The following is a 288,358-nucleotide window of genomic DNA, read 5'->3' on the forward strand; positions in this document are numbered from 1 at the left end:
CTATCCAACACTTACCCTACTGTTGCACCCCGTGGAGTTAGAATAGTAATTTTTACCCCTATACTATCCAACACTTACCCTACTGTTGCACCCCCTGGAGTTAGAATAGTAATTTTTACCCCTATACTATCCAACACTTACCCTACTGTTGCACCCCCTGGAGTTAGAATAGTAATTTTTACCCCTATACTATCCAACACTTTCCCTACTGTTGCACCCCCTGGAGTTAGAATAGTAATTTTTACCCCTATACTATCCAACACTTACCCTACTGTTGCACCCCCTGGAGTTAGAATAGCAATTTTTACCCCTATACTATCCAACACTTACCCTACTGTTGCACCCCCTGGAGTTAGAATAGCAATTTTTACCCCTATACTATCCAACACTTACCCTACTGTTGCACCCCCTGGAGTTAGAATAGCAATTTTTACCCCTATACTATCCAACACTTACCCTACTGTTGCACCCCCTGGAGTTAGAATAGTAATTTTTACCCCTATACTATCCAACACTTACCCTACTGTTGCACCCCCTGGAGTTAGAATAGTAATTTTTACCCCTATACTATCCAACACTTACCCTACTGTTGCACCCCCTGGAGTTAGAATAGTAATGTTTACCCCTATACTATCCAATACTTACCTTAAATGCAATTTAATATTATGCGTTGTAATGGTATGCGTTGTAAAGGTAGTATGCGATGTAATGGAATGCGTTGTAAAGGTAGTTTTTAAAAATGCGTTGTAGTGTCATGCTATGTAATGGAATGCGTTGTAGTGGATGTTGCGTTGTAAAAAATGCGTTGTAAGTGCATGCGTTGTAAAAGTGTGCGTTGTAACGACATACATCCGGCCTTGGCACCACTGGAAAATATTTGAATCTTCACTTAATTATGAGCAAATATACACAGGTGAAGAAGGGCTGTACATATTTAGCCTTTTTGGATCTCACATCAGCTTTCAATTCGAAGACCAGAAAGGAACTCTGGAGCAAAATGTTAGACATGGGTGTGGATGCAGATTTTGTTCATTTTCTGGCCCAGATACACAAGGAAGTGACAGGTTGTAGAAGGTGTGTAGCTAATGGGGAGTGTACAGTTCCCATTAAAATGAACCCTGATGGTAAACAAGAGTTTATGCTGGCCCGGTTTCTCCTTTGATTATATATTAATGAGTTGGGCACTCTTTCACCACTGGGGAGGCAGACACTGCTGGGGTGGGTTTGAGAAAACCCCCTGCCTTGTTATATGCAGACAATTGTGTTCTGATGTCGATAACCGGGGAGGGGCTACAGAAGCTGTTAAATAGATTTGTCTTATTTATGAGTGTTAGAAATGGTGGTCTCTAATTGGCAAGGTCTTGCACCTTTGTCCAATTAGGGACCATTCTTCCTAGTCAGGATAAGGGAGTTACACCCCTAAAATAACCCCTGCCCAGTTAGGCTTATCTTAGAGGCAGTGTGTAAAGCATTTGCACATAACCAACAGTAATACAGTGTAAGCACTACAAAAGGACACCACACCAGTTTAGAAAAATATCCAATATTTTTATATACTTGAAACAAGACCAAAATGATAAAAATCCACAATACAGTACTTAAAAATCTTCAGTTATCAAAATTACCTTGAAAAACAGTTCCTTGATGTCGATAGCTCCGTCCGGGGCCATCGCGGCATCATGAGCAAACAAATCCAAACAATTCTGGCTGACCGCGGCGACACGGGCCAGCTACGGTGTCGGGAAGACCCACAACCAGTACCTTTCAGAAATGCAGGACTTTGGGGACCGCTCGTTGAGCTTCCAAAAACACTGCGTCCGCAGGCGTCGGTTCCGGAGGTCAATGCAGGAGTCGCCGGGGCCCTCGAAGTCACACGCATTGCAGATCGAATTCCTCTTGGTAGAAGTCAGGAGCTCTGCCGTCGATGCTACGGTGCGAAGTGCAACGGTGCGGCGTGCCGTGCCCTGAGGTTGTGGTGTGAGCAGCGGCTTGGTGGCGGCGTCAGATGGTGTCGTCGGTGAGACCAGGGTCATGGTGTGAGATGAAGGCGGTGCTCATCACGGGGCTGGCAGGTCACGGTTCAAGCAGCGGCATCGTCGTTGCTGAAGTGCTGTCGTCAGCTGACGAACTGCAGTCGATGGCATAGGCGTTGGTAGGCCGAGGCTGTGGTGAGGGAGGAGGGTGGTGTGTCGTGTAACTTACGAGCGGTGCCCTCGAACCACGGTGCAAGTAGCAGCGTCCATTCCGGCATGGAGCGGCGTCATCGGGGATACCAAGGTGTCTTCATGGTGCGAGGCGGTGCGGAGTGCGGTGCCCACAGGTCGCGGTGTGAGCAGCGGCTCTGTGGCGGCGTCAGCAGGCTTCATCGGTGAGACCAGGGTGGCGGTGCAGCATTGCGGTGGCGCCCTCTGCGGTGCCATCAGGACACAGAGTCGGATTGGCGTCATAGACGTAGTCGAATTGCTTTTCTTCTGTTGCAGCACAGAACACACAGTCCCCAGTGCTGAGGGCAGACGAGCTTGAAGTCTTTGCTGTTCCGGAGACATCTTGAACAGGGGGCAAACTCTACCTCAAGCCCTTGGAGAAACTCACAAAAGTAGATTGCAGAAAGTTCAGTCCAGTCCTTTCACTGCCCAAGACAGAAGCTTTACAACAAACAAATGATGGACGGAATGCTGACAATGCAGACATTCTCCCCCAGTCAAGAGATCTGGGTGAAATCCATTGTTCTTTTGCCCACTACACCACCCCAGTTTAGACATGGCCATATGCAAATCAGTCTTGACCCTGTGCCTCATGGGAACAGTCCAGCCCGAACTGCCAAGCCATGTCTTCCCTGGACCGGAATAAAGCATCCTAGGACCGGTTTCTGGCTATCAGCCGTCATCAGCCAGGATAGCTTGACTCCAGTGTCGTAGTGAGCACGGGTCCCACGTCTGGGAATACCCATCCCACTTAGGGCGAAAAGCGTTACAAAAAACAAATGATGGACGGAATGCTGACAATGCAGACATTCTCCCCCAGTCAAGAGATCTGGGTTAAATCCATCGTTCTTTTGCCCACTACACCACCCCAGTTTAGACATGGCCATATGCAAATCAGTCTTGACCCTGTGCCTCATGGGAACAGTCCAGCCCGAACTGCCAAGCCATGTCTTCCCTCGACCGGAATCAAGCATCCTAGGACCGGTTTCTGGCTATCAGCCGTCATCAGCCAGGATAGCTTGACTCCAGTGGCGTAGTGAGCACGGGTCCCACGTCGGGAATACCCATCCCACTTAGGGCGAAAAGCGTTACAACAAACAAATGATGGACGGAATGCTGACAATGCAGACATTCTCCCCCAGTCAAGAGATCTGGGTTAAATCCATCGTTCTTTGCCCACTACACCACCCCAGTTTAGACATGGCCATATGCAAATCAGTCTTGACCCTGTGCCTCAGGAGAACAGTCCAGCCCGAACTGCCAAGCCATGTCTTCCCTGGACCGGAATCAAGCATCCTAGGACCGGTTTCTGGCTATCAGCCGTCATCAGCCAGGATAGCTTGACTCCAGTGGCGTAGTGAGCACGGGTCCCACGTCTGGGAATACCCATCCCACTTAGGGCGAAAAGCGTTACAACAAACAAATGATGGACGGAATGCTGACAATGCAGACATTCTCCCCCAGTCAAGAGATCTGGGTTAAATCCATCGTTCTTTTGCCCACTACACCAACCCAGTTTAGACATGGCCATATGCAAATCAGTCAGGACCCTGTGCCTCATGGGAACAGTCCAGCCCGAACTGCCAAGCCATGTCTTCCCTGGACCGGAATCAAGCATCCTAGGACTGGTTTCTGGCTATCAGCCGTCATCAGCCAGGATAGCTTGACTCCAGTGGCGTAGTGAGCACGGGTCCCACATCTGGGAATACCCATCCCACTTAGGGCGAAAAGCGTTACAACAAACAAATGATGGACGGAATGCTGACAATGCAGACATTCTCCCCCAGTCAAGAGATCTGGGTTAAATCCATCGTTCTTTTGTCCACTACATCACCCCAGTTTAGACATGGCCATATGAAAATCAGTCTTGACCCTGTGCCTCATGGGAACAGTCCAGCCGGAACTGCCTAGCCATGTCTTCCCTGGACCGGAATCAAGCATCCTAGGACCGGTTTCTGGCTATCAGCCGTCATCAGCCAGGATAGCTTGACTCCAGTGGCGTAGTGAGCACGGGTCCCACGTCTGAGAATACCCATCCCACTTAGGGCGAAAAGCGTTACAACAAACAAATGATGGACGGAATGCTGACAATGCAGACATTCTCCCCCAGTCAAGAGATCTGGGTTAAATCCATCGTTCTTTTGCCCACTACACCACCCCAGTTTAGACATGGCCATATGCAAATCAGTCTTGACCCTGTGCCTCATGGGAATAGTCCAGCCCGAACTGCCAAGCCATGTCTTCCCTGGACCGGAATCAAGCATCCTAGGACAGGTTTCTGGCTATCAGCCGACATCAGCCAGGATAGCTTGACTCCAGTGGCGTAGTGAGCACGGGTCCCACGTCTGGGAATACCCACCCCACTTAGGGCGAAAAGCGTTACAACAAACAAATGATGGACGGAATGCTGGCAATGCAGACATTCTCCCCCAGTCAAGAGATCTGGGTTAAATCCATCGTTCTTTTGCCCACTACACCACCCCAGTTTAGACATGGCCATATGCAAATCAGTCTTGACCCTGTGCCTCATGGGAACAGTCCAGCCCGAACTGCCAAGCCATGTCTTCCCTGGACCGGAATCAAGCATCCTAGGACCGGTTTCTGGCTATCAGCCGTCATCAGCCAGGATAGCTTGACTCCAGTGGCGTAGTGAGCACGGGTCCCACGTCTGGGAATACCCATCCCACTTAGGGCGAAAAGCGTTACAACAAACAAATGATGGACGGAATGCTGACAATGCAGACATTCTCCCCCAGTCAAGAGATCTGGGTTAAATCCATCGTTCTTTTGCCCACTACACCACCCCAGTTTAGACATGGCCATATGCAAATCAGTCTTGACCCTGTGCCTCATGGGAACAGTCCAGCCCGAACTGCCAAGCCATGTCTTCCCTGGACCGGAATCAAGCATCCTAGGACCGGTTTCTGGCTATCAGCCGACATCAGCCAGGATAGCTTGACTCCAGTGGCGTAGTGAGCACGGGTCCCACGTCTGGGAATACCCATCCCACTTAGGGCGAAAAGCGTTACAACAAACAAATAATGGACGGAATGCTGACAATGCAGACATTCTCCCCCAGTCAAGAGATCTGTTTTAAATCCATCGTTCTTTTGCCCACTACACCACCCCAGTTTAGACATGGCCATATGCAAATCAGTCTTGACCCTGTGCCTCATGGGAACAGTCCAGCCCGAACTGCCAAGCCATGTCTTCCCTGGACCGGAATCAAGCATCCTAGGACCGGTTTCTGGCTATCAGCCGTCATCAGCCAGGATAGCTTGACTCCAGTGGCGTAGTGAGCACGGGTCCCACGTCTGGGAATACCCATCCCACTTAGGGCGAAAAGCGTTACAACAAACAAATGATGGACGGAATGCTGACAATGCAGACATTCTCCCCCAGTCAAGAGATCTGGGTTAAATCCATCGTTCTTTTGCCCACTACACCACCCCAGTTTAGACATGGCCATATGCAAATCAGTCTTGACCCTGTGCCTCATGGGAACAGTCCAGCCCGAACTGCTAAGCCATGTCTTCCCTGGACAGGAATCAAGCATCCTAGGACCGGTTTCTGGCTATCAGCCGTCATCAGCCAGGATAGCTTGACTCCAGTGGCGTAGTGAGCACGGGTCCCACGTCTGGGAATAGCCATCCCACTTAGGGCGAAAAGCGTTACAACAAACAAATGATGGACGGAATGCTTGATTCCAGTCCAGGGAAGACATGGATTGGCAGTTTGGGCTGGACTGTTCCCATGAGGCACAGGGTCAAGACTGATTTGCATATGGCCATGTCTAAACTGGGGTGGCGTAGTGGGCAAAAGAACGATGGATTTAACCCAGATCTCTTGACTGGGGGAGAATGTCTGCATTGTCAGCATTCCGTCCATCATTTGTTTTGTTGTAACGCAAGACAGAAGCAGCCACTGCAGGCCAACACAGCAAATCACACATCAAAGTGGTAGTTCCTCCACACAGCTTCTCCAGCTCTGCTTCTTGGCAGTCTTCTTGTTCCAAAAGAGTTCTAAAGTTCTGGGGCTTGGGCCCCAATATTTATACTACCACATCCTTTGTTCTCTGAAGGCAAAGAGTGTCTGTACCTAGTCCAAACAAGTTCTGGGTGCTTTCTGCCAGTGCACAACTTCTTCCTTTGTCAGTTTGGGCCAGGGTCATCAAACGCACCACTGGAGGTGGAGCCAGCATTGTGGAAGGCAGGCACAGCCCTATTCATGTCCAGGTGCTACTCCTCCCACCACTCCCAATGCAGATAGGTCTATTCATCCTAGTGCCTACTCACCCTGCCTCCTGGTGCCACTCCAGCACCTGTCACTCACAAACCAGACATGCAATACACAACCTAGCAGAGGCAGGCTGGATGGTCAGGCAAGAAAATACCCACTTTCTCAAAGTGGTATTTTCAAACACAGAATATTAAAACCAACTTCACTAAAAGATGTAGTTTATCATTCTGAGTTCAGGCATACTACATTTGGTGTTCTACTATGCTCCCTGGGTCAGTTAGGATTATAAGATGTTATAATCAAACCGCCCATTCTGGCCTATGGGAACAGGCAGCCTTGCAAGAGTGAAAAACAAAATTGCCTGTAATTCACTATCAGGACATGCCACACACACCAGTGCATGTCCTACCTTTCACATAAAATGCACTCTGTCCACAGGGGTACCTTGGGCCTACCTTAGGGGTGACTAACGTGTAGAAAAGGGAAAGTTTAGGGACTGGCAAGTGGGTGCACTTGCCATGTCGACATGACAGTTCCAGACTGCACACATGCTCTGCAATGGCAGGCCAGAGTTACACTTTACGGGCTGTTTGCGTGGGTGGCACATTTCAGTTCTGCAGCCCACCAACAGCATATGATTTATGGGCCCTGGCACGTGCAGTGCACTTTACTAGGGACTAACACATAAATAAAATAGGCCAATCATGGAAACACCAATCCATAACACATTTTACACAGAGAGTGTTGGACTTGGCCCTTCTGGCAGGTTCACCCCTGAACTTTTTGCTTTTTATTGGTGACCTGGTGTAGTGATTTTTGGTTTCTGCGCACTTTACCGCTGTGTCCCAGGGTAAAGTGCGTGCGTGTAGTGAGGTTGGCCTGCCCTCCCATAGGAATGCATGGGGGAATGTATGTGTCCTGGTAGTTCCTGATGCGTGGGATGTGCAGGCCCGAGTTTGGTATGTGCGGACTCGTTTGATTGAATGCTGCGCGATGATGTGTGCGGCGTGCATGTGTGGTACTTTGAAATTTGGGACCGCGTAGGAGGCAGGGCCGTACCCCTGTTTATTAGGGTATTAGTGAACCGCGAATGGCCAATGCGTTATGTACAAGTGCTTTACATTACATTTCATCGATAAATGCACTATGTATACGATATTATACATTGACTTCATGGGTTCCATCTTAGAGCGGTGGCCATCTTATGGTTGCCCTCACATAGGCTACACATTACAAACAAGTACGGGCCTTTAGAACACATGAACTTTCTGTTTGACTTCTCTTTGACCTGTGCAGCTTGGCTCCGCTGCCCCAGGTCAGTCCGGTCTCACGAGCTCCCCGTCCTACGGCCACCTGTGATTAGCATCAGGGCTTGACAAACCATAAAGCCTTTTCATCCCAAACAAGCCTCCGGCTAATCTCTTTCACATCTGACTCTGTTTCCTACTTTATGGCTTGTTTTACGAGCAGGAGGTGCCCGTTTATTGGGGTCTGCTGATATCTGATGAGGGTTCTGAGCCTTGCTGGGTTAAAAGATTGTGGGCTGAACGAACTGGAATGTGGGATTGTCATCATGACTCTGCCTTTCCTTTGAAGCCAAAATATGTGAATGACCACTTGTGAAACAGGGGCGGTGTTGCCCAAAGCGTAATATTCTGTATAAAAGAGAAGACTGGTTTTTGTTCTGGAGACTGCCTCATTCAGTTGCTAAGGCTTCTGTGCGACGTAGTCTCACTCATTTGAGTTTAATAAAGATGTCTTTTCATATTTCAGCTTCTTTGCCAAGTTCTTTGTTATATTACCATGAGAGTGGAATTTTATAATACTACGCCAACATCAGAACGAAGTCATAGGGTGCTACCCCTGGCACCGCTGGGGTACTAAAATCCCCGGTACTTCACATGTACCTAGTGTGGAAGTGCCACTTCTAGAAGTGGGCACTTCGGTGTGCAGTATGAAATGTGTGGCTTGTCTGGCGATTGGCTGGTTGAAGTCATGTGACAGGCTAGGGATTCCCCAGAGTCAGGAGGAGTCACCCAGTGGTGAATGGGGAGTTTAGCATACTGATGGCTGGGAAGGAGTACACCTGGGTCCTGAATAGGACAGGGCTTTCCCCACACAATGCTGGCTCCGGCCCCTGTGGTGTGTCTGATGACCCTAGCCCTGCCAGTGAATAGGGAAAGGGGATGAGCAAAACAAAGTGCTCAGGAACCTGTTGTAACTGGTTCTCCCCTTCCCTGCACCTTCAGACAAAGACTTTTACTGTATAAAAAGGGGCTGTGTCCCTTTACAATTGGTTCTCTTGCAGGATCCACTTGAGGGGGGGGCTGCTGCTGCTGGGCACCAGGAGAGACCGCCACTGGGGACTGCCTCCCTGCTGGAGGGCCCTGTGAGCTGGCTCTGGGCCCAGTCTTTGCTCCCCCTGCTCTTTGAAGACTTTTTGGCTGGACTTGCTATCCCTAAGCGCCTGGGAGCGCTTAGGGATAGCAAGTATTTGCTTTATAGCGCCAGGAGCGCTTTGTTGGGACCCCAGCGTCAAGGAGCGTGATACTGGGCACTCCACTACAGCCTCCAGCGCCTGGAAGCGCTGGACTTGCCCTCGGCGCCAGGAGCGCTTTGTTTATGACAATGGGTGCCCACCCCGTGTGCTGCTGGTGACGGGAACCTACCCCGTATTTGGGTACTTGTCAGCGGGTGCCCACCCCGCTTATTTGATTATTGCCACGGCGGGTGGCCACCCCGCCGAAGATTGCATTTACCGAGGGAGCCCACCCCTCTTATCGCCGAGACGATCACCGCTGCAGCCCGGATCGTACCGGAAGTCAGGCAGCGCTGACCGAGACACCCAGGACCGGAAGTAGGAGGGCGGGAGCCTACCCCGCCTCCCACGAAGGACTCGCGCTGCATTGCAAGCCCCGGAGCAGGCAGGAGCCTACCCTGCGCCCCGGGGCGCTCTGCCCAGGAGAGGAGTGCGGCAGGAGCGGGTGCGGAGGGGGCGCGAGGCACATTGTCGATGCCTGCCCCTCCACGTGGAGAAGACGCCTCGGAGTCCCCGGAGAGCGGAGACAACGCGGGAGTCTCCTGAAGGCAGCCCGGTAAGTGCAAAGGGCTGGGGGACCCCGCGCATGTGTTGAGAGGGCATTGTCTGGTGCTCAGAGCCCCGAGGCTTCAACGTGGGGGACATTGTAGTTTCTGAGCGCGTGGCGCTCCAACGTTTGGGGCACATTGTTGGTGCAGAGCCGGTTGAGGCTCCAGCGAGGGGGCACATTCTGGTATTCAGGGCCCCGTGGCTCCAACGATGGGGCCAAATACTTGTTCAGAGCCACGAAGGCTCTAGGGGACATTTTTGTGTGGACAGAGCCCAGAGAGGGCTCCAGAGGCACGCCGGTGCCTGAGTTTCGTTCTCCAGCTGCCCAGCACTTAGTGGGCAGCTGCAACGTTTAGGGTGGGGATATTTGCGCTTTTTGGTATTGCGCAGCGGGCGCAGCTCTGCTGGGACAGGGTGTCCTAGCCCCGACAAGGCCAGTTGGCCTAGGGACTGCCACAGGTGGTGGCTCATGAGAGTTGCTCGCTAATGTTCCTAACCTGCACCTCTGAATGTTTTATGCATCATGTGTTTTCTTTCATGACACCGCTGAATGTAGTTTATACATCATGTGTTTTTCTTCCTAACACCGCTGAATGTTTTATGCATCATGTGTTTGCCTGCCCGGCACCTCTGAATGAGTTTACGCGTCATGTGCCATGTTCTGCACCTCTGAATGTTTTATGCATTATGTGTAATGTGTGTTTACCCCTACAGGTATTGTGATACGTAGGTGGTTGTGTTCCCCTGGTACCGGTGGTACCAGGGAGGTTCTGAGTCCCTGCGCGATAGTCTCCTAAGGTGGTTAGGGTTGCGTAGGTGGTACTTTCTTGTTACCAGTAGTTACTGGTTGTGTGCTATATATGTTATTTTGTACTACAATTTTATTCCTATGTTCTAAGTGCTATTTCTAAAAAGTGCTAATTCCTGACAGTGGCCGTGTCCCCTGTACATATAATCCCTTGTAAATTCTGCCCGTGCCTGTTGGCACATTGTAAAGTGTGTGTTTTTATCTAATGTGTTTTGTATAATACAAAGGCTATTTTTGTAGAATACCTTGTGTGGAGTTTCCTTTGTGGTGGGCCTTGGGTGTTGTTGCTGGGTGCGCGCGCAAACGCTTTACACCTTGCCTCAGAGATAAGCCTGACTGCTCGTGCCAAGCTACCAAGGGGGTGAGCAGGGGTTATCTTTGGCGTGTAACTTCCTTGCCCTTACTAGAGTGGTGGTTTCTGCCTGACTTTGGCGCAAGCCTTAGCCAACCAGAAATCCCCATTTCTAACAGAGAGCATAAGCACTGTAGCATTGATCAGCAGTGGTAAAGTGCACAGAGTCCTAAAACCAACAACAGCACCCAGTTTGAACAAACCACAGAGCCACTTTTTAGGTTTGCTGGGATCGAAGCCATTGGATGTCATGATTAATATCTATATTGCTCGTTGCTGGTCCGCTATGAAATATGGAGCTGGGGTATTGGGATATTGTGACATTGCCCCCCATACAGGCTGATGAAAATGCATTTGTGAGAAGGCTCTTGGCTGTAACTATTAGTTTACTGATATTTGATTTCCATGTGGAGTGAGGCTTGTTGAAACTGGAAGATCGCATTAAGCTAGCTCTGCTTTAGCTGTGACATTCAGTTTGGTCTAAACATGAAACATTTTTAAACCAAGACATTATTAATGACTCTTGATGACTAAAGAGTGCCCATAATTCCCTCTGGCTGAGAGACATAAGAGAGCACTTTGTTCTGTTAGTGAGATCTCACTTGTTTTATAGTCCACAAAGTATTGCTTCCTTCACTAAAAATCAGTTAAAGCTTCATGTTCTGAGTGCATGCAGATGACCTAGAGAAAGAAGAGAGATGGGGGAAAAAGGGTGTCCTTTTATATAGCATTTGTGACCTTGAATTTTATGGAACCTTACCTTCATTTTCCATTCCAACACCATCAGAGTTTCTATCTGATAAGGTTTAGATTTCATATAGCCCATCTTCTGGTCTCATATCCCAGCAAGGTATATCATGAATCTGACCTGGAGCCTTGTCCTTGCGACCCGTGCTCTGTTGACACACTTCATTTCTTTTTCTTCTATATATTGTATGTTATACTTAGGAATAATAATTTCGTTTCACTGCTGTGTTCTTTGACTATCAGAAGGTGTAGGCCCGATCTGCTTCATCTACAATTATTACAATCATAACATATCTGTTTGATGGTTTATAATCTTATCTCTGTGGCTGTTAGATTGAGGAAATTGGTGGGGAAGTAAGTTTTTAATGATGGTTTTGATTTTTTTAAGTTGAAGGGGCACATGCATCAAGCAATTTTGCATTTGCAAACCGAATTGGCCCGTTTGGGAACACAACAAATGCTTTTCAGATGCAGCAAACCCTATTTTGCGATTTAGTAACCTGTTACTGAATCGCAAAACGGGGTTGCGTTTCGGTATTTGGAAGGGTGTTCCTTCCAAATACCGAATATCTACTGTATGTATGAATGTTTTGTGACTGTGAATGCAGTTGCAAATCATTAGCATTTTACCACCTACTTAAAATATGCTGGTAACCCATTCTCAAATGGGAAGGGGTCCCCAAGGGACCTTTAAGGAAAACAGGCTGCATTTCAAAAAACAAGATGGCTTTATTTGAAAGCAATCACGGACATAGTGGTCTGCTGACCCCAGCAGGCCACCATCCATGTGATTTTCGCAATTCCCAGTGGGTTGCAAACTGAGACCGACCTAATTAATATTCATGAGGTAGGACTATTTGCGACCCACTGGGAATCGCAAATGAAACTCAAAAGAGTTTCATGCATTTGAAATAGCGATTACCTAATTACAATTCAAACTTTTATACATGTGGCCCGAAGTCTGTATGTTTTTCTTATGGACTTTTGAGTATTACCTTCTATCATGCTATTCATATCTGCACAATTCACTCTTGATTCTGAGTGTTGTGGAGGGTTTCGATAACTGAAATTCTGCATATGAATTATCTTAGGATGTCATATTATTGTATGTAGTGGTTGTAAAGATGCTTCCTCCTGGACTGTGCCCATTGGAGCAGGGTCAAGACTGACTTGGGTTTGGCTTGGTCCAAACAGGTGACATGGTGAACAAAGTAGCAACGGATTGAGATGCAGCCTGAGTAATAACCTGTGTCTGAAATTAAATCAAGCATTCCATCCATCACTTTTTTGTACACTTCATATGTGAATATGAGTAATAACAATGGGCAATGCGTAGTAAAGTACAAACGCATTAAAAAGGTTAAAAAGTTCAATGCATAGTAAAACATGCGTGGTAATGCATCAGAGCTAAATGGATAACTGGGAACGACTGATAATTATCTTGAAGATCCTGCTCTGGTGCATATTTGATATTAGGGTGAATTCCAGACACTGTGCATCAGCCACAAGCCCAAGTGCAACAAACGTCCCTCATGTTTACAAAAGCCAGCACCTCACTGCCTCTCCGCAAGAAAACGTCAGTTATCATTGACATACATGATAATTTCTCACCCATTCAAACACCTAGAACACAGTGGATGACCCCTGCAGTTGTTTGACCGAAGCCTCAGAATGCTCTGGACTACAGTCTCACAGAAAAACCCAACTACCTCCAGTTAGGAGCGTTTTAAAAAAACCTAAGGGGCATATTTATGACTTTTGTGGCACAGGGCAGCACAGCAGGTCCCCTTGCTTTGCTGCCCTGCATCACAGAAAAAGGGCAGAAAAGCTCCATATTTAACCAATATGGCACATTTCTGTCCTTTTACCTTGCGCTGGCTCCCTTTTGGCAGCCTAGCGTCAATGCAGGCACTCTTGCACCACAGTGCCAGGGTGCCGGGGTTGTAGGCACGATAGTTTTTGTGCAGGAAGAGGATCCTTCTGTCATAGAAACAATCCTGGGAGGCATATTTCTCTATCTACATGTGCTGCAGAATATAGCACACATAGAAAGAGCCAGAAACAAGGAGAAATAGAGATATTTCTCGATGTGCCTCCCCTGGGGAGGTGAAAGGTATTTGTGCAGCCCCATGTTTTGAAGTTCTTGCAAATCTAGGGATGCGCCAAAATGCATGGGAGGTGCATGGCAACACCCATGCAACGCCAATCGAACAACTACTCAGGGCAAAGTGGCACAATAAAGCAATTTGCACTGCATTTAACTGCTTCAGATTCATGAGTCCACCCAGAGCCACGCAAAGTGGCTTATCGTGGCTTCATAAATCTGACTTAGAGGCTTGTGTCACGCATGTACCCCTTTGGGTGGTGCACACATGAAGCAAGCCTCTCGTAAATATGCCGCTAACCTTTTAAAGCAATTATATGCCTAACACTCATCCCGGGGTCACAGAAGAATGTGTGCAGTTAGATCCAACTTGATGACTGATATCCTTAATACATTGTATATTACGTCCTCGCTTGTTCCTCAAATATTCTAAGCATTTTGAATTCATTTTAAGATGATTAATATGCAGGTAAAACAATGAATCCTCACATCCACAATACAGTTGTCAGGGTTAGCACATTGTAAAGTGAGTAGAAACCCTAAAAAGGACTCCCAAGTATGAAGAAGGCTGAAATTCATGTTCAGGCTAGCAACAGGAAAGGAAAGCAGACACAAGCTAAGCGGGAATGTAAATGGAGCGCCCTTCCCTTCAATTCCTGCAATACCAATTCCTACTGAACAACTTATACCCAGCAGAACATACAGAGGGAAACATTATGGCCACGCCAATTCCCTGAGTGAAACATGACAGAAACTAGGGGGCATATTAACAAGCACGGCGTTAAAATTATCGCCGCTATAGCGGCAGAAAACTACAGCTAAAGCGGCGATAATGGGCTTGATAATATGCCACAGAGAATTCCCATAGAAGCCCATGTTGACACCAGAACATGGGCTTCTATGGGAATACTCAAGGGCATATTATCAAGCCCATTATCGCCGCTTTAGCGGCAGTTTTCTGCCGCTAAAGCGGTGATAATGTTAAAGCCAGTTTCTTGATAATATCACCCTCAGTTTTATGTTTGTGTTCATGACGGTTTAGGCAATCACAAATGATGAGAGCAGCCATAAACATTATTTAATTGAACAATTAATTTAGGATCTATATCAATGACTAGCAGTTAATTTACCATAATTTCATCCAGTCCTCCAGGAATCACTGTGTGTAGCCAGTCAGTGATTGAGTCTTAGATCTTTTTAACTTTTGATGACACAGAAACTTCTTTAGAATGGACTATTCAAGCCCTCCAAGAAATGCAGATTCCAGCCACCAAGAAGACACTGTTTGGGGCAGCGGCTGTAGCCATGAGTGACAAAACAATAATACCCCTGCCTCATCTACTGGGGTTGAAGGACAGCAGCCGAGCTGTACCAACCTTAAATCCTATGTAATCGCTGCACCCAATGGGTGGTAGAGTTCCATGAACACCCCATTCCAATTTTGGATGATTTTAGGACAATTTACAAAACGTGAGCTGTGTCCACCCCTATGTGCCCCAAAGGAAGCGATTAGATGACTCTCAAAGTCACCGAGATGGGGTGTAGGTCAGGTCCTGCAGCACCTTAAAATGATGGACTCTGAACAGGGACACATTCAAGTTCTTAAAGCTCATTTGATTACTCAAACAAAAATATCCTGGAATGACATACTTTGAGAGTAATTTTGGAGCACTTGTTATCTAAAAAATGTAAAGATATCATCTTGATCGGAGAGAGGCAGAGCTAAGAACTAATCGATCTGATGCCCCTACTGGGTAATTTAATAGAATGACCGGGGCCTCATAATGGGCCATATTAAATTCAAAATAAGACAGATGTAAAACAACGGTGTCTCGGCTTTCAATACATTAAAACAACTCTGCCTACATATATTATAAAGCAACGGTATTCATTCAAATGACAAGAAAGAACCTTCCTCAAATATATTTGCATCTCAGAAAGTGTCGGGAAATTCGGATCAGGCCATAAATATATATTGATTGACAAGTGAAATTCGACATGCCATGGAGCCGCCTGCTGTGTGAGAGGGCATCTTACAAAGAATCAGTGCAAACAGTTGGGGGCATATCAACAAGGGCTTTATCTCTGCTTTTTTGGCTTTAAAAGCCAAAAAAGCAGAGATAAAACTAGCGCCCTATCAACAACAGGGTGCTAACACGCAAATTCGCATGTTAGCACCCTTTTACTCTACGCTTCCCCTTGCATCTCTAATGAGATGCAAAGGGGGCGTTCCATAGAAAAATAATAGGAGAAATGTCGCTAAGCAACATTTCTCCTATTATCAAGAATGTCGCTAACCCTGTTAGAGACAAAAAAAGCAGCGCTAACCACGGTTAACGCTGCTTTTTTTACGTCTGGTATTTTTCGGACTTAGCCATGATATCCTATGTAAGGAGGATATCATGGCTAAGTTTGTCTGTCCCTATCAACAAGCTGACATGAGATTATCGCTGGGTTTCCAGCGATAATCTCACGTTAGCCACTTAGCGTGAGGATTTTTGTCGCTATTGAGATAAGCGTTGCTAATAGCACGCTATCTCAGCGATAAAAATCAACGCTAGCCGGCGATAATTATCCTAGCGCTAAGTGCGCTTAGCGATAATTATCACCGGTTGTTGTTGATATGCCCCTTGGCTATCTTGCTGGAGAGCAAAAAGTCTTGTGAAGACTTAATTTAGGTCTTGTCCAATGGGGCCGGAGTTGAGGCTTTTCAAGAAGTTGGTGGGCGGGGTCAGAGTTCTGAGATGGGGGGGAGGGGGGAGAGTTCCAGGCTGGGGGGGCCACACCAGATGACATTTGATATTATCATAAAGCAGATTTTTACTTTGTTTTGAAATAGATCAGTAATTATTATTCATATCGGAAGAGTTGTGACTCCTCCAATGTAAGATGAACATCGTAAAAACTTTCTAATAATCTGTCATTCATCATAGGTTTAGTTGTTATCTAGCATTTGCCTTAGGAATCAGTCGGAAATGCGGAAAAGTGTCTCAAAGTTGTGTTTATTTTCACCATTCGCCTCAGCCAAGAATAAAGACATTTCACCTTCCCTTAATCAGAACATTTAATCACCAAACACATACTTAGAAATCCAATTACACAATATGTTATGCATTAGTAATGTGTTTCTATGCACACTATTTTCTACCCAGGTTTCAACTTTTGCAATTTTCTCCAGACTTCTTTTTTTCTTATCAACCCACATTCGACAACAAAACAGTTTTTTCCTGACTAGATTTTAGTTAATACAATCTTCTATATTCAAAAAAGCAGTGCTCCAGGTAATATTCAGCAAATATAAAGGGGCAGATGTACGACCCTTCCATTTTGTGACTCACAATTTGCGACTCACACAATGGAATGTACAGCAGTGTCTCAGACACTGTTTGCGATTCCCAATGGGGTCAAAAACGACCTGCCTCAATAATATTCACAAGGCAAGTCGCACTTTGCAACCCCATTGGGAATGGCCAGCACTCACAGGGATGGTGGCCGGCTGGGGTCAGCAGACCAATATCTCTGTGACTGCTTTTTAAAAAACACTTTTTTTCTTTTTTTTTAAATGCAACCTGTTTTTCTTAAAGGAAAACGGGCTGCACTTAAAAAAGAAAAATGAAACTTTTCTGTTTAATTTTTTAAGATATTTTCGCAGTCAGTCACAAAGGCGCAGGTGTCCCCTGGGGACCTGTTCCCATTTGCAAGTGGCTTACCACCTTTTTGCAGCAGGTAAACTGCAAGTGTTTTGCGACCGTAATTGCGGTCACAAAACAATCATACATAGAAGTGCAACTCGTTGTTAGGAAGGGACGCTCTTGCCACGCCCCTTCCTAACAGTGAGTCACAAACCCTATTTTGCGATCCGTAAAACGTTACTGACTCGCAAAACAGGATTTGTACATTGCGCAGACCTATTTTGCAGTTGCAAAAAGGCAAATTTCCCCTTTGCGACAGCTAAAAAAGTTTGTACGTCTGGCCCAAAGTGTGTTCTGAGTGCTTTAAAGATGGAGAGAGTTTTTTTGAAGATATAATAACGATCGTGAACTTTTGTATTTACAAATTTTTTAATATCATCGATTGTGATCCATATTAATTTCTGATGGAATGGGTGTAGTATAGGTCGGTGAATTACACTTTTGTGTGATAGAACTTGTCTTTCTGAAGACATGTAAAAGAGTCAAACCTTAATCAGAATATTGTAATTTTGACAGCTCCACTGAAAACACTGGTGCAGTAGGGGGCTATATACAGAGATGCATGCTCTCGGCCATCTTCAATGTTTGAATGTACAACTTCTAACTCTCTCTCTCTCTTCTGGGTATGTGGATTGCACAGAGTAATGAGGGATGCTCTAAGTCCTTCTGTTCATTGCCAGGGGATGGGGCAATGCCTTCTGCAGGCTTTTCAGCTCTCCAAAGTGTCCAGATGCAGGCTCTGTGTCTTTTGGGGTCTCACATCTACCTATTCACCTCAAGACGTTATGTCACATACGTCTGCTGACACCAGGCAAATAAACCAAAGCAGCAGGCAGGGCTACGATTCTGGTCCTGGACTGTACTTGACTGCAATGACTGCCCTGGGTCCTCTGGTGGTTTTTATATTGATATGTGCTCAGATGTTCGCTCTACTGTTTTGCGACTAATACCAAATACTTGCACACATTTAGCAAATCCCCCCCTGCTCAGACCCTCTTAGTTGAAGAAATATAGCTGCATCTGGATCACCTTCTATACACACCTTCTTCTTTATAGTTATTCTATTACCCACTTGTTTTCTTTTCCAAACCACATGAATTTTCATGTATGTTTACCAAAATATAAGTAGTTATGTTAAATATAGCCTGGCTAAAAATGTATGAACATAATCTCTTTAAATTTAGATCAAAAAATGTTGCTAGAAACAATTAACATTATAGAAAATAAAATAGCACTTACTGAGTTGTGAGAGAAAACAAAAGGAATCCCCGTATATGTGGGTAATGGTCCGAAGAGCAGTACAATATTCTGTATTGTGTGTGGGAGACACTTTTATATGATATTGCTCCCTCCAGGCTGGTTTGCAACCATGGAAAAGCTTCTGATTAAACACCTGTGCTGATCCCTTGTTGGCACACAATCCATAGCAGAGTTCATCCTCCACTTCATAATAACTGGTTAGTGCCATTGGAAAATTATCACCTTTCATTCAAAGAAATCATCGACTGTCAATCAAGTCCAAGTCTCAGAGGACAGCTGTGCAGCTGTGAGAATGATACACCTAACTATGAATGGTATAGTCTAGAAGATGATCAACACCCTAAACTTACACCGTGGAGTAACACTATGGTCAACACAGAGGGAGCGCAAATTGTGTCCTGCATGTACCATACAGCAAACTTTTCTGGGATGTGATGTAGTGTCTGGCCATACCCTTTTCCCTGATCAAACTGATTTTCATGACCTCCTCTACTATTTACCTCACGTTAATTTTTGTAAAAATTGCGTTCCGGCCCATTGATTACACCTCATCTGGCCTGAGATGGAGATTCTGCCCCAAGTGGGGAGATTACGACCCGAGGGCTGAGATTCCTACCCAAGACAAAAATTCCAGCCCGACTGCGGACATAAAGATACGACTCGCAAAAGACCTTTGTGAATACCAGAAGTCCTAAAGGTATATTTTTGTCTCAGATTGCCTTTGTGAATTAGGCCCATAATGTCAAAGAATGGACTTAGGGCCAGACATCCGACCATTGAAATTTGCGAGTTGCAATTTGAAAGTCACAAAATTCAATGTACAACAGTGTCTCAGACACTGTATGTGATTCCCAAGGAGGTCACAAATTGCATGCCTCATTGGCAGTCGCAAAACACTCATACATGGCATTTGCATTCACTATTAGGAAGGGACGCCCTTAGGACACCCCTTTCTAATAGAACGTCGCTAACCCTATCTTGCGAATCGCTGATACATTAGCGACTCGCACAATAGGGTTAGTAGGTTGTTAGTAGATTGTGTTTTTTTCGGTCGCAAACTGGCCAAATGCTCCTTTGCGACCACAATAAATGGTCTTACATCTGGCCCTTAGACTATACCGGGACACATCTGCTCATGCAGTTATGCCCTCACATGAGGTATACAAAAGACACAGAATTGATGGACGGAATGCAGAACAAATCAAAACATTCACTCCAAGTCAAGAGATCTGGGTTAAATCCATCATTCTTTTGCTCACCACGCAACCCTACTTTAGACCTGGCCATATGCCAGGCTTGGCAGTTCAGGCTGGACTGTTCCCACAAGGAACAGGGTCAAGACTGATTTGCTTATGGCTGGGTCCACACTGGGTGGTGTGGTGAGCAAAAGAATGATGGATTTAACCCAGATCCTTGTGACTGGGGGTGAATGTTTGCATTGGCCAGCATTCCGTCCATCAATTGTTTTGTTTGCTCACATGAGGTATAGTTGCACCCTGCCCTTAGTGCTGTAAGGCCTACTGTAGGGGTGGCTTACCTGTGCCTCTTGCAGTGCTGGCAGGCTTGGCATACAGGTCGACTCTTCACTTTTATCTGCACCAAAACACGCAAGCTGCTGTGGCAGTATGCCTGCGTTTAGTGAGGGGTCTGTTAGGGTGGCAAGATATATGCTGCAGCCCTTAGAGACCCTCGCTGGTCACAAGGACCTTGTTACTACTGGTACCTACAAGAGACTTATATGTGCGCCAGAAGTGTGCCAGCAGTGGAAACAAAGGTACAGTTTTGGGAAAGAACACAGGCACTGGGAACCTGGTGAGCAGGAACCCAGTGCACACTCAGTCAAAGATGAATCAGAGTCAGGCAAAAAGTGGGGGGTAACCATGCCAAAAAGGTTACTTTCCTACAAAAAAGTAAGTGTAACACGTTGCTATAAGTGCTTGCACATGTATTTTTGACTACTTCCCATCATCCCAGTGCTGGAGGACACCATTCATGGTATTTCTGTTACGTAATCAATTTGCACCACATAAAAACTTGTGCTATTTAAACAACCATGGAAGCAGGATTAGCAAGGTGCAACCACATCCTTCCGAGGAATGATGCAGAGCTGTCCCTAGGGATATGGTGCTCCTTTACATTCAACCTCATTTTTAAAGAAAATTGGCAGTCTCCCACATGAAAGTGAGCATGTTTCCTATTCTCAGCTATCCCCGAATTTGACGAGTTTATTATAGGGATGTGAAATATAATTGATCAACTGTTCATGAAGATAGGATTTTTCTTTTTACAGGCCCTATACCCATTCTGCCTACTCATTTGGAATTTCATTTTGACCCAGATTATTGGGCTACTTTGAACTTGTGTACTTTCCTGTCCCTTTACACTTACACTAATCACATATGTTTTCGTCACTGGAGACTTGGGGCCTGAGTTAGAGTTTGGCAGACAGGTACTCTGTCACAAAAGTCATAGATATCCCGTCTGCCTTACTACAAAAGCCATAGGATGTAATGCACTTGTAATAAGACTGGGGATCCACCCAGAGCAGGCCCTTGGTTGGAGCAGAAAATGTGAAACTGGATTTGTGATGAAGCACATGCACTGCCCTAGCAATGTTCACTGCACGACTCCTCGGCTCTGGTGCCTTGAGAGGTTAATATCAGTATTGTAAGGCAAAATGGTGGGGCGCCCCTGCAGAATTCGATGCGCGGCCACAAGTCTCTTGTGTCACAGATATTTATGCAGGCCCCATAAGGGTTGGGGGCCCTTTGAAGCGGTACCCCCCCCCCCCCCCCCCAGCTCAGCAGAAGTTGCAGAGGCCTGTGCTGCACCCCTGGTTATCATACGTGAAGCTATGCCTCGCATTTGATTTTCAAGCTGTGGCTTATCCACATGCACCATGAAAGATGCGCCCATGCTAGGCATGGAGATATCTGCCCAGTTTCTCCCACTTTTACCTTTAACCTATAGTGTGATTTTACCAAAGGAGTGCTTACACAACTGCAAGGATGAGGTGCACATCGAGATTTTACAATGTGATACAAAACACGTGATTCATCTGGAGCATCATCAGACCAGCATTTGCACTTGTTTAAAGAACTCAGGGGCTTATTCAAAGTCCCTTTCGCCACTTTTGCGTCATTTTTAACATTTGAAAAGTGACGTAGGGGTGGCGCACGGGGCTTGTAAATAAGCCCCCTCAGTGTCAATACCCAGCCAGGACACTCCACCTAACAGCCAGAGCTGTAAAAGACATTCTTATGCCATCTTGTCATCCCATCTGCCTAGGTGCTCTGTCACATTTTATCTAAGGAAGAAGTTCTTCCTGACCATTTAATTCACCATGTCTCCATCTCCAGGGTTTATCAGCTAAATCGTGTTTCTTTTTCATCTTAATCTTCCATTCCACTGTTCCTTCCTTTTCATTTTTTTTGTTTGTTTTGTTTCTTTTGGAGCTGTCCTGCATATCCGTGGTCCACTGGAATGTGATGGGCCCTAAAGCAAGCATGGAAAATGGACCCCACTCCCATGCAATGTAGTGAAAAAAGTTATAATTTGAATGAAGAGGGCCCTTCACAACCGAGGGACCCGGCACCCTTGTGCCTTGAGATGTATACCCCTGCTGAGTATGCCCAACAATTCTCTTTCATTCACACTTTACTAAATATCCCTCCAAAAATCCCTTTTAAGGGTTATGATAGGGGCTAGAACAATTACACTGGGAGATTTATCTCCACATTTGATTAACTGTTGCTACACATAGCACAATGCACGTACCAATTACAAACTATAGAATCTACTCCCTCTGCTGATTGAAACATCCTCTTGAAAGGCAGAGTCACAAAGCAAGACATGCCTGTGTATGAGAGCATGCGAGCAACCTCAAGGGCCTCATTTACGAGGCTCCTTCCGTTGCCGGAACGTCCATTTCGGTGACGTTCCGTAACGCAGCAGCCTGCTCCGCATTTAGGAGGCATCAAAAAGCTTAATGCTGCCTTCTGAATATGGTTCCCTTTAACCCCTTCAGCGCGGCGTGGATTTCCGCGCCGTGCTGAAGGTTCTGTGCGCGGGCGGGGCCATGACGGAGCGGTTCCGTCATGCGCACAGCGCAACCGACGCTCATGACGGAACCGCTCCGTCATGAGCGTCGAAGGGGTTAATGCAGTTTTCTTGTTGGCACTGACCCAGATTTATGAGAAATCATAAATCAGAGGCAGCGCCAAAAAGGTTCACGAGGTAAGTAAGGCACACGAGGAGAAATATCTTTATTTTCTATGTGTGCTGCATTCTGCATTGTGTCAAACCCTTATGCCTGCATCATGGCAGGTTTAAGGTTGACGCAGGCCCTTTCACATGGGGCTTGCCCCATTTGAAAGGACACATTGCTAGAGTTGCGTCTGTTTTCAGACACACCCCAACAATGCGTCACTTCTGTGCGTACAGATAAGTCAGTAATCCTGAGGTATCTGTAACTCCTTGCAACATGATGCGCCGTACTGTAAATACGGTGCATCCATGGTGTTGCTAGGAGCGCCTCGCTGCTTTGTCGCAGCGATGCAACACTTCTCATAAATAAGGCCCCAAGTGTTTATAATCCTGCTTTACAGGCTCATTTCTACATGTTCCACCTCCAGGATTCATGCTTTAGGTATAATTTTACTATCCTGTCATCTATACTCAAATATCTCTATCATTTGATGTTTAGTTTGCACATAATCACTATTATTCAAACAATTGTGTTTGAATGATTTCCATTAACACACCTTGGCCATCTGAGTAAGGTGTCAATATTCAGTCTAGAGAATAGTATCTTCAGGAAAGCTATCACCTATTGACGATTTATATTGTTATTGGAAATGTAGCTCTGCCCCAACCACACCCCTTAATTAACTTATTGAGGGCTATGACTGGGTTGGCTCCCATTTCTCAATCTCAAAGTCGAATTTCAAGTTCTCCCGCTTTATATTTTCTTCAAAATCACAGGATAGACTGATATCACTATCAGAGAGCATCTTTAACAAGCAGAAAAATTCGGTCAATTTCATAAGGTCTAATTTGACTCTGCAGGTTTATAGTCAGTAACCAACGTTTTAAAGTGCAAAGAATTGCTTCTGGTGCTTTATGCATGTCCTTAGTTACAGATTTAAACTCTTTAAAATCACAACTTTGCATGCAATATTTCTAGAAGTCATGAGTCGGTTCGCTTCATAATCTTATGTTTTTATTGAAAAAAAAAAAGTTTTTGATCCTTTTACTATCTACCCCACTTGTTCTGTTTTCAAATGTCTTTTCCATTTGTGTATGATATGTTTATTTAGTTTCATTTTGTTCTTACTGGATTTATGATTTTAACCAAGTTTGCTACCACATGTCCTGTTAATTGTTAAATACTCGTTTTTGTGGAAACTGAATCTATATATGAAAAAAGGGGACACCATAGTCCCAGTCGGGACATGGGTACAGAAAATAAATAGCAGATAGTGCGAGGTTCACTTTAGTGATAAGAGAAGGAATAAGCAATAGTGATAGCGCGACTCACGAGAAATCTATAAGCTAGTGGGGAAAGGTCCACTCATATCAGATGGAATTCAACACCATAGGATCCGATTTTTCATGGCTTCTAAGCATTCTTCTTTGAAGTCTTGTCTTTCCACTTATGTCAAGTTGATGTTTCGACATGGTTGGTATATATGGATGTTGAGTTTGTTGAAGGGGTCGAGGGAATTTCTTATTTGCTCAAAAAATTTACATTCCCTCAAAATGAAGCAGCGATTATCTGTGGTAACTGTGTTAAGTATGTTTGCACATGTATATTTTCGTGCAATAATAACAAAGTGCAAAATGTGATTTTACACTCTATTAAACATGTATAGAATAGACTGATACAGTACTATTGTCTAGCTTTGGTACCTCCAGCCTGTGGCTTGCCCGAGAGCAGGCACCAACCGACAGCCAACTAGCCCCATAGGCGAACATTGGGCCTCAGCACTCTGCACCCGGCTGCCCTTGTGCCGCTGAGGGTGCTTTTTGAGTGCATCCTTGACCCTTGGGGAAACCCTGGTTCTAACCTCAGAAACTCAACCCTAAAGACCGATTGTTTACCTGCAAACTGCTAACCTCATTTTTTACCATAAGATTGTATTGACTGTTTTCCTCTGAAAACCATCGGTGTTTAGGGTGTTTGTATGTAAACATAAGAAACTGTGGGGCATATGTACAAGGAAGTGGCGGAGTGCAGTGTTAGCCATCATGGCTTAACGCCTCACTCCGCCACGTCAGAAACACAAGGCTGCACCATATTAACAAGGATATGGTTCAGCCTTGCGTTTCCCCCTGTGCTGGAGCTACACTTAGCAGTTTAGCACCAACGCAGGCATCCTTGCACCATAGTGCAAGGGTGTCTGCATGCACGGGAGGATTGTTTATGTGTAGGAAGGTGTCCCTTTCTGCACATAAACACTCCAAAAATGCAATTTTGTCACTTTTATTTGTGCTGCTTCAAGCAGCGCATATGAAAGTAACAACATTTTTTTTTTTTACAGATTGTTTTAAAAACATTTTTTTACAACCTTTATTGATTTTTTATTGTATACAGCTTATATAGTAAATTTCGCATCATGACATGGTTAGAGGCATATTTAATGCATAGCAGTTGAATATACAGAAGAGTGAAAACAAAACTCAACAACAAACACCTTCTGCAGTACAACATATCAGTGTCATGTTTTGTGCTGTTTTTCGTTCGAACGAGCTCGCCAGGCACTGAGGGTACAACCCGGTATTAGCTAGGCTTCTAAATAGGCTGATTCTAATCAGTACACTGCACGGGGCATCATTCCAGCTCTGGATGGTTGAATAGATAGAAAGTAAGTAGGGCCCAGAAATCCTTGGGCCTCGAGGCCATTTGTAATTCTTCTGCATAAATGTTCATTTTTAACAGATTGTCTATGTACAAACTGCCAATTCATGGCAGTTTGCTTTTTCCATGTGTGCTGCACAAGGGAGGGAGGTGTGATCTTGGTCCATAGGGGAAGTACCAGCGGAATTAAGTCTTTTAAGTGGTTTGCGGGAAGAGGGTCAGTGAAGTGGTTGGAGGGATTCAGGTTCATTAGCATTTTTAGTATAGTTTCTTCACTGTAGGTGTAGAAAGAGGACCAGGATGCATTGTTTTTGAGGTCGAAATTCGCTGCGCATGTGGGTGGAACTCTCAGTGGGGGCATTGGAGTGTCTATCTGAGTGTCGGTAAGGGATATAAGGTCGTTGAGCAGGTCTGTCTTTATGTTTTCCGTCTTCATGGTAAAGAAGGAGGCAAATTCCTCGCAGTTGGGTAGTGTGTCAGGGTTATCCTGGTGATGGTGGGGCAGACCCTTAGTTTGAGCCTTAATTAGTTCGAATAGCTTTTTGGGACGGTTCTTGGCTTGATCTAATTGATTTCTGAAGAAGTCAGATTTTGATCGTCTGATCTTTCTGTAATATGAGTTTCTCGTGGTTCTTAGTAACTTAAGGTGGGCAGAGGATGGCGCAGATCTCCACCGCCGTTCAATTGATCTTAAGGATCTTCTGTCTTCATTTAGCCTACCATCATACCAGGTTTTTGAGTCTTTTGTGGAGACTCTTTTCAGTTGTAGGGGTGCCAATTTATCTAGAACCATATTTACGGAGTGGAACGAGTGGTCAGTCAGACTTTGTACATCTATTAAGCCATCCGGGGGGAGCAGGATGTTCAGATTGGAGGTTGAGAGTAAATCGGGACCGAGATTATTTAAATTCCATTTCCAGATTTTTGTTCTCGTGGGTTGTGTGGAGAGTAATTTCACAGCAACGTTGATCTGGAATGTAATGATGTGGTGGTCAGACCAGTCACATGGTAGGATCGATTCCAGCTGAGTGGAATCAGCTTTGGCAATTACTAGATCGAGGGTTGCACCTTTATCATGTGTGGGGTTGTTGCAGATTTGGGTGAGGTTAAGGTCTGCAAGGAAAGTTTTGAGGCTATTGACCCCTGGGGCATCCTGGTCATCCCAATGGAGATTGAAGTCATCAAGGAATATTTGAGTATTATGAAGTCCAGCATTTGTAGCTAGAATATCCATGAGGTGTTTGATGAAGGTGAGGTTATCTCCTGGAGGGTGGTAGAATGTGTGTAGAGAACATATGGGTTTGATATTACTCGTGATGTCTAGGCAGAGGTATTCACAGGAGGATAGTACCGGGGAGTTGGAGCGGTTCACTGCTAAATTACTCCGATGTATGCATGCGATGCCACCACCAGGCATGTCAGTTCTATCTAGCCTTGTGATATCATAGTTTGGGGGTAACAGTATGTCTAGTATGGGCGTGGAGGAATCATTCAGCCATGTTTTGGTCAGAACTACTAGGTCAGGGTCATTGGAGAGTATGAGGTCAGCTATATCAGTTGCATGTTTTGATGCCGACCTGCAATTTAGAAGGATGCATTATAGTGGAGTTTTGAAGGACGTTGTGTTGGGTTCGGGTGTGATGGGGATTTGCGTGAGGTTGTTTTCAGCTATACCTCTGGAATTGTGTCTTGTGACTCTTTGGATGTTAGCAGTGATGGAGTGGATTAAGTGGTGTTTTAGCATGTTATCTGTGTGCGCAGTATTATGTTAGAGAGACAGTGGCTCATAAGAATGGAGTAGGGCGTCTGTAACATCTGTACTCAGTCCTGACTGGTTCTAAAAATAAAATACAACTATAGAAATATTTTTCATACAAGTAATTTGTCTGCGTTCAGTCTTTGAGTGTGTGACATCATTTCTTGCCTAAGTGTGTACAATAAATGCTTAACACTACCATCTGATAAAGCCTTACTGCTCACCCACACTACCACAAATAGAGATTAAGGTACTATCTACTTTTACCACTGTAAGCCTTTGGGGATCCAGTGGACTCTGTGCACACTATACCTTATTTTGTCTTCAGGCATGCATGAGTGAGTCACATGCAAGTGCATGGTTGCCTAAGGACATCATGGCATTAGTACTGAAAGACAGAGTAAGAGATAAAGGGTATCTAACAAAATATACAGGCTTAGGAGTAATGCATAAATAACTATAATTATGCATTTGAAAAAGAGTAATTGGCAGGTTGTTTCAGGTCTCCAGGTCAAAATCTACGAAAGTTGTACTCCTAAACTGTGCATGCCTAGAACTTGGTACAGTCTAACGAAGGAGAGACCCAGAATGGAGGAGATTAGAAAGTTAATACTAACAGAGTCTTGCCTAAATGGTGCCTGGATCAAGGCCATAAAAGTCTCTATTTTCCAGGTACAAGAATTACATTTGAATTTGGTTTCTCATCGAGATCCAAGAAAGGTTTGTCTGTCTTCTGTGATTTGACCATACATACACTGACTCAACGCCAGCCGATCTGCCTTGTCCTGAATTGCCTAAAGATTCTGAATAATGCTTGCTCTTGCAGATATTAACAAATTAGCAGACATTTAGATAGTCTAGCCATGATAATGCTTCTGTTCTGACAACTGCTGTCTGTAGATGTTGGGGCAGAAGAGGTAGAATCTCTTTCTGACAAACCATCAGAAAAAACCCTGAATTAACACTGGCCCTCAGATGGAGCTCATTGTCAACATAAAAAGCCAGATTACAGACCTTAGAAACTGAAAGAGATTACAAACCCATCTGTGAAAGCCAAAAGGCAGTTGTCTATAGGCTGCAGATTACGAGAACTGTGTTGTTGGCAATGAGCTCCAGTATGTTTTGATGTATCCAGGCCTAGACTCCGGAAAGAGAACCATGGGGAGTGTACTGAAACTAAGAAAGGGTTCCTCAAAATGCAGTCTTATCTCCTTAGAATTCACATTCTAAAGTAAAAACAATCAAACTAAACAAACCAACTGTTACACATAAAAAGTAAAGAGAATAGGGAACACCCCTATGCAACTATACAAGTCACAGGACTGCAACAGAAAGGAGGTAGGCCCAACAATTGAGTGCGCCTAGATAAGAAAGTAGTGAATCAGGAAAGCTCAACCCATGCATAATAGCCAAATGAAAAATAGTGAACATATGCAGGAAAAAAATGATGGGAAGATGGCTAGTATCCTAGCCCATCTGTAAGGCATTCAGAATTGTTGTTAAAACATTTTACGTTCCCAATCTTTTTTGGAGGCCAACCTGTGGACCATCCAAGAAACCCTGGGTTTCAAGGTTGCCTTCAAGCCTACCCTGTGCTAGCTGTTTTTCAAAATTTTAGGGATGGCCAGAAGGAGGACAATAGACTCATAATTGTAATCTAGTTGATGTCCAGTATTTTATTTATACAAAAGGTCAATAAACCCTTCCTTCCAATACTGCAGGACTTTACCTGATATAAAAGAGGAATTCAACCGAGTACTAATGGCAGGTATTACTGCGGGCCAAGGGCCTGTAAATCAGAAGCCAAGATGATGTCATCAGGAGATCCTGACAGTAGCACAGCAAAGCCTGGACCTTACTCTCTGTAATTGTTGGAAATGTATCCTGCCTGACTACTTCTGGATTAACTGAGTGTCACCGGCCATTAGCACCTGTTAAATAGGCTTAGCGCTGATGCTGTCATAAATCAGATGAACTTTTTTCTTTGGAAGAGGGATAGAGGGAGTATTCAATTTGGGCTTGTGAGATTCTTTACCACATGAAACAATGCCTTTGCAGAGTTGACAGGCTGCCCAATTTGGTCACCAATAAACACCATTTTCCTTAAAGGAGGTGAGCTTCTGCAGTTTTAGCTGGAAGCAATAGGCCCCCTTACCTCTTTAGTGTAATATAGATTCCACTTTCTCTCAGAGTGTTACTTTACCAAATTTTCTTCAAACAGGCGAGGAGTAACTAGTAATTTTATAGTAAATAGTTTTATTACTTTACTCATTGAAATATTTGCTTCAGTTGTTTTTAAGCTGGGACTCAAAGCCCAGCAGATAGAGTGCTGATGACCATAATAGATTGCTGGAGCAGTAATCAATTTAAATAAACTCGGTTTGACTTCTCACACAGGACTGAACCCCACTTTCTGTTCAATATTGCGGCCCCATGGACCTTGGACATTGTTTTTGAGAAGATCAGGAGAAAATCATCACATACATTGTAATAAGAATCTCTACTTTAAGTTCATTCAAAAATGAGAGTTAATTTAAAGTTTTTAAAGGTTTATTCCAAATTGTAAGTTTAGTTCGTATTAGTTTCAATATACAATCATTAATAGAAATTTTAAAAATTGTTATTTTGAGATTATAATAAAATTCATTTAGCGTGTTCCATAAGGGACGAATCCCTATTCTATGAACTGGGTAAAAGAAGCATGAAGCTCAAAATTCTATTAAAAATCCATAATCGATCAAAGCCAAACTTCCCATGAAGAGACGTTCACAAAACTCAGTAGAGTCTCAAAGCAATGGGGAAAAAAAGGAAGGGTAAATGTCCAGTAGCAATCACAGACAGCAATAAGGTCTGGGAAAAGGCAAAGGAATAAATGTCTTGCAAGTAATCTGGCCAGTAGATCCGGCCCAAATGGGGTAAAAGCATTAACATACTCTAGGAACACAAATTATTCTGAGAGTAAAATGTCTAATGCTAAGCAATTTTGCAAAGCCATTGATCTAATGGCTACTAATTCTGTGTTTCTAGATAATAAACCTCAAGAAGTACTAGTTGCCAGCTTGTCAACAACTGTTGAGAGCTTTTGAGTCTTTTTGTATGACTCCTACTGGTGATATGATTGCACCAAAAACGTCTCCCACTAATTGAGCTCCCTCTTCTGTACTACATGTGTGTCTGTGTGATGATGCAGCACAAAAAGATGATGGATGGAATGTTGAACATTGTCAAACATTCACCCCCAGTCACAGATTTGGGTTTAATCCATCGTTATTTTGCTCACCACGCCACCCCAGTTCAGACATAGCCATATGCAAATCAGTCTTGACCCTGTGCCTCATGGGAACAGTCCAGGCTGAACTGCCAGGCCATGTCTTCCCTGGACAGGAATCAAGCATCCTAGGACCGGTGTCTGTGTAAAGATGTCATTGCTAATGCGTCTATATTATATACATTAAATCTTAGGAAACAATACAACTAAATAGCAAATACCCTCCCAATTAGCCGATAACTGGAAGTAAGCGTCTTGTCCACAAATGAAATAAACTACTAGAATAGCATTTCTAGATCTAGATAGAGTTCTTCTTCTGTAACCACAAAATGTTCCCTTTTTGTCGTCTATTTTCAGCCTTGGGTAAACAATTTTCTTATTGAACTCATCTTCTTCCAAACATTTTTCAAAACATCATCTTATCTATTCTTACTGTGTGATAGGTTAGTGCGTCTTCCCTCTAATGTCATAATGAATACTTTCTCTAAAGGACTTGTTAAATAGGTTAAGTTGTTTTCATAAGCTTTAACACTATCTATGGATGGTCTAAAATAATATCAAATTGTGTCCGTTTCTTTTGCCTATGGGTGAAAATTCATGCATTGCTGCAACAGTACTCTAGAAAGCACTAAGCTACATGAGAATGTGTCTGATAAATGTATGTGGTGATTCGTCACTTCTTCAGCAGCTGATGAAGGTTAGTGGGTGCCTGACATAACAATACTTTGCATCCATAGCCTTTGTGTATTCTTGCACTAATCTCAAGTAAATGTTAGTTGAATAATCCTCCCTTTTGTAATTCAAAAATGATTCTTTCAATTGCTCTTTATCTGTTGTGTGTGTAAATGTCATAGGTGCATGTGTAGATTCAATCTCTTTATCGGGTGTAAAGTAAAACCCTACTAATACTATTATTATTACTAATACTGCCACTCGAATGACAATACCCATTAAAATCTTGCTTCTATTTCTAAGGCAACACATGTTTGTCTGTAGTGAGATCCTTTAAACAAAAATATACTGCAATAAGTCAGGATTTTAGTTCAAAGTCTTCTCAAGCAGTCTTGTTTTTGTGATTTGTTTGTTTGAGCAGTCTCTTTTAAACAAGCTCTTTTATTCTTCAGCAATGTTCATATAGTCAACCTTAACTCTACTCCGTGTTCTTCTAAATGTTATCCCTACTCTTCTACAGCAACCTTAGGCCTAGATAAATCTTTTTATAACAAAAAATGAAATATTTTATTTCAGTTGTTTGCCCTTTCTCTATCAATATCATCTCAAATGTCTTTAAGACTTTTCTTTTCAGAAATTCTTTGTTAAACAGGTTTATCTAGTTGTTCTTTATAAAATGATATCATGGGGGTTCCAACAGTTCAGATCTCACATCACACAGTTCATCCACTGACACATTTGGCACTTGATTTACAAAGTAAGTCCATTGAGGTGTTGAATTTCTTCAACAAGGCACTGTAGCTCCTTTTAATCTTCTCAGTCTTTGTTGAGTTTTTTCTGCATCACTTGCACTACTTGACTGTTTATTCAGTGATAGTTGTTGGTATTCGATCAACAAACACACCTGCTCTCAGGCTCCTTTGACTAGAGTTCTGTGGCCATTCAGCATTCTGGATGACTCTTCTTGTTTCAGTACTTGTTCCTTCACACGGATCCTATGTTTGTTCTGATGCATTCTCAACTGCTTACTCAAGTTGAGGTTTGGTCTCTTCTTCGTCAGAGACTTCTATGCCACTTTGTGAAATCATAGGAGCTTGGATTGGTGTGACTGTCTGCTAATCTCCATCCCTTTGTTCTCCTTCTCGTGGTGATTCTTGTGATACTGCTCTTTGCAGTCATTCAGCTTGTGGTGATCTCTGTTCCTGTTCAAAGAATACAATTCTTCGTATGGATTCCTTACTCTTCAGGTGTGTGAAGCATGCACCCAGTTCCCTACTCGATCACATTTAACAGCAGTGTTTGTGATTAAGATCACCTGGAAGGGGCCTTTCCATCTCGGTTCCAGATAAGTCTTCTGAACGTGCTTTTTAATAATCACGACCCGGTCTCCAGGAGTGAGGTATGGCACTGTTCTCTATGCAGATCTAGTGTAACAGCATCAAATTGGTGGGAAAGAGAACTCATGCCAGATGCTTGTTTGTTGTCTTAACACTAGGGTGGGTTGGGCAGTAGTTGGTCTGAAGAGGTGGGCTTACCGCATCATCACGTATGTACCAGGAGGAGGGAAATGATTTGAAGTAATGATATAATTAAAAGCTAATTGAAGCATAATACGCACTGGCTGATGAAAAACAAAGTCACATCCACACAATACATGGGTGACTCACCTGCCAAGTTTGAAAATTCACAGGATCTGCACATGACTTGGTAGCGAAGGGAACTTCTTGGTGTTTGCAATGAAGCAGATCATGCAGTGCCTGGGCCAACACATAAACAGCAACATGTGCACAGTAGGCAAACCTGAAATCATTTACATCAAACACTGAAGTATCAACAGACTGTATCTTTTCTGTACCAGAGCAGACCCCCTTCCTTTCTGTCATGTTCCCAGCTGTGGTCCATTTAATATAGGTTGCCATTTGCAACTGAAAAACTGCTCCCATGCGCTCATTAGAAGAATATCCTCATTGTCTTTTAGTGGTTGTTTATTGAGGAGGTACTCTGTAAATCCAGGGATGTCCCCACTGTGCAATGCAAACCCCAATGTGCCATTCAATGTAACCCATAAGTCTCTATCAGAAAACACTGCAGAAGGAACCCACATTGTAACCCCAGTCCATATTTTGCGATATATCTGTCGCTTAGATATCTCTTTTAGAATTGGCATGATTTACATTTTATAGGTGTGGCACACAATAACATTAACAGTGGATCTTTCCACGATATCAATGATGTGGGATAAGGAAGCTTGAGTGATTTGTGTGGGAAGAATCTCAAAGAATTCAATACAGATCCCATTCTTTGCTGCCTCATCCCTAAGTACTTGACTGCCCTGGAGGCCAAGGTCATTATCAGAGGTCAGGATTCCAATCCATGTCCAACCAAAATGGAGCATTAACTGTACAAATGCATGGGGTGAATTGAGAGGCTGGTCACTGTGCGTAGAAAAGCTGGAAACTGCACTTTGTCATTGAGGATTGGAAGTGCAGCAGCATAGCTGATCTGTTAAAAGAAAAGCAAGTGTCTCATTAATAAAAAAAATATAAACCACAATTTCATGAGGGGTTATTGCACTTGTAAAATTGCAAGTGAATTTCCCTTTTATTCTGTACAGCTTTAATCAGATGTACTAACATTGAAATAGGCTGGAAGAGGCTATGAACGCAGTCATAAAGAATGTGACTGGGAGGAAGGAACCAATGACAGAAAATATGATGAAGAGATTTGGGGTAAGAAATAAAAAGTGAATAAGGGGAGAGAGATGGACTAAAAGGAAGTAATGAAGAAGACATTGAGGAAAAAAAGGAAGAATGAATGAGGAAATGAAAGAAAAGAGTTTGAAAGGAAGGAGAAATGAAAAGCAGACATTTGTTAAATTATAATGCACTCTTTATTTAGAGAAACAACATATATTTCTACTGATTTGTTGTTACGTGAAATACGTTTTTATAACTGGTTGTACCTCTGCCTGATTTACTATTTGTATTTAGAGAGTTTTATATGCCCATATCTGACCCGATTTTGCCATTGCTTCTAAGAAATTGCTAAATGTGCAAATAACATTTAATTCATGTAATACATCAAAGGAACTAATCAGCTGCAAATTGTGAAAGTTCAATGCATTTCATCTTCCAAGACGATGGTGACCAGTTATGGAAAACCAAAACCCAATCCTCACTTCTATTGTAGAAAGCAGTCTTTCCAAGAGGTGTCCTGGCACTTAGGGTGATAGGTCCAATTGGTTCCTGAGAGGTTTAGGCTACTGTCAAACTGAACACACAGGATTTTAGTTGGAGACAGAAAAAAAGGTAGTTAGTGATTGACCACATATTGAGGGAAACAAGTTCCAGTATTTAGCCAAGGTAAGAAAATGATTGCCTGCTACTCCAACAATTGAAAGGTAAAGGCCCTGCAGAGAAACGTAGCTACAGTACCAGAGAGAGCTGCCTGGTCTATATGGCCAAAGATACTCTTGAATGTAAAGAGGGCCAATGCTATCAATGGAGCGAAGACAAATACACAAAGAGCCTTGCAAAGTATTGGTTTGGCTACAGGAAGGCGGAAAAGAACTTTGAAATTGTAAGAGGTCAAAGACCCAGCTTGAAGTCCAAGGATAAGCTGGACGGGTGAGTTTTGCAATTGATACAGATGTTGATTCATGGAATAGGAAATTACACTAGACTAAGCATTAAAGAATGAGAACCTGAATGAGTGGTTATCTATAACACGGGAAGAAAACAGACCACTTTACAAAGAATCTTTAATATGAAAAATGATTGTGCTAGTGATCCTCATTGTGGGCCACTTATCTTACCCCCCTCTTTGCCTACTGTTATCAGTATGGTGTCGCCCCCCTCCCCCCTTTGGTCTGGAAGCATTCTAATTCCGCTACGTAAAAAGGGCCCAAGACATCTCCCCTGAAACTATCGCCAAATAGCCTTGCTGGATGTGGTGGGGAAAATATTTCCTAGGAGTAACTTGGAACATCTCACTGAGTGGCTCAAAGAGGAAAGGATCCTACCTATTGAACAAGATGGTTTTAGAAATAACCCCTGTACACTTGATAACATATGCATGTTGAAGCTCATAGTGGAAAAGTATACTTAGATTTGGAGGCTCAATGTATATGTGGCACATGAACATTTTTCTACAAAGTTTGACTGGGTGGACTGTCCAACATGATGGAAAAAACGAATGTTTTTAGGTATGCCCAAGATTCTCCATTCATTAATGATCGATCGTCATTTCTCTACTTGGTGTCAGTGGTTGCTTGTTGGGGATCAAGGATTAGCCTTAATAGTTCTAACTAAAAACCGTCTGCAAATGGGTTTGCAGCTGGCTCCATAACTTTCTTCATTGTATGTTTCTGACTTCTCAGACTGCCTAGCAATTAATAAGGGGTATGCTCATAAGATAGGTGGTAGTCCTTTTCCTTGCTTGGTGTATGCAGATGATATCACATTCTAGGACCTAATTCCAAGGGCTTGTATAATAGGCTGGTTTCTTTATGGCAGTCTGCCACCCTTCAATACTTATAGATGAATGTCTCAAAGAGCAATGTATTACTCCTAAAAAGCCTGGAAGACCAGTAACTATGTCTGGAGTTAGTTCCAGAGAAGGTGGCGTCGTAGAATCGTATCCTTTCCTAGGGAAAATTGTAACGTCCTGGGAAAGGCACATATTGAGCGCTGCTCATCTAAGGCCTCTTCGCATGCCAATGGGCTACAAGCATTCTACAACACAATGTGGCATAGACACGTTATTCATCTGTTATCTGTTTTCAAGGTGACTGTTCCCCCTACTCTATTATATGCCATCAAATCAATTAATGTTTCAATGTGGGACTTTCTAGAGAAAATGGAAGGGCAAATTTTACAAAAACAGACAGAGACAGGAAAATATAATTTTTCCTTGGACTTTGCCCTGGCATTAAAGCAATTTTAACTGCCGAAAGTGGCACTGGCACAATTTAAAAGCTAAAGATGCCTCTAGTTCTACTAATCATCGCTTAGACATTCTGTATTATGTTTCACAGAAAAATCAGGGGGTAGTGAATTCTTCCTGTCACCCTAAGGTAGCTTAATAGGACCTGACCTGGAGCTATGACCATGGTCTTTGTCTTTTCTGGTCCCTATTTTGAGTGAATTCTCTTCCGCTAAATGTGCTAACAGTAAACTGGTGCTCTTCTGGAGAAAAAAGGAAATAATGCAAATTGTGTAACACGGGGATCCAGGATCTCAATCATATGCCTATTGTTTGTCCCGCACTGACCCGTTAGCATTGGCACTTTCTTAGAAAAAAGTTTTAAAAAATCACATTAAATCAGTTGCAGCAGAACGAGACTTCCTTGCAAAAAATGAAGGGGCATATTATCAAGGCTTATATCGCCGCTTTTTCGGCACATAGCGCCGAAAAAGCGGCGATTTTTTTATCACTTAATTAGCAAGGACACGCTAACAAGCGTTAGCGCCTGTTTCCTTGCTACTTGTCATGTCAGCGATCAATATCGCTAATAACATGCAAAGTAGGCGTTCCTCACCTAATCCTCATTGAATCCCTCGCAAACACAACATCTCCCTATTATCAATGTGGGGCCGGACCCGCGAAGCGATACTAAAAGCCACGCTAACCGTGGTTATCGCCGGGTTTTAACCCCTGTTCAAAACTTGACTGAGCTATATTCACAATGGGAGGTGGATTATAATGTTAAATCCACGATACCTTATTATCAAGGTTTACATTAGCGCACTTTCATTTTCGCTTCTTTTCTCACGCTAATGCCAATTATCCCCGTCTATCGCTGGAGTTTACATCGCCATTGCGCAAAGCGTTGCTAATACGCCGCTGAAATGGCGATGTACTCCAGCGATAGACGGAGATAATGTAAATCGCGCTCAGCGCGAATTGCGATAATTTTCGCATGTCCTTGGTAATATGCCCCGAAGTTATTTACTCAAAGGTTTTTACATTTTTTAAAGGTTTCATGAATTTATATTTCGCATTCAGGTTTGCTGCAGTGGGATGAGAATTATTTTATCATCCAAAAATTATTAAGTAGCTGTATAGAAGTAAACATTTTTTTTAAAGGTTTCAAGAATTTCTGTTCATTTGCATTCAGGTTGCTGTTCCCGGTTTTCCGTTTAAACTGATTTTTGCATATAAATACAGACCCAAAAATATTTTTCCTTTGTCTGTATTTATAAATATAAATGGAAAAATGCTAGTAAATATGTTAACAGAGGGATTATTTGTACCTACAATAACGTAGCATGTTTGCATTTGTGGATTGGTCAGCCGGGTTCAGGTGCTTCGGACGCAAAGCTTTTTGGATACAAAAAAGAATCACTTTTGCTGGAAATTTCGCCTTTGTCTGACATTTTTCTCTTGCTAAGTGCAGCCTTTGGAGGGGAAAAAACTGTTCAAACCATGTAAAAATAAATAAATCAAGGCACAGAGGATGCAAAGCGGCCAGATTGGGTTTACTCTCACTCGAGCACTTCGGTACCTCTTTACAGAGTTTGCCAGTTAAGCGCTACATTCGTTTTCTTGTCATTCTTTGAACAGCGTTGAAGTGCATCATTCCTGGAGATTCCATAACAAAGGCAGAAGGTAGGGGGCCATCAGGCCTCCTTTTGTTGTAGTGTCCTGGTTGGGGCTATGAGGGTGGGCAGGAGATGCACACCTAAAAGCAATGGAGGGAAAACAAATGCACACAGATTATCACTTTTCAGGCACTTCAAACAGGCATGCTTTTCAGTCTCTGTAGAAAAGAGATAGGCATGCACTGTAGGAATGTTAGATGTGTTGGTCTGTCTCACTATGTACACAAATAACAATTTAAATACCTTTATTTTGGTTTATTTCTTTTATAGTGTTATAGCGCTACCCATCTCAATGCAGGGTGTCAGAGCGCTTTATATCACAGTTACCCGTTAAAGATTAACAATAAATCGTATGTGTGTAAATCAATGTGGAAGATGTGTTAAGTAAGACAGTGGGGGTTACACGGTGTAGGAGCCACATGTCGTTCATAGATCACTATGCTATATTAGAAGGATTATAATTTATGAAATGCAAGTAACAAAAGACCTCTTTGTTCAAAGCGATATCCCATTTACCCATCTACATAAATCTATCTAAACCAATAACAACCAAGTGCTCATTGTCTATTTAAATAAATGTAAAAAAAAGTAGCTGCAGCGTCTTTTCTTGCGTGCAACAAAAATAAATGTGCATAAATACAGATAAAATTACAAACAAATAAATATGGATAAATACAGAGGGAAATGCTAAAAAATAAATACCATAAAACTGGGAGTCCTATATGAGGGTGCTATATCTTGGGAATACGGGCATTATGGATTCTTTTTCCTTTATTTGCTCAGGTTGTTCTTTTGACTCAGGGGAACTCTACCTTTTACCTGAAAATTAGGTGACATGTGGAAATGTTCTTGAAAAACTCTTAGGGGTTGATTAGGATGGCAGAAGGACCGTTACAGCCGGGCCGGCGGTGGCGGTCCTTCCACAATCGCACGGGATTTACCCACTGCCCAATTAGGATGGTGGTGGGTACAGCGGCAGAGGGAAAGTCCGGCTGCCGCTTTTCCGCTAGTAGCAATCGTCACGATTGCCCGGCGGAGCAGTCAGCATGCTCACATTGGCGGCTGAGATCAGCTCTCCGCCGGCACAATTATTATGCCGGCGGAAGCCAGCCTTTCCGTGGCGGTTGAACCACCATTGAAAGGCTGGCAGAGAATGGCTTCTGAGGCCCGTTGTGGGTCCCCCTTGTGTTGGGAGAGGTGTGGGTGCACTGGGGGGGTATCCATGGTACCCCACTACATTTTACTGCACCAAGTGGCAGGTACAGTGCAGTGCCTGCCACGTAGTGCAGTGAAATGCACAACATGCTCTTTTTAACGTCGCGACGGTGCTGCTGTCAGCAGCCACGGCTGCAATGTTAAGGGTGCGGAATCCGACCGCAGTGGTGGCGGGCCCATCATAATTGGATGGGTGGGGCCACCACTCGCATGTCGGTCGGACCCAATCACCGCTACGGTGGCGGGCGGATCAAATCCGCCCGCCAACCTAATGAGCCCCTTAATGTTTTGTATTAATGTGCTTCACACTCATTGTCATATCTTGTTTATGTGCGGACCTCCTTTGAGTTACAAAACATGAATACAGAATGGAATTGTAAATTGTGGGCTAGTAACCTTGCACATCTACTGGTTACAAGTGAGTGAAAAGTCACAGGTTTGTGAGTAGGACTGAGTGAACTTAAGTGGACCCCAAAGTGAATTCCACATGTTAAGATTATTGCTGATTATGAGAAATTCAGTTTTGTTCTATTGGGGAAGTTATTTCACATTTGAATCATATGTGCGTATCAACACTACTGAAGCAGGGAGTTTTGGTTAAATATACGATTTATGAGAAAGCATAATCATCCATTTGGAGAGATATCCCCGCTATTAAGTCAACAGTTATTTGACGTTGAATGAGATTAACCAGGATCTCTACATCATAAATATTATGAAAATCGTAATATTATTTTGGTCAATGGATGAGAGTTTGTTGTTAGTTAAAAGGTTTATTAACCAAACATTTGTGGGCCTATCACGACTGAGATCGTCAGTTTCAATTCCGACTGGCTGATTACAGTACAGCCGGTCAGAATTGAAATTGACCGGTCATTCTGGCTGGATTCCGATGGGCTCAAGGAGCCCATTGTCCAGTTGGAAACAGGCCCATAATTTAAATGGATGGCGTTTCCGCCATCCGGACTATGATGCATGGTTGCCGACAGGCTTTCCATGCAGGTCTTTCCGACATGGAAAGCCTGTCTGAAAGTATGTTTGGGGGCCCCCAGCAGGGCCCCTTCTTTTTGCGGCTTCCAGCTGGGGGGTGAGGGGGTACCTGATGCCCCCTTGTTGATCCCTGCACCGTGTGGCTGAGTTGCCTGCCACGCGGTGCAGGGATGAGCACAACCTCCCATTCTCTATGAGAGCTTGTGTTACAGTCAGTTTGTGGCCGTAACACATGCCCCCGTAGAGAAATGTGGGAGTGCGACCGCACCATGTGTGGTTGCATCATAATTAGGCGGTCGGGACCGCCAACCGGAGGTTGGTCGGTTCCGTTTCCGCCACGATTTCAATCGGAGGAAACTCCCACCGACATTGTAATATGCCCCTTAGTATCTCATCTTTATTTCAATCAGCAGTTTAATATCATCATTTTAATTCATCAAAATCATCAAATGTATTAAGTGTGTTCCATAAAGGAAGGAATCCCTGTTCTAATAATGGGAAGAAAGGGCGCAATCAGAACTACTGAAGAGTTCTTAATCAGAATGAGGGAGTGAGGACATAAGCATAAAGGTTCTGTATAAATCAAATATCAAAGGCAGAACTACTCATGAAGAGAAGTTCAAGCAACTCAGTAGAGTAATAGATAAAAAAGTTCAAGAGTCTGTGGTGTGGCATAGAAAAGCAAAGTTTTGGCCTCCAATATGCCAAAATCTCCTCTGAGCCAACTCTAGGAACCCATAATAATATACACAACACATGCATATCAATTATGCATTTCACAAAGTATTCTTTCTTCAGCCAGCCAATCATCTTTCGAGGATCTTCATGGGAACAGGATCACCCCTCGTCTTCTCACTGGGTATGCAAAAGCGCTACACAAATTAGTTATAAACTTATCAACTAACAATGCACTGTACGAGGATCTTGGCAGTAATTCTCATAGGCAAACCACTGTCCCATGAGGAAACTTCAACATTATTCTTCTAAACTATATTTTATTAAAACACTTCACAATAATCATAGTGTAAGCAGAAACATTAATTGAATCACATGAACATCACATGAACATCTGAGGAACGTTTCATTCACTAAAAGAATTCAAGTCTGTGGGAAGGTCAGTTAAATAATAATTTTATTCTACACTTTCAGCCTCTTGGTTAGGTTCATATGTCAATGGAAAAATATTACTGCAGCAGCTGTTTAGGCCTGTTACAGTCAAGTATAACTGCATACGGCATTTTGCACATTTTAATTGCACTTTAGATTCTCGCTTAACTCTAATTGGAATTTCTAAGTGTTACCATATCTGTATTATTTTCTTAGTATTGCTAAATGCTCCTTGTTAGACCTAGCGTCTTTTGAAGTGTTTCCCCTGTCTTTTAGTGCTTCTGTGTACTTTCTCACTGTTGCTCAGTGTTAAAGTGCATGTTCTCCTACTGTAAATTGTGTTTATGGATTAGTGTTTTCCATGTTTGGCTTATTTGATTTACTACTAAGTCCCTTGTATAGTGGACTGTGTGTGCCCAGAGCCGGTAAATCAAATTCTGCTAGAAGGCCTGCAGCACTGATTGTGCCAAGTAGCCTTTCAAATGTGTCTCAGACCTGCCACTGCAGTGTCTGTGCACAATTGTAACTGCCATGTCAACCTGGCAAGTGCCCTCAATCATTTTCTTTATGTAAGGCACCCCTCAGGTAGGCGCAAGGTACCCCCTTGGGCAGGGTGCAGTGTATGTGAAAGGTAGGACATGGCCTGGTGTGTGTGACATTCCCTGATGGTGAAATACTGCCAATTTAGTTTTTCACTATTTATAGGCTATCTGTCCTATAGGCTAACATGGGGGTATAACTTTCCAGGGGGACAAGATGGATGAAGGGAGTTTAGGCTCCCTGAACTCAAAATGTATTAACACATCTTTTTAGGGAGATGGTTTTTAAATTCTGTGTTTGAAAATTACACTTTTAGGCATTTTCTTGTTTAACCATTCTGTGGGCCTCTGCTGGTTTGTGTATTGACTGTCTGGTTTTAGAGTGACAGGGGCTGGGGATGTGCATTCACTGTAGACAGTCATAAGGGGGTACAGGTGTGTCCTGCCTTTCCTGGGTGACTCATAGTTGGGCTGAATAGACCTGGTATGCATTTAGAGTGGTGGGAGGAGTTTTCACTAGCACCTGAAGAGACAGTGTCTCCTCTGCACAATGCTGGGCAGAGAAAGGACTAGCCTGAACTTCCTGCAAATTCTTTGTTTGAATTTCTTTAAGGGCTTGAGGCAGAGGCTGCTCCATCATCTGCTACCAGCACTGGAAACTGTGTGTTTTGTGCTGCAACAGAAGAAAAAGCAACCAACGCTGTCAACAATTCCACTGCCGGTGCCGTACCCAGAAGGCACCTCAGAGGGTACTGTCACACTTTGCACCGCAACCCTGGTCTCAACGATGACAACGGCAGATGATGCCCGAGCCGCTGCTTGCATTGCAACCTGTGGGCATTGTACTTCACATCACCTTTCTTCACACCGCCACCCCGGTATCCTTGCTGCTGATGCTCCATGCCGATATCAACACCACTACTTGCACCATGGTTTGAGGGCACCGCTCATAAATTACACGACGCACTGCCCCATCCCACAACACAGCCTTGGCCTACCGGTGCTGGCGCCATCGACTCTGGTTCATCAGCCGAGGACAGAGTATTTGCACCGACAACGTCGCTGCTTGCACCATGACCTGCCAGCACTGCGATGAGCACCGCCCCACTTTAACTGCAACCCTGGTCTCACTGATGCCGCTGAACGACCGTCACCATGCCGCTGCCTGCACCGTGACCTGAGGGCACCACACCGTTGCACTTCGCACCGTATCCCCGATGCCCGCCGACGCTGGCACTCGTGACTTCCACTGCAGGTAGTTCGAGCTGCAACGCATGTGACTTCAAGGGCCCGACAACTCCTACACAAACCTCTGGACCAATGTCTGCTGATGCTGGCTCTTCCGAGCTCAGTGCAAGGTCTCCGACGTCCTACATTCTAAAGGAACTGTTTTGCGGGTCTTTTCCACACCATGGTTGGCCCGCGACACAGGGGTCATCCAGAACTGTTTGGATTTATTGTTCACGATGCTGTGATAGTCCCGGACGGAGATATTGACTTCATGGAACTGTATTTTAAGTCTATTTTTACTTATTGATATTTCTAAGCACTATATGGTGGATTTTGTACAGTTTTTGATCTTGTTTTGCACAGATAAAATATTGGATATTTTTCTAAAACTGGTGTGGTGTCCTTTTGTAGTGTTTTCACTGTATTACTGTTGGTTATGTGCAAATGCTTTACACACTGCCTCTGAGATAAGCCTGACTGCTAGTGCCAAGCTACCAATGAGGTGAGCAGGGGTTATTTTAGCAGTGTATCTCCCTTATCCTGACTAGGAAGAAGGGTCCCTACTTGGACACAGTAACATCCTGCCAACTAGAGACCCCCATTTCTACCACTCCTCCAACACAAGTCTATTGCAATTCAAACAACAACATTGAGATCTTTTTAGATTTTTCTAGCCTACACTTAACTAGGACTGGTCTCTATCTTGTGGAAGGTGGCCGCAGCTGTTTCATACTAATCATTGAATATTTATATTTTTTATTTGACACCACACACAGCAAAATGTGCTCTTTTAGTTTTGAAATTATTTGCTGTTCTCCAAGACCCTACGGAGTAAGCCTATTTGCTGCATCTATGGCAGTTCTTGCGTGGACACAGGAGATAGAACATTTATGAATCTTTATTTGTTTATGTAGCTATGTTTTTCTGCCACCTCCGATGACATTAGGTCGGAAGGGATTTCATATATTCACAGTGGCGACTGGTTGGGAATATTGGCGAGTTAGAAAAAAAAGACTTACCTTGTTGTTGCCAGTACAGTAACAGGAAGCCCCCAGGTGCCCAGACTCCCCTAGCCAATCACAATGCTGCCTTACAGTAGCGTCATGATAGGTCTAAGTGCCATGGTGCAACGCTCAGACGGGGACTGGGAGGTTACGCATGTTCTCCCCCAAGGGGCCGATTACAATGTCGGTCGGAAAATATTTCGACCAAATCGGTCTCAGAATGGTTTCCGACCGAATCAGATTCTGGAAGTCAGACTGACCAATGACGATGGCACCGAACACCGTTCGGTCTGACTCCCATTATTGACTTCAATGGGAGTCTGTGTTCTGAACGACAACACAGGCTTTCATTGAAGAAAGCGATGCTTGCGGAAAATTGTGCACCCTATGGAGCGCACCCCATGATGCCTGCCACACTGTTTATGCTTGGAAGGGGGGGACCCAGGGGTACCTCACGGGCCCCATTCGGAAAACCCTGGGTGAAGGGAGTCTGCTAGGGGCCCCCAAATTCAGATTCTGTCTGAAAAAACGATCTGGAATGGCTGTCCGAACCCGACATCATTATCACTTGGTTGGAAACGTGGTCCGTAGACCTGTACGAGTCGGCTCTAACCAACGCAGTTGCTCCGATTTCCTTTCGGAACCAAGTCGCAAAGTCCGAACCATCGTAATCGGATGTTCAGAAATGTGTCTGAGTCGGTCGGAAAGGAGGGTTCTGAATCGGATTTGGACAAACTGAATTCCATTCAGAGCCTTTACGACATACATCGTAATCAGCCCCTTAATGTGTAGCAGGAACCACTCCTCTTCCATCTCCCAGGCTGTTAAAAGCCCAGCCCCATCCTGCCCCAACCTGGCTGACTTCTTACTGAAGAAGAAAATGATAATAATGATAATAATGTAACATTATTAACGTTGGGTTATTATAATTTTCTTTTCGCACTTATTGGGGCGATGCTCCTCCGCCTTAGCGGAGGAGCCACCCCTGTATATTCACATTTGAGGGATAGACCTACGATAATGGGTTTATGATGATTTAAAATTATGTGCTGTGATTTGTTAAAATGTGGATACTTTTGCTCACACCTTGTTGACATTGGATTTTTTACTGCTATCTATACTAGAACATCGTATAAAAGAGTCTAAAATTTGAGGGGTAACCAGATCTTTTTTATTCTCTAGTAGGGATGGTCTTCGATCATCTGGCAATTTGCCGCACATTTGGACCATAGGGCCACATGTACCAGGACTGAAGAAACTATCTCTAACGTTAGTTGGCGGCAGTTTTCTTACCGCCGTGTACTGCTGAAAACTATTGCCATGTTAGCAACATATTTACAAGCTGTCGCTACATGGCGATAGCTTCGGGAAAACTTCTGCTAACATTAGCGTGATGGAGATAGGAATTCCCGCGTTAATGGGTGAAAACCAATGAAAGGGCCATTAGAGGCAAAAAAATGCATGTTAAGTCAGCCCAACGTGCCTCTATTGGAAAAAATAGCATATCAGTTGACCTCCACTAGAAAATAGGCAAAAAAAAACAATGAAATGCAGAATGGAGCAGCCAGGACCAATTGGAGCACACGTCAATAACCCCCTCAAGCCACCCAATATCCAGGATGACCAGGATGAGTGCCTGGATGCCTCGCTGGACCTGCGCCTGGAGCCTGGGGTGGGATGCTAAGGCGCTGTGGAGTCAATGAGCCCTGGCGGTAGACATTGAGGCATGGTGATCGCCTGTACCTGGTGGTGAAGTCTGGCAGTACGCAAGGAGACACATTGCTGACCTGTGTGAGAAGACCGCCTTCAGCCTCTTGGAGCTGTGAATGGTAGGGAGGTCTGCATCGCATACTATGATCCACCACTACACCGGAGTGCACAGAGGGGATTACCAATGGTGGGCAGCGCCTCTCCACATCACAGGCCGGATGATGTTGTGCTGGCCGGACACTGTGGAGGGTGAGGCCCCTAAACAGCGCCAAACTTGTGTGGTGGGAGCGCTACAACTTCACGCCTAAGGGGGCCTAGCTGCATCAACTGCATTGGGAGGATCACCAGTGGACTTCTCAGTGACTGCTGTACCCAGGCTTGTGAAATCCCACCTGGCTGAGTCACAGATTTTGAGAGAGTGCAGCGGATTGCACCACAATATCAATGTCCAGGTAAGGAGAAGGTGGGACGCGTAGCGAAGGAGGCCCGGGGGTCGAGTCACCCAGGCCTAGCACTTGTAGATGACACACCCCTAGTGGCGGCTCATCCGCTATGGCGGAAGAGCATCACCCCACTGCTTTCAAGCAGCGCAAGAAGAGGAAAAATCATCACATGATGATAACATCCTGATGTAATCGTACTATATTTCCTTTGCGGGCTGGACGGTGGGTAGGGCTGCTCCAGTCATGGAGCAGGGCAGGGGCAGAGTTGCATGCCCACTCAAGTGCGCAATGACTGTCTGGTCAGCCCACTCAGGCCGCCCAAAGCAGTAATGAGCACTGTCCTGTTTGCAATGCAGGCTGCATTACAGCCTGCATGTAGAACATGCCCACCCCTCCATCCCCTGGCTGAACGCCTTGTCCCAGCGCCAATGACCAATCCCAACGCCACATTGCAGCGTTGTGATTGGCTTAGGGGAGGGAGCCTGGCTGCTACTTCCTGTTCTTGGAAGCAGACTCAGAAGAGCAGGAGCAACGAAGACACGGGACCCGGCCTTGAGGTAAGATTTCTCTCATTTAAATATTTCCCACCTCCCAGCTGTCCATTCTCCCCCGCAGCACTTCTCAATGGCGGCCGCTGTGCAGCCATGCGCAGCGAGCGTACCACTGGTGTGCCAAAGGTATATATGAAATTACTTCGTATACCATTACATCGCATTCCATTACAATGCATACTAATACTAGGCATATTGCAACAGTAGGGAAGGTGCACACCAAAGCAAACCCTGAACCCTAAAACTCATCTTTGAGCCCCCAAAACACACCCTAAAAATCATATTTGACCCAAATGCACACACTCATTTTCATAATTGACCCGAAAACGCACCCCAAGTCTTAGATTTACCCCATAATACACCCCAAATTTAATCTCCGACACCCAAAATATGCCACTACTGACCTCACAATGCATTGTAATGGAATGCGATGTAAAGGCACCTGCGTTGTTGGGGTTGCGTTTTAAAGGCATTACGATGTAATGCCTGCATTGTAATGGTGTCTCCCGTGTAAAAGGCCAACCATAGGCATGCCTGTGTGCATCCGTCTGCCCCTGGAACAAGCTCAGCACCAAGTACCCTTCCTCTCAGACACTCCACCATACGACGTCAGCACCCTCCTCGCCATCAACCCTGGAGGCCGCATCACCTGCCAGGACCAACCTCTGTTCCGGACCGGACATCACCATCGCCATCACTGACAACTACTAAATCACGTGCAAGGGCCACCCCAACCATCCAGGAGGAGGCATTGCCATCACCTACAGAAGCACACTCGACTGACCACGCACTCTAATGACCCAACGGTGACCATGGAACACCTGAACTTCCAGATCCGGACCAACCCCAAGCCCATCCCCTGCGGCACCCTCATCTTCAGGCCCCCCAGGCCATGGACTCCCAGTCTCTGATTCCATTGTAGACCTCATTACACCCCAGGCTTTCCCATCCACCGATGACATCCTACTCAGTGAATTCAAGTTCCACCTAGACAATCCCAGTGACCAGAACCCCATCCCCTCCTGGGGAAGCTCCCCAACATCAGACTGAAGCAGCTAGTCACCGCTGCAAGCCACATAGCAGGACACATGGTCAAGCACGTATCCTCCGCCAGCGGGAACTTCAACTACAGCCACTCCACCGGACTCTCCTGGACCAACCATCATTGTATACATCATGTCTTCACCATGTCCTCCATACACCACTGCCATCATCGCCCGGCCTTGCAGCTGGATCAAGGCCCCCAAAGAACGTCTTGTCAACTCCTTCAGCGCCACCACTCCGCCAACGCTTACAGGCGATGACACCGCAGCGTGTAACCGTCACCAATGGATCTCCAACTGCGCCGACACCCTGGCAACCCTCAAGAACGGCACTGCATCAGTACCTTATGCCTGCCTGATGGCAGGCATAAGGGTGAAGCGGTGCCACAAGGATAGGCTGGCCCCATGCATTGCTGGAGTAGTATCATGGCTGTGACACGACTGCAGCAATGCGTGGCTTTAACGCAGACAGATATGTCAAGATTCCAGACGTATCTGTCATTAGTTGCATCATATAGCGCTGTCCAGTGAATATAGCGCATGCATGGTGTCGCAAGAAGGGTGTAGTGAAAAGTGTTGCAAAACTGTCTTGTCGCAGCACTGCAACACTTTTCATGACTAAGGCCCAGGAATACACACTATATTACTGATGGTGCTCATTGCTACCCTGTAGTTTTGTTGCAGGGCAGCGCAGCAACATTGAAATGAGGCCCCAAGTGTTATCTCCATTTTAAAGCCCAGCTATTTTCTGGTCTTAAAAAATTGCCTCTAACTGCAGTAAGCAGCAGATTCTTTGGTGCTCCAAAGTTCAGGAATCCCCTTCTAAATATCGAATATAGAGAATATAGGGATATTGCAGAGGAGATGGCCAGAGCCCATTATCGTGCTACCAAGCATCGAGTATATGAGGTAGGAGATAGGATAGTAAGCTGTTGGCATGGCTGAATAAGCAGGAAATGGCCACTAGATGGGTGTTTGAGATTAAGACACATGATGGAGCGATAATTGGGATTAGACAGGAAATAGCGGCATCCTTCGCAGATCATTTCAAACAGCTATACGCCCCATCTGGGACGTCTACCCTATTTGGTGCACGTGAACTGTTAGCTACCCTCGGCTAGCCCACTTTAGAAAGTATAGATAAAGACAAATTTGAAGCTGATCTCACTGAGAAAGAAGTGGTACGAGCGATCGGGGCACTGCAGGCAGGGAAAGCAATGGGCCCAAGTGGGCTGCTTATTGAAATCTATAAACTGAATGCATCAACAATAGCCCCACACTTGTGAAGATGTATGACAAGAGTGTATGCAAAGGTATTCTTCGGAGTAGTCAAAGACTAGCAAATATTGTAGTCATACATAAAAGGGGAAAATCCCTTGAGGAGTGCGTACCGTCCAATTTCCTTGTTGAATCCTGAGAGTAAGATCCTGACCACAATCCTAGCTACCTGCCTGTCCCCCATGCTGCATAAACTGATCCACCCTGATCAGTCAGGGTTTATGCCACGTAGAAATACTGCGCTTAATCTGAGACGTCTCAATGAAGTTTTGGGCAGAGCAGATTCTATTAAAGAAGAGGCAGTGATAATGTCATTAGATGACAAAATGGCATTTGATATGATGGAATGGTCCTTTTTGCTGGCTGCCCTTGAAAGATATGGTTTTGGGGACAAGTCACTCTCATGGGTGCAACTATTACTAAACCGCTGGCACAAATTACTGTTAATGGCGGAAGATCAGAGGTCTTCCAGTTACAGAAAGGTATCCGACAGGCTGCCCACTCTCTCCCCTGGTATTTGCGCTAGTCTTGGAACCTCTCGCAGTCTGGCTGAGGGGATATCCACTCATCAGGGACCCAAGTGGACAGGGAAATGGAAAGACAGGATCTCCCTCTAGGCTGATGATGTCCTCCTCCACTTGGCTAAACCAAATTTCTCAATCCGCAGAGTACTGCATATATTCACTCTCTACCAGAAATATTCAGAATGTACCATCAATTGGGATAAAACAATAATATACAGTCTCAATAGGGCTGACATCAATCTCCCCAGGGGCTGTGCAGCTAAAATAGTTATAGAAGGGTTTCGATACTTGGGGATCTATGTCACCACGGACCCCACAGTTTTCTATGGAAGAAATCTAGTCCCCCCGCTGCGGCGACTGCAAGATGATGTGCAACAGTGGAAGTCCCTGCCCCTTAGGTTACTCGGAAAAGCCGCCATCTATAAAATGACGGCACTCCCCCAGTTTGTTTATGCTCTGCAGAACACACCGTATCTAGTCCCCACCAAGTATTTCCTGAAAATAGAATCAGAGGCACGTACGCTTCTCTGGAACGTCGGCACCCCCCCGCATTGCCCTCGCTAAACTCACGAAAAGCTGGTTTGACAGAGGCATAGCCCTTCCGGCCATCCAATATTATTATTGGGTGTCACAGCTGGTGGCGATAAACCACTGGGTACACTGGCCACAAACGGACCCTGCCTATACAATTGATAGACTCAATATGTCCCTGGGTAATTATTTGAGAGCACTCTATGGGGGTAAGAAGAATGATACACCATACACACTGACCTTGCCCAAAATTACCCTCTGACACAATGCCACAGCTGAGTTGGGATGGAAAAATAAGATAACAAAAGTTACCCCACTCCTAGAATCAGAACGCCTGTGCCTACTATTAACGTACCCAGGATTTGACAAATGGGATTTAATTGGGTTGTCTACGGTCGGTGATGTGTGGGAAAAGGGAAGGGTAGTCCCCTTTACTGACCTCCAAATAGACTATGAACTGGGTGGGGGGGAGACATTTCATTATTTACAGATGCGCATTGTCCTATAGAAAAAATGGTTCTGAGGGATACCGATATCCCGGCCTCCTCTCCCTTGGAGGACAGGCTCCTAGATGACTACATGGCAAAAGGAGCGATATCATTTACATATAATAAAATACTGAATAACTCCCTCGAAAAGTTGGAGAAACTACGAAAACGATGGGTAGATATGTGGGTGACATGGGGGACGAAGAGTGGCAAGAGGCTCTGGCATACCCGAGGGAGGTGGGGATACGCTCACGATTCAAACTGATACAACAACAAATTCTACATAGGGCCTATTACACCAGTAAGGCACTAGTCAAAATGGGTCTGCTAGCCTCCCCATTGGGCCTCAGGGGATGTGGTCAAGTAGGGACGTTTTTACACTTGTGGTGGGAATGCCCTGTCATTAAAAAATATTGGGAAAAAATAACAGCGAGTTTGTTAACACTGTGTTAGAGGAAAGAGCAGGTCTCACACCGATGGTTTCTCCTCAATATATGAGAGGTAACAGATCTAACAACAAAAGATATAACGTGGGTCTCCTTGGGGTGTATGGTGGCTAAGCGTAGTATTGCAAGAAAATGGAAAGGGATGTCTGGACCCAAGTTCCGGGTCTGGGAGACAGACATGGATTGCTGCATGCAGGCAGAGAGGGCAGTCTATGAAGGATGAGGTTGCCCACAAAAATTTACCAAGATCTGGGGGGAGTGGAATAAAAGTAGAGGGATGATATGTTCCCCGGTTGTGGACCCTTCCGCGCAAAAGGAGTAACGCTAATGAAGCATATCAGTGTCAGGCTGAATAACCTTGTATTATTACGGCTTTTATTTGTCTAAAGGAACTATATACTTGAATATGAACAAACGATGGCCCTGCACTCAAAAGAACAAATAGATAGTTAGTGAAGGAATGTTAGTGTCCATAGTCCATCTCAGAACAATGAAAAAATCTCTTCCCAAATGAAAATGTTAGTCGGCGTTTTTTGCTGTAGAAAACTGTTCCTTTCATTCTTTTAATCCATAGTAATTCTTTAAAATCAAAGCACGCATTTGACAAGACAGTCGACTCGTTTCATCCCTCTTGGGACTTCTTCAGGGCTTAATAAGTAAAAGACATAAACTATATGTTTTTTGTGGTTAGTCCTTATGTCAGCAAGCAAAAAATGTCGTGAGATAAGTAAATGGGATATGTATCTCTCAGAGGCGTTTTGTGGCGTCCGGTTCTATGATCTCACAACATTTTTTGCAAGAAACACAGACTAACGTTTTTCATATGAGAAGATATTTTTTCATTGTTCTGAGATTGACTATGGTCACTAACATTCCTTCACTAACTATCTATTTGTTCTTTTGAGTGCAGTGTCATGTGGTTCCTGTTCCATGGTTTCACGCTGACCGCAGCCACTCCCGTTCCCGCAGCTGCTCCCGCTGCCGATGACAGACGTGGAAGGGAGGAAGACGCCAATACCGCCGCTGCCCTAATTCACCACCTTGGCTGACCCCCACACACTGGATGTCCAACACAGCTCCTGCAAGCCACGGGCGTGCTAGTACGGTCAAGTGTGATCGAGGCTGAGTCTAGCAGACCGTGGCTCTCTCGCCCCATTGCACCACACTGCTCCAAATTGCCAACAGCTGCACCAGCGACTGTGCCTGCATGGGGGAGCATTGCCCAGGTGAGCCCAGGTGAGCCGCGGCAGCAGCAGACAGACAGGTACTACCGCGGCAAGTGGCAAGTGGCATATAGCAGTGCACAAAGGCAAGTGTGGTCGCCATTAGTCAGTGGCCGCAGTGATCTTGTGCCCTTGGTGGTCTCACGGAGGCTGCCCAATTAGATCGCTTGCCTCCTCTCCACCTGCTCCTAGCTCCCTTGCTAACCATCTGGAACTAATCCCATACCTTGGGAACAGTGCACTACCACGTCCTCTCCAAAGGCCATTTCCCTGCAATATTCCAGCACTATCAAGCGAAGCTACTACACCAGCAGAAGTACATAAACGGAAAGTCAGCCATTCATTTGTGCAAGGAGGAGGAGGAGGACGCCGCTCCACTGCTGGTCGCTGCTCTTTGCAGGCTTGTTGCGGGCGGGCTTTACCTTGAGCCCCACACAGAGTCCCCATAGAGCCCTCCGTGGTGCCTTGCGGCTGTTTTCCGCCCCTGGAGAGGCACGCGGAGTTGTATAGGCTAAGCAGCGGAAATGAGAGTGGGAGGAGGAGTGAGTTGAAGGTGAGAGGCGAGATGGGTGCTCGACCTTGGAGGATTCACTTCATCTTCCGGCAGCTCTGTACATTGGCTTTTGCGGACTTTTGCAACTCAGTCTGAGCTGCAGTGTGAGAGATCTTTGTCAGCTTTGTGGAGGTAGCTTGAATAGACAGATCAGGTGGTGTCTACGATCTTGTGTGCCCGCCCACCTCTCTTGCCTTGCCTGCCTTGCCTGTCACCTTACTCCTACTATCAGTAGCTGCCAGCAATTTGTCTAGAACCCTCCGCCGACTTTCTGGCCGGACAAGCCACTCATCTTTGAAGGGGAATCCTTTTACTGTATTCTACTGTATCTTATTCTGAGTGCTGAACCCTGCCTGCCTACCCCCATCAGAGCCAACGGGGGAAATTTGTTGTGCCGGTTCCGACGGTTCTGGGCTTGAGCAGGACTACAGCTCCCAGCACCCTTAGCGGCGGGGCAGGGGACGCCGCCCTAGCAGCGTGGAGCGCACCAGGAGGTGCTTAAAAATACCGCAGGGCTCCCGCAGCGCGGCGCGGGCATGTCTGTCACAGACCGGAGAAGGCTGGGCCCACCCCCCGAATATTGGTGCTCGGTGTTCTGGACATCTTAGCAATATTTATTGACAGTTTGGGTTATCTCATCTCAAGTGCCTATAACTGTTATATCTGTTATTGCTTTGGATACATGTTTACACAGTGTAAGATTGGAGCTCTTTAAGCACTTTAAGTACACACAGTTAGGGAAGATGACGACACGCGCTGGGAAAGGGAGGAAAATAGCGAAAGGTGGAGGGTGGTTACTGGGACTTTGGACCAGTTCATAACTAGGGCCGCAACAGTATTTAAACATGAAATAGCTTTTGCTGAACGCCGCCTGTCATTAGAACCTCTTTTTAATAAACGCTCTTCCCTGGGCCCCACAGCGACAGCTACTAGTCCAGTAATACTTGGAAAAGACATATCTCATGTTGACGCTAAGAGGGGGAATAGTAATGACCGATCATTAGAGGTGTTGTCCAACATAAATGTAACAAGGGAGGTCAGTAGTATTATTGACACAAGTATTGAATTAGTCTGAGATCCTACATCTAATGAGCCTATACCGCATCCCCCTACAAGGTCTATAGATAAAAATAATTTGTCAAAAACAGCTTATGGGCAAGCTACCATAATAAAAAGGAAACGCGGAGGGAGTAAACAGAGGGGAACATGTGCTAAGACTGTTAAAACAGCAAAAACATCTAAAACAGTTGTTACAGAGACGCAACCTATATCAACCTCAACATCTGCATTGACCAATATGCCCTCATCAACTGCAATAGCACTAAGTCAGCCAGAGTCCCCATCTTTTCCACCCCAATTTATAAAGCGATTCATGGAAAAAGTAGTACATCATATGAAATCTATGATGGCCCCACTTTTTGAAAGGGTAAAACGGATTAGTGAAAAATGAGAAGCTTTAGAACAAGTAACAACATCTAGTTCTGATACATTAAGGCAACTAGCAGACAGTATACAAAACCTGACTACAGTAACACAAAATCTAACTAGAGACCCAATTAGGGATCATAACGCTACTATCACTTTATCCTTACCCTCCGCAATCCCAACTGTCCCGATATTAAATGGCCAGGCTGATAAACTTTCTGGGAGTGGAACTATGATGGCTGAAAAGGGGGGTATGCATGCTGGGGAGAGTGAGGTGGACAAGGTGGATAAGGTTCCGGGACATGTGGGACAGATCAATAAGGCTGTATATCCAGTTAAGGAATCGTTTACAGCTGTAATACCAAAGAGAATGTTCCCACATATTGACTTACACCCAGAATCATCCCCATATACAGTAGTGTTATCTGGTGTCCGGGAGTTAAATCTCGCAAAAACGGAATCTTATTCCGAATTAAAAAATAAGGTTACATACTGGCTGAATAAGAATAGACCCCTCCCGCTAAACATGTACGGAAAAATCTTATTTCTCAGAAGATTAAGCTGGGTGGGGCCCAGAGAAAAGGATATACAGGGGGACTGTATTATTGTTAATTTTAGTGATAGAAGGGTGGTTAGCCACATCTGTGATTGGCATCACCAGAGAGGAGAGGGTGGTATATATATCCGCGATCTAAGTTATTTTTATCCCCCATCTTCCTCTCTGGCACTAAACAAGCATCAATCGGGGCCCCTGCACAAAGGTATGATGGAGGGGCATAGAACCAGATTTAATATTCCCACGTCTAATCAATTTGATAGGCTTTCAGAGTTAGAGGGGGTGGATTGACTTAGTACAGAGGGCATAATTGATAGTGTGATCCCTAATCTGGTGGATGTATTTTCTTCCCCTAAACGGCCTATAACTGTCACCACTAATACTCCTGAAACTTACACTTCGATTGAGAATTCCCAAGAGTAATTTCGGTTAGTAAGATCCAGTGTAATTCTTTAAAGGAGAATACAAGTACAGGCCAAGTCCATGCTAGCTCTTGGGGCAACTCTAACTTGAGTATACTTTACTGGAACATTGCAGGTCTGCGTTCAAAAGTGGCGAATGACATTTGGCTTAGTTTTGTCCACAAGTTTAGTATTCTTTGTATACAAGAAACATGGGCTACATCTGAGATACACTTAGAGGGCTATAAAACGTATTTTCCCCAGCATTACCATCACCCTCTGGTAGAGCAAAAGGTGGTCTGATTATATTTGTTTCTAATCTTGTGCAAATCAAGAAAATAGTCCCAATTAAATTGGAATCGAATTTCCAAATCTTAATCCTGTACATGAGTAAAATTGACCTTTTTATTTTGGCCAAATTTTACAACAATCTCCACCCAGGAGAGTTTATAAGAGTGATAAAAGAAATTTTTCTTTCCGTCCAGGATATAATTAACAAGGCCACCAAAGATGTGGTAATTATTTGGGGTGGCAATTTTAACCAAACTTTGTGTAGGATTAGCGATTATTCAGTTTGTGGTATTAAGGATGAGAACGAAAACCTGATAACTCATTTTCCCCATACTACATTAGGGGATTGCTTGAATAAAACTTTATGTGGCTTAGACATAGCTCTGGCAAATGACATGGTCAACCCCTCAATTCCGCTTATTCCTACTTTCAACGGTAGAGGAAGGTTAAGCATAATAGATTTTATATTTATCTTCTCCAAAGCTGGATTTCGAGTCTTGAATTTTAAGACCCATGATATCACTATTAGTGATCATTACCCAAACAGTATTACCCTAAATCTTCTGCAGAAGCCAGACAGGCAAAATATAATGAGGACCCTTGGGCAAAACACCTTCATTTTCGATAGGCTTAATGGGTATTCACTTAAGTGGGAAAAAGTGGACCCATTGGACATCACCACGAGTGTGGTTAAAAATTCACGAAAAGCGATCGAAAACTGTCTTGATTTGGCCACCACTAATGAGGATGTTATGACTAACTTCGCAATCGTAACAAAATCAATAAAAGAAGCCCTTCACGTCAAATTGAAAAATAGTAAGCCCAAAACCAAAGGATGGTTTGATAGTAGTTATACTAATGCATATAGAAAACTAAAAGCAGCATTACATAAAACAAAAAGGGATACCCAGGAAATTGTCACTCTGAGAAGGGAATATAACCGGGTTATAAAACTGAGGAAAATAGAACTGAAAAAAGATCTATGGGTTCAACTCCATACATCTTACACTTTAAGAGATAGTGCCGCTTTTTGGGCAGTTATAAAGTCACCTTTTTTGTCAGATTCTAGAGACAAGCCAAAAATTGATGTCGCGATAGATGAACAACTATGGGTTGAGCATTTTGTGCTGATTTTTGGCACCCCCCATAATGGGCATGAAACACATAATGCACAGATCCCAACCATTACTGAGTCCATAATAACTCCATTCCCGATTGCTCTTGATATAACGCACGAAGAAGTGGAGCTCGCAGTGATGGCTAGCAAAAATAGAAAGGCCCCAGGTCCCGATGGGGTCCCAATAGATCTTTTTAAATTCAACATGGACTTGTGGATCCCAATTTTGACCAGAGTCCTACAAGCATTCTGTGCTGTAGGGCTTGTGGACTCGTGGTCAAAATCCATTCTTGTTCCCATTTTTAAAAAAGGGGACCGCCAATTCCCTTCTTGTTACCGTCCCATCTCTTTGCTGGACTCTCTGGGGAAAGTGGCGGGGCGAGTTATCCTAGAGTGACTCCAGCAGTGGGCGGACGATAACAAGATAATATCAGATATTCAATTTGGGTTTCGAGAAGGACTTGGTACTACTGAGCAAGCCCTCAATTTGTCTCTTTTGATGGGCAAGTACGTAAATGCAAAGGGGGGGGGGCTTTATATATGGCGAACATTGATCTGTCGGCAGCTTTCGATTGTGTTAGTCATACTAAGTTATGGTCCACTTTACTGGATATGGGGGTAGAGCAGTCTCTTGTAAATCTTTTGCATGAATTATACTCTGATGCCACAACCAGAGTGAGGTATGGTGTTGGGGGGAACTAACGGCGTCATTTAGGGTAGAGAGAGGGGTTAGGCAGGGCTGGGTCCTGGCCCCCTTTCTCTTTACTCGCTATACAAATGGCCTGGAACAGGATATGGTAAAAGGGTGCCAGGACCTGCCCAATACCGGCCTTACTCTATGCCGATGATGCCGTGATTTTAGCTCGCACCCCCTTAGAATTACAACGTGCTCTCGTGAGATACAGCACTTTTATGGCCAACCTGGACCTGAAAATTAACATTAAAAAAACTTTTGTTATGTCCTCAGGTTCCAGAATTAAGAAAATTAAGGCTATTTTTATCGATAATGTAAAACTTGAGAGCACTAACACATACCCGTATCTGGGAATTGTAATAGATCATAAAGGTTCCTGGAGGCAGGCTATTAAGACGAGGAAATTGCTTTTTATGAGGGCAACAGTCACGTTAGTTAATTTTTCGAGGAGATTGGGAATGAGGCCTCCCATTGAACTCATCGAGATATATAAAGCTAAATGTGTAGCCATTGCAACATATGGGGCCAGCATGTGGGGGTCTGGGAAGGTTCAAGCCCTACAAAAGGTTGAAAATAGTTTCTTAAGCTTTCTTCTCGCCGTCCCACAGGGCACTGCGATTTATTCTTGCCATTTGGAACTGGGTCTGTCTTATTTGACAGACTTAGTTAAAATCCAACCTCTCCTCTTCTGGCACCGTATTTGGACATCAGATAAAACTAACTTCTGCCAAGGGTTTATTCAGGTCTGTATTTCTCTAGAGAATGCTCATAAGATTGGATGGATAGCTTACATTAAAAACTTTTTGTGTGACTTGGATATGGCGCAATATTATCATACTCCTATCCTAATCTCAGAACTCTCTAGAAAAGCGTTAAAAAAACACTGCTTGACGCACTTAAAATACCTGCGGCTGACCAACGAGGCCAGCAAAATAACAGTCCAACATATGTTAATAATTCAAACAACTTTGTCCATCCAACCATACTTAACTTTCAATCTTTCTAGCTATGAAAGATTTTTGTTAACTCGGTTTAGGTTGGATATTTTCGACCGTCTGGTCACTTTTCCAATAACTAACGACTGGGGAAAGAATCTACAATCATGTCCTTGTGATGATGTCTCTGCTCAATCTACAATCCACACAATCCTATTTTGTAAGTTTTATTGTGGACCAAGGAAACGTTGGCTTGTACCGATTTTAAAAACTATGGGTTTTCGAAGGTGTCGCATCGCATTTCTCTCCCTCCAATATTTGGATGAAGAATGTTCTGCTAAAGCCATAGCTACATTTTTGAAGTTTGTTATCAGCCAAAGGCCAAATTTAGACTAAGCTGAGAAAGGTATTCGTCAGGATCATACTTACTTTTATTAGCTGTATAGCTTAAGATGGTTTTTTTTTAGACTGTTTTTAATTGTTTTTATTTTTGTATTTTATTAATTGTGAAAATCGTGATAGTTGTAGATGAATTTTTTCGTATGTTCTTTACCAGAAGAACATATCTTAAATTTCAAATTATTGCATTTGTGTAAATTTTCTTTTAACATGTACTTTTATGGTTTTTTTTTCTCCAAATATATAAAAACCGAAAAAAGGACTAATTGAATTGAATTGAATTGAGTGCAGGGCCATCTTTTGTTCAAATTTGTGTGGGGAGGTCATATGCCACCCGTTTGGGGACGTATGAAGGTCACGTCCTGAATCCATTGCACATAGTTTTCATTAGAATATCGTAGCCACGACACGATACAATGACTGGTGCAAAGTTCTGTTGCGCTGACCTCCTTTTCTGTGCTCTTGTATATACTTGAATAAGTAGGCATGCACACCATAACTTCAATGTCACATGTTTCTGTTTGTTGTTTCTTTATCAAATCAAATAAAAACGAGCTTTATTCAAATTTGGTCATAAGAAATCACAAAAGCAGTCAAAGTTTAAAAACATTTAAAAACATTTCATGAATTAAATATAAAACAAATGTACATAATACAAAAGTGCGTGCATATGGAAGAAAGTTGGTCTAAAAAGATTACGTTGGGGGTAAACAAGTATAATTAGAGTAATCCTACATGATTCAATGTAATACATTCTGTTCTGTTTTCTAAGGAAAGTTAACGTTCATACTTTTCCTAGGTCTCAGTATACTCTTTAAAAAACCAGCCATGACTCCTATACAAAGATCACTGTCCAACAATTGTAAATATAAAAAAGCAGGTCGACATTGCCTCAATCTCCCCATTCTCAGGAGAGGTAGGATCCACCTGGATCTTTCCTTAGAATAAAATTTGCAGAATAAAATCACATGAATAGTTGTTTGTGGGGAAAGATTATCACAAGGGCATAAACATAGCTCTCTAGACCAGTTGTTCATCTCCGGATAGTAAATCAGTCGGTGAAACGTTCCGAACCTAAAACGTGTTAAAACATATTTGTCATATCGCCCTGTAGAACGTAAAAGATATGGGGCCTTATGTAGGTAAATTACATTTACCGATTCTTAAATACCGAATTTTACCGATTCGGTATTTATGAATCAGTAAATGTAATGTAGGGAAAAAAATACCGATTCGGTAAGTGTCGGTATTTTAGAGTCGGTATTTACCGATTCGGTAATGGCAACCTGTATCTCATTGATTCCTATGGGCCAGGAGGCCCATTGTAATCAATGGGAAGCCAGTTACCATTACCGAATCGGTAAATACCGAATCGGTAATGGGGGGAGCTCAATCAAGGGTGGCAGGGTGTCACATTGACACCCTGTTGCACCCCTGATTTCTGCATGTGTGCACATGTGGCACACATACATGCCCTGAGGGCATGTGTGCCACATTGCACACATCTAAGGGCCAAAAAATGCATTTCCTGAGTCATTTGTCATTTACCACCAACTTACAGTTGGTGGTAAATAACGAATCCCCACACCCACCACACACTCCCCCTACATCTCATTTCTGTATTCGGTAATTTTACCGATTCGGTAAATTACCGAATACAGAAATGAGCCCCCTACATGTCAAAAGCCTAAATACCGGTCGGTAACGGTATAATTACCGAAAATCGGCCGTTACCGACCGGTATTAGGCTACGTACATATGGCCCATGGTATTATGTCATAAGTTGTTACTGACAATTGATGTTGAACAACCGCAGGCTTGCTCATTTCCAGTGCTAGCCTGTTTTTCTCAAGGTGGATCATGCAAATTTATTTAAATTCCTTCCGACAGATGGAATTTAGAGTCTCTGGTAAGATGTAGTAATCTAGACACCCACCATCACATAAAAAGTTTTTTACATACATTAACCAGGTAATATTAGTTTCATGGTCCAAATTTATTGAGCCATTTAATATTTCCTTGTTTAAGCCTGTACTATTGGAGGTCCAGATTCAGTGCCAGAGTAACACTGGTTGTATCTTAATAACATCTGAGATGTATGGAGCCCCCAACTCCATATGACAGTTAAAAACAGGAGAACTAGCAGGTACCGCTTTCTTTATCAATAAAAAGAACTATAAAAAAAGAGAAAAACAAGACAATAAATGAAGTAATACTATTATAAAATATGCCATATTATGCTTTATAATTTTGCTTTTCTTGCTGCATAATTTACTCAACCATATCACATAATTTGGCCAGCTCCTGCTGCATAATCCCAGTGTCTCTGCGTATATTTAAAATATTTAATGAATACATTCAAAACAATATTGGTAGTGCTGTAGCATTTTTTGCTCTACATTGAAAATGAATAATACAATTAATTGACATTTATATGTAACCTAAAAAGTTGTATTATTTTTATCAAGGTAATTTTTTTTCCCCTATGATTCAGCACAAAGAATCTCGACAGTCAGGAAGAGATGTAAGACAGCGATAGAATAGGGCATGTGCATCTGGGTCGCAACATGGATGGTCATGCCTGAAGTTTAGGGCCTCATTACGAGTTTCTTGGTCCCACTGCCTGAAGACTGCGACTGCGAGAAGACTGGAGTGCTGGCAGTCTTCAGACCACAGTATTATAAGTGAACCGTGGTGTCCGCGGTGTTGCTGTGGCTGTCTTGTGGCAGAGTTAACTATTATTCTATATCTATCGATGCCTGTGTGTACATTTTGACTGCACATGTGTTGAATGCATACATATTTATGATACATGCGGAAAAATACCACCTGCCCATTGCTAGAGTCTGACCCATATATGGGCAGTACCAGCAATGAGTATATGGTATAAAGAGCACTTACCTGTGTATCACCGCAGACAGGGTCCTATTCCTCGGGGCGAAGATGCTGCTGTGAAACAGGGACCTAGAGAAAGGGATCACCGACAAAATGTTCTAGGAAAGGGGTGAGTATTTACCCCAAATCCTTCGTTTCTGCCGACCTTTAGATGGCAGTCCCATCGCTGCAGAAGCCAACTCATATTAGGGACTGTGGTGAGACTCCTCTGTACTGACCTATGGGAGCTGCCTTCCCACAACCGTGACCCCAGCGTTTGACGGTGTGTTCACTGTGCCAGCAGTTCAGCCACAGTCTTTGCAATTGCAATGCTATCTTTTCGTAATACCGCAGTCGGACGGCCAAGTTCACAGCGGTCAGACTGCAGGTACGGCAATCCATGGCCCGCCGAACTTGTGGTAAACCCCTTAGTGTGTTTTTGAAATCTTGATTGTGCCTTTTAATTTGGATCTGAAGAATATGAGAGATAGAACTTAGCAGATGTCTGATGAAAGGGCGCCTCAGGAGCAATGTACAGCAATTACAAATTGCATGTCAACACTGCATCATAGCTTTGAATAACAGGTTGTTTTTGTGCAGTATAGGGGATGGGGGTTGAAATCTGTGCATCTTTTACTGGAGTTATTTTGGAGCACATAATTATAGATATTTGTGAGTGATGGTAAAAAAAGGAACTTTAATTTTTGCATGCACATGGATTTAGTGGGATTGTTATACTTGTTATGGTACAATTTCCTGTTTTATTAGTCCAAAAATGAGGCAATAATGCACGGTTTGGGATTTCTGCAGTTGTGTGATTTTCAGGAAGGCCAATTAAGCTTTGCTATAGTGTAGCTGAGAGCTCACCTGCACTCATACAATTGCTGCACAGTTTTTGGGGTAATGTCGAATAGGATCCTTTTGAGGCATTTTAATTGGAAAAATGCAGGCTCTTCCGCCACTCTTGAGAAGTTAGGGTGTTCCAAAATACTTCTAGGTCACTTTGGATTTAAAGGTCACAGTTTGACCATTTTAAGCGCCTGGAGAGGGCAAGAATTTACATTTTTGTCTCATTCAGCTTGCGGTAGCTGTGTTCCTTCTAGATCTCATGAGCCAGAAGACCTTTTTTATTCAATAGTGAATTGAAGAGTCGAGGTAAAGGGCACTGCTTTGGTACATATGGGGTTGGATGTAGATGTTAAATTATTGGAGGGAAATGTGGGATCCCTGTAGGAACCCAGTGTCTGCTGTGTTAGCAGAAAAGGTCTTCACGTCTAATTTGTTTATGTGTCTTATGTTAAAAGGTTCAGCTGTTTGAGTGTATTCCCGGTCAGGCTGTCCATCTGAGTCTGATTTTGTGATCTACATTATTTATCGTAACATGTTATTCAGGGAGAATAAGCATGATGAGTGCATTCTAGTCTGCTATCTTTAGAACTTTATTCCAGTTTGTAAGAAGGGTGAACTCACACCCATGTTGTTGATAAAAGAAAAAACTGATGAGAATCTAAGAGGTTGTTGTTTTCCATGTGGTAATGTTGTTGGGCTGTGGCCACTTTTGTAACAGCTTTAGAGATCTGTGGGAGTCGGTCTATGAGTTAGTAGTTTCTTGGATATTGAGCAGCACAAATATAATGCTCCACAATCCTGTGTGCAAATGTGTGGCCCCACAAGTATTTAGAGGTCACCATTTATGTAATCATAGTAAAACCCTTTGTTTGATGTGTTCTCATCTTAACTCATACTAACTCTTAATTGTGACTAGGCTGCTGAAACCCAAAGACTTCATTGCTGGTTTAAGCTAATTTTAAATTTGTGCTTTCAAGCTTTTCTTTTCTTTCAGTAATACGGGATACCCTTGAATAGCTAAATAGTTAGTTCATTCTGATTATAGTAGAAACTTAGTTTTGATTGACTTTTTTATGATTTACTTCATGTGTGGAGAACAAGAAGAGCCTCCTGTACTAGGCAGAATGAATTGTTGCTATCTTCAAAGTTGTGCAGTTGTGAGAGTCCTTGTGTGGCGATGGAAAAATAGCTGTTTCCACAAGACGGCGCACCCTGATTGGCCCAATCTTTGGGGAGTACATGGGAAAGAGATCTGGCCGAACTGTCTTATTTGTATTGTGTGTCTTAGTTAAGTGTTAGACAAGATCCTATCCTGAATTGTTGAGGGACGTCCTTTCTCTATCTCTGCTATTGGGGTCTCCATATTTCCTAATTTTTCGAGTTAGATTTTTGAATCTTTAAGCCGTTTAGCCTGAACCTTAACTTGGTTCAATTCATGTTGACACCTTCTGCTTAGGATTTCCACTTTGCTACTTTCATATACCTAATTTATATTAGGGAAATTCCTTTATGGAACTGATCTATATTCTATTTTGCATTTGTTTGGTATTATGAATTGCATTGTTCTTTACCTGACACATTAAGAAAGATTGATTAACCTAACTGAACTTTATGCTTACTTGATCAACTGATTTATTAGTTGAGATGAATTGAATCTGTAACTTAGACTGCATTTTCCTAATGAATCTTTATGGTTGGATTATATCCCCTTTGTCATTTGTGTGGCGCCAAATTGGATTTACAATGATTGATGTGCTGAAGTTAGCTTCTAAAATACACTTTCAAATAATAGGCAAAAATTCTACAACAAGTGGCGCAACCTGTTGAATGGATATACCGGATTTAGGAAATATAGAAAGTGGTGCTCCATTAGGGGAAACAGGAGAATGGTGTATAGTTGGGGATGCGCATTGCCATTGAGTTTTTCAGGGTATGAGTCTTCCACTTTTGAAAAGAATATATGAGGCTGAAAAGTCTGTTGCAAATATTTCATCGTGTGTTTATCACTAGTGAAGAAAATAAAAAAGATATAGAGTATCATAATATAATTAACAAATGATTAACAAAGGAAAATGGGAGGAATTCTACCATTGTATTGAAATTGTAATATTACTTGGCATATATCGATTCTCCAGTATCGACCGACAACTTATTGTTAAGATAAATAGCCAGTAAATCAATACTGACCAATATGCGCTAACCATGACAATATCTTGGTGCTCAATATTGCTGAGTTGATGTATGTGCTACTTGATACCATTTACCTCCATATTATGACTTGTAACCATACTGAATGATCTAAAGTGTCAGGATTGTAGCTTAATGTTCAGTTGACTAAAGGTGTGTGTTTTTTAGTGATGCCAGCATTTGTAAGAGTAGTGAGTGTGGACAGATTATCTTAGATTGGTTTTTCCTCCTACAGATATATACCTATTTCTCCCAATAATTTCTATGCATCAAATGAGATCAGTTTTATGTATTTTCAAATGATCAATTCTAGTGGAAAGCAAGATCATGCCCACCATGTATTATTAATATTTGTACACATATTCCTTTCAAGTGCTGCCAGTTGAATGTCTGCCTCAAATAGGATGCTGAATTTCCATCTGTTTTTGCCTATTAGTGAGAAACAAATCTAGTCTGGCAATAACAGTCAGGCTCACAATGTTCCGGCACTGACTTCTTGGTACAAAGGTGGGACTGTATCTCTGGTGTGACATACAAAACAACATTAAACTCTAGATTGAAGGTGCATGAATTTATTATATCAGAAAATGTAATAATGACAAAAAACCATACTCTATACAATATTGCTTGAGGAATATGTTATCGATTAGCTTTAGTCAGTATGCAAATCATTAGGTGGTCATAGATGGTGCCAGTCAGTTACTGAACAATATATGTATGATGGAACCATGCATGGAATTGCCATGCATGATTTTACAACACTTACATAACCATGCAAATGCATTTACCATGCATGCCTTTACAATGCATAATCTATATTCTAACTTGATGTAAATGTATGCGTGTAAAGGCATATTCATGCTAAAGGCATGCATCGTAAAGTCATTTACGTGATAATGGATGCGTGGTAAAGGTATTGCTTTGTTTCAAACAGTCCTTCTTTGCATTCTGTTCCTTTTTTATCATTAGCGTGAAGCGACCCACCCAAGAGTCATTCCAAGGCTTGACAATGAGCCACAAGACGGAATAGCAGCTGCAAATGTGACCCAGCACGTGGCACAAGTCTATGTCAAATATCACCTATGTGCATATTTTGGAAGGCAAGTGTGTTCTAACATCTTCCAGCCCCTTGCTTACATTTCCACATGTCACAAGTCTTTCCATATATTTTCACCCATTGCAAATAGATATCTACTCTCTCTTTCATATAAACTGCTTAGCAGGCTGGTCCCTAGTCAACGTAGTTTAGTAAGCATGTGAACTTATATTTTGTCCTCTCAGGCTATCTGATACTTCAGCACTGATTGAACATGTGGAAGCTGTTGCTAGGATATGAATTTACCTTGAAAAAATTTAAAGCAAGAGGCATTTGTAAAAACAGGAACAAGTTGGTCTAATTAAGCGCATCAGCTGGGAGAGAAGCAGCATAGTTGTGTCTGAAGACTATCTCGATGTACAGAGGTTTTGACTGGTATTATATACAGTTCTTGAAGTACAATATACCAATTACATATTCTTGTAGAGAACATATAATCTGGGCTCAGTCATGAACCACAAGTTCAACCATCTGATAAGAGGACACAGATGGCTCTCGACTTTGAGGGAACTCAATGTGGGCTAGTGAGTATGTGTCCAGATGTCCAGCATGAGGAGCACGTGATTACTGCATGTAGTGTGCATGCTGTGTTCTGATTGGCTGAATGTTCCTAACTACATGTGGCATCTGACTTTGCAGTATTTTGGGAGTGTGTGTACCTTTTGCCAAATGTGTTTTTTTTTTAGGCCAATATCATTAGACCTTTTGTGGTGCAGCTGCACTCTGGTAATGATTTGGGTTTTCCCTGTTTGCCTGTTTATCTTTAACCCACCTGTGACCTATCAATTGGTAGGCTTGGGTTTGGGTGGCAGGGCCTGTTTGACCACATATTTCTGACTCAGGATTGATGGGGAAGTCATCTCAGGTTGATTCGACAGCAATGATCTAATTATTATGCGTACATTTCTCATGGCATACATCGACAGTGTATTCACCAATATTGACATTGCTATGTGTAAATATACTATGGCGTGAGTTGACTTTGCATTCACTGATATTAACAAACCGATATCTATGAATATAGGATTATTCCCCTGCTCCTAATTCTCCCATGGTACATATTATCACATTTTTCAATGGCTATGGTACCAGCCAACTGTAACTGCTACACCTCTTGAAAACACTTAACCACTTGTCTCACGAGTTACACTGGAATAAGCTCTGGGCAACGAAGTGGAAAAAGAACTATCTTATACCACTCCTATGCACTGTTCCAGCTTCTTATTATCTGTCCTACTTGTGGCACAGGTGCTGCATGTTGGCCCAGATTTACAAATCTTTCCCACAACACAACACAGCACCCAAAGTTGCTGCATTGTGTGACAGGGGGAGATCAGGAAAGAGCATACATATGGCACTAACCCTCTCTCTCCTTAGCCCTTATGGACAATTAGACTGCCAAGCACCACACACACACCTTTGCGCCATAGTGCCAAGGTATCTGTGTGAGTCTGCCACAGGCTTTGCACTGGAAGAATTTCCATCCAGCACAAAATACTATTTTATTTATTTATTTATTTTAAAGGTTTTATATAGCGCTGGCTAGACCCGGAGGTATCAGAGCGCTTTACATGAGTATCAAACCACAGTTGCAGGTTACATCGTTATAAAGGTTACACAGTTATTAGAGCATGGCAACATAGTTATATGTAAGGTCGAAACAAACAATAAGGACATATACATAAGGGAAAAAGCAGGCAAGGGGAGAGATTCAGGGGAGGGGGTAGGAGCAGGGGAAGTAGACAAAGAAGGAATGAGGGAAAGAGGAGGGGAGGGGGAGAGACACAGCATGGAAAGAGGAGGGGGGTGACAGGGACACAAACCGGTAGACGAGTCATAGCTGCGTCCAAAGTCCAGTAAGCTGTGATCCCAGGGAAAGTGGTTCATTTCCCCATCTCTGTAGCAAGAGGTTCCCTTTACACAGTGGACTCTCTCAGAGGGGTCTCTGAGACTCCAATGCCTACACACTGGATCCTTCCCCAAAAAGGGGAGAGGGAGTGCTTTGGCAAGGGGGGCCATACCATACCTCAACTGTGAGTGGCTCCCCTGGCGCTGTGGACTCTCTCAGCGGGTTCGCTGAGACTCCAGAGTATAAATATTGGATCTTTCCCCAACAAGGGGAGAAGGAGTGCTTAGTAAAAGGGCACAAAGGACAGGGGGCTAGGCAGTGTAGCAGGCAAGGGGAGAGATTATGGGGAGAGGGGATAGGAGCACAGGAAGTAGACAAAGAAAGAAAGAGTACTATGAATTATGAGCGCTTTACATGAGGAGAGTTACGTATCTTACAAATTCTACATTGTTACATCAGGCACAACAGTTACAAGTTAAATTTTTTAGAAAAATGGCATGTAGAGGGGTAAGGGGTAAAGTAAAAGGGTGAGGGGAGGGACAATTTAACGGAGCATAGGCAAAAGGATAGACAAAGCAAGCCAGTGGAGAGGAATTCTGGAGAGAGAGGAAGAGAAAGGAGAGGTAGCCAAAGGATGAAGGAGGGAAGCGGAGGGGGTAGGGGAAACAGCGTGGTGAACAAGGAGAGTAACTGTGTTTGAACGTCCGGTAGGGTGGGGCAGGGATCATTTTTCAGTCCTCAGTTTTGTGTGATTCCCAAATTCACGGTGGACTCTATCAGCGGTGAGACTCCATGGCATAAGAATGCAGGATGCCTCCCCAACAAGGGGAGAGGAGTGCTTTGGTCATGGGCACACTCTGAGGTATGAAGGAGGGAAAAGGTGGGGGAGAGGGAGGGAAAACCCAGCAGGAACGCAGTGCCTAGCCAAACTTTAAAACTAGTCCCACATTGGATGTGTACTGCACAGTACAGCACACATGCAACATTGAAAACATTAGGAGAAATGAAAGCAATTGTCCCATTTAATGCTTGCTTTAAATGGGTGTTATTTCCTGGTGCAAACCCTGTCTACCATTGTTAGTAGATAGTGTTCTGCATGAAAAAAACATGGGTTGTTGCACGGGAACACACATGTACCATCAATGGAACACAATCTATAAACAGTTGTTTCCGGGGCATATGTTTCACAATCAGTTAAGCAAATATAATACTTTATTCTTCTTATGTGTGTAGGTGTCAGTATAGGGTGACTTTTCAAACGATCCTTAAAGTTTGCTGGAGCTATATATTTATAATTGTCTTATCTTTCTGTTTTCTTCAATCTTCCTCTCATGTTTGGTAGAGTGGCCCCGAACGGCAACAATAAGGCACTACAGTCTGAGCAGTCCAATGCTTGGATACTTTTAGAAAAATCTTAATAAATCTCTCTGGCTCGTCTATAATTCCTCTGTTAGATGTTATTAGATACACATTTTAACCAGAACTAACAGATTTGGAAGCAGGGTCTGCCTTCCACAGAAAATAGGCTGTGCACCAACATTAAAGTCGCCCCCATTAGCGAAAAAGAGATATAAAAAAGGTCCCCACCTGTGCAAATCAGACTGTTTTGAATTTGAAATATTGCGCTCTATGGGTGTTTTTCAAGTACTGGAGAACGCATGCATTTGTACTTGCTGCATACCATATTTGTGCTAATATCAGGGAAATCAACAGTCAAATCTGATCCCCAAACCATAAAATAGCCCACATCCTGCCAGAAAATACTCATTCACACTGATCTGTCAGACCAGCTCTTCTGGCACTGCCAGATTGACATATAGGCCAGTTAGACCCTGCTTGGAAGCACATCCTCAATTATTTGGATTTAGATCACTCTTTTGGCTCCCCATCTCAGTCTCACAAGATCAATACCACCTAGAATTTAATTTGCAGCGTGAATATGTTACATCAAAGTTAGCTATTCTTCGTTTGTGGCTCAGGTTGCAGCATGCAGAAGAAGAGACGTTGAGAGAAACACCCAGACATAATTGGACTCCATATCGCTTAACAAGTAAACCTCAAGACATGTGGCAAAAGACCCTTTGATAGCAATTCCAGTGGATCCTGCATGAGCCCTAGACAAACTCTGCCAGGAAGTCCTTGAGAGATCAAGGCGAGATAATGCAGCTTTGAGGTAATTGGGCCCATCATTTTCATACCTTCCTCCAACATATCATGCGTAAAATGGCAAATGAGGAAGGTTTTTGAGGTTCTTCTTTCAGAATCCCATGCTTTCGCATAATAAACAGACCTTCAGCATAGCAAGAAATAATCAGTTGTTTCACTGACTTACCAACAAATTGACACTGAACTCCAACAAGCACTACTATAAGAATATGCCCTGAGAAAAAAATAAAACTAGTGTACAAATACAGGTAACACGTGATGTCAGTGGAAACTGAGGTATCATTGCCCTATTGTCCAACAATATGGGGATGATTCAAATATGAGCAGAAGGAAGTAAATTATTATGACGTAGGGAGTGCCTGCCTATTTTTTACTTGACCTTCAAACAGGTGGTCATTTATAAAGGCATTGGCAGCAACTGGCATGACTGTGGTTCCTGCCAATGCATTTTAACCTGTGCTCCAGGGCTGTGTCAGCAGGATGCAGCCTTAGAGCACAGAGTAAAATGAGCTGGATTTTCTTTTTGTACAGAAATAATATAATGCTCCTATAGCCATGGAGTCTTCAATGTTCCTTGGTGGTAAGAAACAGTAACAAATGAATACATGTCCGCCCATCTAAATTCCTAAGATGGCACTTACTCCCCAGGACCATCAGAAAAGCTTGCCCATGGTGGAGACCGGGTAGTCTGTCTGCATTTAAATGGAGCGGGCGGACTATCATGTTTGCTGTATGTATACCCCGTCGCCATTGCAAAGGCATATGCATACCACCAACATAGAAATCACTCTCTAAATTTCCAATTGCACTGGGAGTAATGTACTTAAAGGACATTGGAGGCAATGATAATGTGACTCACCCTGATAGGTTATGTTTTACCCCTTGGGCAGGACACAAATCATTAGGCGTGTTCCTCCTGAGAGCCCAGAGTGTCCGTCAGGTAGTTAGAAATATACCAGCCATTGTTCAAGATATGAGTTAAAATACACAGTGGTGGATGCAATATTTTATGTTTTGCCACATGTGATCCACGTTTAAATGGTTCACCTTATGTAATAAAAGGCACAAATGCATTAGCTTCCTGTTTTAATTATGGAGAATAAACATCATAACATCACAACATCGGAAGTTAGGCTAAACATACGTAGAACCTTCCAACAGTTATCATGCTTGACTTCCCAGCAAAAAATTCGAAACTCCATTATGCCTACAGGAAAATTACAAAACAAATGTGTAAGTTGCTGAACAACTCTGAAAAGAGGAAAAGGGAAGAAAGCAAATGTGCATGCCACCTTCTGATTTGAGACTCAGAATTTCTGATTTTCATTTCTGGTGCCAAGATCTTCATCCCTGCAGGAAACCTTAGCTGACATTATCATACGGAAAGTCATTTTAGGAAAACTGATCTCTCTTTGGAAGAAATTCATGCTTAACCCAGGACTGACAGTTTATGATTAACCATAAAATGGAATTGCTTTGTCATGCTTCAGCCCAGATTCTGAAAGGTGTCACGCAACACAGTGCAGCACCCTATGAGTCTGCGCTGTGCTGCAAGGTAGGGAGAGGGCAGGATAGAGCTATATTTACAGAGATATGGCTCTCTCCTCCCTGCTCCCTAGTGCTGGTGCAGATTTCAACTGCTGTGCACCAGGCACACATCTTAACATCATAGTGCAAGAGTGTGTGCCAGAGTCTACCATAGGTTTTGTACAAGGGTTCCCTTCCCTTGCAAACTAATATGGCTAGACATGTTTGAAACCCTTTCCTTCTGTGTATGTGTGCTGCACAGTGCAGCAAGCATGCAAAGTAGGAAAAGAAAGGAGAAATGAAAGAAAATTCTCCTGTTAATACCTGCTTTCCAGCTGTGTTAATTTTTAGTGCTAAACCCTATCTACTAATGTTAGTAGTTAGGGTTAAAAGTTAAAAAGCATGGGTAGTTGAATGGGAACGCCCATGTACCACCCACGTAATGCCCCCTTAACACAAAAGAATGCAAAGCAGCATTTTGCGCTGCTTTGTGTTATTTTTCCATAAAAACCAAATTACAAAATACAACACAAATGAGCATTGATTTGTTAATTGCCAAATAAGATTAACCTCAGGTTAGTGTTACAAAAGTAACGGTAGCCCAACGCTAAACCTTTGTGAATCTGGGCCTACATGTATGAGGTGTGCACAGTGAAAGGCGTGTGTGTTTGTAGTCCATGACCATGGTCAGTGAAATGTGGCGTGTGACTGTCTTGTGCTCTTCCTGCTCACATCAAATGATGTGGTAATAGGTTGTGGTTTGCTAAATTAAACTTTGATGTTTGAACATTCTACTCAATCAGCTCCTGCTGAATGAAGGAAACTGAATACAATTGTATGACACTCAAATTGAAAATGTTAAGGGCAAGCTTGGGACAATTTAACATGAAGCACATGCTAATAATCATGCTGTCAGGTCAACAATTCCATTTACAATTTGTTTTTACTTGCTAAAGATGATTTAGAAACTACATTGTCTTTAGTGTTCATATCGGGTCTGAAGAATATGACAAAAATCTTGGGAGCAAAGATGCAGTACAGAAGCCCAGCACCAGAGGACAAGATTGCAAAAATCTCAACTGCAGCCACATATTTTCCTTTTGTGCTGAGATAGGCTGGGATGAAAGAGAACCAGACACATAGGAATACCAGCATGCTGAAGGTGATGAACTTGGCTTCATTGAATGTGTCGGGCAAATTACGAGCCAGAAATGCAATCCCAAAACTTGTAAATGCCAAGAGTCCCAGGAAAGCCAACATGCAGTAGAACATAACAATGCATCCCTCATTGCACTGAGCTACAATCTTCCAGTTGGAGACACTCATGTTCAGTTCTGGGAATGGAGCTGATATTCCCAGCCATATGGCTACAACAGAAGACTGGGTAAAAGCAGAAGAGAGAACAATAGAGTATGATGTCCTATAGCCAATCCATTTCCTTAAATTGCTGTTTGGCTTGGTGGCTTTAAAGGCAATGACTACCATAGCTGTCTTTGCCAATACTGAAGAAATACAAAGGGAGAAAGACATACCAAAAATCACCTGACGAAGTATGCATGTAATTACGTTGGGCCTGCCAATGAAAATCAAAGAACAGAGAAAGCATGGCATGAGTGCAAAAAGCAGAAAATAACTAAGCTGCAAATTATTAGCCTTCACCACCGGGGTGTGTCGAAACCTAATGAAAGTGCACAACACGCCTATGGCGTTGAAAAAGAGGAAGATAGAGATCAAAGCCAAGATGAATCCAAGAGGTTCTTCGTAGGACAAAAATTCTGTTTGTTTTGGCATGCACTTGTCTTTTTCACTGTTTGACCAGTGATCATCTGGGCACTTCACGCAGTCCAGGGAATCTAAAATGACAACAGATCATGCAATTTAGAAAGTAACATGATATAGATATCGCAGATTGTAAGGTCAAAAGAAACAAATCAGAGCATGAATTAGACTGTGACAAGCAGTGAATTTTCCATTGCAGCAAATCATTGCTTCTCTTCAACTACTGTTGGTATTTATCACATCATAATAATAAGAAAGTAAGGTTCTTTTCTTTCAGAATATACATATGAGAATCAAGATCATGAGCATCACAATGAGTGGCCAGTAGTGAATAAGGTGTTATTTTATAAGCATCTGGATTCAGGATTACTCCCACTTTCCTTCAAGCTATGATGTGACAATGGCCGGCGATCGTTAGGCAGCAGAGAAACACACAGGAGGACAGTGAAATGTGCTTGCTTTAAATCTTTTACAATGTTGTCTTGTACAGCCACCATACTTTAGAATAGGTAGATATTGTTCCATTATGTTGGTGTTTTGAGAATTTGTCTTGGGCTGCATTAAATACATTTTGAACTTCTAACAATATTGCGCAATGTAACAGACCTACATGACCATGACCATTCATTGTGTCAAATATGGTAATACCAGTGGCCCAACAGTACCACCGCCGATGCCATGGGCCATTCATATTCTCATATTGCGTTTTGTTGTTAACAGGGCCCCAAGAGGAGCCATCTCATGGGTGTTCGAGAGATCCTAAAATCTTATTCAAATAAATCATAGGAGAGGTGTGGTTTTTAATCTCTAATGTAGCCAGGGGTTATAAGGTGCTTAGATAGAAATATAGGTTGACAGAGATTTTGAATAGGAAATAAAGATTAGCCTGACAGAGACCCTTCTGTGATTCTCAAAACCAGGAGAGTGAGAGAAATCTGGCCAGTGGCGTACTCCCAAATTCGCTGTTTACACACAAAGCAACTGGGCGAAATAGGAGAAAGAAAATGGAAGTAGGCAGATGGGGTCCAGAAAGAATGCTACTTCCTAGGTACGCCTGGGTATCCAAAGATATTAAAATTGGTGCCTCACTCACTCTATCATGACAGGTATTTTTTGATTTTCTATTTTCATATGGGTCCCTGCTTAGTCCAGTAAGAATTTACCTAAGGACTCTCCACTCATTGGTTGAGTCGACCCTGGTGGTACCACCCTACCAGGGTGCGGATAGGCACCGATGATGAAGCATGTCATGATAAAGTGAGTAAGGTGTCTATTTAAATATCTTTGGATACCCAGGCATACCCAGGGACCCTTCTTTTTGCACAACATCATCTACATGCAATAAAGAGAACTTAAGGCTAGGCTTTATATATGTCTTGATATCTTCCCAGAAGAGGATTGACCAGGCAAGATAAACTATCACCATGTTAAATGTGTCAGTAGATAGCCAGTAAGAACTCCTTTGATTGAGGTAAGTTTCACTGACTTTGACCTTGATTTGCTGTGAAAATGGGATTGAGACACATTCAGGTCACCTTGGTTTTAAGGACATGTTTTAAAGAACCTACCAATGACAAAATAGATTCTCTTTACAAACCCATACAGAACATGCTGATACCCTTTTCAAACATAAAAAAAATTGAGAAAAAGGGATAGGGAATGCTTCATCTTCTAGATGACAAAAACGAAGAGTTGTTTTAAACTCTGTCCCTTGAAGGTTTCAGAAAAAGCCTACAAAAAACATAAAGGGATAACTTGGTACTTTGTTTAGACGACTTCATACTGTGGATCTCGCCTCTTGAACTTGGAAGTACAAGGAAAGCTAGACAAAGAAGCCTGCAGCCATGCTGAACAAACTCCTGTTGCTTGGCCTTCCTTGGAGAATTGTGAACATTCTTGGACTAATAAAAAAGATTCAATTATCATTGTGAGAATATGGACTGACTTAATTCAAGCCAGCCTTGAAGAACCTTCTCAAAAACCTTGACAAATCTGCCTTTTCCATATTTTCCCCCTATGTCCCCATTTTATTACTGTTCTTTTTTGGGAACTTCATTAGGAGGACCAGGGAGTACCTGAGGAAATAAATTCTGAAATCACAGTAACCTCTACTAGGAAAATTGTCTTGTGTAGCACTCTAAGGAAAGCCATCTTATGAAATGTGGAGAGCTCTGTGGATATATCTTCTTAGAAGACGCAAGCTTGTGATAACCTGTGAAAGGAGAACAAACCAAAGAAACCTGGTTCAGAAGCACCTTCTCCAAGTTAGAGGTTTTCACTCACTGTCTGCCCAGCTCTCAGTAGGCTTCTATTCGGTGTGTAAGGTCCTACATCTTCACTTATATATCACTAGATATAACAGACGGGTGAACTCATTAACTGATACAAGTTACAAATTCTACATAACCTTTACCTATGTGCATGCACTTGTTTAGGATCATGTGCTCCGTAGGGCCTTCATAAGTCCTACAAGTGGATTTTGTTGCTGTTTGAGGAATACCAACTTCTCCTACTGACAGTAACTAATAGCATGTTTTTGAAAATGTAATATATGGATCAATAATGCATTTTTTATTACTTTGATGATATTGATTAAACTACATGGTAATCTGTTTAACAGAGCTTAGTTTAGGCCTTACGTTCATTAGTTTTTTAAATTTATTTTTTGCTCTTTAGTCACAAAAATGCTAAAGGAATTTCTTCAAACATATGTCTTCCTGCTCCAACTAAGGGGCTGATTACGATGGCGGTGAGTCCGCCACCGAAAGCCTATGGGTGGTAGTCTCACCGCCATCGTAGTTAAGTTTCCCACCCGCCATTTTACAATGGCGGGTGGTGTGATGGCGGTTGGAAAGACTGACTGCCACGCATCCACTGGGCTCCTCGAGCCCGCTGGTGCAGCGGAGGGGGTTATATTCCATACAATGGTAGTGGTGCTTACCAGGCACTGTCATAGGGATTACAATATCCCACCATGAAAAGGCTGGTGGAAAGGGACTATGGGGGCCCCCCTTCCTCCCTGGCCCTCCAATGTGGGCACTGGGGGACTTCTATGGTGACCTCTATTTGGCCCTGCACCATGTGGCAGGCACCACATGGTGCCTGCCACGTGGTGCAGGGATATGTGCAGTGTACCTATTTTGCATTGCGGCTAGTGCTGCAGCCAGCAGCACCCTTCGCAATACAAAGTATAGGCATTGCGACCTCGGTGGTGGCGGCCGCAATGTAATGCCTATGTTGGGACGGCCGACAGCCTGTCCGGTGGTCTCGATTCTCGATAGGGTGCGTCAGCCCCCAAGTTCTAGAAAGCCTTATCTGTACCCTTTTGAGTGTAGAAAAAAGATAATGAGAACACATGCTGTATGTACATGACAATATTGGTGTATATGAACCATAGGCCTGCGGTTCCAATTTGTCTGCAGTTACGACTTCTACTGAAAGTTAACCAAAGACACCAATTTCTCTACAGGCGTATATAATGATACTGGGGTTGGATTTGTTTTTCCAAGATTACTTTGCATATTTTCTTGAAGGTTGAAAAGTTCAGATTCCAAGAGAAAGTCTAGGCTTTAGGGAAACAAACTAAGCAAACAAATCCATTTTAGTGGGGGATTTCATCAGCAAAACCCTTACTGCAATAATTCATACCATACTACGAAGCAATAATTTGAGGAATTTTCACAAATCTTGCAACGAAATTTAAAATGTTATCCAATTCTGTTAATGCAGGTATATTTTACATCTTGCCTGATTGCATGGATGAATGAATGTATGGGTGGATGGATGAATGAATGAACGAATGACTGCACCATATATACACTGCACAGCTGCTAGAAAGACATCCCTGTGCTAGAAGCAGCTTAGAAGTGGAAAGTCAACAGAAAGCTACTGGGTAGACTGAAGTAGCCAGGTTTTCAGTTGTTTTGTAGACTTGGAAATTTGGGGGAACACAGATACAGTATGGGGAAGTGTTTCATATTTTGAGGGCCAGAAAGGAAAAAGAAATGCCACCCAGATGGGCATGACTCACTCAGGGAACTTGCAGCAGAAAATGACTGAATGATCTCAGAGATGTGGAGGGACGACATAGAGAAAATGTTTGCCTCAGATACTTAATACCTTCTTTATGGAATGCTCTGAATTTCAACAGTAAAGCTTTGAACAAAATATGTTTGTGCACCAGAAGCCAATGTAAGTTCCTCAGATGTGAGGAAATTGATTCCAGTCTGGGAAGATTAAATGTAACATTGCAGCTATGTTCTGTAATGCCTGAAATCAACAGAGCAAGTGTTCAGGAAGGTCAAGTTATTGGAGGTGATCACAGCCTGACTAATAATCTTTCTGGTGTACTCTGGTAGTATTTCAATTTTAAATGTTTACTATTTGAATGTGAAACAAGATCCTGCGACTGCCCTCACCTGGAAAAAAAGAAGACATGTTTATGACATTTAATTCCAAGATTTCTCACCTTGTCTGCAGAGATCAGAAGTTCCCCTAATTGAAGTGGCCACCAAGCACTGGACCAGACGGATTTCAAGCAATTGAAGAATAATATTCCATTTTTATCTGAATTAAGCTTTAAATAGTTCTTCATCCATTGGGCTACTTTCATGATGTAAAAACATTTGTGGCTCACTGTTAACCTCCTATAAGACAACATGAGGTAGGTGCCATCCAAATATGACACCCCCTTCAAGCTAAATGGTTGGATGATATTTGCCTCAGGAGCCATATAGACATTACTAGAGAGTGGGACTTAAGGCAGTGCCTTGGAGGACACCATGTCTCAAAACTTTGGAAAAGAGGTACATGGTGGAAGATGAACAGTCTGGTGGCAGTCAGATTGAAAATACGTGAACCAGAGCAAGACAACATCACTGTTAGCCAGTCATTCTAAATGAATGGAATGAGACTCAATGTAAACAACTTCAGAGAGTTCTAACAATACCACAGCCACTGCTTTGCCATGGTCTAAACTCATCTAAATAGATGCAGTTACTTAAAGGAGGGCCAATTCCATGCTATGACATGCTGTAGAAAAGATTGTTGGCCTCAAGGTAATGATTGACCTTTCCATTACTGACTATTTTTTCTAGCACTTTTGATAGAGAAGGAAGTAGTGAATTTGGTTTAAACCTTGCTAAAACTTAGGATCAGCAGAGTTTTCTTTAATAAAGTGACCGCCTGCACACACATGCTTTCAAGCCTTAATAACCACTGCAATGATCGATTACATAGATTGTTAATAACTGGGTTTATAATATGCATGGCTTTGCTAGAATATGAGGTGGATAAGGGTCCCACAAGGAGCCTGACCAACAGTCCAAAATTGCCTGTGCCAAAACATCTCGCATGATGCTCTAAATGCAAAATGCATGGCGCCATCCTACTTGGCTTTCCTTTAAATGATCTCATAAGATTGTAGCCCTCTTTCTGTTTTTACAGTTGCCATCTTTGGAACACAACCATATTCTCCGTTCTTGCAATCTAGTTGTTTGACTGCCAACATATAGATTTAAATGCTTGTGCATATCTAACAGACTAACAATAGAGCAACGGTGGACATAACCTTCAGTATTTGTTTGAGCTGACTTTGGTTTTGTGTGCTTACATGTTTAATCTTTGACTGGTCCATTTCTTGTTGTTGATAACTCCTTGTAATTTGAAGTATAATACTAACTTTACACTGGCTTATGATTGAATTGGAGTGAAAAGGTTGGTCGGGTCTTATTTCCAATCCCTTTTAGCCCTGTTTTTGTTTTTTATAGTTGACATCTTGGTGGCTCTATACCTTCTCCAGCATTGCAGTCTAGCTGTCTGACTGCCAATATAGATTTAAATGCACAGCCCTGCCAAGTACCATGCATCAGGGGTTAGACAAATTCAATTCAATTCAATTCAAATCTTTATTCGGATACAAATATATCCATAAAAGCACAGGTCAAATAGCAGCATAATGGTACACAGATCAACAATCAGGTAAAATCAATTCAAGATAAGACAACTTAAGAAGGCAATTTCCGATTAGGCCTACTTAGTTTATACATAACTTGTATCATAAAAAGATTAAAAGACTGATCTATAGAAAGTAACCATATATTTTTAGCAAAATCATGAATATAATATTAACATAAGATCAATCATAGTAACCTTCATAAATTGCACATTGTGTTACGAGCATGTACTGCAGCTTTCAAGAACGTGCCTACATGATAAATTAGTTCATCCTCTACCAATTTTATGATTTTTATGTAAGCTTCTTTATGGTGGACAGGGGAAGATTTTTTGAAAAATGGTATCAAAAACCATTTTGCATATTTTGAGTAAAAATTACAAAAAAATAAGAAGTGTAACATTGTTTGCTTACTTTGGTCATCACAAGGGCATGGCATTTGATCAAGATTGCATTATACCTCAAGGAGAAACAAAGTAGAAATGTCACTGTGCCAGCCCTTAGACGGAAAAGGAGTCTTCGCTCCCAGCGGTCTATCGGTTTTAAGAGGTAACTGGATGGCAAATGGGAGTCAACCTCGCTAGACATATACCTGACAAAGGAGGTCTTCTGAACCCCCTTATCGTGTCTTAATTTCCTGTAGTGTGCATATAGAGCCTCCCGAAGGACTTTTTTTAATTTATGCCATCTAAATGAGTAGGGTGCTTTAATGCTTTGGGGGAAAAAACGTACCTTGACCTCGCAGCCTCAGGACTTCAGGACCCTTGTTCCAGCCCCCGGTACCAGTCTCCCCCCGCCGCCGCAGCTTTTGCCACTCTAGCGTGGCCGCAGAGCGGGGGAGACTACATTGCCCAAGAGTCTTTGTGGCAGGAAGTCGCAGCCGCACACGCCCATTCCGTGCCTGGAGGCGTTTAAGAACTGTGGAGAGCCCCGGTGGAGCGGGTGCTTTAACGCTTTGGGGGAAAAAACGTACCTTGACCTCGCAGCCTCAGGACTTCAGGACCCTTGTTCCAGCCCCCGGTACCAGTCTCCCCCCGCCGCCGCAGCTTTTGCCACTCTAGCGCGGCCGCAGAGCGGGGGAGACTACATTGCCCAAGAGTCTTTGTGGCAGGAAGCCGCAGCCGCACACGCCCATTCCGCGCATTGAGGTGCTTAAGAACTGTGGAGAGAACCCGCTTCGCGGGACGCGCAAGGCAGTTGCCGGGCTAAGCCCGGGCAAAGGGCGGGTCGTCTGTGGCCGTCCGGGGCCAGAGGAGGCCGGGCAGGGCCATCCCACTGATATTTCCGTTCTGAGTATTATATACCAAATTAGTACGTTGAAATCAAAGTTTGTTAGGATATTACTACATGTGACCTATGACCTCATATGCTAGTTATTGTTGCTGGTTGTTTCTTCTGCTATCTAACATATTTTTTTGAGATTATCCAATTTTGACTAGACGTCGAGTAAAACCTCCAATGGATAAAACGCATAACTCTATAGATACTTACCTGACCAAAGCAGTTACTGCCCTGGCGGAAGAAATAGACCGCACAGAAATACGTATATCAATAGGAACAGGTACAAGCGGTGGGGAACAAGTTAGTTCGATTGTAGAGATCCATACAACCAGGGAGGAAGGACTGACCATTACAGACTGGGTCCCGGACATGACACCTGACACAGCTATGGCTGACATAGAGAACGTTCACGTTTCACGGATCTCAATTAGACCGAATTTATCTAATTTATCCCCTTTGCCCCCACTTATAAATCCAATTAAAGGGGGAAAAAGGAGAAATACAGGTCAGGGAAATAGCAGGATAGCCAAAGAAAAGCAAATCGTCACAAGAGGGATTTCGACAAAACAGAAAGTTACCTTGAATAATGAGCAATTTAAGTGTACATTCAGTATGGAGGCTCTTACTGAGAAAATAAATGAGTTAATCCGGCCACTATATGAAAAAATTGATAACTTGACAAGAGAGGTACACAAACTTGGTGGGCACATGGATAAACTTAGATTATGAGATCAAATAGCTAATCCAAGAGATCAGACTAATGTGATTACAAATAATGCCCCCACCAATTTGGCATCGAGTAACCCGCTAATTTTGACGACGGCTGGTCCTAGTACAGGTACGATTGCACCCAGAAATTCAGATAATGACAAAAAATTAGAGGTACTAAATAATCCACCATACGAGAAAATAATTATGCCACCGATAGGTAAAGTAAACCAAAGGGAAGAGACCTAGGAGCAGGCAAGAGGCTCACGTAATACAGATAATCTCAAAATTAACGATATACCAGCAGTTATTAACTTACCACCAGAATGCGGGGCATATGTCGTTGTCCTCTCTAATGTACCCAAATTACGGGAAGGTCAATCAGACACCTATGAAATTCTAAAAAATAAAACATTGTATTGGTTATCAAAAAATTGTGGCTTTCCCACGATGGGGGTTGATCAGATAATACTTACACAAAGAGTTGGATGGATAAGCCCACTACCAAAAAAATTTGACGGTGACGGTATAATAATTGACTTCAGGTCACCAGGTTGGGCGTATAAAACCCTACTAAATGCACCTCCCTCTTCAAGGTGGGATTTTAATACAACACTATTGCCATTGGGCTACTTCTACAGACATTTGTGATTATGCTGCCAATCAAAAGGATACCATCCTAATATTAATTTAATGCCCCCATTAGAAGCCCGACCCATATGTTTTTCTATTCCGTTGTATAATAGATTCCAGCTCCTGAGCCCTATGGAGGATAATGATTGACGTGAGAGATATGAGGGTGTATCCCCAAATGATGAACTAGATAGGAGGGTAGTTTATAGACCACTTGAAAGGGGAAATGAAATTAGTAAAGAACAACTTCCATATATAGACCCAAAGCAGGTGGATATAGGTTGTGATAGCACTGGGAGTAGCGACCACATTGTTATAAATAATGTTAATGAGTTAGTATCTGGGTTACAGCATGCTGAGACCATGGTGAATGTTGTTGCAACTACAAATCCTCCCATTAGCCAAGGAATACAAACAGTAATACAAAGGGGTTATACACTCATAACATGGAATATTGCAGGCCTTGGTAAAAAACTAGATACCCCTTTTTGGCAGGATTTTATCTCCTGTGGCAATGACTTCATTTGCCTACAGGACACATGGAGTACAGTCCCGGTTGTAGTCGAAGGATATTCATCATATTGCCTGAGTGCGATACCTTTTCCAGCAGGAAGAGCTAAGGGAGGATTGCTGTTGCTTATACCAAATAAATTACTTGGGTGTAAAATTATAAGCTACTCATCTATCGATAACCATAGCCAAGTATTGAGATTCGAGTTTCCAAAGGGTATGGATTTTATTTTAATTAATTATTATAATTCTATCTTTACCAACGATAGGGGAGGATCATTAGATGCATTGGAAAAGGAGATAGATAGGGTATTGGCACTCTCTGGTAAACTTGCCATCATTTTATGGGCCAGTGATTTTAACATACGAGTTTGTTCCCTAATACAAACTAATTCATGTGGGTTCATGAAAGTCCACAATAATACTAATGGGAACAATGATGATTCGTTACATTTTCCCCATTGTGGATGCGGTATGACTTTAAAAACGATAATGGAAAAATTTGACCTCGACTTACTAGATTGGTCCATGAGAAAGGGCCATATCAAATGCCCAACTTTCACTGGGCGGAATGCTTATAGTAACATAGATCGTATTTTAATTTCCAAAAATAGTTTTTATACTGATCTATGGATATTTGAACAGGTGGTCGGTGACCACAATAGCATTTCTATAGTACTTCTAGATTGGGGTAATAAACTAACGAATACTGAGGAATGTATCTTGGACCTTCTCCCTGTTAGACCTAATGGCATGAGAATTAAGTGGGTCGGAGTAGACCCACCCAAAGTTCAAAAGGAAGTGGTCACAAACTGTAGAAAAGAAATTGACTATTGCCTTAGTGAAGAGGTCCTCCCTGATACTTTATTAGAAGCATTTTCTAATATAAATAGATCAATTAAGAGTTTATTAACCAATAGTACTAAAAATTTGAAAAAAGCTGGCTCGAGGTGGTTTGACTCAAAATGCACCCAGGCATTGCAGAAGTTGAAATTGGCGCTGGGGACCAAACCTCGTAACCAATCGCATATTCATGAGTTACGAGTTGAATATAAGCAAGTTACATTGGCCCACAAAAAAGAGTTTCGAATAGATGCATGGGACAATTTAAGTTTGGCAGCCAATACTAAGAATAGTAAACTTTTTTGGGAAATTGTAAATAGTCCCTTTTTAAAAGATAATTGTACTCCAGCATTAACGACCTATGTGAATTGTACAGAATGGATCGAGCATTATTCTAATATTTTTAACCCAGATAGGGTGCTCTCAACTGCATCTTTAAATGACGATTTTACGTGGCCTACATTGCCCATGTTAATTGATGTGGAAGAAGTACAAGAAGGGCTAGTCAATAGTAAGGGGGGAAAAGCACCAGGTCCGGACGGGGTCCCGATCGACTTATATAAGAACGAAATGGATCTATGGACCCCATTCCTTATGAGGGTTTTTAATATTGCGGCTCTAGGGAACATTCCAATATCTCGGGGTCAATCATTAATTTTTCCCACTTTATAAAAAGGGTTCTCACTCTGTAGCCTGTAATTACCGTACAATATCCTTATTGGATTCCTCAATAAACCTCATGAGCAGGGTTCTTTTAAAAAGATTGGAAACCTGGGCCTCGGACTATAAGATTTTATCTCCTGTTCAATACGGATTTAGGAAAGAACTAGGTACCATAGAACAATGTGCGAACCTTGATTTGCTAATTAATAAATATACGTCAGTGAAAGGGGGTCATTTGTTTTTATGTTTTGCCAATTTAAGCAGTGCTTTTGATTTAGTGGACCACTCTCCTTTGTGGACCGTACTGCTTGAATCTGGTGCCCCGAAAGAGATAGTATTATTTTTGGCACGAGTATATGAGAGACTACCCTGTAGTGTACGTTATGGGCCAACTGATGAACGAACCCCCTTTTTTGTTGTGAGAAGAGGTATCAGGCAAGGGTGTGTTTTGGCCCCCCTTTTATTTTCTTTATTTATTAATCAAATAGCCATGGTTTTAAGTCAGATTTCAGTAGATGCACCAATGATAGATAATAAGGCAGTACCGCTATTATTATGTGCTGATGATGCTGTTTTAATATCCCGTACCTCGATAGGCCTTCAACGGCTCATCAACAGTTTTACAGATTTTATTAAAGGCAGAAAACTCTTATTCAATAAATCAAAAACATTTACTATGACATGTGGCAAGAAGTCGAACTCATCAAGGTCCTTCTTCTTAGATGGTTTTAAAATACATGCAGTTAAATCTTTTTGTTACCTAGGTATTACTTTTACGGGAAGTGGTAAATGGACCAGTGAACATGAAAATATCAGATATAAAATGATCAGGAATACGAATGGTATATTTAGGTTTGCAGCAAAATTAGGGGATCGGAGAGTAAAGGACATGGTGACCATATATAACGCAAGATGTGTCTCCTCAGCCCTGTATGGGGCTGCAATATGAGGCCATTGTCCCGCTGACCAACTCCAATCAGATGAAAATAGTTTCCTTAAACGGTTACTCTGAGTGCACCTGCCTCAGCCTCCATTGAGTTAATTCATTTGGTAACTGGTCCTAATTATATATCTGATTTGGCTGCTTTGCGCCCCCTACTTTTATGGCGCTCCATCTGGTCTAAGACTGAAACTGAGTTCACACAGTCTATAATTAAGGACTATTTAAGGCTGGACCACTGTTCCCGTATACCGTGGTTAAGTTACAATAACCACTCGTATAATCTCTTATTTGATTTTAATATCCTTGATGAGTTCGAATATCCAATAACATTATCTAAAAAAGAGATGAAAGATTCCTTTATGTCCTATAAGAGGAGGGAACGAGTAAAATTAATTGGGTTCCAAAAGGCATTTGTGTTTTATAGGCAACTTGAACTCAAAAGTGGGCTTCAGCCGTATTTGGTAGATGTTTCAAGATCTTCGCATCAAATTGTATTAACACGCCTTAGGCAGGGAATTGCCCACCATCTCGTAGCCTTCCCGGTTATGGGAAAAAGTTCCAAAGTTATGTGCCCATGTGATAACATTTCTAAAGATTTGCTGCCATTTGTTATTATTTTGTAAATTTTATGTATCACTTAGGAATTTTTTTTTAAAGCCTATCTTTCTGAAATATAATATCCGACTAACTGCAAATGCTATGAAATTATTATGTACACTTGAGAGCCCAGATATCTGTTTTTATGTAGCAAATTTTATAATGGAATGTAGAGTTGCTAGAAAGTTGATAGTACTATGAAATTTTATTTTAAAATGGAAATTTGCTCTTAAGCATATGTTACTTTATAGCGAATTTGTACAGTTTCATGTACTGTAATAGTTAGTTAGACAGATATTTGCACATCTGGATTCTGGCACTTGATATTTTATAGCGTAATGCACTTTGATGTTTGATCCACGAACATGTGTTACAATAATTGTATAAGACGAGGAATATTGACAAATTCGTGTTTATAATAATTATACATGTAGAGGAGTACCGATATTAAACTTTGAATTTTAAATATGTTGATATAACTGTCCAGCCTATATGGTTGTGTTATGCAAACCGAATAAAAGCTTTTGAACTTGAGTAGGGTTTAGAAAGACGTGCACAAGGTTCACACAGCTCAAGCTCTCCCTCACTGCGGCGAGCCATGGTATTTCCCTACATCTTTTGCACTTGAGACAATCTGTTATTATATCTCTGGAAAGAATTGCTGCTGGTTTTTTCCAGATTGCAAGCCAAAATATGGCAGGGCGAGCCTTTATATAATCTTCAACATAAAACAATTTCAGTTTGTTATGGCAAACGGATTGTGATGCAGAGATTGGAGAACACAGGAGTTTTCCACAGAATCTATTTTCTTCGCCCTGAATACTGTTACTTTTTGTAAAACCCTAGACCTCTGCACCATATGTTGCAGAAGGGATGCATTGTGATTTAAACATTTTCGTGATGACTAAAACTGCTGCTGTCTTTTTGGGCTGTGGGAGACATAGGATTGAGTTAATAGCTTTAGGAAACGTAATCCTGCTGTGCACCACATGATCAGCACAGGAACCGTTAGCTGCAAATACCAGCCCCAGATTGGGAAAAGTGCAAGTGCATTGTAAACTTTGGTTGTCTATAGTAATAGAATTTAAAAGATACTTTTTCAGCCCACAAGCCATAATAAACTATTTTTTAGGTCGAGCCTAGCACAGCCCTGCTCTAGGAGATGACCTTCAGATATCGGTCTGCACTTTTGTTACACTCCTGCTTGTGCTGGCATCCACCTTGGGGGAGTGAGCAGCTGTGCGCAGGGGCCATCTGTTTTTAATTAGCGTAGCCGCTCTTGTTTACATTTGCCTGTGTCTGGTTTTGGCGCTCGGGTTGTTCTTTGTGCTGTCTCTTCACCAATCGTGGGTGCAGGGTGCTGCCTCCACACACAGTTCCCTTAATCATCCTGTGCCTTTCCCCAACACCTCCTGCATGGCGTTTCCGAAGGATCTGTTGTTAATTGTTCATGATTTTAAGCACTTTTATTTAATTATGAACTGTGCCACTTTTTTTTTTAAAATGTAAGGAGCTAGCACCGCGCAAATCAAGCTGGAAGAAGGTGGTATTTGCAGGCGCTGAATATTTGCCTTTTTTGAGTACCTAATAGCTGTGCTCATGTGCGTTAGTGTTATGTTGTTTTTTTTTCCGCCTCCCGAGTCCCCCCATAATGCTGTAATTTGTGTTAAATAATGCACAGAACTGTGGACCCTGCCACATCCATGGTTTGACCTACTGCTTTCAAAACAAACGATACCAAAGTTTGGGTGCATGCCATCAAATGTTATGGTTAATGATTGTAAATATATAAGGGCCTCCTGTCTTTAAATTCTAGCTGGGGAACTGACTTTTTCCCTTAGTAGTTTTAGGGTATGCTGCTGATGGCTCGTAGATTAAAGCAGCACAGCAGGAGCTTGTGTATAGCCATGTCTTCATACGTTAGAACGATGATGGACCTACTCAGCCTCTCATCCTCTGAGGTCGATATAATTACATGGTTGGGGAACAAAAAAACGATCAGCTCCAAGACACGGTTCAGCAGTGAACGTATGCTTTTGAAGGACGGCTATGTTGTGGGAAAAGGACTTGTGTCCGCTGGCCTCTATTACACTGGGGAGGGCAGGGTACATTAGGATGTGGAGCATGGACTGTGTGTCAGACATGAAGCACTCAGCCCCCTCTTACACCCACCAATATGTGAGTGACTCTCTGTCAGGAGCTGTCGTTGAGGGCTCTGTCGCCCTTGGAGAAGCGGGGATAGCCTTCGCCGTTTGACAGGAGGTGGGCCCTAATATTGAGCTCCACAGAGTTGACCTGTGCTTTGAGGTGAGCGACACTTGTCCTTGGCACCCCTGCTTGATTACTATTGATATGGTCACTTTTTATTGGATTACTCACACATGCCCATTGTCCTAACTGTTCCAAGGTATCGCAGCAATAGACCGGATGATATATTCATGTTGTTATGTTCTAAAGATGACCTCTCAGAGCATAAAAAAGTTATTATTTTATATGTGTGTCTGAAAAAGGCATGAACCTGTTTGCAGAAAAAACGTAACTCTTGGACCTAAATATACTTAATTGAAATCTGCTAAATGCATATTGAATTCCAGCTTTTGGTGCTTGGTTAAACATAACTGTACTGGCAATGGACAGGTTGTGCTGTCTAATGAAATGGTGGACAGCACTCTCATTCTGTCATCTGACCATAATTATCTGAGGACCCAGATATATCAAGCAATTCTTTAAACACCAAACACCCTCAGGTTATCTTCAGCCACACGAGCCAATCTCCTCTGTCCCGCCTACGTTGTCTGGGATTAGAAGAAAGCCCTTTTAACTTTCACACCTGCTAGGGTCTGGAACACACTTCCATTTTCTTTTTTCTCATCCGGTTTAAGAAAGCAATTAAAAACTCACCTATTCTCACTGTGATTAACCTTGGCTGTAAAACATATTTTTAAGTTATGTGCCTGGTTTCTTTACTTGTAGTACGCCATAAGACATAGGGAATTTTGTAAGGGTTCTGCCCTTCTGTGTTCCAGGAAATGGGTGAAATCATTTTTTTCTTGAGCACTTCTCTGCACACCCTTGAGTGCAGCTCAATCAATCAATCAATCAGGGGTTTATAAAGCGCACCACCCACCCGTGAGGGTCTCAAGGCGCTAGGGGGGCCAGATCTTGAGATCCTTCCTGAACATGTGCAGGGTCGGCGAGCATCGGATGTTTACAGGGAGCTCGTTCCAGGTCTTGGCTGCGATGTGGGAGAAGGCTCTCCCGCCTGTTCTGTTTCTGCAGATGCGGGGGACCTCTACCAGGGCAAGGTCAGCAGAGCGAAGGTTCCTTTTGGGAACGTGGAAGAATACTCTCTCGTTGAGGTATTTGGGTCTGATGTTGTTGAGGGATTTGTAGGCATGGGTGAGGAGTTTGAAGGTGACCCTCTTCTCGACGGGGAGCCAGTGGAGGTCTTGTAGGTTTCGGGTCATGTGTTTGTGACGCGGTGTCCCGAGGATGAGTTTGGCTGCGGCGTTCTGGATGTTTTGGAGTTGCCGTAGTCCAGTCTGCTGGTTATGAGTGCGTGGGTGACGGTCCTTCTGCAGTTGGGGTGGATCTATTTGAAGGTCTTATGGAGGATGCGCAGGCAGTTGAAACTAGTGGACGCAACGGCGTTGATGTTGTGGTTCATGGAGAGGGAGGAGTCAGGATGATGCCGAGGTTTTGTGCGTGGTCTGTAGGGGTGGGTGGATTCCCGAGGGTGGGGGGCCACCAGGTGTTGTCCCAGGCGGAGGTGCAGGGTCCGAGGATGAGGGCCTCGGTCTTCTCTGAGTTGAGCTTCATGAAGCTGTCTTTCATCCAGGCTGCCACGTTCTTCATTTCTTCCTGGAAGCAGAGTCTTGTGTCTTCGAGATTCTTCATGAGTGAGAGGATGAGCTGGGTGTCGTCATTGTAGGATACAATGCTGAGCCCATGCTGTCTGATGATGACAGCGAGAGGGGCCATGTAGATGTTGAAGAGTGTGGGGCTGAGGGATGATCCTTGGGGTACTCCACAGTTAATGTCAGTGAGTTCGGAGAGGAAGGGATGGAGTCTGATCTTCTGGGTTCTGCCGGGGAGAAAGGATTGGATCCAGTCAAGGGCGGCTCCTTGTATCCCCGCGTTGTGAAGTCTGGCTGCGAGCGTGCGATGTGAAATGGTGTCGAAGGCTGCGGAGAGGTCTAGAAGGATGAGGGCTGCAGTGTGTCCCTGGTTGAGTAGCATGTGGATGTCGTCAGTGGCGGCAAGGAGGGCGGTCTCAGTGCTGTGGTTGCTGCGGAATCCAGACTGGGAGGCATCTAGGATGGAGTTCTCTTTGATGAAGGCAGTTAGCTGGGCGTTTATGAGTCTCTCAGTGACTTTGGCCGCAAAGGGGAGGAGAGAGATGGGTTGGTAGTTTTTCAGGTCCGTTGGGTCGGCCGTTGGTTTCTACCCGCTTCCAGTCATCTGCTTTTTTAATTCCCACAGAGGGGACACATTGTGATGTGAGCTTGGAGTGATGGAGGGCAAGGTAGACTTGCTCTTGAGTTCCTATTGAATACAAAAACTACATCATAACAAGAGCAGTGCACAAGACTTTCATACAGGGCACCATCAACCACCACATCCCGTCCTATCTCTCTTCCTGTTTCCCATCACACATTTAACCACATTCTATGTTCCACCCACGCTCTTAGGAACATCATACCCAACAATATCTAACAAGCACTCAGACAAAACAAACACCATACAACACCCTCACCCCTCCCAATTTAATAGGCATCCAACTATCAATATTGCAGTAGCTGCAGTGGTACCGGGAGCCATTGGTGTATGAGGGGCCTTCTGCAATCAAATTACAGTTGTATTTACCAAACAGCTGAGGAGCGGGTGCCCATTTTACCTGCATGCATTAGGGCTCACTGTACACTTGCTTTGCCTCTGCATTTCAGTGCTTTGTGCTCGACTTGTATAACAGACAATTAATCACAGGCTAAATGTTTTGAAATATTTTCTTTGTTTTTTTATGTCTTTTCTTTTGCAGTTCGTGCAAGAGCACACAGACCACCTCTGGAGGGGTAGGTAGCGGAGATATGTGTGATAGTGTGGGAAGTTTGTTGTGGTTAGCAAGCTAGGTGTGTGACTTGCCTTCACCCCAAGATTGGCTCAATATGAAACTGGGGAGATGTTGGTAGGATGGCATACAGGCGGCACTGATGGCCATAGCATTAAACTACATAGCTGTTTTCCTGAAGGCTGCCAACCTCTTTGGGGTTGGAAAGAGGGGGGGGAGCCTGGTTGCAAAGCAAATGGCCTACAATAAAAAATCTGACTTTTCTTTTCTATTTCCTTACTTTTTAAGCAATCGCAGCACCCGCACTTTAGCTTACAATGTTAAAGCAGCACCACCTCAGCATCACCCAGCCCTAGCGCAGCACCATCTTTTTTTATAGGGTCTTTCAGTTATACATATCATCTTTTTGATTATATATCAAATAAAATAAATGCTTCCAACACTTTTTTATTGTAACTTTTCAACATGCTGCACAGCAGCCTCACTCCTCTACACCATAGCTAAAAGACATTGGCAAAGCCAATAGCTCTGGCTAAACACTTATAAGGTTCCAAAGGCGAGACCTATTGGCTATGCCAATGCTTGTTTAAATTAGCACATAGATCTAAGCTAGCCACAAAATCTACAAAACCTTGCACTAAAATGCGTAACGCGTTGGGTGTGCGGGCCATTAAAACCGTATCATCGGCATACAATAAGGTGGGGAGTGTATTTCCATTGATTTTAGCGACATCATTGGAGAGTGTTATCAATGATTTATGTAGCCCGTTTACATATAAGATAAAAAGGAGAGGGGCCAAGACACATCCCTGCCTGACACCTGTACGAACTACAATATCGCTTGAGACCTCTCCGCCCTTATTGATCCTCACCCGAGCTTTCAAGTCTTTGTGCAAATAAGCTAAAAATGAACTAAAACCTCATCCAAGCCATATTCTAAATGAATCAACCATAAACGTGACCTGTTAACAAAATTAAAGGCTAGGGTAAGGTCAATAAAAGCCAGATAAATCTGGGATTTTTGGGCTATGGTGTATTTACCAATAATCAAGTTCAGGTTTAGACACTGTTCAATTGTGACAATTTTACTTCTAAACCCTAACTGGCATGATTGTAGAATACAAACTTCCTCAGCCCATGTCTTGATCTTATTATACAGGATATGCCTAAGATTTTCAAAGTATTATCTATCAGGGAGATCTGTTTATAACAACTTGGATTGAATCGACCGCCCTTTTTAAAAATTGGTACAATAATGCTAGTTGACCATGTGCTTGGAATCGTGGCATTAGTTAAATTGTTGAAAACGTTTAATAGAAGAGGCGCCCAGAACTCAGGTTTGTGTTTAATAAGATCAATAGGCAGCCCATCAGGTCCAGGAGCTTTACTGCCCAAGCTCTGTTGAATGGCATCCTCCACTTCAGATAGAGATATCGGGATCCCAGTGTGAACTTGATGTTCAACAGGGTCCTCATTTTGTATTGGGACTGAATTAATCACAGTAAAATGAGCTTCCCAAACCTCGCTGGTTATATTGCAACTTATCGGGTCAATGATTGTCCCATGGCCCTCATATCTTTAACCTCTGCCCAAAAGCCATACCCACTCTTTAATGTGGCAGCACACGCGAGGGCATCCCAACGTTCTTTTACAATTCCGTCCTTCCTTAGCGAGATGGCTACCTTGTACTTTTGCCTTAATAATTTAATAAGAGCAGGGTGAGCAGACTTGCGAAGCTGTCTATTAGCTGAAGAGCAGTCGCTATTGAACCATCTGGTCCATGTTGTGCTTCCACAGTGGGTTTCGCTAACATAAATTTAATACCCTCACAAAGTTTAGAAAAAGCACCAATTACCTTGGGATTATGATCTTATAACGACAAACAAATGTCGATGGGTATCGAGTGGTCCCTCACCACCTTATAAAACAAATCAGTATTGTCAACTTCTCGCCAAACTAGTCTTAGGTTGTCAGCAATAGGGGTCAAGTTCCTAGCACCACACTCTTTAGCATATATCGGCTTGGGGCGATTCTCAATATTATTTTAATAGGATTGTGATCACCATGGACATTTGGAACAACCTCAGCTTTCAGCAGGCAATCTTCAAGGGTGGGAGGAATAAAAATATGATCAATAGTGGAAGCGCTACCCCTACCTCTCAATGTTGGTTCAGGAGGGTTATAATTATTGGTTATTGAAGCAATTTCCATTACATTGATTAGGTTATGGTTGCACAGATGATCTAATAATTCTAACCCCCTGTTACACGGGGGCACCTTGATGATAGAATCTATAGCTGGAATGTTTTCCCTGGGAATCTTCACATTAAAATCTACCCCCAAACAGATGCCAGCTAAATTGTGCAAGCCTTTTTGATGTTGTAGTGGGGAGATAAAATCAAACAGGTTAACAAAATTTATATTCAGTGAGGTGTGAAAGTCATTGTTGTACAAATTAACCCCTTCGCTGCGGCAGTGGCGGCGGGGAATCAGCGCAGCGTGGGAGAGCGGCGGCCAACGGCCGCAGCATGACGGAACCACTCCGTCATGAGCACACGGCACCCGTGGTCATGACGGAGTGGCTCCGTCATGAGCGCTGAAGGAGTTAAGTAGACAAATAGATACACACCTTTTGTAAACTAATGCCTGGAATTTGTTATTTTTTGTATCTAGGGCCTTTACACTACCGCCCGCAGAGACATTGACCCAGATTGAAAGCCCGCTAGACCGGCAGCCTAACTTGGGGGTTGGAGCAACAATATTAAAACATTCCAAACATTGCAGATATAAGGTTTAGGCGTAATACTGGAATGGTTTCCTATAACCCCACCTTCAAAAAAGCAGTTTGTTACACTGCAAAAAAACATACAAGGAAATTGTTAGGTGTGTCGATTTAAATGGCATTTCTCTTCCAAGGTACAGTACTGAACTTTTAGACACTACCCAAAGTATAGTACCAGACATTGTTTTATTACTGAAACTTGGCTGAGTAGCACTCTAATCCAGAAGTGGCTATTGCTGTTTCACATTACTATGATATTGTAAAACTTGACAAAGATTCAGTGGTGAAGCAATGTTGCTATTGACCCTAGCGCAAAAGAATTAACTGTACCACCGCACCAAGGAGCCATCTCAGTCTGTCAGCTGCCCCCAAGACTCCTCAACCTCCTTCAACAGATTCTTCATCAACTATATCAAAATTCACTACCATTCTCATACACACTCTATTGTGCTTCCACTCCCTGCACTGCACTGCATTATTGCAAGTGAAAGGCATAACCCTAAAATGCATTACCAAAGCCAATAGGTCTGCTCCTTGTAAAGTACATGCACACAAAGACATTAGATGCAGAGACCACACTCATAATGCAGCCCTCACGCACTGCACTCACACAGGCATATGGCACACTCTGCACACACACAGGCACAACTTTCAACCTGTAAATCACTTACTCTGCACTCACAAAAGACGACATTATTCCTGCATTCACACATGAACTTTCCTCAGAATGCTCTCACAAAACATGCTGCTTTCCTACACTCCTACACTCACACAAGCACATTGCTCACACACAAGTACAGCACTCACCAGGAAGGAGCAGGTTTTGGATGGGTCGAGGCATAGGAGACACAGGTTGAGTATCTTGTGCATCGGTCCACTAGCGCAATTCAAAGCTTTGAAGTAAGCTACACTGAAACCTGAATTTCCACTTAGGTTATCTAATCTTTCATCAATCAACCACCCTTGGATCAGCACCGCAGGTGGAAATAAAGAAAACCAAGAAATAAATATTTTAACTAAATCTGGAGGGCATTTGCTAAAAACAAATTACAAAGTAAATCTTTGCACTGGCGCAACCATCTTGAAACAGTTCAAACATGATATAAAATGCAGAATACTGTTTCAAGATGGTGGCATGGTTTTAAAGCTTGGAGCAGTGATGCCTGGTGCTCTGTGTCAGAAAGCTGTGGTTCTGCAGCAATGGCAGCAGAGCTTCTGGTACTGTTATTACTCAATTGGCACTGACCTGCATTCAAAGAGATGGAACAAATGAGGTACTGCAGGCCCAGCCAGTGAAAGTGCCCTTCAAAAACATGGGAAAAGTATGGTATTGCGAACTACTGCAAGCTTACTTCACAGTCGTGGAGCAAGTGTGGCACTGGACAGCATCATTTAATGTCTCCCTTAGGTAAAACAGACTAGCAGCGTTTCAGATGTGGTACAAGTGTTAGAAACAGCACTTGGGTGTATGAGTACATGCTGGACTCACATGCATCACAAGATTTCCACACAAATAACTGGAGTACATGCATCCCTCACACAAAAATAATTCATACCTATTTGGTCAGAAGCAATGCAGACTTCCCTCACATGCACAAAGCATGGACTGCATCTACAGCAGCTGTCCACGCCTGCGTGTAAACACACACAATGTGCAGCATTTGTCAGCAATATAGGTTCTCCTCCTACGCAGCACAGGTACAAGATGTTCTTCAGAAGTGCAAACTAAGACATCCTCACATACAAAACAGGTAGCAGACTGGTAGTAGCATTTATGCCTATTTCAGGTACAGAAAACCATGAGAACAGAATGGGTGAGCCATTGAAGGCTGTAGAAATTCGTATGTAGTGAGGAGAATCACCTTCTCACAAAACAAGGGCGCGCAGTAAACAATGAAACTGTTGAGTTTCTTCATCAATTTATTGACTTCATAGATTGAGTTTCAAAAAGGCTGTAGCCAAATGCTAGGTTCTGATTCAGCTCTTGGTCATCTTAAGCTCTCAGGCCCAAAATTAGCTGAGCTTTCTTGTGTCTTCTCCCTGCTGCCCACATTCAAATCTCATGGCAGGTGTGGGCGGCACAGGTAAGAGCGGTGGGGTTGGTCTGGGGTGGGTGGAAGTCAACAGATGACAGTATAGGTAAAATTAAATCACGAAATCAATAAAACCCCTTACCTTGCGCTCCCTTCATTGCCAACTTATTACGACGCTCCTGCGGTGCACAGGGCCGGCTTTAGTGCTGGTGGCGCCCTGTGCGACAATGTTTGTTGGCGCCCCCCAATGACCACCTTCACCACGGATTCTCTCACTAGCACCCTTTAACAGTGACCAAGTCTCCATAACCAAACCCTCTCAGATGCATTGAATTAGTTATACAGCACCATTCATACCAGTGTAGCGTGTCCAAGCACTTTGCATCACACACAAATTACATAGAGACAATCAATCATACGTGTGTAAATCAGTGTATAGGAAATGTTACATAAGCCAAAGGACTAAAAGTGGGGGAGTCACATGTCATCCATACTGGTAGGCAGTATAGTTTAAGAGTGCTTGGTGTGGAGAAGCACAAACTCAGAGTCGAAAAAGAAACAGCATAGTTGAGAGTTTTCTTTAAAAATAAGAATCGATTTCTAGCCAAATTAACCCTTTTTGTAACATTAATCAATGTTCTAATAATGTATACTTTGCAATGTGTATGCAGTTCTAGGATGAAAGTTAATAGCTCACTATCCTATATTAGGACTTTAAGTTATAAATTGCAAGTAACAAAAGGATGTCTCTTTTGAAAGCAGTAACCTGCTGATCTGTTTACATCATACCCACTCTGTAATCTACTTGGTACACGTTCTTTGCAGCAGGCATATTAACCCTCTGCACTGACTTCACCTAAAAGTCAAAACCTCAACTATACAAAATGCTGATCTCTCTCCAGGAAGATAATTAATCAACGAGTTATCTTGACATTTATGTGAGGCCTGGTAATTGCCGGGGGAAAGAAACGCTGCAGCAGGTGCTTCAAAAGCATAATGAACTTCCAAACACGGCGCCCCCAGGAAGCCAGCACCCGGTGCGGTGGCACCGGTCGCACCGCCCTAAAGCCGGCCCTGGCGGTGCACATTGCAGGCCCATATCAGGACTCAAAAAAATCCACTTGCAAAGTTGACTGAGAGTTTATCAGGTCAAGCTATTTTATAGCATTTAGTCTTCCCTGTTCTGTTCATTCAGACAGTGAATGAGGAATAAAGATGCCTTTTAGTTCTTGTTTTTGTCCTAACACATTTGCTCTCTGTTCAAGGACAGAGGTCAAAGGTCAGTTTGTCTTTTTACTAATTATTGCTTATCTGTTCCTGGAAAAAGGTGTTTAGTTTTCTTTCTCTTATTATAGTTAGTGCTTTTTGTCATATGAGTTATCTGACAATAATTGTGAAACAAAAGGCTGTAAAATGTCAGGTTTTTTTTCAAACACACCATTTAACCAGTTTGTAAATGAATAGTACAAGTATTTCAAAATATATCAGGAATTATATAATAACTTTTTTTTGGAATTCAGATGTTTGATGCAAACAAAGATTTACATATCTGAAAACTTTACTTGGGGATGTGCAAATGACAAAGATTTGCAGAAACTTGATTTCCAGACATTGTACACTATCTATATAGTTTTAAAACCACACTTCAGTGGGACATTCTGTGGGCATTTCGCAGTAAAATCTGCTGATTGCAAATGACAGTGTGCTGCTTCTTTATGCTTTAGTTATGAATTTATTAAAATGACAGTTTTTAAACGTGAGTTGAGAAACATTGCTGCCCCCACACTGATGAGAATGTGGTTAATCAACTGAGGCAAGTCAGCGGTCATGTGTATCCTATATGTGGCCAGATTTGTATTATATATGGAGCAAACGTTTAGTCTATTAAATGAAACAAAAGAGTTTTCTGTACAGCAGACATGCTGAACTCGCATATTTGAAGGTGCTCTCATATGTGATAAAGAAGAAAATTGTGTCTCAGTGAATTAAAACACTTGACCAGAATCACATAATTTGAAATCAGTTTATGTGTCAAGAGCATTTTAATTAGATCAAGTAGATTATTTAAGTCACAAAGCCTGCAGGTCTAGTAACATTTTTAGGATTTTTCGAGGCCTGCATGTCTACAAGGCCATGAAAAGCCACCATGGCTTTTCATGGCCTTGTAGATATGGAGTGAGGCAACGTAGCACAAGTTGCTGGGTTGCCTCACACTGCATTGGGGGTGTGCCATGGGTATTGCAGTGGGTGCTCCCACAAAATGCTCGTAGGTTTTGACCCATTCCCAGATTTACAACACATCATAAATCTGGGAATGTGTTAAAATGGTGTGCCTCCCCATGGAGGAGACATGACATTATTTCTTCTCGTTTTTTCCTCTTTCCACGTGTGCTGAATTCTGCAGCACACATAGAAAGGGGAAAACGCCTCCATTCATTGTTTTTGTGCAGGAAGGTGTTATCTTTTCTGGATGGGGAGCCAGTGGATGTTCTTGAGGTGAGGGTTGATGTAGGTCCGTTTCGGGAGGTCGCAGATGAGTCTGGCGACTGAGTTCGGTATCGTTTGTAGTCCTGCATAGAGTGTGTTGCCATAGTTCCGCTGGCTGGTGAATGGGGCTTGAGTGACACCTTTCCTGGTGTTGACAGGGAGCCATCTGAAGATCCTTAGGAGCATGCAGAGGGTGTGGAAACAGGCAGAGGAAACAGCATTGATCTGGAATTTCATGGTGAGTTTGCTGTCCAGAATGATGACAAGAATGCAGTCGTGCTCTGTCAGTGTGGGTCTGTGTATGAAAGTAGGATCTGCTTTTATGTTTACCCCCATTTTTTGCTGGTGTCATACTGTTTTTCTGACTAGTCTGACTGGGATACTGCTAATCAGGACCACAGTCACTGTGCTTCCTCCCTAAATTGGATATGGTGAGTACCTTGGTACATTTCTAATTGGCTGCTGGTGTTCCCTAGTAAGTCCCTAGTATATTGTACTGAGGTGCCTAGAAGCTAGGTTCACCAGGGGTCCCCCATGGGCTGCAGCATGTATTATGCCACCCATATGGACTCTCCAAACTCGGACTACAGGCCTGCCATTTCAGCCTGTGCGAGTTGGTGCTTGCACCTCTCACTAACTATATAAGTTTCCTTATATATAACATCACTGCACTTAAAATCTCTAAGTCACCCCTCTACTAGGCCATCAAAGGCTGCAGATAGGTAGAGAAGGATGCGGGCAGCAGATATGTCCTCATCTAATGTTAGCATAATGTTATCGATGGCAGCTTATAGAACAGTTTCTGTAGTAGGGACAGACTTGTCTCCTGATGGAGAAGGGTCCAACAGATTCTTCCAAATAGGAGGATAGCTGTAGATTAATCAGCTTTTCAAAATTTTGAGAGGTAAAGGAGTGAGAAGATAGGGTGGAAATGTGACAATTCGAAGGATCTATTGAATGTTTTTTAAGTAACAGAAGAATATTGGCATCTTTCAAGGCAGCAGGAACTCCGCAGAGTGGAGAGACAAGTTTACAAGATTTGCAGATTGGGCACTAAAAATAGTGGAATTGGATGTTATGATATGATGAAGACATGAGGTCTCAGGAGAAACTGTTCTAATGCATTTCATGGCTTGTTCCATTTCAGGAACAATTATATTGTCATTAGAAAAATTCCAACTCCGCACGGACTACAACAACACGGCCTACCGGGGAGGGCTCAAACAAACAAACACAGAGGCACCAAAGAGGTGACAATAAGCACTGAGTTCAGGCTAATAAGTTGGAATGTGGCAGGGCTTAAGTCGATCTTGGCCAATAAAGAAGCTATGGAATCCCTCAAGACAGGAGACATCTTATGTTTGAAGGAAACGTGGATGGAAACAGCCAATTACATCAAAGGCTACCAGGCGATTCATACAATGGCCAGCAAAAAGAACATCTTTGGAAGACCGAGCGGTGGGATCTCGATATTTGTAAAATTAAATCTGCAATTACAAATCGAGGAATGGCCCACGTACTCACTTCATGTCCAGATTATAACCATAAACGGGTTTGGAGTAGAAGGCACCCTGTTCACAATTGGTGTAATTAATCTTTATGTCAACCCACATAAAAATTATAAAAACATAATCATCAGTATGATCATTAGGTTGATTACAGAATACCTCCGCGAGAATCCAACACATGAATGTATTATTACTGGGGACTTTAACAAAAGAGATCTATGCGGGCCGGAACAAAATCAAGAGGATCACGGCTGAAATCTCATGGAAGCCTGTATTAATGAATTTAATCTGGAGTCTGCAAATAACGTAGGGCAGCTGACAAAGAATCCACAACCTACATTTAAAAAAATCTCCACGCTTGATTATATCTTTCTGAGTAATAACTTATTGAGGAGATGTGAAGAGTATAAGGTACTGCACACTGCCGGAAGTCATCACCAACCAATCTCTGTTCTCGTTAATACTAGCAGCACGATGTATGAGGAATATCTAACTGCAGGTAAAGTGCTCTATCCACATAAGGAAACAGCTTCAATAAAACAAATCAAATGGGGCCCCATAAGCTGGGCAAAGTATAATAAATGGAAACAGAATATATGCATAACTGGTCCACAGAGTAGTTGGCCAGAAATGATGGCTTTGTTATCCAATGCCTTGTCTACAGGAAGGCAGTTTACTTATAAAAGCAAATATACTGCACAGGGCCAATTCAATTTCACGGACAAAAAAACCTTCATTAAGAGCAAAAAGAGGTGCTGCTTGGCAGAGTCACAGCATAGGAGGGAAAAGTCAATTCGGATGGAAATACTCTTGAAGACAGCAAGAAAATTGCATTAAAAAATTGCTTGGCAGTTGAAACAAACTAGCATGGAGGAAAAATTGAGAAATATTTATGCATTACTAGCACCCAGCAAGAGTACGGAATTCTGGAGATATGTCAATGGCCTAAATGGCGGCCACCACACCCATAATGTCGTACCGGCTAATACATGGGCTGCTCATGCAACTAGCCTATATGTTGATCAAAAAGTACCCATGGCAAACATTATGGAGGTAGAAGATTACCAAAGTGAAGAGAGTGACGCGGCGGATCCTTCTCAAACAGTAAGGGATATTCTATCTATCCTCCAGGGAATTAGGAAGGACGGGGCACCAGGGCCCAATGGGCTGCCTGGGTATATTTTCAGAGAAGATCGTGATTACTGGGCGCACCACATCCAGGGCTTATTCAATCATTGTTATAATATTTCCGTAGTACCGGACTCATGGAAAGGGTCCATCTTACAATCCATCTATAAAAAGGGGGACCCCTCCGACGCGGGGAATTACAGATTGATTGCTCTACTGGATGTGGAAGGGAATGCATTCGCTAAAGTGCTCTTGAAAGAGCTAGAGTCATGGATAACAAAAAACGATATAATCCCACAATACCAGATCGGCTTTCGGCCAAACTCGTCGACCATGGATAACGCCATTGCGCTTTCATACCTGGCAACCAAGGCAACTGGGGCCACCCTCTCCCCCCCCCCATTATATGCATGCTTTGTGGATTACAGTGCTGCCTTTGATGGGGTTGATCGAAACATACTGTGGGCAAAATTGGCTAAGTGGGGTATACAGAGAAAAGTCCTTGTGGCTATTTTATCTCTCTACACTGGCACCTGGTACGTGTTAAGCTAACACGCACATGCGCAACAGCCAAGATCTTCACGAACAAGGGGCTGAAACAGGGCTGTTTGATCGTCCCCACCCTGTTCAACTTATATACCTCAAACCTGCGAAAGACTCTTTTAAAAACTAATATCTTTCCTCCAAAATTGGGCCACCTCAGGCTGCCGATCATGCAGTATGCGGATGATCTTGTTTTATTGGATCAAACAAGAATAGGTATGAAAAGGGCATTAGAGACGCTACACTTCTATAACATGGAAAATAAACTCATAGCTAATGCAACAAAAACAAAACTGTTGATCTTTGGCCATCAGCCAAAAAACTATCACTGGTATGGCAGTTGGGTCCTCTAAGGATAGCCACAACCAACAAGTACACCTACTTGGGAGTACAATTCTCAGATACCTGCAGACCAGTACTGCAGGTCATAGCACTGGAGGCAAAATCAGCCAAGCTCACATATGGTTTGTGCAAATTACACCACAAGCTACTAAGCCACTCGGCAGAGGGGATCCGACGAGTAATGCAAGCCAAGCTAATGTCTACACTCAGCTATGGCCACCTTGCTTTCCCTGGTTTGCTGACCAAATAGGGCCTATTCATAATGGCTTATAGAAAAGTTTTCAAGCTTCCATATTCGACTAGACGGTCATTGATCCGTCTAGAGTTTAACATCACAGCAATGGACATTGAATGCAAAAAAGAGATAGTCAAATTTCAATATAATGTGACTAATGCTTGTCCGGGTACAATCAGGGCAGCACTACAGGTGGTTTTTACAGACAACAACAGTTGCTGGGCAAGGTATTTCTTGATGGCCAAAAAAACATTGGGATTACCAGCAGATCTTTTAACAGACATACCATTAACAAAGCTTAGTCTAAAGAACCTGGCTAAAAAAGTGTGGCAAGAACATCTTGAGGCAACAAGACCTCGAACGGATCAGACCTGTGTGGGGTGCAGAGGGACTTATTAACTCATATGAAACAACTACATGTCAGCCCTACCTAAAAGCAGCACTGGGGAGGCAGGCTCTACAAAATGCCATGATGGTGAGGCTCTTAACTTTGCCAATACAAGATTTTAGAGCGCACTGGAAAAATTGGTCATCAAGTGGGGCGGGATGTTGTTTGTGCCAATACCATACAGAGTCTGCGGAGCATGTCATCTGCTGTTGCCCAGCTTTGCTGTCCACAAGGCGTTTGTACTTAAGAATCATGTTCATTCAAAATGGCGTTAGAACATGCAAGGAGGCCTTAAGGCATATTTACACCACCATAGTGCCGATGGAGCTCGCACGAATTGGGAAGTTTTATGCGGTTGCTGGAATGACTTTACGATCAGCCCGAGAATTGATAGTAAAAAAATGTAGGATTCACAGATTACCAGCACCCGTATTTGTACAGCATCGCACTTTTAATACTATCTTCTTAGCAACAGGACATTGAACTGACTAAAAGGGGCACAGTTAAACATACAACATCCTATTGTAAGTTAATATGACACCCACTAGTACGCCTACGCACTCCCGCCTCTTAGCCCTCCTTGGTGACGCTGCTTCGCACACCCTCTGCATGTTACATCCTACACTTGTTTTAATTCTAAATGCACCTTTTTGCACAAAGTAATCATACTTATGTACTGGTGATCATGACAGCGTCTTTGCATCTTAACCCCCCTTTTAGATTTTATCTATTCTACTCTTACCCTTTTTTAATTTGTATCTATTTTGCTCTGTTTTTGTAAAGGATTTTAAGTAATCATACAATAAAGTTGTTGTTGTTGTTGCAGCGAAACACGTGTTTCACCCCTTACACGGCCATCCGGCCTGGGGCTTCTTCAGGGTGTATTTTAGGGTAAAGGAGGGTTTAATCGTTTGGATGGTTTAGGATCCTACCGGTTGCTATAAGTAACAGGCGTAAATGCCGCAGTGGTGGAGTATCCGTTCGTCGGTCTTTTTTACCCTAAAAATTGCCCTGAAGAAGACCCAGGCCGGATGGCCGTGTAAGTGGTGAAACACGTGCTGGCTGTCAGTTTTTGTTCTCTCACTCACTCTCACGGATAGAGTGACAACACCATCATAAACATGCAACAAAATGAACTATGGTCTGATTGGAATTTTTCCTAGAAAATAGGAGAAAACCACCTTGCCCTTACAACCATGTTGAACCTTATCTATATTAGGGGGTTAGGGGTATGCCCCTGTCAAGGGCAAGCATCACACAAGAATTTTCCGCTCAATACTAAGGGATCTGGACCTTTCACCCCTTAAATCACAAAACTACAATTGCAGGTCTAAATTCTGAGACAAGGGCACAGATATCAGAATTACGATTTGTGTCATAGTCACTACACTGACGCAGTTGCAGCCTGAAGAAAATTCAGGCAGGCTAAACCTGCCAACATTTACCTGGGGGGAATATATGTGGTACAAACCTCATATTATCTGTGTAACTTGTAATGATGGGCAAATCTGTGTCTTACATTTCCTTATAGTCGCCGAAGAAGATCTCCCAAGGACAAGATGGATTTGAATCTAGTGAGTACACCCCTACCTATTGTGAAAACTAAAATCCTGGACTGCAATCTAAGGAAATCAATTCATGATTGTCAATGCTTGAAATAAATACCATATTATAATTTTCTATGGCATAACATTAGATGATTACATTTTTTAAAGACAGAAGGAGTGAAAGAAAATTTAACATGTTTGATGTTATATGATTCCTTTTCCCAAAGGTTTCAAAAAATGTTACAAATGTTTATTTTAAATATTTGTTGATTGGCTTTAAGTGAAACAATAAAATGCATTCGATGTTTTGAAATCATTTTCTTGGAAGAAGGCCATGGGTCCTACCTGTTTGGTTGGCAATGCTTCCAGGAGGACAGGGCACACAGTTGAAACAACAGCTTGGACGTCCTGAAATGGCAGACTTCCTGTATCCGGGAGCACAGCTCTCACTGCAGACTGACACAGGGACCTGGGAACATATCAAAGATGACAGTGTCCATGTACTAATTACCAAGAACTTGTTCATCCATATTTCAGTTTTCAAAGGTAGTCAGATAATAAGGAAATATGTTTTGATAACAGAAGCCGGATTATGTCCTAGCCTACCAATAACTCAATGAAAGAATCAAATACAATAAAAGACAAGAGGAATTCGCAAATGAAATATAATAGAGACTATGAAAATGTTTCTGTAATGTATTGGAAATAATTTAACTGTAAGAAGAAGAGAAGGGAGGTAGTGAGACTCCAAAAACTGCCCAGTCATAAAGTCAAAATTACATTTAATTTGAACTCTACATTGATATAATGTAGAGTTTAAATTAAATATAATTTAGACTTAATGAATTATATTATTTACTGTGAGTTTTTTTAAAGAGACCCAGATTTACATAAAGAACCGTGTTATAGTATGTAATGAAAAGGAAAGTCAACTCATAGGATAAATAAATCCAGGGTCCTCAAATTAGGTATGCCGTATATTTTGAAAAAGTAGCAAGGTGTCCAATAACTTTAAAAAAATAGGTTTGGGAAGTTAGAAATAGTTTAATGCACCAACTACGTAAGCACTCAATAGAAGAACATTAATAGTGTGTCTATTGCAACCTTTAGGAGACGTCTATGTAGCACCGAGCTTGTAAAGTGGGACACATTGCAATACAGTGTTGGTGAAGCCCAATAAAAACTGCCTTTAAACCTTACAGGTGACAGTAATCAGATGAGTTTTGTCACATTCCAACTCACAATCTGTGCTCCGTTTTGATCACTGCAATGTTGGGAACTTTGGGGTACTAAGGTTTTATCTGACCTTTTTCCTCAGTGTGTTTGTTTCTGACCTGCGCTGCGCGTTCCTTGCTCTATGTACAGCTAGCAGTCCACTTCATTAACGTTTCAATAAAGCTTTCTTAACAATCTCATCCTTTGCTGATGTCATCAAGGAGCACTTTGTTGAATGTACGATCCGCTTAAGGTCGGAAGCTTGGAGTTTGGTAAATTTGCAAAAGGTATCGCAGTACTGTAGTGGTGGCTGGTGGGCGTTATCTTTGGCTTGAATTTTCGAGTAAGCCTGACTTCTCAGTGTGCTCGAGGGGGAGGGTGCCCAATCAGTCCCATTCTGACTCAGTCGCTCTCATTTGGTCTCATTGTCAATTTCACTTAATCTGACTCATTCTCTGTACGTCTAATGTTGTCTCACTCATTCTCATTACCTCTCACTCAACTTCAATCATTCTCACTCAATCGATCTCACTCCAACTCACCTATCCTTCAGTCTCACTCCGATTCCCCTACCATGTAGTTCCTACAAATCCATACAGGATCTGCGTGCTTAGACAACATAAACTGAGGAATTGGTGTTCAGACTGACACCAGATACCCCCAAAGGATATGTTAGTCTATAGATCAGCTAGCTAACAGTGCCACTATTAGCCCCACAACCGTACCAAGGAGCGAATAGTTTCTTGTAACTATCGAACATGACAACCCTGACCCATCAGGGATCGTGTAAACAGTACAGTACGTTTCGCTCAGTCACTCACGCTTTGTCTCAGAGAGATGCACAGAATAAACGATGGTGGCGTTTTCAACAAGTATTTATTAAACCAGCGTCATTCTAGTATAAAATACGTGTGCTGCAACAACCATTAGACAGAAAAAGATATATATGATTCCAAGTACCAGCAGAGTAAATAAAAGGAAGGATTCTACCATGGTTCTAAAACAGCCAAGAATCCCCCAGGAAAGAGCCAACTCCATTACCTGATGGGAGAGAATGAAGGACCCTGTCTTGGTCTTGAGTTGGACACCCGTGAGGGTCACTCAGTCTCATTCACTTCCACTTAGTCCCACTCATTCTGGATCAATCTGTATAATTCATTCCCTGACTCACTCAGTCCCACTCATTCTCTGACTCGCTCAGACTGTGACTCACTCGTGCTCAGTAACTCCGTCTCAATCACAGTCACTCAATCTTACTCACATTCTGTCCATCTCACAGACTCACAATGGGGTATATTATCAAGCATGGGGTTAATATTATCGCCGCTTTAGCGGCAGAAAACTGCCGCTAAAGCGGCGATAATGGGCTTGATAATATGCACTTGAGAATTCCAATAGAAGCCCATATTGTCGCCAAAACATTGGCTTCTATGGGAATTCTCAAGGGCATATTATCAAGCCCATTATCGCTGCTTTAGCGGCAGTTTTCTGCCGCTAAAGCAGCGATAATTCTAACGCCGTTTCTTGATAATATGCCCCCTAGTTTTGATTATTCTCACTCATTCCCACTCAGTCGCACTCATTCAGAATCACTCCAACAAAATCAGTCTCACTGATGGTCACTGTGTCCCACTCATTCTGACTCACTCAGACTGTGACTCATTCAGTCTTATGCACAGCAAACCTCACTGAAAGCCAACCTCACATTTACACTCACTGTCATTATTTCTCAAAATAACATTCATTACCAATCTCCCTCACGGTAACACTCACTGTCATTCTCCCTCACAGCTACACACACTCTCATTCTCCCTCAAAGCAACACTCACTATCGTTCTCCATGAGAGTTACACTCACTGTCATTCTCTCTCACTCACTATCATTCCTTCTCGCTCAAACTCCCTCGTCCTGTCACTCATTTTCACTTATTGACTCCCTCTACTGATTCTCTCATTGTGGTCCTATTATAGCTATTGCTGTTGCCAAGTTTCTGGGATGGGCATGGGCCATTCGAACTCGCACTTTAAAATCCTCTGCTGTTGGTCAAATTTAAATATTGATGTCTTATCTAAGCTGTTATGCGAGATGTAGAACTTTTATCAAGGTTTTATTATTGTTTTGGAGCTTTATTGGAATTTAACCCCTTCAGTGCCCATGACGAGATGGTCTCGTCATGGGCCGCGGTTGCGCTGTGCCCATGACGAGACCATCTCGTCATGAACTCCGCCCGCTAATATAAAGCCCGGCACAGGGCGGGGAAAGGGCGGGGCACACAAGGGGTTAATACTATTTTTATATTGTTTTAGTGTAAATGTTTTTTCGATATTGTTTTGTGATGTATGTTGTATATGTTTTTAGTGCTTTTATGACAATTGTCGAATAAAGCTTCTAAACTGATTCTCTCACTTTTACTCACTCACACATACTGCATGCACATGCCATCACCCACTCTTAACCAAATGTATAGCACACACATTTTGAAAGCTTTAAAGCGTTTATTTGTTTTACTTCCTTGCAGCAGGTCCCGTTTGGACTCTGTCTGGCTCCTTTTAGCTTCCGGTATTGCTGGAGCATGGAACTGAATCCTCGAACCTGCACAGTTAAAGCGACCCGGTTTCAGACACTGCATTTTCACTCTACCCTTTTCCCATCTTTGTGACACATTTGGAAAGGGTGGGGTGACAGGCTGATTGGCGTGTAGCCACGGGCACTGCAGGGCTTAAGCCTGCAGCGCCCATGTCTAACTTTAGCTGTGACGCTTAGCATTTCAACAATGGGGAGGCACAGAGGCGTGCCACGGCCCCAAGGCCAGGGGCGGGAAGTCTCCGCCATTGTAATCCCTCTCTAAAGGCTGGAGCAGGCGCCTTCATTTGCATGTGCCAGCCATCGGACAGAGACTGTTGCCGGACCGGAAGGAGGTCGGCAGTTTTACTACACTATGGTGCCGATTACGATCCGGTAAAAACCGGGTACGAACCGTCGGTCGGAGAGTTTTCTCCGTCCGACTCGTACCCGGTCGGAAAACTTTACAAACATGGAATTACGATTCGCACGGAAACACCATTTCCGTACGAATAGTAAAAAACACCGACCGATGAAAATATACGTATGAATGTGATCCGGGAATGCTGCGACGTGACGTCGGGACGCATTCAGGCAGCGTTTCACGACCCAGGAAGTACGATTCGGACCGACAGCAGTCCGGACGGCGATATTTTCACGGCACCCAAAAAGTGCCGGAAAAGCGAAGTACGGCGCGAAACGACCAGAGTAGGTGGCCCGGTACGCACCGTCCCCCCCAGCCCCCGTATGAACGCGCCGACCACCCCCGCCCCCGTACGTTCGAGTCGTACCCCCACCCGTGTATGTACACCCCTGTACGTGTCGTACTCCCCCGTGTACGTGCACCCCTGTACGTGTCGTACTCCCCCGTGTATGTACACCCCTGTACGTGTCGTACTCCCCCGTGTATGTACACCCCTGTACGCGCTGGGGGTACGCACCGTACATACACGGGTGGGGGTACGACTCGAACGTACAGGGGTGTACATACACGGGGGAGTACGACACGTACAGGGGTGTACGTACACGGGGGGGTACGACTCGAACGTACGGGGGCGGGGGGGGTGTTCGGCGCGTATGCGGGCACATGTCTCCAGGTTTGCTATGGGTGTTCGGTGCGGACGGTGTTTTTTCCATACGGTTGTAACATCGGACGCACGGGATGGATCATGATTCCTCGGTCGGACTTCACCTTTCACATTTGTACGGTACATCGTCCGAGGACGTGTCGGACACATTTTCCGACCCGAGGACGTGTGGGAAATCATTCCCGATGCGGTTCGTATGGACATTTTACCATGCGAATCGTGATTGCCAGTTCGTACGGCACTTGTACGATTCGTACGGTAAAAAGACCGGATATGAGTCGCACGGGGAATTTTTTTACCGGATCGTAATTGGCACCCAAGGGTGAATATTCTTCACTCGTAGTATAATAAAACATTTGGGCCATAAAACGGGGGTGGGGGGCAGAGCACTGCCACTGTAGTATTGAATGCCATAATTGTAAATACATTTTGTGATGTTTCACATGAAATACGATATTTTACCACTTGAGGAGCTCTGATTTTTTTTCATAGTGGACCTTAGATCACAGGTCCTTAGAACACCTGCAACCATGGTGTAATGTGGTAATGGTTATGGCAACTCTCCTCATTGGGTCCATATTAACTACTCAACAGATTATTATAAGGAGTATGAAAAAACCAAAGGCTGCTTTCACCTGCACTGCAGGTTGTCCAAGGTCCCACAGTCTTTGGGGTGCACACATAACCTTTAGTGCGTTGTCATGTCCCCTATGCAGCACACCGCATTGGTCTCTGCAAGTCCATACAAACACTTGAGCACGTTCCAAGTTCATATGGTGGGAATGAAGTTTACCCATCAGTTTATGGTTGGAAGTGAAGCAGGGAAGGAAGTGAGCAGCATCCCAAGACTGACTAAACAAAGCGCCACACTACGACTCACACATAATATGCAAGTGGATACGTATTTCTTCAAGATACTATCATATTGTTTGCAGAACAAATACATACATATATCATATATACACGCATTATGCCATCTAATATGAAATGAAAATCCCATTGGTCAGTGCAGTAGAAGTCCTATTGGTCAATGCAACTACTATGCAAAAACAATGAGATGATAGACGGAGCGCTGAATCTTTTCAGACACCCACCCCAGTCACTATTAGATCTGGGTTAAATCCACCATTGTTCTTTTGCTCACTTCGCCACCCCAATTCAGACCCAGCCATTTGCAAATCAGTCTTCACGCTGCTCCTCATGGGAACAGTCCTGCCCGAACTACCAAGCCAGGGCCTCCCTGGACCGGAAACAAGCATCCTGGGACCAGGTTCGAGGTAACATCCCTCATCAGTCAGGCTAGCTTGAATCCAGTGGCACAGTGAGCAAGGGACCCACGTCTGGGCAAACCCTGCCAACTTAGGGCAAACAAAGCAAACACAATAAGATGATGGATAGAGTGCTGCAATTTTTCAGACACTCAGCCCCAGTCACTATTAAATCTGGGTTAACTCCATCATAATTCTTTTGCTCACTTCGCCACCCCAGTTCAAATCCAACCATATGCAAATTATCATGACCCTGTGCCTCATGGGAACAGTCCAGCCTGAACTGCCAGGCCAAGTCCTCCCTGGACTGGAACCAAGCATCCTAGAACCGGTTTCGGGGTTCCACCCCTCTTCAGCCAGGATAGCTTGATTCCAGTGGCATGGAGAGCACGGGACTCACGTCTGAGCATACCCGTCCCACTCGGGGTGACAAATGCAAAAACAACAGTTGATGGACAGAATGCAGAACAATGTCATACATTCACCCCAGTACAGAGATCTGGGCCTAAATCCATCGTTTTTGTGCTCACCATGCCATTCCAGTTTGAACCCAGCCATATGCAAATCAGTCTTGACCCTGTGCCTCATGGGAACAGTTCAGCCCGAACTGCCAAGCCAGGTCCTCTTCACCAGGATAGCTTGATTCCAGTGGCATGGATTGCACGGGAGCCACGTCTGGGCACACGCTTCCCACTCCCTAGACCAGAAACAAGCATCCTGGGACTGGTTTTGGGGTAACACCCCTCATCAACCAGGCTGATAGCGTTTGGAGTGCAACTACTAACTATAAATGTACCCACTTTTCAAATAACACATCTAATACACCTTTCTACTATGAGGATACATTTAAAAAGTCCCTCTGTTCTGTATGATAATATTTTCTCACCTGACTATGTTTTCCGCCCCACAGGATGGAGGTCTTGTTACTGAGAAATGTAAGGGCTGGATTAGAAGTGGCATCATACGTCCCCACTTTAACAAAGCTGCTGGTGTCCTTGGAGGTCACGTGCCAATACAGCAAATCCAGGAATGGTGGGGCGTCTCCGGATGCATCAAAAAAGAACTCATTCCCTGCAGCGGTTTTCGTATGTACATTCTTCACGTAGTGCAGCATCTGCAAAAAGCACACAGCACTCCTTGTTGGAAATGTCATATGAAGATGATGATCAAACATAGATCTACCTTGAGTGTAAGCAATGTTTGAGAGCAGTGCTGTCATATCCACAGACACCCCAGTGCATGGGTCCTTACTGTGGTGTCAAATGGAACCTTACTGAACTATCAGTGAATGAGGGAATATGTCTGGCTTTGTTTTATAGACATGTTTCTAACTTCCTTGTACAGGTTCCTAGGTATTTAGGAAGTTTACACACATGACGAGGCAGGCCCTTCTTTGGCCCCCAAACCTTAAACATGGTTCCTGGTGCCTGGTGTCGCATGTGGCAGAGCTTTAATAGAGTAATAATGCATGTTACATACAGGTCAGGCCTGTTTGCATATCAACATGACTGCATTTATTATTAAGGAGTGTGTGTAACAGGCACAGAAGATAGAAAAGTAAACTAATCAATTGAATGACAATGCTTATTGTGTGTGCATGATTGCTATGTTGTCTCCAATTTTTGACATCGTTCAAGCTAACTGTGCAGAGAAGAAAAACGTTCCACTTCTCTGATGTGTGTGTGTGTGTAGTAACCATGGTTGGAAAGGAAGTGACCTGGTCAAGATCCGTTTGGGATGAAAGAAGACAGCGGCGGTTTCTATATGAGGACGGTGGTGCACTGCCCTTCCCACGCCACTGCAGCCGCGCTAAACGTGAAAAATAAAATGTCAATGAAATGATTTCATTGCCATTTTATTTTTCATGTTTAGTGCGCAGCAGCTGCCAGCCTACCCCAGCTTGGAGAAATGTGGGTGTGTCCTTCTCTGACAGCACAGAGGACTTGAGGAGCGTGGCTAGCTGAACGCTGCAAAGTGCGCATGTCAGTTTGGCCAAGTGTCTTACTCCGGGCAGTCTGACATATGCACTTTAAAGCTCTCCACCCAGCTGTCTTAGGCAGCTGGGTGGAGACCAAGCATAGGCCTCGAGGACCTAAAGGAGCATCCAGCCAACCCACTCCATCCAATCCTGGCGCTTCTCTCCTACTGGTTACCAGCTTGAGAGTAGCACCAGGATTGGTTAGGGGAATTGCCTGGAGGCTGGAGCCCGTGGAGCCAACAGAACAAAAACCAGAGAGAGGAGGCTGTCTGACATGCAGCAAGCAAGGTAAGTGACTTTATTGTTTTTATTATTTGGCACTCACCTTGCCTGCATGCACGCACTCACCCACCACTCAGTTGCCTGCTTTACCGATCCATGTACTTGCCAGCCACCGATGGAAGAAGAAAGAAATGGGATTTGATTTCTGTGGCTTCTGTATGCTTCAGCATAGGAGCTTTGTTTTGCACACTTGTATAGCAAAGCAACTTCCGAACATGAGTGACACCTCCTCTCTCCAGATATCATACCTGTGTAGGAAACTAAACTTGGCTGGGAAAACTAATACAGTTCTTTCTGAAGCAGGCAGCTCAATAGTTCTAGCGTTCCTGGGTAATCATAAATATAACAATACCGATGGTGCCACCAGGAAAAGTCACAATGACCAAGACAGACGTTTGTGCATCTAGGGGTATATTCACAAGAACATGTGCTAAACATCACCCAAAAATGTTAACGCAACTTTACACATCGCAGCCTATCGCGGGAAAATAACCCCGTGACAACGTGGAATTCACAAAAAGGTGGCCCCTTGCGATAGTTTGCTGAAACCGCGGCCAATGCCCACGATACAACCACCACGACGGAAATAAAAACACAAACCCCAATGCGAAAAAACCTGCGATGGGCCAAAGCGGGATGAGGAAATCAGCGATAGGCAGTGCCAGGCCTGCAACACACACCTGACAGGTGGGAAAAATCCCCATAAAAGTAGAAAAAACACCAAAACACAAACTGACCAACACCCAAACACCATGGAGGCAGCCGGAGCAGGCGCAGAGGATGAGCGCAACCCCACAAGCACCCCAGACAACCTGCCCGGGACCTCAGGGACAGGGAAGTGCAAGGACAAGGAGAAGAGGAAGACAAATTTCAGTTGTGCAGGCGAACAGGATCATAGTCACGGAGGTGATGGAACACCATCAACAGCTGTTGATCACCTTCAACGTGTCATTGGGCACCAAAAATGGAATATGGTGGGACATCATGGACAAGGTGAATGCCGTCGGAGAGCACAAGAGGACAATGGACGAGGTCAAGAGGCAATGGAATTACATCATTCAAAAGACCAAGGAGAAACTCGTAGCCAACCAGAAGGCAGCAATGCAGACTGGAGGTGGGGGCCCAGCGCCACAGTTCGTGCTGGATGGCATAGAGGAGCTGGTATCGACAGTCATCAGTGTGGATACTGTGGCCGGAGTTGGGGGATCGGACACTGCTCGACAGGACACAACACAACCGCAACAGGGTGAGTGTCCACCAGGTACTGGGGGGACGGGTGTAGATGGCCACGATGGCACACATGCACAATCAAACAGAGCACAGTGCACACCCTCAATGACTCTGGGTCATCGCCCAGATCTATAGACTGTCACAATGTACAATGCCATGCTGTCTGAATGTCAACATGTACCATGCGGCTACATACATGTGGACACATTGCAATACACCATCTCCCCTTCACATTGCAGGGCCACCGTCAACAACCCCTGCAGAGCACTCCTATCCACTCTTCACTGATGACGAGGAGGACAACCCCAGCATCGATGCACAAGCCCTCCTAGATATCATTGACATCATCCGTGACTCATATCCAGGATCAGGGCAGACCAACTGCATCGAGGAGACCCCACCCACCACCCAAACCACCCAGCAGGAGACACCCACAGCCCCGGCAGTCTCCCAAGACCCCCAGGAACAACACGCGGCCTTCCAATGCCGTGTGCTGGAGGGCCAGAGGGAGTCGGCTGAGCAGGTGCAGGTGGGGTTCAACCTCATGGCTACAAAACTGGATGCCATCCTTGGGTGTCTAGGCCCGCTCCATAGCCTCCAACGAGCCCTGACTGACATCGCTGGAGTCCCGACATGTAGAGAAGAACACCTGTATGCTCAGAGGGGCTCCAGCGATACCAGCCGTAAGCTGGCACACATGCGGAGGCTCATGGAGAACATGGTGCGGATGGAGGCGGAAAGGATGGCAGCCAGCGCTGCACACCAGCGAAATGTAGCTGGGATCTACCATGCCCTGCAGATCCTCATCATGGCATTGCTGCCACAAGGCGTGGCGATGATGAATACCGCTGCCCCCACACCATCCACATCTCCATCCCCTGGTGTGCCATTGCCTCACTGTGCGGCAGTTGTTTCCACTCCGGCTACTGATGTGTCAGTGGCACATAGTGCTTCAGCCGGTACTGCAACGCCCACAGGTGGGGCAGAGCACACATCCAGGGACGAGAACGTGGATGGGTTTGTGATCAGAAGGAGGCACTAGCATTCATTTCCACCGCCTGGCCTGTTTCTGCTTGGTGCCGCACATGGCCCAATGACCTTCCACTGACCCCAGATACACTCCAATGCACTCACCTTGGACAGCGACATGGACTGCCATATCCTGTTTGATGTCAATGGCACGGAGACCAGACTGCACCCTTCCTCTCCCACAGTACTTGTCATCCCCGGATGGACTCTGGCTGGCCCTCCATGGGCCCACATTGTGTAGTGTGCTTGGCATTGCCCTGTACCACTCCAGCTGCAAAACTGCACCGAATGTGCAATAAACATCCAGTAACGCACTGCTGTGTTATGTCTTTTATCATTCATGTATGAATGTGTGGATGAATGTAGGGACATTGATTTCCCTTGCGTCAAGGATGCTCATTCTTTGGGATGCCAGTCAGAGGGTGCTACATTGCCTATTGGTTTCCGGGTGCCGTGGACACTACAACATGGACACACGCATCAGTCACTTCCTTGTCCGTAAATGGACTGAACCAAGCCAGAAACCACGAGTCATTGTTGCAAGCCCTGCGCTGGTCCAGCGTACTGCAGGCCAGACCACTCCGCTTATGCTCCGAGGGGGGCCCTCATTGCTACCTGTTGCAGGCGTACTTGCTGGTGGTGTGCAGGTCACTGGTCTAGTTGTCAGCATGTCACAGCCACTCCCTGAGGGCAGGTTTGCAATACACCACACCCATCCGGCACAGGCGACAAACGCCATGTGACTCCACCAACATAAGGGGCCGACAACGTCACGTTCCCCTCTGCCGGTGGTGACTGGAGGATGGATGCTCCACGGTTCTCAATCATAAAGGGCCCATGAGTTGTTGCGCACAGGGTTAGTGGCATCCGAGGCCTTGCGGCCATCACAGGCCTACCAACACGTGGCGCTGACTGGGGTTGCACAGGGTTAGTGGCAACCGAAGCTTTGGGGCCGGCACAGGCACCCCGCCACAGGACGGGGACTTTGGGTGCACTGAGGTAGGGGAACTTAAGTGCTGAGCGGGTGTGCAGCCTGCGAGGATGCCCCGTCCCGGCGGTCCGGACAGCTCAGGTTTTGTGTGCCCTGCTGGAGCACAGTGTAGGCCAGAGCCAGCGGGCAGCACGGGCCTATCGCCATGTGGCATTGCTTCTGGGATCACAGAGTTAGTGGCACCTATTGGGCTGAGCGGGTGTACAGCCTGCGTTGATGCCCTGTGCACTGGTATGTCCTCTACGATGGCAAAATCAAGACCCAGCATCACATGTAAGACCTGGTGGACTGCGGGGCTGCATGATGTGGAGGGTGCCATGTCCGCGGGCCCGGGGCTTTTGGCTTGCAGCGGCATGTGGTGGGATATCTTGTCTGCACGCCGGTGGTGGAAGGTGAGCAGTGAGGCCTGTTTGTGCATGGGCGGGCATGCTCCGATGGGCGGCAGGAGGGGCTGGGGTGCCTCTGCCTGGGTGTGCATGGGCAGGCATGCTTCGATGGGCAGCAGGAGGGGCTGGGGTGCCTGTGCCTGGGTGCACAGGGATGGGCAGGTGATGTTGTCTTGTGCAATTGGGTGTACTGTGTCAATCATGTATCTGGACTCTGTTTCAGATGACGGGTCTGTCTCAGATGTGTGACCTGATGAACTGCAATACATACCAGCAAGTGGTTGGAGACACATCGGTGGCAGCAGGTGAGCAGTGTGGCCTGGGTGTGCAGGGGGGGCACTGTCTCTCTCTCCCGATCTCTTCTTCTCTCTCTCACCCCCTCTCTTCTTATCTCTCTCTCCCCCTCTCTTCTTCTCTCGCTCTCTCCCCCCTCTCATCTTATGTCTCTCTCCCCCTCTTCTTCTCTCTCTCTTCCCCCTCTTCTTCTCTCTTTCTCTCCCCCTCTCTTCTTATCACTCTCCCCCTCTCTTCTTCTCTCTCTCTCTCTCCCCCTCTCTGTCTGTGTATCTCTCACTCCCGCTCTTCCTCTCTCTCTCCTTCGCTCTCTCTCTGTCCTTTGATGTGTGCAGGACACACCTTCTCATCATGATTTTTGTCTTGCAGGCTGAGACCTACGGATTGTCCCGAGGGGAGCTGCCATGTGTCTTCATTTCAGTTCAGTGTTAATTTTATTAAAGTTTCATTTGTTGCTGCGAAAGTGAATGTGCGATGCTCATATTTGTGATGACACATGCATGTCAACAGTTGTGATTGTGCGTCATCATGCGGAATATTTTGTACATGTTTAGGCGTAGCTGATGTGGCATGTCTTTGGTCGGGGGGTGCCGGGGAGGGGGGTCCTGGGGGTGGTGGCGGCAGGTGTTGTTGCCCTTTCGGCCCCCCGGGCTGCATGTTCAGTTGCCCAGGTGCATCTGTTGTTCTTCAGGTGGGGCCCTGGGATGGGCTCCCTTTTGTCGTCCGACTTTGCACCAGGTCAGAGCAGGGGTTTGTTTCCTGCTGCTAACGCACCTTATTGCCTGTTTTGTGTTCTTATCGCCGATCTGGCTGTTCGTTGAGAATGTTGTGGAGTGGTGTTGTTGCGGCTTTTGACACAGGAACGCCAACACCAGCTTGTGATTGGGGCGATAAGTTTATCGCAACTTTGGCTGTGATAACGTGCCGTTAACTCGGCGATAGATCCTTGTGAATATGCCCTCTGGAGTTTTTTTTCACTCCCCTCTCTCTAGTTGTTTCATTTTTACTTGAAGGTATTATTGAAGCTTGCCTACCCATTCACAATGATCTACCTAGACAGAGGGTGCAAATGAATTATATGGCCTGATGAAGACCTGGACTAGGCAAGACTTTATAGTTCAAATTATAGTTACATTTCAAATTAATCTTTCTCGTTTGCAGTAGTTCTTAATTCTGAAAACTTACCAATTCATTGGGTCGTGCATTAATATTGCTGATGTAAACACTGGCAATAGTTTTTGAGTGATCTGGGGAACTACTGATAATGTTAAATTTAGATACTTAACATAGACATAAACGGTAGATGGCTGATAACATTTAGACAATTTAGATAGTGAGCAGACTAATAGGTTAAGGATGTGTAATGAAATATCAGAGATTAGCTAATGTTTGGCTTGATTTGAAATTATCTAATGAATTGTGCATCATAATTCTAACCGATCTGATCTACATCAATGGTCGACAAATAGTGATGAATAAATAAACATATAATAGTAAAATACCAACCATTGTGTGAACATATTAATTTCGGGACACAAATGACTGCTACGTCTATTATCACCTGCAAATGATAGATTCTCTGACAGAATTTTCTGATTCCTAACACTCCCTGTATAACATGGTACAAGTTGTTAGAAAGGAAGTGACAGACACCTGTCAATTCGACCTTTCTCTGAAAAGGGTGCATTTCCTTTTTGGGCTTACACGATCCACCAGGTGTGACCCCAAAACTATTGGGATGAACATGACACTGGGCTCTTGAAATCCAATTCCGTATTCACATTGGTCCTAGGAGGGCCATTTCACCCATGACACTGGGCTCTTGAAATCCAATTCCCTATTCACATTGGGCCTAGGAGGGCCACTTCACCCATGACACTGGGCTCTTGAAATCCCCTACCCTATTCCAACTGGGCCTATGAGGGCCACTTCACCTACCGGTCCTTATCCTATTTTAGTCTCCCTGTTTCAAGCTGATGATTGAGATGCCCTCTTCATGAAGACAGGGCTTCATTGAAAAAGTGACCCTACAGATAATCGGGCGTAGTTGAAGTTCGATTACTCTGTTGTGTTTCGATGTCTGCATATAGTACTTCTATGGCACAAACCTTGTCGAAAGGCAGCAGAGAGCCATACATGGTCAATGACAAGCACAGATTCAACAAGTAATAGGAGAGGAAGTTGAGCTTCGGAAAGTTAATATATTGTAATGCAGTACTCTTTAAAGAGGTGAATGTACAACTCTTTCCGAAATATGACCAGTGTTTGGGTGGTCCAGATGGTTACAGGGATGTTGTTCCAAATCCTGGGTGCATAGATAGATACGGCCAGCTATCTTGGCTGCGGGTGTGCAGAGAACCACTAGAGATAGTGAGTTTGTCTGCAAGATAAGTAGGGGTGCTGGTCGTGATAGCTCTGCAAATGACGCGGCTGGCTTTGCAGAGGGAGTAGACTGGCAAGGGAATTCAATTGAGTTCCATCAGGATGAGGGTGAAATTATCATACTTGTTGAAGAGATGTTCTACAGCATACAGGATGCCCTTATGGAGTGTCAGTGTGGAGTCTGAGAGGCCAAGGAGTAGGACACTACCACCACCCAGATGTGAGAATACAAGGGCTTGAACAGATGTTATGAAGTCACTTTCTGAAAGAAACAATTTGGTTTTCTTTAGAAGAATGAGCTGGCAATAATTGTAAACTTGTCAATGTGTCCCTGGAGAGTGAGGTTGGCACCCAGGATGAATCAAAATGGTTTGGTTTTCAGTGAAATTTGGAGTTCTTAGCAATCAAGGTTCATATCATTGAGACAGGTTTATACTGTATTGTGTTTGTTATTACTGATAAATAATGTGAATTCTTTCTTGGGGGGGTTGGGCTTCAGGTGGATGCTGGATCTCCAGTTTAGGATAATGTGCAAGCAGTATTTGAGGCATAGGGGGACACACTTACTAAAATGTCATGCAACACAGAGCAGCAAGCAAAGTTGCTGTGCTGCATTGCATGAAAGGGAAAGAGCAGAAAAGCTACATATATACAAAGACATGGAGAATTTCTGCTGTCGCCTTGTGCTGGTGCAAGGGTGCCTGCGTTACAGGCAGGGTTGTTTTTGTGCAGGAAGGGACACATTCTTGCACAAAAACAATTCTTAGAGGCATTTTCCTGTTTCTATGTGTGTTGCAGAATGTTGCACACCTGAAAATAGGAAATAACAAGGACAAACAAAGGTATTTCTCCTTGTTACACCTCACTTGCTGTGCCATAGCATGTTGATGCATTCCCCAGCTTACAAGTCTTTATAAGTCTGGGAATGTTCCAAAATCCATGGGTAGACACATGAGAATACCCATGCTTCACTAATAGAACTAACCCAGCGCAAGTAGGTGCCTTGCGTTACTTATCTTTACAAAGCCATGCAAGACCACACAAATCAGTCCTTTGATGGCTATGTAAATATTAGTGAAGCCTTTATAATATACTTGCTTCACCTTGCAGAAGTCAAGGACAGCTCAAACGCTTCATAAATATTGGCATGGATATCAGAAGCAGAGGAAATTTTGCAGAAATTATGTTTATTTCTGTGTGATGGAGGCACATCTTCAAGGAATATGTGGTACCCCTATAGGACGTTTCCACTATTCATTCACTAGAGGGGTGCACAATTGTTTGTCTTCACTCATGATGACAGGTAGGTTGGTAGAGGCAGTGATGAAACAATATTGTAGTAGTACTGCTGCTACCACTGCGTGGAATTTGGATAACCAGACTGAACACCACCTGATGTGTGTTGGCTTGTCAAGGGTTTCAGCTTGGAAAATTCAGTTCATGGACTTGAGATGGCGGCTTTGCAGAAAGTAAGTCTAACATGTATTTGTAAAGCGCAAGTTCACACCCAACAGGGCATCTTGGTGCTGAATAACAGATGTTTATTGTTACCCAACTCAATGGTACTCATTTTATCAACCTCAGAAAGGATGAGAGGACTCGCCGGGATTTGAACCTGTGACCATAAGGTCAAACACAGGCCCCTGCAGTGGATGCATTAGTCCACGGAGCCACCAGATCCGGTTTTGATTAAAACACCTGTTGGCTCTGCATTCAATTTTCTTGTGCGATTTGCTTGGTGAAATAGGCAGTATGTTACATCCAAAAAATCCAAGAAAATGAGGCGCTGTCTGTTTTTAAATAAGAAAGAAAGAATGGTTGGAAAGGAGGTACTTCCTGATATCTCCAAATATCAGTTCCTCAGTGGGGCTCAGATGTCCCAAGTGCGAGAAGTATGAAGCATTAATCCTGAGAAAAATTCAAGCTTTCATTGCAGTATACTAGAGAGTCTAGCCACTGTTTTTACTTCGGAGATCTCCCCCCTCCCTCAGCAATAATCAACTTACCACTTTGCAATTAAGAGTGCCAATGTGGTGTATCTTCTATAGGGTGTAGGGATCTCCTGAAACCAGCTCACTAGTGCAGTCGGAGATTTTGGGGAAAGGGCAATGTGATAGTGTGACAAAAACCTGCAAATATATGGAGGCTTCAGGGCAGAGCCATGATAAAAGCAGGAAGTCAGCCTCCGAGGAATTAGATCTAACACAAATAGAGCCATCTCTGAGACCAAAGCGCCTCAGTGCCTTAGGAGTGTGGCACATCTGCTGTAAGAACTTAAAATGAATGGCACATAATCTACTACTCTGGGACAGGTTTGGTCTGTTATAGGTTCTTCTATATCCCCCTCCCATCTTGATCTAGCAGTGTCTGATGCATGGGGTCTGTCTTCCATGGCAGCATGATGCAGCATGGAAATCAGTTGTTTAGTGGAGATGGCTGCTAGTTTTCCCTCTAGCATTTTGCACATTTTGGGCCTCATGTAGGTAGCCAAATACCGGTCGGTAACGGCCGATTTTCGGTAATTATACCGTTACCGACCGGTATTTTGGCTATTGGTATGTAGGGGGTCAATTTCTGGAATCGGAATTTACCGATTCAGTAAAACTACCGAATCGGTAAAATTACCGAATCGGTAACGTTACCGATGTGGTAATTTTACCGATTCGGTAATTTTACCGATTTGGTAAATTCCGATTCCAGAAATGATATGTAGGGGGAGTGTGTGGGTGTGTTTATGAGTCGGTATTTACCACCAACTTATAGTTGGTGGTAAATAATTAATGTATGTGTGTATGCATTTTGGAGCGCGTAGCAGTGTGCAATGTGGCATACATACATGCCCTAAGGGCATGTATGTATGCCACATGTGCACACATGGCCGAATCAGGGGTGCAACAGGGTGTCAATGTGACACCCTGCCACCCTTGCATGTTCTCCACCATTACCGAATCGGTATTTACCGATTCGGTAATGAGGCATACCTTCCCCTCAATGGGAAAGTATGCCTCATTACCGAATCGGTAAATACCGATTCGGTAATTACCGAATTGTAACGAATCGGTAAAAATTACCGACTCATTACCTACATACGAGTTACCACTTCTTAAATACCGATTCGGTACGGCTCGGTATTTAAGAAGTGGTAACTGGTATGCTACCTACATGAGGCTCTTTGAGTTCTTGCGGAAAGTCAGGTGCTGTAGTTTTGATTGCGCAACGTAGGTGGCAATAAAGAAAGATGACAAACAAGACTCCAGAAATTGCCTGATTCTTATTTAGATCCCCCATTTATGTAAGCCTCACCATCAGAGTCGCTGAGGTGCTTTTGATTCATGCGCCACAGGAAGCAGTGGGCAGTGTTTGAGAGAAAGCTCTGGGGAATATAAGATCTATGGCCATGTTGCGAGTGCCCAATAATGACCACAAAGGGGAGGGGTGGGCCCCATCAACCTCCACCACTATGTGTGATAGGTATGGAGTTGGGACAATCCAATGCAGGTGTGCCTGGGCACACAGACGATAGAGTTCCATTTCAGAGGTTTTAAACCCTCCCTTGTAAAATGGGAGATTCAGTGTTTCCCAGCTGAGTCAAGGATGTTTTCCTGCCCATGTCAATCTGTTGGTGTGTGTATAGGTGGAAAAAGAAGGATCTAATGAGTGGTAAAGGCATGTTAATGAAGATCTACAGCAAGTTGGGCACTGTAATAATTTTCATGAGGCTGATGTGACCTACCAACGATAGTGGAAATTATTTCCAACATGCGATGCAATTTTCCAGTTGGCTCAGTACTGTGTCATAGTTTTCTCTAAACACCATCTATATATCATGGTGGATTGAAATGCTAAAATACATAAGTGAGCCCTGGCCTCAGTCTAGGGGTAATTCTGGGGCGAACCTATGCATGTTGTTTGTGAGTGGCAAAATTAATGATTTGCTCCACTTATTCCTTGATAACATATAAATAATAATATTATTACTTTAACTGAGCCTTCTCCATTCCAGTCCTTAAAACATCTGTATTTATGACTCATTTGTTGGACATTTGGTTGCCAGTACCTGAGGTTAGTAGGTTAGATGGCTGTTTACGGTCAAATCTATTACAGATAAAAGCTCACAAGGGGGGGGGGGGAGGGTGCTGGTGTATGTTTTGGTTGAGTAAGGCAGCAGGATCTTTGTCTCAGACATCTGGCTTACCTCGCTATTAGGCATGTATTGGGTTAAGGAAAATTGATTTCAGTAATATGTTTAGTGGATTGTGAGCTAATAGCAAGGCTTAGCTATTCAAGAGCAAAATCACATCCACATGTGAGTGTGCTCACCTGCCATTGTTGAAAATCCTCAAGATCAGCACACAACTTGTTGGTAAAGGGACCTTCTTGTGGCTTGCAATGAATCAGATCATGCAGTGCCTGGGCAAAGGCATAAATGGCAAGGTTTGCACAATAGGGGAATCTGAAATCATTCACATCAAAAACAGAGGCATCAAGAGACTGAATCTTTTCCATCCCACTGCAGAGTCCTTTATCATCTGTCATGTTCCCTGTATTTGTCCCATTAACAGTATTTTTCCAGTTGCATCTGAAAAGTTGCGCCCAGGCTCTCTTTAAAAAGATGTCCTCCATGTCCCTCAATGGTTGCTTGTTATACAGAAACTCTTTAAACCCAGGGATGTCCCCACTATACACAGCAAATCCCAGTGTGCCATTCAATGTTTCCCATAAGTCTCTTTCAGAAAACACTGCAGAAGGAACCCAAGTAGTAACTCCAATCCATATTTTTCCAGTGATTCTCTGGAGTGATATCTCCTTCAGGATTGGAGTGATATGCATTGCCTGGGTACAACAGACAATCACTTTGGCAGTGGACTCTTTCACAATGCCCACAACATGGGCCACAGATGCCTTGCTGCTTTGTGTGGGGAGAATCTCAAAGAATTCAATGCAAATCCCATTATTGGTGGCCTCCTCCTTAAGCAATTGACTTCCCTGGAGACCAAGGTCATTATTGGAGGCCAAAATTCCAATCCATGTCCATCCAAAATAGAGCAATAATTGCACCAGAGCATTTGGCTGGAATGAAAGGCTTGTCACTGTCCGTAGGAAAGTTGGAAACTGGATTTTGTCACTGAGAATGGGGAGTGCAGCAGCATAGCTGATCTGTTCAGGGGGAAAAAGATACATCCTCATTTAAATAAAGAAATACAAACAAAATGTTCCTGATGCGTCATTGTTCTCATATGTTTCTAATGTAATTCCTTCATGTTATAAAGCTTTTAATGATAAAATGTTATTTATTGAAAAATATTGCAATAGCTTAAAAGACAAAAGGATCAGAACTTTAAAAGAGGTTATCAACTGAGTGATAGGCGAATAAGTCATAAAGGGAGGGAGGAACAAATGTCAAAGATCAAGTTAGAATGTGAGAGACTGTAAAGTAAAACAAAGGAGGGTGGAGAAGGAAGAAGGAGGCATGTATGGGCAGAAGGAAATGAAACCATGTTGCTGAGCCTATAGTGGCAACAATTGTGAAACACACTGGACTCTCTTTCACCCCTTCTTTGACTTATGCAATTACCTCTTCCATTATGACACAGTGCATATTAGCTAAATGTCTTAAAATTGGAGAGGTTATCCCTCTTCTCAATCTTGAACCCTGAAAATCTACACAACTTTGCTTCCTCTGATATTTACCTTTCGTGCCAATAGTTCTTGAAAGTTGTGTTGCACATGAAAAGTTACTTTGAAGAAAACAACCTCCCCCTCGCCCCTAGAGGGCATAACATATTTTGGAATGACCCTACAGGAGCTCCAAAATTAATAACTTTACCACATGTGAAAATGAAGCCTTGGGAAACCTGCTGATATCCACTCTGCCTCAATACTTTAGGAAGAGGGGCTCAACACCAAATCTGACTACTGTGGAGAATCAAATCCCTCATCCCAATTGAAGACTTGCTAATTCTTTCAATGCAAGACTATGGCAACTGCTTAGAGGCAGATGTAAAATTCATTTACCTCTTCAAGCAACAGCCTTCATGCTGCAACTCCCCTTGTATCAAGAGCCAGAAGATGTGATCTCATTGCATCTTTTCTGAGCTCTGTAAACAGTAGCCACATGAAGTCCTAGTAAACATGCTCTATGAGTCATCACTATTAGTACAACTTTAAGCTGCCTGATGGTCAATTTCCTTCTTGTATCTGTCACTTATACTGTGTACTTTACACTATTCTACATTCCTTAATCGCTGCGTGTTATTCATTGTTTATTTCAATTTCTTCATTCAAGTTTGACTTACCGCCCCACCACCCATTGTGGAGTCAACAAAAATACAAACAAATCCACAATGTACACGTTCCCAAAAAAAAAAATATTACAATTATAAAGAATTCTTTAAAATACATAAAAATGCAATAACAATCGGAGTTAGAACCAGGATTACAGATGAAACCCAACTAATGGTTTGTAAATGTTACATTATTCCCCTTTCCAAGCAGTGTATTTAAAACATGTCTACACTGCAATTTCTAAGATGTAAACTCCCAAATCACAGGGAGTACCGCTTACCAAAAACAATCTGCTGCATTAGTCGGCCTGATTTACACCACATAAAAGTAAAAATAATTAAATAATAAATAAGGTAGACAACAAGAGAGGAAGAAGTGAAGCACACAAAGATTCTAGCCGTGGATTAAGGGAGGAAGGAAGGAAGACATTAGGGAATGGAGGGTCAAAGAAAGGAAGAACCGAGAGAAGAAAGACGGAAAGAAAGAAGGAGGAAGGGAAGATGGAAAGAAAGAGGAAGCAAGAATGCTATGCTACAATGAAGGTAGGAGTCCAGGAATGGAGGAACAAAGTATATTATAGAGGGTAGATGTAGATATGTGAATCAAATAGGGAAATCAGAATGGAAGGAATGAAATAAGGTAATAGGACTGATGAATGGGAAGAAAGGAGAAAATAAATAAGGGTGGAGGAAAGCACATGAAGACTAAAGGAATAAAGTAAATTAAGGTTTGGAGAAGTAAGAAAAGAAAGAAGGAAGGTGGGTGTGAGGAAGGCAGAAAAAGAAAGGAAAGGTGGAAGGAAGGATGGAAGGAAAGAAGGAATCACAAAGGAAAGTACGTTAGGATAAGTGAGGATAGAAACAAGAAAGAAAGAAGGAAGGAAGGTTGGAATAAAGAATGAAGTAAGTGAAGATGGAATTTATAGCCAGGAGAAAGTGTCTAGAGGACAAATTCACTGTGTTTATTTTTTTTTATGCATGCCAAACTTTGGTCCCCGATTGTTACAAGGTTTTTAAACGAGGTAGTGACTTAAGGATCCTGGACTTTTGATCTCAATCCATGAGAGTTCCTGTATACAGGAAAGGTAAGGGAGGTGATCCATGCTGCTTTCAGCCAATTTTGCTCATACATTGTGTAGTGAAAATAGCAGGTTATTGTGGAACAGATTTTGATGCGGGCGAGGTTTTCTCAGAGGCCCAATATGGTTTTAGAATTGGCTTGGGCACTGTGGAACCAACATCTTTCAATTGATACATTTACAGTTGTGAATAGGCATTTGGCATTTAGGGACCTTAGTTTGTCCTTTAACCTCTGACAATAGGCCAAATCTGTGGTCCTGACTGGCCAATAGGGGGTTGGTAGGAGTATTGTATCCTTTTTGCACCACCCACATAGCAACATGAGTGCTAAGATATGCTACAGTACCAAGGACACTTCTACTGACTCTTTGAAACTGTCCACGGGTGGCAGACAATGCTTTGTGTTGGCTCCAATTTTATTTATTCTTTACATTAATGATTTATAAATCATTTTAGCTACAGGGTACAAGAACGTTCCGCATATTGTATGGTGCCAGTTTTATTATACGCAGGCGACACTGATTTAATGGCTAGGACATGTCACGCTTTAGAAATGAACTTAATGGAATTGTGACAGGGATCTAAGTACTAATTTAAACAAGACTTTTATAATGGTTACTGGCAATGAATGGCTAAATCGATATATTTTATAAAGAAGAGCCACTATTTAGAGAAGGTCAAGACCTTTTCTTATTTTGGTCTGGTCTTTGGCAGCTCATCCTCTTGAAAGGATACGCTGAGCTTAAAGCGTACATAATTTGCACATTCCTGCTTTCACTTTATGTTCTAACTTTGCACATAAATTAGGTAAAATGCATATACTTTGTATGTTGACTCTGTATCAATCTGAATGTATTGCTGTTGCTCGTTACTTTGCAGGTGTATCAGTATGCATCAACCCAAGGCCCTTACAGAGTCCTTTTTCCCAGCGACAATTGTCAGTTCCTCAATCCTGTCCACATGATTCCTGTCAAGAGGAACTTGGGATTCGCTATGAAATGGATAGTATATATATATATTTTCTCTCTGGGTGCCCTGATACGGAGACGCACTCGCAGTGGATGTCAGTCAGTCAGTCAAAAAAACTTTATTTGGTTTATCACAACCATAGAGCACACAATAAATAATTAAGACAGCCAAAATTTAAAAGCATAGTATTTCCAAAAATGTAATGCATTGTTTAAAATGTTTCCGATTTTTATAAAATTTCCAGCCCCAAATATTTATTCCAAGTCCGCTTTTAGTAGAAGGTTAGCGACCAGTATCAAAGAGCTTTACCCCACGGCAAATTAAAATGTATGATGAGCCTCCCATGCAGCTTGTTACGGCCTGCCTGCAGGTGCGGATGTTTAATTCATTTAAGATTATTTTAGAAACTTCCTTCTTTCATCTTTTACTGTAGGGCACATCAGTTGGCATATGGATTCTGTGCGGTAGCCACATAAATGACAATTTTCAATTTGATGTTTACTTTTCCAGGTAGGAACTAAGGGGCAGATTTACAAGCCCTGTGCGCCACATTTGCTACGCCGTTGCGTCACTTTCGTGACGCAGCGGCGGCGCAAAGCTAGCGCCATGCTGTGCCTTATTTACAACGTGACGCATCTAGGGAGATGCGTCATGTTGTAAAGCCCTGCGCCACATTAAACCTGCGTCAGGTTTAATGTATGCAGGCTGGGCGTTATGGCGGAAAAAGCCTCGGAAAAGTGACGCAGTGAAATCTACGAGATTTCATGCAGTCACTTTTCCGACGCTGGTGTGTCAAATCCTTACGCCTGCTTCAAGCAGGCGTAAGGCGTGACGCACCATGTTAGGGATAGGGCAGGTTGGAACAGTGCTGGAGTTGCGTCGCGCTTGAGACACAACTTCAGCACTGCGCCAACCTTACGCTAGCAGATGCGTCACGCATCTGCTTGTCCTTGCGCCACGATGCACCGCATTATAAAGGCGGCGGATCTGCAGTGGCGCAAGGCCAAGCTAGCGTGACGCATCTTCCCTGGCGCATCCCTGCTGATTTGCAGGGATGCGCCAGGGAACGTAAATCTGCCCCAATGTCCTTCGATTCATGATCTCCTAGTCGGTACAGCATAAACCTCTTTTTTAATGTTAGTCGAAAATGAGCCGCTAAATAGGCTTGCGGTTGTAGCTTTGTGTATGAGTTTATTACAGTCCAGACATGTCGACGTTTGGTTAATCTACTTTTATCTTCCATAAAGGATAATTTCTTGGCCTTGGTGTTGCACACTCGGTTAAATGCTGTTCTTTCCATCTTACTGTTCCAAGCTTCATCGATGTCTAAAACTTCCAGGGCTGTACTCAGATGTTTGCCCCATGTGTTTGGTGTTTTCTGATCAAACTGAGACCTTATTTCGGTCCAGCATAGGTTATTCAGAGATCCAGATTCTGACGCTCGGAATTTCCAGGACAATTTTGCAAAGGTTGCTTTTCTTTGATATTCCTGATTCTGCAGGCCAAATTCCAAGCGTATCTGTGCTGGAGATGCTCCTTTAGGAAGGTTCAAAACTGCTTTGTATACTTTTGTCTGCAACTCATTTAAAATGTTGATTTCTTGACCAGGCCATATTTCTAGGCCATAGGCCAGAATTGGGAGTAGTTGTGCTGCCATTATTTTCAAAAGGTGACTGTGGGAAGGACATCGCAGTTTCTTATACAGTTGTTTAAAGGCAAAAATTAATGATTGGGCTTTTGCTTTTATATCTGTTTTGTGATCTGTAAAGGACATACATCGGCCCAGTTTAATACCCAGGTATTTATATGAGCTGATTTCCTCAATTTGTGCGCTCTTTGCTTGCAATTTTTATTTTCCTGGCCTGGGACCTGCTAGTCACACCACCTTAGTTTGTTTCTTATTTAATTCCTAGCCTAGATGATCAAAATAATCAGTCAGGTTGTTGTTGACTCTTTGCAACCCAATTGGGGTTTGGCTCACAACCACTATATCGTCTGCATATTGCAGGAACTGAATTGGCTTGTTTGCCAGTTTAGAAGGATGACCATTTACTTTTAACAGGTAGTTGTTTAGGTCGGCTAGATATAGGTTGAATAGGCACGGTGAGAGGACACAGCCTTGTTTTAGTCAGTTGGTTATGTTTATCTTGGAGGATATTCTGCTGCCGTGTCTGAGCTTCACCCTGGCGCAGGTTTCGCTGTATAGGGATATTATAATGTCAATACATTTTTGAGGCAATCCACATGCTTTCAGTTTCAGCCAAAGACGATCTCGCGGCACTCTATTAAAGGCTGATTTTAGGCCGATATAACATGCAAAGAGACCAGCTTTTTTACTTATAGCTTTTTCAATTGGGATCGTCAATGCTGCCAGGTTCGTGATGGTGCCCATGCCCTGCCTGAAGCCTGTTTGGTATTTAGGGATTATTCTTTTTTCCTCCATGTAATTGTTGTAAAATACATGATGCGAAAAGTTTTACCTCAACGTCGATCAGGGCAATGAGCCTGTAATTTCCAGGCTCAGTACGACTGCCATTTATGTAGGTTGGATGAAATAGGTTCCCTCTCCAGGACTATGGCGTCTAATTTTCGCAATATAGGTAGTTAAAAAGTGGCGTGAGGTAGTTGGCCCAGAAATCAGGATCTTGCTTAAAAAGTGCATTTTGGAGACCGTTTGGCCCTGCGGCGCCCGCAGTTTTCAATTTTTTTATCACTACTTTTAGGAGTTTTGTTGTTGTAAGGGTTTTTAAATCTAGAGTAATGGGTTTCATTTGGTCCCCTTCCAATTGCACTATTTTTCAGTTTGGAATGACCTATTGCAGTTGCATCCTCCAGTATATTCAAACCTGTTTCTGCCGATGTATGAGTACCAATTTGTGTGTTATTATACAATTTGTCAATACGTTGTATCCAAGCTGACTCACTTATTCCCGCATTTTGGTGTGTTCCTATTCCTTTTTATTAGATTATTTATTAGCCCCCAGAATTCGCTGCTGTTTGGCAATTTGCTTGCCCACAGCAATTTCTCCCAAAGGTTTTCAGTATGCACCCGTTTTGCGTCCCTGCACATGTCCTTATATTCCTTTATCATTTTTATGATTTTACTATTGTCTGTAGCTATTCCCATTCTGGCTGCTGCGGCCTTGACTCTTGCCTCCATTGCAATTTTCCTCTTCTGGTCTCGCAGCTGTATGTTGTACCACGGTTCTTTTCTGGTGCCATAAGTCAATTGGCTTGCTAGATTTACTGGGAATTTGTTTAGCAAGGTCATTCTTAGGTTCTCCAAATCTTGTTCTAATAAATGGGTGCTCTGTGACCCGGTGTTCTCTACATGTTTATGGACTGTGTCCATTATTTGTTTGATGTTTGTTACTCTCCACTTAAGACTCCTTTGATTGTGTATTTCTAGCATTTTGGCTAAAGCTGCTGTGTTCTTTTTATAAAGCAGGTTTATGTGTAGTGCTGTTTCTTGAGGGAAATGGTCACTCTCCGGACGAATATAAATGCGAAAATAGTCAATTAGGTGCAAAAGGTCCTTACTGATTAAAGTGTAATCTATGGTGGATTGTTTCTTTCCACTAAAAAAAGGAATGCCAGCTGGTTGATCCCCCTTTGTATTTCCGTTCAATATGGTAAAACCTAGGGATTCCAGTTCTCGCTCGCATTTGTTTACTTCAGACCCCGTTTGGTGTTCTCTCTAGTTCAGGTAGCCCCCTGTTAAATTGCAGTTATCATAGCCTGAGATAATCATCTTGTAATTTTGATGTGTCACTTGCATTTTTTTTATCAGGTTTATGAGATATGACAATCTTTCCCTTTTCTTCTTCTTGTCGGGGTGGATATATATATTTAAAATCAGTAACTTCCACGAGATTGTCTGTGAGGGACGCTTGCATTCCAGTTTCATGGCTTGTATCCAATTTTCTCCCGAGTCCAGTTCTTCTAATTTCCAGTCCTGCTTTACCATAGAGTATATTGACAGCTCCCCCCTTGGGTGTCCATAATTTGATATTTTTTCTGCCAGGACAAGATATTCTTCGTATCCGACTATAGATCTTGATGTTAGATTCCATGTTTCTTGTAATGGATTATGTTGAATCTTCCCAAGAAGGAGACGGTCTCCTGGTCTTGTCCCCTTTCTCTGAAACCGTGGGTGTTCCAGGAGCAGATTCTTATCATTTCCTCCTTTTGTGTGATCGATTGGACCTTTATACATTGTTCCCTTCGAGCTTTTTTGTTTTCATCAGGATCGTTGTAAGTTCAAGAATTGGGGAACCCAGGACCAATCTTGATTTTCTTCTGACTGTTATTCGGACTGTCTGGGGCTTGGGCTGAATTTGTTTAAGCATATTTCCTGACTAGATTGTGTTTTTTGGGGTCATACTTCTCGCCCCCCTCAAAAAGGAAGTTGTTGATCTTTTATTTGTTTTGGTTGGATGATGCGCCTCTTTATTTAATAGCGGGTATAGGTGTTCTATACGTGTCGGATGTGTTAGCGTTATGCCCCAAGCTTCAAAGGCCGCTCTTGTTGAATATATCAGTGTTGTTATTTCATTTGAAGACCAAGTTATACGGGTTGCCTTTGTCTCTGTTCCTTTTTCCATTTGTAGGAATCCTACTGCCAAGAGGTCTGCTGATGTAATATTTCTTAATTTTGGAATCTCTTTAAGCAGGTTTCCCCTGTTTAAAGTATCCAATCTGCCTTTGGTTGAATGTTCTGTCCTAAAGATTAATTTATGGCAAAACTCCACTGAATTTTTTCCATAAACGTTTCCCAGGCATTATTTCTTTTTTTGCACTTGTTGTCTATGACGGCCCTTTCCAGTGAGGGAGTATTTGATATTGAGGTGCCCTCACCGATTATTTCATATTCTGTTTTTGCTATTTTTTGGCCTACGTATAGCCGTGCATTTTCCTTTTTTGTTTGTATTTCAATTGGTAGTTTACATACACTGCCCTGTTTGTCCAGGGTAATTTTTATTTGGTTACTGATACTTTTTTACTTTCTGTTTGTAATCCCAGCATTTTTAATGTTGGAGAAGATACCCTAGTTGTCTGGTCTGGTATCTGAACTTCTGGTTTCCTTATTTTCGTACTTGTGTCTGCTTGGTCTCTGTTTTTTATTTCTGTGTTAGGGAATAAGACTGGTGGATCCAATAATTTAATTTCTCCTTCTTGTTTTTTAGTTACTATTTTGAGTTTGGACCTAGTTTTCGTGATATCTGTAATTTCCTTTATATAATTTATGTTTTTTATTCCCACACTCTGGTGGCTCTGTATTTTCCTGTGTTCTATTTCTGGTGACATATATTTACTTTGCGGGGATGTACTGGGGCTTCCCGTACGGTCTTGTGTGTTTAATCCTGGGCTACGTGAGTCTGCTTTTGATGTGTTTTTACTTTGATCGTCAATGTTATTATTTGACTCACAGTGAATGATTCAACAGAATTCTTTATTTAAAACCTGCATTTCCTTTCCAATTTTATCCATGGCCTGACGCGATTCACAGTGGGCTGCTCCTTCCTCATAGGCATTTCTCTCAAAGACACAGTCACAATGATACAACCTCTCTCCTTTTCTGCCTCTCAGGTGAGTAACAGAGTCTATGCATGCTGGGAGTTGGAGTGTGTTTCACGACGATTCATCCCTCCAGTGGGTTCTGTGTTGTTGCCTCAATTTTAAAGGTATTTAATTAGCCTTCTAGTGGGCCTCAGAAAGCAAAGTCGGTTTCTATTTGCTATTCACTGTGCTGCTTCAGCTCCGAGTCATTCAAAGCCAGCTGCCCCAGATTCCATTTCCCTCGTGGTGCGAACTCCCATGGCCGGACAGACGTGATCTACATGTTTCCCTGGGTGCCCTGATACGCAGTGGATGATTCAACAGAATTCTTTATTTAAAACCGGCATTTCCTTTCCAATTTGAGCCATGGCCTGACGCGATTCGGAGTGGGCTGCTCCTTCCTCATAGGCATTGCTCTCAAAAACACAGTCACAGTGATACAACCTCTCTCCTTTTCTGCATGCTCTTGGGTAATTGCTCTCTGATGGGCCTCTCAGGTGAGTAATAGTGTATTTATTTTGGCTGATGCATAGCAATGCGTTTCAGTTGCACAGTGCAACCTTGATCACGATACGGATGTCAGTTTTGATACATTCATTACATGTTTCACCTTTATAAGTGACAAAAACAAAGGACTAAACAGCAGTGCAAAAAATGACTGCCATCTTCTAACATTTGGATATATCAATACATGTGGTACATCTACTTCATACAGAAAAAAAATCAAAAGAATATTAAATACTGAACAATATGTAAATGTTTCATTATTGTCAATTGTTACTCCATTAATATACTCCTCCAAGTTACATTGTATATCAAATTTATATCCAAATTTAGAATTTTAAAATAAACATTATTTCTTTTGTAGTACATATCATACTAAAATTTCACCAAATGAATGGCAGGCGTGCACCGTCATTCATACCCATTAAAAATTAATCAATCTGCCACCATAGCATTGCCAGACATTGCATAAATGAAGAACTGGAACATATCATGTAATAAACAAAATTCAAAAGGAGAAACTTTTGGCTATATCAAATCATTGTAGTATCGCCGTCCACATGATTCATAAGTTGGCTATAAACACCTGGTTAACTCACATCATTCTGACCAAGTGGGCCATGTTCAAAATAATTGATAAGGAAGCACCAACTAAAATAAATCAATAAATACTATCATTCAACCTGTTACCACAAAATTATTATTATTCATATTATATTGTCAACTGTTAATCCATTAAAATCAGTATACTGTTAGATAAAATATCAACTAATGACAACTTCTGTCTAGCTAGATACATGATAACAATTAACGTCAACAGGTGTACAATTCTTCATCTACATTTAGGTCATGGAATTCTATGCTGTCCATTTCTAAGATAAACCGTGTTGCAAGTCTCCTAAGTTTCTCCCTCTGTCACCCCTCTAACATCCTTAGATATTAGTCCTATGCAGCTATAGCTTAACAAAGCTTCATCCCGCTTGCAATATTTTCAAAATGTGCCAATGGGTAACTCGATCATGGTTTTGATTGCCCTAATATGTTCCAGGATTCTTCTTTGCACTAGTAATGTAGTACTGCCCACATATTCCTTCGGGCAGGAGCATTTCAGCATATAAACGATAAACCTACTTCTGCAAGTAAATCTCCCTCTCACTTTGATGTTCTTGTTAAAAGGTGTCTTTAAGTAAGTGATGTTGACAACCTACACACCTTACACTTAATACAGTTTCAAAACCTATAGTGTGAGTAAGCAATGTTGTCTTTCTTTCAGTCCTAATAACACTTCTAACTAAATGATCCCTCATTTATTGAGCATTTCTAAAATGCATTAATTGAAGTCTGGATACTTCCTGTCCAATCAAAAAATGTGTAGGTGGCTGATTATGGCAGCACCATGGCCAGAGACCAAAAAGGGCAGAACAGTGTTTCTGACCCCAGGAGGAACACAATTGGAACAAACAACCCATTCTGCCCCAGATCGACAGAGCGTCCACTAGATAATGGGCTAAATAATAAATAAAAAAAACAAAGGGGTGGGGCAACCCCATGTCCTACACCAAAAAAGGGCAGAACAGTCTTTTTTTCACCCTGAGCAGGACTAATTGGAGACAAATACCCCCCTATGCCCCCAAAGAAACAGAAAGTTCTCTAGACACCAGAGCTAAATTAAAAAAATATAGAGGGTGATGGGAGCCCGATGACACGCAGGGCCTTGCACTCATCCCCATAAAAGAGCAGAATAGTCTTTTTGCCCTGCTGAGGGCAGAATGGAGAGATTCTCCCCACTATGCCTACCTTCTGGGCAGAAAGCCCACTAGACACTAGGGGCAATAGAAAAAGGATGAAATCAAAGGGATGGTGGTGACCCACCACACACAGAGCTATGTGCCCGCCCTAAAAAAATGGCAATACAGCCTTTCTACTCTCCTTGGGGGCAGATTGAGGGGTTCGCACAAAGGGGTCGGACATCCCATTGTGGAAAGGACCATTCCCCCACCCAATATAAAGGGCACAACAGTCTTCCTGTTCACCCTGGTGTGACAGAAAGCCCACTAGACACCAAGAAAACTAAAGATAAAAACAAAGGAGTGGTGGCAGGCCACCATGTGCAGGGCCATACCCACACCCCAAAAAGGGCATAACATTTTTGTATTTCCCGGGGGAGGAGAATGGAAGATTTGCCCCTGATCTGCTCACCCGTGTGGGTCAAACCCTACTGGACACCAGGGATAGCTAAAAATAATTAAACAAGTGGTTAGGGTTGTGGGTTTCCTACCATGTGGGGAACCATTCCCCCAACTAAAAAAATGCCATCAAAAACAGTGATGCATGGAATGCTTAAATTAGTCTCAGCAACTGGCAATCGCTTGGGCTGCATATCAATCCATTGATTTTCAGCCCTTATAAGGGCTCATCAGCCAGGTAAAGTGGCACAGTGAGCAGGGGATCCACATCTGGGCATACCTGTCACATTTTGGGCATCAAACACAAAGTGGTGAATGGGACGCTAGCAATCGCTGAGCCAGTATCCTAATCCGGTATTCTTCAGCTTCCATGCCATCTTAGGTTTGACCCAGCCATATGCAAATCACTCTTGACCCTGTTCCAATTGGAACAGTCCAACCAAAATTGCCAGATCAGGTTCTCTATGAACAGGATCACAAGTAAACCAGGATTGATTTTGCCCTTATTAGGGCTCATCAGCCAGGTCTATCTTGGTTCCCATGGCACAGTGAGTAAGGGTTCAATGTCTGGGCACACCTGCCACACTTAGGTCTTCAAGAACATGGGCATGGTAGGTGAAAGGATGGAATGGGATGCAGCCTGATGGCCAGTGGCTGAGAGTAATCCAAACATTGTATTCATCAAAGAATATTTTTTATATAAAATTATATAGGGTCGGTTCTGGCTCATCCTAACATCACGCCCAATCCTTACCCCTCAACAGTCATTCTGCTCCCCTGGGAACTAAAACATCCCCAATTCAATGGCAAGTGAGAGCAAATTTTTATTCTTTTGGGTGTAGTATTTACATATAGGCCAAAAAACTGGAACAAAATCCCAATATTGTGCCACTTGCATTGTCGGTGACATTTCTGCAAACAATGAAAGCGTCCCCTTCGACTATGGATCCTCATGGAATCCGGAATAACTAATCATAAGAGTTTGAACAAATTCCCCTGGCAAAGGGCCCATTGAGCCCGAAATGCATTGGGATTGACCAATTGGGACCTCAACTTTCATGCAAACTAATGCAAAATAATTTGTGTTTTGTAGAACTAACATGAAGTTCACTTGCCCAGTAAAGAATTTATGAAGTAGAAAGAATACATTCAATTGACCGATTACATATGGCTTAAAGCGTTTTGAATGGGATCACTCCACTCATCTGGAGAAAAAAGCTGTGCACTAAGGGGACGTCTCCCCTAGGGGGACGCTTTCATGATTTACTAGTACGCTCGTGGACCAGAGAGTGATACCTGCAGACCTTTGCAATTTATTGAACCTCTTTTTGCATATTTGCTGTACATGTACCACCCTTTATAATTTCTGAAAACAAGACATCAAAGGGAGGTTAGGGTGGCATGCCACAAATAGATCTCTTGACTTGTTCTTACCCACAATGCCCTACAAGCCTCAAACTTTGCTTAAAATCACATATTTTCTTTCCATTTCTGTAACATAAACTTTCAGAACACGCAGTAATTCTGAAATTCCCTACCACCCAGCAATCCCCCTTTGTCCTGATGAAGACATTACCCCACTTATGTGGCTCAGCATAACGCCTGCAGGACAAAGATCCCCATAACACAATGTTGCAATATAAACAATAGAAGTTAATTCTCAGCATTTCATTTGTAAAAGAATGAGCAATAGTGCCCACATTTCTGCTCAGAAGCCCGCAGCCAGTGTTGTTCAATGTCGGGGCACTGAATGCATAGGCCTTACTGTCTTAAATGTGCTTCAGGCCCCTTTAATCCACTAACAAACACTGCCTGTTGCTTTATCTCACTCATGCACCCTTTGCAATGTTTTTCCATCTTTCTTTTCCTCCTGCTTTCCACTTTGTTTGATTTTCTCTCTCTTGCTCTCTGATGCATTATAACAAGTGCCAGTCCCTAAAAATGAGTGCTGGTGGCCCCCAACAGCAACCACCAGCTTAAATTAAGCTCTGTAGGTATTGTAACTGGTCCCGGCTCGACCACCACCTAGGGCTAGGGTCACCTACCAAACCCAGACATTTCTGAAAAGTAGACACAAAGGGAAATTTAGGGTCATTTGCCTTGCCAGGATTTCACAATGATTTCTTACCCACAATGCCCTGCAAACCTCAAATGTTACCTAAAATCAAGCATTTATCTTGCATTTCTGTGACATAAATGTTTGGAATCAACAGGGATCCACAAGATTTGTGCCACCCAGTGTTCCTTCACTTGTTCCACTAAAAAGGCGAACCAGCTTGTGTGGCTGGGCTTGGTGCCTGAAACAGCAACAGTTCAAACCAGGGTCAGTGGAAGTCCTTGTGAGGGGGGCCCAAAATCCACAGCTAACCATTAACATTGTAAAAAAAGGGTTGATTTTGTAAAGTTTTGTATCACAGGTGTGGGGCAATTTTTTATGTGAAGATGTGTGAAAACACAGAATAGTAGAACATTTGTTATCAAATGGATTTCTCTGCATTTGTGGTGTCAGAGAAAGAAGACGTTTTTGTAAAATGATGTCTGAATTTCATGATAGTGTAGGTAACCACAAATTCAGAGGTGTACAAATAACCACTGTTACTAAACTCAGCATTTTGTGTATATTTCAGAATCACATAGGTTTCCTTCATACACATTTTTAATTCTTTATATTTTACAAAATGAATTGCTATATAGTTGATATACAATGAAAAATCGTAGCACTGTGCATCTCAGTTTTTGGCTCTGGATATCACGTGTTTTTGGAGAACCTACAAATGCTATTGTAAATTACCCATTACGACAAGAAGTTAACACGTGAAAAACCTGTCACCTACAACAATTTTTTCCTACTCATTTTCATCATTTTCTATTTCAGCAGTTAGTTCATTTTGGAAAACCTTGAGGTATCTACACAAATTACCACTTGCTGAATTCAAAATGTCTACTGTTAAGAAATGTATAGCTTTCATTGATCACCTATGGTTTGCACATCTGTTTCTACCACAAATTGCAAGTAGGTTGAAACCACAAAAATTAGGAAAAATGGACTAGCTCTTTGAAAAATGCAAAAGCAGTTGCAACTCTGCTTGCTCCTGCAAGCTGGTAAGATAGTAGACCTACCACAGAAAAACATTAGTTGGTGCAATTGTTTTGGAAAAAAAACACACGCTTTCTTGCACAGTATGTTTTTGTCAGAGTTCAAAGCACTACCTAGAAATAACTTAGGAATCAGTCATCCCGCTTAGGGGAAAGGCAACATTGGATTTGAGGAAAAAAAACATAGACTTCCTCTATGATATCCCTTGCTGGTTTGGTCTTGTTATATGTGACAATTCTCTTCATCAGTAGAGGCACCTGTCAGTCTGACACCTCTGAATTAAAGTAACAACTGGGCTTAACACTCCATTCACTATGTCCGGCTAACAAGCATGATGAATGTTGGTGACTGAGTGTGAAAAAATGTGAAAGAGAAGGATTATCTGGTGACCAAAGATTTGATCATTCCAGGTTACCCAGAACCCACCTTGCCCTTCTGAATACTCTGGGTGGGTTATGTAACTTTAGAGAGTTGAGGTTCTGTATTAAGGATTTTTTTGTCATTCCTTGTTACCTCAAAACCTTGTACATTGCTGGGTTGTGAAACTTTGACCTTTGAAGGCTATCTACAAACTGTGCATTCACTGTAAACACTGTTACTACACAATCTGCAGCAAACAACTTAAAATTCCTAGTCACACTTATGTCTTTTCTTTTGTAGGACCCTGCAGCACCTCTCAAATTGCTTTGCAATTGTAGGATTTACTCAACCTGGAGGCACTATGAGATGCACCAGAAGGGAGAGCCCTCTTAGGGACGATAAGTGTGCATTGCTGCGCTGCATGCTCATGTGCTACTGTTTAATCCCAGGAATAGAATTTAGTTTTTCTTCTTTGTTGTCAGGTGTTCCAGGTTTGTTCATAGAAGACAACTTAGCTTAGAGAGTTCGGTGACTTCAGGAGCTTAGGTGTCGGGAGATGCCAGCATTTGATTTGATTAGATTTGATTTTACATTTGGAGAGCGCAGCAATTACCCCAGGGCATCAAGATGCTATAGATCATCATCTGGAAGAAGTCCACTAGTACTCCAGATTCAAAAGATAACTACTAGGAGAATAGCCAGGTCTTAAGAGCCTTCCTAAAAGGCAGGAGCTGAGGTGTAGCCCTACTATTTCCACTGTTGAAGCTGGAAGAGGCCAGAAGGATCCAACAACACCGTCAGATAAGTACTATATAATAGGCAATGAGTAAGGTGGTGCATGGCCTTTTATAGGTGGCTGTGCCCAACATGGCTCCCAGTCTCACAAGATTTGGCTTTCCTGAATTAGAGAAGCATGCTATGGAGCAGAAATCTCTCCAGTTACTGGAACTGCAACCCTGCCACCCTGTTTTTGCTAATGAATAAAGGGCATTGGGTGTCCGTACTCCTTTCATGGTCATGTGTGCTTTTGGTGGACTAGTCCGCTGTTGAGGATGGTATGGCTTTGGGTTCCTGGTCCCCCTGCTCCCTCTTTATAGTCTTGTGTGCCTCAATAGACCCTAAGCTGCCCTCAATGGTCTCATGTGTCTCTGGTGTTCCCAGCAGTTGTGCCAGTTTTTTCCACCAAAAAACAAAATGTATCTCTATTTTGGTGATTTTATCAGTTCACTCCAGGGGACTCAACACATCCTGGGCACCTTTAGAATCACCAGGATGTTGAATATAAAAGACACAAATTTGGTGTGGAGAAAAGTTACGAAAGTTTAAATGTGAGCTACTTCTTAGATCTAAAAAAAGGGCTTCACACCAGAGTGGGAAAGCTCTAGCAGTCAAGAGGTTAAATAAACATATGTACTCTCCTTCAGCACTTCTAAACGCTGAACCCTAAAAACTCCTTACTACCCACGACACCACCTGTACTTGACTGTAAAACCTTCTTACTACTACTATGTGTCGTTCTGAGCTCTAAAAACTCCTATTCCTTTATACCACTCATCTCTGAGCCATTACATTTCCTTATTACCCATATGTACCTGCCATTCATGCACCCTACAAACTCCTTCTTAACCCTATGCATTACCTACCCCTGAGCTGTAGAAATTCCTTACTGCCCCTTAACAGTATCTACCCCTAAACCCTAAACATCACTTACTACCCATTTGCACTGCTCATGAGTAATTCTTTCGAATCCATTTCTACCTCCATACAGAACATATCCCAGAGCCCTCTGCACCTCCATCCCTAAACCCGAAAGGCTCCTTACTACTCCTAAGCTAAAACCATACCTGCACCCTAAAAAAACTTTACTACCTCTTAACAGTATCCATCCCAAACCCCTAAACCACCCTTTCGCTCTACACATCAATGAACCTCACATGACCATTTCTTCCCCTATACCCTACTGTTAGACCTTATATCTTTTGGCGTGGTTTCCCCTGTAGTTTTACCTCTGACCTCCTATTTTTGACTGTGTGCTGTATTTTGTTTTTGCTGGTGTTGGGACTCTGGGTACTTTATCACTGTTGACCAGTGCTAAAGTGCAAGTGCTCCCTGTCTATTATGTAATGGAATTTGGTTTCTCCATGATTGGCATATTTGATGTACTAGTTGAAGTCCCTAGTACAGTGCACTGTGTGTGCCCAGGGCATGTAAAACAAATGCTTCTAGTGAACCTGCTGGAAGAACAGTTCTGGGTTTGACTAAATGGCAGCAAGGCCAAGTCGATTAGTAAGTACCAAGTTGAGTGCCAATGCTGCACAAGGCTTTTGCCTACTCTTATTTTGACTGTGTGTTGAATTAAACAATCACATAGTTGACTCCTTTTTCGGTCAGATTTAATCAAAGAGGTAAATCAATTACATCATATTTTTCTTTTACATTTTTCAACTACTCATGATCTCTTCATAAAAAAACCACACCGTGTTTTAAACAATAATTTTGTGACACAATATAAGTACAAATTTGTAAGATTTCGACACCTTCCAAAATACAATTTTGAACACAAAAACATTCAGCTCTTCAACATTCATACACATACACACCCATTCATATTCTTCAATAAATATACAAAACTAAGTGAACACTGTGTCAAATGACACGGAAGGCCATCCAGAAAGGTTATTTATACTTTCATTGCCTATACTCTTTCTTTTCTTGAAAATAGATTTTTAAGATGAACGATTGGCCTTTATTCGTAAGGTCTACGCGTTTCGGAACCCGTCTCTTGCTGGGAACCTCATCAGGACCAATGTACTGAAACAAATGAACAGAAAATTGTTTACCCAATGTCCTATCTCTTAAAAACTGAGGTGATTGCGCTAAATTTAAAGTTCTCACCTGCAACTTCAATGCAGTCAATGCCTCACAGGGGACGTGTTTAGCCGTCTACCTCGAACTGTTGAGCCCGAATTATTCTGTCAAACCAAACAATATACAATACGCTATCAAATCTGGTCTACCTTAACGTGCAACAACAGATAAAACTCTCTCTACGTCAGCAGTCAGTCTGTCTAGTGGTATGGCGCTTACTTGAAGTGTGCGTCAAGGTGAGAAATCTCGGGGGTCTTTGTTAGTTCTTTCCGACTCCTCGGTGTGACTTATAGTCTTGGCACCGGCCGTTTGTTTGAAAACATGACTCCAAAGTTTGCCGGTCGTATTCGTACCGCTGTGTGTCAAAAAGAAAGCGGAACTCGTAAACATAGATTCTTGGTTGTTGTTTGTATCTGCAGCAATGCTGGTGGTTCGAATCTCACCTTAATGTAACGAATTTCCCGCGTCTCGTTGGGATTCTGTGGCTTCGCTGCTCTGCTCGGTGTCCGTTCTCGTGAAGGTGTATTCATGAGTGATTGGCGCGTTACGTGAGGACGTAACGTCAATCTAAGTGCTTCTGGGAAATGTAGTTCTTATGAGCTAGTGGCCTCTTTTTTGAACCACAAAACTTTGTTTTGTCCGGCAAAAGGAGGACGGTGATATTTTGTATGGATCGCTGAAGAATTCTTTATTGTAAATTGCAAATTAACAATTGGATTCCACTTGTTATGACAGGTCAATTATTGAGTTTATGAAAAGGTTGAAGTGTATTATTTGCCAGGTGGATGATCATGGCACATCTGAGTTGTGACCAATCAGGCCCGAAGCTGTGGCAGGTGACCCTCACGGTTCTTTGGGTTCAGTTTGTCTTGATTATGTAAACTTACATACTCGGTGGAGATTCCCGGAGGATCTTAAAGTTGTCATAGTGATTTGAATCAGCACTTTAGAGTATGTCATCTAGTCGTTGTCACCTTCCTTCCTGATCTCTAATTCTATAGGTTGAAAATTTCGGAGAGTTCGTTTAATCCGTCAACTGACGTGTTAAATTTAATGATCAACATTGCTTCCCGTCTCAATAGTTTTGAGTCCAGGTCCCCACCTCTCGCGTCCTTTTCGACTTTGGAAATGATGGTCCATCTCAGCTCTCTTTCTGTGTGGTTTTTCAAGGTCCAGTGATTGACAAGTGGTGCATTAACAATGTGTTTGCGAAGTCTTGATTTGTGTTGTTGGATCCTCTGTCTGATTTCTTGATTGGTCTTACCAATGTACAACTTCATGCATGGGCATAGTATTCCATATACCACGAATTTCGATTTGCAATTTGAAAACGTTACATGTTTCCAGTTGATACCATTGTGTGAGAAAAAATCACCCTCGATGGTTGACTCGCAGCATGTGCAGGTGCCACATTTGTGGTGCCCTTGTATGGGAGGTAAGCTGAGGAAGCTTCTGATTGTAGCATTTTTGGTTTTGGGCATGGCTGCCCGTACAATTTGGTTGGCGATACTTTTGTCCTTTTTGAAGGCAAATAGAGGAGTTTCTTTTAATAACGGATCCAGCTGTCTGACTAAGTGCCAGTTTTGATTGATTGTTTTCTTCAGCCAGTTTGACGTTGGGCCGAATGTGGTCACGCAGACTATCCTGTTGATCTTCGCTGGTGTTTGTTTTTCTAGCAGTGTCTCTCGTGGGGTCCACCACGCTCTTTTTATGGCTCTTTTTAGGAGTTTCTTAGGATAACCTCGTAGCAAAAGGTTGTTCTTCAGGGTTTCTGAGTGGAAAAAATATTCGTCTTTAAAAGTGCAATTGCGACGAATGCTCAAAAATTGCCCATAGGGTAGATTTTCCTTGAGGCTTCGTGGATGATTACTAGAGAAATGTAGAGCCTTGTTCCTGTCTGTCTTTTTTTTGAAGAGTGTCGTGGCTAAATAGCCGTCCGTGATGTAGATTTCAACGTCAAGGAATGCCATTTTAAATTTTGAATGGTTCATGCTGAATTTTATGTCTTCTGTGCGGTTATTGAGCCACAGCAAAAAGGATTGTAGTTGTTCTTCTTCCCCAGTCCAAATCATAAAGATGTCATCTATGTATCGGACCCAACTTCCAATATACTCTGTAAAGGGATTGTTGTGGTAAATGAAAGTCTCTTCGTATTTGGACATGAATAAAACCGCTAATTCCGGGGCAAAAGGACAGCCCATGGCCACGCCTTTTATCTGGTAAAAGAACTCATCTTTGAAGCTGAAATAGTTGTTTTTCAGTGCAAATGTTGCTAGTTCCATTATGAATTGGGAAGGTACTTTCTCTGGTTTTGATCGTGTGTTGAGAAAGCTGTCCAGTACTGCTAGGCCTTCATCCTGCGGTATCTCTGTGTATAGGGATACTACGTCTAGTGTCACTAGGAAATTGGTGCCTTCAACAAATGTCATTTGGTCCAATTTTTTTAGAAAGTCTGTGGTGTCTCGGAGGTAAGATTTTACTTCCTCCATAAACGGTTTTAAAAAATAGTCTACAAACTTTGAGATCGGTTCTAGCAGTGACTCACAGCCCGACACAATTGGTCTGCCTGGGGGGCAGGTTAAATCCTTGTGGACTTTAGGTAAAACGTAGAATACTGGAGTGCGTGGATGTTTGTTTCTCAGGAATTCACGTTTACCTAGAAAACCTTGGTCAAAGCCTTTTTGGAGTATGTTGAAAAGTTTTCCTTGTAGTTCAAAAGTTGGGTCATAAGAAATTTTTTTGTAACAACGTGCGTTGTTAAGTTGTTTGTTCACCTCTGCCGTGTAGCGATCTGTACCCCATACCACAATTGAACCGCCCTTGTCTGCTTGCTTTATTGTTATTGATGTATCATTTTTTAATTCAATTAAGGCATCTCTTTGAGTTTTGGTGATGTTTGATCTTGTGTGTCGTTTCCTTTTTTGTTCAACATCTGTTATGGCAGATAGTACGACTTTCTCAAACAAGATGACCTCTTTGGGAATCTTTCCTGGGGGAGGGCAGAATGTGGATTTTTTCTTTAAGCCTGTGGATTTGACGTTTGTGATCGTCGGGTTATCTTTAAAGAAGGTGGTCAGACGGATTTTTCTGCAGAATTCGATGAATTCGGTTTTGATTTGGATGAAGTTGGTGTCTCTAGAGGGAACAAAGGTCAAGCCCTTTTCCAGCACGCTCAATTCCGCATGTGTCAAAATTTTGTCTGATAGATTATAAATCAGTGATTTATCTAATTTTTGTAGTTGTGTCTCCTCGTTGACATTTCCCATGGTTGGTTGCTGTATCGCATCCTGCCTCATGGTTTTTGGCGGCCCCTTCCTAAAAAAGACGGTTGTTGTTGGAAGTTTTGCTGGTAGTTTCCTCGTCTGTTAAACTCTTGGCGGTTGTTCGGGGTTTCTGCCTCACTTCCACTGGATGATGTTGTGTCAGAAAAGGTAATAAAGTTATTCCTTGATCTCCCTTGAAATTCAGGCAGGAACCTGCGTGATTCCGGTCTCGAATAGAAATCTGATTGGAGGTAGGGATAAGTTTTCTCCATTGAAAAGTTGTTTCTGTCTTTTTCAAACTTTGCTCCCTTTTGATTGATAGAAAAATCTTTAAACTCCAAGATTTCTTTGTCCACTTTTTCCAGGAGCGTTTTTGAATCCGTAATCAATTGGTTTGTTTTTATTTCTGATTCCAAAATGGCTATCTCTTCTAGTTGTTGTTTCGATAGTCTTTGTGCTGTCTCCACGGTAAGGACCATGAGGTCCCTACAGCATTTAGTTTCGATAAGGCTGTAACCCTTTTTATAGGTCGGATCCTCTGTAAAAATTACAGGTACATTGCGTATTTGTAAGCCTCCTGGTATTGTTCCTGCCCTTAGATGTTCCACAAGAAAGTGGCCGTGGAGGTCCGTTCTGATTTGTTTTTTCTTCAATCTGATCAGCCTATCAGATTCATTTGTGATTTTAGCTGTAGCGCTTAATGTCACCGAAGCAAAAAGAGGAGGATCATTGATCAATTTTGAGATATGTTCTTCGCTGTAAGCGAAGGTGTCGCCGTCCATTGTGATCGAGTTGTATTGGTCTGTCTAAAAACTTCTTCTGGTTGTCTGTCCTATGCTAGTGAAACTCCCTACACCAAAACAAAACCTCTATGTGAAAAACAAATTCTGTGAACCAATGCCTGTTTCTAGGGTTATCTTTTTCCCTTTGAACAACCTCGCAGGTGTGCACCTGCTATTAAAACTGGAAGAACAGTTCTGGGTTTGACTAAATGGCAGCAAGGCCAAGTCGATTAGTAAGTACCAAGTTGAGTGCCAATGCTGCACAAGGCTTTTGCCTACTCTTATTTTGACTGTGTGTTGAATTAAACAATCACATAGTTGACTCCTTTTTCGGTCAGATTTAATCAAAGAGGTAAATCAATTACATCATATTTTTCTTTTACATTTTTCAACTACTCATGATCTCTTCATAAAAAAACCACACCGTGTTTTAAACAATAATTTTGTGACACAATATAAGTACAAATTTGTAAGATTTCGACACCTTCCAAAATACAATTTTGAACACAAAAACATTCAGCTCTTCAACATTCATACACATACACACCCATTCATATTCTTCAATAAATATACAAAACTAAGTGAACACTGTGTCAAATGACACGTGAAGGCCATCCAGAAAGGTTATTTATACTTTCATTGCCTATACTCTTTCTTTTCTTGAAAATAGATTTTTAAGATGAACGATTGGCCTTTATTCGTAAGGTCTACGCGTTTCGGAACCCGTCTCTTGCTGGGAACCTCATCAGGACCAATGTACTGAAACAAATGAACAGAAAATTGTTTACCCAATGTCCTATCTCTTAAAAACTGAGGTGATTGCGCTAAATTTAAAGTTCTCACCTGCAACTTCAATGCACCAGCATTGCTGCAGATACAAACAACAACCAAGAATCTATGTTTACGAGTTCCGCTTTCTTTTTGACACACAGCGGTACGAATACGACCGGCAAACTTTGGAGTCATGTTTTCAAACAAACGGCCGGTGCCAAGACTATAAGTCACACCGAGGAGTCGGAAAGAACTAACAAAGACCCCCGAGATTTCTCACCTTGACGCACACTTCAAGTAAGCGCCATACCACTAGACAGACTGACTGCTGACGTAGAGAGAGTTTTATCTGTTGTTGCACGTTAAGGTAGACCAGATTTGATAGCGTATTGTATATTGTTTGGTTTGACAGAATAATTCGGGCTCAACAGTTCGAGGTAGACGGCTAAACACGTCCCCTGTGAGGCATTGACTGCATTGAAGTTGCAGGTGAGAACTTTAAATTTAGCGCAATCACCTCAGTTTTTAAGAGATAGGACATTGGGTAAACAATTTTCTGTTCATTTGTTTCAGTACATTGGTCCTGATGAGGTTCCCAGCAAGAGACGGGTTCCGAAACGCGTAGACCTTACGAATAAAGGCCAATCGTTCATCTTAAAAATCTATTTTCAAGAAAAGAAAGAGTATAGGCAATGAAAGTATAAATAACCTTTCTGGATGGCCTTCACGTGTCATTTGACACAGTGTTCACTTAGTTTTGTATATTTATTGAAGAATATGAATGGGTGTGTATGTGTATGAATGTTGAAGAGCTGAATGTTTTTGTGTTCAAAATTGTATTTTGGAAGGTGTCGAAATCTTACAAATTTGTACTTATATTGTGTCACAAAATTATTGTTTAAAACACGGTGTGGTTTTTTTATGAAGAGATCATGAGTAGTTGAAAAATGTAAAAGAACAATATGATGTAATTGATTTACCTCTTTGATTAAATCTGACCGAAAAAGGAGTCAACTATGTGATTGTTTAATTCAACACACAGTAGGCAAAAGTCTAGTGAACCTGCAGCACTGATTGTGCCACCCACAAGAGTAGCCTTGAAACATGTCTCTGACCTGCCACTTTAGTGTCTGTGTGTGTAGTATTTGTGAGAAAGTGCCATCTTTCTTGCATGGCATGCCCCCACTTTTTGCTGAATTGCTGAATGTACTTTGGCTGAGTGTGCCCTGGACTCCTGCCAATCAGGTGCCAAGGGCCTATGTTCCTTCCCTAAAACCTAAAACCCAAATTGGCAAACCATGGCCACATGTCAGCCCCTGGTAAATGGTACCATAGGTATCCAGGGCCTTGTGACCAGGGAAGGCCTCTGAGGGCTGCATCACTAAGTACTACTTAGAGGCCCTGTACCCTAACACACACACACTGCCCTTGCAGGCTGAGTGTCTGGGTACAAGACAAAACAAAGAGTCGACATGGCACACATCCCTGTGTGCCTTGCACACAACCAACACTGCCCTGGCATACATCAGCCACCCCTCTAGCTGGGTGCCCTATGCCAGTGGTGTGGGCACAGGAGCATGAGTCATGTGCCCCTACAGTACCCAGGTCTATTTCTGGGCACTGTAAGTGCAGTGCTGCCATTTAAGAGTATTTGGTGCTGGTAGCTCGTCAAACCCGAACTCCACAGCACCATAATGGCAACACTGAAGACTGAGAAGTTTGGTATCAATCTCCTCAGCGCAATTAAACCCGCACTGATGCCAGTGTGGGATTTAATGTACAAAGCACTACAGAGGGCATCTTAGAGATGCCCCCTGACACCTAACCTACAATCCACATCTTGTCTGAGGTAGGTGCCGCAGAGTCCGTGTACAGATCAGTGACTGCTACACCATGCCGTATTATCTCTCACACTCGAGATAATACGGCGTGGTATAGCAGTCATTGGATTAGATTGGACTTCTCGTTACTCGTTTGGAATATTTGCCTCCTGATCCATACACGGACTCTGCGGTACCTACCGAATGGAAATTTGCATTACCCCACGCCTGAGTTACGTTGTGGGTTGGAATTAACACCACACGCCAACGGTATTGAACTTTTACGTATCCAGCCTTGAAAAAGTCGCATGTATATAAAACAAAAAGCAACGAAACACGTGTTGGCTTTGGCTTTGAAATTCTTGACCAGCTACAGGAATGAGTTATAAAAAAAAAAGAAAATCATCATATTAATTAAAAGAGTGAAGAACACCAAGAAAACCGTCTGTGAATTGTGGAGTCTTTATCTGTCTTACATTTGTTCCTCAATTATTACTTATTGTACCGTATTTTGATGATTGACGTGTGCTAAGGATTGTTTCTAATTGTCTGAGAGGCTGCCTAGGCTGCCACACAGCAGACATGTTGCTGGGCCCCTGGGCCTGCAACAATGCACATCCTTGGCGAGGTGCTAGGTTTCCTCCCCCAGGATGGGCAGGGGGAAGCTTCAAAGGCATGCCGCCTTTGTGAGCTTCTCCAGGCCACTTGCTGTACTCGGCAACTGGCCCCTACCGGTTCTGACTCCCACTCTGGCGGGAAGACTGTCCGGAAACTCCAAGTAAGGGCAGGGGATGTGCCAGCCCTGCCAACCCCACCCCTCAGGTGGGGGAGGCGAGGTGAAGTACATCTCTGGGCTCTCTCCATCTTGAAGATGGGGAGCCCTACCCAATCAGGACTAGGCCACTGCCCCCCTCCCACAGGAGAGTGGCAGGATAGGCGGTGTACCCACCCCAGGACAGGGACCCAGTAGTCCCTGCCCTTTACCTACCTGTAACGCCCCTAAATTTAGTATTTAGGGGCACCCTGAACCTTCCTTCCTTAGATTCTAGATTCTAAACTAGCAAAGAAGAACAAGAAGAAAGAAGACCTGCCGTGCAGCTGCTAAGAAGAGGAAGACACCAACTGCTTTGGCCCCAGCCCTACCAGCCTGTCGACCCTCGAACCTGCTCCTGCTATATTCCAGCACCTCCTGCGACCAGCAACCTCACAACGCCCAGAAGACCTGGCTACCTTGTGACTCTGAGCACCTGGGACTCCCACGAGCAGTGGCTCTGCTCAAAGCAAGTTTCTAACCCCTGGCATCAGCCCGGAACCGCGAACCCTGCACACTCTGCACCCACCAAGCCTGGCCTGTGCAGGAGTGGACAAAGACCCCGAGGACGTCCCTCCGGCAACTGGGACCCTGAATCCGGCACCCAAGGACCCACTTCGACGCTCCTGACGACGCCTGCAGCCTCAGAACCAGGGACCCCCCCAACCGCGATCAACAGAGGGTAAGATTCGCTGACATCAAAAGGCACCCCTGCACCCGGCCCCCTGTGCCCGACTCCTGGGTACCTACCTATCCTTCAACTACCCAACTTACCTCTTGAAGTGGTGGTGGCACCTGAAGAATCTTTGTCCCCGAGCTTGCAGCCTTTTTTCGTCCTTGAGCTTTTCCATAGCACCCTGCACCCAGCCGCCCGAGTGGCCCTGGCAGTGCAACTTCTACTCCTACCTACTTACCCATTTGCCCTGAGCAAGCGACCAGGAGCCTAGCTCCCACAGCCGCGTGGCCTGCTAGTCAGCAGCCACCAACCAAGGCCGTCCTGCCTCCCATAGGATAACATTGGGCCTAACTCACTCTGCACCCGGCTGCCCCTGTGCCGCTGAGGGTGTATCAACTGTACTTACCTAACCCTGGGAGACTCGTGAGTCTGTGCTCAGGACCTTAACTCTGCCAGTCGAGTATTTACCCAAAAGCCGAAAACTCACTTTTCTTCCATAGGGTAACATTGACTGGCTTCTTCTGAAATTTCTTCAGGTGTGGAGTTTCTAAACTTTAATATACTCACTTAAAATCAAACGAGTAACGGAAATACTCACCTGCTACTAGGAGAGATCCCAGTGCTGTATCGTGGTGCCCAGCACTGACCCTAAAAAGTACTTACAACCGTACTTACCACTAACTCAATTTTCCCCCATAGGAAACCATTGACTGTTTTTCTGTGAAATGTCTTCTGTGTCGATTTTTGCAAACTACAAATATTCTTTAAAAATCGTACCAACTGTGAAAACTCAATTACTTACCTGTTTTAGATAGGTGCCCCGGTACTGAGCCTAGGAGCCCAGCACTGGATTACAAAAGTAACAAGAACAGACTTTACCCGTAACTTGAATTTTCTCCCATAGGAAACCATTGACTGTTTTTCTATGAAATTTCTTCTAAGTGTTGATTTTGCAAACTTATAAATATTCCTTAAAAATCTCCTGTGTAACTTAAACGCAGTTTCTCAACTGCTTATAGGTGGTACACTAGTGCTGGATCTAGGATCCAACACTGACGTAGAAAAAGTAACCATAACCCCACTTACCTGCTAAGTGAATTTCCTTCTATAGGATAACATTGGTAATTTGATTAGCAAAAGTTTCTAAGTGCCAACTTTTAAAATAGCAAAATATTGCTTAAAATTCACAACAGTAACTAAAACGAATTTACTCACTTGTTTCCAAGAACTGTCCCAGGACTGACTCTAGGAACCAGTCCTGGAGTTAGAAAAATAATCCTGAAAGTAATCAATTGCAAATAGCTTAAAATTCCCATTGAGCTCAATGTATTATTGTGTTTGAAATTGTGTTGCCTATTGCAACAAAACTGTAACTATTATCTGCAAAAGTCAATTGCCTATTGTAAAGTATTTAACTAAAGCATCTCATTCTGGGAATGTATATTTTGATACCTATTGTTGGTTCTAAAAAAAACAGCCATATATTTTTTATATAAACCATTGGCCTAGCATTCAGTTCTTGAGTGTGTGAGAACATTTGCTGACTGAGTGTGTACAACAAATGCTTTACGCTGTCCTCTGATACTGCCTTACTGCTCGACCAAGCTACCACTTTAGAGAGTAAGGTTATATCTAACTTTAACCTCTGCCAAACCTCTGGGGACTGTGGACTCTGTACACACTGTACCTATTTGGGAACAGTATATACAGAGCCACTTTCTCACAGTATTAAACTACCATTTCGACTTGGCAAGTACACCCAATTGCCAGGCCCAAACTTTCCCTTTAATTACATGCAAGGCACCCCTGTGGAAGGCCTAAGGTGCCCTATGGGCAGGGTAGAGTGTAATTAAATGATAGGAAATGAACTGCTGTTTTTTACATGTCCTGGTAGTGAAATACTGTTAATTTTGTGTTCCACTACAGCAAGGCCTATCTCTCCCATAGGTTAGCATTGGAGCTGCCTTGAAACATCTTACAAGTGTATCTGCCAATTGGGAGCTGATAGAAAATTGAATTTTGGTGACTCTGGACTCACAATTTAAAAATGCATCTTTTAGTGAAGTTGTTTTTTTAAATTGCAGGTGTGAAAATGCCACTTTTAGAAAGCTATCTTGAAGGGGGCCCAAGTGCACACCTATTTTTTCAATGTTTAATTACTTCAACTTGTCCAGTAATAGTTCTTTAGCGTGCAGCCCGGTAACACGATCTGCCCAAGTACCGTGTGCAAATAGAATTCATCTGGAGCAGGAGCGCCATTGCACTCCGCCGGACGCACAGCAAACTCCGTGATCAATACCACACAATATTCCGTAAACTTTATCCATATTTCATACCAATTAATTCCATGTACTCCTTGTTTCTTTTTTGATTAATCTGTTTAATTCTTTCACATGTGGGGCGCTTTATGCATATGAAAGTTTCTTCTGCGACAGATATGCCCATCCAGGCCTTTCTCTGAAGCATAGTTTACGTAGTGGGTCGCAACCATGCTCGTCATACTAGCAATTAACCCCAAAGAATTCTGGATAATGTAGTGGCAGCGGTGAGTACGCCTATGCCACGAGTATGTGAAATAATGCCATCCCTGGACACGTGTTTCGAGGTAATTGCCTCTCGTCAGCAGGGAGCAGGTAGGTATACGGGGTGCCATGTAGACTGCCAAAATATATAGGTATAGTACCTTTCAAGGCGCGCAGGTGCGGGATCCAGGCTCGTCAGCCCAAAGTCGCTCGAAAGAGCTTTAAATAGTTTACGTAGTGGGTCGCAACCATGCTCGTCATACTAGCAATTAACCCCAAAGAATTCTGGATAATGTAGTGGCAGCGGTGACTACGCCTATGCCACGCGTATGTGAAATAATGCCATCCCTGGACACGTGTTTCGAGGTAATTGCCTCTCGTCAGCAGGGAGCAGGTAGGTATGCGGGGTGCCATGTAGACTGCCAAAATATATAGGTATAGTACCTTTCAAGGCGCGCAGGTGCAGGATCCATGCTCGTCAGCCCAAAGTCGCTCGAAAGAGCTTTAAATAGTTTACGTAGTGGGTCGCAACCATGCTCGTCATACTAGCAATTAACCCCAAAGAATTCTGGATATTGTAGTGGCAGCGGTGAGTACGCCTATGCCACGAGTATGTGAAATAATGCCGAGTTTCATAACATTCAATTTAAACACATATTGTTGCGCATTAGTAAGGTACTTATTTTAACGCTCAGTTATATATATGTGTTTAAACTGAATGTTATGAAACTCGACATTCTTGTATAACTGATGCTCAGTTAACAGCTAAGGGTGGGCGGGGTACTGGTACAAAGTGGTTTTGGGAAGATTGCTGCAGCTGGGAGTGTTGAAAACGAGAGGGTTTGAGAAAGTGCCTTATGGGAGGTGTAGTTATTTGGTAGGTTGTCATCATGGGATTGGCTAAATTAGTGGGAGGAGTCACGGGTTTGTATTTGAATAGTTAATAGCAGGAACGAGGGAAAGATGGTTTGGCGTGAGGAGTAAATTCATTCACGTTCTTTTTTGAAGGAAGGTACGAACGCGTGTGCATGGGGGTTTGACATTAAGGGAGAGGTCATTTTGGTGATAAGAATAACATTTAGTCGTGGAACGTTTAATGAGATACATAGAGGTTAAGGCAAAGAGTGGGGGTGATAAGATGGGAGTTGCAGATTTCGCAGGGCACATTTTGTTTGATGGCGCTTAGGAGCGCATCCAGAGGGGAAACGTCAGTTTTCATTTGAACATGGAATAGACTGGTTGCTGCTAAAACAGTTTTGCAATTTTTTAATGATGCATAGTGAAGTACATATGAACTAATGTCAATGTTTTAAAACTTTCAGTGAACCCCTGAAGAAGGGCTACTAAATGCCCGAAATGCATTGGGTTAAAAAGATCCACTATCAAGGATGATTTATGTATTTACATGCTTCAGAGAAAGGCCTGGATGGGCATATCTGTCGCAGAAGAAACTTTCACATGCATAAAGCGCCCCACATGTGACAGAACTAAACAGATTAATCAAAAAAGAAACAAGGAGTACATGGAATTAATTGGTATGAAATATGGATAAAGTTTACGGAATATTGTGTGGTATTGATCATGGAGTTTGCTGTGCGTCCGGCGGAGTGCAATGGCGCTCCTGCTCCAGATGACTTTTAGAAAGCTGGCATTTTCCTATTTTAACCACTCTGTGCCTCTGTCTGTCTCTGAATACACATATGGGTCAGGATGACAGATGGATTGTTTGTGCATTCACTCTAGACTGTCACACAAAGGGAACTGAAGTGTGCCCTGCATATCCTGATGGCCCGTCACCAGGCTGATGTGCCTTCCTGAGCTAGAGTGGTAGGAGGAGTTGACACTGACACCTGAAAAGAGCTGTGCCTGTCCTCACACAAAGCCGTCTCCACCCCCCCTGTTGTATGTCTGGAGCCACTGCAAGCAAGGGCCCTACAAAGACTTTCCTTTGAAGTTTGGCTACTTCAAAGGCTAAAACGGATATACGTACCGGACCACTGACACCATATACTCAGAACAGTTCTGATTATGGACATTCTGCCAGGAAGATGAGCTGTGTTGTTTCAGGAGGGACTGACAATTGGCTGTTTTCTTTGCTGTGCTGGCCTGCCGCTTGCTGCTTCTGTCCTCGTAGTAAAAGAACTGGATTTAGCTTTCTACATCCTGCTTTCTGAGGTTCTCTAAGGACTTGAGTTGAGCTTGCGTCCTGTTAAGAAATCTTAGTTCCATCAAAGACTTCACCTACCAGTACCTGGGCTCTCTTGCTTAGTGTCCTGTCTTGCCAAGTGGTGCAAAATTCAGTTCCTAGGCCCTTGTTAGTGAGTTCTGGTGCAACAAGAAGAAAAATCAACACATTGACTCCAAGCGTAGTTCAGAATTGGTGCAGCACTGCCAAAACTCAATGCATTGCCGCTGCCTGCACCGGAGTGTGGTTTCCACTTGACACAACGACCGCGCCTTCCAACACAGGCCTCAACTTTTCGTCACTGCACCTCTGAAGAACTGCTGCTGCATGAGTCTCGAACATCACATCACCGAAGTCCGTGATGCACCACTATGACATAGCACTTGCTTCAACATTGTGAAATCGAAACAGCGCAACTTGACTTTCGATGCATCACTGGCACATTGTCCCCAAGCACCAATTTCTTCATTGACATTGCACAGCAGTAAGCAATCTAGACCACATGCCCAAAAACGATGCATCTACTCCTCTGAACCAGTAAGGAACTGAAGCATTGCCTGCCTTTTTTGGTGCCTCACCTCTCCTGTGTCTCGCATCATCTTTGATATTGATGCATCTGAGGTACTTTATCCTGATCAAGATCAAACATTAATTTTAAAGAACTGAACTTTATTTATTCTTTGAAAATTCATATCTTGAATTGTGTATGTTGGAATTTTGTCATTTTTGTCTTGTTTTGTTCAGACAAATACTGGATATTTTTCTAAACTGGTGTGAAGCCCTTTTGTAGTGATTTCCCTGTGTTACTGTGTGTGTGTGTGTGTGTGTGTGTGTGTGTGCAGGTGTGTGTGTGTGTGTGTGTGCGCGTGTGCAGATACTCTACACATTGCTTCTGGGATAAGCCTAACTGCTATGTACCCAGCTACCAAGGGGGTGAGCAGGGATTATCTTAGGTGCGTACCTTACTTACCCTGACTAAAGTGAGGGTCCCTACTTGGACAGGGTCATATCACTGCCAACTAGAGATCCTATTTCTAACACCTACCTATATCTGTAGGAAGTAAACCAGGAAGGTTGTACAGCTCATTGTAAGGCCTACCCTAGTTGGCTCTGCTTTTCCATACCTGAACCCTCAAATATTTACTACAACTTAATGCTACTTTTCCCTGAAACATAAACCCCTTGCTACCCTTAATCTTGTGATCCCTAGAACCCTAAACGCCCCTTACTGTCCCTTAAGGGTACTGTTGCCTAAACCTTAAAACCCCTTGCTAACCCATAATGCTACCCACTTCTAAAACCCATAGACTCCTTACTCCCCTTAACATTACTCATTCTTTAACCCTAAACTCCTTAGTGCCCCTTCTATTACCCCTTTTATGTTCCCATTCCTGTACTTAAAAATACTCCTTAACAACACATATCCTTAGACCCTAAAAAGCCTTACTACCCTGTACACTACAAATCCTTGAACCCTAAAAAACACTTACTACCCCTAAACACCACCAATCTCTGAACCCTACAAACCACTTTACAATTGCAACCTTTAAACCCTTCAATGCATTGAAATTAGTGTGATATGCCTTACTTTGTTGTACCTTATCTCGTTGTAGTGCTAAATACATTGTTAGAGATCGTTGTAGAGGTTGTGCTTTGTGGAGCAGGCTTTATGGTCACAAACCAGCTTTATGACATCCAAAATGTATAATTCCTCTACACAAGCATTTTTCATTTAGTATGTCATAGATTTGCTCATACTGTACCTGAGTGACCCTCATTGGACCAAGCAGTGTGGCCATAGATAAAGCTACTGTTGAAGGGGCATCACCAATGATGCCAGCCAGCTTCGGTTTTGATTGGCAGCTGTAGTTGGGGATAGTCTTCTTCCCTCCTGAGAGCTGAAGCAGGGTTCCATGTATAGCACCCATTACAGAAAAACAGGAGTCATAAATCCGAAATCCCAAGGTGGTGTTGGGTAAAAGATGAGGATTCTGATTGATTTCATTGATGGTGAAGACCATTGCAAGGGCACTTTGATAGAGTTCGGTATAAATCCTAGAGGAGCCACAGAAACACATAACAAGGGTTGTGAATTTGAGAATCTGCTTGTTAGAGGATGACATACTCACAATACACCTAGGGGCAGATTTACAAGCCCCGTGCGCCACTTTTGCACCATGCTTCGGGGGATTTACAACGTGACGCATCTAGGGAGATGCGTCACGTTGTAAAGCCCTGCGCCACATGAAACCTGCGTCAGGTTTCATGTGGGCGTTCCGGCACGGGGGAGGGCATTTCAGTGCAGGAACGCCTTGGAAAAGTGGCTGAGTGAAATCTACAAGATTTCACTCAGTCACTTTTCCGGCCCGCTGCATCAAAACATTGCGCCTGCTTGAAGCAGGCGTAAGGTGTGATGCACCATGTGCAAGATAGGCCAGGTTGGCACAGTGCTGGAGTTGCGTCGCGCCCACGACACAACTCCAGCACTGCGCCAACGTTACGACGGCAGATGCGACACGCATCTGCATTTCCTTGCGCCATTATGCGCCGCATTTTAATGCGGCGCATCCGTGGTGGCGCAAGGATTGTGATGTGTGTCGCATGTTTCCTGGCGCATCCCTGCTGATTTGCAGGGATGCGCCAGGAATAGTAAATCTGCTCATTAGGGGTTATAATTTACTTCAGCGGGAGTTCAGTCAGCCAACAGTGTGGTGGATTGGTCACATCCTCCCACCTGACGCAGGACGACCTGCTGAATTGGAGGAGATACTTTTGCCAATAGGTCTCCGGTTGATGTGATGGGATTACTTTATGCCAAAAAGCATGCCAATTAGGGAATATAAATTACTCAATCCAGGTCTTTCATCATCATGTGATGCAATACAACGAGTGCTCAGAGTCAGCAGACCATTTCCAGTGATTTTCACACAGCCTTCACTACTGTCAACAATTTCATCTCATATTTGTGATTAAAATCTACTTCTACAACTGTTCCATCATAACTACAGTATTCCACCTCTCAATCAGATGAGGAGCATGCTGAATTAGCTGAGGTAGATATCAATGAATTGTCTAATTTGCAATGCATGAAATGGGATGAACACTAGTGAGATGTTACAAAATTGGCCTGGTGTGCAATGCAAATGCCTTCTTTTTTCTTTACCACTTCAGTCCAATTGTGTTTAATATGTGCATATATCGTAACTGTAAAGCATACTTTTTCAATGATGGTGTTTTTTGCATTGCAATTGTTCACATATAAACAAAAGTATGTAGAACAATCGTTATGTGGTCTCAAAGACAAAGGCATAAATATTAATAACAAAAAAATGTATTGCTATATTTTTTGTTTAAAAAAGAAAGTCTTGAATGATTACTTCCATAATTTGCATTTAAATAGACAATTATCAGATTTTCTATATGAGAACCATTAGTCAAAGGGAACAATAAACATCATATCTGGTCCGGTCCATCTCAGTATAAAGGAAACCCATATGCATGTGCAATATGAGCACAGGGCACGATGGATGTAATGTTACATGTACACATATGTCCTACCCTTTAACATATGTCTATAATTAGGAAAAACAATGATGCAAATTGACACCTCATAAAATACCTGTCACATACAAGCAGATTGCAGTCCAAATAATGTGCATTGTGTATAGAACGTTTTTGAAAAAACTCAGACATGGTTAATAGGAGTTAAACATTTTAGATAATTATTAAGAGTACAGTGGTCCTGAGACTGCTATACTTACAGAGGCAGTCCAACCACACAGGTCCGACGCCTCCACTGGGATCCAAGATCCCGCAGTGGTGTTGCAGCGGAAAGGGTCAGGATATGCTGGTGGTGCCGTGCCATGCCACCACCACTAAGCATGTTCGATTTGCATTTCCACTGCTTATTTCATGGTGGTGAGCCTGCCATGAAAAGGGTGGCGGACATGCAAGTAAGGGGGCTAATAGGCCCCCTTCCGCTTCTGGGGTGCATGCTGTGGGCACATGTTGTGCCACACCATTCAAGAACATGCTGCAGGTACCATAATGGGGGCAGTCTGCTGTTAAGGCTCTTCTATGAGCCTAACACAGCCACCTCCGTGAGATTGCCACAGCACTGCCCGACCACCCTGGATTCAAGTAGAAATCTGGCAGGCGGGTGCACCATGGGCTTGGCAGTCCTCCGGGTAGCGCTGCGGTGGCAGTGCTGGAGGAGTACCAACAAACACGTAATCGGCCCCTTAGTCACTATCATAAATCACTTTCACACTCCTGCCATGTATGTGATATCCAAATATATGGTGTGTCGTACTTTGTTCATCCACAATATATAAATGTTGAGGCTGATGTGAGATAACAACATTTTTCATTAAAGGCATCTTATGTGCATTGTATGGGTGGTAAGTGAACTATTGTTTACTGATAGACTGTCCACATAGAAAGACAAAGGCTAAAGTATGTAAAAAAAGTGCTATGTAACACATATACACACTTTAAATACACAACCATGCCTTTCTTTGGCATTGTCCAAGTACATATGGATCCATTCAACTGCTTTAATTCTATATTATTTCCAGATATTAAATCCAGTGATCACATTGTAGCTGCATTCACTCTGGGTCGTACCCTTACATGTGAAACAAGACTAAAGAAGCATAAGGTTTGTCATATGTTAGCATGCAGTTGCACTGAATGAATGAGTACAGCAACAATGTGTCCATCAATATTTTGTGATATATGTTCCTTTACCAAAAATCTATTTTATGTAAGTTCATAGAAGAAGGAATTGGGTGCCACCAAGGTTCATGCACAAATAAACAGGACCCAAATTGTAGCTACTGACACAACCCTAGTCGGTAGTTTCACCCAGGGACCACCTGGAATAATATAGATCTCCACAAAATGAAGGGTTTTGTGCCGTCAAAATTCACTTCAATCTCAGGGTCGGTGTAATCCCAAAACTTAAGTTGGTATCAAAGTGACTTGACATGGTCTGTAATGGTGTATAGGAAGGAAGCAATATCTATGCTGCAGAATGCAGCACACGTGAAGAGCGCAAAATACAATTACAAAAAAAAATTCTCCTTGTATCGCCTGCTTAAGACCAGGTATTCCTAGTAGGTATTTATGGCACTTCCCCATACCTTGTAAATATGGGGCAGTGTCATCAAAGTAATGCGTGTTAAAGCGGAACTCCCACTGCAAAAGCCATTGCACGCCCCTTTCACGCACTATTTATGCCGCCGCTTTGTAATTAAGACGAAGGAGATAACACCACCAGAACATTAGAAAAAGTGATGTTCTGGTGGAGTTAAGTTCTTGTAAATATGTCCCTAAGGTTGTGTGTGTGTGTGTGTATGTGTGTGTGTGTGTGTGCTTGTGTATGTGTGTACTGCTACATCAAGGCACCCACATATCTAAATAGGCTAACATAAATACAGCCTGTATTATCTCATTTGTATTTGGCATCTTATCAATAATGGGGTGAATTACCTTTCACATCGCTTTGGAGCAGGTGGATCTGTGAACAAGAAATTTAAAGATGGGAAAATTGCCTCTTGGTGAACAGCAGTCAGGATGCCAAATATCACATCCCCTTCCCTGGAATACTCCTCTATGTTGTCTGTTACAGAAAGTTCACAGCCAGATTTCTGGCCATCAGCTGCATGTGTAGATGTGGTTGTCCACGTGTGCTTATGTATAATAACAAGAGCCAGGAAGAGTGACATCATCTCATTCCTTTGCTTAACAGACATCCTTGGCCATGTCCTGAATTTGACTAAAATACTGAAAAAGAAAAAGAGCAGTTTGATGACAAATTAGCATTTTGTATATAATTATACTTCAAAATGTATTCTTTAAAACCCCGCATGGATGGTTATTTTTCACAATTTTTACGCCAGCGCTGATTACGAGTTGAGAGCACACTGCACTCAATCCTGTTTGTGCGAACAAATAACATCCTCAGTGTCATCTTAAAGATTTTTGAGGCCTTTGGCAAGTCCTATTTTGTGGCCCGCTGTTCAAAACAGTTGTGAATTTTATTAGCTATTTTGTGTAAATTGAAGCAAGCATAATGACCAAAAATGTTAAAGTAGGTTAAACCTTCAGGAACTGACTCACCCAAAAAGAATCTAATGTATTCCTTGAGTGAGGCCTCAACATCCTCAGTATTAAACTGGAGAGAGGGAAAGGTTGAGAAATTGAAATTGAGGTGATGTAGAGGGAGAAGCTTTCTTCTCAGGGGACCCTTTAAAACTGAGGTTCTGACCAATAACCCACCATGCCCAGCCTTAAAACATCTCTGATTATGTAATTAGACAGTGAGCTGTGCATTGGGGTTTCTAAACCTCCCTTATTTGGGAACTGTTTAATGATACATCAAGAGCAAGGCTTTATTGGTTTGCACAACTGGTGATTAATTTATAAGATTATCGCAAATCACATACCAGTGTGGGACTTTGTTATCAACTGCATCTGAGCCATCGGCGTCCCCACCACATATCTTTGTCCCACAAAATCATGTGACAGTGTGACCAAGACCAGGTTAATATCATAAACAAAACCATAGACACAGGAAACAACGCCAACCTAGATTGATTCAACAGCAAATATGTATCACTCTTTCTCTTTGCTACCTTTCAGCCAGCAATGAGGCCATCCAACTTATGCATTTCCCATAAATAACCATGAGTTCACTATAAAACGCACCTATTCCCAACAGAATGCAAAGCAAACTCGATTAGTGGGGGTCCACTATATGTCCAGTGGCACTGGAACAAGACCACATCTGTAGAATAACTGTAACTAATGTAAAATGGTTCTATTAAGATTCCTTTTATGTGAAGGTATTTTATGGAGCTATCCTGAACAGAAGGGATTACTGGGAAATAAAAGTTAAAAATTTGAAACCCACACTTAAGAGAAGAACTAAACTATATACATGTTAAGAGACTTCTCAAAACAGAATTGTTCTGACAGTCACTCAAGAGCTGACTCATTGTACCCGATTAGCTTAGGGCCTGATGGAGATCCTGGCAGACTGGTTACTCCATCACAACAGTGACGGATATCATGTTTGCTGAAATATAAATCTCATTATATCCTATGGGATTTATATTTCAGCAGACGGGTTATCCGTCACCATTGCAACGGAGTAACCCGTAGAAATCATCTATTGGTGATGCCAAACTAATTTAAAAGAATTGTGGTAAATTTTAAGATGATTTCACCAAGTGAAATATGTTGATTCCCTGCTGGAGTTTGATAATTTTTTTCATTGAAATTACAATTAGTGGTCCAGAAATCGAATGTGACCATTTTCTATAAATGTACAGATATCTTCCTCATTTATCATGATCAAAATAACTGCCTGACATCTTGTCTCAAAATATACTTCAACCAGTGGCAGCAGCAACCTGCTAGTTGATTCCATAGTATTCTACTGAGGCTGCACCACTGAGTTCTATAGGACAACTAGAGTGCTAGAATTCTTTTTTGATGGTGGAAGTGAGGCACATCTGAGCACCATGGTGTTAGAATAGGAACTGTTGAAATTAAAGCTGCTATTAATCAGCTGACAAACTTAGCAAACATGGGGCGGTGGTTTAGTTCTGTATTATTAATGTGTTTTTTTAATGTTTCTTTATTTGCATTTTCCAAACAAAGAGATAAATAGACACATAAGTGGTCAGTTACCAAATATGCACATCTATAGCAAAATTTCGGCACACATTCAGGCACAGTTGACTCACACATTCATGTGTATAATATATTCAAGAAAAATTTGTCTGCTCTGTCAGTTAGTACCTCCTTGACTTTAAAAGAGTTACATTTTGGCAGACAAAGAACATTTTATTACCCTTGTATTTTAATACACGGGGGAATGGGTATCTTCCTGCACAAAAACAATCAATAGAGGCGTTTTTCCTCGTTCTGTGTTTTTCTGCAGAGCACATGGAAAGAGGAAAAAACGAGGAGAAATGAAAAATGTCACCTTGTTACACCGGCTCTGGGAAGTCGTAAGCTTTTGCCGCTGCCCTAGCTTTTTGTAAATCTGGGAAAGCATCAAAATCCATGGGTGTTGCGTGGGAACACCCACTGCAATGAACATAGTACCCCGATTTGATGCAAAGTAAGGCATCGCAGTGCTTTGTGCTGCCTTGTTTACTCTATACCTAGGAGGCCATGCAAAGCAAAGCAGGGTGGCTCTGCGTCGCCTCATAGATATAACTGAGAGGCCCGCGCCACCGGAGCGTCATAAAAAGTGTCGCTCCGGGCTCTTAAGTCCCTCAGTTCTTGCTGAAGGTAACCGCAGGTTTGCACTCATCTATCACTTACGTGTCCTAAACACTGCAAACCAGACATGCTAATTATTAAGGAAAGTCACTGGTTATCTTTCCTTTTAAAATGTACTCAACCATTTGACTGTTCTTTCAAGGATCATAATACAGTGGCTATTTAAGAAACATTGAGACTGAAGTAGTTGGACGCCCTCTGCTCATTTTTAGATGTGCACTATAGATATTCCATAAACATACATGCATACTTGCAAGAATATTTAACCCGTCAAAGAACATTTTACTGCAGGTTACTGTAGGATGTTAATATGCTTCGCGCCATGTTGAAATGAATGAGTATTCTAAGAGTCTCATAAAACAGACACATACTCATATCTCTCTCTAGTAATAGCTCGACCTCTACACAAACGTACAGACTGTGCACGTAATCACTCACCCAAGGTAGCTATTCACTCTTTGAACACTGGTGTCAACACACAAACTTTAAACAGTGCAAGCTCCGGGTGATTTACTTCGTCCCCTAAACAGTCCCAGATTTGATTTTTCTAAGATGACAGCAATGCTGCTGATGTACAATCAAAAGTGCTCTACCGAGGCGTGCTCATAAATCACCGCCAGGCCACAACAAATGAGATGACCGGTGGCCAGTGCGTCTTAACTTTGAAAAATAAACACACACAAATCATGAAGTTCAGAACCAGACTCTAAAATGTATTTAAGCTCTTACAACTTGTATAATTAGTTTGAAAGAAATTGACTTTAGTACAAATAACTGCACTTGCAGGTAATTGAATCGATAGTTATAGACCTTGTTCCGTCTATTTACGAGTGCCCCCTGTCCCTTCTGGTCCGCTTGACCTCTCTCTCACTGCTCAGATGCTCCCTCACCTGTTATAGCACCTTTAAAAAGTCATCAAATTCCCCTGGGAGACAGACCCCTACTTAGAGGTGATGAGCACAGACAGGATGCCAAACGTAACAATCTTTTATAAATGTGGCCTCCCTTAAGCCCTACGCAAAAGAAAAAACTTGATCTCAAAAAACAAAATGCAAAATGTTATACACACAATTGCATATCTACTTAAGTAAAATGAGAAAAACATACCTTTTGAGCATCATTTCACGGTTTTCCCCCTCGTTTTCGTCTTCCCTGAAGAGACCCTGGTGTCCATGTGTGTGTGTGATGTGACCTAGAGCAGATAACTTCATTCTGCTGCATAAAATAGCTGTTTTATGCCAAAGTTTTCTCTCCAGACATTGTGCATTCAGGGTAATGGGTTCTTAATAATAAGGTGCGCTGATAATTTGCTGGTTCAAGATCCAGTCAATGTTTCTCTACATAATAAATATAATACAGTAAATTACATATTTCAGTAATTATTGTGGTGTTAAAATGCCAGCTGATGCTGATTCCAGAGCACAGCGGGGGAGCAGCGGGCAAGAAACTCACTACGCCTTGATGGCCAATACCATTTGGAAAGGTTTTCTGGCCCATCCTCTTAAAAGCAGGGACATCCTAAGGATTTTGGGGCCCTGGCCCAGATGTGCTTTGGAGGCCCTTATTTGAATATATTATCCAGTTTCATCTCTTTCATTCACTCTCTGGCCAGGACACTGACAGTGCACAGGCACACCTGTTCAAATTCTAAATAGGTTTACATTTAATATTCAGTGTTTTCAATATTGTAACACAGCAGCAGCTCACTAATATTGCTGCAAATACATCCTGTGACACTCTCTCCCATTTCTCATATGTGAGGTCTGCTTTTTGTCTAAAAGAATGTTTTGTTATGGATATTGCATGAATCATAAACAAAGCAGTTCTCTGCATAATTTCTGTAGTAGACTCTCACACATCACCCACATTAAAATAAATTGTAGGAAAATGGAATTCAAAACAATATGTTAAAGGATTATTTAGGGTCATCAGAGCAAAACTTTCTGCAGAACAGAGATGGCTCTATCGGGGCCCTCAGACTGGCTCGGGACCTAGGCCAGGGCCCAGTTTGCTCATGACTTAAAACGTCTCTGCTGAGAGGCCTGAGACAGATAATTTTTCCACTTTTCTGCTCACATTTTTAAGTGCTTTTCTTAATAAAAAATATTGTTGAGAGTTATATTTTGCAGATTCGGTAGTGTGAGCAGAAGAGACCAGAATTGTGCTCCTCCGATGACTGAAATTACTTTCATTTTTATTTTAAATTATTTGTATTCCGATGACTGAAATTACTTTCATTTTTATTTTAAATTATTTGTATTTGGAGAATACCATCAACCTCCCCAGTGTGATCATCCCTCAACCCCCTTGATATTTTCCTGGAGCTTCAGCATTTTTAGGTTTTGCCCATCCTGGGAAAGGAATCCTTTGCTTTGAAACTGGCGGAAAGCTGCAGTCACTGGTTGTCGACCCAGCTCCAACAGGGCCTCGCCGTTGACTCTAGTGATATCACTGCGGAAGCCGAAGCAGCCAATCATGCCTGCAAAGCAAGATAATCCCAGCCCCCTGGTATACCTCCGTAAAACAAAATTGTTTTCCAGAGATTTCAGTTTTTCAGTTGTGCTTTTGGATCATTAAAGAAGTAATTTAGCTTGTGTTGACAGTGCTCCTCATTTTTAAAAATGGTAGATGTGATACAGTGATGATTTAATATAACAGGAACCATGAGACCTATATACTTCATTTTGGTATCAAAACATAGGTTTTGTGGGCCAAGTAGTCTAATAGAGACAGAAAATAACTTCTTATAGCAACCCTTTCACCATTTTCCAAAATGGCGGCTATAATAGAGGAAGAAGAGACATATTTAGAAATGAAACAAATAATGTTTTTTGTTCCTTTTATGTATACACCAAACAATGTTTATGATCTGAATATTGAAAAAAATAATATATCTCACTCCTGTTTTAGACACATTTTCATTTTATACTTTAAATATTTGTTTTGGCAATCGCTTGTGGTACATTTGCAGACAGTTGAACATTTGAGAAGAGCATATTGACAGGAACATCTTTTGTAACACAGGTTTTGCAAGTACAAGTTTGTGTAAATTCTGCAGGTAGAGGCTTTAGAAATTTCGTAAGTTTTAGCACCCAATCAATGTTTCCCAAACAAATTCACATGGATCTTTCTCTACATATGCTTGATCCAAAACATTTACACATCCTCTCATCAAGCAGAACGCTCCCTTAATGTGTCAGCGCACAGAATATGACATTGGTGGAAGGCCACTTAATGGGACTGATCTCTAAAACTCACTGTACCAAAGATCGTCAAATGTGTGATAGTCAGAACTCATTTTCCTCACAAGCACAAGGTATTTTTCTATGTCTTTAAAGTCACATTCTTCTTCTCTCTCAGTATGTCCTTTTAGAAACTCCAAAGGTTTAGCGGTTAAAGTTCCAAGCTTTGTTCCAATTGTGCTCATAGTGTCATCATCCGTAAAATATGTGCCTTGATAAGAACACTGGGCAAGTTTCTTGTATAGAATATGAAGCAGGATTAAGTGCCTTCTCTTGCCTGTTCCATAATGTGTCTATAACTCTGACAATCCTTGACTTATGAACATTGCAACATATCTAAGTAGCGCACTAATAACATCTGTGTCATTTGACAGGTCAATGACTCTGTTGGAACCATTTCGAACAGCTCACACAACATGTGGCACAACACGAAGGTCAGCTTCCTCCAATTTGCTGTTAAGTTCTTGAACAATATGGCTTGTACTTTTGAATACATCTCTGCAGGCACCCACTCCTCATTGACAATTGTTCCACTTGCAATAAGTGGAAATTCAGTGTTTACTGAATCATCAGCAATTTTTTGGCAAGTTCTCCAAGTTCATCTTGTTCGATGTTGATGACCAGAATTTATCAAGTTGCACAGGTATAGCTGTCAAAAAAGTAATGCAGGCATGTTCAATTATTCCACTTGTAGTCATTCACCTGATTCTCTCACATTCTTTGACAGGTAGTACAAAGATAACTGTCAAAGACAATGTGCAGTTCTTGTAAGGTGCACACTGACTTTGATATCTGTAGAACAGTCTGAACGACCTCTCCGAAGTTCTGAATCGATGCAATCTAGACCATTCACAATTTTGACATATACTCAACAACAACAGCAGTTTTCAATGAGGACACCTTTTTGAATCGAAATTCCTCAGGTGAAATTCTTTTCGAGCTCTTGTATAAGTTTGTGCTTCACTGGTTTTGTAAAAGCATCTCCATCAAATAATGTGTTTGTTGGAAGAAGATCATGCAAGAGAATGTACTTGATGAATTCACCCCTTGCATTTGTTACACCCATCTCTCTATGTGCTTGCAAAAGTTGCTTTTTGCAACCTTTTTTGTAGTGGCTGGTTGGACGAAACTCTTACTATGGCAATTAAAGCATGGAAGTTTAGCTTTAGTGATTATGTCAAACTGCTTTTTCTCTTTCAATACAAATCTCTCCTGTTTCAGTTCTGCATATAGTTTCAATCCATGTTCCAGGACGTGTAGTAGATATGTCTATATATCGTTATCCACATATTGTTTGGTCATAGAGTTTTGTAGTTGAGCAGGCCCCTTTATATCAAAGGGGTTTCCTTGCTGCTGCATGAAATGAAGAAAGCTGTCAACATGTTTATTGAATTAATCCCTTCTCTTTCCCACACGTTTGTGGTGAGGAAGAGTTTCACACCTGCTGTAATTTGACAGGGAAAACCACACAGTATTTACAGAAATTTGTGGAATTTTCAAAAAGATTAGGGGCTTGATTATGACATTGGCAGTGTGGGAGCAGGCTGCCACACCAAGGCCCCGCTCTCACACTGCCAAATTTGACCTCTGCCCATCCGCAAGATAACAAGATATCTCGTGGTCTGGTGGGTGATCGTTTGGCATCCCCACGGCAGTGCCTATTAAAAAGGCAGGTGAATTGGGAGTTCAAAAACACGTTCCGGTATGGCATGGACTTTAAAGTCCATGTCGTGCACATAAGAGGGTGACTGTACACAGGGAGCCACAACATGTGCCCCACTGCAGGCACCCCATGGCCCTGAGGCAACAGTCATGAAACTCCTAATATGCTTGGCGGTGCTGCAGCAGCACAGCCAGCATATTAGGGCCTCTCACCGTCGCTTCACTGCCACGGGATCCATGATTCCCAGCAGTTGCGGCAGGCTTGTGGTGGTCTAAGTGCTATATTTGTAACACGGCAGGTGGACCGCCAGTCTGGCAGCCCAGGGACCGCCACCGCCGGTTCAGCGGTCTGACGGACCACCAAATTTGTAATCAGGCCCTAGGTGAAGCCTTTGGTACTTCTGTCTTACTTTCTAATCATATATATGTATTTACTTGCAAAAACAGTCATTACCATCCACAACTTATGAAGAATCAAGCTCTCAGTTACTGGTCTTCCTGCTCATTCATTTTTCCCTCTGAAATAAATATTTGATTCTTCTATTCACCACTCCATAGCCTTCCGACACCTGCTCTGTACTCTCAGGGTAACAAGTATTGACAAGATATCAGAATACATTAATAGCTGCATAAAGATCAGAGTGAATGTACAACTTTGGGATGCAACCCATCATCACCTGGTCTATTGATTAATATTCCATGAGCAAAAACATCACAAAATATGTATGAAAAAAGCATTATGCACCTAGATTCTCAATTCAAATAACATCTGCTTGGCGTTGTACGATCAAAAAGGCATGCAATGGCTGTCAAATTCCTTGGATTGAATGTGCGGGGTTGAAGTTGGGCATATAGTTCGCTGTTTTCATTGCAGTTAGACCTGGCACCTTGGCGTGAGTCTCCCTTCCACTTTTTGTCGCTGTGCCTCATGTGTTTTGCTGGTGTTAGCTGCTCAGAGCACTGTGCCACTGCCAACCAGTGCCACAGTGCAAGTGCTCCCTATATAAAATGTATATGTTGGTTGGATTCCATGATTGGCTTATTTGGTTTACTGTCAGACCCCAGTAAAGTGCACCAGGAGTGCCCAGGGCTTGTAAATACAAATGCTGCTGGTGGGCTTGCAGCACTGGTTGTGCCACCCACAGAAGCGGCCTGGTAAAATGTGTCTAAGGTCTGCCATTGCAGAACCTGCATGCAGGCTGGTACTGTCATGCTGACTGGGCAAGTACAACCACTTGCCAGTCCCTAAACCTTCCCTTAACTTCATATTAGTCACCCCTATGGTAGGCCCAAGGGCAGGGTGCATTGCAAGCATAAGGTAGGACAAGCCCTGATGTGTGTGGCATGTCCTAATAGTGAATTACAGCCATTTTTGTTTTTCACTATTGCAAGGGTACCTGTTCCCATAGGCCAGAATGGGCTGTTACAATTGTTACGTTCTATGATCCTAACAGACCCAGGGAACATGGTAGAAATTCGAGTTTAGTATGCCTGAACTCAGAATAATAAAATACATCTTTTAGTAAAGCTTATTTTAATATTCTGTGTTTGCAAATGCCACTTTTAGAAAGTTGGTATTTGCTTGCCTAACCATTTCAGCCCGCCTCTGCTATGATGTGTATCTGCCTGTCTGGTTTGTGTGAGTGACAGGGCTGGGGAAACCCAGAGGGGCAGGGCTAGGTAGCCTGGTGGTGAATAGAGAGATTGACATCCAGATGGGTGGGAGGAGTGCACCTGGACTCTGAATAGGGCTGTGCTCTGCCACCACAATGCTGGCTAAACCTCCTGTGGAGCGGCTGATGTCTCTGCCCTGCACCCTGAATAGAAAGTCAGAGTCATGTCAACAAAGTGCTCAGGAACTGGTTTGGACTGGGCAAAGGCCCCTCTACCCCAGAGGAACAAAGGATTTAGGGGTATAAGTATTGGGACCCTGCTCCCAAGAAATTAGATCCTGCTTGACAAGAAGAACCTCTGCCTGAGGAGAAGGAACTGGGAAAGCTGTAAGGATGAGTACTGTCCCTGACCTGGGGGATTGGCCTGCAGTGGTTGCCTTGCTGCTGAAGGAGAGGAGAAAGACTACAAAAGACTTTATTTCAACTTGTGCTTAAAAAGATCTCCAAGGGCCTGAGTAGAGCTGGCCTCCTGTTAAGAAGTCCCAGGAACAAAAGGACTTCCCCCCCAGCTTCCCCCTGAACTCTGCTGTGTGAGGTCTGCCCCTACTAGAGTGCTGGAACCAGTTTTGGGGTCTCTGGGAGCTGTGCCTGCTGTTGGGAAGCTTGCCAAGAAGAAAGAAACCAAAGATCTACACTTTTTCACACACAGCCGGCTTAGCGAGAAAATTTCAGTCGCACTGCTAGCGTGAAGAATTTTATCGCTGAGGACATCGTCGCAGAGCCTGCTGCTGCTGAGCCCGATCAGCGCTGGGAAAATCACCGCACCGCTCGTTAGCGGACCGAATTTGATCGCTACCAGCCCAAGATCCGCGCTCCGCCTGTTAGCGGGCAGAATTCTATCGCTGCGAACATCGTCGCAGAGCCTGCTGCCGCTGAGCCCGATCAGCGCTGGGAAAATCATCGCACCGCTCGTTAGCGGACCGAATTTCATCGCTACCAGCCCAAGATCCACGCTTCCCCTGTTAGCGGGAAGAATTCCATCGCTGAGGACTTCGTCGCAGAACCTGCCGCTTCTGTGTGGAATCGTCGCAGAACAAGCCAAGATCATCGCACCGCTCGTTAGCGTGAGTAATTTTATTGCTGCGAAAATCGTCGGAGACTCAACCAAGATAACCACTGGTGAAATTGTCGCCCCGCTCGTTAGCGGGCCGAATTTCGTCGCATTGTGCAGCGAGTACATTTCTACCGGATAAGCTACACCTTGATTTTCAACGCTGAAGTGCCGCTAGGAACTCTTTATCGCATCATAAGGTACTGTGGGTTAAAACGGACGCTAAGGTGAATGATTTTGTCGCTAACCTAAGAACTCTTTCTACAATCATATTCTTGAACTGTGTATGTCATTTTTGTCGTTATTTGGTCTTGTGCTAAGCCTTTATATAAAAGATCACTATTTTTTATATAAATCTTGTGTGGTGTCCATTTGTGGTGTTGTCACTGGGTTACTCTATGTGGTGACAAATGCTTAACCTTTAACGCTCTGAGATAAGCCTTGTCTGCTCGCGCCAAGCTACCTAGAGGGTGAGCAGGGGTTATTTTAGGAGTGTAACCCCTTACCCTGACTAGAGGAGAGGGTCCCTGCTTGTCACAAGTACCTACCTGTGCCAACCAGAGATCCCCAATTCTAATACAATACATTCATCTTTTTGGCATATTGCATCAAGACAAAGAGGACCTCAGTCCTGCCCCACAGCAACATGTCTCCTAGCCTATAACAAGACAATGGCTAAAAATATGTGCTATTTTGTCCTTGCCTTGGGAAAACCATGCACATACTTTAGGAGCACCCATATAGGGTCTGGTTTCACCTGTATTAGATCACGAAAAGCTTATGCCCAGAACCATGATACCTGCGTCACCCCCACACCAGGTGCAAGACGTCAGGCTAAGGTTTACCACATTTTGTGCAGTTGACATCAACGCAAAGCTTCAGGTTCTTGAGGCCAGCAAGGTCATAATATACCCTAAGTAAGAACTTATAGTGAACTGCTCTGTGGTGGCTGTTCAAGGATCCCTTCTGAGTTTGCTGGCAGCAGTACCTCTACTGCACCTCTGCCTATGTCCTTCTCTGATCTTTACTTGACCTCAAGCAAGCCTCCAAGTCTAGTTCTTATTGGCATACTATAGATGATAGCAACCAGCTTCGACAATAAGGTGTAAATGCTGCACCAACTCCAGGGTTACCATGGGATGTCCTCCAGGAGCTGCCCAATTTTGATGTGAACCTATAATACAGAAAGGTGTCCAGAAGGGTCCTGCCTTGAAAATCCTTCTAATGTTAAAAACTGACTAGCAAGGAATAACTTGCCCATTGTAGTAATACTCCTGTTGCTGAGATGCTCTCAGTTCAGCTGCAGGAGGAATCAAAGGGTAGGCAATAACAGGTGGGTGAGGCGATTTTAAAGTTGGTAACTCAGAATATTGTACAAGATAGCTCCATGCTGGAAACAGCGTTTACAACGAAGGCTGAACCCTGCATGCCTTTACCACACAGGCTTAACCACACATGCCTCTTTACCATGCATGCCTTTTCCAAACAGGATTTCACAACAAATATGCCTTTACCACACATGCCTTTACAACGAAATTCATTGTAAAGTCATTTTGTGTTTTACACAGGAGAGGATCTCCATAACTTTGGTCTGCCTCTGTTTTAAAGACCTTAACACATTCTCATGTATTTCGGTAATTTGGTTTACACATGTTAGTTTTAACCGTTCTTTTTAGCCTGGTCTTTTTTAGCCTCATTGTTACCTTGTTTTACCATTGGTTTTACGGGGTTTTATGAGTGTTTGAGTTAGGTTTTTTAGTAGCGGTTTTTAAACTAATGTGTAATCATTTATGATGATTCTATATTAGGACCCAATACAATCTGGATGTATACATATACTGCATTTTTACACATCATTGGTTTGCTTCTTATTAATGTGATCTGTTCTTTGCATTTGCACTCTGTGTACCCAGCTGCATCCGGCAACCCAATATGACCAAGTATTTTTTATACCATGATCAGCTCTTTGCACTTGCACTTTGGCCAATATAGCCCCAACTTTTTCAAATTATGAAATATGGGGGAAATTGGACATATATTGGAATAAATGGTTGCTATTTTGCTATATTTTGCACTTTTCTTATGAACTGGTTTTATGGGTTTTAGTGACATTTTAACGTTTTTATTCATTTATTTTCATCAGTTGTGTTACGAATTGTGCTGTAAGATATTAATTGGTTGGGTTGAAGACAAGGAGTTGCTAGCACACCATCATAGGACTGTACTTTAGAAGGAAGTAGGATCACCATGGCCTCCCAACATTGTTTTAATTTCTTATTATGCTTATGGTCTGTTATGCGTTTTAATAGCAGATTGTAGAAAACGGTATAATTTTTGCCCTTGCACTTTATGTATTATTAATTATTTTTTCCAGTCGGTACCTATCGTTTTTGGACATGCTGATCATGACATGGATCTCTGCAACTTCATCAAATGCCGTAATTTTACCACTTGGTATACACATAAAGAGTACTATTTTCAAATCAGGCATTTTTCAAGAATATGAATGAATGTATGCACCTACCTTGATTATTATACTGAAATTGATTTTAACAAAATATAATGATGAATATGGTATGGTTTTATATGCCTCTTTAAGGAACTGACCGGAAATGATGCATCGTCACTATATAATGTTTGAATTCACCGCAGTGTGTCATGTGATCAAGGCCGTGGAGACACGGCCGAAACGCGTCATGTTGAACGAACTGCAATTAAAGCACTTTAAAAGAATCCAGCTCTGGTGGCCCGTACCTGTTTTTTGTTTACCAAGGATCTGGTACTCAGGAGTGTGTTCCTTCATATATATATATATATATATATATATATATCTACTGGCGGTCGCCAGTAGATAGTTATAGTTAGGACCGTGTTTCCATAGGAAATCCGCAACATTCTATTTGGAATAACTTTGGCGCCGATTGACGAATCCTCGCAAAATTTTCAAAATAGGTGGGGCGCTCCGCTCCGCTCCTACCCTGAAAGTCTCGGGGGGATTCGTCAAGCGAGGGCTGAGAAAAAAGGGGGGTCCCAAAACGCGTTTTCCCCATGCAATTTTCCATAGGGACATTTAGTCCAAGGTACAGCCCGAACGGCTGAACAAAATTACTTGAAATTTGGCAGAGAGGTAGTCCTCAGGTCAGGGATGTGCCTTTTGCAGGTCTGGTGTCAATCTGTTCAGTAGTTCCTGAGAAAATCAAAAGTAAAATCATATATATATGTGGGCGGAGCCTAACCACACATCTCATCCTGAGATCTGATTGGCTGTCAGCACTTCATCCAAGAAGTGTTGGCAGCCATCTTGGGACCAATATACATGATAGCACCTCATTAAAAAGCATTGCAGTTAATAGAAGGTTTTAAGACTTTAGTTACATTATAAATCATTTGTTGATGGTACCATACTCATTTTAGGAATTGTGGTATGTTCTAAGGTGATTTCACCATGTGAAAAAGCCTTCTGCTGGGATATCATGATTGAGAGAAAACATTTTCTCATGCTTTTCCCACACAGGTTTGGAAGGTGATCTATAAGCTAAACTGAGAGCTTATTTTCTGTAAATTCACATTATCTTTCTCAGTCATGTGAGAATGAAGTCTGACATTCTCAGTAAAACATGTACATCCAACAAGGGCAGAGACTGTCAGTTGATTCCTTTGTGTTCTACTGCAGCTTCCCAGAGTGTTCCAAAGAACAACTAGAGCGCTAACAGTCCTACTTATGATAAACGTATGGCACACCTGAAGCCATCTTGCTTGGATTGAAGTGGTAACTCTTAAAACATTTAATTTAAAAAGGAACAAAATGAGGGGGTTCATTTTTCCATAAAAAGTATGATTAGTGCTGCAGAAAGAAAAATTAGGGCACATTTTGAGTGACTTCTCAAATCCTCTTCTATTTCATTAAAAAATTCTGACATGCAGACTGAAACATGCACTTTCAATACCAGCAGCAGTTTTCCCTGGTGAGCAGTAGCTTTACTACGGTGATCTAATGAGCAAAAAGAGTGCTAACATTCTGAATTTATGGCAAATGTGTGACACATCTGAATGCCTTTGGAATCAAAGTAAAAAACTGAAAGTATTTCCTACTGAGGAGACTGCAGTAAATGAGGAAATTAGGAAACTTCATAACAAATAAGTCTGCCAAGATGGCCACCAGAGACTAAAGAGCCCAAATGTAGCCCAAATATCACCCAGATGTAGCCCAAGTATAGCCCAATGACAGAATGTCCCAGAGTGTTCTTAAAAACAACTAGAGCGCTTACTGTCTTCATTATGACAAAAGTATGGCACACCTGAAGCCATCTTGATTGGAATAAACTGGTAACACTTAAAACATTTAATTTAAAAAGGAACACAATGAGGGGGTTCATTTTGCCATAGAAATTATGATTAATGATGAAGAAAGAAAATGAGGGCACATTTTGAGTGACTTCTCAAATCCTCTTCTATTTAATTAAAAAATTCTGACATGCAGACTGAAACATGCACTTTTAATACCAGGAGCAGACTTCCATGGTGAACAGTAGTTTTACTACAGTGATCTAATGAGCAACTAGAGTGCTAACATTCAGCATTTATGGCAAATGTGTGACATATCTGAATACCTTCATGATGGAATCAAAGTAAAAAACTGAAAGCATTTCCTACTGAGGAGACTGCAGTACATGAGGAAATTAGGAAACTTCATAACAAATAAATCTTCCAAGATGGCCACCGGAGACAAAAGAGCCCAAATGTAGCCCAAAATCACCCAGATGTAGCCCAAATATAGCCCAATGACAGAAGTGTGCACAACACTTATTATTTTGTGTTTTTGCAGTGTTATATAGTGCAGACTTGTCAGGTATTGGAGTGCTTTACATGAGCATTGGTTACATCACACAAGAACAAATTCATTTTGGTTGTAGACATGGAGAGACTAACCAGAATCACAGAATGTCGAGCTGAAGCAGAAACTCCAAACTGGTTCCCCAGTTGCAAAGTCTGCAGTTCTGGAAGTAACACCACATCCTCTCCCCTAAGTGCAACATTTAATAAAGTGGTCAACTGGATAAAAAAACATAAAGGTGACAAATAATTTAAAAGTGCTTTCTCACTATTTGAAAACTCAGAAAATATGTCCTTATTTTAGTCTTTTAGAGCACTAACCATAATTTTGATGCCATTAAGACCCTCTCATCTATGTAATTTCTAAAGGAAATGCTCTAGGTATTACAGTTTTGATTACATCAAGATGACGTCAGGCGTTCCACACTTTTGTAATAAATATAGAATGTTAGGAATCTAGTTGTTCATTAGGATACTGTTGAGAGGCAGAGGCCAGGGGCACGGACTCTGAAAATTGAAGGCAGGTAGGAGGGTGCAAAGGCAACAATTTAACCACACTGTGCAGGCAGGAAGGGCCGTGGCAAAACAACAGACTATGGAGGGCAGTGGAAAGGGGGGCAGGGGCAACGAACCAACAATACAGGACTTGCAAGAGAGGCTGTGGCAATGTAATAGACCATTGTGGGCAGAAGGAAGAGGCAATGGTAGTACAACCATACATGCCAACAGACATGATTCAGCCAGGAAACGTCCAATGTTTTTAAGCTCAAATGGGCTTTATTTTATCTGTCTCCTGTCTACAATCTCCTCTTTTTCAATGTAACTCAAAGGGGAAAATCAATAACCCAGTTTGTTTTTCAAAATCTCCCTCTTACCAAGTTCAAAATGTTCGCAAGTATGGTACATTGGATCATGGAAGGAAATGGGGTAGGGACATGGACTTGGATAACAGAGGACAGGAGGGACATGGAGAGGTGCACCAAACTGACCCTGCAGGGCAGGCATCAGTGTTTGCAGCAGCACAATACACCACACAGGGCATGCGGGACGGGAGTGCAGCACAACAATCCATAGAAAGCAAGAGGGAGGGGACAGGACCATGCACATGGACAACAGCGAACAGAGGGGCAAGAGGCAGGACCATAATGGACAGACAGGAGAGAAAGCTACAGCATAACAGACCATAAAGGGCAGGAGGGATGGATCAGGGGCATTACAATGGAACAGACAAGCCAGGAGGGAGGGAGTAGGGGTCTGCACATGTAAACAGAGGGCTGGGGGCAAGGGGGCAGGGCAGGAGCAGCAAGATAGCCATGGAGGTCAGGCAGGATGGGCACTAGAAGCAAGACACACCATGAAGAGCAACAGTGAGACTGTGATGGCATACACACAGACCATGGAGGGAAGGTGGGAGGGGTTCAGGGGCAGCTAACTGACCACACAGGGAAGGTGGGAGAGGCCATGGCAGCACAGAAGACCATGCATGGCAAGTGGGAGGGTTAGTGGTAGCACAATGGCTATGATGGGCAAGAAGGAGGGTGCAGGGGCATGCACAAAGGACGATGGAGGATAGAAGTGAGGGTCAGGACCTGTGCACAGACAAGAAAGTTCAGGGGAAGGGGCCTCACAACAGACCGCACGGGGCAGGCAGGAGGAGCAGTTGCAGCACAACAGACCAGGGAGGGCAGAAGGGTGTGGCAGGACAATGGACCATGTAGGACAGGAGGAAGAGGATAGGGGCATGGCATGTGGACAGGCAGGGTGGGGTTGGCAGGGACAGGTTACAGTCATCTGACAATGCTAGGCAGGTGGGAGGGGAGTGGCAGCTCAACAGAACACTCAGAGTAGATAGGAGTGGCAGGTCCATGGAACATGGTGGGCAAAAAGGATGGAGCAGGGGCATGCACAAAGACATCGGAGGGAAGGAGAATAGGGGCAGCAAGCTAAGCACAGAGTTTAAGCAGGAGGTCAATGATGGGGCATAGAATTGGGCAATGGAGGGCAGGAGGAGTGGACTGGTACATCATACTAAATTGAGGGCAGTGGCAGCACATCAGACCATGCATGGCAGGAGGGAGGAGGCTAGTCCATGGACTCACACAACAGAGGATAGGGAGGAGGGGGATGGGGCAGCAAGCTAACTGTTCAGAGAAGGCGGGTATTAGGAACTTTATTGTTTTTAAAACGTGTGTCTGTGCGAACTACTTAAAATATGAACAAGTATGCAGCATAATCTCACTTTTATTCAGGAAGAAGAGGACGTTTGTGACTGTGACTCGGGGCTCACTTGGCAGAAACACCCCCTGACCCTCCACCCCCTATCGCAAAATGTAATGCCCGTGAAAAGGGTAGGTGAACACAGTGTTATATAGAACATAGTCCTGAGAGCACGATTGAAAATGAAAACTAGATATAGTGTATGGTATAAACTATGCACCAAAAAGTGTGATATAAGATGAACAGGGCGTGAAATATAATATGCAATACATTGTGCGCAATGACAGATTCATTGGAGAGCGCGAGATAGCACAGGCACTAGCGCGTGCTATGCGATATGCGCCTTGGAGTGTAATTTGCACAGGGCAGTGTTGTGTAACCTAACTAGTCTCTAAAGTTGTAATATAAAATATGTGCTGGGGAGTGTAACGTTGCATATGCACTGTGACAAAGATATGGATCCCAGGTTGTAATATGTATGGCATAGCACTGTGAGTTATAACATAGGCATCGAGGAAGGCACGTTAGATGGGGCAATATAACCCGTGCGAAGACAAGTGTGGCATGACATATTCACAGGGTGGTGTTACAGTGCACATGGGCTAGAGAGTGTCATAGCATATGCACTAGCTAGTGGAATACAACACAGAGGTGTGTGGCACTCAGCAGGCAATGGTGGGTGTAACACAGCATTGGGCTCTGCCAGGAGCACGCTGTGACTCTCAAGTGATGTTCGTCCCCCTTCCAGAGAATAAAATAAAAAGTATTACACATCCGGCAGTGGATGTGTGTTTTATTAACCGTGAGGGGGTTTCTTGCATAGTTTTGGTCGAATTTTTGTCGAATCCCCTTTGAATGGCTTGGTGTGCATGTGTATTAAATGTGCCCGTCAATAGCTACCCATGTTTGTATAAATAAACGACAAGGGTGTCTACCGGGATTAGGCACGGTAGGGCATCAGACATGTCAGAGCTTCACTAGTGGTGTAAATACATTCCACGTGGATTCATTGTATGCATAGTCGCCTTTTAATGAATATCACGCAAATCGTCATGGTGATAGGTACGTACGGTTTGTCCAGCATGTCCTAGGTGTGTCTATAACTATATATTTTTAAAAAATAATAAAAAACAGTGGCCGGCCCTGGGGATTGGGGTCAAAAATATATAATTAGGATACAGGCCCTGGGGGATGGGGTCATTAGGGCCAATAAATTAGAATAAGAAGGGGAACTACACAGCCCCACTTCTTAAAAAATTAAAATAAATAAAAGACTGGCATCGTGCCGGAGGCCACGCCCCCTCCTTGCAGCACTCTGCAAACGCGCCCCCTGGCGAGTTGTAAGTTGGGGAATTAATTCCTCTTCAATACTGAGGGTCCTTGAGGGCCAACTAGCCCAACAGGCATCTCCAGTATGCACCAGGGAGCTGCGCTGCAGACAGGTGTTCTGAGGCCAAGCCCCTTTTTACACCTCTCTGCAACGCAGCTCTGTGGCGCTTACTGGAGGTACCTAGTGGTCTAGTTTGACCCTAGGGACCCTTAGGATTCAAGGGGACTTAATCTCTCAACTTAGAACAGCCACAGGGTGCGTTTACACAGTGGTGAAGGGAGGGGACGGGGCCTGAGGTGACGTGTGCAAACACGCACTATGGCACGTTTTAAATTGGAGATATAATTTTCCTTCAATACTGAGGGCCCCTGGGGGCTAACTAGCCCACCAAGTGCTTCCAGTAAGCGCCACTGAGCTGCATTGCAAAGAGGTGGTCCAGGCCGTGCCACTTTTTACACCTCTCTGCAACGCAGCTCTGCGGCACTTACTGGAGGTACCTAGTGGGCAAGTTGGACCCTAGGGACCCTCAGGATTCAAATGAACTTAATCTCCCAACTAAAAACGGACACAGGGCGTGTTTACACAGTGGTGAAGGGAGGGGACGGGGCCTGAGTTAACGTGTGCAAAAACGCCCTGTGGCCTGTTTTAAGAGGTAGTTTTAATCCCCCTGCCCTAATATATACTAGGGGCTTACAGAGGAGGTCATGCTAATCACAGGGGGACCCAACACATAATGTTCCCTAGTGTATGTAGGTGTTTTCACTGTATTCTAAGTGTCTTTAAACATAGCACTGGCTCTAGGACTGGTTAGTCAGACTCAGTTACCACCAGTATCCGTCTGAAAAAGTTGAGGGTACAGGATGATTTTGCAACAAGACTTCTTTCTGCTCTTCTTTTTGTTCTTTCTGCACGTTATCATTCTTCCTGCACTTTTCTTCGTCTTTGAGGACTTCTGTTGCTTCTTTCTGCACTTTTTTTTTTCTTTCTGTGCATTTTTTCTTCTTTCTTCACATGTCCTATCTCTGTAGGCATAGTTAGAAATTAGCATTTAAAAAACCTTTGAAATTCACAGAAAAAAACATAGGTTTCAGGCACGTTATAGTTAGGAATTAGCATTTAAAAAACCTCAGAAATTCACTGAAAAAAACATAGGTTTCAGGGTTGTTATAGTTAGCTGGACTTTTCACTTCTACAAAACCATTGAAATTCCCCCGTTATAGTTAGTTCAGCTAACTATAACTCGCGCGCCCGCAATACACTGCTGATGACCTCACATATTACATCACTCATGACATGGTCAGTGACATCACTCATGACATCACTGACTGGTGGCTGGCAGCTTGGTGAGTCAAGATCTCCCAAAAAAATTGAATTTTTTAGCCCAGTTCCAGATGTTAAATCAGGGACGGACAGAGCAATATCAAGACCAAACTGGTCAGAGAGGCAGAGGGCGAGGCGGCAGAGGAAGAACCAGAGGAACAAACAGGCCAAACAGAGGAGCAAGAAAAGAAACAGGAAGCCCAATGGGAATGATGACAAGGGGCAAGAAAGTCCAACAATGACTGTCATCAATCTTTCTGAACGAATCCTGTCCGATGATGAGAAAGACCTCCTTGGCCTAGGTTTGTCCTTTTGCCCTACTTCCAATTTTAACTTTGTTCAGACACGAATTGATCTATTTTATTTTTCACGCAAATTGAAATTGAAAAAATGGTTTGAGACCAAACATAATAAGATCGATACAACACCTGTGATTATGCCGTTGAATAACCTCAATTTTGATGATATTGAAGTTTTACATGCATTATCGACTATGTCTAATTTAGATGATTGTAATGTTGACTCATGTCTGAATTTGGACAAATTTTCTATTGATACTAATATCAATCCAGGCAGCCATTTTAAACCCAAATCTGTGTTTCTACCGATTATTGAGTGCGACGCCATTGAAGTATTCGAGAGGGGTGCTTTACATGACTTAAAGAAACTTAGATATGGAAAAATTCCAGCTTGTGAGAAAAATCTTAATTGGCGTCAAATACAGGCATTGCAAAAATTGGAGGCAGACAGTTCCATCGTTGTTCGACAATCGGACAAGGGTGGTAATGTTGTTATCCAGAACAAACTAGCTTATTTGCGTGAAGGTTTCAGGCAACTGAATGATCAGACATGTTATGAGGTTTCCAATAGGAGCGCTATAACACTGTCTAATACCAAGTATGGAGAATTTCTAGTAGAATGGAGGGAAAAGGGGTTATTAGAATGGGAGGAATTTAACTATCTGAGATGTTCTCACCCTCAGATTCCTGTGCTATACTTACTCCCCAATTTGCACAAGGACCCCATCAACCCGCCAGGCAGACCCATAGTCTCTTCTATTGGGTCTCTGTTGTAAAATACTTCCCATTATATTGATCACTACTTAAGACCATATGTAGTTGCCTTACCAGCTTATTTACGGGACACCACCCATTTCTTAACCATTATTGATGGGATACATTGGGAACCTGACTACACTTTGGTTACCTTGGATGTTGGTAGCTTGTATACAAGCATACAACATCAGTTGGGTTTAAGAGCTGTGCAACACTTCCTCAAAGCCCATTCTATTTCTCTCCTACATCACTCAGAAATGATCATGGCTATGATCGAATTTTGTTTGACCAATAATTTTTTTCTGTTTAATGATGTCGTCTATCGGCAGTCACAGGGCACAGCGATGGGCACCTGCTTCGCCCCCAGCTATTCCAATCTTGTCATGGGCTGGTGGGAGGAGCGGGTGGCCTCGCAGTTGGAAGATTTTTCCAACTGTGTCTTGTGGCTCCGATATATTGACTAAATAAATAATCCGAGTCTTCAGATTATGAGAACCTAACCAAAGGGGTGTGAGGAAAGCACTTGTTTCCCGAAAGAACACCCAAGCAAAAGAAAGAAAGGGCAATTCCTTTCTTTAGTCCCCTCACTCACCAGGGTTTCCCCACGGTGACATGCTTCATCATTGGGGTCCTCTCAGTCCTCTACGGGCTGAGGCGTGCTGCGACTTACGGATTTACGTAGGAGCACTGAACAAGACTATGTGTTGTGCAAGTGTTGTGGTGTGGAGTGGTTTAAAGTGAGTTAAAATAATCAACTAGTGGGCCAATATAAATTTTAATGTTGCTCCTAGCTAATTAATTAAAAGGTGGGTGATATGCTAGAGAAAACTACTATAATGGGTAAGTGTACCTAGCATACGGTCGACTAGTTTCAAGCTTCCCAAGCTCTTCATCAGGACTACACTGGGACCAGCCCAGTGTAAGTACCACTCCTAGAAGACCTAATTTGGTGCAATAATAAGTGAAAAAAACACAAAACGCTGTGCAAAATTTGCATGCGTTAATCAAAAATACATACGTAATGTACGTCAAATGAAAATATTTTAAAAGGCGTATGCGGTCGGCGAGGCAGTTTACTAGTAGGTGTTTCCGGCGGGTGGCTTGACGAGTACAAGTGTACGAGTGTCCAACCCCCCCTCAGTCGACCATGAGGCACAGTTTTGCCTTTTAAAATATTTTCATTTGACGTACATTACGTATGTATTTTTGATTAACGCATGCAAATTTTGCACAGCGTTTTGTGTTTTTTTCACTTATTATTGCACCAAATTAGGTCTTCTAGGAGTGGTACTTACACTGGGCTGGTCCCAGTGTAGTCCTGATGAAGAGCTTGGGAAGCTTGAAACTTGTCGACCGTATGCTAGGTACACTTACCCATTATAGTAGTTTTCTCTAGCATATCACCCACTTTTTAATTAATTAGCTAGGAGCAACATTAAAATTTATATTGGCCCACTAGTTGATTATTTTAACTCACTTTAAACCACTCCACACCACAACACTTGCACAACACATAGTCTTGTTCAGTGCTCCTACGTAAATCCGTAAGTCGCAGCACGCCTCAGCCCGTAGAGGACTGAGAGGACCCCAATGATGAAGCATGTCACCGTGGGGAAACCCTGGTGAGTGAGGGGACTAAAGAAAGGAATTGCCCTTTCTTTCTTTTGCTTGGGTGTTCTTTCGGGAAACAAGTGCTTTCCTCACACCCCTTTGGTTAGGTTCTCATAATCTGAAGACTCGGATTATTTATTTAGTCATGTACACAATGGGAGGGTGAGCCTAACCGTTAAAAAACCTCTCTTTCCCCCTTCTTTTTGATATCCGATATATTGACGACATCTTTTTAATTTGGAAAGGTGACCTCGACTCTGCCAGTGCATTTGTAAATAAATTAAATGACAACCCATATAATTTGGTCTTCACCAAGCATGCCAGTAGGACCTCTGTTGAGTTCCTAGATGTTAGGGTGGAGATTAGTGATCAAACCATACATACACACCTTTACCGTAAAAAGACCGCCGGTAACAGCAATTGCAGTACAGAGAGCAGCTATCTAAATGAAAAAGCTAACATGGTGCAACGCTTTAGAGACAGAGGTTACCAGTCACAGACCATTAAAGAAGCTTGTAAAAAAGCTGATGCCGTTGCACGGAATGAGTTGCTACATCCAGCACAACGAACATCAGAAATGGAAAGCCTCCGTTTTATCACCACATACTCGGGACAGGCGCATGACTTGCGCCGTGTTCTGGATAAACACTGGCATGTTTTTCTGACTGACAATAATCTCAAGAAATATTTGACGAACCATCCGCAAGTCACTTTTAAGAGAAGCAACTCTTTGAGGGATGAGTTAAGTCCTAATGTAATTACCAGTGACACTACCTTAAAGAGTATTGGCAGGCCAGGATTTCGCTGCTGTAAAAACTGCAAGGCTTGCAGAAACAGTGTGGATTGTACAGAGGTACAATTTTCCAGCATGAGCAAAAAGTTTACCATCAAAAAAGCTCTTACTTGTAACACTATGTACTGTGTTTATGCAGTAATATGTCCTTGTAACAAGGCATATATCGGCAGCACCATTCATCGTGCGAAAAAAAGAGTGCTAGAACATGTAAGGGCGTTGCGCCATAACAATAAACAATACCCAGTGGCACGCCATTTTTTCGAGCAACATGCTCAAAATGAACGACTGCTTAAAATGGTGGTATTAGATGCTGTTATGGATACTGTACGTGGAGGGAACAAATTACTCCATCTGAGACAATTGGAGTCCAGATTTATTGTGGACTTCGATACGCTGTTCCCTAAAGGGTTGAACTCGAGTGAAGAGTTATCTGTACATTTGCATAACTAAACTGTAATATTTATATTGTATTTACAGTTGCTAGAATCATGTTATACTAAAATTTGCTTTTGTTTTGTTTTATTATATTTTTCAGGGATTGGTATCATTATCATGCTGAGGCCCTTGATGAACTTGAAATTCGAATCACTCTTAACTGAATTGTTTACAGTACTGTACTTCTCTAATTTGCCCACTGGGGCCCTATGTTTAGGAGGAGTTTGTACACTGATGACCCTAGCTTACATAGCAACAGAGATCTGCCAATTAGGGCAGTAATTCTGTATATGAGGTATCCATGACTGCGGTGGTTTAACACCTGAGATATGCCCACTAGGGCTATAATTTTGTATATTGCTTGAGGTACAATGTATGCACATGCTTAATACTTTTTTGCTATTTGTAGCGTGCGGGGTGCGACTTACGCTGTACATTTACTGAATACATCATTAAGTTGTGACAATCGAATTCTATCATTGCTATTTTTCATTTAAACCTTTTGTAATGTTTCTTCACATTACAAGCCTTTCTGAATGAATTTTGTACTAGGCTAAGATGGCCGCCACGCTACCATTTCCCTGTAACATTATGTGGTCGAGATGAGTCTGCTGTTTATTTTGCGCACAATGAATTGTATTTAACTTTATTGAAACAATACTTTCTTTAGCGTGAACAAGGCGAAAGCTGAAACGCGTTGTGTTGTGTGCAGTCTATTAAACAAGCTTTAGAACCACAAATCTCCTGGGAGTCCGTGTTTACTTTCGTACAAGTAAAGTTTGGAGTTTCATAATTGGGGCTGCCGATTACCCCAACTCGGACCACCCTATCTGACAGCCTTCACCATTATCGGGATTGTTGGTGATATATATATATATATATATATATATATATATATACATATATTACCTACTGGCGGTCGCCAGTAGGTAGTTATAGTTAGGACCACGTTTCCATAGGAAATCCGCAACATTCTATTTTGAATAACTTTTGCGCCGGTCGACGAATCCTCCCGAATTTTTCAAAATAGGTGGGGCGCTATGCTCCGCTCCTACCCTGAAAGTCTCGGGTGGATTCGTCAAGCGGGGGCTGAGATAAAAGGGGGGTCCCAAAACGCGTTTTTCCCATGCATTTTTTCATAGGACCTTTAGACACAGCTACAGCCCGAACGGCTGAACAGAATTACTTGAAATTTGGCAGAGAGGTAGTCCTCAGGTCAAGGAAGTGCCTTTTGTAGGTTTGGTGTAAATCTGTTCAGTAGATTCTGAGAAAATAGCCTTTAAATCAATATATATATATCTGAGCCAGCTTACGGTGCGCTTACGGTGCGCTTACCGTACACGTACGGTGACGTGCGCGAGCGCGATTCTGATTGGCTCTTAGATCTTAGTAAACATTCGAATCGGCCGAAACCAGGAAGCGGCGGCCGCCATTTTCTCTCTCGCACTCTGAGTGGGGCAGCATAAATGAAGCCCAAAAATGTGTAAAGGGGCAGTTTATTGAGATAATATTCACCCAGCAGTGATATACGGGCCCCCAAACAACCCCCAAGGCCCCCCAATTTTTTTTTTTTTTTTCGCAAAATCGCCGATTACACTTACTGTACGCCTACGGTAAAATTTGAATTAAAAAAAAAATACTATCCACACTCTCCACAACCCATGTGCAAATGGTGCCCGCATGGCACCATTTATGCATGGCTTATGTAACAGTTGCAAATAATAAAAAAAACATTTCACAACGATGCGCATAATATGTCCCCCATGTGCGCACGGTGCGCGAAGCGCATCGTGCGTACATGGCCCATTCTGCATAATGTGGGCACGCGGTGCGCGCAGCGCACCGCGTGACCACCGTGCGTGCATGGCACTAACTGCGTAAAGTGGGCGCGCGCTGCGCGAAGCGCACCACGTGCTCACTGTGCGAGCACGGTGCGCGAAGCGCACCGTGCGCGCACGGAACGAACTGCGTTAACTGGGCGCGCACGCCACGAATGGCGTAAAGTAAGTTAGCATTTAAAAAAACGTACAAATTCACTGAAAAAACCATAGGTTTCACACACGTTATAGTTAGGAATTAGCATTTAAAAAACCTTGCAAATTCACTGAAAAAACCATAGGTTTCACACATGTTATAGTTAGCTGTACATTTTACTGATAAAAAACCAATGAAATTCCCCCGTTATAGTTACTGTAGGCAACTATAACTCACGCGACCGTAATCCTCTGCTGATGAAATATGTGTCTTTATTAAAAAAAAATATTTGTAATATATGTATAGCTAAAATTTAATGGAAGAAGACATGGGCAAATAAGTGTCTAAATACAGTATTAGCATCAGCAGAGGATTACGGTCGCGTGAGTTATAGTTGCCTACAGTAACTATAACGGGGGAATTTCATTGGTTTTTTATCAGTAAAATGTACAGCTAACTATAACATGTGTGAAACCTATGGTTTTTTCAGTGAATATATATATATATATATATATATATATATATACATATATATATTACCTACTGGCGGTCGCCAGTAGGTAGTTATAGTTAGGACCCTGTTTCCATAGGAAATCCGCAACATTCTATTTTGAATAACTTTGGCGCCGGTCGATGAATCCTCGCGAATTTCTCAAAATAGGTGGGGCGCTATGCTCCGCTCCTACCCTGAAAGTCTCGGGGGGATTCGTCAAGCGGGGGCTGAGATAAAAGGGGGGTCCCAAAACGCGTTTTTCCCATGCATTTTTCCATAGGACCTTTAGACAGGGCTACAGCCCGAACGGCTGAACAGAATTACTAGAAATTTGGCAGAGAGGTAGTCCTCAGGTCAAGGAAGTGCCTTTTGTAGGTTTGGTGTAAATCTGTTCAGTAGATTCTGAGAAAATAGCCTTTAAATCAATATATATATCTGAGCCAGCTTACGGTAAGCTTACCGTAAGCTTACCGTACGCGTACGGTGGCGTGCGCGAGCGCGATTCTGATTGGCTGTTACATCTAAGTAAACATTCGAATCGGTCAAAACCAGGAAGCGGCGGCCACCATTTTCTCTCTCGCACTCTGAGGGGGGGGGGCTGTAAACAAAGGCAGAAAACATATAAAGGGGCTGTTTAGACAGCGCCCATGCACATAGCCATGTTAGTTGAGTCCTCAAAGATCCCCCAAGGCCAAAAACGGTAAATTTTTATTTTTTGAAAATTTCGCCGATTACGCTTACCGTACGCGTACGGTGCGCTTACGCTAAAAAATTTAATAAAAAAAAAAACACTCTCTGTGCATGGCATATTATTGTCATCACTTACAAATTAAATTTAACAGATTACCTATCACAAGGAAGCGCATAATATGTCCTCCATGTGTGCACGGTGCGTAACGTGGGCACGCGGTGCACGTAGCGCACTGCGTGCCCACCTTGCGTGTACGGCACTAACTGCGTAAAGTGGGCGAGCGGTGCGCGAAGCACACCGCGTGCTCACTGTTCGCGCACCGTGCGCGCACGGAACGAACTGCGTTAAGTGGGCGTGCACGCCACGAATGGCGTAAAGTAACTTAGCATTTAAAAAACCGTACAAATTCACTGAACAAACCATAGGTTTCACACACGTTATAGTTAGGAATTAGCATTTAAAAAACCTTGCAAATTCACTGAAAAAACCATAGGTTTCAAACATGTTATAGTTAGCGGAAATTTTACTGATAAACAACCAATAAAATTCCCCCGTTATAGTTAGTGCAGGCAAATATAACTCACGCGACCGCAATCTTCTGCTGATGACATATGTGTCTTTATGAAAAAACAATATTTGTAATATATGTATAGCTAAAAATTTATGGAAGATGACATGGGCAAATAAGTGTCTAAATACAGTATTAGCATCAGCAGAGGATTGCGGTCGCGTGAGTTATAGTTGCCTGCACTAACTATAACGGGGGAATTTCATTGGTTTTTTATCAATAAAATTTCCGCTAACTATAACATGTCTGAAACCTATGGTTTTTTCAGTGAATATATATATGTATATATACATATACATATATATATATATATTCACTGAAAAAACCATAGGTTTCACACAAGTTATAGTTAGCTGTACATTTCACTCGTAAAAAACCAATGAAATTCCACGTCATAGTTAGTGCAGGCAACTATAACTCACCCGACCGCAATCCGCAGCTGATGCTAATACTGTATTTAGACACTTATTTGCCCATGTCTTCTTCCATTAAATTTTAGCCATACATATATTACAAATATTTTTTTTTCATAAAGACACATATGTCATCAGCAGAGGATTGCGGTCGCGTGAGTTATAGTTGCCTGCACTAACTATAACGTGGAATTTCATTGGTTTTTTACGAGTGAAATGTACAGCTAACTATAACTTGTGTGAAACCTATGGTTTTTTCAGTGAATTTGCAAGGTTTTTTAAATGCTAATTCCTAACTATAACGTGTGTGAAACCTATGGTTTTTTCAGTGAATTTGTACGATTTTTTAAATGCTAAGTTACTTTACGCAGTTAGTGCCGTGCAGGCACGGTGGGCACTCGGTGCGCTACGCGCACCGCGTGCCCAGGTTACCCTGGATGGGCCATGTACACACGATGCGCTTCGCGCACCGTCCGCACACGGAGGACATATTGTGCACATCGTTGTGAAAGATTTTCTATTAAATGCTCATATCAGATATGCCATGCACAAAAGGTGCCCTGCAGGGAACCTTTTGCACACGGGGGGGGGGAATGTGTAGTTTTTTTTTTTTAGAGTTCATTTATTGCCGTACGCGTACGGTAAGCGCTTTCGGCGATTTAAAAAAAAAAAATAATAATTTAATTTTTGGCCTGGGGGGGCCTTCAGGGACACCATGACCAAGGCTAGGGGGTCAGGAGCTGTCTAGCCTGCCCCTTTTCATGTTATCCAACTTTGTTTTTCCACCCCCCCTCAGAGTGCGAGAGAGAAAATGGCGGCCGACACTTCCTGGTTTCGACCGATTCGAATGTTTATTAATATCTAACAGCCAATCAGAATCGCGCTCGCGCACGGCACCGTACGCGTACGGTAAGCTTACGGTGCGCGCTCGGAGCGCGCTTACAGATATATATATTGATTTAAATGCTATTTTCTTAGGAAATACTGAACAGATTTACACCAAACCTACAAAAGGCACATCCTTGACCTGTAGACTACCTCTCTGCCAAATTTCAAGTAACTCTGTTCAGCCGTTCGGGCTGTAGCTGTGTCTAAAGGTCCTATGGAAAAATGCATGGGGAAAACGCGTTTTGGGACCCCCTTTTTTCTCAGCCCCCGCTTGACGAATCACCCCGAGACTTTCAGGGTAGGAGCGGAGCGTAGCGCCCCATTAGTTTTGAAAATTTTGCGAGTGCCAAAGTTATTCCAAATAGAATGTTGCGGATTTCCTATGGAAACATGGTCCTAACTATAACTATCTACTGGCCAGTAGGTAATATATATATATATATATATATATATATATATATTACCTACTGGCGGGTGCCGGTAGGTAGTTATAGTTACAACCTAGTTTCCATAGGAAAAGCATTTTTTGATTTGCTGATAACTTTGGCGTCTTTTGATGAAACTTCGCGAAATTCTCCAAACAAAAATTTTTGCAAGGCTACAGCCGGAACTACTGAACGGAATTACTCCAAATTTCGCAGAAACGTAGTGCTTGCGTCAGAAAGCGACCTTTTTAAAAATGATGTAAATCTGATCAGTAGTTGCTGAGAAATTAGAGAAAATAAAAGTTTTAATATCTGGGCGGTGCCGAAGTTGCGTGCGCGAGCTTCACTCTGATTGGCTGCTAGTAGTCCAAACCAGGAAGTGTTGGCAGCCATCTTGTGGCTTTGTAGAAGCGAGTCACCTGAAAACGGAGAAGCAAAGGTATTAAACAAGAGAAGGGGGCAGGGTAGAAAAACCACGACCCCCTAGGCCTGCTAGGGTCTGGGGGCATTTCTTAAAAAATAATAGCAGGTGTTGTGGGGGTGCACTGGGGTCCGCGCAGCCCCAGGGCTTCACTCATGTTGGGAGGGGGGTTGCGCGGCCCCCCTTCTGGAGCCTTCTATGTGCTTGTAACTTTGGCGTCGTTTGAAAAATCTTTATGAAATTATCCAAAAAGTTTCTCTTTTTTTGATTAGCTCTTATATTGATAGTTTGAGTGTGAAAGGTATAGGAGGCGCAGAGAAAAAAGATGGTCCTAAAACGTGTTTTCTCCATACAATTTCCATACAAAACTTTACAGAAGACTACTGGTGAAACTGCTTAACGGAATTACGCCTAATTTGACAGGGAGAAAGGTGATGGTCCAGAAAGCACGCTTTTGTTTAAATGGTGTAAATCCGTTGAGTAGTTTTTGAGAAATATCACATTTTACAGATATCGATATTTGAGAATTCTGACATGTGATTGGCTGAGGGGTTACAAGCACCAGCTTGCGGCTTATTGGCTGTGAATGGTTGAAACCAGGAAGTGTTGGCAGCCATTTTGTGATTTACTCTGTCAGCTCGCATCTCTCCATGTAGAAGCCATTGGGTTCGTAGTTTTACCTCCGCGAGGCAACACTAGCATCTGTGTCTGTGTGATATATGCCTTTCACGCTGCCTCTCTTCATTTTACCAGGTCGCGGCTATGCCTTTAGAAGTCCGTCCGTCGGCTCGGAGCTCTGTGAGTCAGTCTGTCGGTACGATCCCCTACACTACCCAAAGACTACCCAAACACCACTGCACTGTTGTAAACTCTAAAACACTACCCCCAGAACAACCCCCTATACTACCCAAACACCACTGCATTGTCGTAAACCCTAAAACACTAGCCCTAGCATGACCTCTTACACTACCCAAACACCACTGCATTTTCATAAACTGTAAAACACTACCTCCAGCACGATTCTTACACTACCAAACACCACTGCACTACCTTAAACCCTAAAATGCTACCCCCAGCATGAACCCTCAAACAGAACACAAACACCACTGCACTACTCTAAAACCTAAAACAGTACTCGCTGCATGACTTCCCACACTACACAAACACCACTGTTCTGCCGTAAACCATAAAATACTACTCCCAGCATGACCCCCTACACTAACCAAACACCACTGCACTGCCGTAAACCCTAAAACACTACTCCCAGCATGACCCCCTACACTACACAAACACCACTGCACTACCCTAAACCCCAAAACAGTACTCCCAGCATGAACCCCTACACTATCCAAACAATACTGCATTGTCGTAAACTCTCAAACACTATCTCCAGCACGATTCTTACACTACCCAAACACCACTGCACTACCTTAAACCCTAAAACGCTACCTCCAGCACGAACCCCCTACAGTACACAAACACCACTCTACTACCCTAAAGCATAAAACAGTACCAGTCCATAGGTTTGCAGGTCTGCATCTGCAAGCCGTTGTGTCCCTGGCTGTACAAGTGCGAGCCAGTCCGTTAGGTGATAGGTGTGTCTCTGCTAGCAGGGCCGTTGGCCCGTTGGTAGTCCCTTTGCGAGTTAGATTCGAGCTCTCCCTCTGTGAGCCAGCACGCTGGTGTGCGTTTGCGAGCCGACCGCCCATAGCTCTCCTTGTGCGAGCCGAGCCGATGGGCCGCAGCTCTTCCTCTGCGAGCTTGCCTGACGGCCCGCAGGTCTCCCTGTGCTAGCCGGATCGCAGCTGTCACTCTGCGAACCGATATTGGGAGTATAAGGCAGCTCAAAAAGAGCCTTTGTGTTTATTAGTTGGAGCTACATATAAGTGCGGATGCACAGCTTCAGGTTATTCAGAAAGACTCAATTTCCCTGATCTGTGAAGTGTACTCCATCACTTCTGTAGATATCAGCCATATCAAAACGTATGTTGTTGTTGTAGATCGACCCCATTCTATGGTCTCTGAGGTATGCAGACATAGCTTTGTTGAAATTCTTCCTAGATTTTTCAATCTGAGGACAAAATTGGTTTGACCATTTCCACTTCTGTCTTTGGCATATATTGGAATATACAAAGACAGTTTGAGGCAAAACCAACATCGATTGTCGAAAGGTGTCTTTCATTAGCATTTCCAAACCTACACCAGTCAATGTGCCTAGGTCGTTTCCACCACAGTGCACAATCATGAGGTCAGGGTGTTGGATATGCAGGTTTTAACCAAACGCAACAATTGATGCCACTTAGTCCTCACTGTCCAAACCATTTAATGTCCACATTTTGTAAACCTAGGTCTAAGTCAATACATCTCTGTTCTGCAAACCTCTTGCACCAGAAAACATAGCTATGTCCTACGATCCACACTAGCATTTTGAAGGTATGGCAGGGAAGTATGGATAGATGTCTATAGCTCATGCAGTCTGTTCGTAGAATAAGTGACATGTTTAAAGGTGGGGAACTACTTTTTTTTCTCATTCAAAATGATAACCGATTGAGAGATGAAAAGCATTATTTTTTAAAAGTAGGGTGCACATTCGTTTTGTGGAAAAGCTTCTTTGTGATTGGTTAAGAAAAAGCAGTTTAACCCTTTCGATGCGCATGATGGAGCGGTTCCGTCATGCGCATCGGTTGCGCTGTGCGGATGACGGAACCGCTCCGTCATGGCCCCGCCAGCGCACGAACCCTTCAGCACAGCGCGGTAATCCGCGCCGCGCTGAAGGGGTTAAACGTGGAGTACATAGCATAGGATCAATTTGGTCAACTCAAACACACCTGCTACTTGCATTTGGAAGGAACTCTTCGAACTTAAAACAATCCTGAACTTTTAACCTGCACGTGCCGTTAAATGTTCGAGAAAATGTTGCAAACAAATATCATTAGGTTTAAAAAATATATGAACTTTTAACCTGCACATGTTGTAGAATGTTCTAGAAAGTGTCCTGATAGAATACGCTGAACTTCTTACTTCTATGTGTCCTTGAATATTAAAAAAACAGTTTTTATGGAAAATTCAAAAATAACCAATAGAGAGAACTTTTGCAATCTAAAAGAATCAAGGAACTATTCTAATTTGTTCTTTACATGTATTTCTGTGTGGAGTAACAAAATTACAGACACAACAGCACCAGGAAGAGGAACAAGCAGGGAGTGGGGGGACGAGGGGAGATGGGCACAATGGCACAGATGCACAATTAAGTACAGCACAACTACAGACAAACCATGGCCAAAATGAAACACACCAACAAGGAGCACAAGTCACACAACCCTCAACATCACACCACTGAACAAGCACAGAAGTGAAAACCACACTGCCTGAAAGGGAGAAGAGTGAACAAAACCTCACATGAAGGGACATCTCACACATAATGCAGCACACACACATTGGAAGCAGAGCACACCAACATCCAACACAATGTCGTCCAAACACAAACATTCGCACAATCGAACACAGGACACAAATGCACTCGCCTGTGGCGGATAAATGTCTAAAAGCGCCAGTACAAAATAGGCACATGAGAACGCATAAGTACAAACCCACAGTCCGGATGGGGCTGCAATTCACATAAGGCAGGCAGCCAGAGAGTCCATGACACACACATTGGCATACAAATGAAGACACAACACATTTGGAGACAAGTGAAAATGTGGAAACTTTATTAAAATCGTGTGTGTCAGTACGACCAAGAGTAGTGCCACGATATGCAGACAAATGCAGCAGCATGCTTGAATAAGGAACGTAGAAACACTTCCATGTTCACCTCGGGGTAGTCCATCACCAACGCACCTCGGAAATGAGTCGACAGCAATGCAGCCATGTTCACTGTCGTCTTGGGACATGTGAGCAGATACACAACATGCAATGATGCGGCGGGACAAGTGCAATGTGGCACATCGAGTCGTGGTTGCAGGTACATTGTCAATTGTCCATGAACTCGAATGCAGCTGCGTAAGCCACTATTTCTGAGTGATGGTTTGCCACAATATTTGACATGTCGTCGACGTAATCCATCATCTGACCAGGACAGATGTGCTGACTCCAACCACTGTACCCAATATGCACCAAAGCAGAATCGGGAAGTGGCTCAATTTGCTCACTGCATACTACAACACGTGCAATCTCCCAGTCCCAGTTCCCAACATGCATGCCAAACATCCATGCATGCCATAAACGGGCATCACCATGACACTCCTGGTCGTGGGCCAACAGGGGGCACACACACCCATCATAATCCATGTCAGCTACCCACACGTTAGGTCCATGCACCACTCTAATAGGCACATGCGACAGGTTGAACGCTGGTGACGTCCGCAATACAGAAGCTCAGCCGGTAAGTGATCCGCAGCACTGCCAAAGGCAGTGCACCCAGGACATGCAGCAGACGTGCAAGGTATAGGTGGACGTGAATGGAGTGTGTTCTGCATACTGAGATGTGTCCAGCACATCACCGCTACACTTTGCATTGTGTGCATTGTTATACATGGGTGAATTGCTTCCTTCACATATAATTTGCTCACACCTGTCCCAATATTCAGCTATTGTGTGGTTGAGGGGCCATGCTGTTTTCGGAAAGTTCGCTGTCTTGGTCTGTGCTGCCACGGTGGTAGAGGTGGGGGGGTCCTGGGGATGGTGGTGGGTGTTATGGCATTCTTGGGTGTCGGAGCTGCTTGATCAGTAGGTCTATGACATGTGTTGGATATGCAAACAGGTTTTAACCAAACGCAACAATTGATGCCACTTAGTCCTCTCTGTCCAAACCATTTAATGTCCACATTTTGTAAACCTAGGTCTAAGTCAATACATCTCTGTTCTGCAAACCTCTTGCACCAGAAAACATAGCTATTTCCTACGATCCACACTAGCATTTTGAAGGTATGGCAGGGAAGTATGGATAGATGTTTGCAGCTCATGCAGTCTGTTCGTAGAATAAGTGATATGTTTAAAGGTGGGGAACTACTTTTTTTCTCATTCAAAACGATAACCGATTGGGAGATGAAAAGCATTATTTTTTAAAAGTAGGGTGCACATTCGTTTTGTGGAAAAAGCTTCTTTGTGACCGGTTAAGAAAAAGCAGTTTAAACGTGGAGTACATATCATAGGATACAGTTTAGTCAACTCAACCACACCTGCTACTTGCATTTGGAAGGAACTCTTCGAACTTAAAACAATCGTGACCTTTTAACCTGCACGTGCCGTTAAATGTTCGAGAAAATGTTGCAAACAAATATCATTAGGTTTAAAAAATATATGAACTTTTAACCTGCACATGTTGTAGAATGTTCTAGAAAGTGTGCTGATAGAATACGTTGAACTTCTTACTTCTATGTGTCCTTGAATATTAAAAAAACTGTTTATATTGAAAAATTCAAAAATAACCAATAGAGAGAACTTTTGCAATCTAAAAGAATCAAGGAACTATTCTAATTTGTTCTTTACATGTATTTCTGTGTGGAGTAACAAAATTACAGACACAACAGCACCAGGAAGAGGAACAAGCAGGGAGTGGGGGGACGAGGGGAGATGGGCACAATGGCACAGATGCACAATTAAGTACAGCACAACTACAGACAAACCATGGCCAAATGAAACACACCAACAAGGAGCACAAGTCACACAACCCGCAACATCACACCACTGAACAAGCACAGAAGTGAAATCCACACTGCCTGAAAGGGAGAAGGGTGAACAAAACCTCACATGAAGGGACATCTCACACACAATGCAGCACACACACATTGGAAGCAGAGCACACCAACATCCAACACAATGTTGTCCAAACACAAACATTCGCACAATCGAACACAGGACACAAATGTACTCGCCTGTGGCGGATAAATGTCTAAAAGCGCCAGTACGAAATAGGCACATGAGAACGCATAAGTACAAACCCACAGTCCGGATGGGGTAGCAATTCACGTAAGGCAGGCAGCCAGAGAGTCCATGACACACACATTGGCATACAAATGAAGACACAACACATTTGAAGACAAGTGAAAATGTGGAAACTTTATAAAAAAAGTGTGTGTCAGTACGACCAAGAGTAGTGCCACGATATGCAGACAAATGCAGCAGCATGCTTGAATAAGGAACGTAGAAACACTTCCATGTTCACCTCGGGGTAGTCCATCACCAATGCACCTCGGACATGAGTCGACGCCAATGCAGCCATGTTCACTGTCGTCTTGGGACAAGTGAGCAGATGCACAGCATGCAATGATGCCGCGGGACAAGTGCAATGTGGCACATCGAGTCGTGGTTGCAGGTACATTGTCACTTGTCCATGAACTCGAGTGCAGCTGCGTAAGCCACTATTTCTGAGTGATGGTTGGCCACAATATTTGACATGTCGTCGACGTAATCCATCAGCTGACCAGGACAGATGTGCTGAATCCAACCACTGTACCCAAAATGCACCAAAGCAGAATCGGGAAGTGGCTCAATTTTCTCACTGCATACTACAACACGTGCAATCTCCCAGTCCCAGTTCCCAACATGCATGCCAAACATCCATGCATGCCATAAACGGGCATCACCATGACACTCCTGGTTGTGGGCCAACAGGGGGCACACACACCCGTCATAATCCATGTCAGCTACCCACACGTTAGGTCCATGCACCACTCTAATAGGCACGTGCGACATTGCAATACAGGTTGAACGCTGGTGACGTCCGCAATACGGAAGCTCAGCCGGTAAGTGATCCGCAGCACTGCCAAAGGCAGCAGACGTGCAAGGTATAGGTGGACGTGAATGGAGTGTGTTCTGCATACTGAGATGTGTCCAGCACATCACCGCTACACTTTGCATTGTGTGCATTGTTATACATGGGTGAATTGCTTCCTTCACATATAATTTGCTCACACCTGTCCCAATATTCAGCTATTGTGTGGCTGAGGGGCCATGCTGTTTTCGGAAAGTTCGCTGTCTTGGTCTGTGCTGCCTCGGTGGTAGAGGTGGGGGGGTCCTGGGGATGGTGGTGGGTGTTGTGGCGTTCTTGGGTGTCGGAGCTGCTTGATCAGTAGGTCTATGACATGTGTTGTTCTTCAGATGTGACTCTGGGCTGGGCTCCCTTTCATACTGTACGTAGCTGTTCAATATTTAAAAAACAAGAAGACATTATATAGTTTAACTAACAAATAAAAAAACATTACAAAAACTATTCATAGGATATTAAAGTTACAAAATATAACTTTTTTCCCCCATAATTACTGAGAAAAACATAGGCTTTATCAACATTATAATTAGAAATTAGTATTTAAATAACCTTTGAAATTCACAAAAAAACATAGGTTTCAGGAACATTAAAGTTAGAAATTAGTATTAAAAAAAACATTCAAATTTACTGAAAAATGATTGCCACATTTTCCAACATTGAGCTACTATATGGCTGAGGGACCATGCCGTTTTTGGAGGGTTCATTGTCCTGTTCTGCACTGCCTTGGTGGTAGTAGGAAGAGGGGTGGTACAGGAGGGAGGTCCTGAGGGTTGTGGCAGTATTGTGTCCTACTTGGGTGTCGGAAAAAACTATAGGTTAGATGAACATTATAATTAGAAGTTAGCATAAAAAAACATTGAAATTCACTGAAAAAAACATAGGTTTTGATGGGTAGATGTGTGTGTAGACCTAGGAATCACTGAGTAGGTATGTAGTAACTGGTATTAGTGTGTCAATGGTATCGAAAATGGTAGTCTGTATTTTACAGTGAGTGTATCAAAGGATATATTAGTGTGTGAGGAGATGCATCAGATTGTCACATGGATGATGTCACCAGTGATGTCATCAGTGATGTCATTTGAGATGTCATCAGTGATGTCACTGACCATGTCATGAATGATGCAATATGTGACGTCATCAGCAGTGCATTGCGGGGGTGCGAGTTATAGTTAGCTGAACTAACTATAACGGTGGAATTTCTATGGTTTCGTATGAGTGAAATGGCCAACTAACTAAACGTCCCTGAAACCTATGGATTTTCTCAGTGAATTTATAAGGTTTTTTAAATGATAATTTCTAACTATAACATGCCTGAAACCTATGTTTTTTTCACTGAATTTCTAAAGTTTTTTAAATGCTAATTTCTAACTATAACATGCCTGAAACCTATTGTTTTTTCAGTGAATTTAAAAGGTTTTTTAAATGCTAATTTCTAACAATAACGTCCCTGAAACCTATGGTTATTTCAGCGAATTTCTAAGGTTTTTTAAATGCTAATTTCTAACTATAACGTGCCTGAAACCTATGTTTTTTTTCAGTGAATATATATGTATATAAACCTACTGGCGGTTGCCAGTAGGTAGTCATAATTAGGATCTAGTTTCCATAGAAAGAGAGTTTTACTAATATGCCAATAACTTTAGCGTTGTTTGTCGAATCCTTGTGGAAGTTTCAAAACTAGTTTGCCAGTCACTTCAGCTGTTGTCTTGAGACTTTTGGGGTGATCTGTCAAACAGGGGCTCAAAAAAGGGGTGTCCCCAAAACGCTTTTTCTCCATGTTAATTTCCATAGGAAACTTTAGACTCGACTACGGCACGAACTGCTGAACGGAATTGCCCCAAATTTGACAGAAAGGTAGCTGTTGGTCCAGAAAACACCTTTTTTGTTAAATGGTTTCGTTCAGTAGAAGCAGTTATTTAAAGAAATATCCAGTTGTATATGTAGGGAAGCGCTGGATTCGCGTCCCATCCCAATCACGTGCTGAGATCAGATTGGCTGCCAACTCTTCAAACCAGGAAGTGTTGGCAGTCATCTTGCGACTTTGAACCGAGTCACAGAAAAAACATTTGAAAAAAGAAAAGGGGGCAGTGTAGAAACACCCCACTCCTGGAGGAGTAGATACTCAGTAATTTGCTATGGCTTGCCGGGAGCATTACTGCTCCCGCCCAGCCATAGGAAACTCTGCTCCACTTCTAGTAAGCTAGAGCAGAAAACATGCTCTTGCTTACTAGAAGTGGAACACAATTGCTTTAGGACAGAAGGAGCTGTATGTTCATGTGCAGCTCCCTCAGCCCCAAAGCAATGCTGGCTCCTGCAGAATGCGGGTAACTGGCAGAGACTGCAAGGACCTTCAGGTTCCCCTGTGGTCCCCAACAGTGAAAAGTGACTGGGTGGGACCAGGGCACCCACACTAGAGGCCGGGTCCCAAAAGATGGGGTCCCGGGGCCAAAATCGGCCGGGTGGGCTGCACAACCATGCCTCCATTCTCCACCACTGTGCTAGTTGGGTGATGAAGTCCCCGTGGCTCTAGAGTGTCCTTGAGGGCCAACAAGCCCTCCTGTTACCTGTAGTAAGTCCCACACAGTGGAATTGTTAAGAGGTGTTCATTGGCGTACTTTGGGGCGTACTTTGGGGCATAAACTCCATTCCGCTAAATCCCTGCCGATTGATGCATTGGCATTATCACTTGATGCCGAAAAGGCATTTGATCGAGTGGAATGATCTTATCTTTTTCACATTTTGGGGAAATTTGGTCTGGGATTCCAATTTATACAAAAAGTGAAATTATTATACCAACACCCTACTGCTCAAGTTAACTGTGGAGGCTACCTCTCGAATCCCTTTCCAATTTCTAGAGGCACACGTCAAGGCTGTCCCCTTTCCCCTCTTTTATTCCTCCTTGCTCTAGAACCTTTAGCAACAGCAATTCGTCGATCACATGATATTGTGGGAGTCTCTCTTCCGGTAGGGGACTCAAAAATCTACCTGTACGCTGATGACATATTGCTCACTATTACTGATTTACCTCATTCCCTGCCCTCATTACTTCACATCATAGAAGAATTCTCCTCTTTCTCTGGTTATAAAATTAATTGGGATAAGAGTGAAGCACTTCCCATATCTGATGGCACTACTAAATCAGCCATTCTTTGCTTTCCCTTTCATTAGAAATCTTCAAAACTACAATACCTGGGTATCCTGGTGAACAAGGGAACGACTGGAATGGTTGCAGATAATCTCGGTCCTTTGATCACACAGATGCAGCAGGATTTTGATAAATGGAAAGCATTAGGATTATCCATGTGGGGACGGGTTCAAGCTGTGAAGATTGTCACACTTCGCGCTTCCTTTATTCTCTGTATGCTCCCTCGTCAGATACCTTTATCCTCACAACATCTTATAGATTCTAAAATTGAATCCATTATCTGGGGCTCTGCCAAACCCCGTTTAGCTATAAAAAAAAACTGAAAGCACATCATTCTCATGGAGGTCTGAGTCTCCCATCCATAGAACACTACCATTTAGCATTACAATTATCTCAAGTCAAATACATGTTGCAAGATAATTCTCATACGCCACAATGGGTACATGTAAAACATCGTCTATTGTCCGCCGAGTCTGGTCTCTCAGTTCTTTATACCACCGGCACTAGTCGCAAAGACCCTCGCAATCCATTATTGGCTGCCATGCGCAAAACGTGGCAAAGAGCTCATCGCCTCTTAGGTTCTAATCCTCAAAGGCACATTATCAAGCCCATTATCGCCACTTTAGCGGCAGTTTTCTGCCGCTAAAGCGGCGATAATTTTAACGCCGTGCTTGATAATATGCCCCTTGGTCTTCCATCACATCAATTCACGAATTATACTCAACTACATCTCTGTCTTAACAAAGCCCTAGGGACACATCCATGGTCTCTCCAAACTTCACCAATAATATCTTACCTATATACTTGGGGAACTCATAAAGGGGTTATTTCTGGTCTATACAAAATATTCACATTACATTTATTCTCCCAACCCTTATCATGTGCTCTCCGTCTCAAATGGCAAGCACGCCTATCACTTACATATGATGATGAAGGTTTGCTTACTCTTCTGGAAACGTTAACTAGAGGGGTCAGAGAAGCACAACAGAAATTTTGCTTGTTTAAGATTTTACATGATTGGCATTGGTCTCCACTAAACTAAATAAAGCTGGACTTCTTCCTCATACTAATTGTTGGAGATGTGACGCTCCTGGTTGCGACATAGTACACATCACCTGCTCTTGTCCTATCATTCAGTCCTATTGGTCCTATATAGGCCAAATTCTACAACATACTCTGCCTCTGGATTTACCATTAACATCAGCCATTATTCTCTTGCATGATTTCCAAACTTTACCACACCGTTCCAAACCACAATGCCGTCTTTTAGATATTGCTTTAACCACAGCTAAAATATGCATATTACGACAATGGAAATCTCCGACTCCACCCTCTCAAGAATCTTGGCTGGTGACTATGATTCAAACTGCCTCTTATGAATGAGTGAGTTATCTATGCTTTACATGATCAAACACAACTATTTAATCAAATCTAGACAATTCCGCTCACTCCATAGTGGATTCCATTGTATCAGAACTCATTCTCTCTTCTTATTTTTCTCTTGCTTCTGTTTTTCTTTTCTTTTCTCTCTTCTCACCTTTATTGCTACAGATTTGCCTACTAACACTGAGTACATGTACTAAATCTGCTCTCATCACATTTCTTCCGCCTTCTTTCTCTTACCTTTGGCTGCTTCCCCTATATTGCTTTCTACACTATGGGGCCGATTCCAATCCTGGAAAAAGGCTGTACGAATCCTTGTACGGAGCGGAGCGTTTTCTCCGTATGACTCGTACCCGGTAAACTTTCCTTACAACCTAGGAAGTACGATTCGTACAGAAAGCCTCTTTCCGTACGAATCGTACAAAAGACCGTACGGGTAAAAAAAAACAACGATTCGGAACCGGAACAGCCTGTACGCGACTTCCGGACGTATTTAAGCAGCGGTTTCCGGCCCAGCAAGTACGATTCGTCCCTATAGCACTCCGTAGGGCTCTTTTCTTACGGGAGCCAAAAACAGCCGTAAAAGGTCATACGCGACGTTCTCTGCAGTACGAGGTATTCCGACCCGACATGTTCCCAGGGGTATGAGTCGTACAGGGGTACGAGCTGTACAGGGGTACGAGTCGTACATACGAGTCGTACAGGGATACGAGGGGTACGAGTCGTACATACGAGTGTACAGGGGTACAAGTCGTACAGGGGTACGAGCCGTACAGGGGTATGAGTCGTACAGGGGTACGAGTCGTACATACGAGTCGTACAGGGGTACGAGCCGTGGTACGATACAGGGGTATGAGTCGTACATACGAGTCGTACAGGGGTACGAGTCGTACAGGGGTACGAGCCGTACAGGGGTTCGTACATATGAGTCATACAGGGGTACGAGTCGTACAGGGTACGAGCCGTACAGGGGTACGAGTCGTACAGGCATACACCCCCATGTGTTGTGTATGTACGGTGCGTATCCCAACATTGCATATGTACGGTTCCTACATACATGTTGTTGTAAGGTGCGTACATATGCATGGGGGGCCTCTACGACTCGTACCCCTGTAAGACTCGTATGTACGACTCTTACACCTGTACGACTCGTATGTATGGCTTGTACCCCTGTACGACTCGTACCCCTGTACACTCATACCCCTGTACGACTAATATGTACGACTCATACCCCTGTACGACTCGTACCCCTGTACGACTAGTATGTACGACTCCTACCCCTGTACGACTCGTACCCCTGTACGACTCGTATGTACGACTCATACCCCTGTACTACTCGTACCCGGGAACAACTTTTCCCAGGATACAAGTCGTTCAAAGTTCGCTTCGTAGCGGGTAAAGTCATTCCCCGTGTACGGGACGTTTTCCGTATGATTCCTAAATCGGAAAGCCGGTCCGGATCGTACTTGTACGGTCGGACTGTATTTTTACGATTCGTACGGAAAAGTGTCCGGGTTCGTCTCGTACAACTTTTCCAGATCCGATTTGTACGGATCGGGCCGATCCGTATGTATTTTTCCCGTACGAATCGTACTTCACGGGTCGGACGGGACTTGTACGATTCATACGGAAAAAAATACGGATACGAGTTGTACGGAACAAAAAAAAATGTATTCTATTGCCATTTCTCCTTTATTTTTTCTGCTTTTCTTTCTACTCACATTTCCTATAGATTTTTTCTTTTTCTCCCATATAATTGATTGCTATTTTATACCTCACCTTATATCACGTTCTTGATATTTTGGCTTTAAACTTCCTCTCTATCTTATCATCTGACATTAGAGTTTTTCGATCAAATTGCTTATTGTTTTATTCATACTTGTATTCTTTTCTCCTTCTTGCATCTTATTAATGTATCACTTGTATTCTACTCAGATAATACATCCACCCTTCTGTAATTCATATATTTAATTATTTATACATTAATTCCAATGTAATTCACGTTATTGTATCACATATTTCTGTATATTGTCTCTATTGTATTATATTTAGTAAATGCTAATTAACAATTTCAACACAAATAAAGTGACCACATGCAATTCATATTAAATAGCAGCAATATTTTGGCATGCCTGGATTTCTAAATTGTCCGTGAGAGGTGAATGCCACTCTCCTCTCCCTTTCTCATCTCTGCTTCAGGAATGCCAGGAAATCCATTAGTCTGGTCCGTGGCAAGCAGGCCATGCCCCCAAATTTGGCAACAACACAAAGCAAAAGTCCATTGTGGGTGCCCCAACCCTGCAGGGTGGCCTCAGAGGCAACGGGAATGCAGGATCCTGTCAATTTACAGATCCTCAGAGTCTTCAACCAGACCACCGGGCTCCATACTAAGCCCTCCAAATCGGTGCTCTTCCCAGAATGCAGACAACAGGGCAGAGGTACAGCGGCATCGCAGCTGAAACATGTTACAGACGGCTTCCAATATTTAGGTGTATATATATTTCCCTTCCCCAAAACTTCGTGGACACGCAATATCAACCCACTCCTTGCCGGCCTCCGTGAAGAGACTTCTATATGGTCATCCTTACCTCTCTCATTATATGGGTGTTCGGCAATCTTCAAAATGGTTTCTCTCCCCAGAGTGCTCTATCATCTTCAAAACTTCCCATATCATATACCGCGGTCATGGTTTGCCCAAATAAACGCTATACTTAACAAATTCCTATGGGGTGGCGGTGCAGTAAGAGTAGCGCAGCAGACCTGTGTGCAATCTACCAGGGGCGTAACACAGGCCTCCGCAGCCCCCGCGGTGCGGGGGCCCCAAAGCTCCAGGGGGCCCCCTCAGTACAGCACTTTGGAAGGAGAGCTCCAGATTGTGTCCGGAGGGGGACCCTCCACGTACCGTGCAGGGGGGCCCTCTCAAGTTTCGGTACACCACTGCAATCTACGTATTGCGACCTCCCATATCCTGGTCATCATTGACTGGTGGTATAACTCACCTACTCACCTGGCGTTTGCTCTAGAACACACTGCTATGGAAGGGACCCCTCTCCTTAGATTATCATACAGTGCACAGAATCTCGATTTTCTACCTCAAGCCAGCAGAACAACAATTCAACTGTGGCGATACATGGTCCGGCGGATGGGATGGCACCGGAACTTGACACAGACTACGCCCTTGTGGCATGGTACTTACTTACGCCAGGTGACGACATTGAAGGGGTTCCATCAAGGGATCAGATCAGCATCTCCATACTGGGGGACATCATGTGGGGTACCACTCTAAAATCCTTCCTACACCTGCAGGAGGATTTTCAGCTCCATAAAACCCAGTTCTACAAGTATCTACAACTGAGCCATGCTCTTACCACCGTGCTTCAAAGCTTGGATGACCTCCCTGAATTTCATGCGTGGGAAGGCCGCCTCCTTATGGGAGAGTTGGTTGCGCACAAGATTCGGCAGATATATAAGACACTGACAACACACTCCACTAGGACTTTTCAGAAGACTAGGCAGGCATGGCAAGATTATATCCCAGAATTAAGCGATGACGATTGGGCAGAGGCTATAGCTAAAGCCAGGGGTGCAGCTGGTGTCCTCTAGGTACCGTCTTATTCAATTTAAATATGTTCACCGCATCTATTATACACACCTTCGCCTCTGGAAGATGGGAGTCATTACATCCCCTTAACTGTACCCAATGATATTTCCATACTCTAATAATCTGTCAATATCCTGTTTCAAAATGGTATATGTCGGGCGATTGCCCATATGGTACTGTGAAAATTCAATAAAATGTGTTTTTTTTAAAAACTAGAAAAGTATGCCAAAGCCCAATTTTGAAATGCATCCAGGCATTTATTTTCAGGAAAGACATGACTGCGTGCTCATGCCCTGTTGCGTTTGGGCTGTTAGGTCTTGTTCACAGGGGAGTATCATGATGACACTATGTGCAAGTGCTTAAGTTCAAATGGTCATGAGACATTAGATCGCAATATTAAATATGCCAAGGTGCACCATCATCTTTCATCAAAAGTTCATGCTACAGTTTAATATATATCATGCTGCATAGAGTCCATTACTGCAGTTATAATGTTCTGTGCAATTTATCGTCTTGAAATAAAGTGACCACATACAATTCATCTCAAATAGCAGCAATATTTTGCCAACAATGTGAAGGAAAACACCATTATGGGGGCCCTCAACCCTGCTGGGCTCCCTCAGTGGCCACAGGAATGGAGGATCCCATCAATTTAATGAAACAAGAAAAGTATGCTGAAGCCCAATTTAAGAAAGCATCCAGGCATTTTCTTTCAGAAAAGACGTGACTGCTTGCTCATGTCCTGATGCATTTCGGTTGTTAGACCTTGTTCAGAGGTGAGCATAATTGCGACAATCACTCACCAATACAACAACTCAGACAGCATCATACTCACCCACACAGCTACTTACACACCCACTTATATATATTTAATTAATAGTCATAAACTTTTGAAAAATACTCACAGAACCTGGATGATGTCATCAGTGTTGTCATCAGTGATGTCACTGACCATGTCATGAGTGATGTAAAAATGTGAGGTCATAAGCAGTGCATTGCGGTGGCGCAAGCTATAGTTAGTAGAGCTAACTATAACTGCTGAATTTCACTGGTTTTGTACGATTGAAACCCGAGCCTAACTGTAACATCCCTGTAACCTTTTTTTATTTCAGTGAATATAAATATATAAATGTAAATATACAACAGACTGTTATATGATTTAACAATGGCTGTTTATCAAGACATTTTCCCTGGTGGTTCATGGGCAATGTGAGTAATGTTGTTTTTTTACTAAGAGGTTCTTTGAAGGTTGCTGGATTAATAAAGTGAAGAAAGGTATGCATAATCCTAGCCTCCATGCCCTTAATAGAATCAAAACTTTCCTTCTCGTTAGCTAGGAGATATTTAATTCCACTTACCCTTGGCAACACACTACAATATTACCAGCGCTGCTGAATGAGGAGTTGACATTTTATTCTGCTACCAGTACCACAATACACTATCTGCCCCATTTTCTTACTTTTACATCTTCTTGTTTCCCTGCAGCTTTCTTTGATTGTACTGGTTAATGTTTTCCAGTCTTTCTCTTCCTCCTTCTTTACCCCTTTACTGCCTTTCTCTCTTATACCTTCCTGGACCCCAAAAACAAAACAAGCATTGGCATAGCCAATAGGTCTCGCCTTTGGGACCTTATAAGTGTTTAGCCATGCAACAGTTGCATAACTAAATACTTATAAGGTCCCAAAAGCGAGACCTATTGGCTATGCCAAGCGGCCGTGCGCCCGCGAAAGTGAGAGTGATCGTGATCGCGATCAAACATCAAAGCGGAAAGTGAAAGTAATCGCGGTCAAGCGCGGCGCGCTCGCCTGCTCACATGCACTGTAGATCTAGGCTGGCCTGGTAGCACTTTTTGGAGCCCTCTCAATAAGTCTCGCTAGACCAGCGCATGCGCTGGGTCAGGCGAGACCTAAAAAGCACTGCTAGTAATGAGCGTTTGAGAAATGGAAGTCCTGGTGTGTGGGCCTTGACTGTGGTCATTGTTATTAGAGCTAAGCTGACATTAGTTATGAAAATGAAATGCTGTTTAAAACATGACTAGGTAATGTTTTTGGTTATAGCTGTTAGCGCCACTATTATGGAATCAATTCTTTTTTTCAGTGTTGACCACATCTCTTCAGGAATTTCAGTGGCAGCAAAGGGCAGGCATGAACTTTACCTACAGGGCTCAAATAACACCCGCCAACGCATACCCCCTGATTCAGCATGTGTAATCATGCCACATTTACATGGCACGCGTTGGGGAGACAGAAAAGAAGGGTGTGCTGCTAGTTATGCATTACGTGTACACAATTTAGTTTATTTATATGTTCAATTAACTTGTCTTGTTGCATTGCCTGCATATGAAATGGGCCTAAAATCCCTTCAGGCCCAAATAAACAGGTGAAAAGAGACTACCCGCGCTACCTGCTTCCTCATTTGCCAGCACACTTTAATCTTATTTCGAATTTATAGACATTTTCAGCCGGAGCATAGGGCATTGAGATTGTACCCGAGGTCTTCGCAGAGCAATTAAAGGGGGCTGGTGAGGTTGCGCTGAGTGGGAACACATCCTGCGCGCACTATGCCCGGCTGCCAGGGCTACGCTCTCGATACATAGCCACCACTGTTGAATGAGGCCTGTAGGGGGCAGTGAGGAGGCAGACAGAAAGGCTGTCACTGGCAAGTCCGCACTGAATTCCATCGGACCCGTCCAGAGCAGCACCCTGCAACAGAGGGCCATGTTCGCCCTATGTCCGCTCTTTCCACGTCTGCCTCGCCGCAGCTCCAGCTATAATTATCCAATAGGAGGCTCAGCCAGGGTGCAGGGTAGTGACAACCGAAAACTACCATCCAAAATTAAGCACTGTCATACATGCTTGTAAGTTTATACTTTGCAGTATTTTTCAAATGATAAACTCAGTGAGTTGTTTATATTTTATTATGTACTGTTTTTGAGGACAGGATTATGCCACTACGTGCCCGACCCTACCATCTAAAATAATTTTCCATATGAATACTTACTTGTTATATTCTTGGCTGATACTTCCATTTTTAGAAGTGTATTCTTGATTCAAATATTTGTTTTGCGCGAAAGTAAGTATCTTCATTTTGTCCCTCACTACCAACCATATTTAATGGTCTTAATCATATTTCTTTTTTTTTTTAAGTTTAAGAATTTTTATTAAGTTTTCAGAAAAAAAACAGAACACAAAAATACATAATAATACAATCAATCAGGATTTCAAAATTATACCTACATAGTATAAAAAAACAAGTAATGGAAGCAAAAATTCAAACAGTAAGGAAGAGAAAGGAAAAGCCGAGAAAAGAAAAGGAGTAAAAAGGAGGGAGGAAAGAAATGAAAAGCAAAAATAAGGAATGGGAAAGAATAGAAATGTCCTAAAACTAAGTATGCAAGCAAATAGGAGAAGAAAGATCAAAGTCAGAATAAATGAAGAAAGATAGGAAGTAAATGGTAACCAGAGAAGATCAGATTTGATTTTTTGTGAAAGGAGAGAGGAGGAGACAGAGGCAATTCGATGTTCATCACATATGAAATTCCACCACGTTAATAACTAAATTTTCGAATTATCTTTCCATGAAGATAAAATAACTTTGAATGCCAGTGCAATAAAAAGATCAAACAAGAAAGAAATAGGAGTGGAATCATCCAGTTCAGGTGATGAGGAACCAAGCATAACATTATGATATGATAAATTCAAATTACAATTAAAGATACTCATGCATTTCGCCCAAACCAACTTCCAAAACTTCATAACATTGGAACAATCATAAAGGAGATGTCTCAAAGTGCCAGTGTAATTAGAACAAGACCAGCATAGTGGAGACGAGGTGGGGGAAAACTTGGATATACACACAGGAGTAATAACCGCTCTATTGTAAATAAAGTACAGGGATTGAGTTATACGAGCAGCGGCAAAGACTTTAAATAACTTAGACCAAAGTTTGTCCCATACATCGATAGAAAATGAAAGGGATAAATCTAATTCCCAAGCGAGTTCATTGGGGGATTTGGGTCTCTCTGTTGAATGTGATAACAATAATTTATAGACAAGGGCTGCTTTAGGTATATGTAAATAAAATATACTATATAGGGGTGTGGGAGGCGTAAGGGAAGGAATTGATATAGGCACGTCAAAGGAAGATAATTGTGATTGTAAAGCGGCTGAAATTAAAAGATATTCAGCACGGTATGTGTCAGGTAATTGAAATCGCGTTTGCAAATCAATGAAGGGAATAACAGAATGCTGAAGGATCAATTGGTTGTTTGTAATGAATGATTTGCCCTTGTATCGAAGAAATTTATTATACCATATCGAGGAGGAGAGAAAACATTGAAATGGAGTTAAACCTTTTGTAAACGTATTATATAATACATTTTGGGAGTATTTTATAATCGGGTTGTTAGAAATAAAAGTGCAATTAGACATGTAAATCACATTTTGAAAAGAAAAATCCTTTAAAGGGGATCGTTCAAAAACAATCCATTTCGGAATAGGAGTATGAACAAAATTAAAGGATAAAGCGAAGGATTGTTTGATGAGAAAGGCTGAGTGATATGCCTTGAAATTAGGGAAACGTACTCCACCTTCTGATTTCGGGTGTTGGAGTTTTGTAAGAGCAATACGTGGGTGTTTCTTATTCCATAAAAATTTTACACAAATAGAATTGACTTGCGAAAAATACCTAAGGGGGATACGAATGGGTAACATAGACAAAATATAGAGGACATGAGGGACAATCATCATTTTTATAGTATCTAACCTGCCCCACCAGGAAAGGAACAACGGGGACCATGAGAGTAACAGCGATTGAATTTTAAGAATTAATGCTGCAAAAGTAAATTTTATTGTGGCAGGTAAGGACGCAGAAAACCAAACACCAAGGTATTTAATTTTTGGGGGGCACCAGGTGAAATTAGTATCATGAAACATATACTGAGAGCATAACAGGTTCAGGGGTAGAACTTCTGTTTTAGAAAGGTGTAGCTTATACCGAGAAATGCTGGAGTATAGTCGAACCTCATCCATGAAGGAAGGAAGGGATGAGAGAGGGTTAGACATATAAATCAATATATCATCTGCGTAGGCTGATAATTTAATGTCTACCGAGTTGTGTGTAAAACCAGAAATGTGAGTATTAACCCGGATACGCTCAAGGAAGGGTTCAAGACAAAGAACAAATAACAAAGGGGAGAGAGGGCAGCCTTGACGAGTCCCACGAGATAACGAAAAAGGCTTAGAAAAGTGGTTATTTACAAAAATACTAGCCCGGGGACAGGAGTATAATAATTTAATGTAAGAAATAAAAGTTGGACCAAAGCCAAACCACTCAAGGGTTCTAAACATAAATTGCCAATTAATACGGTCAAAAGCCTTTTCTTCATCTAAAGATAACGCTGCAAGAGGAGATTTAAATTTCTGTGCATGTGAAATAATATTCGCAAACATTGGAGCATTATCTGCTGCTAATCTACCCTTAATAAAACCAACCTGATCAGTCTTAACCAATAGTGGCAGAAGACTCTCAAGACGGGTAGCAAGATTCTTTGCAAATATTTTACAATCATAATTAATCAAAGAAATAGGGCGGTAATTTTTACATAGTGAATGATCCTTGTCAGGTTTAGGGATAATAATTATTAAGGCATCCATAAAGGAACCAGAGGCCCTAGCCTCACTAATGAAGAAATTAAACAGTGTCAGAAGTTTAGGGACACAAATCGATGCAAAGGTGGAATAAACTTCGACTGAAAAGCCATCCGGCCCTGGAGCCTTTGATTTTTTTAGGGAATTAATGGCATTATTAATTTCTTGAACGGTAATAGCACCCTCCAAGGCTTCAAATTCAGATGGCAAAGATGGGGTAGAGGGAAGGCCCGAAAAAAATATATCAAAATTTTGAGTGGAGGGGTTCGTATCATCAGAGTAAAGGGCCTCATAATAGTTATGAAAGATAGTAGCAATATCATCGTCTGAGGAGACTAGACGTTTAGTGGATTCATTTAAAATAGGGCCAATATTTTTACATTCAGATTTGATTTTTAAATAAGTAGCTAACATCTTGCAGCTTTATTTTGGCCACCATGGTATTTGGATTTAATTTTGAGGAGGATATTACATGCTTCCACTGTCGCAAGTTTATTAAGCTCAGACTTGGCCTTAATGAGGTCGTGAAGTACCAAAGGGGATTTAGAGGTAAAATAGTTATTCTCCAGTAACTTAAGCTGCTGTAGCAAAGCTAAATATTTATTACGAGCAATTTTCTTTTTCTTGGAGACATGAGAAATAATAAATGCTCGATGTGAAGCTTTAAAAGCATCCCAATTATTGGAAACAGAGGTTGCTAGAGGGTCATTAAACATAAAGAATTCTTTAGCAAAGGAATTAACTTCTTTTATGAGTAGAATCCGATAATAAAACATTATTAAGTTTCCAACGACAACATTTTTGGGAGGTTAATGACAAATCTAAAACAGAAAGGACTGGTGCATGGTCTGAAATAAAAATTGACCCAATCTCCGCAGATTGAATAGCTGGGAGTATGCATTTACTAACCAAAATATAATCAATCCTAGAACGTGTATGATGAACATTAGAAAAAAATGTAAATTCAAGGGAATCTGGATTACATGTCTTCCAAACATCAAATAGAGGACGAGAGGCAATGGCCGATTGGAAGGCTTTATGGGATTTGTCAGGATGAAACTTAGATTGAGATTGTCTATCTGAAAAGGGATCTAACCATTGGTTAAAATCACCAGCAATAACAATATTGGGGCAATCAACGGAGGATAGTAGGACCTTGATATCTTGCCAGAATTTGGGGTCAGGCTTGACCGGGCCATAAATATTCAATAAAATCAAACCCTTGCCTTGTATAACTGTCCTGGCCATTACCCATCGTCCCTCAGTGTCATTTTGTGTAGAAACAATTTGCACAGATAAAGATTTATGAAACAATATGGCAGCACCCCCTTTTTTACTGGAAGCAGGGGAATACACAACTTGACCAACCCACTGTCGCTTTAGCTTAAGTGATTCCGCTTCATTACAATGTGTTTCTAGAATAAAAGCTACCTGAGAATTTAATTTAGATAGGTGGGAAAGTACCTTTTGTCTTTTGACAGGGTTGCCCAGACCACGAACATTCCAAGTAACAAAATTACACATAGTGAGGGATCGGAGGAGAACAATACGAAATGAGATGATACACTTCAGGGAGACATCTAAAAAAAAAGAGACACCAAAATGAATCAAAATAGGATTGGGAACAAAAATATACAATAGGATAGCACATAAATCCAAAAAACATACGCAATAAACAAAACATTGTCAACATACTAATAGGACAAGCTGAGGAAAAGAGTAGAAAGACAAAGAAAAAAATAGGGGAGAGAAAAAGAAGAATAAGAAGATAGATCAAGGAAAGATATCCAGATCTAAAGAAAAACAACGATAAAGACAGATGCATGGGGCATAATAGCACCAACAAGAGACGGAGCGGCAGAACAAAAAGAGAAGAATAGAACACCAAGAAACAGCCGCATTAAAAAGTAGAGTAAAGGGACACAAAAACATTAAGTAGAAGACGAAAAGCCAGATGAAGAGCGTGACAGAGATTGAAGAAAAGACTTCAGTTTAAGAGGGTCATCGAAAGACCGGGTAGAGCCATCATGAGTGATTTTACACAGACAAGGATGAAGAATTCCATAGCGAATATTCAACTGTCTCATGAGAGGACGAAGTGCCAGAAATTCCTTCCTTCTCGCATTCGTAGCATTCGAGACGTCTTGTGAAATAAAGATGTTATGACCGGACCAAGTGAGATGACGCTTCAATCTGGCAGCTGAGAGAACACGCATTAGATCCGTAAACTCCAAAAACAGCATGATGATGCCTCTAGGCTTAGCAGCGTTAGGTTGAAAACGACCAAGTCTGTGAGCACGTTGAATATTCAAAGCAGGCTCCGGGGAAATATTTAAAAGTTCAGACAGAAATTTCCTCAGGAAGAGAAGTAAATCAGGACCTTCCAAATTTTCTGGTAAGCCATAAAGGCGTAGGTTGTTACGCCAATTATGATTTTCAAGGTCCTCGGTGTGAAGCTTAAGACGTTGAATGTCTTGTTCCAAACTTGGAATTTTAGTAGAGATATCCTGTATATCACTAAAACGTTGCTCCATATCAAACACCTTAGCTTCCATAGAAATCCATCTGTCTTCAATTAATTATAGCTTCTCATTAGTAGTGGCCATAAAAGATTTAAGACCCCTCACCTCATCTAAAATAGTATCCAGGACAGGATGTTGAGAGGAAAGAATGGGAGATGGAGGGTCATTTTTGGCTCTTTTGGGCTTGGTACCCGAAGATACTGCTCTGGCCGAAGTAGAAGCCTCACTAGCCATCATGAGACGATAAGGTGGACGAGAGGTGATCTTCAACAACGACTTCTGTCTACCCATCCGTCAAAAAAAATACACCAAGAAGAAGACGTCACCTTCTGTCAGCACACTAGAGGCAATTAACACTTATGTGCAGAGCAGTCTCACAAATAAACCAAATAAGTCACCACGAGGCCAGGAAAAGGACAGCGAAGAGGTGAGCACATCTGTCACTGCCATCCAAGAGAATTAAACTGGGAATAGTATGCTGCGCGTGAGGCCTGCGATATTTGAAGAAGGAGCATAAAACTTAACCATGGGAAAACATGGTAGAAAATGAAGAAACAGTTTAAGAGGCAGTGTGGCCAAAAAATAAACAAAAAGCAGAGGAAGAAAAACGATGAAAAAACGTTGCCGCGCGCTGAAGCATCAAAGCGCCGGATTGCCTCACATTAAGCAGCAACACCGCAAGAGCCATCTCAAAATGGCGGCCGCTACAGTCCCAGCGCTGAGGAGATAGTACCGCTGCAGCCATCGGGTCCGCGAGAGGAAATTATAAGGTCGGAACGGGCGAAATCATCGCACCGACCCTTCATCCCCCGCAAGCCAGCTGCAAACCGTGTCCATGACGGGAAAAAGAGGCTGAAAATAACAAAAGACCTCCGCGGTCGAGCGGAGCTCAGCAATCCGCCACCATCTTCTTGTGGCGCGAGACCACGCCCCATCATATTTCTTTTTATCCTCTATTTTTTTTCATCTTTTCAGGACATTTATATATAAAAATCTATCTCACCATGTTCGCCTTTTTAAGAAAATTTAACTACAGTACCATGTGGAATAAGCTCTACCATTTTATAATTTCACCAGTAGTGATTATTTAATTTAGGGACACTTATATGAGCTGCACACCCTTTTCTTGACTAGGTATAGCTTCTGTTCTCAAAGCATTATTGAATATGTCTCATTTTAACTGGTCCTCTTACTTACCTGTTCACTTTCCCTCAAGTAAGTTTTATGTTGCTGTGGTCCTCATGGTTTACCATTATATTACATTTTATTTACCACTTTTTGTCTCTCCTTCTCTGTATTATCTGTTTGTTTCATTACTTTAGATTCTTTTGTTGTCATTACTTTGCAGCCCTAAAAAAGTCGTTTTGGGTGAAATACGTGCCAGCTGTTGCTGTTGCAATCACTTCACTAGTAAAGTGCACTACATGTGCCCTGGGCCAGCAAATTAAATGCTACTAGTGTGCCTGTAGCACTGATTGTGCCACCCACATAAGTAGCCCGTTAACCATGTCTTAGGCCTGTCATTTCAGAGCATGTGTGTGCAGTTTACTGCCACTTTGACTCAGCAATTACAATATGTGCCAAGCGTTACACTACCTTTCTATTTCACTTAAGTCTCCCCTAAGTCACCCCTAAGGTCGGTGCTAAGTAGCCCTAAGGGCAGGGTGCTGTGTAAGTAAAATATAGGACATGTACTCTTAAGAGTTACATGTCCAGGTAATGACAAACATCTAAATTTGTTTTCACGACTGTGAGGTCTACAGCTCTCATAGGAGATCATTGGGAATTCCTTAACACATTTAAGCTGTAATTGCTGATCAGAAAGGAGAAGCTGCATTATGCTTTTTGTCATTGCAATGGTGATGATAACTCCTGTTTACTAGTAAAGTTAGATTTAGCATTACTATTTCGAAATGTCACTTTTAGAAAGTGGGCATTTCTCTGCTCTTAGCTCTGTGTGCTTTGCATCCTGCCTCCAATACACATCTGGGATGGGTGAGAGCTACACTGCATTCCCTCTTGACAGCCACAAACACAGGAAGGCTAGGTGTGTCTGAGTACCGATCTATATATCTGCATTCTGATGGCCCTTTCTGGACAGGCAGAGAGAGAACTGGCATATACTTCAGTAGGTAGTGGCCTCACCCCAACCAAAGGGCTGATTACCCCGTACTGATAGTTCAGAGCCAGAGCTGGGAAGAAAGGACCCTATGCACTTCTAAGACCCTTCATTGAAGTCACCCCCACTTCAAAAGGAACATTTGGATATAAGTACTAGATATCAGACCCTACCAAAGTAGTCCACTTCTGGACCTGTGACCACTCTGCCAAGAAGAGGAACCGCTGTGCCACTTTACTGAATCTTCTGTTTGCCAAACTATTTCCTTGTTGTATTGCCCTGCTGCTGATGTTCTCTCTCTGCCTGCCTGAGAAGGACTGACCTGCCTCACAATAACCCAGAGTGACTCCAGGGGCTTGCTTCCTGTTGCCTAAGTCTCAGTAACACAAAATACTTAGAACTCATCTTTTCCAACACTTGGGCTCATCTGTTGGTGAGTCTGTCCTGCCAAGAGGTGCCAACACAGTCCTGGACCCTTGGTCTGTTACAGTGTTATAGACGTATCACCTGCTGTAGCTGGAATCAGATCAGCTCATCGCAATCAGACCTGCTGCACTCCAAGACTGATGCTTTGCTCACAATCCTCATCGCATCGTTGCTGCTGCATTTGGGATCACTGAAGCATCGCTCAGCTGCACCCCACCTTTCCAAATCCAAATCCAAACAGCTTTATTCGACAGAAGTCATAAAAGCGATACAAAACAGCAGAGGTACAAAATACACAAATATAACAATCTAAAAATGTTACAATTTAAAATATTTACATTTTTTTTAAAAAGTATTTGGGATACACAAAAATCATTAAGGGTAACATCCAAAATCACTAACCCTACTCGCTAAGTCTCTTAAATCTAATTACCCATGCCCACCCCAGAAATTTGGCCACGGCCACAACAATTACCGGGTCTATGCAGGTACGAAGGAGTCTTAAAGCTTCTACACTCCGTCTTGTGCCCAATAGTTTACAAACGGGTCTCAACCATACACGCCTCGGGGCCGCGTAGGCAGGGCACGCAAAAAACATGTGTGCAAGGGTTTCTACCTGAGATTTACAGTAAAAACATAAGTTGCTACTTGTAGGCTTCCATCTAGCAGAAAAGGATTTTAAAGGCAATACTCCCACCCGCATCTGGAAAAATAGTTTCCTATCGAGCACTTTGGTGACAAGATCCCAGAAGTGTTCTAACCTTGGGGCTGGTTTAATACTCAAAAACTCGTCAGTTAGTGAGAGGGATTTGGTTTCCTGGAATACCTTGGCATTTACCAACTCCCAATATTTTTCTTTCATGTGTGCTTTAGATGGAAAGGTAGCAGCCAAGGGGTTCTCCCAGAGATCGCTCATCCCTAGCGCCACAAGGGATTTTCTGGTCTCGTTAAGCCAAACAATCTTCCGGGAGCCCACCAAAGACATTATATCCAGAAAACCCTCCGCATACTGGGCTAAATCCGGGGTGGTCCACAGGCGACGCCAATATAAAATTGGACGAAGCCTGGCTACATCGGCTATTGAATTCTTGCCTAGGTCATATCTGAAAGGAACAATGGGCGTGCTCTGGGGGAGAGAAGTAATGCTACGCAAGAACCTGTTTTCCGAGATAATTAAAGGAGACAGGTTCTCGTAGCCCCACAGTTCAGCACCATAAAGAGCCGAGCTCACCGCTTTTGCACTATACACCTGAAGCACAGGTCTAATAGGCTTCGAGGGGGACTTTTTAAATTCACCAGCAAGAGCTCCAGCAATTTGCCTGTGTTTTAAGGTAGACATATCACGCTGTAGTTTCCACGAAAAATTGTTTTGGATGTTAACACCTAGGTAATTAAAAGCCTGTACTTGTTCAAGCGGATTTTTAAATAAAAACAAAAGTATTTTTAAAAGATTTATGTGGCCTGAATATCATAAGCTTGTTTTTTTTAATGTTCACCTCAAGGCCACGGTCAACACAAAAGGTCTCGAAAATGTCCAATGAACGCTGAAGACCGCAAGGTGTTTTAGCAATTAAAAGCGTATCATCAGCGAACATTAGAATAGGGACCTTAGTGTTGCCAAGAATGGGTGCGTCTACGTGGGCTTTCAAAAGACGATCCGCTATGTTGTTAATATATAGAGAAAATAACGTTGGGGCCATTGCACAGCCTTGCCTGACACCTCTTTGGACAGGAAAGTCCTCAGTCGTCAAACCCTGCCCTCCCCATCTTATTCTGGCGGAGTTATCCGCATGCAGCCTCTGGATCAAGGACAACAAGCCGCCGTGTAGCCCTAGATCTTTCAATGTCAACCAAAGTTTGGGACGAGGTACCAGATCAAAGGCGGCCCTAAGATCCACAAACACCGCATACAAGCTCCCCTTGCCCAGGACAACCGTCTTCCAATAGAGGAGTATGAAGCGGAATACTTGATCAATGGTACTGGTGTATTGGCGAAAACCTGCCTGAAAAGAAGATAAAATATTGTTTGACGCTATCCAGAAATGAACACGGTTGAGGATCAGCCTACCAGTGATCTTCTGGATAGCGTCAATCAAACTAATAGGCCGGTAATTCTCCGGGAGTGAGCGGTTCCCCTTTTTATACACCGGGATTATTTCCGCGGCTTTCCATGAACTAGGGATAGGGGCACCATGAGCCAGCGCGTTAGCAATCAGCTGGATATATCTCCCCCATCTAAGCTTGTCATACAGGAAGATATCTGCAGGTACACCGTCCGGGCCGGGTGCTTTTCCAGATGCCACCCCCAACAATGCTAGATTCACCTCGGAACTGGTAAAATCGTCATCTGGTTTAAACAACTGACAGGACCCCAGACTTTCAGAAGGATCAATGGGTGCAGCATATTGGGGTTTGAAATACTCAACCCATTTCACTTGGGAAACATTATTTTGGGGGCCCTCTGGCTGCCCACCGGAACCCCACTTTACAATACTCCAAAGCAATTTACTATTATTTTGAAGGCTTGCTTCAAGGAGGCCCTCCCATTTTTTCCCATCCCAGAGGCGTTTAGCTCTAGCCACACAGTTCTTATAGATGGTTCTTCTGTGGCGAACCAGGGAGACATCCCCACCCTTCAGAGCATTCCCAAGTAGAAGTCTAGCTTCCCTGCATTCCTTATTGTACCAGGATGCTTGATGGATAACACCTCTTGATCCTGGTCTACCTTTAATGAGAAAGTGGGACTTCAAACTGGTAAATAAACTATCATGTGCAGATGTTACGTCCCATAAATTACCATTAGAGGCTAGAACTGACTCCATAATAATAATGGAACCATCCACCTCTTCTTGAATTTGGGCTAAAATAGCTGGGTTTCCCAAAAGACCAGACCATTTCAAACGGCGCATATCATTAGATGGCACCACCTCAGGGAGGCTCAACTCCCCATCCTTATCGGGGCCACTATCAGCCTTCCACCATCTATGCCATAAGCAGAGAGGGTTATGGTCACTCTCCGGAAGAGAAACTATTTTCATATCAACAAGGGAGTGCCATAATTTCATATCGGTTAAAATATAATCAATTCCGCTCCTGGATACACCATTGTTAAAAGTGCAGGCACCCTCGCGGTCGCTAGGCATCCTGCCATTCAGAGCCCTCAAACCCCTATCCATACAGAGGGAATTAAGCTGAATGGCCACTTCCGGCCACCTTGATAAAGGGGATAACTCCAGAGATGGGATGCCCCAACCTAACTCTTCAATATCCTGCTTATCCCATTTATTTTCCAGAAGAGGTTCAAACGTTATATTAAAATCACCTGCTATGATAACAAAGGTGTCGACTGAATAAAGGTCCAGCAGGCTTAAAAGATCATCAATGACCGAGGATTTAGCACCCCTACAGCTTCTTACGTACACATTATAAATGTCAATTTTACCCATGGGTCCGAGCTCCAGTCTCAACAATTGGATATCACGATTACCCGTGCGGAGGGGCTTAGTGGTCAGGCACAGATGACTTCTTAACCAAATAGTTAGGCCCCTTGATGGCCGCCCATGGGAACCCTTGATTGCCGGAATATGGAAATTTAGGTAGCCCACACAAAAGCGTGGCTCTAAAAGCCATGTCTCCTGGAATAAGCAAATATCCATTGTATTAATAAATGAGACCCAATCAGCAATAGCTAGCTTAGAGTTTAAACCAGCAATATTCCAGGAACATAGGGAGCCACAAAACGAGGCATAGCCAACTAAATCAGAAGTAATAGGTTGCGCGTCTGTTAAACGACCACTAAGGGGTTGGACTAGACCCTGACTTAAATCTGTATCAGAAGTAAGATGGAAAATATTAGGGGCTATAGGAACGGGGTTCACAGAATAGGAATTGGGATCGATACAAAGGCGGGCCGTGCTAGACGCTTGGTCTTTGGTCCCAGCCCGAGCACCTCTGATCCACTGGCCAGCGTCCCCCTCGTCATAAAGTCAGTCAATATTATCCAAGGAAGAACCAGCCACCCCCCTGGTGCTACAATGTCCCCTCTTGGACCCCCCTAGATCGTGCGGGGGGTAACTACGCAGTTGGATGGTAGAACCTTCCGGCGGGCTGGATCTAAACTCCATGAGTAGAAGGTTTTCAGCGAGATAGGTATTGTTGAGAGTTAATTCAATGCAATCCACGGGGACCCTAGGTGAAGAAAGTCTAGTGGCTCTGGAAATGTCTTCCCTGATGACTGAGCGACAACCCATAACATGTCTCAACCAATGGATCGCTTTGTTGGTCAATGACTCAGGAGACTCGGTGGCACTAAATGAGGTCAATTTGGGGACGTTGGTCATAAAAATTTTGGTGGAGCAATCCATAGCAATACCCTTAGGCTGGGCATTAGGTTGACTAGTATAGGCACCCCGGCCAGCCAAAGATCGCTGGTCAATTTTAACAGGGTCATTACCCACCCCCAGCCTCTTAGTACAATTCATTTGAACATGCAACGTACTACTACCGTTAGCTGTCGGGCCACCTAAAGGTTGGTTCATTCCAGTCTTAGCAGCATTGCTATATGAGTTAATACCTTTATGACAAGAGTTGGGAAGGCCTAGACAAGCAGCCTGAGAACCTAGTGGGTCTGCTGGAACAGGTAGAATAGAACTTGATGTAGGATCAGGGGCAGGAGATGGAACAGCCAAACACAACCCACCTTTGCTAGTCAGAGACTCTACCACTGATTTCAATAAACTAATTTCATCCCTCAGCAGCTTAACCATCTTAATGAGGTCGTGAACAGTATTATTAGGTGACTCGGGAAAGTTACCAAAAAGGGTATTAGGAGAGCATGGCAAAGGTTCAGGTATGGCCACATTATTAACTTCCTGTTCGTACAGCAATGGGGAAAACCTATTATGACAAAGCACAGTAGGTACACAACCCCCTGAAGCAACTACAGGAGACAATAGAGATTTATCCTCAACAACCACGACCTCAGGAACAGTCGTTTTGTTGGCACCCTTCGAAGCACCTAGTGCGGGCTTAGAGCGAAACATTTCCGGCACAATGAGAACTGGTGTAGGTTTTACATGCCCAAGGTCAATAGAAGGAGATGAGGAAACAACAGCCCGACTATCGGCCGCCAATAGCTGATCACACCCCAAAATTGCCTCGCACTCCCCCACCAAATCGTCAATACGCGAAAGTGTTCCTGACGGGTCGGGCAGTTTAGGAGCACGGCGAGACTTCTTGAGTTTTCGTACTTTGGGCAAGGAACCACATCCCCCTAGGCCCCCAGAGTTCTCAGCTAGCTTTCTCTTGCCCATTTAGAAACACGACCTTTAAATTATGGAGTACAACAGGGCAGAGTCACTGGGCACGATGTTAAGTCACCTTATAGCGCCGTACCGCTCCTTACGGCTAGACGAATACGTCCAGGAGGGGTGGCCCAGCCCGGCCTCTTCTGGCCCCTGACGGCCACAGACGGCCCGCCCTTTGCCCGGGCTTAGCCCGGCGCGCCCCGCGCGCGTCCTCGCGGGACGAGCTAACGTCCGTTGGTTTATGCGCCTCCAGGCGCGGGAAACTCGTCGGCGGGAGCGTCACCAGGTGAGGGGATGCTGGGAAATGAAGTCCCCGTCCGGCGGAGCCAAGCCCGGCCAGTCGCAGGATGGAAGGGCGAGGGAGAGGGAGACAGCAAGCGTGCTCAGCGGAGCACAAGCCCGGCCGCACACAGAGCCCCCAGCAGCAGCACCCCACCTTTGTTGATGCGAACCTAGGATCAAGATACCTTTGTTAAGAAGGCCTAGGTGGGTCCCTGCATCCGGCCTTTGCTCCCTCGCGGTCAGCCTGAACTCTTGGCTTTGTGCTGGTCTGAAGCAACCAGTTAACCCTTTAAGCTCTATTTGCTTCTAACCGCTACTTTGACATTTATTCTTCAAAATTTAAATTTCAACTCCTATATATTGGATGTTAGTCATTTTTGTGGTGTTTTCACTGTTTTAGTGTTGCAGAATACACATTGCCTATTAAAGTTAAGCCTGACTTATCTGTGCCAAGCTACCAGAGGGTGAGCACAGGATAATTTAAGTTGCATAGTGACTTACCCTAACTAGGATTGTGGCTCCTGCTTGGACATATTGCATACTCTGCCAACCAGAAACCCCCTTTCTAACATTGGTGGCAGCGGTGGGATAGGATTTGTGTTTGTGAAGCATACAATAACTTGGTGTACACTACCCACTATCCACATGTAAAGGCCATATAATTGTTTTTCAAATTTTCTCAGATTTGCAGTTTTTCTATTTTTAATTCTCTTACATCATGTCTCAAGCTGGTTCTGCAACTGGAGCCACATAATTTGAGCTGACTGAGCTGGATATTTATAAAGCATTTTGCAAGAAGATGGGAGTATCTGCCAAAGGAACCACAAAAAATGTGGAGTTTCAAAAAGCGCTGAAGACCTGGGCAGAAGCCCACACCAAGCAGAATAATGGAGCAGGTGACTCAGAATGTGGGTCTTTAGCAGAACCACCTGTAGCAGCTGAGGGAAACATCACAAATTGAACTCCCTGTGAGAGGAGGAAGTAGTGTCTCTTCCCACGGCCCATCCCCTGAGGAACTGGCTGTGAGGAGGGAGGAGAGAGTACTCAAGCTACAGATGGCAAAATTAAAGAGCGCATCTGAGGAGAAGAAAGATGATGCTGACAGGGCCTTAGTTGAGAAGAAAATACTTCTGGCTCACAAACTGTGTCTGAAAGAGCTGGAAATCAAAGCCAGGCAGTCTGAATCCTTCAGTGATGATGGCTTCATGCATGCAGTACCTGATGGAGGAAAGAGGATTCATATACCCAAGGATTTGTTGCCCAATTTTGTGTTGGGAGAAGACATTGATATGTGGCTTTCTGTTTATGAGGTAGCACTAAAGGTTCACAGGGTTCCTGAGGAGCATGGGGGGTCTATGGAAGTGCATACCTACACTTGGGAGGGACACACTTCTTACATTATAGGTTGACAACCAGCTCAGGTACACACCCATGAAGGCTATCTTACTTGCTAAATATGGACTGACTGCTGAGAAGTATCACCAAAGATTCAGGGACAGTCAGAAGCTCCCTAGCCATTCCTGGGGCGATTTTGTTGATTTCCCTAGAAAGGTACTGAATGGCTGGTTGAGAGGCAGCAAAATAAATGATTATGTTGGCTTTTACAATTTCCTCATGAGAGAGCACATGCTCAGTATTTGCTTTACAGAGTTGCACCAGCTCATAGTTGACAGAAAGCTGACTCACCCCAAAAAGCTTGCTGAGGAGGCAGACTTCTCGGCTAGCACCAGACTATCCAAAAAGTTATTTGTGGGGACACTGACATAGGTGGTCAGGGTTCTTAACAGAAGAAAGAGGGGGGAGAAAAACTTAAAAACAAGGAGTTCTCAAAAGGCCCCCAAAAATAATTCCAAAGGGGGTAGTGGTAACCAGTCCCAATCTGATCCAAAGAAGAAAGGTTTCTTTGACCTTAAAACAGGAAGCTTTGTACCTCAATGTACAGAGTGCTAAAAATAGGGCCACTCCAAGGGTTACTTAAAATGTCCCAAGAGAGCACAGCTCTCCACCGGTGGGCAGACAACTGTGTTGGTAGGTGTAGCACTCGGGGAGGAGGCAGTCCCAGATAGTTTTGGGGAACAGACAGAGGTAGCCCTAGTGTCACTGGGGGATAGATGAATTGTGCCAGAAGCCCATATTCCTGCAAATACTTGCAAGTATAGGCGTGGGTCACCATTAATAGTCAACAGGAGGAGACACTGCATGACACAGGAGACCGCATGACAACTGTCAATTGTCAGCTGGTGTCAGCAGAATAGGTCCTACATGGGATTGTCTAAGTTGGTCTGTATGAACACATGAGCCATGGCTGCCCGGAAAGCAAGCCAAGAGAGTCTGGAGCCTGGAAGAATGGCCCAGATAGCTGGCATGGAGAGGGGCACGGGGCAAATGACTCATGTATCTGAAGTTCCTGCAGTGGAGGTTTATGGGGCATCTGAGAAGAAGGCTCCCTAACCAACTCTAGAAGACATTGCCACCCTAGATGAGCTTGCCAGGTTGAGGGTAGGTCACCAGGGTGGAATTCTGCCAAGTGCAGAAGGAGTGTCCCACTCTTGAGGGCTTGAGGTACAAGGCTTCAGCCCATGCAGCAGGTTAAGCGTCTGAGGATCACCTAATCTGCTGGGAGAACAATATTCTTTAACAGTGAGTCTAAGGTTCCTGTTGCTAGTTCAGCCATGTGCTAGTGGCCTCCCAATGCTACCGGCCCTTCCTTCTGGGCCTGGCTCACAATATTCTACTGGCAGGACATTTGGGGGAGACAAGACCTTTGCCAGGCTTGTCACCCACTTTTATTGACCCTAATGAAGACAGTCTCAGATGCATTCTGCAGGTCAAGGCCACCTGCCAAGCCAGTGGCAAATCAGGAAAAAAGCACAAAGCTCCCCTGATCCTTCTTCCCGTCATTGGCACTCCCTTGGAAAGGGTGCGCATCCTTGTCATTGGACCTTTGGACCCCAAGACAGCCTTAGGCAACATGGTTGTCTTGGTCTTGTTGGACAATGCCACACGCTACCCAGAGGCAATCCCTCTGAGGTGAGTTCACTGACTCCGCCTGTGACGGCAAGAGCGCTGATGGGGATCTTTACCCATGTCGGGTTCCCCAAGGTGGTAGTGTCAGACAGAGGCACTAATTTCATGTGAGCATACATGAAGTCCATGTTCAGCTGGGGCAGTCTTCTTAGGCTGACTCTATGGAGGTAGTGCTGCTCTACAAGCTTGTGTGTTACCTGGCTAAGTAGTGAATGAGAGCCACTTTCCAGATGTGAGTTGGTCAAGGGTCTATATAACGGAAGATGAGGCCTATTGCGTAATCTGGGAATGCTTTCCTTTTCCTGAGCCGATGCACGGTGACTATTATTTTCCGAGACTCATTTTTAGAACTGGCATTTTTGGTGTGGTTCTCCCGTACCTTTTAGCCTTCAATCCTCCTGTTCTGCTGCCTTTGTTTTTGCTGGCTTTAGAACTCTGCAAAATATACCACTGCGAACCAGTGCTAAAGTGCTTGGACTCTCTTTACAATATGAAAGGATTGGCTTACAACTAATTGGTGTATTTAAAATACATGTAAATCCGCAGCTAAGTGGCACTACATGTGCCCATAGTCTGTAAATGAAATGGTACTATTGGGCCACAGCACTAATTATGCTACCCAATATAGTATCCCTTTAAACATGTCCCAGGCCTGTCATTGCAGCCTGTGTGTGCGTTTTAAAACTGCTATTTCCAGCTGGCAGAAAAATGGTTTGCTAGGCCCAAACCTTCTTTTTTCATACATATAAGTCACCCCTAGGGTACGCCCGAACAGCCCACAGGGAAGGGTGCAGTGTATTTAAAAAGCAAGAAATGTACTTTTGCGTTTTACATGACCTGGCAGTGAAAAACTCCTACATTTGTTTTTCACTATTGCAAGGTCTACCATAGGATAACATTGGAGGTACCTTACTATAATTAATAAGCTGTAACTTCTAATTGGGAGCAGGTGGACAAGTCGAGTTTGGTATATAAAGAAATGTAATTCAAAGCCCTATTTAACTGTAAAGTTGCATTTGTGGATCACAATTTTGAAAATTCCACTTGAAGAACATTGGAATTTCTTTGTCCTAACGATTTGATGCCTGCAGCCTGATCCTGAGTCACATGACTAGGTGGAGCTGGCAGTTGGTTTTCGTGTCTAGCTCCCAGACAGCAAGACGAATGGAAGATAAGTATTGGCACGATGGGCTATTATTAATTCATGAGGGGGAGGAGCTTTCACACCACAAAGGCTCTGCCTGAGCACTCTCACAAAGGATTTGTCATTGGCCTTTCATAACCCCAGACAAACTGGGGCCAGGGCAGGGAGGAAGGGGATGCCTCCCATCTCAGGGTGGTGGAAACCTCTAGTAGCTCTATTCATTTCAAAGTGGATACCATACATAAATATTGGACCCCTAGGCCCAAATCTGCAATACATATTTGGACCTGTGAATTCTGCCAGGAAAAGAACTGCTGTGCTGCTGAAAGGAATGCCACTCTTCTGCACTGCTGCTCTGAAGGACTGCTGCCCTGCTGTGCTTTCCCCTTCCCTGAGTGACACGAACCGGACCAGCATCTCTAAACCCAGGACCCTAGAGTGACTCCAAGTACTAGTTACATGATCAAAAATCTCAGGGACGGAAGAGGCTTCCAGCAACCTTGAACCCAGCTCCTGTATTTTTCCATCTATGAGTCCTGGCTTCCCAAGTAGTGCCACCCAAGTCCTGGACCCTTGGAAGTGGGCCTGAAAGTGTTCTGCCAGCCCATCTGTGAACTAGCAGAACCTACCCATTTCCTCTGCTGTGTGGTGAAACCCTGAGCAGAACTGACACATCACCTCTGCTGTTTGAACTTTCCCAAATGCACTGCCCTCAAACTCCACAGCCTCATCAGAACTGCTGCCGCATTGTCTACGCAGGCCCTCACATTGCAAGCCTCTCATTGACAGCATCCTCAAAGACAATGTAGAAATCTGCATCATAAGCCCACAATTTCTTCAGAACCAGTCAGTGCACAACTAATCCTTGGCACACGACCTTCTCAGTGATGCCTAGGACCTCGCATTGCAGCCTCTCGGAACCAAAGCTGCAACAATCCGCAACCAGGATTTAAGGTATTCTTGTTTAGCGAGCCTAATTGGGTCCTTGTAGCCGGCCCCCACTCCATTGTGATTGGGCTGAACTTGTGACTTTGTCCCAGTCCAGTACACAGGATTACTACAGTTGGTGCTTTGTGCTTTTAGGCGCTATTTTCATTGAGATTTTTAAACTTGCATTGTAGTCCTACTGATTGGATTTTTGTCATTTAGGTCTTCATTTATTTATTAAAATGTACTCTATGTTTCTTAATTGGAGTGGAAGTGTTTCTTGTTTTGTGTTTTCAATTTATTACTGTTTGAGGTGCTGCATAAATACTTTACACATTACCTCTAAGTTAAGCCTGACTGCGCTGTGCCAAGATACCAGAGGCTTAGGGACAGGTCTATTTACTGTTTGCTTTTGTCTTACCTTGACGAGGATTGTGGTTGCTGCTTGAGTAGGGTTTGACACCCTTCAATCAGTAACCCAATTTTTTACTCTCCTGAACATCAGTTTCCATTCTAGAAACGTAAGCTTTTGGCCCCCTCTGCATCTTTGAAACACATAAGCCGGTGCCGGCTGCCATTATTCATGGGTCTCGGGCTGGTGCAGGCATGCGAGGGGGCGCAAGTGGGGGGTAACAGTAAAAAATAAAATAGATAAAAGCAGAACTTAACATGCCTAGCTGGTCCTGCGTCTCTTCTCCTACTGTCCTCGGCAGACCGAGGCACAGGAAGCACAGAAAAGCCTCCCCTGACCAATCACAATGCAGCGTTGTGATTGGTTTTGAGTGTCCTGGTTGGATGCTCAACCAGGGAATGGTAGTCTGGGCTTGTTCTTCGTGCAGGCTGTAATGCAGCCTGCATGGAGTACAGGGAAAGTGTGAATGACTCTCGGGCCGCCCAAACAATCATTGCACACTTAGGAGTGGGCAAGCCACTCCTCCCCTGCTCTGAGAGCAGAGCAGCCCCACCCAGCAGCATGCTGCAAAGGAAACATAAAATGATAATAACTTTTAGTTATTGTCATTTTACATTTCCTTTACTTCACTGCTCAAAAGCAGTGGGGCGATGTTCATCCTCCATAGCGATGGAGCCGCCCGTGACATAAGCTGTGGATCCGTTCTTCTTTCTGTTCACGAAACATCAAATTGCGATGCTGGATTCCTTGGTTCCCCATTTGAGAAATTATTGGAGGTTTACCATGGCATACTGTCTGCTAAAATAAGCTTTTTAATTATGACTGTCTCTGCTTTGCTTGATGAATCAGAGTCTTTGATAATTAATGTAACTAAAATTAAGGGCCTGAGTTAGAGTTTAGTAGACAGGGTACTTTGTTGCAATGGTGATGTAGTACCCTTTCCACCAAACTCATGATCCACGCCCCCTATTCAGAGTCGGGCAGACAAAAATTTACTCTTTCAATGCAAATATTTCTCTCAAAGCTGGAGGGAGTACAGGCCCTCGGATAAGCCACCTGACCATCCTCCTGTTTAAACTGGGTGGCTATGTTTTTTCTATCAGTTACTGCTAGTAATACCCTAGCGGTGAGAAACAATAAGAATGAGAAAATCACTTTTTCACCTTGGAAGAAAACTCCCAATATGGGCCATACATATATTTTTTTTAAACTTTTAAAAGTTGGTGTAAGCTTCCGTCAGCAATGACGGATGCACACCATACTTTTAAATGGTGATGGTTCATACAAACCCATAGAGTTCACAGCAGGGCCAGTTGTAAATTCTAAACTTGATGGGTGGAGTAAATCACCCCAACACCCTTACTGTATTTACTTCATCTGTCAAGCTCTAAATTGGGCCTTAAATTCTCCCAGATAGAGTGCTCATTCTCCTGGGCCCAGGGGCAGATTTACAAGCCCCTTGCGTCATTTTTGGGCTGCCGTTGCGTCACTTTTTATGATGCAGCGGCGACAGAAAAATGCAGCCCATTTACAACGTGACGCATCTAGGGAGATGTGTCACGTTGTAAAACCCTGCGTCACATTATAGCTGCATCAGGTATAATGTCTACAGGGTGGGCGTTCCCTCACAGGAAAGACTCGTAGAAGTGACACAGTGAAATCTACAAGATTTCACTGTGCCACTTCTAGGACGGCACTGCGTCAAATCCTTACGCCTGCGTCAAGCAGGCTTAAGGATTGACGCAGCATAATGAGGATAGGATTCAACATGCATTGCTGGAGTTGCGACACAAATCCAGCATTGCGTAACTTTTGCACCAGCAGATGCGTCAGAATTTCTGACACATCTGTCAATACTTGCCCCATGGTGCACCGTATTGTAAATACAGCACATCCATGGTGGTGCAAGGGTTTTGTCAGGGTGGCACCGGGAAAGTGACACATCTCTACAGATGCATCTCTTTCTAGTAAATCTGCCTCTAAGTTTCTAACTTAAGCAGAGCTTTTCAAGACAAAGCTTGTCTTCATACTATTGATGTGATTCGGGAAGAATCACATTTACTCTGGATCACACCCAAGTTCATTGGATCTCAGATTACCTTTTTGTTGTGTTGAGCTCAACAGTAATGGTTAAAAATCATTCTACCTTTATCTTGAGCCACATGGTCAGAATGGCGATGAACAATGTCTTTCTTCCTGGTGTTTCCGAATGCCAGCTTCCTGTGCTAAGCCAAATGGACTGTCCATGAGTGGTATTTTCACGAAAGACATATTGACATTTGCCAACCATCTCACACACCCTCACATGATTGAGGTGGAAAATCAGGCTATTGAGAAAGTGTTGAATATATTTTCATGGTGAGGACTTTACTATTCTGCATAAATACATTTGAAGAGGTTGCACAATAAGTAAAAGTAGTACTGATTTACTGTCTTTGGTGTAATCACGAATGGTTCATGCCAAACAATACGCACAGAAATGAAGAAGGGAGATGAGATGGTAACACTAGATACATTCCTTACATTATGTCAGAGTCTTCAAAATCTCATCCCTAAGTCCTCTCAAGTGCTCATTGTGCTCTTACTGCCATGTATCCTAACCTTGGTGCTACTAAGAAGGAAAGAGGAGCCTTTCCTAACATCCTATAAATTCCTAAGAAAAGGGCATAGAATAGTGTTCTTTAAAGGATTTCTTGTATTCTACCTCTTTGAGGCTCTTTCAGTTCCTGTTCTGGTTAGATGAAGCTGCATACATTTCTTCTGCTGAGGGGCTCAATGGGAAAAAGCCCATACCATGGACAATCTCCAGTGACCGCGTTGCAATATGACTGTCAAATTCGAAAAGTAATTTACCTCTTCTGCAAACTCACGAATTGAGAGAAATCAAAAGAAAGCCGGTGGGAGAAATATAATTGAATATTTTTTGTATTGAAAACCACATCAGCTATATATAGCAGAACCAAAAAAATCAAATATCACAGTAGTTTTCACGGTACGTCATACAACAAAACATTTAGGGCCAGATGTACGACCATAGCATTTTGCGACTCGCAAATTGCGCCAAATTGCGAGTCGCAATTTGCAAATTGCAAAATGCTATGAACAGCAGTGTCTGAGACACGGTTTGCGATTCCCAATGGGGTCGCAAATTGCATGCCTCATGAATATTAATGAGGCACTCGCAATTTGCGACCCCATTAGGAATGGCTGGCCCTCCCAGGTATGATGGCCTGCTGGGCTCAGCAGACCTCCATGCTTGAGACCGCTTTTAAATTAAGCAGTTTCTTTTAAAATGCAGCCCGTTTTCCTTAAAGGAAAATGGGATACATTTAAAAAAAGAAAGATTAAACGTTTTTGTTTAATTTTTTAAGGGCATGTAGTGGTCCCTGGGACCCATCTCTGCCCCTAAAAAATATTTTCCCCTTCATTCATAAAGGGAAAGGGATCCCCTGGAGACCCCTTCCCATTTGCGAGTGCTTTACCACCCTTCTGAAAAGGGTGGTAAACTGGGACTCTTGATTCCCTCCTCAACTCAACAATTTGGCATAATAAAACCCTTCTACTGGAAGACCTGGAGGCAAAAGGGTTTAATTTGGGTTCATCAATTATTTTCACAATCAGAATTTATACCCTTTCCTATACTTAGTCAATTATTTGGCTTGCCTGCCTCTTTAATAAATACAACCTCCTTAAAAGGGCTGTGTTAGATACCTACGCCTACCACTACACCTGTTAATGTTCATACTCCCGATTCATCTGAACACCTCCACACCCTGTTGCGCACCTTGCCCAAGGCATCCACTATTTATAATTATTTACGATGTACTGACACTATTAGACAAAACTCTAAAATAGAAACTGCATGGGAACATGATTTTAAAACATCTTGGCCATTGTCTTTCTGGAGCAACATTAGGACTAAGATACGAAGATCTTTCAGAGCAGCTAATACAACGCAAACATTGGTTTTTATATATAATAGAATTTTACTATCCCTGAACACCTTAAGTAAACGGTTTTCTACTGTACTAGATACTTGTTGGACATGCTCATCCCCAAGTTCTGAATTGTTTCATAAGGTATTTTCTTGCTCATTTGTGCACAGTTTTTGGAAACGTGTTAGGTCTCAAATCAATTAAATTTTTGGTACTAACTTTTTTCCTTTACTCATGTATTCTTGGGAAGTCTTTCACCTATTTGGAACAATTTTACATCCAATGTCAAAATTATTGATTTGTTATTAGTGGTTGCCTTTCAGCGAATTACTAAGAATTGGAAAGATTTCACTAAAATCTCTTATAAGGCTTGGTGGTATGCTATATGCCATAATCATAGGTTAGATACCTCCTTTGTCTATCCGATACTTATGGCTACAAAACGTTTAAAATTATGCTCACCTGTTACACTGTACATTGATGCAAGTGCCAAAAAAAATTCCCTGTTGCAACCCTCTCAATAAGAAGTGTTTAAACCACCATGAACACCCCAAATGTTCCTCCGTTTTTTACTTCAATATTAACTATATTTCCTTTTTACCACTTTGTTTTCACTTGTTCCATTCATTAATCCAATTCATGTATTTCTTTTGGAGTAAATTTGCAATTTAATGACCTGTGAATAATCGTATATATTGTATATTGACACCTTTATTCTTTTAATAAAATTTTTCTGAACTTAAAAAAACGCAGGCTCATCAACTACATCCTTAATGTTCAATATTTCCTGCAGAGCCTCCATTTGTACCACCATAAAGGTCTAGAGACACATTTTAGACTGCTCTGATCAGTTAAGACATTTTAATGAATGAAACAAATTCCTTTTAAACAGGGGCATAGGAATATTAATGGTTGTATGGAATCAGGTCCTGTTATTAGAGAGGACTTAATTTGGCTAAAAAAATGTGTTCCCTCCCACAGGTTTGTGAGATGGAAAACAACTGATCTGAGTGACAGTAATGCGAAAAAGAAAACTAAATAAGTGTGACATGGAATTTTGGGATGGCCTCTATCCTGTAGTATACCAACTTTAAGAGTGCTCAGAAGTAGAATGCTTTGTTGAACACTTAAACACAATATTCCTAAGAGTTTGTGTAGCTGAATGAAGCCATTATCACCATGTTGCATCACAGAACTTTTGATCTCTTGTGTATCATAGAGAGTTCTCTGGTACTGACCTTACAGAAAATGAGTTCCTTTTGTAATATAGTATTTGCACAGTGAAATTAAAAATGGTTGTGAAGGTGAAGGACATCTGAGTGGGTGAAAAAGATTATCTAAACATAGACTGCTTGTTTGCGTAAGACATTATGGGGTTGGAGTTGGCTCAGGCTACGCTGACTCTATTCCAGAGGGTCAACAGGGAGCAGCTGCAGCCTCAGTGATACATCACAAAACACTTCCACACAGGACAGAGGAACACTCAGAGAGATCTATCACATTTAAGGGTCTTATTTAGAGTTTGGCTGAATACAATATTCATCAAACCGTGGTGGATACCATGTCGACCATTTTCTGACTGTTAAGGTCATCAATACAGTCTTAATACAGCAGTCAGGACTTTCACCGCATTTCATTCCATACTCACCCAACTCCCTAAGGGGCCTATTATCAAGGACAGCGTTAAAAATTATCGCCAGTTTAGCGGTAGAAAACTGCCGCTAAAGCGGCGATAATGGGCTTGATAAAAAGCCCTTGTGAATTCCAATAGAAGCCCATGCTCTGGTGTGAACATGGGTTTCTATGGGAATTTTGCTGCCGCTAAACCGGCGATAATTTTAACGCCGTCCTTGATAATATGCCTCTAAGTCTCTAATGTGACAGTCAGGTCTGCTTGCCTTTGGATGAAGGGAGAGATGCCTGCAGGTGCTCAAGCAATTAGCATAGCGAGTCTATCAAGCCTGCAAATATTGCAAACTGCACGATATCCCTGCAGCTTTCTTCCTTTGTTACTGTTTTACAGTCTTTCTCTTTCTCCTTCTTTACCCCTTCACTACCTTTCTCTCTTGTACTTTCCTGTATCTCAAAAAAAAAAGCACTGCTAGCAATGAGCGTCTGAGAAAAGGAAGTCCTGGTGTGTGGGCCTTGACTGTGGTCATTGTTATTAGAGCTAAGCTGATATTAGTTATGAAAATGAAGTGCTGTTTAAAACATGACTAGGTAATGTTTTTGGTTATAGCTGTCAGCGCCACTATTATGGAATCAATTCTTTTTTTCAGTGTTGACCACATCTCTTCAGGAATTTCAGTGGCAGCAAAGGGCAGGCATGAACTTTACCTACAGAGCTCAAATAACACCCGCCAACGCATGCCCCCTGATTCAGCATATGTAGTCATGCCACATTTATATGGCACGCGTTGAGGAGACAGAAAAAAGGATGTGCTGCCAGTTATGCGTCACCTGTACAGCATTTTGTTTGTTTACATGTTTGATTAAGTTGTCTTGTTGTATTATTTGCATATGAAATGGGCCTCAAATCCCTTCAGGCCCAAATAAACGGGTGAAAAGAGACTACCCGCGCTACCTGCTTCCTCATTTGCCAGCACACTTTAATCTTATTTCGAATTTATAGACATTTTCAGCCGGAGCATAGGGCATTGAGATTGTACCCGAGGTCTTCGCAGAGCAAATAAAGGGGGCTGGTGAGCTTGTGCTGAGTGGGAACACATCCTGCGCGCACCATGCCCGGCTGCCAGGGCTTCGCTCTCGATGCATAGCCAGGACTGTCGATTGAGGCCCAGTGGAGGGCTGGGGGTGTTGAGGAGGCAGAAAGAAAGGCTGTCACTGGCAAAACCGCACCGAATTCCATCGGACCCGTCCAGGGCAGCACCCTGCAACAGAGGGCCAAGTTGACCCTATGCCCGCGCTTTCCAAGTCTGCCTCGCCGCAGCCCCAGCTATAATTATCCAATAGGAGGATCAGGCAAGGCACAGGCTAGTGACAAATGGGCGAGAAAGACAGCAGCTCGGAAGATGACTTGGGAAGAATACATCTCACCAGCCACATTAATTTATGTTTTGAAAAATGATCTGCACCTCCAGTTTCCCCAAGACAGACATCTGTAAAATAAGTGCGGGTGTTGAGCACAGGAAACCACCATCACAAATTAAGCACTGTCATACATGCTTGTAAGTTTATACTTTGCAGTATTTTGCAAATTATAAAATCAGTGAGTTGTTTATATTTTACTATTTGTCCTATTTTTTTAGGACAGGATTATGCTGCTCCCGACTCTACCATAGTTCCTGAAGTTTTGAAGGGCCAGACCTCCTTTTTCTTTGGTCAATTGAAGTTTTTTCAGAGAAGTTCTGGATCTCTTACCTTGCCATAGGAACAGGTTGAACCTTTTATAAATCCTAGTCAAGAAGTCATTAGAGAATGTCATTGGTAGCATACTCGTTAAATGAATGTATTAGCGGGGTGATCATCATTTTTAACATCTCTGCTCTTCCCCACCAGAATAAAAATGTCCAGCCATCTAGTAACGTTGACATTTTTTTAATGAGAGCATTCTCATTCGTTTGCAAGGTGGTAATTAGGTCTCTTGCAAAGTCTAATCCTAGGTATTTGATACTATTTGGTTTCCATGAAAGGCCCGAGTTAACAATTATTTCCTTGCCGCCAAAATTGTTTAGGAGTTTTACCTCCGTTTTGTCTTTATTTATTTTATAATCAGAAACCGCAGAAAACTCTTCTATTGATGTCATAAGTGCAGTTATGGCTTCCTCAGCGTTTTCGGAGATAATTAACGCGTCATCAGCGTAAGCTGTTATTTTGACCGTGCATTTGTAGAAGCGTACTCCTGTAATCTGTTTGTTGTTACGAAGTTGATAAAGGAACAGCTCTATCGCCAGTACGAACAAGGAAGGGGAGAGAGGACATCCTTGCCTAGTGCCCTGTTCTAGTTTAATCCCTTCAGCGCGGCGCGGATTTTCGCGCCACGCTGAAGGCTCCGTGCGCGGGCGGGGCAATGATGGAACGGTTCCGTCATGCGCACAGCGCAACCGACGTGCATGACGGAATCGTTCCGTCATGCGCGTCGAAGGGGTTAAAAGAGGAGGAGAGGCATCCCCCTGCTCTAACTCTGGTGGAAGGATTAAAATACAGCGCCATAATCATGTGGATAAAATTATCCCCTGGAATAAACTTATCTAGTGTTGCTTTAAGGTAGGACCAATCGGTCTTGTGGAAAGCCTTTTCGGCATCCAACATGACTGCAACTGTTGGGGGGTCAGTTATTTTTGCTTTCTCCAGGGCATTGCATAAAATACGAATATTGTCACTAGAGAGTCTATTCTTTAAAAATCCAACTTGTGAAGGGTGAATGAGTTTGGGTAAATGTTTTTGGAGACGGTTAGCGAGGATCATTGCATAGATTTTGCAGTCTATGTTAATCAGTGATATTGGTCAATAGTTTTTAGGATGTGCTGGGTCCTTCCCACCCTTTGTTATCACAGCTATGATAGCCTCTGCTGGTGTCCCGTTAATATTGCCGGATTCACTAAATTCATTAAACATGTTTAGAAGAGGGGGAATCAAAGCAGAGGAGAATGACATAGAATTTAGCGTTAAAACCATCAGGCCCCGGTGCTTTCCCTATAAGGGCTTTTATTGTGTCGCCAATTTCGGTTGCAATCATTGGGCCATTAATTTCATCTCTGTCTTGTTCTGAGTTGCATTTGCCTAGATAGTCTTGGGCTGTGGCAGTACCCAAGTCTTGATTTTTGCTATACAATGTGCTGTAAAAATCTTTAAAGATTTCTGCTGTTTTGTTGGGGTCAGAGTGAGCTATTCCCTTTTGATCCAGTAAGTTCTTAATCGTATTGTTTTGTAGTTTGAACTTTAAATAAGAAGCTAAGTTATTCCCTGCTTTGTTAGATTCACATAATCTGATTCTTTTTTGCTTGTTAATCGAAACCCCTGCCCTGTTACTTATTATTTTATTATACTCGTATTTCTTTTTCACTAATTCATTCAAAACAGGGGTTTCTCTAGATATGATATGCTTTTCTTCCAAAGTAGAAATCTCCTTTTCTAGCTTTTCAAGTTTACTGTTAGTGTCCCTGTTCATGGCAGACCTAATTTTGATGATCTCACTCCTAAGAGTGCTTTTTAGTGCTTCCCATCTTGTGAGATCCGATGTGTCACCTGTTTTGTTTTTTTGTGAGGTAGATTTGGATTGCATTCTCAATACTTTATCTATTTGATTCTGCATCTATACTTCGTTATTGAATCTACAGAGGGATTGTTTTTTAAAAGGTTTTAGATCAGTTTTGGTCAGACTAATACATGAGTGATCTGAGATTACTCTTGGCTCAATGGAGGTTTGTTCTATTCTAGGCACAGCATTGTTAGAAATAAGCTGATAATCAATGCGTGAGTAAGAATTATGTGGAGATGAATACAAAGTGTACTCCCTCCCTGTGGGATTTTGTATCCTCCAAGTGTCAGACAAATTAAAACAGTTGCATAGATTGATAAGGGCTTTGTGTGACTTGTTGACACGAAAAGGGAAGCGTGAGTCCCTATCTAGGGTTAGGTCCATGGGTAGATTAAGATCGCCTGAGAGTATGTGCATGGCTGAATCTGGACTTGTTTCAATCTGCTTACTGAGATTTGCCCAGAATGTCGGGTCATCCCTATTGGGGGCATAGATGTTTGTAATGTAGAATTCCCTGTTGTCTTTTACTAGTTTCGTTGAGACCTACCTTCCCTGTGTCTCGGTAAAGCTAGACACGAGATCTATGTTGGCTTTTTTAGCTACGAAAGTCAGGACACCGTTCTTTTTACCCACAGCTTCGGAGTCAGTAACCTCGCTGTGAAACCTGTTTCTAAGTGAGTTAAATTGTTTGGAGTCAATTTTTGTTTCTTGTAACAGGATGATATCACCGTTCTGTGTGTGAAGATAGTCAAGGATCTTCTTTCTTTTGATAGGGTGATTTAGACTCTTAACATTCAGCGGAACTATCTTGAGATTTTGTTGGGCTCTAGCTATCGATGAAGTTTGGAACATCATAGGTGAGATATGATCATAGTGAGTGGTAGTCTATCTAATAGAGACCTTTTGTAACATTGACTCTCAATCTTGAACAGGCATAAATAAACCTATTTAATGGCTCGGAAGGTAGCTCTGTTGTTAACTTTGGTGTTATCTTGGTTGGGTGTTTGTGCAAACAGCACAATCCATCCCCAGAGGAACCACCTGTGTGCACACAAATTTCACTGCATTTCCTTGCATTTGGATGATGAAAACAATATTGACAATAATGGCGATATGGATAATAATGATAATAACAGGCAAAGAAAAACAACAACAAAGCAAAAGCATAAAGGAAAAAAACCGGAATCCAGAGCCCCAGCCCACCCACAATCCATTCCGTCCCACCCAACCCGCGAAGTACTTTAAACAATACCTGGCTGATGAGCCCTTTTGGGGTCGACACTGGTCCTGGGTTGCTTGTTTTACAGTTGAGGGAGGACCTGGCTTGAGAGTTCGGGCTGGACTGTATCCATTGAAGCAGGGTCAAGAATTATTTGCAAATGGCTGCATCCAAACTAAGGTCACATGGTGGGCGAAAAAAGATGGATTGGATGCGGCACAAGCGATTGCTAGTGGCTGAGATTCATTCAAACATTCCACCCATCACCTTGTAGCTATTGAAATTGTATGGTCAAGACATGCTGGTTGGATTCCTAAAACTAGCATTCCATCCAGTGGGGTCAATTCTCAGACTCTATTAACTTCTCTATAAGACTTTACAATCATTTTGTTAACATATATGGTTAATATTTAGTCTTTGTGTCAACTACTTATTTCTTGATTTGATCACTGCAATGATGTACGTGACCTTAGGGACTCTGAGTTTGCCAACACCAGTTTATCAAACTTTATAAAAGCCCTGAATAAAATGAAATAAAGTAATGTAATTTTTAGTATCCATTCTTAGGAGCTGTGTTAGACCTGGCAGCCTTAGGGTGATCTACCCCAACTGTTTGCCTGCCTCCCTCCATTTTTCTGACCTCGTTTTTGCTGGCTTTTGGACTCTACACACTTTACCACTACTAAACAGTGCTAAAGGTCTTGTGCTTTCTCCCCTAAACATGGTAATATTGGTTTGTCCCCAGTTGACGTTTAATTTACTTATATGTCCCTAGTAAAGTGCACTAAATGGGCCCTGCGTACTCACATTAAATGCTACTAGTGGGCCTACAGCACTGATTGTGCCACCCACATAGGTAGCCCTTAACCTCAGGCCTGCAGAGCATGCGCGTGCAGATTACAGCCACTTTGACTTAGCAACTAAAACTGCTTGCCAAGGCTTAACTTCCCTTCTATTACACCTAAGTCACACCTAAGGTAGGCACTAGGTAGCCCTTGGGGCAGGGATCTGTGTAAGTAAAACATAGGACATTTTACACGTCCAGGTAGTGACAAACAGCTACATTTGTTTTCACTACTGTGAGGCCTAATCCTCTCACTGGGTAACTTTGGGAATTCCTTAACGCTTTTAAGCTGTAATTCCTAATCTGAAGGGTGTAGCTGCATTATGTTCATATCTTTGTAATAGTAATGATAAATCCTCTTTTCTGGTAAATTTAGATTGTGCATTACTATTTTGGAAATGTCACTTTTAGGAAGTGTGCATTTCTCTGCTCTTAGCTCTGTGTGCTTTGCAGCCTGTCTCCAATTCACGTCTGGGGTGGGTGAGAGCTACATTTTGTGCGTTCCCTCTAGACAGCCCCAAACACAGGAAGGCTAGGTGTGTCTGAGAACCCATCAACATATATCTGCATTCTGATGGCCCTTTCCTAGACAGGAAGGGAAGGAAGGACTGACACTTATACTTCAGTAAATAGTGGTCTGATGCCATACAAAGTGCCCCGTACTGATAGTCTAGAGCCTGGGCTGGGAAGAAAGGACGTTGTGCACTTCCAAGACCCTTCTTTGAAGTCACCCCCACTTCAAAGGCACCTTTGTATATAAGCACTGGATCTCTGACCCTTCCAAAGTAGTACACTTCTGGACCTGTGACCACTCTGCCTGGAAGAAGAGGAACCGCTGTGCCACTCTACTGGATATGCTGTTTGACAAATTCGTTCCTTGCTGTGTTGCCCTGCTGCTGATATTCTCTCTCTGCCTGCCTGAAAAGGACTGGATCTACCTCACTTGAAGCCAGAGTGACTCCAAGGGCTTGGCTCCTGTTGCCTAAGTCTCAGTAACACAAAATCCTTAGAACTCTCCTTTCCCACACCTTGGGCTCATCTGCTCGTGAGTCTGTTCTGCTAAGAGCTGCCAACTCAGTCCTAGATCCTTGGACGTGAGCCTAAGGGTCTGCTGCAGTGTTGAAGATGTATCACCTGCTGTAGCTGGAATCGGATCTGCTCATTGCACCCGGAGCCACCGCATCGCTTTGCTCACAACCCTCATTGCATCGCCGCTGCTGCATTGGGAATCACTGAAGCATCGCTCAGCTGCACCCCAACTTTTCTGACGCAAACCTAGGGTCAAGGTACTTTTGTTTAGCAGGCCTACGTGGGTCCCTATATCCGGCCTGCGCTCCCTTGTGGTCGGCCTGAACTCTTGGCTTTGTGCTAGTCTGAAGCGACCAGTTAACCCTTTTAGTGCTATTTGCTTTTATGCGCTACTTTGACATTTATTCTTCAAAATTCATATCTCAACTCCTATATATTGGATGTTGGTCATTTTTGTGATGTTTCCCTGTTTTACTGTTTAAGTGTTGCACAAATGCTTTCCACATTGGCTCTTAAAGTTAAGCCTGACTGCTCTGTGCCACTATACCCGAGGATGAGCACAGGATAATTTAAGTTTTGTAGTGACTTACCCTGACAGGAATTACCCTGACTAGGAATGTGGCTTCTAGTCAGGGTAAGTCACTACTAGTGCGCATCCTCTGCAAACCAGAATTCGCCTTTCTAACATTGATGGCAGCAGTGGGAAAGGACTTGTGTTTGTGCAACATAAAATAACTTGGTGTACACTACCCATCCACATGTAAAGACCATATCAATTTTTTTCAAATTTACTCTGATTTGCAGTTTTTTTTATTTTTAACCTCTAACATCATGTCTCAAGTTTGTTCTGCAACTGAAGCCACTTAATTTGAGCTGGCTGATGTAGATATTCATACAGTGATTCAGTTTAAAGCCTCTTGCAAAGAAATGGGAGTACCTGCCAAGGGAGCCACAAAAGTGTGGAGTTTCAAAAACCACTAAGGGCCTGGACAGTAGCACGCTCTGAGGAGATTGATGGAGCAGGAGAGTCAGAGGAACCACAGCTGAGGGAGACATCCCTGAATTTGAGCTGCCTGTGAGAGGAAGAAGTAGTGTTGGTTGAGAAGAAAATACTGCTACTCACAATCTGTGTCTGAAAGTGCTGGAAATCAAGGCCAGGCAGTCGCATTCCTTTAGTGACGGTGGCATCATACATGCAGTACCTGATGGAGAAAAGAGAGTTTGTATAGCCAAGAATTTGGTGCCCAATTTTGTGGTGGGAGATGACATTGATAAATGGTTTTCTGTTTATGAGGTAGCACTAAAGGTTCACAGAGTTCCTGAGGAGCGCTGGGGGGATCTAGGGAAGCACATGCCTACACTTGGGAGGGACAAACTTCTTACATTAGAGGTCAGGGACCAGACCAGGTAAAAACCCATGAAGGTTATCTTACATGCTAAATTTGAACTGACTCCTGAGAAGTATCACCAAAGATTCACGGACAGTCAGAAGCTCCCCAACCAATCCTGGGTTGATTTTGTTGATTTCTCTAGTGAAATGCCAGAAACCGGTCCTAGGAAGCTTGTTTCCGGTCCAGGGAAGGCATGGCTTGGCAGTTCGGGCTGGACTGTTCCCATGAGGCACAGGGTCAGACTGATTTGCATATGGCCATGTCTGAACTGGGGTGGCAGAGTGGGCTAAAGAACGGTGATGGATCAAACCCAGATCTGATGACTGGGTGTGAGTGTTTGATTGGTTCTGATGCTCCGTCCATCACCACCCCCTTTTGTACCGCTTTGTTCGCCATAAGTTGGCAGGGTATGCTCAGACGTGAGTCCCTTGCTCACTTTGCCACTGGATTCAAGCAAGCCTGGCTGAAGACGGCTGAAATGCCAGAAACCGGTCCTAGGAAGCTTGTTTCCGGTCCAGGGAAGGCATGGCTTGGCAGTTCGGGCTGGACTGTTCCCATGAGGCACAGGGTCAGACTGATTTGCATATGGCCATGTCTGAACTGGGGTGGCAGAGTGGGCTATAGAACGGTGATGGATCAAACCCAGATCTGATGACTGGGTGTGAGTGTTAGATTGGTTCTGATGCTCCGTCCATCACCACCCCCTTTTGTACCGCTTTGTTCGCCATAAGTTGGCAGGGTATGCTCAGATGTGAGTCCCTTGCTCACTTTGCCACTGGATTCAAGCAAGCCTGACTGAAGATGGCTGAAATGCCAGAAACCGGTCCTAGGAAGCTTGTTTCCGGTCCAGGGAAGGCATGGCTTGGCAGTTTGGGCTGGACTGTTCCCATGAGGCACAGGGTCAGACTGATTTGCATATGGCCATGTCTGAACTGGGGTGGCAGAGTGGGCTAAAGAACGCTGATGGATCAAACCCAGATCTGATGACTGGGTGTGAGTGTTTGATTGGTTCTGATGCTCCGTCCATCACCACCCCCTTTTGACCGCTTTGTTCGCCATAAGTTGGCAGGGTATGCTCAGACGTGAGTCCCTTGCTCACTTTGCCACTGGATTCAAGCAAGCCTGGCTGAAGACGGCTAAAATGCCAGAAACCGGGCCTAGGAAGCTTGTTTCCGATCCAGGGAAGGCATGGCTTGGCAGTTCGGGCTGGACTGTTCCCATGAGGCACAGGGTCAGACTGATTTGCATATGGCCATGTCTGAACTGGGGTGGCAGAGTGGGCTAAAGAACGGTGATGGATCAAACCCAGATCTGATGACTGGGTGTGAGTGTTTGATTGGTTCTGATGTTCTGTCCATCACCACCCCCTTTTGTACCGCTTTGTTCCCCATAAGTTGGCAGGGTATGCTCAGACGTGAGTCCCTTGCTCACTTTGCCACTGGATTCAAGCAAGCCTGGCTGAAGACGGCTGAAATGCCAGAAACCGGTCCTAGGAAGCTTGTTTCCGGTCCAGGGAAGGCATGGCTTGGCAGTTCGGGCTGGACTGTTCCCATGAGGCACAGGGTCAGACTGATTTGCATATGGCCATGTCTGAACTGGGGTGGCAGAGTGGGTTATAGAACGGTGATGGATCAAACCCAGATCTGATGGCTGGGTGTGAGTGTTAGATTGGTTCTGATGCTCCGTCCATCACCACCCCCTTTTGTACCGCTTTGTTCGCCATAAGTTGGCAGGGTATGCTCAGATGTGAGTCCCTTGCTCACTTTGCCACTGGATTCAAGCAATCCTGACTGAAGATGGCTGAAATGCCAGAAACCGGTCCTAGGAAGCTTGTTTCCGGTCCAGGGAAGGCATGGCTTGGCAGTTTGGGCTGGACTGTTCCCATGAGGCACAGGGTCAGACTGATTTGCATATGGCCATGTCTGAACTGGGGTGGCAGAGTGGGCTAAAGAACGCTGATGGATCAAACCCAGATCTGATGACTGGGTGTGAGTGTTTGATTGGTTCTGATGCTCCGTCCATCACCACCCCCTTTTGACCGCTTTGTTCGCCATAAGTTGGCAGGGTATGCTCAGATGTGAGTCCCTTGCTCACTTTGCCACTGGATTCAAGCAAGCCTGGCTGAAGACGGCTGAAATGCCAGAAACCGGGCCTAGGAAGCTTGTTTCCGGTCCAGGGAAGGCATGGCTTGGCAGTTCGGGCTGGACTGTTCCCATGAGGCACAGGGTCAGACTGATTTGCATATGGCCATGTCTGAACTGGGGTGGCAGAGTGGGCTAAAGAACGGTGATGGATCAAACCCAGATCTGATGACTGGGTGTGAGTGTTTGATTGGTTCTGACGTTCTGTCCATCACCACCCCCTTTTGTACCGCTTTGTTCCCCATAAGTTGGCAGGGTATGCTCAGACGTGAGTCCCTTGCTCACTTTGCCACTGGATTCAAGCAAGCCTGGCTGAAGACGGCTGAAATGCCAGAAACCGGTCCTAGGAAGCTTGTTTCCGGTCCAGGGAAGGCATGGCTTGGCAGTTCGGGCTGGACTGTTCCCATGAGGCACAGGGTCAGACTGATTTGCATATGGCCATATCTGAACTGGGGTGGCAGAGTGGGCTAAAGAACGGTGATGGATCAAACCCAGATCTGATGACTGGGTGTGAGTGTTTGATTGGTTCTGATACTCCGTCCATCACCACCCCCTTTTGTACCGCTTTGTTTGCCATAAGTTGGCAGGGTATGCTCAGACGTGAGTCCCTTGCTCACTTTGCCACTGGATTCAAGCAAGCCTGGCTGAAGACGGCTGAAATGCCAGAAACCGGTCCTAGGAAGCTTGTTTCCGGTCCAGGGAAGGCATGGCTTGGCAGTTCGGGCTGGACTGTTCCCATGAGGCACAGGGTCAGACTGATTTGCATATGGCCATGTCTGAACTGGGGTGGCAGAGTGGGCTAAAGAACGGTGATGGATCAAACCCAGATCTGATGAGTGGGTGTGAGTGTTTGATTGGTTCTGATGCTCCGTCCATCACCACCCCCTTTTGTACCGCTTTGTTCGCCATAAGTTGGCAGGGTATGCTCAGACGTGAGTCCCTTGCTCACTTTGCCACTGGATTCAAGCAAGCCTGGCTGAAGACGGCTGAAATGCCAGAAACCGGTCCTAGGAAGCTTGTTTCCGGTCCAGGGAAGGCATGGCTTGGCAGTTCGGGCTGGACTGTTCCCATGAGGCACAGGGTCAGACTGATTTGCATATGGCCATGTCTGAACTGGGGTGGCAGAGTGGGCTATAGAACGGTGATGGTTCAAACCCAGATCTGATGACTGGGTGTGAGTGTTTGATTGGTTCTGATGCTCCGTCCATCACCACCCCCTTTTGTACCGCTTTGTTCGCCATAAGTTGGCAGGGTATGCTCAGATGTGAGTCCCTTGCTCACTTTGCCACTGGATTCAAGCAAGCCTGACTGAAGATGGCTGAAATGCCAGAAACCGGTCCTAGGAAGCTTGTTTCCGTTCCAGGGAATGCATGGCTTGGCAGTTCGGGCTGGACTGTTCCCATGAGGCACAGGGTCAGACTGATTTGCATATGGCCATGTCTGAACTGGGGTGGCAGAGTGGGCTAAAGAACGCTGATGGATCAAACCCAGATCTGATGACTGGGTGTGAGTGTTTGATTGGTTCTGATGCTCCGTCCATCACCACCCCCTTTTGACCGCTTTGTTCGCCATAAGTTGGCAGGGTATGCTCAGACGTGAGTCCCTTGCTCACTTTGCCACTGGATTCAAGCAAGCCTGGCTGAAGACGGCTGAAATGCCAGAAACCGGGCCTAGGAAGCTTGTTTCCGATCCAGGGAAGGCATGGCTTGGCAGTTCGGGCTGGACTGTTCCCATGAGGCACAGGGTCAGACTGATTTGCATATGGCCATGTCTGAACTGGGGTGGCAGAGTGGACTAAAGAACGGTGATGGATCAAACCCAGATCTGATGACTGGGTGTGAGTGTTTGATTGGTTCTGATGTTCTGTCCATCACCACCCCCTTTTGTACCGCTTTGTTCCCCATAAGTTGGCATGGTATGCTCAGACGTGAGTCCCTTGCTCACTTTGCCACTGGATTCAAGCAAGCCTGGCTGAAGACGGCTGAAATGCCAGAAACCGGTCCTAGGAAGCTTGTTTCCGGTCCAGGGAAGGCATGGCTTGGCAGTTCGGGCTGGACTGTTCCCATGAGGCACAGGGTCAGACTGATTTGCATATGGCCATGTCTGAACTGGGGTGGCAGAGTGGGCTATAGAACGGTGATGGATCAAACCCAGATCTGATGACTGGGTGTGAGTGTTAGATTGGTTCTGATGCTCCGTCCATCACCACCCCCTTTTGTACCGCTTTGTTCGCCATAAGTTGGCAGGGTATGCTCAGATGTGAGTCCCTTGCTCACTTTGCCACTGGATTCAAGCAAGCCTGACTGAAGATGGCTGAAATGCCAGAAACCGGTCCTAGGAAGCTTGTTTCCGGTCCAGGGAAGGCATGGCTTGGCAGTTTGGGCTGGACTGTTCCCATGAGGCACAGGGTCAGACTGATTTGCATATGGCCATGTCTGAACTGGGGTGGCAGAGTGGGCTAAAGAACGCTGATGGATCAAACCCAGATCTGATGACTGGGTGTGAGTGTTTGATTGGTTCTGATGCTCCGTCCATCACCACCCCCTTTTGACCGCTTTGTTCGCCATAAGTTGGCAGGGTATGCTCAGAGGTGAGTCCCTTGCTCACTTTGCCACTGGATTCAAGCAAGAATGGCTGAAGACGGCTGAAATGCCAGAAACCGGGCCTAGGAAGCTTGTTTTCGGTCCAGGGAAGGCATGGCTTGGCAGTTCGGGCTGGACTGTTCCCATGAGGCACAGGGTCAGACTGATTTGCATATGGCCATGTCTGAACTGGGGTGGCAGAGTGGGCTAAAGAACGGTGATGGATCAAACCCAGATCTGATGACTGGGTGTGAGTGTTTGATTGGTTCTGATGTTCTGTCCATCACCACCCCCTTTTGTACCGCTTTGTTCCCCATAAGTTGGCAGGGTATGCTCAGACGTGAGTCCCTTGCTCACTTTGCCACTGGATTCAAGCAAGCCTGGCTGAAGACGGCTGAAATGCCAGAAACCGGTCCTAGGAAGCTTGTTTCCGGTCCAGGGAAGGCATGGCTTGGCAGTTCGGGCTGGACTGTTCCCATGAGGCACAGGGTCAGACTGATTTGCATATGGCCATATCTGAACTGGGGTGGCAGAGTGGGCTAAAGAACGGTGATGGATCAAACCCAGATCTGATGACTGGGTGTGAGTGTTTGATTGGTTCTGATGCTCCGTCCATCACCACCCCCTTTTGTACCGCTTTGTTTGCCATAAGTTGGCAGGGTATGCTCAGACGTGAGTCCCTTGCTCACTTTGCCACTGGATTCAAGCAAGCCTGGCTGAAGACGGCTGAAATGCCAGAAACCGGTCCTAGGAAGCTTGTTTCCGGTCCAGGGAAGGCATGGCTTGGCAGTTCGGGCTGGACTGTTCCCATGAGGCACAGGGTCAGACTGATTTGCATATGGCCATGTCTGAACTGGGGTGGCAGAGTGGGCTAAAGAACGGTGATGGATCAAACCCAGATCTGATGAGTGGGTGTGAGTGTTTGATTGGTTCTGATGCTCCGTCCATCACCACCCCCTTTTGTACCGCTTTGTTCGCCATAAGTTGGCAGGGTATGCTCAGACGTGAGTCCCTTGCTCACTTTGCCACTGGATTCAAGCAAGCCTGGCTAAAGACGGCTGAAATGCCAGAAACCGGTCCTAGGAAGCTTGTTTCCGGTCCAGGGAAGGCATGGCTTGGCAGTTCGGGCTGGACTGTTCCCATGAGGCACAGGGTCAGACTGATTTGCATATGGCCATGTCTGAACTGGGGTGGCAGAGTGGGCTATAGAACGGTGATGGTTCAAACCCAGATCTGATGACTGGGTGTGAGTGTTTGATTGGTTCTGATGCTCCGTCCATCACCACCCCCTTTTGTACCGCTTTGTTCGCCATAAGTTGGCAGGGTATGCTCAGATGTGAGTCCCTTGCTCACTTTGCCACTGGATTCAAGCAAGCCTGGCTGAAGACGGCTGAAATGCCAGAAACCGGTCCTAGGAAGCTTGTTTCCGGTCCAGGGAAGGCATGGCTTGGCAGTTCGGGCTGGACTGTTCCCATGAGGCACAGGGTCAGACTGATTTGCATATGGCCATGTCTGAACTGGGGTGGCAGAGTGGGCTATAGAACGGTGATGGTTCAAACCCAGATCTGATGACTGGGTGTGAGTGTTTGATTGGTTCTGATGCTCCGTCCATCACCACCCCCTTTTGTACCGCTTTGTTCGCCATAAGTTGGCAGGGTATGCTCAGATGTGAGTCCCTTGCTCACTTTGCCACTGGATTCAAGCAAGCCTGACTGAAGATGGCTGAAATGCCAGAAACCGGTCCTAGGAAGCTTGTTTCCGTTCCAGGGAATGCATGGCTTGGCAGTTTGGGCTGGACTGTTCCCATGAGGCACAGGGTCAGACTGATTTGCATATGGCCATGTCTGAACTGGGGTGGCAGAGTGGGCTAAAGAACGCTGATGGATCAAACCCAGATCTGATGACTGGGTGTGAGTGTTTGATTGGTTCTGATGCTCCGTCCATCACCACCCCCTTTTGTACCGCTTTGTTCGCCATAAGTTGGCAGGGTATGCTCAGACGTGAGTCCCTTGCTCACTTTGCCACTGGATTCAAGCAAGCCTGGCTGAAGACGGCTGAAATGCCAGAAACCGGGCCTAGGAAGCGTGTTTCCGGTCCAGGGAAGGCATGGCTTGGCAGTTCGGGCTGGACTGTTCCCATGAGGCACAGGGTCAGACTGATTTGCATATGGCCATGTCTGAACTGGGGTGGCAGAGTGGGCTAAAGAACGGTGATGGATCAAACCCAGATCTGATGACTGGGTGTGAGTGTTTGATTGGTTCTGATGCTCTGTCCATCACCACCCCCTTTTGTACCGCTTTGTTCGCCATAAGTTGGCAGGGTATGCTCAGACGTGAGTCCCTTGCTCACTTTGCCACTGGATTCAAGCAAGCCTGGCTGAAGACGGCTGAAATGCCAGAAACCGGTCCTAGGAAGCTTGTTTCCGGTCCAGGGAAGGCATGGCTTGGCAGTTCGGGCTGGACTGTTCCCATGAGGCACAGGGTCAGACTGATTTGCATATGGCCATATCTGAACTGGGGTGGCAGAGTGGGCTAAAGAACGGTGATGGATCAAACCCAGATCTGATGACTGGGTGTGAGTGTTTGATTGGTTCTGATGCTCCGTCCATCACCACCCCCTTTTGTACCGCTTTGTTCGCCATAAGTTGGCAGGGTATGCTCAGACGTGAGTCCCTTGCTCACTTTGCCACTGGATTCAAGCAAGCCTGGCTGAAGACGGCTGAAATGCCAGAAACCGGTCCTAGGAAGCTTGTTTCCGGTCCAGGGAAGGCATGGCTTGGCAGTTCGGGCTGGACTGTTCCCATGAGGCACAGGGTCAGACTGATTTGCATATGGCTATGTCTGAACTGGGGTGGCAGAGTGGGCTAAAGAACGGTGATGGATCAAACCCTGATCTGATGACTGAGTGTGAGTGTTTGATTGGTTCTGATGCTCCGTCCATCACCACCCCCTTTTGTACCGCTTTGTTCGCCATAAGTTGGCAGGGTATGCTCAGACGTGAGTCCCTTGCTCACTTTGCCACTGGATTCAAGCAAGCCTGGCTGAAGACGGCTGAAATGCCAGAAACCGGTCCGAGGAAGCTTGTTTCCGGTCCAGGGAAGGCATGGCTTGGCAGTTCGGGCTGGACTGTTCCCATGAGGCACAGGGTCAGACTGATTTGCATAGGGCCATGTCTGAACTGGGGTGGCAGAGTGGGCTAAAGAACGGTGATGGATCAAACCCAGATCTGATGACTGGGTGTGAGTGTTTGATTGGTTCTGATGCTCCGTCCATCACCACCCCCTTTTGTACCGATTTCTCTAGTAATGCACTGAATGGCTGGGTGAGAGGTAGCAAATTAATATGTTGCCTTTTCAAAATTTCATCATGAGAGCACATGTTCAGTATTTGCTTTACAGAGTTGCACCAGCACCTAGTTGACAGAAAGCTGACTTACCCCAAAAAGCTTGCTGAGGAGGCAGACTTCTTGGCTAGCACCAGACTATCCAAAAAGTTATTTGTGGGGACACTGACAAAGGTGGTCAGGGTTCTTAACAGAAGAAAGAGGGGAGAGAAAAACTTAAAAACAAGGAGTTCTGAAAAGGCCCCCAAAATAATTCCAAAGGGAGTAGTGGTAATCAGTCCCAATATGATCCAATGAAGAAAGGTTTCTTTGACCATAAAACAGGGGGCTTTGTACCGCAATGTACAGAGTCCTATAAATAGGGCCACTCTAAGGGTGACTTTAAATGTCCCATGGGAGCACCACCCCCCACCTTTGGACAGACACCTGTGTTGATGAGTGTAGCACTTGGGGAGGAGTAAGTTCCAGTAAATTTTGGGGAAGAGGCAGAGGTAACCCTAGTGTCCCTGGGGGATACAGAAATTGTGCCAAAAGCCAACATGCCTGCAAATACTTCCAAGTATAGCCAGTGGTTTACCATTAATAGGCAATAGGTTGAGAAACTGCATGACACAGGAGACAGCATGACAAATGTCAAGTGTCAGCTGGTGTCAGCAGAACAGGTCCTACCGAACACATTCCACCAAGTCATAGTTACTGATATTTGTGAGAGCCATCTAGTGGTGGCCCTGCTTCCCTTTGAGTCGGGGAGCCTCAGGTTCTCTGAAACTTGCTGTGAGCCCTGTCCTGCATGCTGATTGTGTGTTCGGCATTGACCTGGAATACACTCCCTGGAGGGACGTAGACCTCAGGTCTCAATTGGAGATGATGGGATTGCCTAAGTGGGTGTGTATGACCACATGAGTCATGGCTGCACGGAAAGGGAGTCAAGGGAGTCTGAAACCCGGAAGAATGGCCCAGACATCTGGCATGGGGAGAGGCAAGGGGCAAAGGAATCAGGTACCTGAAGTTCATGTGGTGAAGGTTAATGGGGCCCCTGAGAAGGAGGCCCCCTAACCAACCATAGAACACGTTGCCACCCTAGATAACCTACATGAGCTTCCCAGCTGGCAGGTTGAGGGTAGACCCATCAGGGAGAAATTCTGCCAAGTGCAGAAGGAGTGTCCCATCCTTGAGGGGCCAGACTTAAGCTCATGCAGCAGGTGAAGCCTCTGGGGATCAGCTGAGAGAACAATATCTTTTATAGTGAGTCTAAAGATCCTGGTGCTAGGGCAGCCCATGTGCTGGTGATCTCTAAATGCTATTGGATCTTCCTACTGGGTCTTGCTCACGATATTCCACTGGCAGGACTTCTAGAGGAAGACAAGACCTTTACCAGGCTTGTCTCCCACTTTCATTGGCCCCGAATGAAGACAGTCTCAGCTCCATCAAGGTCAAGGCCCAACTGCCAGGCCAGTGGCAATTCAAGAAAAAAGCACAAAGCTCCCCTGATCCCTCTTCCCATTGTTGGAACCCCCTTTGAAAGGGTGGGCATCAATGTCATTGGACCTTTGGACGCCAAGACAGCCTTAGGCAACAGGTTTGTCCTCCTCTTGGTGGACCATACCACATGCTACCCAGAGGCAATCCCTCTGGTGTGAGGTCAGTGATTGCACCTGCGGTGGCAAGAGCTCTGTTGGGGATATTTACCTATGTCGGGTTTCCCAAGGATGTAGTGTCAGACAGAGGCACTCATTTCATGTCAGCGTACATGAAGTCCATGTTCAGCTATAGCTGTCTTCCTAGACGGTCTCTATGTAGGTAGTGCTGCTCTACAAGCATGTGTGTTACCTGGCAAAGTAGTGGATGAGAGCCACTGGAAGCCATTTCCAGATGTGAGTTAGTTAAGGGCCTATATAACTGTAGCTGAGACCTATTGGGTAACCTGAAAATGCTTCTGGATAGGTTCCACATGGATTTGTTCACTTTCCTTTTCCTGAGATGCACTGTGACTGATTTTTTCGGAGACTTTTAAACCTGGCATCCTTGTTGTGGTTCTTCCGTAACTTTTTGCCTTCAATCCTCCTGTTCTGTTGCCTTTGTTTTTGCTGGCTTTAGAACTCTTCAAAATTTACAACTGTGAACCAGTGCTAAAGTGCTTAGGCTCTCCTTAAAATATGAAATAAATTGCTTACACCTAATTGGCCTATTTAATATACTTGTAAGTCCTCAGTTAAGCGGTACTACATGTTCCCGGAGTCTGTAAAATAAATGCTACTAGTAGACCGCAGCACTGATTATGTAGTCAAGTCAAGTCAGAGGCATTTTTATAGCGCAAAACATATCACTCCGAAGAGTCACATGGCGCTTGCAGCGGCTCTGGTCAGAAAAGAAGAAAGGAGTTATTGATCAAACAGCCATGTTTTCAGCTTATTCCGGAAACAGCTGTGAATGGGAAAGGATCATAGATATACAGGCCTTTTATTCCAAGAAGCCGGGGCTAGAGACGAGAAAGATCTACCACCTTGCCTTGTAGTATGTATTCTGAAGGGAGTGAGCAGAGACATGGTACTAGACCTGAGTGACCTCAGAGGCCTGTACCAGCAAAGTTTTTTTGACCAGTATTGTGGACTTTTCCCATAGAGGTACTTATGCGTAAGGCATAAGACCTTAAAAAGGATACGCTTTCTCACAGGGAGCCAATGTAGAGCTCTGAGGCAGCGTGCGGAGGATGTTCGATGAGGCAGGAAAAAAAAATCAGTTTAGCCATAACATTTTGTAAAATCTGCAATTTATTTAGTAAAGTTTCATTGATAGACTGCAGAAGTGCGTTACCATAGTCCATTCGATTGGTAATAAGACCCTGAACCAGAGGTTTTCGTGCTTCCAAAGGGATCCATTTAAAAACTTTTCACAGCGCACGCATTATTCCGAAGCATGAGCTAACAATATGGTTTACCTGGGCCTTCATGGACAGTTTATTGTCCATATGAAAACCCAGATTGCAAACCACCTCTTTGGGAACAGGACAGGTGCCAAGATCAGAAGGCCACCAGTCAGATGACCAATATTCAGGCGCCTTTCCAAAAAGCATAATCTCAGATTTAGTACCGTTCAATTGAAGATGGTTACTTTTCATCCACCTATTGACGTGGGACATGCAGTTTTTAAAACGTACCATGGTTTCATTCGGATCAGGACCCAGTGTGACTATGATCTGAGTGTCATCGGCATACGATATGACATCAAATCCATAAGCCCTAATCACTGGGGCCAGAGGAGTCAAGTACAGATTAAAAAGGGTAGGACTCAAGATGGACCCTTGTGGTACTCCCATCGTAACAGGTCTTGCGGAGGAAATACTGAGTCCCGTCTGGACAATGGTTTTACGATCCGAGAGGTAGCTACTGAACCATTTCAGAGCCTTGCCACTGACACCCATCTCCCACAGCCGATGTTCTAAAATACTGTGAGAGAGGGTGTCAAATGTAGCCGACAGGTCGAGGAGGACGAGAATAACTGATTGGTGCCTAGCCAAAGCCCGTCTGATGTTATCTGTGACCTCGACCAATGCCGTCTCAGTGCTATGTGCAGCTCTGAATCCAGACTGTGAGGGCTCCAGTAGATTATGACTCTCCAGATGGGCAACAAGCTGCTGATTGACAAGGGATTCCAATACTTTCCCAAAATAGGGGAGTAAAGAAAGTGGCCGGTAATTAGAGAGGAGTTTAGGATCAGCCATAGGCTTTTTCAGAATGGGCTTCACACGGGCAATCTTCCAGCTTGAAGGAAAAACAGCTTCTGAAAGTGATTTATTAAAAAGATCAGTGATATTATCTACCAGTGCAGGGGCAATAGATAAAAATGGCTTCGGGGGAATCAAATCACTGGGAGAGCCGGATTTTATCTTTTGCAAGGCCGTAAAAACCAGTTTAGAGTCAAAATTAGTAAATTCATCGAGAAAATAAGAGGGAGCAGCTGGGGCACCAGGCTCATCACCTGGATCCAAACTATTATCATGGAGAGTCAAAGATCGATGAATGGTTAAGATCTTTTCTTCAAAAAAGTCGGAAAGGGAGTCCAACCAATGTTGCGAAACGGGTGCTGATGACTGGTTTCTAGTGGGTGTGAATTCCTTCAGGATCTGGTATAGTTCCTTCGTGGAATTGCCAGCCTTATTTATCCTATCGGTTAAGAATAATTTTTTTGCCACTTTTTATTTCCGTCATATAGCTGTGATGAGCTTCTTTATAGGTAGCACGGTCTTCCGAGCATTTACTCTTACGCCACTTGCGTTCCGCTGCACGACAGGTAGTCTTTATAACTCTAAGGGGCATATCAGCAACAACCCGCGATACGTATCGCTAAGCGCACTTAGCGCTAGGATAATTATCGCCGGCTAGCGTGGATTTTTATCGCTGAGATAGCGTGCTATTAGCAACGCTTATCTCAAAAGCGATAAAAATCCTAGCGCTAACTGCCTAACGTGAGATTATCGCTGGAAACCCAGCGATAATCTCACGCAATGTGGCGTTAGCTTGTTGATAGGGCCCCACAAACTTAGCCATGATATCCACCTTCCATAGGATATCATGGCTAAGTCAGTCCTGAAGCAGGCGTAATGAAAGTAGCGATAACAGGGGTTATCGCTACTTTTCTTGCCGCTATGCTTCATAGCGTGGGGCTTGATGATAGGAGAGATGTCGCTTAGCGACATTTTTCCTGTCATGTCAGGAACACCCACTTTGCATCTCATTAGAGATGCAAAGCTGGCCGTTAGGAATTCAGGCACTAAGGCAAGGTTTCACGCGTTAGCGTGACCTTGCTAATTAGGCGATAAAATTATCGCCGTTTTCGGACGAAAATGGCCGCAAAAGCGGCGATACTTTTATCGCCTCGGCTTGCTGATATGCCCCTAAGTTGGTCAGTGTACCATGGAGCAGTTCTTATTTTATTTTTTACCTGTACCGGGGGGGCAATTCTATCCAGTACAGTTGAAACTGCCTCCTCTAAGATATGTAGTGTCTGATTTACACCTATATCAGGACTGATTAAGTCAGAAGAGAAGTGCTCTAAAAAGAGAGGCAGAGTGACTTTGCGCCAAGGTCTTCGTAAAGATGAATCGATTTTCAGAGACTTTTTTATTAACATATTTGGGATTAAAATTTTTAGAAGATAATGATCGGTCCATAGTAGTGGAACAGGGGGTAGAACAGTTATCTCGTTCTGATATGAAAAAAGAAGGTCAAGAGTGTGACCAGCAGTGTGTGTGGGTTCATGCACCAGTTGGATGAGACCTAAGGTATTCATATTAGAAATCAGCTTCTCTGCATCAGAATTTGACAGTATATCAATATGACAGTTAAAATTCCCAATCAAGAGAAAGTTATCTGAGGCCAGAACATGAGGAGCTAAAAGTTCCAATAGTTTATCTGAAAAGTCGCCGTTGGGTCCAGGGGGACGATACATTAAGGCCCCCCTCCAGGAACCATTATGGCAACCCTTAAGCTTAAAAATACAGATCTCTAGATGGTTATCAACATGAGCTTCTAGAAGAGTTAAATTAAGATTATTGGTGGTCTCTATTAACAAACCCCCTCCCTTTGTCTGAGTCCTGTCTACTCTAGTTATTTTATATTGGGGGGAAAGCTGCATGTATATCCGGCAAAGCATGTTCGTGAAGCCAGGTTTCTGTAATTAGGCAGAAATCTGCGGCCTCTTGGTCTAAAAGGTTCCATAGCTCAATAGAATGTTTAGGAATAGAACGGGCATTAAGATAGATAGCATTAAGTTGCCGAGGAGTTGTTCCATCGTTAATGCTGGAGGATGCCGCCTTTTCAGGTCTAAGTGTGTAAAGAGTTTTTAAAACTGTGTACCCAATATAGTATCTCTTTAAACAAGTCCCAGGCCTTCCATTGCAGCCTGTGTGTGCAGTTTTAAAATTGCCATTTCCAGCTGGCAGAAAAATCTTTTGCTAGACCCAAACTTTCTTTTTTAATACATATAAGTCACCTCTAGGGTCGACCGCTCCCCACCCTTTATCATCACAAGAGGCATGCAGCAGGGGTGCCCACTTTCACCCCTGCTATTCACGATAGCCATGGAATCGTTAGCCGCCATGCTACGACAACACCATAAACTCACCTGCCTGGCATGGGGAGGGTAACAACCTCGGATCAAATGGCGCACTCTAACACTGCCATTTGCCCAGGGAGGGTTCGGAGCGCCAGATCCTGAACTCTACTATCTTAGTGCTCAGGCGCACTTCACCGCGTATTGGCTTGCCCCTCTACCCTTCATGACTCATCTAGCTGTAGAACAGGGGCTTATGGCGCCATTGTCTCTATCGAGATTCCTAGTGGTGGATGATGGGACTGCTGGGGGAAGAAGATCCACTGTGGCCTGTACAAATAATGTGTGGCGTGCCATAGGCAAAAGGTCCCAAGTCACCATGCTCTACTCCCCGTTGCTCCCTTTACTCTACCAACACAACTTGCCAGTTACACAGGAAGGGATCTGTAAACGCATGCTTCTCCAATTAGGCATGCACTCCTGGGGAGACATGTATCATCAAGGGCAGTTCAAAACTGCGACCGCATTCTTTGGTAGCGCATCGCCCACTGCCATGGACCGTTTCTTATACATTTGTTTGCAACAGGCTGTCAGAGATGCTACCCCCGCATTTCCGGAGGAACCTCCTACATTGCTCCCATTGCACCACACGTTGCGGGCGGGGGCGTCACATGCCGTGTCCCATATTTATAAGACATCCATAAGGGCAGGCACATACACTGCAATGAAAGCAAAACAGGGATGGGAAGTGGAACTGGGACATCCGATCACGGAGGAGGCTTGGGGTTACTGCTGCCAACAAACCAAACACATTATCGCTAGCAGCAGGTTTTGAATTATTAATTTTAAATTCCTTCATAGAATGTACACAGACTTCAACTCCGGGAAAGCGACAGATGTGACCGCTGTAGACAAGAGGGAGCGGGTTTCCTACACCTGGCGTGGGAATGTAGGACCATAGCACAATATTGGACTGAGGTGGAGAATGCCTTGGGGAAATGATTGCGACGCCATTCACCATCACCCAAGAAATGGATCTCCTGGGATACCTCCCTGGACACCAGGGTAGCGTTAAAAGATTTCTGGCGATAGGCTTTCTCATGGATAAATGCAGGGTTGCTTGCAGATGGGGGAGGGGCAGGGCCCCCAAATTCAAGGACTGGTTGAGAGATCTCACTTATTGCCAGGAGCAAAACAATATTTACGCTGAATTGCGACCCCCCCGTTCACGTCCCTGTGACATCTAGGGCCTTGTTTACCACAATAACCCAAACGAGTTACAAGAACGTCGTGAGTGTGGGCATCTCACAAAAAGTTACGGACTGGTCTCACACACCACCTGGTGTCATGCTTCATCATTGACCAGTCCTCACCCTCTAAAACCTTCGTTTGATAGAGGGCGGGCATACACCTGGAGACAGGGATGCACTTCTAAACTAAGGAGTGGGGGCCCGTGAAATGGAAAGTGAAGTTAAAAATCATTATAGTTACCAGAAAGTTTTAATGTGGCCAATAACTATATGATACTAAAAACAAAGGACGGTGAGTGAGGTGTTTAGTGTCCCCTAACCGTCTCGTGAATGGTCGACATGTTTCTGCCAAAGCGGCCCAGTTGGGTCCATGGCATTCATCAGGACCTAATAATAACAAGCATTTACAATGCAATGGTCTCGGCATTGGTAAAGTTAGAGCTATTGGCATTGCTCATGACATTATTTTTGTTTATGTTTTTGTTTTTAAAACATTTAAAGAAACGGCATTGTTATTTACAATGTCAATAGCTTAATCACTCTCAAATGCGAGACCTATTGCATTTGCACCCACACACAGAGCCACCTACACACACACTGATTAAGCTATTGACATGGTAAATAACAATGCCGTTTCTTTACATGTTTTAAAAACAAAAACATAAACAAATGAGCAATGCCAATAGCTCTAACTTTAACAACACCGAGACCGTTGCATTGGAAATGCTTGTTAGGACAAGGGCATTGGATATCTCTGAGATAGTGGAGGCTCAGGGGCCTCTCATCTCATGTTTAAGGGGGCACCGCCATTTTGCGGCATGCCACTGAATGTACGGAAGAGCTGCCTTGGTGTGATTGGGCCTGGCGGAGCCCTCTTTCACAGAGCATCAGAGCTGTACATCAAACAGGCCTTTCATTTTCCACACTCTGCTGTGTCCTACCTTACAGCTGCGCAGCAGTCTGATGCAGCCCTTCGTGCAGCACTTCTGCGGTGCCGCCCTGGGGTGCTGGAATGAGAGACCTTGGTTTCCATTCCCCTGCCATACACCACGCCGTGTGAAAATCGCCCCTTCTCACCCTTCAGGCTCAGTCATGTTGACTGCTGCAAAAAGAACAATTGATGGACCGAATGCTGAATGCCAATCATTCACCTTGAATACAGAGATCTGGGCCTAAATACATTCTTTTTTTGCCTACCATGCCATTCCAATTCTTTGACAGTCATGAATATGCAAATCATCTCCGTTAATCTAGTCTTAGTTTGTTTTTTTGTTGACAGGAGCTCTCCTGTTTCTTTCCTGGGTGCTATACAACTCCTCCCAAAGACAACCAGGCCGAAAAATGTGAGCCCGCATGACATATATAAAAATACATATGTTCACATTAAAGGTAAAGTAGAAAAAAACTTTTTTTCAATACCTGGAAGGGTAAAGAGGTTACAAAGTCAGAGTAACTCCTCCTATGTTATAGTCACTTAATCACTTAAATTACTCTAACAGATCAACCGTGGTTGATATAGATGCACTTCAGTGGGGAAAGATGTGAAGGATCTAGATAGGGTAAATTCTTACGTCTTCACCAAAAGGTGAGCAAGGAAAATCTTCCTTTTTGTTTATTTACCCTCACACACCCTAGTGGTGTCATGCTTCATCATCGGGTCACCCCGACGCCTAAAAGTCGGGGTGGGCTCAACCACAGTGTTGGGAGCTCTTGATAGAAGTTGTTGACCTGGGGGGCTGAATAAGTTAAAATACCTCAGACAGATCCCCGGTATCCCTTTATTCTTGGGTCTGTCTGGGTAACTAAAAAACAAATATTGGGTCTTATTAGGAATCTTATGGTCCTAAGACCCTAGTGCCAACATGTTTCAGTCCTATAATGGCCGTAAAGGTCCTGGACTTTCATCAGGGCTAGGTTGGGCCTCCCTAGGAGACAGGACAGACGGGAATTCCCTATCCTGTACGTGGTGCAAGGGCAGAGTAGCTGCTCCTTGTTTGGGTGATTGATTATTTACCAATCATATATTATACTCCATCTGTAAAGAGAAAAACAGACAACAAAGAAAGACACAAAAACAAAAACAACATACATTTGTATAGTAATGTCATAGTGTCTCCGCAATATTGTGTCCCACATTGCGTGCTTTGGAAATAATTAAAGAACCACACGTGCCAAATTGTGTCTATGACATAGTGGTAATCAATTTCTTCCAAACTTGTGCCACTCACGTGCATATCTTCACATAATGCTATTACGTGACAGATGAATTGTGGGGTGGCAATTGCACTCAAAGACTGACCAAAATTCATGTCAGTACATCTATATATTCACTAGTAACACACTCCATGCCTCACACTCACTCCACATTCATACCGTGTTTGTGAATAGAATAACGGTAATCTTAGTCATGTTCATTTATCATTATCCCTCCTCATCATGATTTTGTGCGTTAAAAATGAAACGAAACATTCCCTTACCCAATTCTTGAATGGTTTCTGTATCTCAGGGGACCGTAAAGCGTCTAGGGGTAGCTCTATAGTCAAACCCTAAAATTTTGACCCCAGGAGGTTAAGGGAAACGTAGGTAAACATAGTGAGAGGTTTTTTCTAAAAACCGCGTGTATAGACCCTCGTATTCCTCGTGTAGAGGAACACAAGATGAGAACGTTGGCAATGGAACTCAAAATGCCTATCCATAACTTACTTCTTCAAGAGTCCTGCCCGCGTGCACACCTACTTGGCTTCGGTTCCCGGCTTTCGCGTTAGTAATGCGAAGGAGCCGCGTTTTTGTACCTCTGTGTTGTCATAGGTACTGATTGGTAGGCGACACTCGGCGCGGTCAGAAGTACGTAATGACGCCTATGACGTACAAAGAATCATGGGAATTGTAGTTCCTTGTAATAATCGTGAGACACTACGGAAAATGTATATCTTCTGATATATCGTCTTAATTTCTTTTCTCATTGTAAACAGACATAAAATCAAAATAACGTGCAATACTTAAGCGTTTGATGCAGTCTGTATCGTCATAGGTACTGATTGCTAGGCGACACTCGGCGCGGTCAGAAGTAACTGATGACGCCTATGACGTACAAGGAATCAAGGGAATTGTAGTTCCTTGTAATAATCGTGAGATACTACGGAAAATGTATATCTTCTGACATATCGTCTTAATTTATTGTCTCATTGTAAACAGACACAACATCAAAATAACGCGCTAGACTTAAGCGTTAGATGCAATCTATAGTGTTGTATCAGTAAGAAATGTGAAGCACAGTATGTTTTTCTGCTTCTCCGATTGATGACACGAATATGTTATGCAAAACTGTTTGTTTAATTAAATTATGCGCGAGTCCCAAATTTTATTAAAAAAGGGGGTCGGTATAAGTGATAATTAAATAGGCTCATGCTGTAGGTAAACCTAAGTAGGTTTCTCGAGCCGGATAGAAAACCAACATACTCTTACAGTGATCGTGGGGACTGTAATTGCCCAATTTGTGAAAAACCTTTTGATGCGTTAAAGTCATTAATACATATGAACAGTTCTCACTAATCCCCTAGTGATAGCCATTCGGGGAATTTTGATTTGAGTCTTGGTATCCAATGAGAAATATTTTCCTCGTATAGGGTCTGATGCAATGTTGTAGAATATACGATGATCATATTCATATTCCCTTCATGAAAGGCAGATGTGCAAGCCATAAAATAATATGTTCAGGTACTGTTATTTTAAAAAAATTTTTTTGAATCAACGCTCATATGGCCACCATATTAAGGTCCCTAAGTTGGATATACACTTTTAGGGAGCATATTAATACACAGATATAGGGCCTAGTTGTAATTTAATCCCTTTCCTTCATCTATTTAGTTGGTTCCAGGGTATACAGTCATTTAGGCCCCTTTCATGAGTTTTTAATCGATGGACCCAACGTTGTTCACGTTCCAGGAGTTTGCGTTGGAGGTTATTCACATGTTTGATTTTTTCTATGATGGTCCACTTTATCTCTGTGTCCTTGTGTTTTTTATCATTATAGTGTGCAGTCAGTTTAGTTGCTGTTATTGCACGTCTTATTGTGCTCCTATGTTCACTGATGCGCACTTTTACTTTTCGACTTGTCATTCCGATATACATTAGGTCACATGGGCACTTGATCATTTAGATCACTGCTTCAGAGTTACAATTGGTGTGTGTTCTCTGTTCCCATGGAGAGTGTAATCCTAATTCTATTGTTTTGGTGTGTTCAGTAAATGGACATGCTACACATGAGCCACATGGGTAGTGTCCCGTAACCTGAGGCGTTCTCCAGAGAGTTGATTGATTGGTAGTTTTTGGTGTATATGTGTCAGTATGTACCAGTACATCTCTCAGACTTGTGTTCCTTTTAAATGAGAACATAGGTTTCTCAAAAGATATTGTGTTGGAGGTCAAAATGGACCACTTTTTGTTTATTATCTTCTTCAGATCATTAGAAGATGTATTATATGTTGTAACACATATCAATTGGTCAGAGTGTTTTTTTACATGTGTCTCCAATAGAGCCTCTCTTGGTGTGTTACGGGCTCTCTTGTTTGCTCTATCTACAATCTTAATCGGGTACATTTTTTGTTTGAGTTTGTTAGTGAGGATAGCTGCTTCCTTTTTGTATGTTTCAAGATCAGAGCAGTTTCTGCGAACCCTTAAGAACTGACCTACAGGTAGATTTTCCCTTAGTGAGCGTGGATGTGCGCTATCAAATCTGAGTAGGCTGTTCTTATCTGTAGCTTTGGTAAACAGAGAGTTCTTAAGGGTACCTTCACTAGCTGTGAAGATTACATCTAAAAAGGATATTCTTTCTTTGTTCATTGTCATTGTGAAATGGAGATGGGGATTCAAACTGTTGATCCATGTCTTAAATGTTTCAAGACCAGCCGTATCTCCTTCCCAGATCAAGAGGACGTCGTCAATGTATCTATACCAACAACGTATGTTGGCAGAAAAAGGATTATGTGTCCATATATGTTGATCTTCAAAATGCCCAACGTATAGACAGGCCAAGCTCGGGGCGAATGTACTGCCCATCGAAGTGCCGTGGGTTTGAAGATATATCTGGTTTTCAAACTTGAAGAAGTTTTCAGTGAGTGCCAAATGGATAAGGGTGGTGATCCATTCAATTGGTGCCGCCCATGGCCATTCTTCTTTTTTGAGGATCTCTTCAACTACCCTAATACTCTCAGCCTGAGGAATGTTTGTGTATAACGCCTCAACGTCAAGGCTGACCAGGATGTTCTTATCTGGATTATATTGTATCCTATCCAGTCGATTGAATAGATGTTTGGTATCCTGTACATAGGATTTGATCTTCGTTACGAGAGGTCGCAGGAACCAATCCGTGTATTTGGATAGAGGTTCAAGAATGGACCCAATCCCAGAGACAATTGGTCTTCCTGGCGGTGGTATTTTCCCTTTATGTATTTTCGGGATTGTGTAGAATAAAGGTATTCTTGGATCCTCCTGATTCAAGAAGTCATGTTCCTTCTTTGTGATCCACTCCCTGTCTAGTGCATTTGCTGTCAACGTAGAGATGGTTGTTTTAATCCGTTGTGTAGGGTCTCTATTGATCTTTTTATAGTACTTCGTATCTGCCAGTAAATTCATACATGCAGTCCTATAGGCACTAGTGCTTTGGATAACCGTGGCTCCACCTTTATCCGCCGGTTTTATAATCATATCCGTCCTGGATTGAAGGGAAGTCAAGGCTTCTCGTTCCTTCTTGCTCAGGTTGTTGAATGTGTTTTTCCTGACTTGGAGTAGTTCTACCTCCTTCGTCACAGCTTCTTCAAAGGCAAGTACCTTCGGGGGCATCATGTTGGTTGGAGGATAAAAAGTAGATTTACACCTTAAATCCGTATGGGTTTCGTCCACCTGTGGGTCCTCTTTGTCCTTAAAGAATGTTTTCAAGCGGATCTTCCGGAAGAAGTCTCCCAATTCACATCGTAAACAGAATTTGTCCAAGTGTGATGTAGGTACAAAACCAAGGCCCTTTTCAAGTACTGTTTCTTCATCTGTAGTGAGGGTGATGTCCGTCAGATTTACCACTAGTCTCTCATGTTGCTCGTTCCTGGTTGTTGGTCCCTGGTATTGCTCCGTGTGTTCATGGAGCTCCGATCTTCTTCTCATTGGACTCTTTTGTTCCCTCTTCTTCCACGTCTGCCTCTCCTGCCGCCCTGTCCTAAAAAACGTTGATTGAAGTCGGGCTGATAGTAGGAACCCATAGGGAATTGGGCAGGGCCATGGAATGGGATTGGTCCAAAAGCGGCGGGCCATGGGTACATCTGCTGGTGTCCATATCTTTGATTGTAGTTGCCTCTCCGTGGTCTTCTGCCCCTGCCTCGCCTGCTCTTATTTGATCCATCACTAGACCAGTTGTCATAGTCAGAGTCCGATGATACCGTCTGTTCACTATATACAGATCCTGAGTCCGAATTCTCTTGACCTTTATAGTCGTCTCGGATGTAAGGGTAAACCTTTTCGTGACTAAACTTTTTTAGGTCTTTTTGTAGTTTGTTGATTTTGCTTTGCATGAGATAATCTTTATGTTCACTTATCTCTTTATTCACTTCCTCAAGTTTTTTCTTGTATAAGGATAGTTTTATCTCAGTCATCAAAGAATCCTCACTCATTTTGATTTTGATCAATAGAGCATCTGCTAAACGTTTGGCTGTATTGATAATTAAAATAAGCCAATCGCGTGAGCATCTCAACGCGATCAGAGACCATTCCTTTTTAAACTGAGGGTCTTCAAGAAAGATCCTTGGTGCATTAGTGACAAGTAATCCTGTGGGTGCTGTATTGCCTCTGAGGTACTCCGTCATAATGGCTCCATGTAACAAAATTTTCATTTGGTTACGCTTTAATTCTTTCAGCTCATCCCAATTCTGAGCCTGGGAAAGGTTCTGACTGATGTTCGTGTCCGGTAATAGTGAGGGTCCTGCTAAAATGGCAGATGCTATATCGTCTGAATAGCCAATACCCAATTGTTCTGCCATATTTATACAGATAGATGATCTACTCTATCCTTTATGTATCGTTAAAAGGAGGGAGAGAGTCTTGTTATTATTTATTTGGAGCGTGAAATGAGTGTTAGTGCAAATGAGGGATATCAGAAAAATAGATAGTGAGTTATATTACAGATAATTTCTGTTGGTACACCCTACAGCTGTGCGCTGCGCTAATCATATGTTCACATTAAAGGTAAAGTAGAAAAAAACTTTTTTTCAATACCTGGAAGGGTAAAGAGGTTACAAAGTCAGAGTAACTCCTCCTATGTTATAGTCACTTAATCACTTAAATTACTCTAACAGATCAACCGTGGTTGATATAGATGCACTTCAGTGGGGAAAGATGTGAAGGATCTAGATAGGGTAAATTCTTACGTCTTCACCAAAAGGTGAGCAAGGAAAATCTTCCTTTTTGTTTATTTACCCTCACACACCCTAGTGGTGTCATGCTTCATCATCGGGTCACCCCGACGCCTAAAAGTCGGGGTGGGCTCAACCACAGTGTTGGGAGCTCTTGATAGAAGTTGTTGACCTGGGGGGCTGAATAAGTTAAAATACCTCAGACAGATCCCCGGTATCCCTTTATTCTTGGGTCTGTCTGGGTAACTAAAAAACAAATATTGGGTCTTATTAGGAATCTTATGGTCCTAAGACCCTAGTGCCAACATGTTTCAGTCCTATAATGGCCGTAAAGGTCCTGGACTTTCATCAGGGCTAGGTTGGGCCTCCCTAGGAGACAGGACAGACAGGAATTCCCTATCCTGTACGTGGTGCAAGGGCAGAGTAGCTGCTCCTTGTTTGGGTGATTGATTATTTACCAATCATATATTATACTCCATCTGTAAAGAGAAAAACAGACAACAAAGAAAGACACAAAAACAAAAACAACATACATTTGTATAGTAATGTCATAGTGTCTCCGCAATATTGTGTCCCACATTGCGTGCTTTGGAAATAATTAAAGAACCACACGTGCCAAATTGTGTCTATGACATAGTGGTAATCAATTTCTTCCAAACTTGTGCCACTCACGTGCATATCTTCACATAATGCTATTACGTGACAGATGAATTGTGGGGTGGCAATTGCACTCAAAGACTGACCAAAATTCATGTCAGTACATCTATATATTCACTAGTAACACACTCCATGCCTCACACTCACTCCACATTCATACCGTGTTTGTGAATAGAATAACGGTAATCTTAGTCATGTTCATTTATCATTATCCCTCCTCATCATGATTTTGTGCGTTAAAAATGAAACGAAACATTCCCTTACCCAATTCTTGAATGGTTTCTGTATCTCAGGGGACCGTAAAGCGTCTAGGGGTAGCTCTATAGTCAAACCCTAAAATTTTGACCCCAGGAGGTTAAGGGAAACGTAGGTAAACATAGTGAGAGGTTTTTTCTAAAAACCGCGTGTATAGACCCTCGTATTCCTCGTGTAGAGGAACACAAGATGGGAACGTTGGCAATGGAACTCAAAATGCCTATCCATAACTTACTTCTTCAAGAGTCCTGCCCCGCGTGCACACCTACTTGGCTTCGGTTCCCGGCTTTCGCGTTAGTAATGCGAAGGAGCCGCGTTTTTGTACCTCTGTATCGTCATAGGTACTGATTGGTAGGCGACACTCGGCGCGGTCAGAAGTACGTAATGACGCCTATGACGTACAAGGAATCAAGGGAATTGTAGTTCCTTGTAATAATCGTGAGATACTACGGAAAATGTATATCTTCTGACATATCGTCTTAATTTATTGTCTCATTGTAAACAGACACAACATCAAAATAACGCGCTAGACTTAAGCGTTAGATGCAATCTATAGTGTTGTATCAGTAAGAAATGTGAAGCACAGTATGTTTTTCTGCTTCTCCGATTGATGACACGAATATGTTATGCAAAACTGTTTGTTTAATTAAATTATGCGCGAGTCCCAAATTTTATTAAAAAAGGGGGTCGGTATAAGTGATAATTAAATAGGCTCATGCTGTAGGTAAACCTAAGTAGGTTTCTCGAGCCGGATAGAAAACCAACGTACTCTTACAGTGATCGTGGGGACTGTAATTGCCCAATTTGTGAAAAACCTTTTGATGCGTTAAAGTCATTAATACATATGAACAGTTCTCACTAATCCCCTAGTGATAGCCATTCGGGGAATTTTGATTTGAGTCTTGGTATCCAATGAGAAATATTTTCCTCGTATAGGGTCTGATGCAATGTTGTAGAATATACGATGATCATATTCATATTCCCTTCATGAAAGGCAGATGTGCAAGCCATAAAATAATATGTTCAGGTACTGTTATTTTAAAAAAATTTTTTTGAATCAACGCTCATATGGCCACCATATTGAGGTCCCTAAGTTGGATATACACTTTTAGGGAGCATATTAATACACAGATATAGGGCCTAGTTGTAATTTAATCCCTTTCCTTCATCTATTTAGTTGGTTCCAGGGTATACAGTCATTTAGGCCCCTTTCATGAGTTTTTAATCGATGGACCCAACGTTGTTCACGTTCCAGGAGTTTGCGTTGGAGGTTATTCACATGTTTGATTTTTTCTATGATGGTCCACTTTATCTCTGTGTCCTTGTGTTTTTTATCATTATAGTGTGCAGTCAGTTTAGTTGCTGTTATTGCACGTCTTATTGTGCTCCTATGTTCACTGATGCGCACTTTTACTTTTCGACTTGTCATTCCGATATACATTAGGTCACATGGGCACTTGATCATTTAGATCACTGCTTCAGAGTTACAATTGGTGTGTGTTCTCTGTTCCCATGGAGAGTGTAATCCTAATTCTATTGTTTTGGTGTGTTCAGTAAATGGACATGCTACACATGAGCCACATGGGTAGTGTCCCGTAACCTGAGGCGTTCTCCAGAGAGTTGATTGATTGGTAGTTTTTGGTGTATATGTGTCAGTATGTACCAGTACATCTCTCAGACTTGTGTTCCTTTTAAATGAGAACATAGGTTTCTCAAAAGATATTGTGTTGGAGGTCAAAATGGACCACTTTTTGTTTATTATCTTCTTTAGATCATTAGAAGATGTATTATATGTTGTAACACATATCAATTGGTCAGAGTGTTTTTTTACATGTGTCTCCAATAGAGCCTCTCTTGGTGTGTTACGGGCTCTCTTGTTTGCTCTATCTACAATCTTAATCGGGTACATTTTTTGTTTGAGTTTGTTAGTGAGGATAGCTGCTTCCTTTTTGTATGTTTCAAGATCAGAGCAGTTTCTGCGAACCCTTAAGAACTGACCTACAGGTAGATTTTCCCTTAGTGAGCGTGGATGTGCGCTATCAAATCTGAGTAGGCTGTTCTTATCTGTAGCTTTGGTAAACAGAGAGTTCTTAAGGGTACCTTCACTAGCTGTGAAGATTACATCTAAAAAGGATATTCTTTCTTTGTTCATTGTCATTGTGAAATGGAGATGGGGATTCAAACTGTTGATCCATGTCTTAAATGTTTCAAGACCAGCCGTATCTCCTTCCCAGATCAAGAGGACGTCGTCAATGTATCTATACCAACAACGTATATTGGCAGAGAAAGGATTATGTGTCCATATATGTTGATCTTCAAAATGCCCAACGTATAGACAGGCCAAGCTTGGGGCGAATGTACTGCCCATCGAAGTGCCGTGGGTTTGAAGATATATCTGGTTTTCAAACTTGAAGAAGTTTTCAGTGAGTGCCAAATGGATAAGGGTGGTGATCCATTCAATTGGTGCCGCCCATGGCCATTCTTCTTTTTTGAGGATCTCTTCAACTACCCTAATACTCTCAGCCTGAGGAATGTTTGTGTATAACGCCTCAACGTCAAGGCTGACCAGGATGTTCTTATCTGGATTATATTGTATCCTATCCAGTCGATTGAATAGATGTTTGGTATCCTGTACATAGGATTTGATCTTCGTTACGAGAGGTCGCAGGAACCAATCCGTGTATTTGGATAGAGGTTCAAGAATGGACCCAATCCCAGAGACAATTGGTCTTCCTGGCGGTGGTATTTTCCCTTTATGTATTTTCGGGATTGTGTAGAATAAAGGTATTCTTGGATCCTCCTGATTCAAGAAGTCATGTTCCTTCTTTGTGATCCACTCCCTGTCTAGTGCATTTGCTGTCAACGTAGAGATGGTTGTTTTAATCCGTTGTGTAGGGTCTCTATTGATCTTTTTATAGTACTTCGTATCTGCCAGTAAATTCATACATGCAGTCCTATAGGCACTAGTGCTTTGGATAACCGTGGCTCCACCTTTATCCGCCGGTTTTATAATCATATCCGTCCTGGATTGAAGGGAGGTCAAGGCTTCTCGTTCCTTCTTGCTCAGGTTGTTGAATGTGTTTTTCCTGACTTGGAGTAGTTCTACCTCCTTCGTCACAGCTTCTTCAAAGGCAAGTACCTCCGGGGGCATCATGTTGGTTGGAGGATAAAAAGTAGATTTACACCTTAAATCCGTATGGGTTTCGTCCACCTGTGGGTCCTCTTTGTCCTTAAAGAATGTTTTCAAGCGGATCTTCCGGAAGAAGTCTCCCAATTCACATCGTAAACAGAATTTGTCCAAGTGTGATGTAGGTACAAAACCAAGGCCCTTTTCAAGTACTGTTTCTTCATCTGTAGTGAGGGTGATGTCCGTCAGATTTACCACTAGTCTCTCATGTTGCTCGTTCCTGGTTGTTGGTCCCTGGTATTGCTCCGTGTGTTCATGGAGCTCCGATCTTCTTCTCATTGGACTCTTTTGTTCCCTCTTCTTCCACGTCTGCCTCTCCTGCCGCCCTGTCCTAAAAAACGTTGGTTGAAGTCGGGCTGATAGTAGGAACCCATAGGGAATTGGGCAGGGCCATGGAATGGGATTGGTCCAAAAGCGGCGGGCCATGGGTACATCTGCTGGTGTCCATATCTTTGATTGTAGTTGCCTCTCCGTGGTCTTCTGCCCCTGCCTCGCCTGCTCTTATTTGATCCATCACTAGACCAGTTGTCATAGTCAGAGTCCGATGATACCGTCTGTTCACTATATACAGATCCTGAGTCCGAATTCTCTTGACCTTTATAGTCGTCTCGGATGTAAGGGTAAACCTTTTCGTGACTAAACTTTTTTAGGTCTTTTTGTAGTTTGTTGATTTTGCTTTGCATGAGATAATCTTTATGTTCACTTATCTCTTTATTCACTTCCTCAAGTTTTTTCTTGTATAAGGATAGTTTTATCTCAGTCATCAAAGAATCCTCACTCATTTTGATTTTGATCAATAGAGCATCTGCTAAACGTTTGGCTGTATTGATAATTAAAATAAGCCAATCGCGTGAGCATCTCAACGCGATCAGAGACCATTCCTTTTTAAACTGAGGGTCTTCAAGAAAGATCCTTGGTGCATTAGTGACAAGTAATCCTGTGGGTGCTGTATTGCCTCTGAGGTACTCCGTCATAATGGCTCCATGTAACAAAATTTTCATTTGGTTACGCTTTAATTCTTTCAGCTCATCCCAATTCTGAGCCTGGGAAAGGTTCTGACTGATGTTCGTGTCCGGTAATAGTGAGGGTCCTGCTAAAATGGCAGATGCTATATCGTCTGAATAGCCAATACCCAATTGTTCTGCCATATTTATACAGATAGATGATCTACTCTATCCTTTATGTATCGTTAAAAGGAGGGAGAGAGTCTTGTTATTATTTATTTGGAGCGTGAAATGAGTGTTAGTGCAAATGAGGGATATCAGAAAAATAGATAGTGAGTTATATTACAGATAATTTCTGTTGGTACACCCTACAGCTGTGCGCTGCGCTAATCATATGTTCACATTAAAGGTAAAGTAGAAAAAAACTTTTTTTCAATACCTGGAAGGGTAAAGAGGTTACAAAGTCAGAGTAACTCCTCCTATGTTATAGTCACTTAATCACTTAAATTACTCTAACAGATCAACCGTGGTTGATATAGATGCACTTCAGTGGGGAAAGATGTGAAGGATCTAGATAGGGTAAATTCTTACGTCTTCACCAAAAGGTGAGCAAGGAAAATCTTCCTTTTTGTTTATTTACCCTCACACACCCTAGTGGTGTCATGCTTCATCATCGGGTCACCCCGACGCCTAAAAGTCGGGGTGGGCTCAACCACAGTGTTGGGAGCTCTTGATAGAAGTTGTTGACCTGGGGGGCTGAATAAGTTAAAATACCTCAGACAGATCCCCGGTATCCCTTTATTCTTGGGTCTGTCTGGGTAACTAAAAAACAAATATTGGGTCTTATTAGGAATCTTATGGTCCTAAGACCCTAGTGCCAACATGTTTCAGTCCTATAATGGCCGTAAAGGTCCTGGACTTTCATCAGGGCTAGGTTGGGCCTCCCTAGGAGACAGGACAGACAGGAATTCCCTATCCTGTACGTGGTGCAAGGGCAGAGTAGCTGCTCCTTGTTTGGGTGATTGATTATTTACCAATCATATATTATACTCCATCTGTAAAGAGAAAAACAGACAACAAAGAAAGACACAAAAACAAAAACAACATACATTTGTATAGTAATGTCATAGTGTCTCCGCAATATTGTGTCCCACATTGCGTGCTTTGGAAATAATTAAAGAACCACACGTGCCAAATTGTGTCTATGACATAGTGGTAATCAATTTCTTCCAAACTTGTGCCACTCACGTGCATATCTTCACATAATGCTATTACGTGACAGATGAATTGTGGGGTGGCAATTGCACTCAAAGACTGACCAAAATTCATGTCAGTACATCTATATATTCACTAGTAACACACTCCATGCCTCACACTCACTCCACATTCATACCGTGTTTGTGAATAGAATAACGGTAATCTTAGTCATGTTCATTTATCATTATCCCTCCTCATCATGATTTTGTGCGTTAAAAATGAAACGAAACATTCCCTTACCCAATTCTTGAATGGTTTCTGTATCTCAGGGGACCGTAAAGCGTCTAGGGGTAGCTCTATAGTCAAACCCTAAAATTTTGACCCCAGGAGGTTAAGGGAAACGTAGGTAAACATAGTGAGAGGTTTTTTCTAAAAACCGCGTGTATAGACCCTCGTATTCCTCGTGTAGAGGAACACAAGATGGGAACGTTGGCAATGGAACTCAAAATGCCTATCCATAACTTACTTCTTCAAGAGTCCTGCCCCGCGTGCACACCTACTTGGCTTCGGTTCCCGGCTTTCGCGTTAGTAATGCGAAGGAGCCGCGTTTTTGTACCTCTGTATCGTCATAGGTACTGATTGGTAGGCGACACTCGGCGCGGTCAGAAGTACGTAATGACGCCTATGACGTACAAGGAATCAAGGGAATTGTAGTTCCTTGTAATAATCGTGAGATACTACGGAAAATGTATATCTTCTGACATATCGTCTTAATTTATTGTCTCATTGTAAACAGACACAACATCAAAATAACGCGCTAGACTTAAGCGTTAGATGCAATCTATAGTGTTGTATCAGTAAGAAATGTGAAGCACAGTATGTTTTTCTGCTTCTCCGATTGATGACACGAATATGTTATGCAAAACTGTTTGTTTAATTAAATTATGCGCGAGTCCCAAATTTTATTAAAAAAGGGGGTCGGTATAAGTGATAATTAAATAGGCTACATTTTCCGTAGTGTCTCACGATTATTACAAGGAACTACAATTCCCATGATTCTTTGTACGTCATAGGCGTCATTACGTACTTCTGACCGCGCCGAGTGTCGCCTACCAATCAGTACCTATGACAACACAGAGGTACAAAAACGTGGCTCCTTCGCATTACTAACGCGAAAGCCGGGAACCGAAGCCAAGTAGGTGTGCACGCGGGGCAGGACTCTTAAAGAAGTAAGTTATGGATAGGCATTTTGAGTTCCATTGCCAACGTTCTCATCTTGTGTTCCTCTACACGAGGAATACGAGGGTCTATACACGCGGTTTTTAGAAAAAACCTCTCACTATGTTTACCTACGTTTCCCTTAACCTCCTGGGGTCAAAATTTTAGGGTTTGACGATAGAGCTACCCCTAGACGCTTTACGGTCCCCTGAGATACAGAAACCATTCAAGAATTGGGTAAGGGAATGTTTCGTTTCATTTTTAATGCACAAAATCATGATGAGGAGGGATAATGATAAATGAACATGACTAAGATTACCGTTATTCTATTCACAAACACGGTATGAATGTGGAGTGAGTGTGAGGCATGGAGTGTGTTACTAGTGAATATATAGATGTACTGACATGAATTTTGGTCAGTCTTTGAGTGCAATTGCCACCCCACAATTCATCTGTCACGTAATAGCATTATGTGAAGATATGCACGTGAGTGGCACAAGTTTGGAAGAAATTGATTACCACTATGTCATAGACACAATTTGGCACGTGTGGTTCTTTAATTATTTCCAAAGCACGCAATGTGGGACACAATATTGCGGAGACACTATGACATTACTATACAAATGTATGTTGTTTTTGTTTTTGTGTCTTTCTTTGTTGTCTGTTTTTCTCTTTACAGATGGAGTATAATATATGATTGGTAAATAATCAATCACCCAAACAAGGAGCAGCTACTCTGCCCTTGCACCACGTACAGGATAGGGAATTCCCGTCTGTCCTGTCTCCTAGGGAGGCCCAACCTAGCCCTGATGAAAGTCCAGGACCTTTACGGCCATTATAGGACTGAAACATGTTGGCACTAGGGTCTTAGGACCATAAGATTCCTAATAAGACCCAATATTTGTTTTTTAGTTACCCAGACAGACCCAAGAATAAAGGGATACCGGGGATCTGTCTGAGGTATTTTAACTTATTCAGCCCCCCAGGTCAACAACTTCTATCAAGAGCTCCCAACACTGTGGTTGAGCCCACCCCGACTTTTAGGCGTCGGGGTGACCCAATGATGAAGCATGACACCACTAGGGTGTGTGAGGGTAAATAAACAAAAAGGAAGATTTTCCTTGCTCACCTTTTGGTGAAGACGTAAGAATTTACCCTATCTAGATCCTTCACATCTTTCCCCACTGAAGTGCATCTATATCAACCACGGTTGATCTGTTAGAGTAATTTAAGTGATTAAGTGACTATAACATAGGAGGAGTTACTCTGACTTTGTAACCTCTTTACCCTTCCAGGTATTGAAAAAAAGTTTTTTTCTACTTTACCTTTAATGTGAACATATGATTAGCGCAGCGCACAGCTGTAGGGTGTACCAACAGAAATTATCTGTAATATAACTCACTATCTATTTTTCTGATATCCCTCATTTGCACTAACACTCATTTCACGCTCCAAATAAATAATAACAAGACTCTCTCCCTCCTTTTAACGATACATAAAGGATAGAGTAGATCATCTATCTGTATAAATATGGCAGAACAATTGGGTATTGGCTATTCAGACGATATAGCATCTGCCATTTTAGCAGGACCCTCACTATTACCGGACACGAACATCAGTCAGAACCTTTCCCAGGCTCAGAATTGGGATGAGCTGAAAGAATTAAAGCGTAACCAAATGAAAATTTTGTTACATGGAGCCATTATGACGGAGTACCTCAGAAGCAATACAGCACCCACAGGATTACTTGTCACTAATGCACCAAGGATCTTTCTTGAAGACCCTCAGTTTAAAAAGGAATGGTCTCTGATCGCGTGGAGATGCTCACGCGATTGGCTTATTTTAATTATCAATAAAGCCAAACGTTTAGCAGATGCTCTATTGATCAAAATCAAAATGAGTGAGGATTCTTTGATGACTGAGATAAAACTATCCTTATACAAGAAAAAACTTGAGGAAGTGAATAAAGAGATAAGTGAACATAAAGATTATCTCATGCAAAGCAAAATCAACAAACTACAAAAAGACCTAAAAAAGTTTAGTCACGAAAAGGTTTACCCTTACATCCGAGACGACTATAAAGGTCAAGAGAATTCGGACTCAGGATCTGTATATAGTGAACAGACGGTATCATCGGACTCTGACTATGACAACTGGTCTAGTGATGGATCAAATAAGAGCAGGCGAGGCAGGGGCAGAAGACCACGGAGAGGCAACTACAATCAAAGATATGGACACCAGCAGATGTACCCATGGCCCGCCCCTTTTGGACCAATCCCATTCCATGGCCCTGCCCAATTCCCTATGGGTTCCTACTATCAGCCCGACTTCAACCAACGTTTTTTAGGACAGGGCGGCAGGAGAGGCAGACGTGGAAGAAGAGGGAACAAAAGAGTCCAATGGGAAGAAGATCGGAGCTCCATGAACACACGGAGCAATACCAGGGACCAACAACCAGGAACGAGCAACATGAGAGACTAGTGGTAAATCTGACGGACATCACCCTCACTACAGATGAAGAAACAGTACTTGAAAAGGGCCTTGGTTTTGTACCTACATCACACTTGGACAAATTCCGTTTACGATGTGAATTGGGAGACTTCTTCCGGAAGATCCGCTTGAAAACATTCGTAAAGGACAAAGAGGACCCACAGGTGGACGAAACCCATACAGATTTAAGGTGTAAATCTACTTTTTATCCTCCAACCAACATGATGCCCCCAGAGGTACTTGCCTTTGAAGAAGCTGTGACGAAGGAGGTAGAACTACTCCAAGTCAGGAAAAACACATTCAACAACCTGAGCAAGAAGGAACGAGAAGCCTTTACCTCCCTTCAATCCAGGACGGATATGATTATAAAACCGGCGGATAAAGGTGGAGCCACGGTTATCCAAAGCACTAGTGCCTATAGGACTGCATGTATGAATTTACTGGCAGATACGAAGTACTATAAAAAGATCAATAGAGACCCTACACAACGGATTAAAACAACCATCTCTACGTTGACAGCAAATGCACTAGACAGGGAGTGGATCACAAAGAAGGAACATGACTTCTTGAATCGGGAGGATCCAAGAATACCTTTATTCTACACAATCCCGAAAATACATAAAGGGAAAATACCACCACCAGGAAGACCAATTGTCTCTGGGATTGGGTCCATTCTTGAACCTCTATCCAAATACACGGATTGGTTCCTGCGACCTCTCGTAACGAAGATCAAATCCTATGTACAGGATACCAAACATCTATTCAATCGACTGGATAGGATACAATATAATCCAGATAAGAACATCCTGGTCAGCCTTGACGTTGAGGCGTTATACACAAACATTCCTCAGGCTGAGAGTATTAGGGTAGTTGAAGAGATCCTCAAAAAAGAAGAATGGCCATGGGCGGCACCAATTGAATGGATCACCACCCTTATCCATTTGGCACTCACTGAAAACTTCTTCAAGTTTGAAAACCAGATATATCTTCAAACCCACGGCACTTCGATGGGCAGTACATTCGCCCCGAGCTTGGCCTGTCTATACGTTGGGCATTTTGAAGATCAACATATATGGACACATAATCCTTTCTCTGCCAACATACGTTGTTGGTATAGATACATTGACGACGTCCTCTTGATCTGGGAAGGAGATACGGCTGGTCTTGAAACATTTAAGACATGGATCAACAGTTTGAATCCCCATCTCCATTTCACAATGACAATGAACAAAGAAAGAATATCCTTTTTAGATGTAATCTTCACAGCTAGTGAAGGTACCCTTAAGAACTCTCTGTTTACCAAAGCTACAGATAAGAACAGCCTACTCAGATTTGATAGCGCACATCCACGCTCACTAAGGGAAAATCTACCTGTAGGTCAGTTCTTAAGGGTTCGCAGAAACTGCTCTGATCTTGAAACATACAAAAAGGAAGCAGCTATCCTCACTAACAAACTCAAACAAAAAATGTACCCGATTAAGATTGTAGATAGAGCAAACAAGAGAGCCCGTAACACACCAAGAGAGGCTCTATTGGAGACACATGTAAAAAAACACTCTGACCAATTGATATGTGTTACAACATATAATACATCTTCTAATGATCTAAAGAAGATAATAAACAAAAAGTGGTCCATTTTGACCTCCAACAAAATATCTTTTGAGAAACCTATGTTCTCATTTAAAAGGAACACAAGTCTGAGAGATGTACTGGTACATACTGACACATATACACCAAAAACTACCAATCAATCAACTCTCTGGAGAACGCCTCAGGTTACGGGACACTACCCATGTGGCTCATGTGTAGCATGTCCATTTACTGAACACACCAAAACAATAGAATTAGGATTACACTCTCCATGGGAACAGAGAACACACACCAATTGTAACTCTGAAGCAGTGATCTATATGATCAAGTGCCCATGTGACCTAATGTATATCGGAATGACAAGTCGAAAAGTAAAAGTGCGCATCAGTGAACATAGGAGCACAATAAGACGTGCAATAACAGCAACTAAACTGACTGCACACTATAATGATAAAAAACACAAGGACACAGAGATAAAGTGGACCATCATAGAAAAAATCAAACATGTGAATATCCTCCAACGCAAACTCCTGGAACGTGAACAACGTTGGGTCCATCGATTAAAAACTCATGAAAGGGGCCTAAATGACTGTATACCCTGGAACCAACTAAATAGATGAAGGAAAGGGATTAAATTACAACTAGGCCCTATATCTGTGTATTAATATGCTCCCTAAAAGTGTATATCCAACTTAGGGACCTTAATATGGTGGCCATATGAGCGTTGATTCCAAAAAAATGTTTTAAAATAACAGTACCTGAACATATTATTTTATGGCTTGCACATCTGCCTTTCATGAAGGGAATATGAATATGATCATCGTATATTCTACAACATTGCATCAGACCCTATACGAGGAAAATATTTCTCATTGGATACCAAGACTCAAATCAAAATTCCCCGAATGGCTATCACTAGGGGATTAGTGAGAACTGTTCATATGTATTAATGACTTTAACGCATCAAAAGGTTTTTCACAAATTGGGCAATTACAGTCCCCACGATCACTGTAAGAGTACGTTGGTTTTCTATCCGGCTCGAGAAACCTACTTAGGTTTACCTACAGCATGAGCCTATTTAATTATCACTTATACCGACCCCCTTTTTTAATAAAATTTGGGACTCGCGCATAATTTAATTAAACAAACAGTTTTGCATAACATATTCGTGTCATCAATCGGAGAAGCAGAAAAACATACTGTGCTTCACATTTCTTACTGATACAACACTATAGATTGCATCTAACGCTTAAGTCTAGCGCGTTATTTTGATGTTGTGTCTGTTTACAATGAGACAATAAATTAAGACGATATGTCAGAAGATATACATTTTCCGTAGTATCTCACGATTATTACAAGGAACTACAATTCCCTTGATTCCTTGTACGTCATAGGCGTCATCAGTTACTTCTGACCGCGCCGAGTGTCGCCTAGCAATCAGTACCTATGACGATACAGACTGCATCTAACGCTTAAGTATTGCACGTTATTTTGATTTTATGTCTGTTTACAATGAGAAAAGAAATTAAGACGATATATCAGAAGATATACATTTTCCGTAGTGTCTCACGATTATTACAAGGAACTACAATTCCCATGATTCTTTGTACGTCATAGGCGTCATTACGTACTTCTGACCGCGCCGAGTGTCGCCTACCAATCAGTACCTATGACAACACAGAGGTACAAAAACGCGGCTCCTTCGCATTACTAACGCGAAAGCCGGGAACCGAAGCCAAGTAGGTGTGCACGCGGGGCAGGACTCTTGAAGAAGTAAGTTATGGATAGGCATTTTGAGTTCCATTGCCAACGTTCTCATCTTGTGTTCCTCTACACGAGGAATACGAGGGTCTATACACGCGGTTTTTAGAAAAAACCTCTCACTATGTTTACCTACGTTTCCCTTAACCTCCTGGGGTCAAAATTTTAGGGTTTGACTATAGAGCTACCCCTAGACGCTTTACGGTCCCCTGAGATACAGAAACCATTCAAGAATTGGGTAAGGGAATGTTTCGTTTCATTTTTATCGCACAAAATCATGATGAGGAGGGATAATGATAAATGAACATGACTAAGATTACCGTTATTCTATTCACAAACAGGGTATGAATGTGGAGTGAGTGTGAGGCATGGAGTGTGTTACTAGTGAATATATAGATGTACTGACATGAATTTTGGTCAGTCTTTGAGTGCAATTGCCACCCCACAATTCATCTGTCACGTAATAGCATTATGTGAAGATATGCACGTGAGTGGCACAAGTTTGGAAGAAATTGATTACCACTATGTCATAGACACAATTTGGCACGTGTGGTTCTTTAATTATTTCCAAAGCACGCAATGTGGGACACAATATTGCGGAGACACTATGACATTACTATACAAATGTATGTTGTTTTTGTTTTTGTGTCTTTCTTTGTTGTCTGTTTTTCTCTTTACAGATGGAGTATAATATATGATTGGTAAATAATCAATCACCCAAACAAGGAGCAGCTACTCTGCCCTTGCACCACGTACAGGATAGGGAATTCCCGTCTGTCCTGTCTCCTAGGGAGGCCCAACCTAGCCCTGATGAAAGTCCAGGACCTTTACGGCCATTATAGGACTGAAACATGTTGGCGCTAGGGTCTTAGGGCCATAAGATTCCTAATAAGACCCAATATTTGTTTTTTAGTTACCCAGACAGACCCAAGAATAAAGGGATACCGGGGATCTGTCTGAGGTATTTTAACTTATTCAGCCCCCCAGGTCAACAACTTCTATCAAGAGCTCCCAACACTGTGGTTGAGCCCACCCCGACTTTTAGGCGTCGGGGTGACCCGATGATGAAGCATGACACCACTAGGGTGTGTGAGGGTAAATAAACAAAAAGGAAGATTTTCCTTGCTCACCTTTTGGTGAAGACGTAAGAATTTACCCTATCTAGATCCTTCACATCTTTCCCCACTGAAGTGCATCTATATCAACCACGGTTGATCTGTTAGAGTAATTTAAATATATAAAAATACCTAATGATATGAAATAGATTGCATATATAGGTTTCAGGCGAGGGGGTGCGGTGGGCGGGTGGATCTAATTTACCCAGATTGACTAAAAGCCTGATTAGAACCCAGGTGCCAAAATCAGCAGTTTAGTCAATAAACACAACTCCTCTCGAGTCCCGAGGTGATTTAGCCGCATGCATTCTGGGAATTGTAGTCTTGGCCTAAGTCAAAGAGATAACAGTACAAAACTACAAGGAGTACCAAACGTGCCAGGGAATGAAAAAGAGATCGTCAGCTTTCCCTTCCGAGGGTAGAAGAGTTCCCCGAGTCCCTCCATTACAAATGCCTCGAGGTTATAAGATCCACTAGTTCTTAGGATTCTGGTAATGTGGGGGGGGGGCCATGTCTCAGCGACATAACACTCACCTCACACATCTGAAGGGCAGAGCGGCAGAGACTGAACCCTGGCAAGGCAACCCCCCTTTTCTGAGGGGCTCCTTTAAAATACAGACACGTAAACTCTTTTAGAAATAAATGAAGGAGTAAGGCAGAAATGCTACCCCACACCATGAAGGAGCGAAACAATATACATGCTAAACTGACAGAGGTAGTCGCTGTCTTCATCAGTCAGTAAAAGTTTTTAGAAAAAATTGAGATATGAGCACACAAACAAGTAAGAAGGCTTAGAATCGTTTGACCAAATTTACTTCAAATATTATATGGGGCAATCTATCCAATGGCTTACAACTCTAAAGTGGGCCAAGAGGCCATTTAAATAGGTTGGTTTTGCGCTATAAAATGCTTCATTAGATTAAACATTAAAACAATTGTGCTTTACCTTAACGTAAAAATATTTAAGTGCAAATGGTTAATCATGCTAGGTACATAGTTAAAGGTGACGGGTTCTTGAGATGTTGGGCAGTGCGTGTTGTAAATACTCACCCCTGTATCATTAGAAAGCAATGCGTTGCAACCGTTGATTCTGTAGTCGTTATTACATAACCACAAACTTCTAAACAGTGAAACAGCAGATCCACGTATCACTGCAAACAGTTAATTTGTCTTTGCTCTTGAAATAAACTCTTTTGCGCGCTCCTTTGTTCGCTCAGTTCGTGTAAACTGTATTAAGTAAAGAGGTGGCATTCTTAGGTAAATCGTGAAAACAATGGCTCAGAGTCTCTTAGGGGCGCTCCTTCTTTCATGTCGGCGCCCTTAAGCTCTCACCAGTTATCAGGCCCGAAGGCGTAGTCATAAAATATAATTTGCATTGTCACTGTAGTTTGCTTTCTTTGTCTTTTTTTTCCAATCCTCTTTTTTGCCCCCCACAAAACAGAAATCCTAGACCCCATAAATACCTTGCACGGTCCCCTTTTTAACTGTCAGGTAATTACACACAGTTCCTTGATAATTTAACCCGTCAAAGGTTGTCTCATTACTTTGTTCCTTTGGGTAGCGTCTCCCGCTTTGTGTCTGATGAACACTAAACAGGGCCGATATTAACTGTCAATTAATTACACACCATTTCTCTTCACTATTTACCCGATGAAATGGGCAGGTAGGCCGCATCCCTGCCATCTCAATCACTGTCTCCCCGACAAAGGAACCAATAAAGATGAGTCACTCGGAGTCACCCGGTGTCTGGTGCGCAGAGCCGCCCATTCCTAATTGCCCTTAGAGACGGCTGATAATACAAACTTTGTATTGAAAATCAGCCTAATGAGCGCCATTCTGGGTAGGGAGATCACATGTCAGAGCAGTTTGCAGATGCTCGGGGGCAATCAACGCCTGTTATCCTTTAAGAGCTGAGAAACTTACTGCAAGTCTAGGGTCCGGATTCCGGCAGAGACAGGCGCGCAGCAGGAGACCGCGGGCTCCTGTGAAATGGCGCTGCCCGTCGCTCTCACCCACGGCCGCACTGTCTCTGAATGGTCAGTGAGAAAAAAGCCCTCGAGGTCTATCTAATATGGCGTACAAAGAGAGCTTAACCATGTAAAGTATGCTTGCAGAAGAACTCCATTAAAGAGATATTTTTGGGTGCAACATTGGAGGGAAGGGGGCAGCTGTGTGCAGCCTTCGTACAGACCTGCAAGAGGCGTAACGCGCATCTGAGATGGCGTCTCGGAGACGAGCAGACAAAGAGCCGCTGTGGCATATGCTGCTCCGGGAACAGGCGCACTCGGAATGCCTGTGCTCGTCATCACCCCTACCCATTGCCACCCCCCTCACACACAATCTGTCGGTTTGATTTCACCAGGCGCTCAAGAGGACACTTTCTCTTGCCCAAACACAAGCTCCTTATAGCGGCCCAGATATACGAGGGGGGCACTGATTGCTTTATTTTACTACCCATCCAGCAGTCAGAAGGCCCTTTGTCCTTGCTTGCACTAGGGCCCAGGGTACCCTAGCTACACCACAAATGTCGAGTATTATTTACCAGCCATGGTCTTCTATTCAGCAGCCAAAGCATTGTGGGAATGGTAGTTCTGGTTTATCTCAACATGCTGCCCCATATCAAATGGAGCCATCGGTTAACATTAGATGGGGGCTAGAGACCCCTCTTCAGGGAGAGATGTTACGTCACCAGCAGAGACCCTTCTTGAGACATCGGGGAACAAGAAGATCACTGTCTGCGCGTCCCAAAAATGACACTATTAGCAGATGAAGCAGAGGTTTCCAAGGCTTGGAAGTAGGCATAACTTCGATGGTAAAGTTCGACAAAGAAAGGCCTCTGGCTGGAACTAATTCCTGCCAGCTGCAGGGCACAGCTGGCGGCTGACCAGGCACACAGAGCCGGCCAGGGAACAGCAGCTTTCTGTCCCCGCCTCGGCTTCCAATAGTGAACCCTTGTGAACTGACATCCAGCTGAGCTGGGGGCTGTGGGGCGAGGGAGTGGGAGGGAGCGCTGAAATTTATTTCCCGACGTTTCTGGGAATGATGGAGGGGGTAGAAATATCAGACCGAGCAACTGAGGAGGGCATTTGATTCAGTTTTGTGCTGGGTAACAGTGTTTTTAATGTGCTAATGTAGCGCAAAAAAGTCTTGGCTTTTCATCATTGACCACCGAATAATTAACAGAGACGAGGATGAAAGCGGAGCCTGGAAGCTCGTGACTGGCCCCTCTTACCGCAGAGTATTAAGACACAGAGGTGGGGGTGAGACACGAGTGAGGGGGGGGCAAGAGTAGAAAAGAGAAGAGAGGGGAGTGAGAGGGATAGGAAAATAAGTGAGCGTGACAGAGAGATAAAGTTAGAAAGGGAGAAAAGACGACAACCAGGTAAGGGAAGAGAAGGGAAGAAGAGACTGCTAAAGAGCGAAAATAGGGGGACGGGCAGAGAGGTACACCAAGCAAGGAATGAGACAGAGGAAACGAGGGCGAGCACGAAGTGCAGAGGAAGGAGGGAGGGAGCAAGCGGAGCTAAGAAAAGGGGGGAGGGGGGTGGGTGGAATAGCGGAAGGAAGAAATGGGAGCCAAAAAGGAGAGATTTATGGAAGCAATATGTGTACGCTTTCATCACGACTTTCATGTTTCTGAAAGCATGCTGCCTGGGAGCGCGTGAGCTCATGTGCGGCTTTACAATGCGCATACTGAAACTTGTTAAAACAAATGAAGAGCAAAAGGCAACGGGCACAGCGCAGATAACGGGAGAAACTTCAAAGGCAGGAGAGGGGCTCATTAGCATACTCGACAGCTTCATGCGTGTCTGGCGAGGGGGGAAGGAGGAGAGGCAGGATGCACTATTGAAATGTGCTTCCCCAAGGCGGGCCGCGTGCACAAACAATCAGGCGAGCTTTGACAAATCCTCTAGGTGGGACCTTTGAGACCTTTTGGCTGTGCCGTGACCGGGAGTTGTGTTGGGGGAGGGGGGGGGGGGGAAGACCTAACCACTGAAGGATAAGAAAGTTATCCGATTAGAAGCCTGAACAAGCCGAGGGCACCGGAAGACACCACCGCCTTTCTCCCAGGCAGAGCAGAAATGCCTCGGAGAAACGCAGTGTCCTTTTCGGATTCGGGGGCGTGTTTGTCTTTTCTCTCCTCCAGCCATTGGCTGGAGGAGAGAATGAGACTTTCTTTAAAAAACACGCCCCCCGATCCGAAAAGGACGGGGCATAATCGGAGTGACTGGACCTCTTCTCCAGTGGCTGGCCAGCATTTAAGAGGCCAGCCAATGGAGAACAGGAGAGAAGAGGGGCAGGTGCAAGCCCCTCTTCTCAAAGACATTAAATCTCCGGACTTCCGGTCTGCCGACCGGATGGTCCCGAGACCTAAAAAAGGGGGGCTCCATTCTTACCAATCGTTGGTAAGATGCTACCACTGTGTGGGTGTGGCGTAGGCCACACTTCACTTTCTAAATTACTTCCAATGGTGAAGCCTAAAGCAGAAAAACATATGAGAAATGATGATTAATAGAACTCGTCGGGTCAACCGTACCTGTAAAAGAAAAAGAAGAAGAACAATGCATGCATTGGTTTCTAAGGGTGAACAAAGTGTGCGTGACTTAGTGGCACTCTATTTGTGTACACGTTCGTGAAACTTCGAGGGTGGTGGCAGACAGCGCTGCCACCAATCTTACCCTAATTTAATGGACAACTTGTCCCATGGGGGAAGGGGCAGAGGGAATCCACAGTTATGTCACCTCTGCAAAAGAAAACACAGAAAACCATAGCCTTCATAAAACGTATTGGTTGAGAAACAACTCCCAAACCACATAATGAGCAGTAAACTATCCAACCCTCAGTGGGTGAAGGAGGAGAGAAAAGAAAACAAAGAAAACACACACTGGTCTCTCAGTTCATTCAGACTCTTACTGCCACACGTGATGGATTGTTCCGATTCCTATGTGTCCGCTCCCGGTCCTCCCGAATGTAGGAATGACAGGGAGCGGGCGTCGTCTTTTAAAGTGCATTGCAGATGCTTAATCAGTGTAATAAGCGAAAAAACGCTTGCAGGTGCGCGTTTCCCGGTGTCCCAGAGCTACACAGCCTGGATGTAAAATGTCGGAGGTAGGCGTGTGTATGCCAAGACTGTATGGAACAGGGAGCCTAATTCGTGGAAAAACGGGTAGGCGTCCCATGCGGTAATGTGAATGGTAGAGTAGCTGGAGGGGCGGGGACCCGATCGATGTAAGGGGCGTGTCTTCCGGTATGGGATAGCCAATATGAGCTCAATTGTGCCAGGAGATGGAAATACAAGGTGCCTCATTGGTTGAGGGGCTGGTGGTGTTCCAACGCGGTACGTCGTTGGTTACAGTGCTGCAGGGGGCGGTGGCCCATGGAATGTAGACAAGGGGCTGTCATTGCGTACTGGAGCGTATGTTTCCTATACGTTGGCATGGTAACGCTACAACAGTATGGGGACAGCGGTGCGTACGAGTGAAGGTGTAAAAATAAATAAAAGAAGATCTTTTATCACAACAGCCGCATCATTCCTCTGTGAGGTTTTTTATTTTCCAGCTAAGGTTCGTTCGTAAGAAAACAAAAGATTAGAGAGGGGTGGTCGTTTGTGTGGTAAACGTACCTAATGTAGCGCTTAGTCGCCACACTTCACTTTCTAAATAGGTTTCGGTGCTACAGGGGGCGGTGGCCCATGTGATAGAAACAAAGGGCAGTCAATGCACGCAGGAGCGTCTGTAACCTATACATTGACGTGGAAACACTGCAAAATTAGGGGCAGAGAGAGGCACGGGTAGGGGTATCAGAGACAAGTTCTTTTATATCACATCAGTCATATCATTCCCCTGAGAGGTTAGTAGATACTTCTAACTGTGGTTCATTCTTGAAAACAGAGTTTACAAAAAAAAAAAGTCACCTCTAGGGTAGATCCTGAACAGCCTGCAGGGTAGGGTGCAGTGTATTTAAAAAGCAGGTAATGCTCTTTTACGTTTTACATGACCTGGCAGTGAAAAAACTCCTACAAATGTTTTCTACTATTGCAAGGTCTGCCATACGATAACATTGGAGTTACCTTATTACAATTAATACGCTGTAACTTCTAATTGCGAGCAGGTGGACAGGTTGGGTTTTGTATATAAAGAATAATAATTCAAAGCCTTCGTTAATTGTAAAGTTGGATTTTTAGATCACAATACTGAAAATTCCACTTTTAGAACTTTGTCACTTTTTTTGTCCTAACCATTTGATGCCTGCATCCTGATCCTGGGTCACATGACTAGGTGGACCTGGCAGTTGGTCTTCGTATATTGCCCCCAGACAGCGAGACAAAGGGAAGATAAGTATTGGTAGGATGGGCCACTCGGAATTAACGAATTAGCAAGGGGGATGAACTTTCAGATCACAAAGGCTCTGTCTAAGCACTCTCACAAAGGGTTTGCCACTGATCTTTTGTAACCCCAGACAAGCTGGGACCAGGACAGGGAGGAAGGTGATGCCTCACATCTCAGGAGGGTGGAAACCTCTAGAAACTCTATCCATTTCAAAGTGGACACCATGCATAAATATTGAACCCTTAGGTCCAACTCTGCAGTACACAACTGGATCTGTGAACTCTGCCAGGAATAAGGACTGCTGTGCTGCTGAAAGGACTGCCACTCTCCTGGACAGCTGCTCTGAAGGACTGCTGCCCTGCTGTGCTGCCCTGCTGCCTTCTTCCCTGGGTGACAAGAACTGGACTGGCATCTCTAAACCTACGACCCCACAGTGACTCCAAGGTCTAGTTGACTGGTTTACTGATCAAAAGCCTCAGGGAGAGGAGCGGCTTCCAGCAACCTTGAACCCAGCATCTGGATTTTCCCATCTATTTGTCCTGACCTCCCAAATAGTGACACCTCAGTCCTGGGTGCTTGGAAGTGGCCTGAAGGTGCTCTGCCAGCCCATCTGAACCCAGCAGAACCTACCCATCTCCTCTGCTGTATAATGGAACCCTTAGCAGAACTAACGCATCGCTTCTTCTGCTTGGACTTTCCCAATGCATCGCCCTAAAACCTCACAGACTCATCGGAACTGCCGCTGCATCCACAACACAGGCTCTCACATTGCATTCCTCTCATTGACTGCATCCTCGATGACGACGCAAAACTCTGCATCATAAGCCCCACAGTTTCTCCAGAACCAGTCAGTGCACAACTCATCCTTGACACAGGACTTCACATCGCAAGCCCCCTCGTCGATGGCCTCCTCGGTGATGCATAGAACCTCGCATCGAAGCCTCTCAGAACCAATGCTGCGTGGCATGAGGCATCGCAGCGCTTCGTAAGCGGGCCTAACTTGATGCTTGTAGCCGGCCCCCGCTCCATCGTGGTTGGCCTGAACTTGTGACTTTGTCCCAGTCTGGTACACTGGATAACTACAGTTGGCGCTTTGTGCTTTTAGGCACTATTTTTATACTGAAATATTTAAACTTGCATATCTCCGGTCCTACTGATTGAATTTTTGTCATTTAAGTCTTCATTTATTTATTAAAATGAACTCTATTTTTCTGAGTTGGAGTAGAAGTGTTTCTTTTTGTGTTTTCCCTTCATTACTGATTGAAGTGTTGCATTAATTCTTTAAACATTACCTCTAAGTTAAGTTTGAATGTCTGTGCCAAGCTACCAGAGAGATGAGCACATATCAATTTGGCGTTGGCTTGTGTCTTCACCCTGACAAGGAATGTAGTTGCTGCTTGAGTAGGGTTTGTCACCCTTCAACCAGTAACCCAAATTTCTTACTCTCCTGAACATCAGCTTCCACTCTAGTGGCGTTAGCCTCCTTGGTTTAACACCACGCTCCGCCACTTCAGAAACGCAGGGCTCTATCATATTTGCAATAATATGGTGCAGCCCTGTGTTTCCCTCTGTGCTGGTGCTAAATTTAGCAGACTAGTGCTAAGGCAGGCACCCTTGGACAATGGTGCAAGGGTGGTGCAAGGGTGTCTGCTTTGAGGGTAAGATTGTTTATGTGCAGAAAGGTCTCCCTCCCTGCACAAAAGCAATCTTTAACCCCTTCAGCGTGGCGCGGATTTCCGCGCCACGCTGAAGGTTCCGTGCGCGGGCGGGGCCATGACGGAACGGTTCCGTCATGCGCACAGTGCAACCGACGTGCATGACGAAACCGTTCCGTCATGCGCGTCGAACGGGTTAAATGGCATGTTGTAACTTTTATGTGTGCGGCTTAAAGCAGCACACATAGAAGTTGGCAAATGTAATTTTTGTTATTGTTCATCCCTTCCTGCAAATAAACAATCAATGGCGTTTTGCTATTTCTATGTGTGCTGCACATCGCAGCATACATAGAAACTGCAGAAACAAGGAGAAATATAGCATTTTGCTTCATTTCGCCTGTTTAACACCAGGTTTTCCCTGGTCTTAATTTTGGCGCTGACTCCTATTTACGCCACCCTTGTAAATAGGGGGCAGCATCCAAATCAATGGGTGTTGTGGTAGAACACCCACCACAACAGTCCTGTAGCAACCTTTACGCCAAAATGTAGGGAGGCGAACCAGGAATCTGAGTGTTGTCCATACTGCCAAACTCCCCGCGAAAGTGATGAACACGTGTTGGTACTTGGTTCCTTGCCCCTTCTATGCGAAACTGAGGTCCAATGGATTGCCCCCATGTGCAGATCCCTCCGTTTATTGTCGAGAGGAGAAGCATATAGAATATGCAAAAGTGACACAACCTCGATTGTGGCGGTGGACGTCTCTAAATTCTTGTATGCAGCTTGGATAATTAGAAGTAAAGTATTAAAAGGCACACAAAGCCAGGTTGTGAATGCCCCCTTGTGATTTTGCACCCCCTTGATTGATTTCATGGATATTTAATGTTATTTATTGTTGTTTTATGTGTTTTTTTTTGTTTTGAGATGTTCTTAACTGATGTATACTATTTTGATTCTGAAACAATGTTTCAAAATATCAATAAATGATAGTCATTTTTGTGATATTGCAGTGGTTAGTCCCCAAGGGCTTCGCACTGATATGCTACCCATTACCCTGGAAGAGGTTAGATTTGTGATCAAACAGAGTGCAAAAAGCTAGGCTTCTGGCCCTAATGGAGTACCAATTGACCGGTTTTCAAGACAATATTGATTTATGGGCACCACTCAATGTTAATGTTTTAAGGAGTGCAGTTATTGTAGGCCCACCCAAATCACAGTCTAACTCCTTAGTTGTTCCTATCCTTAAGAAGGGCAATAGCGGAAAACCGCAATGTTATCGCCCTATTTCATTACTTGATTCAACAAGTAATATTTTGGGCAGGATTCTGTTGGATCGACCGGAGCCTTGGGTGGCAGACAAGGGTGAATTTTCTCCAGTCCAGTATAGATTTAGACAGGGCCTTGGCACCACTTACAAATATTTGAATCTTGACTTAATTATAAGCAAACACACACAGGTAAAGAAGGACTGTCTGTATTTAGCCTTTATGGATCTCTCCTCATCTTTCGACTGGGTGAACAGAGGGTAACTCTGGAGCAAAATGTTAGACATGGGTGTGGATGCAGCTTTGGTTAATCTTCTGGCCCAGACGCACAAGGAAGTGACAGGTTGTATAAGGTATGGAGCTCATAGGGAGTGTACAGAGCCCATTAAAATAAACTGTGATGTTAGACAAGGGTGTATGCTGGTCCCGTTTCTCTTTTGTATATATTTTAATGACTTTGACAGTGTTTTGGACCACTGGGGAGACAGACACTCCTAGGTGGGGTTTGAGAAAACTCCCTGTCTTTTTATATGTAGACAATTGTGTTCTGATGTTGAGAACTGGGGTTGGGCTACAGAAGCTGTTAAATAGATTTGTCTCATTTATGAGTGAGCTGGGACTAGTGACAAATGCTGCCAAGTCCAATACTATGGTCTAGGGCATGCACACACTAACCCAGGCCACATTTTAGTAATAGCGAAAAACTTGTGTATGCTCCATTTAATCAAGGTCAGAAAGGCCCACTCTGAGCCATTGGATGTCATGATTAATATCTATATTGCTTGTTGTTGCTCAGGTATGAAATATGGAGCTGCGGGGTGGGGATATTGTGTCATTGCGCCCCTACAGGCTAATAAAAATGCACTTGTGAGACGGCACCTGTCTGTACCTAACAGTTTACCAATATTTCTTTGCCATGTTGAGTTAGGATTATTGAAACTGGAAACCCGAATTATGCCAGCTCTGCTTAAGCTGTGGCATTCAGTTTGGTCTAAACATAAATCTTTTTAAACCAAGGCATTATTAATGACTGTTTACTACCAGATAATGCCCATAATATCCAATGGCTGAAATACATAAGAGAAAGCTTTGTTCTGTTAGGGAGATCTGACTTATTTTATAGTCCACAAAGTATCGCTTCCAACACTAAGGATCAGCTGCAGCTTGATTTTCTGACTGCATAAAGCTGCGTAGAGTAAGCAGAGAGATGGGGAAAAGAGTGTACTTTTATATAGCAGTAGTGACCTTGCATTTTATGGAACCTTACCTTCTTTTTCCATTCTAACACCATCAGAGAGTCTATCTGATATGGTTTAGATTATATAGACCATCTTCTGGTCTCATATCCCAGCAAGGGAAAACAACCTTTCCAACGCAGTCATTACATCGCACTACCTTTACATAGCAGTCATTACATTGCAACATCCTTTACATCGCATGTCATTACAACGCAGCCATTACATCGCAGGTCACTACAACTCATGTCATTACAACGCATGTCACTACAACGCAGGCATTACATCGCAAGTCATTACAATGCATACCATTACAACGCATAGTACCCTTACACTATCCAACACTTACCCTACTGTTGCACTCACTGGAGTTAGAATAGTAATTTTTACCCCTACAGTATCCAACACTTACCCTACTGTTGCACTCACTGGAGTTAGAATATTAATTCTTACCCCTATACTATCCAACACTTACCCTACTGTTGCACTCACTGGAGTTAGAAAGTTAATTATTACCCCTATACTATCCAACACTTACGTTAACTGCGATGTAATGGTATGCGTTGTAATTGTATGCGTTGTAATGGTATAATGCAATGTAATGGAATGCGTTGTAAAGGTAGTTTCTAAAAATACGATGTAATGGCATGCGATGTAAAAGAATGTGTTGCAAAGGATGTTGCGATGTAAAAACTGCGTTGCAAAAGGCATGCGTTGTAACGTCATACATTGCCCGGCAAGGTATATCACAAATCTGACCTGGAGCCTTCTCCTTGTGACCCGTGCTCGGTTCAGCCACACTTTATTTCTTTTTTTTCTGTAAATTGTATCTTATACCTAGGAATATTATTTTAGTTCTACTGCTGAGGTCATTGAATATCAGAAGGTGTAGGCCTGCCCTGCTTAATCTACACCTATTACAATCAGAACATATCTGTATGATGGTTTATAATTTTATCTCTGCGGCTGTTAGAGTGAGGAAGTTGGTGGAGAAGTACGTTTTTAATGATGGTTTTAATGTGGAGCTTTTAAAGTCACAGTCTGTATGATTTTCTTCTGGAGTTTTGAGTATTCCTCTCTATGATGCTAGAAATATCTGCACAATTTACTCATGATTCTCATTGTTGTGGAGGCGTTGGATAACTGAAATTCTGCATATGAACTATCTTGGGAAGTCATATTTTTGTAGTTACTGGTTTTTAAAATGGTTCCTCCTGGACTGTTCCCACTGGGTTTGGTCTAAACAGGTGACATGGTGAGCAAAGTACCAATGGATTAAGAGGCAACCTGAGTAATTACCAGTAGTTGAAATGAAATCAAGCATTCCATCCATCACTTTTGTGTACACTTCATATGTGAATATGAGTAATAACAATGGCCAATGCGTAGTAAAGTACAAACGCATTAAAAAAGGGTCAGTGCATTGTAAAACATGTGTGGTGATGCATGACTGCTTAATGGATGACTGGTAACGACTGATATTGGTCTTGAGATCATGCTCAGGTCCACATTGCATCAGCCATAAGGCCAAGTGCAATAAAAGTCCATCATATTTACAAAAGCCAGCTCCACACTGCCTCCCTAAAAGAAAACTCCATTTAGCATTGACATACATGATCATTTCTCACCCAATCAAACACCTAGAATAC

At 43.4% G+C, this 288,358-nt stretch overlaps 1 protein-coding gene across 1 annotated transcript; it reads right to left on the minus strand.

Moving 5' to 3' along the window:
• Positions 1 to 23,395: 23,395 nt before the first annotated feature.
• Positions 23,396 to 162,814, minus strand: LOC146796862 (vomeronasal type-2 receptor 26-like). The gene is made up of 9 exons (XM_085631398.1): positions 162,711 to 162,814; positions 158,799 to 159,092; positions 155,069 to 155,360; positions 121,889 to 122,725; positions 109,883 to 110,110; positions 103,209 to 103,332; positions 71,827 to 72,745; positions 25,532 to 26,930; positions 23,396 to 23,506 (listed from the first exon to the last, which is right to left on the minus strand). The coding sequence occupies exons 1-9, from the start codon at positions 162,812 to 162,814 to the stop codon at positions 23,396 to 23,398; spliced, it is 4,308 nt and encodes a 1,435-aa protein (XP_085487524.1).
• Between the last annotated feature and the right edge of the window lie 125,544 nt (positions 162,815 to 288,358).

Source organism: Triturus cristatus, chromosome 10 (assembly GCF_964204655.1).
Source record: "Triturus cristatus chromosome 10, aTriCri1.1, whole genome shotgun sequence".
Taxonomy (NCBI): domain Eukaryota; kingdom Metazoa; phylum Chordata; class Amphibia; order Caudata; family Salamandridae; genus Triturus; species Triturus cristatus.

What these genes read in the sequence shown, in the direction of transcription:
- LOC146796862 (XM_085631398.1), bottom strand. Translation starts at nt 162,814, where the DNA reads ATGAAGTTATCTGCTCTAGGTCACATCACACACACACATGGACACCAG. An exon ending in GGGGCGGAAAACATAGTCAG is followed by an intron (nt 103,333 to 109,882) that starts GTGAGAAAATAT and finishes ATATGTTCCCAG; the next exon opens with GTCCCTGTGTCAGTCTGCAG. An exon ending in TAAAAGACTTAATTCCGCTG is followed by an intron (nt 23,507 to 25,531) that starts GTACTTCCCCTA and finishes TGCTTGTTAAAG; the next exon opens with ATGCTCTCTGATAGTGATAT.